The 288,358-nt window shown below is 40.6% G+C and overlaps 5 protein-coding genes and 2 non-coding genes across 15 annotated transcripts; 4 read left to right on the forward strand and 3 right to left on the reverse strand.

Annotated features, from left to right (window-relative positions):
• Window positions 1-4,008: 4,008 nt before the first annotated feature.
• On the forward strand, window positions 4,009-227,722 carry Iqcml1 (IQ motif containing M like 1). 9 transcript variants are annotated; one of them, XM_063278516.1, is made up of 15 exons: window positions 4,010-4,344; window positions 14,739-14,856; window positions 48,954-49,031; window positions 51,137-51,219; window positions 58,899-59,163; window positions 69,113-69,203; window positions 77,040-77,119; window positions 96,331-96,446; window positions 114,178-114,239; window positions 135,084-135,279; window positions 155,390-155,534; window positions 161,150-161,284; window positions 172,254-172,415; window positions 224,212-224,380; window positions 227,564-227,722. In XM_063278516.1, exons 3-14 carry the CDS (start codon window positions 48,995-48,997, stop codon window positions 224,331-224,333), a joined length of 1,494 nt encoding a protein of 497 aa, XP_063134586.1. In that variant the 5' UTR covers window positions 4,010-4,344; window positions 14,739-14,856; window positions 48,954-48,994; the 3' UTR covers window positions 224,334-224,380; window positions 227,564-227,722. The 9 variants fall into 9 exon arrangements, with proteins under 9 accessions (XP_063134590.1, XP_063134591.1, XP_063134586.1 ...); XM_063278517.1 differs by lacking the exon at window positions 14,739-14,856; XM_063278518.1 differs by lacking the exons at window positions 224,212-224,380; window positions 227,564-227,722 and adding an exon at window positions 216,864-217,188 and having other exon boundaries at window positions 4,011-4,344.
• LOC134483737 (small nucleolar RNA U3) lies at window positions 14,719-14,926 on the reverse strand. Its single transcript, XR_010060618.1, has one exon. It is a non-coding gene; the product is annotated as a small nucleolar RNA U3 (small nucleolar RNA).
• Septin7-ps5 (septin 7, pseudogene 5) lies at window positions 135,508-137,975 on the reverse strand. The gene has a single exon (XM_063278525.1). It carries the CDS (start codon window positions 137,701-137,703, stop codon window positions 136,549-136,551), a length of 1,155 nt encoding a protein of 384 aa, XP_063134595.1. The 5' UTR covers window positions 137,704-137,975; the 3' UTR covers window positions 135,508-136,548.
• A 5,359-nt stretch (window positions 227,723-233,081) lies between the features above and the next one.
• Window positions 233,082-237,835, reverse strand: LOC134483543 (disks large homolog 5-like). The gene is made up of 3 exons (XM_063278770.1): window positions 237,666-237,835; window positions 236,487-236,646; window positions 233,082-235,201 (listed from the first exon to the last, which is right to left on the reverse strand). Exons 1-3 carry the CDS (start codon window positions 237,790-237,792, stop codon window positions 235,054-235,056), a joined length of 435 nt encoding a protein of 144 aa, XP_063134840.1. The 5' UTR covers window positions 237,793-237,835; the 3' UTR covers window positions 233,082-235,053.
• A 19,028-nt stretch (window positions 237,836-256,863) lies between these two features.
• Window positions 256,864-259,080, forward strand: LOC134483440 (disks large homolog 5-like). Its single transcript, XM_063278707.1, has 3 exons — window positions 256,864-257,283; window positions 257,917-258,079; window positions 258,794-259,080. The coding sequence occupies exons 1-3, from the start codon at window positions 257,108-257,110 to the stop codon at window positions 258,821-258,823; spliced, it is 369 nt and encodes a 122-aa protein (XP_063134777.1). The 5' UTR covers window positions 256,864-257,107; the 3' UTR covers window positions 258,824-259,080.
• Window positions 259,081-265,979: 6,899 nt separating this feature from the next.
• On the forward strand, window positions 265,980-270,092 carry LOC134483237 (disks large homolog 5-like). The gene is made up of 5 exons (XM_063278526.1): window positions 265,980-266,098; window positions 267,177-267,336; window positions 268,524-268,667; window positions 269,298-269,460; window positions 269,805-270,092. Exons 1-5 carry the CDS (start codon window positions 266,017-266,019, stop codon window positions 269,832-269,834), a joined length of 579 nt encoding a protein of 192 aa, XP_063134596.1. The 5' UTR covers window positions 265,980-266,016; the 3' UTR covers window positions 269,835-270,092.
• A 12,804-nt stretch (window positions 270,093-282,896) lies between these two features.
• On the forward strand, window positions 282,897-283,003 carry LOC134483707 (U6 spliceosomal RNA). Its single transcript, XR_010060591.1, has one exon. It is a non-coding gene; the product is annotated as a U6 spliceosomal RNA (small nuclear RNA).
• The last annotated feature ends 5,355 nt before the right edge of the window (window positions 283,004-288,358 follow it).

A 288,358-nucleotide genomic window follows, 5' to 3' on the forward strand; every position in this document is an offset into this window, starting at 1 on the left:
GTTTTCTTGTCTTTCTGAGTAGTGTCTTCTCCCTCACCCTTTCTTTCCCATTGTCACTCCTCTAAGTCTTTTTTTATCGTTAGCCTGTTAGTTCTGTAGGCTTCAAGTTCTTGTCTTCCCTCTGCAGAAGAAACTCTGAGGCAGTTTAGGTATTGCTAACCTGACTGGTGCATAAAGGCAAAACTAGAGACATTGATATAAGACCTGATGTCTCAGTTTGCTACTAAGCTGACTGCTAATGGAGGGGACATAAATGCTGGCTAGATGTCTACAGCATTGTGTCTGGTTTGCCACAGTGTACTGTTATAGAAAGCTGTGCATATGGGCCAGGACACCCATGGGGTAAACAGAGCCTGAAGGAAGTTCTGTTTTATAGAAAGTCTCTGATGAAATATCATCTCACACAGACATTCTGCTTTAACTATTTCTAGACTCTAATTTTGTGTAGATCTGGCAAGAACGATTCTATCTTGATACCAGCAACTCTCACACTTTCTTCCTTGTCTAGAACAGCTATCTTTTAAAGGTGGGTAAACTTTTGAGCCTCATGAATTAATCTTACTTTGTTCTACTCCCTTCTGGTTGTTATACTTAAAACCAGCCATGACTGTTTCTCACCCTTCAAATGTCTTTTTTCCCCCAAATGCACTTTATTCTTCCACCTTTCCTTTTCCTGTTTGCTATTAAAGGAAACACAAAACCAACCAACCAAGTAACCAATTGACCATCCTACCACCCAAACAAACAAAAATAAGAACCCTGCAGCCGCAATGAAGCACTTGCCATAGAAAGGCTTTGAGACATTAAAAAAAAATATAGTTGCATCTCCCAGCATGCCCATGTAACTGGAGCTAACGTGAATTATTATGCTGAGATGATACATGACATAGTCAAATTCTGTTTAAAGAGTTTTGGACTGCAGAGACTTAGTAACCAGTATTGGTAATACCAGAAAAAGTCCTGCCTAGAATATGACCCTTCAGCTGAGCTCTAAAAGTAAAGAAGAAGGAAGATCATTCCAAGCAGAAGAACACATACATCTGTGAGAGAGACCATGCACAATCTGGACATTGGTTGATATCAAAAGCTAGATCTAAATGGAGATGAGACAAAAAGACAAATGTGTAGGTAATGGAACTTCTTATATTTTCTCTTCCTTGGTGAGATGACGGAAGACACCAACGATACTGGTTATGGCGAGGCAGAGGTTTGGTAAAATAATATTTTCATCTCTGGGAAGGCTTCATAGATGAGGTTTAGATGTATGGGCTAAACTACACACACACACACACACACACACACACACACACACACACACACCCACTCATTCTTATCACTTTCAAATTTGGGAATAAGCAGCTGTTCAAAAGCAGGAGAGCCAACTGACAAAATGTCAAACAGTTGGAGAGGATGTCATTTTGGAAGTTACTCAGAATAAATATGATATAAAACTGGGGGTATCAGGCCTCTGGATATGGAGCTTGGAGTTCTGGTGGTGGGCGCTATAAAGAGTGCATCCTCCCTTGGTGGCTTTATGGGCAGTGGACATAGATCAGTTGGAGTTAGAATGGCAACTAGTGGCAGAAAAAAAAACTAGAAAAAAATTAAAATTTGAAAAGAAACATTTCAACTAATTACCATTTTGGGTAAATTAAATTACCAAAATCTGTTTTTTAAAGGTAAACATGGCCTTTAAGATGCTTTGATTACTTGTGGGAATTCTGCCAGGACTCTTTATACTTCTCGGTAGTACACGTCTACAACCACTACATTGCTTATAGACAACAACCATTAAGTTTTAGCAAATTTTACCCTTAAGACAAGTTGTGGGAGCTCTTATAGTCCGTGACTCCCTGACAGCATCAGGAAGAAGTAGGGTCCATATAGGAACCTGTCTTAGAACCCCCCATCCTTCACTCTAGACTAACATTTGGTCTATCTTGGTACTCTTTGTCCAAGTCTAAAAATGGCCTCCAGTTGGCTTCCAAGGACAACACGGGACTCTATTCCTTAATCTTCGTGAGACCAAAGCTAGCCTGGTCTATATATCTACATAGCATGCTCCATACCAGGCAAGTCTACTCCGTCAGAGTAGACTCAATGATTATAATGGTGGTGGTGGTGATGGTGGTGGTGGTGGTGGTGGTAATGGTGGTGATGGTGGTGATGGTGGTGGTGGTGATGGTGGTGATGGTGGTGGTGGTGGTGGTGATGGTGGTGGTGGTGATGGTGGTGGTGGTGGTGATGGTGGTGATGGTGGTGGTGGTGATGGTGGTGGTGGTGATGGTGGTGATGGTGATGGTGGTGGTGGTGGTGATGGTGGTGATGGTGGTGGTGGTGATGGTGGTGGTGATGGTGGTGGTGGTGATGGTGGTGGTGGTGGTGATGGTGGTGGTGGTGATGGTGATTGATGGTGGTGGTGGTGGTGGTGATGGTGATGGTGGTGATGGTGGTGGTGGTGGTGGTGATGGTGGTGGTGGTGATGGTGGTGGTGGTGATGGTGGTGGTGATGGTGGTGGTGGTGGTGATGGTGGTGGTGGTGATGGTGGTGGTGGTGGTGATGGTGGTGGTGGTGATGGTGATTGATGGTGGTGGTGGTGGTGGTGATGGTGATGGTGGTGATGGTGGTGGTGGTGGTGGTGATGGTGGTGGTGGTGATGGTGGTGGTGGTGGTGGTGATGGTGGTGGTGGTGATGGTGGTGGTGGTGGTGGTGGTGGTGGGTGATGGTGGTGGTGGTGATGGTGGTGGTGGTGGTGATGGTGATGGTGGTGGTGGTGATGGTGGTAGTGGTGATGGTGGTGATGGTGGTGGTGGTGATGGTGGTGGTGGTGATGGTGGTGGTGGTGGTGGTGGTGGTGATGGTGGTGATGGTGGTGGTGGTGATGGTGGTGGTGGTGGTGGTGATGGTGGTGGTGGTGATGGTGGTGGTGGTGATGGTGGTAGTGGTGGTGGTGGTGGTGTCTCTTTTGAGTTGATGGTCAAGGCTGTCCAAGATATTTCCAAACATTATAGGCTATTGATATTGCCCTTGGTTGCCCCCAACCCCAGAGATAGAAGGTAAGGTCTTATTGATGAAGACACAAAGCGCTTGTACTCAGTACCACAGAAGACCCAAGGTGAATGAACTGAATGCCTCCTTCCTGAGGACTGGCTTTTATGATGCCAGAAGGTGCTATACAAGCTTCCGAAGAAGAAAGGAAGCCACTATGACCAACCAGGATGGCATGATTACCCTATGGGTATGGTAGTGGCCTATATACCTTGGCCATAACAGACCTCTCATTGAGGACTTAAGACTTGATCAACAAGAGGAAAATCATGCTCAGTACTGGAAACCTGGCCAACTACCTGGGATTTGTGAAGTTACCGAGGGACCCTAGAATCAATAGAAATCCCTAACTTTTTTCTAAATATTTATTATTATTATTATTATTATTATTATTATTTATTTTTTTTACAAAGTCAGAGCAATGCTATTTGGTGCTAAACCAAAATTTTGGTACCATGAAAGGGTTTCTGGCTACAGTTCTTGTGACTGAAAGTCGAATTTTGTAACATCGCTTTTCACTCACTACTTGGGAATATTCTTAACAAATAAACAAGGTCTGTCAACCACTTTCCTGTGAGCATATGGACCATGCAAATTGTACGTAGTGGGTTATAAAGAAAAGAAAGATGAGAATGTGAAAGAGAGTGGCGAAATGACAAGTTAGGAGGAGACAAGATACATTTTATGGATGTAAGAAAATCTCAAATAATAAAAATATATCATTTTAAAAGTTCAAAACAAAGTCAAAAAGCCCCTCCCTTTCTTTCTCAGTAGAAGTCCTTGGGCAGCCGTCATACTACGTCCTATAATAAAGAGATCCTGGTGAAAACCCAAAACATCGAAGGTCCCTGGGAGCAGGAGCTCCGTCTTTGGCTATGGAACGCAACCAGAATAGAACCTTTGGTTCTAGCCTAACTGTGTTGAGCAGAACAGAGACGGAACAGACATGCCTCAACGTCACAGTGGGAAGCATACATATTCCAGGGAACCTTCTGGCGGTTGCCACAGGAGTCTTGCCAAGCCTGGCAGCTCCTGGTGCCAGGAGGTCCTGGTCCTCAGGGGTGCTGCAGCAAGGTCCTGCTGCCCCCACAGAGAAGTAGGCTAGTGAATCCACAGTGTTGTGAGGAGTGAGAGAAGGGGGCACTAATGGGGCCTGGCCGGGCAGCTATGATTGGGAGAGTGCCCTGGGGGCGGAGCTAGGCAGACAACAAGGGTGGGTTGGGCGACTCCACAACCACTAAAGAGGATTGAAGGTTCTCTAGCTGCAGAAGGTCACCCTGAGCCTGAAGCTAAGGTGAGCGTGGTTCTGGGGCTTTGGAGTTCTCTTGGGTGAGGGTAAAGAGAAATTGGAAAAAAAAAAGTATATTTTCATTCTCCAGATAAAATAGTATTTTACACAGTAGAATATCCCATAAAATGTTTGGAATTTCAAAGCGATAGAAAATAGAATAATGTCTGGCCTTTTCAGTGTTTTTGTTCTGGGCACTCTTGTATGTGTTAAGTAGGCAGCTGGCCTCACATTGATCTAGGTACTCAAAAGGTCGCGGCGCACGTGGGTGGGGCTTAAAGCTGAGACAGTCGCTGCTGTGCTGCCACCCCAGGGAGTCTCACAAGGCTGATTTGGAATGCGCATGTGCAGTGAGGAAGCATTGAGAACAGTGAAGGCAACTCTGAAATAAAACCCTGCAATAGGGCAGTCAAATGGCGGATGAGACCGCTTCATAAAAATTTTAAACATTTGGGGAGGGGACAATTATCGGTGATATTTAGTGATCAGAAACGGGATTTAAATAGCTTAATCCTAAAACTAGTGTGCATACTAGTTAGTTCCCAGAGATTAGCAGTGCTCTTAGTATCTGATCTTTACTATCCCACTATATATCCTACTATCCCCCCCCCCACATATATATTTATTACTTAGATCTGTCTTGTAGGTTAGTAAACTGAAGTTCAGAGAAAGGGTTTTGCCAGGGTCACACTGCTTATTGATGGCAGAACCAAGACGTGATCTTAACAGACCTCCCCATTATCCAGTGTTTCCCCTCTTCGTTACAACTCAGTGTGGTTGCCCAAGAGTGGTTTCGAGATGATCTTCATTTTAAATCTGCAGAAGAGGCAACCTCCATGCCAGTGGCTTGAGAAGAACGCAGCATTTGATAATAATGCACTTGAGAGGTAGTGGTGAGAGGAATACAGTACTTGGAGAGCTGTTTCCCCCATCTCTTGGAAGGATTAGTCATTTGTTTACTTTGTCAGTTCACCTCATGCCCTTTTAGAGTCATGACCCTTTAGAGAAATGAGCACTCCTGTTTCTGCAGAAGGAACTTGTGCTCTGACTACCAGCTACTTACCGCCAACCCTATCCCTCAAGGCATCAGGTCTTTAGAAACAGTGAAGGCTTAGATTCTAAATATTTTAGGTTTACAGCCATATGGTTTTCGGACACAAGGACTCAACTTTGCTCTTCTGCCTTTGTTGGGAGATGGATGTTTTTTGAGGAAAGAGAGATTTATTCAGTTAAGCCGTAAACTGATCCATATAGCACGGTGTTAGTGTTTGAATTAGGTCCCCTTGGCTGTATCATAACATTGTAGAGAAATAAAAGAATCCTAGGCAATGTGTGAACGAATGGTGTATGGCTGAATCCCTGGGAACAAAGCCGAGCGGATTGGGCCCCCTGACTTGGTTCTCATTTGCCAATTCCTGTTTTGGACTGTGGAGTAATTTCTAGCTCACTTTCCTTGGCCGTGGCTGACATGTGTTAAGGTATGTTCTCTGTGTCAGATCCTTCGCAAACATCATGCATGTGAGCACAGGGGGCTTTGGAGACTCCATTCTTAAATAACATGGTCAGAAACTAGGTTGTTTGTAAATTTGTCACTACTATTTTATTTTGAATTTTTTTGTCTACAGAAACACTTGGGAAGTTATCTCTTACCAGCTCTGTTACCCTTAATTGCATTTTGAGTCTTCGGTTTTGCTGAGTCCCCGCGTATTTAAATTTAGATGAAAAAAATCATGATTATTTTTCCTGGGAGGCTAAGCATGTACTCATTGATACTAATGTAAGATCATGGTTTCTGTTTAAAATCAGGAACATAAAAAGCCTAATGATCCTGAAGAATCCTCAACAACAATACAAGATTTCACAACATAAGTGTTTTGGGAAACACTCACCAAAGCTCTAGTGGGAAATACAGTCTCTCCCTCCCCCTCCCCCTCCCTCTCCCCCTCCCCCTCTCTCTCCCCTTTCTCCGTCCTCCCCTTCCTCGATCTCCTTCTCTCTTCCCTCTCTCCTTCTCCCCCTCCCCCTCCCCCTTTCCTCCCTCCTCCTCCCTCCCCCTCCCCCTCCTCCTCCTCCCTTTCCCCTGTCTCTCCCTCTCACTCCCCCTCTCCCCTCTCTCTCCCTCTCCCCCTCCCCCTCCAGTATGCAGGCACCAGCTGAAAGCAGGAGATCAGATCAGATCAAAGGATGTAATTCTAGGGACACAGCTGATGTATATTCTGACTCTTTGGTATTTGTTTTTACTAAAAAAAGTTGTCAGATCCAATTTCTGGCGAGTCTACAGTGTTAATTATGAAGAAAATATAGGAGGGCATCAGTAGAAAAGTTGCATGTAACCAGATATATTTTCTTTTGAGTTAGCGTTTTAACTTTTATCATGAAAGGAACTTAGCTGCATTGTGTAAAATGTAGTTTGAAGGGACAGTTACTAGGTTAAAGAGTTTACAGAATTCTCATAAAAAAACTGATATAATTACACAGAATGAAGAATTAGTTTGGCCATTGTAACATTTCTGTTTCAGAATTTATAAAAATGATTTTACTTTTTTATAGGTTATGTAGATGTTAATGCAGTTGCTGATATTAAAGGAGAGCGTTTTCGCACATATCATGACTTCACTGAAGTTAATATAATTTCTGGTGACCCTAAAAATACAGAACAAGAGAATGCTAGCGATGAAGGGAATCAGGAGGCTATTTACACCCGGGTTTCTCATCAGCAGCACTATTAATGCACTGGACTAGGTTGTTCACTGTTGGGAGGTACATGGTGCTGGGGAGTGCGAGGATGGAGCAGTCCTGGGCACTGAAGAATATTTAGCAGTATCTATGGTTTCTGCACGTGAAGTTCCTTCCGTGTTGGATGTAGTGTGTTTGTAAATGTCTTCGTATGTTGGAAAACTGCTACTCTAGGGATGGCTTGGTGGGAGTCATCTTTGATTAAGACACTGGGGCTTGGTGCAACCCTCTTGCTATTAAATAATGTTGATCCTGTGCCTGCTTTCAAAGAACTAAGAAGTTTTTCATTTAGTAGCCTAGTTAGGTCTGGTATGTTGGAAGTAAGAGAAGGCAAAGAATGAAGTTATGAATATAATTCAAAGCCTCCATAGATAACACTGGCAGATTTTTAAAAAATGCATTTCTGGGGCTGCCATTTTGTTCTACGATCCTTTCTAGTCTTTCTTTTTCTAAGATCAGCAGCACTAAGAAAATCAATAAACATATCACTTAATTTTATTGACTACATTTACACATAAACACTCTCAGGTGTGCATATGCACAGCCATGCACATGCTCACACGTGTACATACTCACAGTGAGACAGGGTGTTGCTGTATTTCCCAGGTTGTCTTGCGCTCATGGGCTCTGTGCTTTTGCTGCAGTACCCTGAAGCTGGGTTTTAGGTGTGTGTCCCTCTGTTATACTAGTTTGTTTGTTTGTTCACATGACTTTCTCAATGAAGCGTACTGTGTTGATTCTGATAGGAGCATTTAGTGTTCCAACATTCTGTGACAAAATTCACGGACAATCATCAATATCTGGTCCCTTTTGGCTATACCACTGAAGAGATGAACACATCCTTAGCGTGGGCTCCTTTCTAAGTCTGTATCTGTTCTCTATGAGGAGATATTTCCTTGAGGCTCTGTTTTCTATCTGGCATAGTCACAAAGCAGACTTATATTACTCTCTTCCTTAAATTTATTTATCCTATTAATTAATTAATATGATTAAATTAATCCTATTCAAACCTCTCAAAATGTATGTTTGGTTCTTTTAAGAAATGTCCCAGTGAAGACTGTTCTTTGATGGCAATATAATTCTCTCAGGCAATGATAAATTCCATGTTCTCTTTGTTTTTCTGGGGGATACAACACACACACACACACACACACACACACACACACACACACACACAAATCATACATATTGACTCACCCCAGAAAGAAAACCCGTGAGATATCAAAATAATGATCTCACAACATCCATCTGGGCAATCAACTGTAGTCTCCTGTCAGTCTTCTCCCCTGAGTTGTTCATTCCTTTCTATACTGCTGGTGGTGGGGGGGCCCTCAAATATCTTCCAAGTGTTTCTTCTCCCAAACGAGGGAGGTTTTATTTACCTCCTGAGTCATATGAGCTTCTCTCCTACAGGGAATATTTCAAATTGGGGGGAAAGTGTCATATGAAACTGTCTGTGTGTGTGTGTGTGTGTGTGTGTGTGTGTGTGTGTGTGTGTGTGTATTTAGACAAGAAAGGGCATGGGCAACAAAGAACTTGGAGTTTCCTACAGTGGGAAGAAATTGACCTTCACCAATTTGGAGGACGGACATCAGTGAGGGAAAGAAGGCCTTAGCAGAGTAAAGCAAAAGGCAGATGGTTGAGCCCTGGCATACTAAACCAAGTGACTTTAATTTTTATCCCAAGGACAATGGAAAGGGTATAAACCGATCAGACTTTATAGAAATCATCAACAAGAGTCTATTTCCACAACTATACATGGTGTCAAGTACTTTGGCTTCTTGATCACAAAACTGTTCTTCATAGTGACACAGGGTGGTGGCAGAGATAGCCTGACAATAAAAGACAAACAGTGACCTGTGGGAGAAGATCTAACACACAAGGACAGCGAGGCATTGCTACTTTCTAAATGTATCTGTGGAATTACGCTGTGCCAACATACAGATCAACGTCAAGTGATAATTTCACACAAGAGAGTAAATACTTGCTTCAGAAACGAACAGTCGGGACCAGATCTTTCAGGCGAGAGAGAAAAGACAGTTTCTAAATTCAACTTAGCTGGTGACCAAATTAACTCCTATTAGCATTTGAAGAAATATCCTTAGCCCTAACTAGAGCATGCACATTTGCAAAAACAGCCTCAGTGTTGGAGAAAGCTGCTGCTGCTTCAGCTCTTGTTGTGTTGATGGAACACTCTGTCCCCGTTACGGTGCCCCCACTCCCTCAACGAAACAGGAAGACTAGAACGGCGCAACTGGGAAACCGACAAAGCCGAGTTGTCCCGACTTCTCTAGCTTAGCCTTTGAATTGTCAGCTTACCCAGGAACTGGGATATATTTAACACAGGAGGAGTCTGTAGTGCTATCCTTGAAATGTAGGATGCTTATTACTTTTTCCAGATTTAATTAAACATATGCTTGTTGTGTGCGATAGGAAGACATTGTGGCCAGTGAATCAGAGGATGACGAAAGTAATATTATGGTGTGCTTTGAGGTAAAACCAAAACTTACGTGAAAGAACAGGATCTGACAGTAATGCCTGTCACTCTGAAGCTTTTTTCAAAAGTTGCCATATATGTGTATATATATGAATATATACAAGAATATATACAAGAAGGGGTTGGGGATTTAGCTCAGTGGTAGAGCGCTTGCCTAGCAAGTGCAAGGCCCTTGGTTCAGTCCCCAGCTCCGAAAAAAAGAAAAAGGAAGAAAAAAAAAGAATATATACAAGAATACATATATATGTATATATGTACATATGTATATATGTATATGTGTATATATATATTCTTTTCTTATACAATACATCTCAACTGCAGGCTCTCCTCCCTCCCCTCCTCCAAACACCCCAGCCTCCCCTCTTTCCCATATCCACTGCTCCTTTGTTTCTTTTTAGAAAACAGCTGGCCTCCAGTAATACCCGTGAACTTAGTATAACAAGATGCAGTTAGACTAGGCACATATCTATCCTCACATCAAGGCTGGATGAGGCCACCCAGTAGAAAGTAAGTCCTAAGGTTTGACTTCTCTCTCTTGTCCCTTCATACAGATGAACAGTAAGTTGAGAAAATTATTAACAGTAAATCCAACTTCGTACCTCCCATGGAGGTATTGGACAAAATTCATTTCCTGTCAGGAAGAAATAAGAATCTGGTATTTGTTCATATTACCTCCCAGACTTTGAAAAGCAGGCCACTTTTATTGTAACCGAGAGAAATTATCCCTTTCAGGACTATTTTTGGACCTGTATACAGTTAAAGTGTTATTCAAAAGATCTAAAAATAAATGTTAAGTATTTGTCATAATAACAGGCAGTGTGGTAGAAGGCGATTTTCCTTTTATGTAAAAATATAAAGCCTTGCTGATTTCCTTGCTTTAATCTTGCTTTCCAAGTGTGAGCTTTTTTTTGTCTCCACAAATGTTCATATTTTATTTTCCTGTTTTGGAGAGGAAGGGGCGGTTGTTAGCTCACCATTGGAATGCTCGGCAATGTGGCATTTCTTTTGACACTGTTTCTTGAAAAAAGAAAACAGGTAAAGCTTCTGCATATAACGTAGACTAAAGAGAGCATAAGTATAAACATTGCAAGATAGAAATATTATAATAGTTTACCTGAGAACTGCATTAAAACAAGAGTAGAAGCATTGCCCATGAAAAAGCCTTGTCTTCCAGTGTTGACGAATGTCTGGAAAAAGAATGCTGGGCATAAAAGGGACTATGTTGGTAGACAGTTTGTGTTTAGATTAACTGTGATTTCTAGAGAAAGAAATACGCATTGTAGATGAAGATCTGGTTTATTACTCATGTTTTTTAAAAAACTCCTACTTAGTAGTTTCTATATCCTGCAAGCTGTTTTTAAACTAAAAATTATTACACTTACTATTCATCATTTATTCATTTTATTATGTGCATCAAAGTCAGAGGATACCTTGCAGGAGTTGGTTCTCCGGTTCACCATGGGTGCTCTAGGGATAAAGCTCAGGTCCCTGGGCTTGGCAGTCGGTGCTCATATTAAATGAGCCACTCCCAGCCCCAGTTGCTTGCTTATAAGAGAAACATTTCCAGTCTTTTTCCTGGCTTCCCAAACTGAAATGCTCCAGTGGTCTCCAGTGTCTGCTGCCCTGGTAGACTGTGACTGTTGACTCTCGGGCTCTAGTGTTAGATAACTTTTTCACATGGTCAGGTGGAAATGTTTGCCGTCTGCCATTTCACTTGGCTTAGGATGCTCTGCCGTGAACGTTAGATTTCATCCCCCTGCTCCAGTTCTTTATTTCTCTAACTTAATCACATTTTCACACAGTGAGTGCTAGACTAGCCTCCTTTGTATTTTAGACTCAATCCTTACCTCTCGGGATCATCTTCACTCCTCTGGCATATGGAGGCCTAGTCAAAGGAGCGCATCTTTGTGGACATTGCCGAGATTGTGCTCTGTGGGGACACTGGGAGGAAACAGTTGAGTGCAGAAGGTTTACGGATGTGTGTTCATGGGAGATAGTTCTCTAGTGACAGACAAACGGCAGACTAGAGCTAGGAGACTCTTACCTGCAATAGGATAGAAATGGAGGTCTCTCTACCTATGCTGTAGGATGCTGTGGTTATTAAGAGGGGCCTAAGGGATCGTCGCAATTTGAAGCATATGCTTCAGGCATTTGTTTTCAGTGTTAGCCGTGTGTTATCTTTTCACGCCTCCTAGGTGTGGCTTTGACCTAGGACAAGGCCCTTCTCTGTGGCATTAGTCAGGGACTTTGCAATGAGCCATAAACTGGTGATGGGATCAGATGAGTTCGTGCATTGGCCTTGAAATTGCAGATTTTTAATTTTCTAGAAAATAGTAGGCCTTACAAGCATTATAAACCACCCACTAGGGCATCAAACACTGTCACAATTCTAACTAATCCCTTGGGGCCTTGGTTGGAAACCATTTATGATCACTGGGTTAAAAGACTGCTTATATCTACTATGGCTTTAAGGCTTGTGGATGAACGGGTGCATTGTGTGTCAGAATAGCAAACCTGGCCTGGCTCAGATAATACTGAATCTAAATACTTGTATGCAACCACTACTGCAAAGGATGTGGAGGATATTTAGAATGTTGCCCTCTGTTGCCCTGTAAAGCAGTTGAACCAGTTTATATTTTCATTAGCCATCTAACAGCCACGGGCTTTTAAAGTCTGCTAATTTGAATCTCTGTGAATTTTCACCGATGTTGTGGATGAGGCCCGAGAAGAAGGTAAAGAAGTGGGGCTTGTGTAACCTAGGCTATGCTGCCATGCATGTTTTTATCCGGGTTTCTCCAGTGCTTCTAGAGATCTCCGAGAACAAAGGAGAGAGCTGGACACTTTATAATTCACATTTAAGAAAAACTAGAGTACTTAAGAAAGTGATTACTGAGAAGAACGTGGAAATATTTTAAGTTTTGACTGTGCAATTTAAACTCTCTTGGAGGTAACTCTCTTACTCCAATTTAACAAATTTAGATTAGTTCAACTCTGTCCTTTTAATATCTACTAATGGTTCAAAAAGGAATATCTGCTGTTAATTTAATCCTGTTCCCAAGGGCCAGCTGTCGATAGGATTGGCAGCTTCCCAGAAGAAAGAGTGGGCATGGAGACAAAAATAACCAACACGTTTTCAGTGTGTGCGTTCCAAGAACAGGATGGGAGACTTGAAAATTAATTGTATAAAGTATCCAGATATTATGTATGGACCAAAGTGTGGCCCACACCATTTGTTGTTAATTTGGGATCTTTCACTTTTCTTTCATTTTTTGTTTATAGTCATAATTTGTTCAGTAACAATGTGTCATCACAGTTTGGTATATATAGAGACCATGATATTTTATATGTTTTTAGGAATAGCTAATTTAATAGTACACATAAGATATTAACTCTAAGCTACCCATGCTTTTTCAAACAGAAATTGTCCTATGCAACCACTTATAGTTTAATGAGAACCAGGTCATGTATTTTTGTATTTTAATAATAAATTTTAGAAACAACTAATTATTTTAGATACGAACAAACAATACTGAAAATATTGGTGTATCTTTCTATAACAGCAGACATAAAATCAACATTGTTTTATAAAAACAAATACTCTCCCTTATAGTTATTCATGAGCTTATTAAAAAGATGAACATTTTTATGTTTTAATACAAAGTCTTTCGCAGTTTCATGTAATTATTAGAAAGATAAAAGGAGGCTCATTGACAAGAGAAAAATAACGATGTTCATTTTAATGGACTCTTTCAATTTTTCACTTTTTACCACAGTACTTTACCTTTAGATTTGTGTGCATGTGTGTGTGTGTGTGTGTATGTGTGTGTTTGTGTATGTATGTGTGTGTTTGTGTGTTTGTATGTGTGTGTTTGTGTTTGTGTGTGTGTATGTATATGTGTGTATGTGTGTGTTTGTATGTGAGTGTGTATGTGTGTGTTTGTATGTGTGTGTTTGTGTTTGTGTGTGTGTTTGTGTGTATGTGTGTGAGTGTGTATGTGAGTGTGTATGTGTGTGTATGTGTGTGTTTGTATGTGAGTGTGTATGTGTGTGTATGTGTGTGTTTGTCTGTGAGTGTGTATGTGTGTGTATGTGTGTGTTTGTGTGTGTGTATATATGTGTGTGTTTGTGTGTATGTGTGTATATGTGTGAGTGTGTATGTGTGTGTTTGTGTTTGTGTGTGTTTATGTGTGTGTGTGTGTGTGTGTGTGTGTGTGTGTGTGTGTAAGTGCAGGTGTCTGAGGAGGTCAGGGAACCTTGGAATCCTGTGAAAAGAACTCAGGTTCTCTATAAGAGCAATATATGCTCTTAATCATTGAGCAATCTTTCCAACCCTTCTTATGGATTTCAGATATTTCTGTCTGTTTTTTAAGCATAGTATTTTGAAAAGTGTGAAAATAAGTTGTATAATGCTATAAATTATTTTGTTCTGTTATAGCACCAAAGTAACCCATCAAGAACAATGTTTTAAATACTGACACATTATTTTCTTAAGAATGAGAATAATATTTCACGATGCTTAAATGACATAAGTTGCTTAAAAGCTGTCGTTATTTTAAATAAATTTTCAATAAATAACTTGCTTACAACTCATTGAGTGTTGTCAAATTAGTTTCTTAGATATATCCTTCTGCTGGAATGGCCGTTTGGAAGCAAACCTATTTTGAATTTGAGGCATATTTTCAGAAAATTTGTACCAATTTGCACTCTCTAATAGTGACGTGAGGGAATCAAGTACATCCTTTTAGGTATTAATAATATCAATACTTGACCAGCAGATGAAAATCTGTTTTAATCCTTTGATCATTAGTGAGACTGGAAATTTTCATTAGTATTTGCATTGTTTTGTGAGTTATGGGTCTTTTGGTAGTTTAAAAAACTAGATTGTTCCTTTTTAATAAAAATAGATTCAAAAGGACATGGCAGTGATTAAATATATTAGTCCTGTATATTACACATACATTTTCTTGACTTTATTTATGGTATACTTTCCTAGATTAAAAATCATAATTTAAAGTATTCAAGTTTTAAGTATTTTCTTGTGTGATTTCTGATCTTTAGGTCAACCTTAGACTAATCACAATATAAAAATATCCTGATTAAAAATGCTACCTTTTTCCTCTTTTTTTCTCTCTCAAATAGAAAGTCTTTCATATTGTGTTTTCTTTAGCTCTCCCGAGGGGGAAGAAGAAAGATCACCAATGGCAGAAGGCCGTGGCAGCATAGGCGCAGAAAGAGCTTGTTTTGTGCTCAGGAGAGAACACGGCATCTCAGCCTCCTGGTTTTAGGTACTCTATGTGTTCACGGAAGTTTCTCTAGTAATGAAGTTCAGAGATGGTCCCTGGAAGTCTAGTTCTCGATATCAGATATTTATTTATAAAATTAAATTTTTGTGGAGTTGGCTTCTTGTACAGAATAAGAAGTCTGGTATCTATGTTAGGTTTTGTCTACTTGACAAAGAGTTACCTGAGACCCCAGTTGAGGAATTACATCTATCAGATTGGTCTGTGGGGTTAGTGTTTGGTTACTGATTGATGTGGGAGGGCCTCGCCTACTGTGGGTGGTGTCACTCCCTAGGTGGGTTGTACCCTGGGTTTGTATAAGAAAGAACACTGAGCAATCAACCGGATGTAAGCCACTAAGCAGCTTCCCTCCGCTGGTCTCTGCTTCTAGCTTCCACATTGGCTTTCATCCAGGATGCAAAACAACCTGTAGACCAAAAAAACCCCTTTCTCTCCAAATTGGTTTTTGTCATGGTGCTAATCACAGCAAGAGAGGAGAATGAGGACAGTATCTTTCCAAAGGAAGGGTGATTATATGAATTATGTTTATTTTATAACTTATTCCCTTCACTTATTTGAAGTTATTTCATCTTCACTTAGATCTTCATTATTTTAAAATCTTTCTTGTTTTATTTAGTATTTATTTATTTATTATTCATTCTTCTCTCATACATTACACCCCAACCACAATTTCCCTTTTTATCCTTCTCCAATCTCATCTCCCTAACCTCCTCTCTCCCCAGATGCACCCCTCTCCAACTCCCCTCAGAAAAGAGCAGGCCTCTCAGGGACATCAACCAAACACGTAATACAACTAGGTACATACCGTCACATCAAGGCTGGACAAGGCAGTCCAGTAGGAAGAAAAGAGTCCCATAAGTAGGCAAGAGAATCAGAGAAAGCCCCTGCTACCATTGTTAGGATTCCCACAAGAACACCAAGTTACTCAGCCGTTGTTAACATGTCTGCAGAGGACTGAGGTCAGACTCCTATAGGCTCCCTAATCTCTTTGAGAGCCCATGACTCCTGCTCAGTTGATTTTGTGTTCTCCTGGTACATCCCTGACCACTCTGGTTCCTCCAGTCCTTCCTCTTTCCCCTCAGCAGGACTCCTGGAGCTTCACCTAATTGTTTGGCTGTGTTGCATCGATCTGCTCCTATCAGTGGCTGGGTAACGTCTCTCTCTGCTCTCTTTGGTGAAGATCCTGCCATACTTCAGTCTCAGAACATTCTGTAGGCGGGACAAACTGTAGGTCAAAGTCTTGTGGCTGGGTTGGTGTCCCAATCCCTCCACTTGAGGCCTTGCCTGGTTACAGAAGACGGCCAGTCAGGTCAAGTTACTCTTTAGAGTTCCATGGAGTTTGCATTGTACCTCACCCCTGAAATGGTCTCTAATTCAGTCTTTCCTCCCAGTATTTTTCTCCCTACTCCCAACCTGATCAACCCAGTCCACCCTTGGAATCTATTCGATTTCCCTTTCCCAGGGAGATCCTTGCATCCTTCTTCTTACTTAGCCTTTCTAGGTCCTAAAGTTCACTTATAAATGAGTACATACCATGTTTGTCTTTCAGGGTCTCACTTGCCTCACTTAGGGTAATTTTTTTCTATTCCTATCAATTTACCTGAAACTTTGATGATGCATTCTTTTTAACAGCTGAGTAATACTCCATTGTGTAAACATACTGTGTTTTCTTTATCCATTCTTCAGTTGAGGGACATCTAGGTTGTTTCCACATTCTGTCTGTTATGAATAAAGCTTCTTTGAATGGAGTTGAGCAAGTGTCCTTATGTTGGGATAGAGTTTGGGTATACGCCCAGGAGTGGTATGGCTGGTTCTTGAGGTAGATCGATATCCAATTATCTGAGAAACCACCATATTGAGCTCCAAAGTGTCTGTGAAAGTTTGCACTCCCACCAGCAATGGAGAAGTGTTCTCCTTGTTCCACATCCTCACCAGTATGAACTCTCGCTTGCGTTTTTGATCTCAGTTATTCTGACAGGTAGAAGACAGAGTCTGAGTCATTTTGCTTTGCATTTCCCTGGTGGCTAAGTAAGATGTTGAATGTTTCTTTGTTTCTCAGCCATTTGGTAAGTGGTATCTATCAAAGATTATCCATTTATTTTCCATTTTCCATTTTGTGCAGTTCAGGTTTTTGAAGTAAAATGTAATGATTTTTTTTATTTTCTTAGTGCCTGTTGTTATGTCCCCCTTTTAACACCTGATTTTGTTAATTTGGATATTCTCTGTGTTTTACTTAGCTTGGATGAGGGTTTGTCAATATTGTTGCTTTTTTTGCAAATAATCAACTCTTTGTTTCATTGATTATTTTTATTGTTTTTGTTTCTATTTTATTGCTTTCAGCTCTGACTCCTACCATTGACTCCTCTTGGGAGTGTTTGTTTCTTTTTATTCTAGCGCTTTGGGGTGTGCTAGTATCAGATTTCTCAAATTTCTTTATGTAGGCACTTAGTGCTATGAACTTTCCTCTTAGCACTGCTTTTATCATTTTCCATCAGTGTAGGTATATTGTGTGTTAATTTACATTGAATTCTAGTAAGTCTTTAAGATCTTTCTTTATTTCTGTTTTGATCCTGAAGTTGATCTGTAGGGAATTGTTCAGTTTCCATGAGTTTGTCAGCTTTCTTTAGTTTCTGTTGTTGTTGATACCCAGGTTTAATCTGTGGTGTTCTGATAGGATACAGGGGGTTAGTTTACTTTTCTTATATTTGTTGATACTTGCTTTGTGACTGAGTGTGCGGTCAATTTTTGAGAATGTTCTGTGAGTCGCTGAGAACAAACAAATATTCTTTTGTGTTTGAGTGAAATCTTCTGTAGATATCTGTTAGGTACTTGATTCATATTATCTATTAGTTCCATTATTTCTCAGTTCAGTTATCATCTGAATGGCCAGTGCATTGGTGAGAGTAGAGTACTGAAGTCTTCCACTATTAATGCGTGGGGTTTGATGTATGATTTAAGCTTGAATAATACTTCTTTTACAAGTGTTTGACTTTGAATTTAGGGTATAGATAATAAGAACTGAATTGTCATTTTGGTGAATCTTCCCTTTTTTGAGTATGGAATGTCCTTAGCCATCTCTTTTGATTAATTTTGGTGTGAGTCTATTTTGTTAGATATTAAAATAGTTATGTCAGATTATTTCTTGTGTCCATTTGCTTGGAAAATAATTTTACAAGCCTTTACTCTGAAGTTTATCGCTGATGTTGAGGTGTGTTTCTGGTATGCAGCAGAAGGATAAATCCTGTTTTCATTTTGTTAGTCCATTTTGTTAGCCTGAGTCTTCTTATGGAGAAGTTAGTCCATTGATATTGAGAGATGTAAATGACCAATGATCCTTAATTCCTGTTATTATTGTTTGTTGTCGTTTGTGGTTCTCTCTCTCTCTCTCTCTCTCTCTCTCTCTCTCTGTGTGTGTGTGTGTGTGTGTGTGCTTTCCTTCTTTGGGTTTTGCTGGTGTGAGATCATTTACTGCCTATGGTTTTACCTGCCTGTGTAGTTAATGTCCTTTGGTCACAGTTTTCCTTCTAGTACTGTCTGTAGGGCTGTATTTGTGGATAGACATTGTTTACTTTTGACTTTGTTTTATCTATGGTGATTGAAAGTTTTTCTGGGTATAGCATTCTGGGCTGGCATTCATGATCCCTTAGAGTCTCCAAGACATCTGACCAGCTCCTTCTGGCTTTTAGCATCTCAGTTGAGGTGTCTCGTATTCTTCTAATATTACCACAATAATGGTAATAATATTGCAGCTTTTAATATTTTTCTTTGTTCTGTATATTTAGTGTTTTGATTATTATGTGGTGTGAGGACTTTCTTTTCTGGTCCAATCTACTAGGGGTACTGTAAGCTTCTTGTACCTTCAGAGGCATGTCCTTCTTTGGGTTAGGAAAATTTTCTTCTATGATTTTGTTAAATTTTCTGGGTTTTGAGCTGGGATTCTTTCCCTTCTATTCCTATTATTCTTATGTTTAGTCTCTTCATAAGGGTCCTAGATTTCTTGGAGGTTTTATGTTAGAAATTTTTTAGATTTAACATTTTCTTTGACTGATGAATCTAGCCAGTCTAGTATATCCTTAACATCTGAGATTCTTTTTTCTGTTTCTTGTATTCTGTTGATGATGCTTGCATTTGTAGTTCCTGTTTGCTTACTTGCATTTCCTATTCCCAGAATTCCCTCAGTTTGTTTCTCTATTGCTTCTGTATCCATTTCCAGGTCTTGAATAGTTTTCTTCCCTTGCTTGTTTTTTTTTTTTTTTCCCCTTGGCTTTCTTGTCATTCTGTAAGGGATTTATTGATTTCCTCCATTTTTTTTTTTGTCTTTTCCTTGATTTCCTTAAGGACTTAAACATTTTTCTTTAAGGAATTCTGTCATCTTCATAAAGTTGTTTTGTGTGTGTGTGTGTGTGTGTGTGTGTGTGTGTGTGTGTGTGTGTGTGCGCTTTGGCTGCACTAACCAAGTCTTGCTGTCATAGGATAGCCTCATGGTGCCATGTTGCCCCGGTTGTGCTCTTTCACTGGTGTTTAGGCATCTGGTTTTGGGATGATTATAGCTCTAGGTGTTGATTTCTCAGTTTGTCTTTGTGATGGATGTTTTGTTCCTTAGGTTCTGGTTCTTTGTTGGTCTTCTGGTCTTTGTGGACTGGATTTCTGGTGACCGGTATGACCTCTCATCTAGTAGGCAGTCTCTTGGCCTTTGGTGCAGCAGGGGGTCTCTGTTCTTCTGACTACCGAGTCCTGCACCTGAGCGTCTGCTGGAATTGTAGGCAGGAACCTAGCTGCAGGGAGAGCAGTGAGGTGGGTAGAAGGGGCCTGGCCTTGGGGTGGGTAGTTAGTGGGGGTGGGTGGAATGGCTCTTTGGGAACTGAATCTAGGGTGTTAGTTTGGCTGGCAAGCAGGTCAGTCACCTGTCCTTTTGACCAAAGTGACCTGAGCAACAGGAGTCTTCAGGTATTAGGGTATTTCTTGATTTTTAAAAATTATCATATCTATCTATCTATCTATCTATCTATCTATATCTATATCTATATATATCGAATGACAAGAAAGATTAATAATTTTGTCCATATGGGGGCAATGCCAGTGTTTCAATGCTAGTCTAGCATCTAGGACTCACTGTGGCAGAGCTTGCTCTATGTCCTTCCCTGTCCATTGTTGACAGTGTTTTGATTCTAGGCCATTACTAAGCTCCATGCTTTCTATTTTCTGCTCATAATCTGAAAAAAATTCTCCAACACTTTAACCCATGTTTCTAGAAGGTACAGAGCGAGATTACTAATGGATAATAAACATGATTGCTGTGTCTGACACAGTACTTTCTGTCCCCATTAAACACTTAAGATCTTGAATAGACTGATATTTTATCCAGCAGTCAACCCAGCATTGTCACTTTGGACTCTGTTTGGCACTCCTGTCAAGGGGTTTGAGGTACTGGCCTACTCAAAGGTGGCTGTCTTTTGGTATGGAGATCCTTATAATCTGTTTTATTAAAAGTTTAGTAATTGGGGTTGGGGATTTAGCTCAGTGGTAGAGCGCTTGCCTAGCAAGCTCAAGGCCCTGGGTTCGGTCCCCAGCTCCGAAAAAAAGAAAAAGAAGGAAAAAAAAAAAGAAAACAAAAAGTTTAGTAATTAATGACATGAACCCTTTTGTGTGTGTCTCAAATCCCTTGCATATATCGATACATACAATAAAGAGAAGAAAGAGTTTAAGATCTGTATTTTATAGCTGAAAAAAAAAAAACAAACTGAAATAAACAAGAACACACCCAGAGACTTTTAATTGCTATTCAACCCACCTAAAGTTCTACACTCAGAAAGGCTCTTATATTTAAAATTTTTAATTGAGGTTGATTTGATTCTTATAAGCAAAATATAAACTATGTAGCTCAGGCTAGACTTGAGCTTCTGATTCTCCTGCCTGCTTCTTCAATGCTGGGTTTACTGTCGTGTGTGACTTTTGTCCATTCTCCAGAAAAGATCTTATACCAGTATTTCAATTAAGGTGTTTTATTTTATTTTAACTTTTAAGATACTAAAAATTTCAATTCTAGTCATCTAGGTAATTGACTTTTTGGTTTAAGAACAATACCTACTTAAATATTGAAAAGCATTTTTTCTTCATTTTCACTCCAAACTCAATAGCCAACATGAAAGTTTGTGAATAGCTCCTGCATCATTAAATCAATTCATTCCCTCTATTTTGTGTTCTTTAAGAGTTTTATGGTATTCCCAGTTCAGCTTTGAAAGCCCCGAGAAGTTTTCAGCATCTTGCGTCCAGTTCTCATTCTTGGAAAGCTCAGAGGCAGCCAGGCTTTCCCGACTGATGAAAAGCAACACAAAGCTTAGAAGCCCTCTAACCTCACCTCAGCACGATGGCTTTCCTTCTTGCTTTATTACCTTTTTGACAGAGAATCCAACTACAAGAAAAGGGCATTTAAGAGATAAAGTCATTGCTAAAGTGAATATTTGCAGACTTTCTTTGGCTCTACCCAGATTTCTAGCCACACTTTCATTTCTAGAAAATCTCTAAGACTTTTAAGTCCTATATTCTTTGCTTTTCTACTAGTTTATTTTTCAAGTATTAGATGTTTATGGCTTTTGTAATAAGTTCTAGTGTCCAGAAAAACTACTATCTATCTATCTATCTATCTATCTATCTATCTATCTATCTATCTATCTATCTATCTATCTAATGTTCATTCAGAAATCCAAGCTCTTGAAATTATTTTTTGAGAGTGATATAATGTTGAAAACTTATACATTGGGAGTGTTGGTGAATTATGATCAAGGTCATGGCAAACACATTGCTTTTCTAGTGGCTGCATAATTATGAGGTCTTTGATGATAAATCTGTACCCACTGAAAATGCATTTAACTTATGTTGGTGATTTTGATTTATTGACCTTACAACAGCCAAGGTGCCCATTTATTAGTGCTTGTTTTATATCTCAGTGGCTGGGGAGCTTGTACATTTGAGGCATAGCCTAAAGTTAGTCTAGCTGTGTCATATTTTATAGCGAGCATCTAATCAGGGAAGCACTTTTTTGATATTTCTATTGTGATATTATATTGCTTTTAATATAGAGCGAGCATGTGATTTTAATTTAGAGTTCCTCTTTTCATGAACAGTATTGTGGTTTCAAAGAACTGGAAAATACAATAGAAATATGAAAATTACTAGTGAGCAATCAGCTTCATTTAGGGGGACATAAGTTAAATAATTTAAATAAAAGCAACAAACAAACAGCGACAGAAAAGATGTATTCATTAGCTTCTTTCTGAGCTTTTCTTCAACATGGACAAATGCTCCTAATGAATTTTATTAAAATTATTCTTAGTTTTCACTATCTAGGGGAATCCTTCAGCGTTTCCCTGGAAGAGCCAAAGAAAAAACTTGAAAGTCTCTAACTAGAATGAGAGCTTAAGGAATGTGGGCTTCAAGTGCCAAGGTTTAGAATAATTTCCAGGGTTAAATTGACTACTAGAGGAAGTACACGTTAATCCAAGCTTTCCTTCTGGGTTATTGTAACTTGAAGCTCCATGGATTTGTTAGTGCTCTCAGCTTGGGTCCTAGGAGCCCTGATTTTCACAGTATTGTCAATTCCGGGGGCTGTTCTGTGTATTGTAGTGTAGTTAGTGTTATCTCTGGCCTGTGTCTATTATGTGCAGGTAGGACTACCACAACTGGGAGATGTTTCTAGGAGCTGGGGAGATAGCTCAGGAATATATATATATATATATATATATATATATATATATATATATGAATGATATCTTTTGATGATTGTTATCCTTTGGGTCAAATGCTAATTCTGGAGCCAAGAGATAGCCAAGAGATAAATCAAATATAGATCAGATAAATTATCCATTCCATGAAAGTATTCTTAATTTCCTAAGTGAGCTAGAATAGAGGTAAATTTTTTTTTGGGGGGGGAGGGGAGATGATCATCCAAATCTAACACCTTTGGGAACGTGGTTGACATTTGCATTTAGTATGAAAAAGCTGTTATGAATTCCAAAAACCATACTAAGATGCCATAAGCCAGATCCTTTGAATGGTGAAGTGTAACGATTGCGCTATGTCCACCTTAAAGTAACTGCGCTATCCCTTTGATTGAGATAATTAGTCTGGTGTAGACTGGGTGGTTCGCTCAGAGCAGACTGCAAGCAATTATCACCAGATAAGAGATTATTCTAGACCTGCTTCCCACACAGCACGGCTAACTGTATGTTTTCCTGGGGGGGAAGTTAGCTACAAACTTCCACCATGATTTTTAATACGGCAGAGCATAGTGTGTAATTTACAATGAAATTATTTGACCAATGTGTGATGGAAATTTGTATTTTAACATTTTCTTTTTTTCTCATCCCACTTGGGATTTATTATACATTTCTTTTTTAAATTTATTTATTCACTTTCCATACCAATCATAGCCACCTTCCTTCCTCTCCTCCCAGCCCCACCTTCTCATCCCCGTTTTCCCAATTCCATTCTCAGAGAAGGAGCCCCCCTGGCACGTTTTCTCCCACTGAGACCAGACAGGGCAGCCCAGCTGGGGGAAAGGGATCTCAAGCCAGGCAACAGAATCTCAATCTTGCAACTTTACAACACAAGTGTAGGTAGTGAGCAGAAGGTTTTATTTTGATGAGTATCAAAGAGCCTGACTTTTAAAGTGTAGGTGATAGCAGTTCACACTGAGGTCCTCGTGCCTCTGCAGCAAGCAAGCATTTGCCAGTTGAATAGTCTTCCCTGGGAAATAACTTTCCTTCCTTCCTTCCTTCCTTCCTTCCTTCCTTCCTTCCTTCCTTCCTTCCTTCCTTCCTCCCTTCCTCCCTTCCTTCCTCCTTCCCTCCCTCCCTCTTTCTTTCTTTCTCTCTCTCTCTTTCTTTCTTTCTTTCTTTCTTTCTTTCTTTCTTTCTTTCCTTCCTCCCTCCCTCTCTCTCCCTCTCCCTTCCTTCCTTCTTCCCTCTTTCTTTCCTTTCTTTCTTTCTTTTTCTTCCTCCCTCCCTTCCTTCTTTTCTTTCTTTCTTTCTTTCTTTCTTTCTTTCTCTTTTTTCTTTCTTCTTTAGTTAAAAAGAAAGAAGATTAAAAAGTTCTTGTTTGGGTTATAGATATCACAACTAAGAAGTATCTTCCTTCCCTTCCCTTCCCTTCCCTTCCCTTCCCTTCCCTTCCCTTCCCTTCCCTTCCTTTCCTCTCCCTCTCCCTTCCCCCTCCCTTTCTTTCCTCTCCCTCTCCCTTCCCCCTCCCTTTCTTTCCTTTTTTTCTTTTTAAATGAAGGGTTATTTACTGAACACTCAGGGAGGCAGACAGATCAGGATCTGAACATATCCCCAAAGAGAGATTGTACAACACTTTAAAAATATTTTTAATCATTTTTTTTACAGTTCAGTTGTTATCCCCTTCGGGGTCCACCCTCTGACAGTTCCTCATCCCATTCCTCCTCCCCCATCTCCAAGAGGATGTCTCCAATTCACCCCCTACCCTCCCAGGCCTCCCTCCCTCTCTAGGGCCTCAAGTCTCTCTAGGGTAAGGTGCATCTTGTCTCACTGAGGCCAGACCAGGCAGTCCTCTGCTGTATATGTGTCAGGGACCTCATATCAGCTAGTGTATGCTGCCTGGTTGGTGGCTCAGTGTCTGAAAGATCTCAGGGGTCTATGTTAGTTGAGATTGCTGGTCTCCCCATGGGGTTGCCCTCCTCCTCAGCTTCTTCCAACCTTTCCCTATTCAACCACGGGGGTCCCTGTCTTCTGTCCATTGGTTGGGTATAAGCATCTGCCTGTAACTCTTTCAGCTGCTTGTTGGGCCTCTTGGAGGTTAGCCATGCTAGGCTTTGTCTATAAGCACACCATAGCATCAGTAATAGTGTTAGGCTTTGGAGCCTCCCCTTGAGCTGAATCCCAATTTAGGCCTGCAACTAGACCTCCTTTCCCTTGTGATAGCCAGAAGCTGGAAACAACCCAGATATCTTACAACAGAAGACTGGCTATAGAAAATGTAGTTCATTTACACAATGGAATACTATTCAGCTGTTAAGAATGAGGACATCATGAGCTTTGCAGGCAAATAGAACTAGAAAATATCATCCTGAATGAGGCAACTCAAACCCAAAAGGACATGCATGGTATCTTCTCTTTGTTTCTTATTGAGATAAGGTTTCTCTTTGTATCCTGACTGTCAGAGATCTAACTGCCTCTGTCTCCTGAGTGTTGGGATTCTTTAATCCCATGTATGTACCACCATGCTTGACAGAGAAGCCTCTCTGGTTTAGTAACTTTTAACCCCCCCACTCCCTTTCCATGCCAAATTTGAAAATTAGGATTAATATAAAATTTTAACACAGAGAAGTTTACCAAGAGCTAAGTATATATTTTATGATATTTTCATATCATATTAATGATATGAAATATTTATTAGAAGCTAAGTGTAGTCACACATTTCTAAGAAACAGTTTACAGCATTGAGATAGTAATCCCGTTGACTGACAACCAGGGTTAAAATTTTAATTAAACAGTACAAGGGCAGTGGCTTTTATTATTACCAGATAGGAGTGCCTTGTCACCTGGAGAGGGCAAAATTTGTAAGTAGCTAGAGCAGAGGGTCTGCCTTAATTTCTGTCAGAAAGAAAGGCAAACAAAGTCATTCGGGAGGCAGAGGCAGGCAGATCTCTGTGAGTTCGAGGGCTGCCTACTCTATATAGTAAGTTCCAGGACAGCCAAGATTTCACAGTGAGAGCTGGCCTCAAAAAATCAAGACCAAGACCTACTCCCTGCACCACCTCCCCCTGACAAAAATCTGACCCAACCATAACCTAACCAAACCAAAAGGCAGAGAGAGGCTGGAGAGAAATCAGTGGTTAAGATCACTTGTTGCTCTTGTAGATAGATGACTTGGGTTCACATGGCAATGTATAAACATCTATGACTCTGGTTCTAGGGAAACTATGCCCTCCTCTTGCCCATTCTGGCTCCTGTATATATGCGATGAATATCCATCAACTTAGGCACTCATTTATGCACATAAAATAAATAAATATATTTTAAAGGGCAAACAGTAAACCATTTCCATTTCTTCATTTAATACATGAGATTAGGTAGGGAAAATATATAAAAAATGGAGTTTTTTGTATTTAAACCATTTAAACCATTTAATTACAAGCCTTATAAAATTAGATTATATGTTGCTAAGTTTTAAGAATTAAATATGCAAATATTTTGAAAAATAAGTGTTTCAGGAGAAGAGACGGGTGGGAATGAATGTGGAAGGTAGAATTGCTGAGAGACTGAATTTCGATGGAAAGCCTGTAGGGGCCCTTTACATCTGTCTCACATGCATCTTTGCAGTAAAGAATTACATCAGATATTTCTGGTGATCGTTTTCATGTCCAAGTTAAGAGTGAAAAGCGTGTAATTAATCTTAAAAGACTACCTGTAGGGTCACTTCCACGTGGCCAAGGATTTGGCCTCTGTCAGAGTGATGTTTGATGTTTGAGGGTGGCTCTTGGGAACTTGTCACCAAGGAAAAAGAAGCATTTGAATTTATCTGTTCACCCAGAGGAGTATTAAAGCATACTCTGACTTCTGAAGTCTGTTTGAACGTCGAATGCCTTCCTTTGAGACTACTTTGCTGTTCACTTGTAAAACTGGAAAAGGGCATTGCTGCCATTGCTGTAGTCTCTTAGTTAGGAGCAGAGACTGAGCAGTGGCCACCAGCAGGGATAACTTAAGGGCCCCTCAGAACGCTCTTCTACCAAAACATATCTGCCTGCATGAAGCCTATATATTTCTCTTTCTTGAACTGATTGAAATTCTGCCTACACACAGTGCCCTCTTTAAAACATATATTCCAGGGAAGGTTAAATAGTCTATTAATCGATCATTCACAGTCCTATGGGACTTAGTTTAATTAAATTGCTTTTTTTCTAGGTAATGGAAGTTTTGATGAGGGTCAGGAGGAGAGAGAAGGGAAGTAGTTTTGTCCCTGAGGCTAGCCTGAGCTGAATGCCAAAGTGAACTCACTTTTGACATCGGAAGGACACAGGATGATACCAGGGACGAAGAAGAGAAGAGATAGAACTAGGAGAGTAAAGAAAGAAAAGAAGTATGGGCGAATATTCAAAAAAATGTTGAAGCATATTTTTTAAAATTTCTTTTTTAGAATTTAGGTTATTTTACTGACTTTGACTAATGTGATTAATGCACTCAAAGCTGCATATAGATGATATCAACCTGTATCCCCATGTTGCTTTGAACATTTATGTGATTATTAATTTTGTTTCAGGTTGTTTTTTTTATTAACTTGAGTATTTCTTATTTACATTTCAAGTGTTATTCCCTTTCCCGGTTTCCGGGCAAACATCCCCCTCCCCCCTCCCCTTCTTTATGGGTGTTCCCCTCCCCATCCTCCCCCATTGCCGCCCTCCCCCCATAGTCTAGTTCACTGGAGGTTCAGTCTTAGCAGGACCCAGGGCTTCCCCTTCCACTGGTGCTCTTACTAGGATATTCATTGCTACCTATGGGGTCAGAGTCCAGGGTCAGTCCATGTATAGTCTTTAGGTAGTGGCTTAGTCCCTGGAAGCTCTGGTTGCTTGGCATTGTTGTACATATGGGGTCTCGAGCTCCTTCAAGCTCTTCCAGTTCTTTCTCTGATTCCTTCAACGGGGGTCCTATTCTCAGTTCAGTGGTTTGCTGCTGGCATTCGCCTCTGTATTTGCTGTATTCTGGCTGTGTCTCTCAGGAGCGATCTACATCCGGCTCCTGTCAGTCTGCACTTCTTTGCTTCATCCATCTTGTCTAATTGGGTGGCTGTATATGTATGGGCCACATGTGGGGCAGGCTCTGAATGGGTGTTCCTTCAGTCTCTGTTTTAATCTTTGCCTCTCTATTCCCTGCCAAGGGTATTCTTGTTCCCCTTTTAAAGAAGGAGTGAAGCATTCACATTTTGATCATCCGTCTTGAGTTTCATTTGTTCTAGGCATCTAGGGTAATTCAAGCATTTGGGCTAATAGCCACTTATCAATGAGTGCATACCATGTGTGTCTTTCTGTGATTGGGTTACCTCACTCAGGATGATATTTTCCAGTTCCAACCATTTGCCTACGAATTTCATAAAGCCGTTGTTTTTGATAGCTGAGTAATATTCCATTGTGTAGATGTACCACATTTTCTGTATCCATTCCTCTGTTGAAGGGCATCTGGGTTCTTTCCAGCTTCTGGCTATTATAAATAAGGCTGCGATGAACATAGTGGAGCATGTGTCTTTTTTATATGTTGGGGCATCTTGTGGGTATATGCCCAAGAGAGGTATAGCTGGATCCTCAGACAGTTCAATGTCCAATTTTCTGAGGAACCTCCAGACTGATTTCCAGAATGGTTGTACCAGTCTGCAATTCCACCAACAATGGAGGAGTGTTCCTCTTTCTCCGCATCCTCGCCAGCATCTGCTGTCACCTTTCAGGTTGATTTTGATCTGTTGTCTGCTCTCAGCAATTTTGTTTCAGGTTGATTTTGATCTGTTGTCTGCTCTCAGCAGCACATGCATACACATGCACACACATGCATACACACACGCGCACACACACACACACACACACACACACACACACACACACACACGCCTACTTCTGGGTTAGGGGCATGGAAGAGTGCACAGTTAAAGATTAAATCTGTGAGTTCACCTTCGGTTGTAAACCTGATTACATGGGGAATCCAAGGCAATGTAAGGTTGGTTACACCGTTCTCTCACAGGGAGGTTAAACTTAAAAGATGCTGAGTACACAGCAGGGCCCCGGATTGAATCATCTCTCACGATCTCAAGGCGATCTCAAGGCGTACAATTAACTAGGTTGCAAGGTTCAGCAAATGCTTACCCTTCTTAAAGGCAGGAGGTATTCTCAGAGGAAGATAGCAGCACCCGCTTCGGCAGTGCTTCACCTGCCGCGGCAGTGTCTTCTCCGTGAGTAGCTCTCCCGTCCGAATCTGCCTTCTCCAGTTCCACCCAACACTGCACAATGCTCATGTTTTCTTGGCCAGTGTTCTTCTGTAACCTATCCACTTAAGTACTATATTTTTTTTTCCCTTACATTTAGGCGTGTGACTTGAGGGAGGGAAACGTCATTATCCATTTTTTCTCAAGGGAGTAACATGTGTCTTAAAAAAATGTTGTAATATGCTTAAAATTACCTTTGGCTTTAAAGGAATTTTAGTAGGTCATACTTAAGTTTAAGTGTCTGACAAGTTTCTTATATGTTCCTCATTACCCCTTATGGAATTTGTCTTCCGTGGAATACTAGACGGAGCCAGTAAATCCATAATGTTTGGGTAATTTTGAAACACAAACCTGAATCATAGCTGAATGTGTTAGGGCAGAATGTGTGCAAGTTTTGTTGAGGCAAATCTGTGTCCTAGTAAAACAATGAAGACAAAATTCATATAGCCATCCATATATATATGCATGTATAATATATGCATATAATATATATCCATCCATATATGCCCATATATATTCATATATATGTGTATGTTATACACACACACACACACACACACACACACACACACACACAAGTATACTTGAGGTAAGTATTGCTTAAAGCAGTCTCTGGCTTTTGCCTTGTTTCGTAGCTACAAGGCAGGAAAAGACACAGGGAGTGATGTGAATGCTGCCGCTGTTAGAGGAGACGGTTGCTAGAAGGCTCGAAGGAAAGGACTAGCAATGGGAGGAAGGGAGGCACCTCAGGGCAAAGAGTCAAGATTTACTTTTTCCTCCTCACCTGCGTCTTGCTTCTTACGGTTTGAAAGGGAGATCTGAGAATGATCTAGCTCTTAGAACTTCAGACCAAGAGAGAAAGACAAATCCTAGATCTAGATTAGCTCTTCTGTTGATCCCTTATTTTCCTCTGTCAGAAAGGATTATGTAAATCAGGGCAATGTTCGTGTAAACCATCAAGTGAGCACAAACCTCCCTTAATGTTTCTTAATTAGGTCATCAAAAATGCCACCGAGGGAATTGTGCTGGCATTATATATAATATCTGGAATCCAATGTTGAGGACACAGGTGTGTTTTGTAGAAGAAGGGGATAGGGGAGGTATAGGGGCTTATGGACAAGAAACCGGGAAAGGGGAATAACATTTGAAATGTAAGTAAGAAATACCCAATTTAATAAAGATGGAGAAAAAAATAAGAGAGGCAGTCCTCACCAGTATAAACCACACTGCGGTACTGTAACAGTTGGTATAATGTCCTATGTGAGCTATTGCTTTTTGATGATGAAAGTGATGATGAAGACGATGACGGCGATGATGGTGATAGTGTGTAAAATGAGACGCCGTAATGTTTTTAGGATGAAGGCCGATATCAGATGGAATGTAGTTTGATTTTAATTAAATTAGCTGCATTTACTCTTAGCCTTCATCTTCGTGGGAGTTACAAAAGATGGACTTGGTTGTCCGTATACGTCATGTAAATATGTATTTAAATGAAACGTTTTGCAAATTCTGTAACTACAAGATGCTTTATGTCAAGGGACTCATGTCGCTAGGGACCTCTTTTGAGGAAAAGCTATTTAAATAAGTACTTTGGGATTTTGGGGTCTGTAGAGAACCTTATCCCTGAATTGCAACTGATTAGGCTTTTGATAAATGAATCTGGAGAAGACACGAGACTTTCTTCCTATTCCACCATTGGACGTACCTCTAACTTATTATGTAACTAAGCAATTAAATGTACCTCCTCTCCTGGTATCAGCTGACTCGTAGAAAAAGCCAGATGAACAAGGCCTGCAGGATCAAGATGCTTTTAAAACAGTGTGGAGCAGCTGCAGTCCCTGTCATCAGTGGTCCTGTCTCGGGGACAGGGTGCATGGCCAAAAGGACTTAATAGCTTGCTCTGAAGTTCTGCTTCATAGAAGACTAAGTGAAATGGTTGATTACCTTTCATATTTAGCATAGTTCTTTCTGATGCTCTATGAGGTAATTGCATGGTGAGCTGAGTATGGATTCTGGAAGAAGATAGCATTTCCCCAAGGCTAGCATCTGCTGTTACCATTTAAGCCACCCTTCTAAGCAAGCACTCTCCCCCTTATAAGCTTGCTGTAGCTGACTTAAAAGATCACTCTGTTAATTTGTTTTTATTCTATTCATTACTCATAAACTCACACAAGCCTCAGATATCCCTACCAATGAAGAAATTCCCCTGTCACACTTTTTAAGCTCTTAGATATGGTTAAAAAGTTTGCCACACAGCTTTTCTTAATATATTGCCAAACATTATCTTATCATATATTAATTTTATTACTTATTTTATTCATGATTCTTTTTAAAGTTTTGCTTCCTTGAATTTGAGAGTGATTACCTTTCCTCCTTGTTCTTGTTTTTCTTGACACTTTCAAATGTATTACCTTTAATAGTAAGCTTATTTTGGGAAGCTTCTATCTTTAATGAGGGTATTAAAATGAGTTCTTATGTTTCCTACTGTAAGAGAAAGAGAAGGGAGAGGAAGAGGAGGAGGAAGAAGAAGAATCTTTTCACTCCTGCCCAATTTCAAAGGGACATCAGGAGAGCCTGTGGCTTGGAACTGGGCTTGTGGTTTTTGATCATTTATTATGCGATTATCTTTTTAAGTGGGGACTCTCTCAATGGAGATTCTTACAATCGTTTTATTGTTAGTCATAAAGCTATGTGTGCAGAAAGTGTGAGTTGCTTCCTGTCATTTCTTGGCTCTATATTTTGTTATTTGCTTCACATAGTGACCTAGGCCATAGCAGTCCTTGACCCAAAGAGTATGGACTCATGGACTCCTAGTGGTTCTCATGTACTCTGAGAGTTTCAGGGATAGCATATTACTTTCTTGTTGCTGTGATCAACCTGATAAGAAGTAATTAAGTGGAGGAAGGATGTATGGACCCATGGATTGAGCCATGGTAGAAATGGCATGGCAGCTACTTGCTTCCATATAGGTAGGTTAGGACGCAGAGAAGGGAGACAAAGTGGGCACTCAGCTGGCCTTCTCCTTCCTCCTCCTTGTAAGTTCTGGCCTCCGAGTCATGAGACAGTACACCTAACCCGCAGGGCTGCTCTTGTGTTTGAGTTTATCCTATCTGGGAAAGCTCTCACAGAAACTAAACCTTTGCCTCTTCGGTTTCCGAATCCAATGAGGCAGCACTAGCCATCCTTTCTGGTTAGGTTAATTTATAGTTGTCTGGACCCAAAGGCAGCTAAGGAATGCGGACAGCAACAGTCTTCTCCAGGCAAGAGCACACACGTTGGTTATCTAGTACCAAATGGTCAGTCCTGAAAAGATACATTTAAGTAAGATTATATAGACCGAGCAGGTTGTATTGTGTGTGTGTGTGTGTGTGTGTGTGTGTGTGTGTGTGTGTGCGTGTGTGTGTTCATTCGTTCCAGTAAACCATGATCAATGCCTTGATACATTTTACTTAATGATAATTATGATAATGATGATGATGATGATGTTGACGACGATGATGACGATGATGATAATAATAATGGTAATAATCTCTGAAGGTAGTCTAACAGTCCTGTTGGAGAAGACATCTCCAATGGAAAGTGTCTGGAAAATTCTAGACCCCAATTGTTATTTAGTGCTAAATTGTTATTTAGCCTCAGGAATGCTGTGTGTGTACTCTGCTAATGGCCATATCCCCAGCCCTTTGAACTGGTGTTTATTTATTTGTTATTCATTATTTCTGTGCTGAGAATTGAACCCAAGGCCTGTGTGTGCTATGCTCTTCTCCCGAGGTAACTTACTAGCTGTGTGGCTTGTATATTTGGACCAGTTTCATCATGTTTATTACTGTTCCACTCTCAGCCTTCTGCTATGTTATTTTAATCTCACGTAAGTAGTTCTTAATAAAAAGCATTCTATTCTAAGTTGATTTCATCTTATGCAACCTTAGCTCTTTACTTAGAAAGGAAAATACTTGAAGAGCTAGCATGTCTGGATCCCACGTGCTACTGTCCTCACGTCTTTCTCGTTAGCGCATTTCATGCTTTTTGGTCACCCCATTCTCTATTATTTGTTCTTCCCTGTGTGGGGCTCACAAGGCTTTGGGGTCTCGGGGCCTCATTACTGCCCAGCCTTATCTGAGTCTGTGTTCAGGTTGCCTTTGCCTGTTTGTCTCTCCCCCTGTCCCTTTTTACTCGCTTTCTTTTTTGGGGGGAGGGGGAGGTATTTTTATTTATATTTCAAATGTTATTCCTTTTCCTGGTTTCCCGGCCATAAGCCTCCTATCCCACCCCCCTCTCCTTCCTCTATAAGGGTGTTCCTCCTCCCCAACCACCCCCCTTTCTGCCTTCCCCCCTGACATTCTCCTATACTGGGGGGGGGGTTCCAGCCTTGGCAGGACCAAGGGCTTCTCTTCCCACTGGTTTCCAACAAGGCCATCCTCTGCTACATATGCAGCTGGAGCCATGGGTCTGTCCATGTGTAGTCTTACTGATGAAGCCAAGAAGTGCATGCTGACAGGAACCGGATATAGCTGTCTCTTGAGAGGCTCAGCCAGAGCATGACAAATACAGAGGCGAATGCTAGCAGCAAACCACCGAACTGAGAACTGGGTCCCTGTTGGAGGAATTAGAGAAAGGATTGAAGGAGCTGAAGGGGCTTGCTGCCCCATAAGAACAACAATACCAACCAACCAGCTCCCAGGGACTAAACTCACTTGCTTTCTTTTGGTCCCTAGAATTTAGGAGACCGTGGACCTTGTTACTGTTTGTCAAGAGCCAGCTTTTGCTTCTTTTGCCTGTCTCTGCTATGCCATTTAGTGGAGTTGTTTTCTACCTTGGAACAGTTTTGTTCATTAATTTCTTCTATGCTTTTCACAATTATTATTTTTTGCTTTGCCCCTAGAGTTATTAGAGTTGTTTTGTTTTGGTAAATACATTCGAGGCAGTCAATTTGCTGTTTGATACTACTTCATGTGCACCCTACAGGCATGATGTCCTTATGCATATTTTCCTCATCCCATGCCTAAATACTTAAATTTTTCTATTATAATGTATATTAAATTTAAGATTTATTCTCTCTAGAATTTTTTACATGAGTACTTACATTATCTTTGCTCCTTTCTTCTCCCCTAACATCTTCTGTCCTCCAGATTCCCTTTCAAATCCATTATGTATTTTTAATTATTATTACATGTTCATAAGTATGTATATATGTACATATATATCTTGTTGAGTACATTTGTGTGTATATATATATGGTGTGTGTGTGTGTGTGTGTGTGTGTGTGTGTGTGTGTGTGTGTGTGTCTTTAGGGCTTACTTTGTGGGTTGGATAAGCTATCAGGGGCTTTATCCCTGGAGAGAACTGATCCTCTCTCAGTGGCTTTTAATTGCTCATTCTCCTCATCTAGAGGGAAGGCCTTATGGTATTTTCCTTCCTATATTGGCAGGGAAACTGGTATTGCCATTGTTCTGGTCTTGTTTAGACTACCATTTTGTTGAGCTATCATGAGTGCAGTTTTCCTTTTATACATAACAGACACAGTCGCACACCAGACGTCCGATTCTCTGTTTCTGCAATCTTTGGCCGCCTCTCCCAGAATGTTTCCTGAGCCTTAGGTGTCGGGGTTGTGTTGTAGATGTATCAGTTGGATTGGACACTCCACTGTGATTTGACCAGTTGTGGTTTTCTAATGGTTTCTGTTCACTACAGAAAGAAGCTCCTTTGATGAGGGATAAGAGCTACATTTCACTGTAGGTTTAAGGATAGGTATTTAGAATGCAACTAGAATTTATACTGCTTTAGGCAGCATAGATTAAAGCTGGATATCAACAATGGTAGAAACAACAGAAGACTTATAAACTCGTGAAACCTTGACAACTGGATAAAAAAATGGGAGAAGACAGAAATTAGGAAAGGATTTAAAGTCTTTCTAGAGTTGAATGAAAACAAGTGTACAACATACTTGAAATATAGTTCCCTATATTTAGTGATATATTAAAGTGATTCTAAGAGGCAGAGTCCTAGCTTTAGTGCCCATATAAGATCTCTGGAGAGACCTTATATTAGTAACTTAATACTATACTTGAACATTCCACACCAATATAAGAAATCATATCCAAAAGAAGTAGACATCAAGACATTCTCAAATTCAGGGCTGAAGTCAATAAAATAGAAACAAGTGAGCAAGCAAACAAAAAATAATACAAAGTATCTGTGAAACAAAAGCTTTTCATTTGTATATTCTTGAGGTTTCTGTTAAAGGTTATACATAAATTTTAATTAAATTATTTTTTAATTAATTAAATTAAATTACTTTTTATTTTTATTTTATGTGCATGGGTATTTTGCCTACCTATCTGATGTGTGTGCAGTGCCCAAAAATGTCAGAAGGATGCATCAGATTCCCTGGGACTGGAGTTATAGATGGCTTTGAACTGCCAATTAAATCTGGGTCTTGTGGAGGAACAGCCAGTGCTCTTAACCAATGAGCCATCTCTCCAGCCCTCTCATCTGTATTTCTAATTGTCATTTTTTTAAAGTAGTGAGTATTCTTTGAATATTTTGAATAGCAGACCTTTATCAGAGAGACATTTAAAACATATTTTTTTCAGTCTAGTCTTCTCTTGAAAAATAATTTTTATAGAGAGAATGTTTAATTTTAATGAAGGCCAGTTTTCTAGCTCTTCCTTTTCATATATAATGCTTTTGGTGTTATGTCTGAAAAGAGTCAATATTAAAATGTGTTTCATGTTTCTCCTTACCTAAAAGGAATTTTTGTTTGATTCTCTGGCTAGTATAAAATCTTTTTGCAGATATTTTTTTCTTTTGCACTTCCTCCCCAGTTGTTCCAACACATTTGCTGAAATACATTTATTTTCTACCGCAATGCCTTGGTTATTTGGTTGAAGATTAGTAGATTATATTCATAAGAGTCTGCTTGTCTATTGATATATATGGATGTATATCAATCAATATATATTCAAGAAAGTGTAATTTTATCTACACTATGCATCCCTCATGTTTATAAAATTCTTCTGTCAGATGCATCCTGTTGTAAATTGTCTCTTCTCTCTGTGAGAGTTCAGGTAATTTATTTATTCATTATTCTTCCAAGACAGTGATTTCCAATGAATGAATGTCAAAATATTAGAAATGCATCAGTGAAGAAGGAATCCTTAAACCCCGGTGTTTATAGGCCTTATAATCTCTGATGTAAATACGTAAGCAAAGATAGAGATAGATAGTCATAAATTAATCCCCTAGTTACCACTAACTTTTGTCTTATCATGCTTATTCATTGAAACTGTCCAAATGAGGCAGATTCTCCTCTAAATGATTTTTAATTTTTATTTAATAAAAAATTAGTTATGTGGGGTGGACATAAGCACTTTAACGCATGTCTGTAGAGCGGAGAGAGAGGGTACAGGTCCCTGGCGACTGGAACTAGAGGTACTTGTGAATTGCCTGATGTGAGTACCGGGAACTGAACCCTGGTCCTCTGAAAGAACAACACGAACTCTTACCTGTCGAGTGATCTCTCTAGCACCACTGACCTCCACCCAAGCAATTTATTAAAAAACCCACAAACTTCTCCTTGTGTCTTCGTTACTTTCAACGCCCAGAGTCAGTGGCGTCCTAGTGTCACCTGCACCCCTGCGACAAAGAAGGAAAAGAAGACGAGGTTTGGCCTGAACGTTTACATGGACAAGACAGTCTGTGACACTTGTTTGACCCACATTCTTGCAGCTAGACCTTGAGCGCAGTTCAAGAGTTCCTACGAAAGGGAGTTTACCATGGGCTCACGATGAAGAGAAAGCAAGTCTGGCTAGAGGTACAGTAGACTGGGCTGTGCCTCAGTTTAGTGAAAGCGCCGCAGATCCTTGGAGAGCATAGCTGCTGTAGTCCTTCAGAATAGTCCTGAGCTGGGCCAGTTTATCCGGGTCTGCAACCACTCCGGGCTGACTTGCCACTGAGAGTGGACTGCCTGGGCGGCGGGTGTGGTTATGAACAAGGTAACTTCCAGAGAGTGTGATTCCGAGAAGTAAGTGTCACAGCTCAAGGTTGTGCTCTGTGCGTTTCCATAAGTAGGGGACTGCTCGCTCTCTCTCTCTCTCTCTCCCTCCCTCCCTCCCTCCCTCCCTCCCTCCCTCCCCAAGGCTTGCATCATGCTTCTCAGTATCCACCAGGGGTGTAGATGTATTGTAGTTAGGTTTGCACAAAGACAAAAACCCGAGAACAGAATATAGCAAGACAGAAAATGGAGACAAAGCACATGCACGACTTTTTCTTTATTTCCGATGCTTGCTGTAAAGTGTGGATTTATCTGTATTCATATTGCTCATCTGAGTGTGCTTTCAGCCTGAGACTTGCATCATTAGTTTAATACTCACAGGTCAAATATTGCCTGCCTTCTATTTCTCTTTTTCCTGAAACTTGCTTTCCATGCTCACTGGGATCCTTCAGTATTTATGTCTCTTATTTGATATTTCATCTTTTTTTCCCTCCTCTAAGCATTTCTGGGAAATCCTCCATGCCGTCTTCTAATTCTTAGTCTAATCCAATCTAGACTTACTTTGTACCTTGAACATACAATTTTTCCAAATAATATATTCTCCTTTTCCAAAATTCCAATCTCTTCTTTTTCATGTCTCTATTTTACTCCTGACTGCTTTACTTCGTAGTTTGATGTTCTCTTCGAAAGTCACCCCATCTCCTCCTCCTCTCATGGTAGAGTTCAGTGTCCGTTTAACTCCATCTCATGCCGTTTGCTGTTCCCATTCTCTATGGGATGTCAATTCATTACAATTATTGGTATCATTCATTACTTTTTCCAGTGATGGTTTGGAGCGCATGTTTTATGATTTTAAAGTTATCTTATAACCGCCTGGTTTACACAGAATAGAGATTTTTTTTCTGTTTTTTGTTTTTTTTTTTTTTGCGTTTTTGTATTTTCTGAGTCACACTGTGGCTGCTGGGAGGATTTCCAGTTCAGACCCAGCCATGGTTCTTCCTGGCTCTTGCCCCTGCACTGATGGGAATATTGCACATCCCGTTCCTTAGCCAGGGCCTGGCAGGGTCTGACCACATTTATGTTACTTCTTAAATAGGGAAGTTAGAATGAGCCATGCCTCTAGCAGGAAGTAGTCGCCTTTTCTGCTCCCTCTTGGCCATTGTTTTTAGTGGAGTCAGGTGCCACTCTGCCTTCTGTGGGGTTTATGCTGGTTTCTGGGTGTCTCAGCAGTGTCGAACCCTAGGAACCTTTACCTGCCTGTGGGGGCTGGGACACTGTCCGCACTGCTTCATTTCTGTCACTACACTGTCTTCTGGTTTGGGGTCCTTTGTGGATTAAAAGTGCATCTCTGACTCACTCCATTCCACAAAGAAAACCTGTTCCTACCTTCCTCTTTCTTTTGGTCTAGTCTTCTACAGAAGCCTCACTTATCTGCGGGATTAAAATATAATTTATTATCATATATCATGCTTGCACAATCTCTGACTCCCTTTCCTGTCTGATTATGTTGGTCATTATGGCCTCTGGCCTCTGGCCTCCCTCCTTCCTTCCTTCTTAATGATTTCTGCTCTTCCTACACTATCCACACTTTCCCGAGTCGGCTGCTTGTCTTAATTCTCTGAAAATGAGTCTTATCTGTATGTTAAAAATAACACCTAAAATATTCAACTCTAACATGGAAAGAGAGGCAGGAGTGTGTGAGTCAAATAGGAGAGTGCTTCCTGGAGCTGGGCCTTGCATCATTTTGGGTTATAAGGCTCATCATCATCACCATCATCACCATTATCACCACCACCATCATCACCATCATCATCACCATCATCACCACCATCATCACCATCATCATCACCATCATCACCACCATCATCACCATCATCACCACCATCACCATCATCATCACCATCATCATCACCACCATCATCATCACCATCACCATCACCATCATCACCATCATCATCACCATCATCACCACCATCATCACCACCACCATCATCACCATCACCATCATCACCATCATCATCACCATCATCACCACCACCACCATCATCATCATCATCATCACCATCATCATCACCATCATCATCATCATCATCATCACCATCATCATCACCACCACCATCACCATCATCCATATTATGTTTTACAGGATAAAGAGTTTTGGTTAAGAGAATAAGTAACTATCTTGAGTTTTTTCTAACATAAGCAGCCTCCAAGACTCAGGACTCTAGTTTTCGAAACAGTGATGTCATGGCACATTTAATATAATAGCTGGTTGTATAAAACTCAAGACCAGTGAATGGGAACTAAGAACCTTGTAGGGGGAGTACGATTCCCCAGAAGAAGTTTATTTCTCAGGAATCGGGAGATCTGTATCCTGTTTTCCATTCATTCACAAACCCAGTGCTAAATGGATATATAAATTCTTTACATATACCTGAAATGCATTCTTCTTACCTGTAGGAAGGGGGCTCAGAGAAACTCTTAAGATTCTTTGCCATCTTCAAATTATATTACTTGAAGCTGTTACTTAAATATAAACTCTCCTACACCAGTATTTTTTGCAAGGTCTTGAGAATAAAGAAAGGAGAGTACACAGAAGGAATAGACTGTGATTGGCCTCAATTTCTTGGACTGGATCTTTAAATTTACTATTTCTCAGTACAGAACGATTCTCTGTACGATAGCTTTGACCTTTATTTTATTTTGTTTTATTTGTTGTAATTAATTTTTTAGCAATTTCATTGTTGCTTTTACCTATTTACAAAATGTCCCAAGCATATCAACAGGGAACTATTTTGCAAAGTGAGTATTTACTCTGTATTATTATTTATAAGATGTTAATGCCTTCTATTTTAGACATAAATGATTAAGGCCAAATACACTTTATAATAGCACTGTTTTTTTTTTTTTGAATTAATTTTTTTTTTGCTAAATCCTTCTTTTTTTTTTTTACATTATTAAAACATTTTTTTTATTAACTTGAGTATTTCTTATATACATTTCAAGTGTTATTCCCTTTCCCGGTTTCCGGGCAAAATCCCCCTCCCCCCTCCCCTTCCTTATGGGTGTTCCCCTCCCAACCCTCCCCCCATTGCCGCCCTCCCCCCATAGTCTAGTTCACTGGGGGTTCAGTCTTAGCAGGACCCAGGGCTTCCCCTTCTACTGGTGCTCTTACTAGGATATTCATTGCTACCTATGGGGTCAGAGTCCAGGGTCAGTCCATATATAGTCTTTAGGTAGTGGCTTAGTCCCTGGAAGCTCTGGTTGCTTGACATTGTTGTACTTTTGGGGTCTCGAGCCCCTTCAAGCTCTTCCAGTTCTTTCTCTGATTCCTTCAACGGGGGACCTATTCTCAGTTCAGTGGTTTGCTGCTGGCATTCGCCTCTGTATTTGCTGTATTCTGGCTGTGTCTCTCAGGAGCGATCTACATCCGGCTCCTGTCGGTCTGCACTTCTTTGCTTCATCCATCTTGTCCAATTGGGTGGCTGTATATGTATGGGCCACCTGTGGGGCAGGCTCTGAATGGGTGTTCCTTCAGTCTCTGTTTTAATCTTTGCCTCTCCCTTCCCAGCCAAGGGTATTCTTTTTCCTCATTTAAAGAAGGAGTGAAGCATTCACATTTTGATCATCCGTCTTGAGTTTCGTTTGTTCTAGGGATCTAGGGTAATTCAAGCATTTGGGCTAATAGCCACTTATCAATGAGTGCATACCATGTATGTCTTTCTGTGATTGGGTTAGCTCACTCAGGATGATATTTTCCAGTTCCAACCATTTGCCTACGAATTTCATAGACTCGTTGTTTTTGATAGCTGAGTAATATTCCATTGTGTAGATGTACCACATTTTCTGTATCCATTCCTCTGTTGAAGGGCATCTCGGTTCTTTCCATTTTCTGGCTATTATAAATAAGGCTGCGATGAACATAGTGGAGCACATGTCTCTTTTATATGTTGAGGCATCTTTTGGGTATATGCCCAAGAGAGGTATAGCTGGATCCTCAGGCAGTTCAATGTCCAATTTTCTGAGGAACCTCCAGACTGATTTCCAGAATGGTTTTACCAGTCTGCAATCCCACCAACAATGGAGGAGTGTTCCTCTTTCTCCACATCCTCGCCAGCATCTAATAGCACTGTTTTAATCTATAAAAATAACACGAAAGCATGCACATCGTGTTTCATTTGTCATGTATTAATTTGGGAATCTTCATGAGATATTTTGAAACCATACGTGATATGTAAGAGTGCTTCACAGACGGGAGAGTCAGTCTTCTACTGTTGTCACTGGGAATATGTACCTTCACTTAGAGTTTTCTTACCAAAAATCTTTTCATTAAAAATTGTTAAAAACTAAAATATAATTACACTACTTTTCTTTCCTTGAATTCCTTTCACTATTTCTTCCTCTCAAATTCATGGCTTCCTTTGTTATTGATACACAGACTCACATGCACGAATGTACACACACACACACACACACACACACACACACACACATTCAAAAATGTATAAAAAAGGCCTGCATAGTCCGTATAGTGATATATGTATATGTTTCAAGAGCTGACCACTTATCTTACGAAACTTTGTACATAAAAATGCATGATAAGACATAATACTCGTACATTTTATTCAAGAAAAGCTTAAGTCTTCCTGTCATGGGAGTTTGAGGTGAGAGAAATGTAGTAAAAGGTGGATCTTTCTGAAGCCAGCTGCTTGTGTGTTCACTGCTATTTTGGACCAAAGCACTTAGATTCATTTCTCATTTGGCTAATTATGTTCTTCCTGTCAAGGTCTCTGTACTAGTCATATTGCAAAATGCATGGCAGGTTACATGGAGGTTTTAGTAGTAATAGGGTTTCTAAAGAGTAGGTTGTCTTGGAAAATGTAGAAGAATACAAAACTAAGACTTCAGAGCAACAGTGTGTGTGTGTGTGTGTGTGTGTGTGTGTGTGTGTGTGTGTGTGCAGATGTGCATATGCTATGGTGTGCATGTAGAGATCAAAAGGCAACCCTAGGTGTTGGTTCTTATCATCTTATCTTGTTTTAGACAGGATCTTTACTGTTTGTTCACTGTGTTGTCTAGGGTATCCAGGCTAAAAGCATCTCTGGGATTCTCCTGTCTCCATTTCTCATCTCCTTATTGGGGTCTTGTGATAGCAAACACTTGTCCTGCATGCTCTTACTCACATAAAATCCCCAAGAGGGATTTGAACTATGGACTTTACATTTCTTTCATAGAAAGCTAGCTCCCTAGAAGGGTCCCAGCTTTCTATGGTGCAATAGTACAGGCTTAGCCACATATACAATCAATGGAAGACAAAAGTTAGTACTTGGCCAGGTGGGTTTTCCAAAGTAACTCTGACACATCCAGCTTTTTAAAACAAAGCTCTGTGCTTCATATTTCTTTTGATGGAGAATCAGCTGATAATAAATAAAAATATCTATGAGGATTAGAGCTTAGTTTCAGTCTTATGTGTCATTTTGAAAAAGTAATAGGTGTCAGTAAATGCATTTTAGTTGCTAAATAAGATATTGGGAAAGTGTATACTATTCCCAGGGGCATAGCTTAATGAATAATACATATTTACAAAGGGAACACATTGTAAACCACATTCCATAAATGTCAGAAATTACTAGGACTTATAGTCTCACCTGAGACTCTTAACTCCTCTCCCTAGAGGTTGTACTTAGTTTTGAACTTTATATCAACTGGAGCATAAATCAGATCCTCTTTATGCTGACTTACTCTTTAACATTGTCTGTGAGAACCAATGATCTTTGATTAAGTCCAGTGTCAAGGCTGCAAATTTTCCACTATGTACATCGTGCTTACATTATTTATTCTTCTTTTGGTGGACATTAGAATTGTTTCTATTATTTCGATTTTTACACAGTACTACTATGATCATCCTTACATGTATCTTTCAGTAAATGGTGTTGCCTTTTCCATAAGGAGTCAGAATTGTCTGGTTCATGGGTAGGAATTTAGTTTTTGAAGATTATTTCCAACCAGTTTAATAAATTGACCAATTAATTCTCCAATAGGCAGGGAGTGAATATTTGAGTTGATCTATGTCTTTGGGGATTTTAAAGAGTCGTTTATTTGGGTATGTGTCTGTGAATTTTAGCCTTATTTTTTCTAATAACAAATCAATTTTGAGTATTATCTAATTTCCATTTGGAAATCTGCCTTGTAATTTTTTCAGTGTTTTCTTTTGTTATAATTTTACTGATTTGTGAAAGCATCTTAGATGTCTGTGTTTTCAATTTTACATTATGTAGAGACTAAAATTACGCATTTCAGTTCCTTGGAGCAGTTGGTACCTTTACTCAAATGTGGCTCCACTTGACAATGATCGACTCTCACTAACACAGGCATAATCTGCTTGATTCCCAGGAACTTCCGTACACATGTTTGATTTTGCTAAATCATTTTCGTGTATGTATGTGCATATATGTATATATCCACGGGGGCGGCTAGAGTTATATCTTGAGTATCTTTCCTTATATCTCTCTACCTTATTATTTTTTGAGACAAATATCATTGAGCCAAGAGCCAGTATAGTTAAGCAGATTGGCTGGTCAGCAAGCTCTAGGAACCATGCTGTCTTCTCTTCCCTAGCGCTACACAGACATGAGCTAGAGGCACACGCTGCCCCATCCAGCCTCAAGTGAGATCTGAGTGTTTGAATTAAGGTCCCTGTGTTTGGGCAGCACACACTGGGGTAACTTCCACCTCACCAAATTATATTTCATAGATCACTGTAGTAATCCGTAGTCATGTGAGATGACAGAAAACCACGGCTTATTGAACATGACTCAGCAGAGTCGGCTTCCTTTCCCCCCCTTTTATTAAAAATACAATTTTTCCTCTCACATAATGTATCCCGGCAACACTTTTCCCTTTATCTAACATCCCAGTTCCTCCTCCCCTCCCCACCCCTCCCCTCCAATCCAGAACACACCCTTTCTGTCATTAGAAATCGAACAGACTTCTAAATAATAATAATGCAATAAAATTAAAAAAAGATAAAACAAAACCTAACACATTGGAATAGGACGAAATGAACTGAAAGGACAGCCCAAGGAAAAGCAAAACTAACAGATACAGATGTCGTGATCCATTCATTTTCACACTCAGGAATTCCATGGAAATACAAAGCTGGAAGCCATTTACTCATTTCCTCTTTAAGGGCCTCTGTCATATTCATAAAGACCACTTCAAGGTCTCTTACTTGTAGTTAAACTATGTTGCAATGCTCAGGGCCTTCTGTGGTGTGGTTGCTGGCCCTAGTGGAGACATTTTGTCCCGGCTGTTCTTGTGTTTGTTACACTGGAGTCTACACAATTGGCTTTGGAAGACTGGAATTTTAGGTGCTGATTTCCTGTCTTGTCTTTGTTGGGGGAGGGGTGTTTTGTTCCTTGGTTTCTGTTGCTTTTTCTGGTTCTTAGGAGGGTGTGGTGGCTGTGTGTTGCCCAGTGGGGATGCTTCTGGGATCATACAAGGTGTGGTCAATGGGGATTCTAGCTAAAATGTATTCTAGGTGTCTTAGTTAGGGTTTTACTGCTGTGAACAGACACCATGACGAAGGCAAGTCTCCCCAATCCAAACGAGCAATCTCAGGTTCTTTCTGCTCGTAGTTATTGTTCTGTACAAGTGAGAAAATACTTTGTCTAAAGCAACTTGAAAGAGAAGGGGCTTATCTTTGCTTTCAGTCTAAGGAAACAGCATAGGATGGCATAAGGATTCCAGTTGTGGTGGCAGAAGCAAGAGGTGGTTGTTTGCACTGTCTCCACAGTCAGCAAGTACAGAGGGAACCACCGAGTCTCCTCTTTTCCTTTCTATTCTATCTGGTATAGCAGTATGGTGGCACTGGCGCTCTCTGGTAAACTTCTCAAAGACTTGCTCAGAAGTGTGTCGTCTGATGGGTTGTGATCTAGTCCAGTGGCCAATATGGATAGACCATCACCCTTGTTAATCTGAACGAAATGTAGCACAGATTGGGAACAGTGGTCAGACCAGACTACGAGAGAGAAGTTATGGAATGAGAGGGAGTGCCGAAGGCTGTGGGGGAGTCACGTGACTCAGGAGGTCTGGCCTGGACTTTTCCTTTTATGTCAGACTCTGCAGCTTCTGAAAAGGCAGGAAGTGGCCAAAGGAGACCTGGGAAACCTTGACCGCATAGTTGACTTCTGTCATTCAGAATCGGCGGTTTATTTTTTATTTCAAAATATATAAAAACAATACACCAAAATTAAAATCGGAAGGGCCCTTTAAAGTATTTTATCCCAGTAATATCATTTAAATGAGGAAAATTAAAACTAAACCAAGTCAAATCCACCTACTGACTTAGTTCCAGAGTTGTGGAGTTTTTAAGATTGTAGTCCCAAGCTTCTTTTTTTTTTTTTTTTTTTTGGTTCTTTTTTTTCGGAGCTGGGGACCGAACCCAGGGCCTTGCGCTTCCTAGGCAAGCGCTCTACCACTGAGCTAAATCCCCAACCCCAGTCCCAAGCTTCTTATTCATATTTATATAGGACGGTGAGATACACAAGGCCAGGGCCAAGGCCACGTCTTTAAATGCAATCAGAAGCAGTGGAAAGGAAATGATCTGGTCCACACTTTGGAAGGCGGATGCTCTTCTGTGAAGACAGACAAAAACGTAAGGTGCTTTGAGGCCCAGGGCCCCAGGAACAGGTAGATACAGGTCAAGTTTCTGAGAGCAAAGTGTGGAGGTGAAAGTGGGACTGGAGATTTAGAAACTTGGTGTGGAGAGACAGTGGGAAGAAAGTTAGTGTTAAATGAAAATTTCTTTTTTTTTAAAATTTTTTATTTTTTTAATGCATTTTCTTTTTTTTCTTCCATCTTTATTAAATTGGGTATTTCTTATTTACATTTCAAGTGTTATTCCCTTTCCCGGTTTCCGGGCAAAATCCCCCTCCCCCCTCCCCTTCCTTATGGGTGTTCCCCTCCCAACCCTCCCCCCATTGCCGCCCTTCCCCTAACAGTCTAGTTCACTGGGGGTTCAGTCTTAGCAGGACCCAGGGCTTCCCCTTCCACTGGTGCTCTTACTAGGATATTCATTGCTACCTATGAGGTCAGAGTCCAGGGTCAGTCCATGTATAGTCTTTAGGTAGTGGCTTAGTCCCTGGAAGCTCTGGTTGCTTGGCATTGTTGTACATATGGGGTCTCGAGCCCCTTCAAGCTCTTCCAGTTCTTTCTCTGATTCCTTCAATAGGGGACCTATTCTCAGTTCAGTGGTTTGCTGCTGGCATTTGCCTCTGTATTTGCTGTATTCTGGCTGTGTCTCTCAGGAGCGATCTACATCCGGCTCCTGTCGGTCTGCACTTCTTTGCTTCATCCATCTTGTCTAATTGGGTGGCTGTATATGTATGGGCCACATGTGGGGCAGGCTCTGAATGGGTGTTCCTTCAGTCTCTGTTTTAATCTTTGCCTCTCCCTTCCCTGCCAAGGGTATTCTTGTTCCCCTTTTAAAGAAGGAGTGAAGCATTCACATTTTGATCATCCGTCTTGAGTTTCATGTGTTCTAGGCATCTAGGGCAATTCGAGCATTTGGGCTAAAATCCACTTATCAGTGAGTGCATACCATGTGTGTCTTTCTGTGATTGGGTTAGCTCACTCAGGATGATGTTTTCCAGTTCCACCCATTTGCCTAATTTCTGTCATTTGTTCTCACACCAACTGCTGGGCCACCTTTTCCAGGTCCCTAAAGTATGGTCCCTTTCCCGGCATCCCCCTGTGGGGCAACCACATCTGTTCTTGATCCCAAGTACATCCTTATGAAAGACATAACATTTGTTATCTTTCCTTTGCTTGGCCAAAATTTCCAGGATACTAATGGCCAATTGTAAAGACAGAAGTTTTGTTTTAGCTCATGGTTTCAGAATTTTCTTTCCATGGTTGTTTGACTCCATCATTTCGGTCTGTGGTGGCACAGTACCTTAAACTAGGGACATTTGATGGAGGAAGTTTGCTCATATCCTGGAAGTGGAAGCAGAATGTCTAGGGTCTTGATATTCTCTTCAAAGGTATGACTCAGTTTCCAGAGATCCTCCTACCAGGAAATGCCACCACCTTCTGGTACTTTTATACAAGCCTTTAATATATAGGCCTTTGGGAAAAATGTAAGGTCCTATATGGTATAGTCTATGATCAACTCTGATTAGTCATCTACTTTATGAAGATAAGGTAGGAAATGAGTTCTAATTCTGTTTGCCTCTTATCCTACAAAAACAGGAATGTAAATCTTAAGCTTTCTCTTACCAATTTAGAGAACTTTAAGTTGATCTACCCAGAGAGGACATATTCTGTGATCCTGCCTACAATATAATTCTGAGACTTGGAGAAATAGATTTTTCTAGAATTCCGAATTTTTAAATACGTGTTGTAGTGGTTTCTTTGTCTGGGTAGGGACCGAGGAAACTTTTTATACTTCTTTATCTAACCACATGTGACTATAGTAATGACTTTCGTGGGGTGGAGTTTATGCTTATTACAATAGTCCCCAAAGGGTTGAACTCTTCTTCACAGATTGTTGGATGAGTCAGTCAACTGAACAGTTATGTGTAAAGTCTAGACTACGATGGTGTGTGGGTCCCTGCGAGGCATGTAGTATTCTTGTTTATAATCATACAAACACTGAGTGCACAGTTTCCACCAGTGCAAGTGATTCCATAACTCTAGAGACACGTAATACATAGCATAATGCTTTCAAAGGAACGTAGTATTGATGTAGAAAGGAGAACTCAGCTCCGTCCATGTACCAGTCCATTTCCGAGCATCTCCAGAATCTGGAACACTGGACTAGAAACCCCTGTATCAAGGTTCAAGGCAGAGGTAAACTTCAAAAATGAAGTTCTTAGAATCTAGACTGATATGTTCATTAAACTTCCCAGGTGCATGGTAGTCATTCACAGTTGAGGACAAGCAGTGTTTAATTTCTAGTATTTTTTTTTTAGTATAATTTTGCTTTCCAGGTGCATGTGGTCTGTGTGGGGTTATGGGACTCTTAGACATACTTCTATTGTTAGCTCCTTACACAGATGAAATAGACAGCATAGCTATGATATTTAAAGCAGAGATAAGGGACTGAGACTAGACAAGTCACGAAGGAGATGGGAACAAAACCCCGGGCACTTTTTAAGTTGAAGATGAACACAAATCTAAGATCAGAGCTGGAATGTATAAGGTATGAATTAGATATTAATAAGAAAGTAATGAAGTTACGTGAGCTCTCACAGCACCTCGAGGTAGAATATTTGAAGTTGAGTTCTTTTACTCCACGAAATAGCTGTTCGCATGAACTGTTGGTTCCCTTTCTCTCCATTTTTTCTTTCGGGCTCTACCAAATGTGAGGCAGTAGCTCTAGGAGCTGTCCAGCTCTGTTACAATACATGAACTGTCTGAGGGAAGTTCATTTAACTCCGTTCCAGAGGTGCAAATTACGGCGCTAGCTTTGTCCCAGCTTCAGTGGGGAAGCTTGTGGCTGAGTTTCTCATAGTGGCAGCACATGAGGAAGAGAGCAATCATATCTCAGAAACCGGAAGCCAGAGGGGCTAGGGTAGCTCAACCTAATCCTATTACATCCTCCACATGACTTAAAGATGCTTCACTAGTTCTTAAGTCCTTCACACTGTCATTGGCACACCAAGAGCCATGCTTTCAACATGGGAACCTTTGGGAATACACTTAAAGACATCCAAACCCTTTCAAAGCTGTTTGAGTCCAGTAAGGTAGAATGTAAGCAAATACCCCACCACCCATCAGAGAAGAGACATTGAAAGCTTTAGATCAGGGGGCTGGAGGGGTGGCTCTGCTCTTCCAGAGGAGCTGGGTTAAAGTCTCAGCACCTTCATGGCCGCTCACAACTATCTGTAATTCCAGTTCTAGGGCTTCTGATACTCTCACATGCATATAGACATCTGTGAAAGCAAAACACTAACGACTGTAAGATTGTGTGTGTGTGTGTGTGTGTAGCCCCGGAAAGTTTTAGATTAAAAGTATGCAATATAAGTGTTAGTTAATCATTTTATTTATGAATAAATAAAATACCTAAATAAGTGACCGTCACATCTTTATCACTCATAAACAGTGGCATTCAGCATTCAAGAAGGATAACCCAACCTACCCGTCATGGCAACTGCAGAAGCTATACCTGAAGTAGTGGAAGGTGAGTAGCCATGTTACCTAATCAATGAAATTGTTTTGAAGAATCTTTTCCTCTGATGCAATGACTCACAGAACAAACCATGTGTAAAGCATGACTTTTGACTTCTACGAACAGAGAAGGCCTGACATGTTATTTACTAGTCACGTGCGGCTACCCACTGCTTGAAACATGGCTGGTATAGCCAAGAGTGCCCATGACTAACAGCTGTTCATGTTTATCTTTTTGGAACATGATCTTTTCTATGCATGAATCTTTTATTGAAATATCTTGGCTTTCACCTGTTAGATATATGTTATTTTAGCCAACGATTATTTCCTTTAAAATAAAACTTAGTAGGAGCTTAAATATGAAACAGAGTTTGAGCTACTCTGGCTGGGGTGCTGGGAGCTCAAGAAATTAATGAAGTACAGATTTAAAGCTGCTGCTTGAGTTTGGATTTGCCTCACTGGGTCATTTCTCTGGAGATGTTTCTGTTTTAAACCTTTCCTTCCATCACGCAATGTAAAGCTTTAACTCTTCAAGGTGAAGTTTAGTCATCAGGGGGCCAGTTAGTGGTGGTTTATGCTATTCTATATTTCAGTATACTTTGTACTAAATGCCATTGAGTTTGTTAATAGATTCTTTCTAGAAGAACCCAAGCTCTATAGTACATAGAAAACAGGTGCAACGGTGTCCCGTGTGGGCACATTTGGCACTGAAAGCAGCACAGAGCTTAGCAGGTACGCAATGAATACATGCAGAATTGAGTTCATTGTGCCTAAGGTTATTTAGCACAGTTTTATTTTTGACTTTTTGAGACAGTATCTTGTTATGTAGCCCAGGCTGGCCTCAAAATCTTTTTGTCTCAGCTTCCCAAATGCTGGGATTCTAGGCATCTGCCAACAGGCTCAGTTTGAGGGTGCCTTTTCCAAATCCTGCGAATTCAGTCAAACACAGACCAGTAAGGGCATTCACTCAGACTACACATGCAGGATGGACTCACCCACATGACCATAAATCTTTGATTATCTTTTTTGTAATTTTTTTTGTGAAGGCTTTCTGGGAAGTGAAGTCTAACTGGGAAGGAGTGAAACTTTCTGTGTTAGAAAATACAGGCTTACAAGGCTCTGGGACTTTTGGGTGCATAAAAGGCTTGTTCAAGGATCCCCCTTGGGGGGGAATTAGAGGAAGGATTGAAAGAGTTGAAGGAGCTTGCAACCCCATAAAAACAACAATGCCAACCAACCAGAGCTTCCAGGGACTAAACCACTACCAAAAGACTATACATGGACTGACCCAGGGCTCCAACTGCATATGTGCCTTGTTGGGGCACCAGTGGAATGGGAAGCCCTTGGTCTTGCCAAGGTTGGACCCCCAGTGAAGAGGAATATGGGGGGCAGTCAGGGGGATGTATGGAAGGAATATCTGTAGGAGGGGAGGGGATGGGGGCTTATGGACAGGAAACCGGGAAGGGGAATAACATTTGAAATGTAAGTAAAGAAGTATATCTAATAAAAAATTAAAAAAAAAGAATGGATATTTCTCATTTCCATATAAGTCCTACTGATTTATTGAGGCATTTTATTTTATAATTGTTACTTTACCAACAAATTAAAAACACTCAAAAACGTATAGAGTTATATGCTTTAGTCAACTGGGTAAGAGTTAATATTTTTATGCCCCAAATGTATTTTAATATTTTTATAAGATGGTATTCAAAGAATCTTCAAAGACGATGGATATTTCAAGTTTGTTTGTTTTTTCCTTTAGTTTTTCAGGGACTTAATATTTAAGATCATTTAGCTCATTATCCTGACCACTATAAATTGAGTTTTCTTTTCAAATAATAGATATTACATACAAGTAGACGTTATTTCATTTCTTTCGAATCGAACTGTAAAGATTACTTAGAAAGTCCCCGTAATTGAGCCCCACAAAATCCACAACTGTCTCCAAAATTTAATCTCCTAGCTTCACCCCCTTGCTGTAGGGAAGTAAGTAATGATTTTAAGCAGTGCCTGGGAGGCTGAGGAAGGACAATGGCAAATGGCAAGCCAGCTTGTGACCTTGTCTCAGCCACAAAACAAATACTTTTATTTAAAGCAGTGTTTTTGTTTCCATTCTAGGCCCCTTATTAGAAACCACCCAGCGAGATTTTTTGCAAGAAGCAAAATCTCTTATCGCCCAGCATTACAAGAGAGTAAACGAGGTATTGCTTTGCGTTATTTAATGCGTCTATTCAGAAAAAATGAGTCAGGGACTTGAAGACCGTAATGATCATCACAAAAGCTTTCATGGACACTAATGACAGCTTCAAGTAGCTTTTATAAAAACCGATTCAGATGGCACACAGATCATTATTCAAATGATTTGATGATTACACACACACACACACACACACACACATGTTTGCACATTTGATATATTTAAGGGTGTTAACCCTTTCTTGGATTTATCATTTTATGTAAGTATTCCCTTAAGTCTGTTTAGACAAAACTAGAATAGAAGCTTCACCATGAGACGCACCTCTCCGGTCTCCTCAGCCTGATATGTGAACCGGTGTCTTTTCCCGTGTCACTTTGCATTAAAGCTCTCTGTTGCAGTCTGTAGACCCTGGAGGACAGGCTGTCTTCTCGGAATGTCGTATCTCCAGCAACAAGCGTTGTGCCTGCTCAACAGACATTTGCTAGGCGTCAGGCAGTTGTGCGGTCTTAGGAAGGGTGGGAGGGTAAAAGGGAGCAAAGACGGGGGTCCCAGTTTGGGAAAAAGGCTTTGCAGAGCAGGTGGGAAATCTTAAGACGGGGCAGCCATTGGGACAAGTGGTAAAGGTAATACTTAGCACCAAGAGCTTAATGACATCTTGAGTTGGCAACAATTAGAAGTGACAACAACTTGGCTTTTTGTAACCAGCTCTGTCCATCTGTAGGACAGATATTGTATAGACAATTGCATTTCAGGGACCTGGAGCTGTGTCAGTCTTCCACTGACTATGCTGCTCAAAATTAAGAAACACGTGATTAAAAACAACTGAAAAATTATATCCTGTTATCAATACATACAATCAATTCATGACAGCATACCTCCATCCTGAGTGGTTTCCAGCTTAGCAGAGAAACATTTGGGAATTTTATAGGCAGTTAAGTGTTCTCAGAGGTGGTTAAAATGACTAAATTAAAAAAATTATTTAAAAATAGACTGTATTTCTTGAGATAATTTAATTATAATTAATTTCTCCCTTCCCATCCTTCCCTTGAAATCCTTCCATATACCCCTTCCTGCTCTCCTTCAAATTCATCCATTCTTTAAATGTTATTATATATTCATATATATATATGTATATACACTTTTTTAAAATTAACTTGAGTATTTCTTATTTACATTTCGAGTGTTATTCCCTTTCCCGGATTCCGGGCAAACATCCCCCTAATCCCTCCCCCTCCCCTTCTTTATGGGTGTTCCCCTCCCCTTCCTCCCCCATTGCTGCCCTCCCCCCAACAATCTAGTTCACTGGGGGTTCAGTCTTAGCAGGACCCAGGGCTTCCCCTTCCACTGGTGCTCTTACTAGGATATTCATTGCTACCTATGAGGTCAGAGTCCAGGGTCAGTCCATATATAGTCTTTAGGTAGTGGCTTAGTCCCTGGAAGCTCTGGTTGCTTGGCATTGTTGTTCATAAGGGGTCTCGAGCTCCTTCAAGCTCTTCCAGTTCTTTCTCTGATTCCTTCAACGGGGGTCCTATTCTCAGTTCAGTGGTTTGCTGCTGGCATTCGCCTCTGTATTTGCTGTATTCTGGCTGTGTCTCTCAGGAGCGATCTACATCCAGCTCCTGTCGGCCTGCATTTCTTTGCTTCATCCATCTTGTCTAATTGGATGGCTGTATATGTATGGGCCACATGTGGGGCAGGCTCTGAATGGGTGTTCCTTCTGTGTCTGTTTTAATCTTTGCCTCTCTATTCCCTGCCAAGGGTATTCTTGTTCCCCTTTTAAAGAAGGAGTGAAGCATTCACATTTTGATCATCCGTCTTGAGTTTCATGTGTTCTAGGCATCTAGGGTAATTCAAGCATTTGGGCTAATAGCCACTTATCAATGAGTGCATACCATGTGTGTTTTTCTGTGATTGGGTTACCTCACTCAGGATGATATTTTCCAGTTCCAACCATTTGCCTACGAATTTCATAAAGTCATTGTTTTTGATAGCTGAGTAATATTCCATTGTGTAGATGTACCACATTTTCTGTATCCATTCCTCTGTTGAAGGGCATCTGGGTTCTTTCCAGCTTCTGGCTATTATAAATAAGGCTGCTATGAACATAGTGGAGCACGTGTCTTTTTTATATGTTGGGGCATCTTTTGGGTATATGCCCAAGAGAGGTATAGCTGGATCCTCAGGTAGTTCAATGTCCAATTTTCTGAGGAACCTCCAGACTGATTTCCAGAATGGTTGTACCAGTCTGCAATCCCACCAACAATGGAGGAGTGTTCCTCTTTCTCCACATCCTTGCCAGCATCTGCTGTCACCTGAGTTTTTGATCTTAGCCATTCTCACTGGTGTGAGGTAAAATCTCAGGGTTGTTTTGATTTGCATTTCCCTTATGACTAAAGATGTTGAACATTTCTTTAGGTGTTTCTCAGCCATTCGGCATTCCTCAGCTGTGAATTCTTTGTTTAGCTCTGAACCCCATTTTTTAATAGGGTTATTTGTCTCCCTGCGGTCTAACTTCTTGGGTTCTTTGTATATTTTGGATATAAGGCCTCTATCTGTTGTAGGATTGGTAAAGATCTTTTCCCAATCTGTTGGTTGCCGTTTTGTCCTAACCACAGTGTCCTTTGCCTTACAGAAGCTTTGCAGTTTTATGAGATCCCATTTGTCGATTCTTGATCTTAGAGCATAAGCCATTGGTGTTTTGTTCAGGAAATTTTTTCCAGTGCCCATGTGTTCCAGATGCTTCCCTAGTTTTTCTTCTATTAGTTTGAGTGTATCTGGTTTGATGTGGAGGTCCTTGATCCACTTGGACTTAAGCTTTGTACAGGGTGATAAGCATGGATCGATCTGTATTTCTTCTACATGTTGACCTCCAGTTGAACCAGCACCATTTGCTGAAAATGCTATCTTTTTTCCATTTGATGGTTTTGGCTCCTTTGTCAAAAATCAAGTGCCCATAGGTGTGTGGGTTCATTTCTGGGTCTTCAATTCTGTTCCATTGGTCTACCTGTCTGTCTCTGTGCCAATACCATGCAGTTTTTATCACTATTGCTCTGTAACACTGCTTGAGTTCAGGGATAGTGATTCCCCCTGAAGTCCTCTTATTGTTGAGGATAGTTTTAGCTATCCTGGGTTTTTTGTTATTCCAGATGAATTTGCAAATTGTTCTGTCTAACTCTTTGAAGAATTGGATTGGTATTTTGATGGGGATTGCATTGAATCTGTAGATTGCTTTTGGTAGAATGGCCATTTTTACTATATTAATCCTGCCAATCCATGAGCATGGGAGATCTTTCCATCTTCTGAGGTCTGCTTCTATTTCTTTCTTCAGTGTCTTGAAGTTCTTATTGTACAGATCTTTTACTTGCTTGGTTAAAGTCACACCGAGGTACTTAATATTATTTGGGTCTATTATGAAGGGTGTCGTTTCCCTAATTTCTTTCTCGGCTTGTTTCTCTTTTGTGTAGAGGAAGGCTACTGATTTATTTGAGTTAATTTTATACCCAGCCACTTTGCTGAAGTTGTTTATCAGCTTTAGTAGTTCTCTGGTGGAACTTTTGGGGTCACTTAAATATACTATCGTATTCATCTGCAAATAGTGATATTTTGACTTCTTCTTTTCCGATCTGTATCCCCTTGACCTCCTTTTGTTGTCTGATTGCTCTGGCTAGAACTTCAAGAACTATATTGAATAAGTAGGGAGAGAGTGGGCAGCCTTGTCTAGTCCCTGATTTTAGTGGGATTGCTTCAAGTTTCTCTCCATTTAGTTTAATGTTAGCAACTGGTTTGCTGTATATGGCTTTTACTATGTTTAGGTATGGGCCTTGAATTCCTATTCTTTCCAGAACTTTTATCATGAAGGGGTGTTGAATTTTGTCAAATGCTTTCTCAGCATCTAATGAAATGATCATGTGGTTTTGTTCTTTCAGTTTGTTTATATAATGGATCACGTTGATGGTTTTCCGTATATTAAACCATCCCTGCATGCCTGGGATGAAGCCTACTTGATCATGGTGGATGATTGTTTTGATGTGCTCTTGGATTTGGTTTGCCAGAATTTTATTGAGTATTTTTGCGTCGATATTCATAAGGGAAATTGGTCTGAAGTTCTCTTTCTTTGTTGTGTCTTTGTGTGGTTTATGTATAAGAGTAATTGTGGCTTCGTAGAAGGTATTCGGTAGTGATCCATCTGTTTCAATTTTGTGGAATAGTTTGGATAATATTGGTATGAGGTCTTCTATGAAGGTCTGATAGAATTCTGCACTAAACCCATCTGGACCTGGGCTCTTTTTGGTTGGGAGACCTTTAATGACTGCTTCTATTTCCTTAGGAGTTATAGGGCTGTTTAACTGGTTTATCTGTTCCTGATTTAACTTCGGTACCTGGTATCTGTCTAGGAAATTGTCCATTTCCTGCAGATTTTCAAGTTTTGTTGAATATAGGCTTTTATAGTAAGATCTGATGATTTTTTGAATTTCCTCTGAATCTGTAGTTATGTCTCCCTTTTCATTTCTGATTTTGTTAATTTGGACACACTCTCCGTGTCCTCTCGTTAGTCTGGCTAAGGGTTTATCTATCTTGTTGATTTTCTCAAAGAAACAACTTTTGGTTCTGTTGATTCTTTCAATGGTCCTTTTTGTTTCTACTTGGTTGATTTCAGCTCTGAGTCTGATTATTTCCTGCCTTCTACTCCTCTTGGGTGTATTTGCTTCTTTTTGTTCTAGAGCTTTTAGGTGTGTTGTCAAGCTGCTGATATATGCTCTTTCCTGTTTCTTTCTGCAGGCACTCAGCGCTATGAGTTTTCCTCTTAGCACAGCTTTCATTGTGTCCCATAAGTTTGGGTATGTTGTGCCTTCGTTTTCATTAAATTCTAAAAAGTCTTTAATTTCTTTCTTTATTTCTTCCTTGACCAGGTTATCATTGAGTAGAGCATTGTTCAATTTCCACGTATAAGTGGGCATTATTCCCTTATTGTTATTGAAGACCAGCTTTAGGCCGTGGTGGTCTGATAGCACGCATGGGATTATTTCTATCTTTCTGTACCTGTTGAGGCCTGTTTTTTGACCAATTATATGGTCAATTTTGGAGAAAGTACCATGAGGAGCTGAGAAGAAGGTATATCCTTTTGTTTTAGGATAGAATGTTCTATAAATATCTGTTGGGTCCATTTGCCTCATGACTTCTCTTAGTCTGTCTACGTCTCTGTTTAATTTCTGTTTCCATGATCTGTCCATTGATGAAAGTGGGGTGTTGAAATCTCCTACTATTATTGTGTGAGGTGCAATGTGTGTTTTGAGCTTTAGTAAGGTTTCTTTTACAAATGTAGTTGCCCTTGTATTTGGGGCATAGATATTTAGGATTAAGAGTTCATCTTGGTGGATTTTTCCTTTGATGAATATGAAGTGTCCTTCCTTAACCTTTTTGATGACTTTTAGTTGAAAATTGATTTTATTTGATATTAGAATGGCTACTCCAGCTTGCTTCTTCCTACCATTTGCTTGGAAAGTTGTTTTCCAGCCTTTCACTCTGAGGTAGTGTCTGTCTTTGTCTCTGAGGTGTGTTTCCTGTAGGCAGCAGAATGCAGGGTCCTTGTTGGGTATCCAGTTTGTTAATCTATGTCTTTTTATTGGGGAGTTGAGCCCATTGATGTTGAGAGATATTAAGGAATAGTGATTATTGCTTCCTGTTATATTCATATTTGGATGTGAGGTTATGTTTGTGTGCTTTTCTTCTCTTTGTTTTGTTGCCAAGACGATTAGTTTCTTGCTTCTTCTAGGGTATAGCTTGCCTCCTTATATTGGGCTTTACCATTTATTATCCTTTGTAGTGCTGGATTTGTAGAAAGATAATGTGTAAATTTGATTTTGTCATGGAATATCTTGGTTTCTCCATCATGTTAATTGAGAGTTTTGCAGGATACAGTAACCTGGGCTGGCATTTGTGTTTTTTTAGGGTGTGTATGACATCTGTCCAGGATCTTCTGGCTTTCATAGTTTCTGGCGAAAAGTCTGGTGTGATTCTGTAGGTCTGCCTTTATTTGTTCCTTGACCTTTTTCCCTTACTGCTCTTAATATTCTTTCTTTATTTTGTGTGTTTGGTGTTTTGACTATTATGTGACGGGAGGTGTGTTCTTTTCTGGTCCAATCTATTTGGAGTTCTGTAGGCTTCTTGTATGCCTATGGGTATCTCTTTTTTTAGGTTAGGGAAGTTTTCTTCTATGATTTTTTGAAGATATTTACTGGTCCTTTGAGCTGGGAGTCTTCACTCTCTTCTATACCTATTATCCTTAGGTTTGATCTTCTCATTGAGTCCTGGATTTCCTGTATATTTTGGACCAGTAACTTTTTCTGCTTTACATTATCTTTGACAGTTGAGTCGATGATTTCTATGGAATCTTCTGCTCCTGAGATTTTCTCTTCCATCTCTTGTATTCTGTTGGTGAAGCTTGTATCTACAGCTCCTTGTCTCTTCTTTTGGTTTTCTATATCCAGGGTTGTTTCCATGTGTTCTTTCTTGATTGCTTCTATTTCCATTTTTAATTCCTTCAACTGTTTGATTGTGTTTTCCTGGAATTCTTTCAGGGATTTTCGTGACTCCTATCTCTAGGCTTCTACTTGTTTATTTATGTTTTCCTGGAATTCTTTCAGGGATTTTTGCGATTCCTCTCTGTAGGCTTCTACTTGTTTATTAATGTTTTCCTGTGTTTCTCTAAGGGAGTTCTTCACGTCTTTCTTGAAGTCCTCTAGCATCATGATCAAATATGATTTTGAAACTAGATCTTGCTTTTCTGGTGTGTTTGGATATTCCGTGTTTGCTTTGGTGGGAGAATTGGGCTCCGATGATGCCATGTAGTCTTGGTTTCTGTTGCTTGCCTCTCGCCATCAGATTATCTCTCGTGTTACTTTGTTCTGCTATTTCTGACAGTGGCTAGACTGTCCTATAAGCCTGTGTGTCAGGAGTGCTGTAGACATGTTTTCCTGTTTTCTTTCAGCCAGTTATGGGGACAGAGTGTTCTGCTTTCGGGCGTGTAGTTTTTCCTATCTACAGGTCTTCAGCTGTTCCTGTGGGCCTGTGTCTTGAGTTCACCAGGCAGGTGGCTTGCAGCAGAAAAGTTGGTCTTACCTGTGGTCCAGAGGCTCAAGTTTGCTCGTGGGGTGTTGCTTATGAGCTCTCCGCGGTGGCAGCAACCAGGAAGCGCATATACACTTTTATTTACATTTCTTTTTTTTTTTCCAGAGCTGGGGACCGAACAGGGCCTTGTGCTTGCTGGGCAAGTGCTCTACCACTGAGCTAAATCCCCAACCCCTTTCATATATATTTCTATATTTCTAAATGTTCAATTTGAATAATGCTGCCTGTATGTAAGTTTTGGGGGGTGTTTGTTTGCACACCTACATTTTAAAATATCTCTTTTGAGACACAAGCTGCTATTGGACAAATCACTTTCCTTTTGAAGTGGGATTTTGAAGTCCCATTCATGCTTGGGACTAGCTTTAGAGTGTGGGCTTAATTAATAACGGTCATGCATGTTGCAGTAAATATCTTCTCAGCGAGATGGTTTTCAAAATGCAGCCAGCTATGGTATGATTTTTTTTTCATCTCGGTAAAGTTTACTTATAAACTTAACCATGCAACTACATTAAAAAAATAAATATTAAAATTTTAATTTTTTTGTTTTATTTATAGAATAAGGCTCATGGAACGTCTATAGATGTCTTTAAAAACAAACACCAAAAACCGAAAACTGGCCAATTCATACCTTTCGAGATTAAGAAAAGTGAAATCCTTAATGTCGTTGAAGAACATCGGTTGGTACTCAGAAGCATTAGCTCCCCCAAGGACACTGCCAAATGCTCAAATTTAACTGAGGCCTCACAGCAAACTTCCTTGAAGGAGCAGCATGTTCCGAATATAAAAAATAAGTACCAGCCTGTAGACCTTTTAAAAAAAGGTAAGCCTCACATGGCAGCAAGAAGATTGGAAAAGCAGCACATGGAACCCTTTGCTGTTTTTGAGAGCTTGAAATAAAATTTTCTGGTTCAAATGGTACCTAGAACCTTGTTTTAGCCGTGAAGGCTGAGGAGGATGGTTTCTGGAGCTTCCAACGTTTGATCTGTCAGAAACTGTGACAAGAGCATCCTAACAGGGAAGGGGAACCTAGGAACCAGAACTGGCTCATGTGTTTTCCTTAAGTGACATTTTTTTCTTTTTCTAGTGCAGATAGTTCGAGAATATTTATTTACCAAATAGCTTAAGTTCTATTGATGGGGACCATTAGGGCAAGCAACCTCTTTTCAGGGATGTTTCCCCAGCTCCCTCAACAGTATACCTAGGCTGTAGAGTTTTCCACAAGGCAAACATTAGTAAAAATGTATTCTTTATTAGAAGCGTAGTAAGGGGGAAACCTCGGTTCCATTTAAGCAAAGTCAATACTGTTTTCTTCATAGTAACAGCTTAAAAAAATGACCTCAAAACACACTTGTAGTTGTTATAGTGGTCAAAGGCTTAGGTATTTCTAAAATATTTCCTAAGCCATTCATCTGTTTATAGTTTTTTTTTCTCAGCAAAGACTTTTCTTTCTGTGTCAGACACTGTTCAGAACTGGGGAAACAAAAGGTTAAAAAAGACTTATAGATCAATGTTAGGTTCGAGAATATTCTTTTCCCACTGCATGGCAATTGCTGAATGAGAAGTAAAAGAAAGTATATGGGAACACCATGAAATAATAAACTAAAGGCCAAAATGAAAATTTATCAGCAAAGATCTCACTAGAAATAGGATTTTAAGACATTTCTTTATTGTTAAGAGCAGAGAGAAGCCCCATTGAGCAGTGGGAGAAAAATTCCTCAGTCCCCAGAAGGGCGAAAGATCATGATATCAGGAAACAAAGCTGGGAAGAGGGATAGGGCCAGACTTTTGGGAATCTAAGCAGCCTAGGGTTTGAATCTATGCTTTTAGCAGATGAGAGCAAAGAAATATAAATAACAATGTCTTAGTGTTGTATTGCTGACAAGAGACACCACGACTACAGTTCTTTTAAAGAAAAACATTTAATTGGGACTGGCTTCCGTTTCAGAGGTTTAGTCTATTTTCATCATGGTGGGAACCATGATGGCATGCGGGCAGACATGGTTGAGAGGTAGTTGTGAGTTCTATATCTGAATCCACAGGCAGGTTTAAGCTTCTAAGACACCAAAGCCATACCCTACTGACAAACCTTCTCCAATAAAGCCACACCTCCTATTGTCACTTCCTATGTGCCTATAGGCATCCTTCATCCCTGCATCCCTGGGATGAAGCCTACTTGATCATGATGGGGGATTGATTTGATGTGTTCTTGGATTCAGTTTGCAAGAATCTTATTATTTTGGCATCTATATTCATAAGAGAAATTTGCCTGAAGTTCTCTTTCTTTGTTGGGTCTTTGTGTGGTTTACGTATAAGACTAATTGTGACTTTGTAGAAGGAATTTGGTAGTGTTCCTTCAGTTTCTATTTTGTGGAATAGTTTGGATAGTATTGGTATTAGGTCTTCTACGAAGGTCTGATAGAATTCAGCACTAAACCCATCTATGTGGTCCTTGGTTTTCTTTGATTTGGAGACTTTTAACTTCTATTTCTTTAGGAGTTATTGGACTGTTTAGATGGTTTATCTGATCCTGATTTAACTTTGGTACCTGGTATCTGTCTAGAAAATTGTCCATTTCATTCATATTTTGCAGTTTTGTTGAGTATAGGCTTCTGCAGTAGGATCTGATGTCTTTGAATTTCCTTGGTTTCTGTTGTTATGCCTCCCTTTTCATTTCTTATTTTGCTAATTTGGATACTGTCTCTGTGCCCTCTGGTTAGGCTTGCTCAGGGTTTATCTATCTTGTTGATTTTCTCAAAGAACCAGCTCTTGGTTTCTTGATTCATTGTATAGTTCTTTCTGTTTCTACTTGGTTGATTTCAGCCCTGAGTTTGATTATTTCCTGTCTTCTACTCCTCTTGGGTGTATTTGCTTCTTTTTGTTCTAGAGCTTTCAGATGTGCTGTCAAGCTGCTAGTGTATGCTCTCTCTAGTTTCTTTTTGGAGGCACCCAGAGCTATGAGTTTTCCTCTTAGTACTGCTTTCATTGTGCTCTATAAGTTTCAATATGCTGGGCCTTCATTATCATTAAATTCTAAAAAGTCTTTAACTTCCTTCTTTATTTCTTCCTTGATCAAGTTATCATTGAGTAGAGCATTGTTAAGCTTTCATGTATATGTGGGTTTTCGGTCATTTTTTGTTGTTCTTGAAGACCAGCCTTAGTCCACGGTAGTAGGACAGGATGCCTGGGATTATTTCTATCATCTTGTATCTGTTGAGGCCTGTTTTATGACCTTTATGACCAAGGGTGCCCTTGCATTTAGAGCATAGATATTCAGAATTGAGAGTTCATCTTGGTGGATTTTTTCTTTGATGAGTATAAAGTATCCTGCCTTATCTTTTTTGATAACTTTTGGTTGAAAGTTGATTTCATTTGATATTAGAATGGCTTCTCCAGCTTGTTTCTTGTGACCATTTGCTTGGAAACTTTTTTCTAGCCTTTTACTTTGAGGAAGTGTCTGTCTTTTCACTGAGGTGTGTTTCCTATATACAGCAAAATGCTAGGTTCTGTTTACATATCCAGTCTCTTAGTCTATGCCTTTTTATTGAGGAATTGAGTACATTTGTATTGGTAGATATTAGGAACTAATGATTATTGTTTCCTATTATTTTTGTTTTTAGAGGTGGAATTATGTTTGTGTGGCTATCTTCTTTTGGGTTAGTTGAAAGATTACTTTCTTGCTTTATCTAGGGTTTAGCTTCCTGCCTTGTGTTGGAGTTCTCCATTTAGTATCTTTTATGGGGCTGGATTTGTGAAAATATATTGTGTAAATTTGGTTTTGTAATGGAATATCTTGGTTTCTCCATCTATGGTAATGGAGAGTTTTACTGAATATAGTAGCCTGGGCTGGCATTTGTGTTCTCTTAGGGTCTGTATGACAACTGTGCAGGATCGTCTAGCTTTCATAGTCTCTGTTGCGAAGTCTCGTGTAATTCTGGTAGGTCTGCCTTTATATGTTACTAGACCTTTTTGTCTTACTGCTTTAATATTCTTTCTTTGTTTAGTACATTTGGTGTTTTGACTATTATGTGCTGGGAGGAATTTTTTTCTGCTTCAGTCTACTTGGAGTTCTGTAGGCTTCTTGTATGCTTTTGGGCTTCTCTTTAGGTTAGGGAAATTTTCTTCTATAACTTTGTTGAAGATATTTACCGACCTTTATGTTGGGAATCTTTGCTATCTTCTATACCTATTATCCTTAGGTTTGATCTCATTGTGTCCTTGATATCTCAGATGTTTTGGGTTAGGATCTTTTTGCATTTTGCATTTTCTTTGATGGTTGTGTCAATGTTTTCTAAGGAATCTTCTGCCCCTGAGATCCTCTCTTCTATCTCTTGTGTTCTGTTGGTGATGCTTGCATATATGACTCCTGATCTCTTTCCTAGGTTTTCTGTCTCCAGGGTTGACTTCCTTTGTGGTTTCTTTATTGTTTCTATTTCTATTTTTAGATCCTGGATGGTTTTGTTCAATTCCTTCACCTGTTTGGTTGTGTTTTCATGTAATTCTTTAAGGGATTTTTATGCTTCCTCTTTAAGGGGTTCTAATTGTTTACTTGTGTTGTCCTGTATTTCTTTAAGGTTTTTACTTATATCCTTCTTAAAAGTCATCTAACATCATTATGAGATGTGAGTTTAAATGGGAATCTTGCTTTTATGGTGTGTTGGGATATCCTTGCCCTGCTGTGGTAAGAAAACTGGGTTCTGAAGATGCCAAGTTGCCTTGGTTTCTGTTGCTCATGTTCTTACACTTGGTTCTTGCCATTTGTTTATCTCTGGTGTTAGCTGGTCTTGCTGTCTTTGACAGTCACTTGACCCTCCTGTAAGTCTGTTTGTCAGCTCTCCTGGGAGACCAACTCTTTCCCAGCAGGATCAGGACACAGAGGCCCGTGGCTCAGTATCACCTCTGGGTGCAGACAGAAACTGGAATGATCCTGTCCCAGATTGTTCCTTGGCTCCTGTGTCCTGAGGGCTCCAGGTGGGTCCCTAGGAGCAGAAGTTGTAGTCCTACCTGTGCTCTTGGTGTGCTAGCACTCCTTCCCTTCTTCCTTCCCTTTCCTCACTCCAAGCCTTCCTTCCCATGCAAACCCTTCTTTATTATCTTTTAAATTCATGACCCCCTTTTAAAATTGTTAAATGTGTGTGGGTATGTGTATGTGTTCGCACACACACACATGTGTGCATGTCCATGTCAGTGTCTGTGTCTGTGTGTATTGCAAAATATACATAAATACAACCTGCTTCATCTGTGCAATGTTGCTTGTATGTGTATTTTCAGGCTGACCATTTGATAATGGATAGCCAATTGGTGTACTCTTCCCTAGGGAAGAATATTTCTACCACATTCAGCATTCTTTGGTTGCCTGTAATTCTTCCTCTAGGGTTGAGACTTCATGAGCTTCCTCCTTCCGTGTTAGCATGTTTACTGGTGTCCTTCATGCTCAAACAGTCATGTTGGTGAGACTTTAAAAGTGTAGCTTCTGACATTACATGGAAACACAGGCTCACAGCAAATTCTCTGTTCCTCTGGCTCTTACAATGTTTTTGTCCCTTCTGCAGTGATCACTAAACATTAGGTGCAGGAATTTTTTTGTAGATAAGTTGAGACTGGGCTCTACAACTCCCATTTGTAGAGTTGTAGTTTTCTGTAATGGCCTCCTTGTGTTGTAAAGAGACGTTTCCTTAATGAGGTATGAGAACTACACTTATCTGTATGTATAAGGTCAAGTATGCAGAATGTAGTTAGGGATCGTGCTGATTAGAATTATTAGTCCAGTGCTAGTTGTAGGTTCCCCAAGGTCCATGACTTCACTAACCCTGAGTAGTTGGTTAGGTTTTCCAATACCAGGCACAACTTCTCTCTTCTTGGCAGGTCTTAAGTCTAATTAGAGAGATGTTGGTTACCGTCAAGGTCTGTGTGTCACTATTGCACCCTTAGAGTTAGTATACCATGCTGGTCATTGTTGTGGTTCATAGGCATCATAGTTGAGTAGGGCTATGAGTTGCTTACATGGTGTCTTTTCGTATCATGAAGGAGACTTTCCGGTCACATCTAGATTAGGTTAGGCCCCCTGGGCCCTGTTTGGGTATGTAGTTTTTAATGGAGAAAACTCAAGAGTTAGGATTTGGATATAGTAGGTACAAGGAGTCTTTTAAACATCAAAGACATGACATCAAGTAGTCTTTTCCTTAAGAGCATTCACTCTGTTATAGCACCACAAAATGGGCTATGACATTACTCAAAAGATACTTTATTTATAACGACATTCAAATTTGATTTTGTGGGCTAAATATCTAAATTTAGTGTTTATTTCTCAAGTAGCACAAATATAGAGTTTATTACCATCATAGACCTTGAGAAGGTCATGAAGGGAAAAAGTGTAGTTGGGAGAAAATCCAAGATCTGAGCTCCAGAGACTTGTAGCATTGTGAGAAGAAAACAAGGAGTGGGAACTGAGGAGCTGAGGGGATTGACAGGACATGCAGTGACCTCATGTTCATGTTTCTACCAGGGAGGAACAAGGCCTTAGACATTACCAAGTGTCCTAGGTGAGGCAGGTCTTGGGCATTGATGAATGCAGATTGGCAAGTGAGGGGTGGTGTTACATCTATATTTAAAAATAAATGTCAGAATGAATTCTTCACTTGAAGCTGGGATTGGATCACAAGTAGTAGAGTTTAGAGTAACTGGGAGAGGGGTCACTCTGGCAGACTTTTTTGGTAGAGTGTGGCAATGAATTGACTATGTTAATTTTTGTTTTCAGAGGAAAGGAAAATGATTGGTTAGTTTCTATAAAGAGAACGACTTTCTACAGCCCCAGAGTGTGAGGGGTGAACACATGGAATAAACAAGAGATTCTGGAAGGCTGTGTCCTTAAGATAGATGGTAGAAAGACCAGGCAAGGGACATCAAGGAGAATATAGTGAAATACCAACTTATCTGAGGGAAAGTCTTGAGATATTTGGTGTATAATAGTTTATGTCATGGTTTGAGGAAGGATGATAGATATGGATCTGTGGAGATTGGGATGAAACATTAAGAGTGACAAAATTGTGAGGATCTAGTAGAAAAGATGAGTAACTCTTTATAGCCATAGTCTCTTTGGGGAATATAGTTCCCTTTGGCAGTTAATTTGTACACAAGAGGTTAGGAATGTGGTACGTGATGAGGGAATGAAGTGTCTGTGAGAGTTCAATCACAGGGATCCTCCGGGGAAACCTCTATAGACTCTGTGATGTCAGAGCCATTTGACTAAGAGCCTTTGTATGTTCCCTACCAGGTAGCAATGATCAGAGAGAGAACTGATGTGTGACTTGAAATTGTGAGTCATTTGTTAAAGGTCTTATCTCAACACACATTAGGTTGTACCTTGGATGCATTTATTGAACAAATTTGATATTCACTTTGGGCTGACTTGGAAATGTGATCTAAGGTATCAGTGGCATTAATTTTAGAATTCAATTAGAGTTTGTGAGATAAGAAAGAGAAAATCTGCTATAGTACTTGTAGTCTACTCAGGCTGACAATTTTCTTCTGAAAATGGTGTATCTATCTGTCTATGTGAGAACATGCTAAACATTACCTTGAATTTGATCCAAAGATATCAACTTTTAAAAATGCCATGACAATTATCAGATCAAATAGCTTTAGCAAATATGTTCTTTATGTGTGACAGTTTCCTTAATAGAGTAAAATAAGGAAAAAATATGAACTCAATTTCTCTCGAAGTTTATAGATTCTACAGTACTGATTAACCAATTCCAATCGTCATTCTTCCAAGAACTTATGACTCTGGATTATTATAAATTAGAATTTTGAATGATGTATTATCAAATTAATGAATTTCAGAAATTAGAGATCACACGAGGAGTCACATGAAGAAGTTGGTTTTTGTAGTACATATTAAACACCACTCCATAGTCATCATAAAGCATATAATGTAAATGTCTTTATGCTTTTCTTTGGGGATAAAGGCATGTAGTTTTACTTTTGGATTAGTTACAATTTTAAATGAACTTTGCGAGATTTAATATTTATATATGACAAATATATTTAGGATTGATACTAGGTTTTTAACTAGTCTGAAAGGAAGTGTGTGTGTGTGTGTGTGTGTGTAGAGAAAGAAAGATAGAGAGACAGAGAGAGAGGCAGAGACAGAAAGAGAGAGGGAGAAGAGACAGAAAGGGAGAGGGAGGAGAGAGAGAGAGAGAAATTTAATTTTGAGATTGTATGTGTGGGTAGTTGTAAATGTGTAGAGATGTGTCAGAATGTATGTTTCTTTGGTTATCAAATCACACATCGTTTCCTTTACATATATGATGAAGGCATATGCACTTTGATAATGATTTTCCTAAGGCATTATTAGGTGATGCATATGTAGGAAAGAATAGAGAAATCTCTAAGGATAGATGTCTGTTTTGTGCTTATTTCTGTGGCCACAGTTACAACTTATAAACAGTGTTTTGATCAATGATGTTTATAAAATATTCTAGTCTATATTTTAATGACTTTTAGAACACATGTAATTGTAGCAAACGTGTTAAAACTTTCTTTTAAAACTTATTTCTACAAAATTATTTGGAAGGATTTAAGTCTGGGATTCTTGATAATTTATTAGAAAAGGAGAAACTAAAATATATTTTTAAAAATGTTTCCATGAAGTAGGAAAATATATTGACTTTAGTATCATGAAGTAACTTGATCTTTGAAGCTTTCACATTTGAAACTATTTCCTTGTGCACAGAGGCTGACTTTCTAGGGGAGGGCTACCCTCAGAAGATGGTCACACAGAGAACTGTGTCTCTGGCTTTTCTTCTAGGTTTGGTTTGTTGTTTATTTTCAGTCCTTGTTACAGAACTTACTGTCCCCCCTTACTTTGTGTTACTGAGAAGACAGGCTCACCGACCTCCCTGACACATGTCTGGGTCATCAGCCTGTATCTCTGTACTCCTTTCACACTGTATCTTGAAACAGATGCATGCAGAGCGAGAACTCTGAATAAATAGGGGGTGCACTGCGTTTGCTGTAATAGGGGTTCGCATGTGAAAAACTTTTGATATAGTTATAAGATCTTAAACATGAACTTATCGTAAGAATTTAGAAGTAATAAAAAGGATTTTCAAAACCATCTTCCTTCTAGTATTTCTAGTATTACCAGACCAGAAAAATTCCATAATGGTCTGACTTTCAAATTGTCTGATTACTCTTGCTTCATGTTTTTTATATGTGGGGAAGAATTAAGAGCATGTCAAGTGTTTTATGGGGGGTGAAGGTCACACCCCATGTTTTATACATGAGTAACTTACACCAGCTCTTCTGAGGAAGTAAAATCATAGCTTCTTAGCTATGGTTTCTTATTTGTAGTAACAACCATCTTTAGTAAATGTATATATTGCTTTGGATTTCCAAGAATCCTTTAGTTCTGTTGACAACATAGTAAACATGCCTGCAATTTGCATCCAGGCATATAAAATCCACATGTGAAATTCATGTATAAACAGTGACTCACTCTTTCATGGCCAGAGTGATGTATTGAATGATAAAGCTCCAACAGGCAAGGGGAAAATGAGTCTGGAGGTAGCAGAGGATATGACCTGGGAATTTAGGACAGAAAATACAGAGTAATGGAGAAAAGCCAAGTCCTAACAAAATTGGTTAGGCCTCTGGACCTAGTATTGTTGCAAGTAAACCTTACCCGGACTCATGAAAACCAGGGACTGTTCCTTTCTTGAGAAGGTAGTCAACACATGTTCACAATTTAGAAGCATTTTCTTTGTGTTTACACTAATTTAGTTTTGTGTTGATCGTCACTATAATTCTGATGGAAACAGACTTTTCATCCAGTCGTCACAGGAAAAAAAATATCCCCTCAGTTGTCTTAAGTAGGTTGAATAATGGTAACTGGATGATACAGACTAGTGCCTGTAAAGTTATTTTATTAAGAAAAACAAGAGCAACAGCAATGAAAACAATGAAGGGTCTTTTTAGTTAAAGTTAACTTGAGAAACATGGGTTGGGGAGAGCAGTGAAAGCTGAGGTAGAAACACTGTCACAGGGAGAGTAGGAGATTGCCGATACAAAGAGGAGCCTTGGACCCTGGTGGCAAGTGTGGTGTGGGCAGAAGGTTGCTGGCAGATCTCGGAACTTGGAAGAGAGGAGGATCATTTATCTATCTATATCTATATATCTATATACCCATACCTATACCTAGATCTATAACTATATTTATATATTAATAGGCTTTATGATATATGGACCATATGCCTCTGTACCTTTTAATATATCTAAGCTGAGAAATGAAAAGTGTTGGTGGATAACCAACTTATTACTTTTGTCTTGAGCCTATTAAATGAAGAGATTTTTGCTTCTGTTAATTAATGACTTGCTAATTGATTTTTAAAACACCAGAGCCTCCTATGTAAACCAAGCTTTATGATAATGAAGATAATAATGGTGATATGCACGGAAGTCCTTTGTATGTATGGGCATAAGCTATGTTGGTGTAGGCATTTTTTCCTGCTTTTGATAGACGCTGTTCAAGTCCGGTTTACTTTCTAGCTCTAAATTTTAGTGATTACAAAAGGTCAGAGTAGCATAGAGTAATGAAAAGTCAATCAAATGTGTTTCATGGGTAACTTTGTGCTATTGATTTTGGAATAATATAGCATCTCCTATTTTAAAAAGGTCTGTAAGTTTAAGTTGTAATTCAATCAAAAAGTACATTTGTTTTGGAAACTATAGTAATGCACAATCAAATCTTTTTTTTTTGTTAATTCTAGAAAAAGTGAAACTGGGTAAAATAATGGACGATATTGAATCCGTGAGTAAGAGAATGGAGAAAGAGAAGGAGATGAATCTCAGGAAGTACAGGTACTGTGGATTATCTAATTTAGAGAATAGAGAGAGAGAGAGAGAGAGAGAGAGAGAGAGAGAGAGAGGGAGGGAGGAAGGGGGCAGAGGGAGAGGGACTGAGGAAGGAAGAGGGATGGAGGAAAGGAAGGAGGGAGGGAGGGATAGAGACAGAAACAGAAAAAGGAGAGAAAGAGACAGAGAGGGGGGAGAGAGACAGAGAGAGGGAGAGAGAGAGACAGAAATTTTCTTCTTTTCTGGCCGTATTCTCTGACCAATGGCAGTGGTTTCTCAAACCCATCAACACCCCATGCATGAGGCTAATTTATCTTTCTGCTCCAGTCCCAAGGCATGTCAATTATCAAGATTTTAGTTTTCAGTTCAATTAACTTTTGAACCAGAGGATGTCTGAGTAGCTAAGCAAACCATCTGGGTTTTACAGTGCAGAAGCCTGAATCCAATTTGTGTCTTTCTTGAGAAAAATGCCATGTTTTTATGATAATATTATATAAGTTTGGAATTTTAATAACCCCTTTGCAGCAATTATGGAGCAGAATAACTTATGATTTTTTCCCTTTAAAATCTAATAGTTAAAGGTTAGTTTTTCCGTCACAGATGATGAGGGTGATTCCACAGGATGTGGTTGAGATGCAAGGATTTGCAATCTTGCTTCTGCTCTCCAGAGTGCCTGGAGATGGGTCAGCTTCTCTTCAGGGTTATCTTATGGAGTCATATCATCTTCCAGATACCTTTACAGGGGTGTGTGTGTGTTTTACCCCAGGGCTTCAGATAAAACCTCCGACTGCCCATAAGCACATATATTTGACAACTTGTACACTGTAGATGTTTCTCTGTTAAAATGCTCTCTCAATGGCTTATTTTACAGCAATTCATTAACACAACATGTTAAGAGAATTCCACACACGTTAAGAAAATTGACACAATATATAAAGAATGTCTTGTCTTCCAAATTCTGTGTCACAAACTGTGCCTCACGCCAGAAGACCCTTGACCGGTGCACTCGATCTCTTTGATCAAATCTGTTACAAGTCTCAGGTTTGAACAGATGGAAAACAGGCACAGCTTCAGGGCAAGGAGTTTGGTTTCACTTATCATTGGGGGAAGATATACATTATAAGAAAAAGAAGTTATTATATTGAAAGATTAATTTAAAAAAATTTCTCCTTTCTATCTTTACCCCATTTAACTCAAGATTCAGGTAAGATTAACTAAATCATGGCTGTTGGAAGACTACTTAATAAAGCAATTAATGTATAAGGCCTCTGGGTTCCCGTAGGGGAGGGCCCAGGAGCGGCAGGACCCCTGCGCCTGAGACACAGCCGGAACCTGAAGGAAACAGACCGGATAAACAGTTCTCTGCACCCAAGTCCCGTGGGAGGGAGAGCTGGACCTTCGGAGAGGCAGACACGCCTGGGAGACCAGAGGAGACTGCACTCTGCGCACATCCAGACGCCAGAGGAGAACACCAAACGCCATCTGGAACCCTGGTGCACGGAGGCTCCCGGAAAGGGCGGCGCAGATCTTCCCGGTTGCTGCAGCCGCGGAGAGGACTTGGGCAGTACCCCGTGAGCAAACTTGAGCCTTGGAACCATGGGTAGGACCAACTTTTCCCTTGCGAGAAACCTGCCTGGTGAACTCAAGACACAGGCCCACAGGAACAGCTGAAGACCTGGAGAGAGGAAAAACTACACGCCCGAAAGCAGAACACTCTGTCCCCATAACTGGCTGAAAGAAAACAGGAAAACAGGTCTACAGCACTCCTGACACACAGGCTTATAGGACAGTCTAGCCACTGTCAGAAATAGCAGAACAAAGTAACACTAGAGATAATCTGATGGCAAGAGGCAAGCACAGGAACCCAAGCAACAGAAACCAAGACTACATGGCATCATCGGAGCCCAATTCTCCCACCAAAATAAACATGGAATATCCAAACACACCAGAAAAGCAAGATCTAGTTTCAAAATCGTATTTGATCATGATGCTGGAGGACTTCAAGAAAGACGTGGAGAACTCCCTTAGAGAACAAGTAGAAGCCTACAGAGAGGAATCGCAAAAATGCCTGAAAGAATTCCAGGAAAACATAAATAAACAAGTAGAAGCCCATAGAGAGGAGAAACAAAAATCCCTGAAAGAATTCCAGGAAAACACAATCAAACAGTTGAAGGAATTAAAAATGGAAATAGAAGCAATCAAGAAAGAACACATGGAAACAACCCTGGACATAGAAAATCAAAAGAAGAGACAAGGAGCTATAGATACAAGCTTCACCAACAGAATACAAGAGATGGAAGAGAGAATCTCGGGAGCAGAAGATTCCATAGAAATCATTGACTCAACTGTCAAAGATAATGTAAAGCAGAAAAAGCTACTGGTCCAAAACATACAGGAAATCCAGGACTCAATGAGAAGATCAAACCTAAGGATAATAGGTATAGAAGAGAGTGAAGACTCCCAGCTCAAAGGACCAGTAAATATCTTCAACAAAATCATAGAAGAAAACTTCCCTAACCTAAAAAAAGAGATACCCACAGGCATACAAGAAGCCTACAGAACTCCAAATAGATTGGACCAGAAAAGAAACACCTCCCGTCACATAATAGTCAAAACACCAAACGCACAAAATAAAGAAAGAATATTAAAAGCAGTAAGGGAAAAAGGTCAAGTAACATATAAAGGCAGACCTATCAGAATCACACCAGACTTTTCGCCAGAAACTATGAAGGCCAGAAGATCCTGGACAGACGTCATACAGACCCTAAGAGAACACAAATGCCAGCCCAGGTTACTGTATCCTGCAAAACTCTCAATCAACATAGATGGAGAAACCAAGATATTCCATGACAAAACCAAATTTACACAATATCTTTCTACAAATCCAGCACTACAAAGGATAATAAAGGGTAAAGCCCAACATAAGGAGGCAAGCTATACCCTAGAAGAAGCAAGAAACTAATCGTCTTGGCAACAAAACAAAGAGAAGAAAAGCACACAAACATAACCACACATCCAAATATGAATATAACAGGAAGCAATAATCACTATTCCTTAATATCTCTCAACATCAATGGGCTCAACTCCCCAATAAAAAGACATAGATTAACAAACTGGATACCCAACAAGGACCCTGCATTCTGCTGCCTACAGGAAACACACCTCAGAGACAAAGACAGACACTACCTCAGAGTGAAAGGCTGGAAAACAACTTTCCAAGCAAATGGTCAGAAGAAGCAAGCTGGAGTAGCCATTCTAATATCAAATAAAATCAATTTTCAACTAAAAGTCATCAAAAAAGATAAGGAAGGACACTTCATATTCATCAAAGGAAAAATCCACCAAGATGAACTCTCAATCCTCATCTTCGGTTGGTTTATATACAAGTGTGCAATTTCTAGGCTTGAAAGTAAAATGATGCTATCTGGTGCTGGATAGAGGAGCCTTATTTTTTATTATGGCAGCTTGCTATTTTTGTAACATGGTGATTTGGTTGAACACAATAAAGTACAGTAGTAACTGATCTCCCCTTCTTCCTGGATGAGTGAACAGATGATTAAATGTTGATGTCAGCATCCTTGAGCATACTCAGATGAGCTTCTGCTTCTGTTGAAAATGATGCTGTGTTTGATTGTGGTCCGAAGCCTTGAAGCACTACTTGGCATCTCCTTCCTTGGAGGTCTCACTGTTTAAACCTAACAGATTTGATAGCTTGTTGGTAAGGTGAGGTCCAGCTTGTCTCCACTAGGTCATCTTCATGTGAATCCGGTGGTTATACGGTTTTGTTCTACGGATATTTCATTTTTTTTAATAACGGTTTTAGCTGACATTCATGGAGAGAATGAATCCTTAGAACTGTGCCACTAGTGAAAGGAAATCCTGTCTAGAGTATGTTTCTTTACAAAGCTGTGTCACACCATCCTTTGGGCCCTCTGCTGGAAAAGTAGAATCAAGTCTCAAATAATGCCTTTTAAATTGTATCCTCTAGTATTATAGATGTAGGACAGTACTGTATCATACCTCTGTGGATGTAAAATAGCTTGTACCTGCTTTATGATACGTAGTAGTGACCGTGCTTTATCAGAGCTGTTTTTAATGATGTTGCTCAGAATGTTTTCTTTCCAGATGATGATTGAGAAGCTAATTTAAAAAAAAATGGTGCCAGGTACCACAAGAGTAACAGAACTGTGCTGTTTTCTCGGGTTTTGTTTTTTTACTTTTTTTTTTTTTTAATGGAGTGTGCTGGATGTCTCTACAGTTTTGTTCAGATGACTGCAGAACCTGGAAAAGCTGTTGCTGCTGTTGATGCACAACACACTGCTATTATTGGTCTTTTTATATAAATATAAATATATATATACAGATATATAATTTGAATTTTTTGAAACTCTAGCTGTGCTGTCAACTTTGGAAAAAAGTATCCCCGTTTACTGTGTTGAGTTGGCACTGTACAGAAATTAACAGCCATATTGGTCTAGAAATGTTGAACTTAAGTTTTTTCCATTTGTACAGGGGTAACACACTGTATTAAATATGTAAGGTCTTATCTATGTGGGTTTGATTACAAAAATTAATAAAGTATTCGCTAAATAAAAAAAAAAAACTCAACCGTGATAATCTTAGCAAATGAGCGGCCGTTTTGTTCATTTAACTATGCAAATAGAGAATCATTTAAATATGCAAATAGCAGCTCAGGTTCATGCAGCATTTAGCCTAGTATTGTAGCAAGTTTTCCATTCTCTCCCACAACTTTCTCTTGTTCTGAATGCTATCATCTGCAGAAGTAGATGGCAGTGTAGTTCACCTCTGACTTCCACACCTTTATCCAATGACATGTTAAACATCTTTATATAGAAATCTCTTTCCAAACAGGTTTATTAAAAGGGAAACTTTCAGCTCTTTGGTTCTCTAAAATAAAAAGCATACCAATTTTAATAAAAAAAATAAAGCAGTTAAACAGTTTAGTCTATCCAGCAAGCTTTTAATAATGAGAAAAGTTAACCAAATTCATTGAAAAATAATTCTTATTTAATTTTAGGAAGCCTGTAATCCAAGGAACATTGACATCGATTTAGGGACAAATGAGCACTCATTTGTGATAAATCTGAACAAGAATAATGTCTTTCATTACGGTGTCTTTCTCAGTAGGGTTAACTGTTTCTCGGGGAATTGTTTCTTCTGCAATGGGTAGAAGATAAAGGTCTCCTAATACCCTCCTAGGTCCCATTTTTAAATGAAAACACATCCTGTTTAATGAGGAAGATCAACACTGTTCGAAATTAAGACCTGGTCCATGTACTCCAATGATAGCCTGGGGCACATAAAGCCTGAACTTCAATCTGCTCGGGCTGCCTTGTCTTTATTTATAGTTATTCTATGTTAGTAAGTTGTTCCTACCTCGGCAGTTGGCTTCATTTTGTTAATGCTGCTGTATGATGGGAATGCAGACAGACAGACAGACAGGCAGACAAGTAAGTACTTTGGGACATGGTGATTCAGGTTTTTTGAAAACCAGTATTTAGGTAGAATTTTTTTTTTAAAGAAGACATCAGGTTGAATTTTTTTATTGAAATCTGGCTCGTCCTGTCATGCAGAGAAAGCTTAGCAGAGATGCTGTAGAAAGCAGAAGGGAAAGAATGGAATCAGTCAGGTGGACAGGTAGAGAATTGCTAACAGCTTTTCAGACTAGATTTTGGGGGCGCTTCTGTCCAGATCACAGAGAGGCTTACAGGGGAGTTTTTTTCTCTCTCTCCTATATTTCCTTTCAAGATGACTTAGACAGAAAGCACTTATGGTTAAGGTGACATACATCATTTTCAGGTAGATTATAAAAATATTTACTAAAGAAAAGAAAAATGCCTAAAAAATAAGAAATATAAAAGAATTTTGTAAACACGCGATGTTTTAATTCATCTACAGTTCCCCATTTTTTGTCATGCAAAGAACAGAGTGGGCTGTTTCCACATTTTCACACTTCAGTTTAAGAATGTGACTTTCAAATTTTAAGTTAAAGATTATCGTTCACAAACCGTCCTGGTCCAACCATGGCAATGGTGGATGTGGATACATTCTAAATGTTACTTTCCAACCATGACGAAGCTGCACTGACCTACCTATTAGTGCTGTCAGTCATAGCCAGTGCATTGGAAAGCATGGCATCTGTCTTTCCGTCCAGGCACTCTTGGAATCCAGGCAAGTGAACCTAAACGCTGACCTCTGCTTTGTCCTCACCGAAGAGCTTACGCTGTATGTGACAGTCCAAGCCTGGGTCCTCTGACAAGTTCAATAAGAGAACCATAATGACGTGCCTCCCACTTCATTCTCCCACTTTGATTCATCTCCCTCAAAGTGCTAGGATTATTGGCATGCATCTCACTGGGTTGAAACAGCTCTGAATTAGGACTTAATGCTTTTCCTTCTTTTGTTTGCTAAACCAGATGATTTCGGTGACCATTTTTCATTAGTAGACGATTGTTGCTAAGATATCATGTTTTCCAGTTTGAAGATTAAAACATACTTAGTCATGTTCTACATGTTAGAGAGTAAACTGTCTGATACACGCACATACCTCTCAAGTTTGGTAGGATATAAATGAATTCTAAAATTTCAGTGGAATTACCCCGATCTTTGACAAATCCTTGAATATGTCATACTCATAGAAGAAAGACAAGGTGATTTATGACATAAGTTAATCTCGTAACTTATTTACTCTTTATTTAGTGCCCACGCCATATCTGATAGCAAGCTCTGACCAGGACTGTCATAGTCTCTTTCCCCATACATGCTGTTGTTTTTTTTCTCTTAGGGAAATATTTTAAATGCTAACACCTCTGTAATATTTATATAACATCTGGACAATAGTCCCATCCCTAGGCATTTATACCAAACAGGAAATTGAACAGGGGTAGAATTGAGAATGCCCAAAGGTTTCTGAGCCTTTTAAAAATGGCAGAACAGTGTGAGCTCCCTAAATATCTATCAGAAGACTGATACACCATTAGTCTATTCAATCCATATAGTACGACATTAAATAATAGTCCAATAGAACAGCAAGCATCTATGTGTGCTAATGAAGATATCCATAAGAATATCCAGTGTAAAAACTACTAGAAAACAACTTTATACACATAAACACTGTATGGAATATACTCTCTAGCTTATCATGTCAAATGAAGCTAGAATAGATAGTGTGTTATAATTCCTTAAGCCCACTGCCTGACCTCAAATCGAGGCTCCACCTATTTCTAGTTGTGATAATCTGACCTAATAACCCCCAGGCATTCTAGTTCCTTCATGTATAAAATTTGTAAATTAATAGTAGTAATTGGTTATTGGGCAAATTAAATCAGATAGGACATACAGAAGGCTTAAATGATACCTAGTCTATGAGAAATTATAAGTTAGCAAAATATTAGATGATGGCATTAGAGGAGATGTTCCTTTTCTTTTGGTTATTTATATTCTCTAAATTGTCTACATGGTCCTTGGCTTTAGATCCTACAGACAGACCTGTTTTAATCTTTACAAGAGACATTAGGAAAGCACGATTTAAAAATCTCTTATGAAACAATAAAAAATAGACATGGTGATTATTTTCCTGACTTCCGTTAGGTGAGGTTTGCTCAGACAGATGTTCCTGATGTTTACCACACTTAGAAGGTTAAGATTATTCTTTTAATAACGCTTACTGTGTAGGACACTGAGGGTGCCACAGCTCTAGTCCCTTTGTCAGGAGTACATGAGATTAGCATTTAATCCTGTAATTTGAGGTATGGGGGGCTTGCACTACCTAACAGGGGGCACTGAATGACTCAAGTTATAATAATTATGTTTTGAAAACAGGATGTCGGAACCCTTCCATTCCCAGATTGGCTTGTCTTTGCATAATGCGACCTCCCATTTGGGACTTCTGAAGGAACTTGGTGAGTTTCCCTGGACAAATGCTGGGAGCAGTAGTGATTTTCATTATATAAACCAAAGAGATGGTATTGAGCAAAGTCACTTGTTTATGATGTCATCTAAAAAACCATGCCAAAAGATAAAAGAGATTTGGGGGAGATCTAGTGGGAACTACTTTTTGTTACTTTAAACCTGAGAAGTTGGATCTTTAAGGTGTGAATATAGAATGCTGTAGGAAATTATGAAGATAAATTCATAGGCTTGAAAAGGAGTTTTCAGCAATAATTCTTTCAAGTTATTATTTTTGAAGTATATAAAATGTCTTAAAAACAAGCTATCCACGACACTTTATTTTATTTTTTTCCTCCATCATTATTTATTTATTTTTTTGTTATCTTTATTAACTTGAGTATTTCTTATTTACATTTCAGTTGTTATTCCCTTTCCTGGTTTCCAGGCCAACATCCCCCTAACCCCTCCCCTCCCCTTCTATATTGGTGTTCCCCTCCCCATCCTCCCCCCATTACCGCCCTCCCCCCAACAATCACGTTCACTGGGAGTTCAGTCTTGGCAGGACCAAGGGCTTCCCCTTCCACTGATGCCCTTACTAGGCTATTCATTGCTACCTATGAGGTTGGAGTCCAGGGTCAGTCCATGTATAGTCTGTGGGTAGTGGCTTAGTCCCTGGAAGCTCTGGTTGCTTGGCATTGTTGTTCATATGGGGTCTCGAGACCCCCTTCAAGCTCTTCCAGTTCTTTCTCTGATTCCTTCAACAGGGATCCCGTTCTCAGTTCAGTGGTTTGCTGTTGGCATTCGCCCATGTATTTGCTGTATTCTGGGTGTGTTTCTCAGGAGAGATCTACATCCGGTTCCTGTAGGTCTGCACTTCTTTGCTTCATCTATCTTATCTAATTGGGTGGCTGTATATGTGTGGGCCACATGTGGGGCAGGCTCTGAATGGGTGTTCCTTCTGCCTCTGTTCTAAACTTTGCCTCCCTATTCCCTGCCAAGGGTTTTCTTGTTCCCCTTTTAAAGAAGGAGTGAAGCACATCTGGGTTCTTTCCAGCTTCTGGCTATTATAAATAAGGCTGCAATGAACATAGTGGAGCATGTGTCTTTTTTATATGTTGGGGCATCTTTTGGATATATGCCCAAGAAAGGTATAGCTGGATCCTCAGGCAGTTCAATGTCCAATTTTCTGAGGAACCTCCAGACTGATTTCCAGAATGGTTGTACCAGTTTGCAATCCCACCAACAATGGAGGAGTGTTCCTCTTTCTCCGCATCCTCGCCAGCATCTGCTGTCACCTGAGTTTTTGATCTCAGCCATTCTCACTGGTGTGAGGTGAAATCTCAGGGTTGTTTTGATTTGCATTTCCCTTATGACTAAAGATGTTGAACATTTCTTTAGGTGTTTCTCAGCCATTCGGCATTCCTCAGCTGTGAATTCTTTGTTTAGCTCTGAACCCCATTTTTTAATAGGGTTATTTGTCTCCCTGCGGTCTAACTTCTTGAGTTCTTTGTATATTTTGGATATAAGGCCTCTATCTGTTGTAGGATTTTAAAGATCTTTTCCCAATCTGTTGGTTGCCGTTTTGTCCTAACCACAGTGTCCTTTGCCTTACAGAAGCTTTGCAGTTTTATGAGATCCCATTTGTCGATTCTTGATCTTAGAGCATAAGCCATTGGTGTTTTGTTCAGGAAAATTTTTCCAGTGCCCATGTGTTCCAGATGCTTCCCTAGTTTTTCTTCTATTAATTTGAGTGTATCTGGTTTGATGTGGAGGTACTTGACCCACTTGGACTTAAGCTTTGTACAGGGTGATAAGCATGGATCGATCTGCATTCTTCTACATGTTGACCTCCAGTTGAACCAGCACCATTTGCTGAAAATGCTATCTTTTTTCCTTTGGATGGTTTTGGCTCCTTTGTCAAAAATCAAGTGCCCATAGGTGTGTGGGTTCATTTCTGGGTCTTCAATTCTATTCCATTGGTCTATCTGTCTGTCTCTGTACCAATACCATGCAGTTTGTATCACTATTGCTCTGTAATACTGCTTGAGTTCAGGGATAGTGATTCCCCCTGAAGTCCTTTTATTGTTGAGGATAGTTTTAGCTATCCTGGGTTTTTTGTTATTCCAGATGATTTTGCAAATTGTTCTAACTCTTTGAAGAATTGGATTGGTATTTTGATGGGGAATGCATTGAATCTGTAGATCGCTTTTGGTAAAACGGGCATTTTTACTATATTAATCCTGCCAATCCATGAGCATGGGAGATCTTTCCATCTTCTGAGGTCTTCTTCAATTTCTTTCTTTAGAGTCTAGAAGTTCTTATTGTACAAATCTTTTACTTACCAGATGCCCTTCAACAGAGGAATGGATACAGAAAATGTGGTACATCTACACAATGGAATATTACTCAGCTATCAAAAACAATGACTTCATGAAATTCGTAGGCAAATGGTTGGAACTGGAAAATATCATCCTGAGTGAGGTAACCCAATCACAGAAAAACACACATGGTATGCACTCATTAATAAGTGGCTATTAGCCCAAATGCTTGAATTACCCTAGATGCTTAGAACACATGAAACTCAAGACGGATGATCAAAATGTGAATGCTTCACTCCTTCTTTAAAAGGGGAACAAGAATACCCTTGGAAGGGAATAGAGAGGCAAAGATTAAAACAGAGACAGAAGGAACACCCACTCAGAGCCTGCCCCACATGTGGCCCATACATATACAGCCATCCAATTAGATAAGATGGATGAAGCAAAGAAGTGCAGGCCGACAGGAGCCGGATGTAGATCGCTCCTGAGAGACACACCCAGAATACAGCAAATACATGGGCGAATGCCAACAGCAAACCACTGAACTGAGAACGGGATCCCTGTTGAAGGAATCAGAGAAAGAACTGGAAGAGCTTGAAGGGGGTCTCGAGACCCCATATGTACAACAATGCCAAGCAACCAGAGCTTCCAGGGACTAAGCCACTACCTAAAGACTATACATGGACTGACCCTGGACTCTGACCTCATAGGTAGCAATGAATATCCTAGTAAGAGCACCAGTGGAAGGGGAAGCCCTGGGTCCTGCTAAGACTGAACCCCCAGTGAACTAGATTGTTGGGGGGAGGGCGGCAATGGGGGGAGGATGGGGAGGAGAACACCCATAAAGAAGGGGAGGGGGAGGGATTAGGGGGATGTTTGCCCGGAAACAGGGAAAGGGAATAACACTCGAAGTGTATATAAGGAATACTCAAGTTAATAAAAAAAAAAGGAGTGAAGCATTCACATTTTGGTCATCCCTCTTGAGTTTCATGTGTTCTGTGCATCTAGGGTAATTCAAGCATTTGGGCTAATAGCCACTTATCAATGAGTGCATACCATGTGTGTTTTTCTGTGATTGGGTTACCTCACTCAGGATGATATTTTCCAGTTCCAACCATTTGCCTATGAATTTCATAAAGGCATTGTTTTTGAGAGCTGAGTAATATTCCATTGTGTAGATGTACCACATTTTCTGTATCCATTCCTCTGCTGAAGGGCATCTGGGTTCTTTCCAGCTTCTGGCTATTATAAATAAAGCTGCTATGAACGTAGTGGAGCACGTGTCTTTTTTATTTTTTGAAGTGATTATTTCCTTTTTTAATTTTTTTTATTAACTTGAGTATTTCTTATATACATTTCGAGTGTTATTCCCTTTCCCGGTATCCGGGCGAACATCACCCTCCCCCCTCCCCTTCCTTATGGGTGTTCCCCTCCAAACCCTCCCCCCATTGCCACCGTCCCCCCACCAGTCTAGTTCGCTGGGGGTTCAGTCTTAGCAGGACCCAGGGCTTCCCCTTCCACTGGTGCTCTTACTAGGATATTCATTGCTACCTATGAGGTCAGAGTCCAGGGTCAGTCCATGTATAGTCTTTAGTTAGTGGCTTAGTCCCTGGAAGCTCTGGTTGCTTGGCATTGTTGTACATATGGGGTCTCCAGCCCCTTCAAGCTCTTCCAGTTCTTTCTCTGATTCCTTCAACGGGGGTTCTATTCTCAGTTCAGTGGTTTGCTGCTGGTATTCGCCTCTGTATTTGCTGTATTCTGGCTGTGTCTCTCAGGAGCGATCTACATCCGGCTCCTGTCGGTCTGCACTTCTTTGCTTCATCCATCTTGTCTAATTGGATGGCTGTATATGTATGGGCCACATGTGGGGCAGGCTCTGAATGGGTGTTCCTTCAGTCTCTGTTTTAATCTTTGCCTCTCTCTTCCCTGTCAAGGGTATTCTTGTTCCCCTTTTAAAGAAGGAGTGAAGCATTCACGTTTTGATCATCCGTCTTGAGTTTCATTTGTTCTAGGTATCTAGGGTAATTCAAGCATTTGGGCTAATAGCCACTTATCAATGAGTGCATACCATGTATGTCTTTCTGTGATTGGGTTAGCTCACTCAGGATGATATTTTCCAGTTCCAACCATTTGCCTACGAATTTCATGAAGTCATTGTTTTTGATAGCTGAGTAATATTCCATTGTGTAGATGTACCACATTTTCTGTATCCATTCCTCTGTTGAAGGGCATCTGGGTTCTTTCCAGCTTCTGGCTATTATAAGTAAGGCTGCAATGAACATAGTGGAGCACGTGTCTTTTTTATATGTTGGGGCATCTTTTGGGTATATGCCCAAGAGAGGTATAGCTGGATCCTCAGGCAGTTCAATGTCCAATTTTCTGAGGATCCTCCAGACTGATTTCCAGAATGGTTGTACCAGTTTGCAATCCCACCAACAATGGAGGAGTGTTTCTCTTTCTCAGCATCCTCGCCAGCATCTGCTGTCACCTGAGTTTTTGATCTTAGCCATTCTCACTGGTGTGAGGTGAAATCTCAGGGTTGTTTTGATTTGCATTTCCTTATGACTAAAGATGTTGACCATTTCTTTAGGTGTTTCTCAGCCATTCGGCATTCCTCAGCTGTGAATTCTTTGTTTATCTCTGAACCCCATTTTTTAATAGGGTTATTTGTCTCCCTGCGGTCTAACTTCTTGAGTTCTTTGTATATTTTGTATATAAGGCCTCTATCTGTTGTAGGATTGTTAAAGATCTTTTCCCAATCTGTTGGTTGCTGTTTTGTCCTAACCACAGTGTCCTTTGCCTTACAGAAGCTTTGCAGTTTTATGAGATCCCATTTGTCGATTCTTGATCGTAGAGCATAAGCCATTGGTGTTTTGTTCAGGAAAATTTTTCCAGTGCCCATGTGTTCCAGATGCTTCCCCACTTTTTATTCTACTAGTTTGAGTGCATCTGGTTTGATGTGGAGGTCCTTGATCCACTTGGACTTAATCTTTGTACAGGGTGATAAGCATGGGTCGATCTGCATTCTTCTACATGTTGACCTCCAGTTGAACCAGCACCATTTGCTGAAAATGCTATCTTTTCCTTTGGATGGTTTTGGCTCCTTTGTCAAAAATCAAGTGCCCATAGGTGTGTGGGTTCATTTCTGGGTCTTCAATTCTATTCCATTCGTCTATCTGTCTGTCTCTGTACCAATACCATGCAGTTTTTATCACTATTGCTCTGTAATACTGCTTGAGTTCAGGGAGGTGATTCCCCCTGAAGTCCTTTTATTGTTGAGAATAGTTTTAGCTATCCTGGGTTTTTTGTTATTCCAGATGAATTTGCAAATTGTTCTGTATAACTCTTTGAAGAATTGGATTGGTATTTTGATGGGGATTGCATTGAATCTGTAGATCGCTTTTGGTAAAATGGCCATTTTTGCTATATTAATCCTGCCAATCCATGAGCATCGGAGATCTTTCCATCTTCTGAGGTCTTCTTCAATTTCTTTCTTCAGAGGCTTGAAGTTCTTATTGTACAGATCTTTTTTTTTTTTTATTAACTTGAGTATTTCTTATATACATTTCGAGTGTTATTCCCTTTCCCGGTTTCCGGGCAAACATCCCCCTCCCCCCTCCCCTTCCTTATGGGTGTTCCCCTCCCAACCCTCCCCCCATTGCCGCCCTCCCCCCATAGACTAGTTCACTGGGGGTTCAGACTTAGCAGGACCCAGGGCTTCCCCTTCCACTGGTGCTCTTACTAGGATATTCATTGCTACCTATGGGGTCAGAGTCCAGGGTCAGTCCATGTATAGTCTTTAGGTAGTGGCTTAGTCCCTGGAAGCTCTGGTTGCTTGGCATTGTTGTACATATGGGGTCTCGAGACCCCCTTCAAGCTCTTCCAGTTCTTTCTCTGATTCCTTCAACAGGGGTCCTAATCTCAGTTCAGTGGTTTGCTGCTGGCATTTGCCTCTGTATTTGCTGTATTCTGGCTGTGTCTCTCAGGAGCGATCTACATCCGGCTCCTGTCGGTCTGCACTTCTTTGCTTCATCCATCTTGTCTAATTGGATGGCTGTATATGTATGGGCCACATGTGGGGCAGGCTCTGAATGGGTGTTCCTTCAGTCTCTGTTTTAATCTTTGCCTCTCCCTTCCCTGCCAAGGGTATTCTTTTTCCTCATTTAAAGAAGGAGTGAAGCATTCACATTTTGATCATCCGTCTTGAGTTTCGTTTGTTCTAGGGATCTAGGGTAATTCAAGCATTTGGGCTAAAAGCCACTTATCAATGAGTGCATACCATGTATGTCTTTCTGTGATTGGGTTAGCTCACTCAGGATGATATTTTCCAGTTCCAACCATTTGCCTACGAATTTCATAAACTCGTTGTTTTTGATAGCTGAGTAATATTCCATTGTGTAGATGTACCACATTTTCTATATCCATTCCTCTGTTGAAGGGCATCTGGGTTCTTTCCATTTTCTGGCTATTATAAATAAGGCTGCGATGAACATACTGGAGCACGTGTCTCTTTTATATGTTGAGGCATCTTTTGGGTATATGCCCAAGAGAGGTATAGCTGGATCCTCAGGCAGTTCAATGTCCAATTTTCTGAGGAACCTCCAGACTGATTTCCAGAATGGTTTTACCAGTCTGCAATCCCACCAACAATGGAGGAGTGTCCCTCTTTCTCCACATCCTCGCCAGCTTCTGCTGTCACCTGAGTTTTTGATCTTAGCCATTCTCACTGGTGTGAGGTGAAATCTCAGGGTTGTTTTGATTTGCATTTCCCTTATGACTAAAGATGTTGAACATTTCTTTAGGTGTTTCTCAGCCATTCGGCATTCTTCAGCTGTGAATTCTTTGTTTAGCTCTGAACCCCATTTTTTAATAGGGTTATTTGTTTCCCTGCGGTCTAACTTCTTGAGTTCTTTGTATATTTTGGATATAAGGCCTCTATCTGTTGTAGGATTGGTAAAGATCTTTTCCCAATCTGTTGGTTGCCGTTTTGTCCTAACCACAGTGTCCTTTGCCTTACAGAAGCTTTGCAGTTTTATGAGATCCCATTTGTCGATTCTTGATCTTAGAGCATAAGCCATTGGTGTTTTGTTCAGGAAATTTTTTCCAGTGCGTATGTGTTCCAGATGCTTCCCTAGTTTTTCTTCTATTAGTTTGAGTGTGTCTGGTTTGATGTGGAGGTCCTTGATCCACTTGGACTTACGCTTCTACAGGGTGATAAGCATGGATCGATCTGCATTCTTCTACATGTTGACCTCCAGTTGAACCAGCACCATTTGCTGAAAATGCTATCTTTTTTCCATTGGATGGTTTTGGCTCCTTTGTCAAAAATCAAGTGACCATAGGTTGTGGGTTCATTTCTGGGTCTTCAATTCTATTCCATTGGTCTATCTGTCTGTCTCTGTACCAATACCATGCAGTTTTTATCACTATTGCTCTGTAATACTGCTTGAGTTCAGGGATAGTGATTCCCCCTGAAGTCCTTTTATTGTTGAGGATAGCTTTAGCTATCCTGGGTTTTTTGTTATTCCAGATGAATTTGCAAATTGTTCTGTCTAACTCTTTGAAGAATTGGATTGGTATTTTGATGGGGATTGCATTGAATCTGTAGATTGCTTTTGGTAAAATGGCCATTTTTACTATATTAATCCTGCCAATCCATGAGCATCGGAGATCTTTCCATCTTCTGAGGTCTTCTTCAATTTCTTTCCTCAGTGTCTTGAAGTTCTTATTGTACAGATCTTTTACTTGCTTGGTTAAAGTCACACCGAGGTACTTTATATTATTTGGGTCTATTATGAAGGGTGTCGTTTCCCTAATTTCTTTCTCGGCTTGTTTCTCTTTTGTATAGAGGAAGGCAAATGATTTATTTGAGTTAATTTTATACCCAGCCACTTTGCTGAAGTTGTTTATCAGCTTTAGTAGTTCTCTGGTGGAACTTTTGGGATCACTTAAATATACTATCATATCATCTGCAAATAGTGATATTTTGACTTCTTCTTTTCCGATCTGTATCCCCTTGACCTCCTTTTGTTGTCTGATTGCTCTGGCTAGAACTTCAAGAACTATATTGAATAAGTAGGGAGAGAGTGGGCAGCCTTGTCTAGTCCCTGATTTTAGTGGGAATGCTTCAAGTTTCTCTCCATTTAGTTTAATGTTAGCAACTGGTTTGCTGTATATGGCTTTTACTATGTTTAGGTATGGGCCCTGAATTTCTATTCTTTCCAGAACTTTTATCATGAAGGGGTGTTGAATTTTGTCAAATGCTTTTTCAGCATCTAATGAAATGATCATGTGGTTTTGTTCTTTCAGTTTTTTTATATAATGGATCACATTGATGTTTTTCCGTATATTAAACCATCCCTGCATGCCTGGGATGAAGCCTACTTGATCATGGTGGATGATTGTTTTGATGTGCTCTTGGAGTCGGTTTGCCAGAATTTTATTGAGTATTTTTGCGTCGACATTCATAAGGGAAATTGGTCTGAAGTTCTCTTTCTTTGTTGGGTCTTTGTGTGGTTTAGGTATAAGAGTAATTGTGGCTTCATAGAAGGAATTCGGTAGTGCTCCATCTGTATCAATTTTGTGGAATAGTTTGGAGAGTATTGGTATGACGTTCTAGGTATGATAGAATTCCGCACTAAGCCCGTCTGGACCTGGACCCTTTTTTTTGGGATACCTTTAATGACTGCTTCTATTTCCTTAGGAGTTATGGGGTTGTTTAACTGGTTTATCTGTTCCTGATTTAACTTCGGTACCTGGTATCTGTCTAGGAAATTGTCCATTTCCTGAAGATTTTCAAGTTTTGTTGAATATAGGCTTTTATAGTAAGATCTGATGATTTTTTTGAATTTCCTCTGAATATGTAGTTATGTCTCCCTTTTCATTTCTGATTTTGTTAATTTGGACACACTCTCTATGTCCTCTCGATAGTCTGGCTAAGGGTTTATCTATCTTGTTGATTTTCTCAAAGAACCAACTTTTGGTTCTGTTGATTCTTTCTATGGTCCTTTTCGTTTCTACTTGGTTGATTTCAGCTCTGAGTTTGATTATTTCCTGCCTTCTACTCCTCTTGGGTGTATTTGCTTCTTTTTGTTCTAGAGCTGTTAGTTGTGGTGTCAAGCTGCTGACATATGCTCTTTCCTGTTTCTTTCTGCAGGCACTCAGCGCTATGAGTTTTCCTCTTAGCACAGCTTTCATTATGTCCCATAAGTTTGGGTATGTTGTACCTTCATTTTCATTAAATTCTAAAAAGTCTTTAATTTCTTTCTTTATTTCTTCCTTGACCAGGTTATCATTGAGCAGAGCACTGTTCAATTTCCACGTATATGTGGGCATTCTTCCCTTATTGTTATTGAAGACCAGTTTTAGGCCGTGGTGGTCTGATAGCACGCATGGGATTATTTCTACTTTCTGTACCTGTTGAAGCCCGTTTTTTGACCAATTATATGGTCAATTTTGGAGAAAGTACCATGAGGAGCTGAGAAGAATATACATCCTCTTGTTTTAGGATAGAATGTTCTATAAATATCTGTTAAGTCCATTTGGTTCATGACTTCTCTTAGTCTGTCTACGTCTCTGTTTAATTTCTGTTTCCATGATCTGTCCATTGATGAGAGTGGGGTGTTGAAATCTCCTACTATTATTGTGTGAGGTGCAATGTGTGTTTTGAGCTTTAGTAAGGTTTCTTTTACGTATGTAGGTGCCCTTGTATTTGGGGCATAGATATTTAGGATTGAGAGTTCATCTTGGTGGATTTTTCCTTTGGTGAATATGAAGTGTCCTTCCTTAACCTTTTTGATGACTTTTAGTTGAAAATTGATTTTATTTGATATTAGAATGGCTACTCCAGCTTGCTTCTTCCTACCATTTGCTTGGAAAGTTGTTTTCCAGCCTTTCACTCTGAGGCAGTGTCTGTCTTTGTCTCTGATGTGTGTTTCCTGTAGGCAGCAGAATGCAGGGTCCTCGTTGCGTATCCAGTTTGTTAATCTATGTTTTTATTGGGGAGTTGGGGCCGTTGATGTTGAGAGATTTTAGGAATAGTGATTATTGCTTCCCGTTATATTCATATTTGGATGTGAGGTTATGTTTGTGTGCTTTTCTTCTCTTTGTTTTGTTGCCAAGATGATTAGTTTCTTGCTTCTTCTAGGGGGTAGCTTGCCTCCTTATGTTGGGCTTTACCATTTATTATCCTTTGTAGTGCTGGGTTTGTAGAAAGGTATTGTGTAAATTTGGTTTTGTCATGGATCATCTTGATTTCTCCATCTATGTTAATTGAGAGTTTTGCAGGATACAGTAACCTGGGCTGGCATTTGTGTCTCTTAGGGTCTGCATGACATCTGTCCAGGATCTTCTGGCTTTCATAGTTTCTGGTGAAAAGTCTGGTGTGATTCTGATAGGTCTGCCTTTATATGTTCCTTGACCTTTTTCCCTTACTGTTTTTAATATTCTTCCTTTATTTTGTGCATTTGGTGTTTTGACTATTATGTGATGGGAGGAGTTTCTTTTCTGGTCCAATCTATTTGGAGTTCTGTATGCTTCTTGTATGCTTATGGGTATCTCTTTCTTTAGGTTAGGGAAGTTTTCTTCTATGATTTTGTTGAAGATATTTACTGGTCCTTTGAGCTGGGAGTCTTCACTCTCTTCTATACCTATTATCCTTAGGTTTGATCTTCTCATTGAGTCCTGGATTTCCTGTATGTTTTGGACCAGTAGCTTTTTCCGCTTTACATTATCTTTGACAGTTGAGTCAATGATTTCTATGGAATCTTCTGCTCCTGAGATTCTCTCTTCCATCTCTTGTATTCTGTTGGTGATGCTTGTATCTACGACTCCTTGTCTCTTCTCTTGGTTTTCAATATCCAGGGTTGTTTCCATGTGTTCTTTCTTGATTGCTTCTATTTCCATTTTTAATTCCTTCAACTGTTTGATTGTGTTTTCCTGGAATTCTTTCAGGGATTTTTGTGATTCCTCTCTGTAGGCTTCTACTTGTTTATTTATGTTTTCCTGTGTTTCTCTAAGGGAGTTCTTCATGTCTTTCTTGAAGTCCTCCAGCATCATGATCAAATATGATTTTAAATCTAGATCTTGCTTTCCTGGTGTGTTTGGATATTTCCTGTTTGCTTTGGTGGGAGAACTGGGCTCCAATGATGCCATGTAGTCTTGGTTTCTGTGCTTGCCTCTGGCCATCAGATTATCTCTAGTGTTACTTTGTTCTGCTATTTCTGACAGTGGCTAGACTGTCTTATTGGCCTGAATGTCAGGAGTGCTGTAGACCTGTTTTCCTGTTTTCTTTCAACCAGTTATGGGAACAGAGTGTTCTGCTTTCGGGCGTGTAGTTTTTCCTATCTACAGGTCTTTAGCTGTTCTGTGGGCCTGTGTCTTGAGTTCACCAGGCAGGTCGCTTGGAGCAGGAAGGTTTGTCTTACCTGTGGTCCTGAGGCTCAAGTTTGCTCGTGGGGTGTTGCTTATGAGCTCTCTGAGGCAGCAACCAGGAAGATCTGCACCGCCCTTTCCGGGAGCTTCTGTGCCCCAGGGTTCCAGATGTCGTTTGGTGGTTTCCTCTGGAATCAGTAATGTGGGCAAAGTCTAGTCTCTTCTGGTTTCCCGGGTGTGTCTGCCTCTGTGAACGTTTAGCTTACCCACCCACAGGATTTGGGTGCAGAGAACTGTTTATCTGGTCGGTCCCTTCAGGTTCCGGCGGTGTATCAGACGCACGGGACCTGCTGCTCCTGTGCGCTTATCTCCAGGAACCCAGAGGCCTTATACAGTTTCCTCTTGGGCCAGGGATGTGGGCAGGGGTGGGCAGTGTTGGTGGTCTCTTCCGCTCTGCAGTCTCAGGAGTGCCCGCCTGCCCGGGTGGTGAGCTCTCCCACGGGGTTTGGGAGCAGTGAGCTGCTGTGGCCAGGGATCCGAGAGTTTTAGATATATTTCTTTACTTACATTTCAAAAGTTATTCCCTTTCCTAGTTTCCTGTCCTTAAGCCCCATCCCCTCCCCTCCCCTCCCCCGTACGGGTATTCCCCCTATACATCCCCCCTACTACCGCCCTCCCCCATATTCTCCTGCACTGGGGGTTCAACCTTGGCAGAACCCTTCCCCTGATGCCCCAACAAGTCTATTCTCTGGTACATATGCAGTTGGAGCCCTGGGTCTGTCCATGTACAGTCTTTGGGTAGGGGTTTAGTCCCTGGAAGCTCTGGTTCGTTGGCATTGTTGTTTTGATGGGATTGCAAGTTCCTTCAACTCTTTCAATCCTTCCTGTAATTCTTCCAAAAGGGGGTCCTGTTCTCAGTTTGGTGGTTTGCTGCTGGCATTGACCTCTGTATTGGACATGGTCTGGATGTGTCTCTCAGGAGAGATCTATATCTGGTCCCTTTCTGCATGCATTTTTTTTTTTAGCTTCATCCATCTTATCTAGTTTTGATGGATATATATATATATATATATATATATACATATACATATACATATATATATATATATATATATATATATATATATATATATATGCGCGCCACATGTGGGGCAGGCTCTGAATGGTTGACACTATTTTTAAGTGCTTTTTAAAAAGTAAAGACTGCAAGCAGACTGAAGCAATGGTTCTTTACATCAAGTACATAGTTCTACGCCTGAAAGCCAAACTCTCTGGCAGATCGCTTCATATCCCAGTTCTCTCAACATTCGTCTAAACCAGTCAGTTTAATGTTCTGAAAGTACAAAAATTTCAGTAAATTGATAATTTCTGAGTGTTATAGGCTGCTGTTCTTTCTTTCTTTAAAATTAAATGTATCCCCAACATAAGGAGTTTGTAACCAATGTTCGATCATGTGAAGTTTTGTTGAATTTCATTATGTTTATAGCTAAATCATTACATTTTAATTGAATTAAAACTTTCTAAACAACAACAACAACAACAACAACAACAACAACAACAGACAACTAAAATAGAAACACCTAAAGGCTTAGGACCAGGGATTTATTCTGTAAAATACAATGTGAAAAATGTTGATTTTTCTTCTGAAATAATTTATACATATTCCTTACATTGCATAGCATCTTTGTTGAAAAACAGTATTTTAAAAATGTTTTTAATGTTCACTCCCATGGCGTTTTCTAAACATATGCATGACATAGGCTTTTATTATTATTACTAAGCCTATTGGCTAAAATGTTTCTCCAGTAATCATAGGAAACATCCACTGAGGCTGATTAAATTATAGAGTGGTGAAAACAGGGAAGAAAAGGACCTAGATCGGCTTCATCTGAAGGGCACAGTCATTTTCTGAAATCTTAAACATTTCTAAAAAGTTTAGGAATAAATTTTCGTAGAAAAAGGGAAGAAAACTGGATCATAAGAATCAAGACCGATCCTGATTTCTATCCATTTGATTGAAATTTTAAGTGGGTGACTAGGACATCACTCTTTGAAGCTCACGTTGTAAAATGGTGGAGCAGGGTGCTTGCTTTGATGATCTGATCCTGCTACACCCGATGCTTACCAAAGCTGAGCTGCAGTTACCAGTAACAGTTTCCAAGTCAAAGGTGAGATAGGAGCAAAGGCCTGTCCTCGACACCTATCCTACAAGAGGAGCAATCTCACAACACAACCTGCATGGTGTGAACACTGCTCCTTTGTGGGGTCATCTGTTCTGCCGTTGTTGCGGTAGTCGTCCCGCTCGAAGGTCTATTTGCCTTCCTGCTTCAGTATGTTCAATAAAGCCCTTCTAACTTGATATTCCAACAAACAACCTTTCCACCACTCATTTCAAAACTCTTTCTTACTTATCTCATTCTAAGAGAATAAAACCATGGCATGAGTTCTAGTTTGGAAAAATGTTCTTTTTTTTTTTAAACTCTAGATTTTAGTGATTTATTTTTCCCTTCTTTTTTATGTTTTTTCTTGCTTTTAAAAACTTTTTTATTAGATATATTTCTTTACTTACATTTCAAATGTTATTCCTCTTCCCAGTTTCCTGTCCATAAGCTCCCATCCCCTCCCCTCCCCCTCCCCCGTACCGGTATTTCCCCCATACACCCCCCTTACTGCCACCCCCCCATATTCCCCTGCACTGGGGGTCAAACCTTGGCAGGACCAAGGGCTTCCCCTTCCACTGGTGCCCCAACAAGGCTATTCTCTGCTACATATGCAGTTGGGGCCCTGGGTCAGTCCATGTATAGTCTTTCAGTAGTGGTTTAGTCCCTGGGAGCTCTGGTTGGTTGACATTGTTGTTTTTATGGGGTTGCAAGCTCCTTTAACTCTTTCAACACTTCCTCTAATTCCCCCCAAGGGAGTCCTGTTCTCAGTTTGGTGGTTTGCTGCTAGCATTGACCTCTGTATTGGACATGCTCTGGATGTGTCTCTCAGGAGAGATCTATAGCTGGTCCCTTTCAGTATGCATTTTTTAGCTTCATCAATCTTATCTAGTTTTGGTGGCTGTATATATATGGGCCACATGTGGGTTAGGCTCTGAATGGCCATTATTTGAGTCACTGCTCTAAACTTTGCTTCCATATCCCCTCCTATGGATATTTTTTCCCCTTTTAAGAAGGAATGAGAGCATCCATATTTTGGTCATCCTTCTTGAGCTTCCTTTGGTCTGTGGATTGCATTTTGGGTAATTTGAGCTTTTTGGCAAAAATCCATCAATGTAATCCACTATATAAACAAACTCAAAGATAAGAACCACATGATCATTTCATTAGATGCTGAGAAAGCATTTGACAAAATTCAACACCCCTTCATGATAAAAGTCCTGGAAATTGCATCTTGGGTAATTCGAGCTTTTTGGCTAATATCCACTTATCAATGAATGCATATCAAGTGTGGTTTTCTGTGATTGAGTAACCTACCTCAGGATGATATTTTCTAGTTCATTCCATTTGCCTATGAATTTCATGAAGTCATTGTTTCTGATAGCTGAGTGATATTCTACTGTGTAGATGTACCACATTTTCTGTATCCATTCCTCTGTTGAAGGCATCTGGGTTCTTTCCAGTCTCTGGCTATTATAAATAAGGCTGCTATGAACATAGTGGAGCACGTGTCTTTGTTATATGTTGGGGCATCTTTTAGGTATATGCCCAGGAGAGGAATAGCTGAGTCCTCAAGTAGTTCAATGTCCAATTTTCTGAGGAACCTCCAGACTGATTTCCAGAATGGTTGTACCAGTTTGCAATCCCACCAACAGTGGAGGAGTGTTCCTCTTTCTCCACATCCTCGCCAGCATCTGCTGTCATCTGAGTTTTTTATCTTAGCCATTCTGACTGGTGTGAGGTTGAACTCAGGGTTGTTTTGATTTGCATTTCCCTGATGACTAAGGATGTTGAACATTTCTTTAGGTGCTTTTTGGCCATTTGATAGTCCTCAGCTGAGAATGTTTTGTTTAGCTCTGTACCCCATTTTTAATAGGGTTATTTGTCTCTCTAGAGTCTAACTTATTGAGTTGTTTGTATATTTTGGATATTAGCCCTCTATCAGATGTAGGATTGATAAAGATCCTTTCCCAATTTGTTGGTTGCTGTTTTGTCCTAACAACAGTGTCCTTTGCCTTACAGAAGCTTTGCAGTTTTATGAAGTCCCATTTGTCGATTCTTGATCTTAGAGCATAAGCCATTGGTGTTTTGTTCAGGAATTTTTCCCCAGTACCCATGTGTTCAAGACTATTCCCCACTTTTTCTTCTATAAGTTTGAGTGTATCTGGTTTGATGTGGGGGTCCTTGATCCACTTGGCCTTAAGCTTTGTACAGGGTGATAAGCATGGATCGATCTGCATTCTTCTACATGCTGACCTTCAGTTGAACCAGCACCATTTGTTGAAAATACTACCTTTCTTCCATTGGATGGTTTTAGCTCCTTTGTCAAAGATCAAGTGGCTATAGATGTGTGCTTTCATTTCTGGGTCTTCAATTCTGTTCCACTGATCTATCTGCTTGTCTCTGTACCAATACCATACAGTTTTTATGACTATTGCTCTGTAATACTGCTTGAAGTCAGAGATGGTGATCCCCCAGAAGTTTTTTATTGTTGAGTATAGTTTTCACTATCCTGGGTTTTTTAATTATTTCAAATGAATTTGCAAATTGCTCTTTCTATCTCTATAAAGAATTGATTAGGAATTTTGATGGGGATTGCACTAAATCTGTAGATTGCTTTTGGCAAAATGGCCATCTTTACTATATTAACCCTGCCTATCCATGAGCATGGGAGATCTTTCCATCTTCTGAGATCTTCCTCAATTTCTTTCTTCAGAGACTTGAAGTTCTTGTCATACAGATCTTTCACTTGGTTGGTTAAAGTCATACCAAGATATTTTATGTTATTTGGGACTATTGTGAAGGGTGTCATTTCCGTAATTTCTTTCTCAGCCTGTTTATCTTTTGAGTAAAGGAAGGCTACTGATTTGTTTGAGTTAATTTTATAACCTGACACTTTGCTGAAGTTCTTTATCACGTTAAGTAGTTCTCTGGTGGAACTTTTGGGGTCGCTTAAGTTCACTATCATTTCATCTGCAAAGAGTGACATTTTGATTTCTTCCCTTCAAATTTGTATCCATTTGACTTCCTTTTGCTGTCTGATTGCTCTGGCTAGGACTTTGAGTATTATATTGAGTAAGTAGGAGAGAGTGGGCAGCCTTGTCTAGTCCCTGATTTTAGTGGGATTTCTTCAAGTTTCCCTCCACTTATTTTGATGTTAACTACTGGTTTGCTGTATATTGCTTTTACTATGTTTAGGACAACGGGGCATCTGAACACAGTGTTTCCAAAACTGGTGCTTAGCTGATGTCTTCCTTATTTTTATTCTGCCTGGGATGCTGGTCTGTGGCAAGGCATCATCCACATCTAGGATAGATCTTCTCTCCTCAGTTAAACCTCTGTGGTGACACCCTCAGAGATACCTGGAGAGGCATGTTTCCTCAGTAATACCAGGTTCAGTCATAAAATCAAGATAAACCATTATAAGGCCTAAGTAGAAAGTAAGCTTTCTTAGGACCTTAAGGTTTGTGTCTTGTAAAACTTCGATAAATAAACAGGACTTCTTTATTAATCAGTTTTTATAGTGGTGTCAGCCGTAAACATGAAAATTGTGAACAATATTGTTTTTCTTCTACATACATCTTTATTTTTCTTGAATCTATTTCAAAACAGTTCATTTTATTCAAACAAAAGACGGTAGCTATCATAACTTGATAATACATTGTTTCATTTTACAAAATAATACATATGAATTAGTTTGAATGGACCGTTTTGCCATTTTTTTTTTCTAAAATTCAACTAATATAGCAGATAGAGTTCAGCTACCCAAGCAACTTTCTGAGGTTTGATTATTCAAATGGTTAAGATGCTATTTGTCAACTGTAGGTTACCATCCCTTTTAATTATATAGGTAATCAAACTAAGAACTGCCAATTCTCTCTCCTATTAATTGTTTGTAATCACCTACAGATTAAAACTGCGTGTGCAGTTAACTCTAAGAATTTATTAGTACAAAGGGATTGATAGAAAGGAAACAAAATGAGCTTAGCATTAGAGAGGCTCTGGGGACCCAAGACCACTAAACCCATTTGGTTCTGTCACGTCCTAATAAAGATATATTGGCTTTTCATTGGGCATTCTCCAGAGGCAGCTGCATGCACTGTTACTTCACAGCATTTAGTTTCTTTCTTGAGTGAAACCTTCTATGCAAAGTTCAAAGTGCTGTTGTCTTTTGCCAATGTCCAGATGAACTGAACAAATCTCTTGTTTGTGACGTGAGGGAATGCCGGGGAATCCTTTGCTCCCTCCCTTCTCCTCCCGTCCTCTCAGGCTTTGGTGGCACGCCCAGGTACACACAGCATTACCAATTTTCTGTGAATCACTTGAACAATTTAGATTTCTAAAACAGCCATGCTTATTAGGTTTCAGAAACATAGCCAACCTGGTTAAATAATTGGCTTAGGTTGAGCACATAAATTTGAATAAAAATGGAAAAAAATCTTCCACCTGGAGGATACTTAAGAGACTATTACCATTCTAATTTTGAAGGTATTGGAGACTAAGGAAAGATGATGTGGTAAAAACATTTTGTCCTCCAAAAGGTGGTACTTTAAATCCTGTGAAATAATTTTTGTCCCCTCGTGGAGTGGTTTTGCTTGGGGGGTTTCATTTGTATGCTTTTGCTGGCTGGCATGCCGTTTAGTGCCAAATGGGTGCTGGGATCTAAGAAAAGGTCGAAGCATTTTCAGTTGTGTCTAGGTTGGCAATGAGATATGCAGAAGACAGCAGAATAATACGAACTCCTGGTATTTTCCAAGCCCACGTGTGTTCTTTGGTTGGTGGCTCAGAGCTCCCAGGGGTGGTTTAGTTGTCGCACTCATCATTTTCTTAAGGAAAAGATTGCCGTAGAATTCCACAGAAGAACGGAGGGTGTCTGTTGTCTGTCCATTTTCTCTCTCACTTTAGCGCCGTTAACAATTTCATTTACTTTGCATTTTTAAAACTTATTTCTTAATAATTTTCTGGATTTCCTTTTAATGTACTTACATGTCAGAGACATTTACTTTTTATGTGTGCAACTCACAAATAGGATTTTACTCGAAGTCTCCTTAAAAAACAAAACAAAACAAAAAACAAAACAAAAAACAAAGGGGTCAACATTCTTGGAGAAGTGAGTCCCCGAGGGTGAACTGGTTAGCTTGCTGCCTGCACACTGGATGCGCTTTACTGTGAAGGAGCTAATTAATTCAAGTCTCTCTTCCTGCAGGGCCATCGCTTCTTCATCTCTCTCTGATGAGATGACAAGATGTGATTTTAACACAGAAAAGTGAGCCCACAAAGATGTTTTGCTTTCCTTCTTGTGTTATAAAGCACTATGATCAGTATGTACTCGTCTTAGATAAATATTATTTTAACCTCCATCAATATTTCCAGCTGACAGGACTCTTTATGATCAGAGGAGTGCTGCATTGATGAGATCTTCCCATTTGCCTCATGAATCTGCTCAGACTTTATCAGGAGCCTCAATAATATTTAAGGATTATTATATCGTAAGTATTTTTTAAATATGCACATGTCATTTACTTGCCGTTGTTTTTTTCCCTCTCAGTAAAATACTGGGTCGATTTTGATGAAAAAAAAAAAGCCATGAAATTTTACAGTGAGCCTAGTTCATTTCTTTTTTTTTTTTTTAATTAACTTGAGTATTTCTTATATACATTTCGAGTGTTATTCCCTTTCCCGGTTTCCGGGCAAACATCCCCCTCCCCCTCCCCTTCCTTATGGGTGTTCCCCTCCCAACCCTCCCCCCATTGCCGCCCTCCCCCCCACAGTCTAGTTCACTGGGGGTTCAGTCTTAGCAGAACCCAGGGCTTCCCCTTCCACTGGTGCTCTTACTAGGATATTCATTGCTACCTATGAGGTCAGAGTCCAGGGTCAGTCCATGTATAGTCTTTAGGTAGTCGCTTAGTCCCTGGAAGCTCTGGTTGCTTGGCATTGTTGTACATATGGGGTCTCGAGCCCCTTCAAGCTCTTCCAGTTCTTTCTCTGATTCCTTCAACGGGGGTCCTATTCTCAGTTCAGTGGTTTGCTGCTGGCATTCGCCTCTGTATTTGCTGTATTCTGGCTGTGTCTCTCAGGAGCGATCTACATCCGGCTCCTGTCAGTCTGCACTTCTTTGCTTCATCCATCTTGTCTAATGGGGTGGCTGTATATGTATGGGCCACATGTGGGGCAGGCTCTGAATGGGTGTTCCTTCAGTCTCTGTTTTAATCTTTGCCTCTCCCTTCCCTGCCAAGGGTATTCTTTTTCCTCATTTAAAGAAGGAGTGAAGCATTCACATTTTGATCATCCGTCTTGAGTTTTGTTTGTTCTAGGGATCTAGGGTAATTCAAGCATTTGGGCTAATAGCCACTTATCAATGAGTGCATACTATGTATGTCTTTCTGTGATTGGGTTAGCTCACTCAGGATGATATTTTCCAGTTCCAACCATTTGCCTACGAATTTCATAAACTCATTGTTTTTGATAGCTGAGTAATATTCCATTGTGTATATGTACCACATTTTCTGTATCCATTCCTCTGTTGAAGGGCATCTGGGTTCTTTCCAGTTTCTGGCTATTATAAATAAGGCTGCGATGAACATAGTGGAGCACGTGTCTCTTTTATATGTTGAGGCATCTTTTGGGTATATGCCCAAGAGAGGTATAGCTGGATCCTCAGGCAGTTCAATGTCCAATTTTCTGAGGAACCTCCAGACTGATTTCCAGAATGGTTTTACCAGTCTGCAATCCCACCAACAATGGAGGAGTGTTCCTCTTTCTCCACATCCTCGCCAGCATCTGCTGTCACCTGAGGTTTTGATCTTAGCCATTCTCACTGGTGTGAGGTAAAATCTCAGGGTTGTTTTGATTTGCATTTCCCTTATGACTAAAGATGTTGAACATTTCTTTAGGTGTTTCTCAGCCATTCGGCATTCCTCAGCTGTGAATTCTTTGTTTAGCTCTGAACCCCATTTTTTAATAGGGTTATTTGTTTCCCTGCGGTCTAACTTCTTGAGTTCTTTGTATATTTTGGATATAAGGCCTCTATCTGTTGTAGGATTGGTAAAGATCTTTTCCCAATCTGTTGGTTGCCGTTTTGTCCTAACCACAGTGTCCTTTGCCTTACAGAAGCTTTGCAGTTTTATGAGATCCCATTTGTCGATTCTTGATCTTAGAGCATAAGCCATTGGTGTTTTGTTCAGGAAATTTTTTCCAGTGCCCATGTGTTCCAGATGCTTCCCTAGTTTTTCTTCTATTAGTTTGAGTGTGTCTGGTTTGATGTGGAGGTCCTTGATCCACTTGGACTTAAGCTTTGTACAGTGTGATAAGCATGGATCGATCTGCATTCTTCTACATGTTGACCTCCAGTTGAACCAGCACCATTTGCTGAAAATGCTATCTTTTTTCCATTGGATGGTTTGGGCTCCTTTGTCAAAAATCAAGTGCCCATAGGTGTGTGGGTTAATTTCTGGGTCTTCAATTCTATTCCATTGGTCTATCTGTCTGTCTCTGTACCAATACCATGCAGTTTTTATCACTATTGCTCTGTAATACTGCTTGAGTTCAGGGATAGTGATTCCCCCTGAAGTCCTTTTATTGTTGAGGATAGTTTTAGCTATCCTGGGTTTTTTGTTATTCCAGATGAATTTGCAAATTGTTCTGTCTAACTCTTTGAAGAATTGGATTGGTATTTTGATGGGGATTGCAGTGAACCTGTAGATTGCTTTTGGTAAAATGGCCATTTTTACTATATTAATCCTGCCAATCCATGAGCATGGGAGATCTTTCGATCTTCTGAGGTCTTCTTCAATTTCTTTCCTCAGTGTCTTGAAGTTCTTGTTGTACAGATCTTTTACTTGCTTGGTTAAAGTCATACCGAGGTACTTTATATTATTTGGGTCTATTATGAAGGGTGTCGTTTCCCTAATTTCTTTCTCGGCTTGTTTCTCTTTTGTATAGAGGAAGGCAACTGATTTATTTGAATTAATTTTATACCCAGCCACTTTGCTGAAGTTGTTTATCAGCTTTAGTAGTTCTCTGGTGGAACTTTTGGGATCACTTAAATATACTATCATATCATCTGCAAATAGTGATATTTTGACTTCTTCTTTTCCGATCTGTATCCCCTTGATCTCCTTTTGTTGTCTGATTGTTCTGGCTAGAACTTCAAGAACTATATTGAATAAGTAGGGAGAGAGTGGGCACCCTTGTCTAGTCCCTGATTTTAGTGGGATTGCTTCAAGTTTCTCTCCATTTAGTTTAATGTTAGCAACTGGTTTGCTGTATATGGCTTTTACTATGTTTAGGTATGGGCCTTGAATTACTATTCTTTCCAGGACTTTTATCATGAAGGGGTGTTGAATTTTGTCAAATGCTTTCTCAGCATCTAATGAAATGATCATGTGGTTCTGTTCTTTCAGTTTGTTTATATAATGGATCACGTAGATGGTTTTCCATATATTAAACCATCCCTGCATGCCTGGGATGAAGCCTACTTGATCATGGTGGATGATTGTTTTGATGTGCTCTTGAATTCGGTTTGCCAGAATTTTATTGAGTATTTTTGCGTCAATATTCATAAGGGAAATTGGTCTGAAGTTCTCTTTCTTTGTTGTGTCTTTGTGTAGTTTAGGTATAAGAGTAATTGTGGCTTCGTAGAAGGTATTCAGTAGTGATCCATCTGTTTCAATTTTGTGGAATAGTTTGGATAATATTGGTATGAGGTCTTCTATGAAGGTCTGATAGAATTCTGCACTAAACCCGTCTGGACCTGTGCTCTTTTTGGTTGGGAGACCTTTAATGACTGCTTCTATTTCCTTAGGAGTTATGGGGTTGTTTAACTGGTTTATCTGTTCCTGAATTAACTTCGATACGTGGTATCTGTCTAGGAAATTGTCCATTTCCTGAAGATTTTCAAGTTTTGTTGAATATAGGTTTTTATAGTAAGATCTGATGATTTTTTGAATTTCCTCTGAATCTGTTGTTATGTCTCCCTTTTCATTTCTGATTTTGTTAATTTGGACACACTCTCTGTGTCCTCTCGTTAGTCTGGCCAAGGGTTTATCTATCTTGTTGATTTTCTCAAAGAACCAACTTTTGGTTCTGTTGATTCTTTCTATGGTCCTTTTTATTTCTACTTGGTTGATTTCAGCTCTGAGTTTGATTATTTCCTGCCTTCTACTCCTCCTGGGTGTATTTGCTTCTTTTTGTTCTAGAGCTTTTAGGTGTGCTGTCAAGCTGGTGACATATGCTCTTTCCTGTTTCTTTCTGCAGGCACTCAGCGCTATGAGTTTTCCTCTTAGCACAGCTTTCATTGTGTCCCATAAGTTTGGGTATGTTGTACCTTCATTTTCATTAAATTCTAAAAAGTTTTTAATTTCTTTCTTTATTTCTTCCTTGACCGGGTTATCATTGAGTAGAGCATTGTTCAATTTCCACGTATATGTGGGCATTCTTCCCTTATTGTTATTGAAGACCAGTTTTAGGCCGTGGTGGTCTGATAGCACGCATGGGATTATTTCTATCTTTCTGTACCTGTTGAGGCCCGTTTTTTGACCAATTATATGGTCAATTTTGGAGAAAGTACCATGAGGAGCTGAGAAGAAGGTATATCCTTTTGCTTTAGGATAGAATGTTCTATAAATATCTGTTAAGTCCATTTGGCTCATGACTTCTCTTAGTCTGTCTACGTCTCTGTTTAATTTCTGTTTCCATAATCTGTCCATTGATGAGATTGGGTGTTGAAATCTCCCACTTTTATTGTGTGAGGTGCAATGTGTGTTTTGAGCTTTAGTAAGGTCTCTTTTACATATGTAGGTGCCCTTGTATTTGGGGCATAGATATTTAGGATTGAGAGTTCATCTTGGTTGATTTTTCCTTTGATGAATATGAAGTGTCCTTCCTTATCTTTTTTGATGACTTTTAGTTGGAAATTGATTTTATTTGATATTAGAATGGCTACTCCAGCTTGCTTCTTCCTACCATTTGCTTGGAAAGTTGTTTTCTAGCCTTTCACTCTGAGGTAGTGTCTGTCTTTGTCTCTGAGGTGTGTTTCCTGTAGGCAGCACAATGCAGGGTCCTTGTTGCGTATCCAGTTTGTTAATCTATTTCTTTTTATTGGGGAGTTGAGGCCATTGATGTTGAGAGATATTAAGGAATAGTGATTATTGCTTCCCGTTATATTCATATTTGGATGTGAGGTTATGTTTGTCTGCTTTCATTCTCTTTGTTTTGTTGCCAAGACGATTAGTTTCTTGTTTCTTCTAGGGTATAGCTTGCCTCCTTATGTTGGGCTTTACCATTTATTATCCTTTGTAGTGCTGGATTTGTAGAAAGATATTGTGTAAATTTGGTTTTGTCATGGAATATCTTGGTTTCTCCATCTATGTTAATTGAGAGTTTTGCAGGATACAGTAACCTGGGCTGCCATTTGTGTTCTCTTAGGGTCTGTATTACATCAGTCCAGGATCTTCTGGCCTTCATAGTTTCTGCTGAGAAGTCTGGTGTGATTCTGATAGGTCTGCCTTTATATGTTACTTGACCTTTTTCCCTTACTGCTTTTAATATTCTTTCTTTATTTTGTGCGTTTGGTGTTTTGACAATTATGTGATGGGAGGTGTTTCTTTTCTGGTCCAATCTATTTGGAGTTCTGTAGGCTTCTTGTATGCCTATGGGTATCTCTTTTTTTAGGTTAGGGAAGTTTTCTTCTATGATTTTGTTGAAGATATTTACTGGTCCTTTGAGCTGGGAGTCTTCACTCTCTTCTATACCTATTATCCTTAGGTTTGATCTTCTCATTGAGTCCTGGATTTCCTGTATGTTTTGGACCAGTAGCTTTTTCCACTTTACAATATCTTTGACAATTGAGTCAATGGTTTCTATTTAATCTTCTGCTCCTGAGATTCTCTCTTCCATCTCTTGTATTCTGTTGGTGAAGCTTGTATCTACAGCTCCTTGGTCTCCTCTTTTGGTTTTCTATATCCAGGATTGTTTCCATGTGTTCTTTCTTGATTGCTTCTATTTCCATTTTTAATTCCTTCAACTGTTTGATTGTGTTTTCCTGGGATTCTTTCAGGGATTTTTGTGTCTCCTCTCTATGGGCTTCTACTTGTTTATTTATGTTTTCCTGGAATTCTTTCAGGGATTTTTGTGTCTCCTCTCTATGGGCTTCTACTTGTTTATTTATGTTTTCCTGGAATTCTTTCAGGCATTTTTGCGATTCCTCTCTGTAGGCTTCTACTTGTTCTCTAAGGGAGTTCTTCACGTCTTTCTTGAAGTCCTCCAGCATCATGATCAAAAATGATTTTGAAACTAGATCTTGCTTTTCTGGTGTGTTTGGATATTCCATGTTTGTTTTGGTGGGAGAATTGGGCTCCGATGGTGCCATGTAGTCTTGGTTTCTGTTGCTTGGGTTCCTGTGCTTGCCTCTCGCCATCAGATTATCTCTAGTGTTACTTTGTTCTGCTCTTTCTGACAGTGGCTAGACTGTCCTATAAGCCTGTGTGTCAGGAGTGCTGTAGACCTGTTTTCCTCTCTTTCATTCAGTTATGGGGACAGAGTGTTCTGCTTTCGGGCGTGTAGTTTTTCCTCTCTACAGGTCTTCAGCTGTTCCTGTGGGCCTGTGTCTTGAGTTCACCAGGCAGGTCACTTGTAGCAGAAAAGTTGGTCTTACCTGTGGTCCTGAGGCTCAAGTTCGCTCGCGGGGTGCTGCCCTCGGGCTCTCTGTGGCGGCAGCAACCAGGAAGATATGTGCTGCCCTTTCCGGGAGCTTCAGTGCATCAGGGTTCCAGATGGCCTTTGGTGTTTTCCTCTGGCGCCCGAGATGTATGTGTAGAGAGCAGTCTCTTCTGGTTTCCCAGGCTTGTCTGCCTCTCTAAAGGTTTTGCTCACCCTCCCACGGGATTTGGGTGTAGAGAACTGTTTATCCGGTCTGTTTCCTTCAGGTTCCGGCGGTGTCTCAGGCAGGGGTCCTGCCGCTCCTGTGCCCTCCCCCACGGGAGCCCAGAGGCCTTATACAGTTTCCTCTTGGGCCAGGGATGTGGGCAGGGGTGGGCAGTGTTGGTGGTCTCTTCCGCTCTGCAGCCTCAGGAGTGCCCACCTGACCAGGCCGTTGGGTCTCTCTCTCACGGGGTCTGGGAGCAGAGAGCTGCTGCCTAGTTCATTTCTAAACTCTCCATTGAAATTCATCTTCTTAGCTACGTCTTTTTAGTTTATGCCTGCAGTCCCAGCACATGTGAGGCCAAAGCAGGAGAATTGGCTGTGTGCTTGAGGCCAGCCTAGGCAACAGTTCTGAGGTATTGTCTCAACGTCAAAAGCAACCTCACCAAAATAAATAATTAAACAAACAAATAAACAAACAGATGCTCTTTTCTGCCAGAAGCAAATCTTGAGCCCTTTTATCTTGCCTTGCGTAAAATTTACTAATCACCTTGACCCATAACATGTGCCTATATTTTAGTAGAAAAGCACTTAGCCAAAGGATCATCACATTTTTTTTTCTACATGTGATTACACAGCTACTGTTTCTGTATTATACCAAGGAGTCGAGTAGAGACTGAGGAGAAACACATCTACTTGAAGGATGATAATTGAGGGACCGAGAAAATCCAATTTAGGGCTTTTAGAATGAAGACTCTAATTCAGAGCACGTGAAGCTATAATCTGATAGTCTTTTTGGGTTCTTCTATTAGAGCAAGTCCTTGGGTGCAGCGATGTGAATACCACAGGAAATTCAGCCTTAAACATCTTCAGCACCAATTCTGTAAAAAAAGATTCCAGAGCTATAACACTGTGTCTCAGAGTGTCAGTCTGTGTATCTTGTGTCTCTTACATGATCCTCCCTGTGTGTGACTATACGCGACCCCTCTTTTCTTTTATCCTATATTTTATATGTTAATGATTTATTTATTTTTCTTCCCTTCCCATTTGCCACCATAGAAAAAAAATGTCAGTGAGTGGTATTAGATAAGTTAATCAGCAAAAGTTCATTGTTCTCACAGTTCTGGATCCCAGAAGTTAGCTATCAAGGTTGCTGGCAGGTGTTTCTTCTGAAGCTTCCCCGTTGACTGCACGGCAGCTGTCTGCTTTGTGTGGTCTCTCCTCTGTTTGTATGGAGTCTGGTGTCTCCTATCTTTTGATAACATTTAATCTTAGCTTCCTCAGATCTGTGTATCCAAAGATGGTCGCACTGATGGCTAGGTCTCTTGCATGTTTGAAGAACACAGTTTAATTATAATTAAATATGAATGAAGTATATTTGAAGTGTTTCTTTACGTTGAATAGTCCTTTACATTTATTTGTCTGTCTGTCTGTTTGTTTTTATTTTTGGGTAGTGATGCGTGGGCCATGGAGTACAGGTCAGAGGACAATATGTAAGAGTGAGTTCTTTCCTATACTGTGTGGGTTGTGGAGTTTGAACCAAATTTAACAAGATTAGCAGAAAGCATCTTTACCCATTCACCAGCAACAGTTCTTATCATTTAAAGTCCTATAGCCACGACTTTAAAATTCACTCTTATCTTATGGTGTTAATTATGTTACTCGTATCTTTATGAGTCTACTTTGCTAAAACTAAATTTTTACAAGTCTTTTTTGAATATGGAAATTACATGGATTCTTTTTAATGGAAAATATAGACATGTCTATGTTTTCATGTCTACATGTGTATAATTTCCTGAAAAAGGTTAAGTCATTGTTATATATTGTTTATGGAAGACATTCCTCAATTCATGATAGTTATTGTTTAGAAGGAAAATGTCTCCTACAGGCTTATATGCTTAAACACTTGCTTGCTAGCTGTTATCATTGTTTTGGTAGATTACCTGACTTCCAGGAAGCAGAAATTAGATGGACAGTGGTACGCCTTATGGTTATAACTTGATTTTCGTTTCCTATGCTTCTCAAATTGATGATACGATGCAACCAGTTGCCACTATGAGCCAGTCTTGCCACCATGCCATCCTTGACATGGTAGACTGTACCTTCTCAAACCATGCAAACAATCCTTCCTCTCCTAAGTTTATAATCCTTGTGATACAAAATAACCGGTTTAGAAAATCAGCACCGAAAAATGGAGTCCCTGCTGTGGAAAACAGTGGTTCATTAGCCTTTGGAGACGTTTGCAGTGGGAATGTGAAAGAGTTTGGAGTTTCTGGCTAGAGAAGCGGTTGTGTGCTCTAAGTAGAGCTCAAAGGACCTTTCTGGTAGATGTTCAGAAGACCAAAGTGCTTCCAGAAATGTGAATGTCAAAGTGTTTGCGTGAAGTATCGAAGGGGAAGAAGGACTCTACTAGGGACTTCCATGTTCCAACAATGGACCTGGCTACATTCTACCCTTGTAGAATTATAACTTGGGGTGAAATTTGTAGCAGGATAGCTGAGCTTTGGTGGCGCCTGACTCTTACTGATTGTGTTCTTATGCTCTCCTATAGGCATCTAGATTTCCCTGGTGTTGGCTGGATGAACTTGATGATAGCAGGGCTTTTTTGGAAGGGAGGGAGCCATGAGCCTGACTATGGAGGTTTGGGCACTGGACTCGGCTGGATGTGCCTCTGGCAGACCCCACTAGCAAGGGATTTGTGGGGCAGTGTTCCAAGTCCGTAGTTCTTGGAGGCCCTGTTTGCCTCTATGTGGAAGCAAGAAGCTCTTAGAGTTCTGCAAGGCTCCCATGGACCAAAGGGCAAGCCCAGTGCTAGTGAAAGGAGGTCAGTGGACTGCGTACAACTCACTTCCGCCAGCTGTGACACAGGCAGACCCACCTGGGAAAGCATTGGTAGGGTACGGTTCCAAGCTGGTGAGGCTTGGGTCCCCGGAGGCCCCCACAGGGGAGCAGTACACTCATGGTGTTCCCCATGGCTCCACAGGACTGAAGAGTGAGCCCAGTGCCAAACAATGGAGGTCAGGAGACCGTGGGCAAGTCAACGGTGCTGTCTCTGAGAAAGGGTCTTCTGTTTCATTGACTTTTTATTTGTATTTTTTTGCCAGTCCTGTTTGGTTCTATCCCGTGTCTCTTGGCTGTACTTAACCTCTGGTTTCTGCTTTTTTTTTAGGCAGTCTCGGGCATGGGTTCCCTCTCAGGCATGGGCCTCAAGTTGGGCTAGTTATTGTTAGGCTGTTCCTACAAGTTCTGTGCCACCTTTACTCCACCATATTTTACAGGTAGTACGAATTAAAGGTCAAAGATTTTGTGGTTGGGTTGATGTCCCAGTCCCACCACTAGGAGCCTTCCCTGGTTATAGAAGGAAGACAGTTTGAGCTCCATATCCTCCATTAGCAGAGACTCTGTTAGGGTAACTCTTGCAGATTCCAGTGATCTTTATCAGTGCTCCCTATCTCTTCCTTGGCCTTATCCCTCCTGCTCCCATCCCCACCTGCCCTAACTTCACCTGAAAAATTTATTTCATTCGTCCTTGATACAGAGATCTGTTTATCAGCCCTTGAACACTTCTCGTTCCTTAGCCACTCTGGGTCTGTGGATTATAGCATGATTATCCTTTGCTTAACAGCAGTACCCAAAAATATAGAACTCAAGAAACAAGACGTAAAAAAAAACACCCCAATAATCCAATTAAAAATGGGTACACCCAGAAGAAGAGACAAGGAGCTGTAGATACGAACTTCACCACAGAATAAGAGAGATGGAAGAGAGAATCTCAGGAGCAGAAGATTCCATAGAAATCATCGACTCAACTGTCAAAGATAATGTAAAGCGGAAAAAGCTACTGGTCCAAAACATACAGGAAATCCAGGACTCAATGAGAAGATCAAACCTAAGGATAATAGGTATAGAAGAGAGTGAAGACTCCCAGCTCAAAGGACCAGTAAATATCTTCAACAAAATCATAGAAGAAAACTTCCCTAACCTAAAGAAAGAGATACCCATAGGCATACAAGAAGCCTACAGAACTCCAAATAGATTGGACCAGAAAAGAAACTCCTGCCGTCACGTAATAGTCAAAACACCAAATGCACAAAATAAAGAAAGAATATTAAAAGCAGTAAGGGAAAAGGTCAAGGAACATATAAAGGCAGACCTATCAGAATCACAGAAGATTTTTCGCCAGAAACTATGAAAGCCAGAAGATCCTGGACAGATGTCATGCAGACCCTAAGAGAATACAAATGCCAGCCCAGGTTATTGTATCGTGCAAAACTCTCAATTAACATAGATGGAGAAACCAAGATATTCCATCACAAAACCAAATTTACACAATATCTTTCTACAAATCCAGCACTACAAAGGATAATAAATGGTAAAGCCCAACATAAGGAGGCAAGCTATACCCTAGAAGAAGCAAGAAACTAATCGTCTTGGCAACAAAACAAAGAGAAGAAAAGCACACAAACATAACCTCACATCCAAATATGAATATAACAGGAAGCAATAATCACTATTCCTTAATATCTCTCAACATCAATGGTCTCAACTCCCCAATAAAAAGACATAGATTAACAAACTGGATACGCAACAAGGACCCTGCAATCTGCTGCCTACAGGAAACACACCTCAGAGACAAAGACAGACACTACCACAGAGTGAAAGTCTGGAAAACAACTTTCCAAGCAAATGGTAGGAAGAAGCAAGCTGGAGTAGCCATTCTAATATTAAATAAAATCAATTTTCAACTAAAAGTCATCAAAAAAGATAAGGAAGGACACTTCATATTCATCAAAGGAAAAATCCACCAAGATGAACTCTCAATCCTAAATATCTATGCCCCAAATACAAGGGCACCTACATATGTAAAAGAGACCTTACTAAAGCTCAAAACACACATTGTACCTCATACAATAATAGTAGGAGATTTCAACACCCCACTCTCATCAATGGACAGATCATGGAAACAGAAATTAAACAGAGACGTAGACAGACTAAGAGAAGTCATGAGCCAAATGGACTTAACAGATATTTATAGAACATTCTATCCTAAAGCAAAAGGATATACCTTCTTCTCAGCTCCTCATGGTACTTTCACCAAAATTGACCATATAATTGGTCAAAAAACGGGCCTCTTTCCATTTTCTGGCTATTATAAATAAGGCTGCGATGAACCCAGATGCCCTTCAACAGAGGAATGGATACAGAAAATGTGGTACATCTACACAATGGAATATTACTCAGCTATCAAAAACAACGAGTTTATGAAATTCGTAGGCAAATGGTTGGAACTGGAAAATATCATCTTGAGTGAGCTAACCCAATCACAGAAAGACATACATGGTATGCACTCACTGATAAGTGGCTATTAGCCCAAATGCTTGAATTACCCTAGATCCCTAGAACAAACGAAACTCAAGACGGATGATCAAAATGTGAATGCTTCACTCCTTCTTTAAATGAGGAAAAAGAATACCCTTGGCAGGGAAGGGAGAGGCAAAGATTAAAACAGAGACTGAACGAACACCCATTCAGAGCCTGCCCCACATGTGGCCCATACATATACAGCCACCCAATTAGACAAGATGGATGAAGCAAAGAAGTGCAGACCGGCAGGAGCCGGATGTAGATCGCTCCTGAGAGACACAGCCAGAATACAGCAAATATAGAGGCGAATGCCAGCAGCAAACCACTGAACTGAGAATAGGTCCCCTATTGAAGGAATCAGAGAAAGAACTGGAAGAGCTTGAAGGGACTCGAGACCCCAAAAGTACAACAATGCCAAGCAACCAGAGCTTCCAGGGACTAAGCCACTACCTAAAGACTATACATGGACTGACCCTGGACTCTGACCCCATAGGTAGCAATGAATATCCCAGTAAGAGCACCAGTGGAAGGGGAAGCCCTGGGTCCTGCTAAGACTGAACCCCCAGTGAACTAGTCTATGGGGGGAGGGCGGCAATGGGGGGAGGGTTGGGATGGGAACACCCATAAGGAAGGGGAGGGGGGAGGGGGATGTTTGCCCGGAAACCGGGAAAGGGAATAACACTCGAAATGTATATAAGAAATACTCAAGTTAATAAAAAAAAAAAAAAAAAAAAAAACGGGCCTCAACAGGTACAGAAAGTAGAAATAATCCCATGCGTGCTATCAGACCACCACGGCCTAAAACTGGTCTTCAATAACAATAAGGGAAGAATGCCCACATATACGTGGAAATTGAACAGTGCTCTACTCAATGATAACCTGGTCAAGGAAGAAATAAAGAAAGAAATTAAAGACTTTTTATAATTTAATGAAAATGGAGGTACAACATACCCAAACTTATGGGACACAATGAAAGCTGTGCTAAGAGGAAAACTCATAGCTCTGAGTGCCTGCAGAAAGAAACAGGAAAGAGAATATGTCACCAGCTTGACAGCACACCTAAAAGCTCTAGAACAAAAAGAAGCAAATACACCCAGGAGGAGTAGAAGGCAGGAAATAATCAGACTCAGAGCTGAAATCAACCAAGTAGAAACAAAAAGGACCATAGAAAGAATCAACAGAACCAAAAGTTGTTTCTTTGAGAAAATCAACAAGATAGATAAACCCTTAGCCAGACTAACGAGAGGACACAGAGAGTGCGTCCAAATTAACAAAATCAGAAATGAAAAGGGAGACATAACTACAGATTCAGAGGAAATTCAAAAAATCATCAGATCTTACTATAAAAGCCTATATTCAACAAAACTTGAAAATCTTCAGGAAATGGACAATTCCCTAGACAGATACCAGGTACTGAAGTTAAATCAGGAACAGATAAACCAGTTAAACAACCCCATAACTCCTAAGGAAATAGAAGCAGTCACTAAAGGTCTCCCAAAAAAAAGGGCCCAGGTCCAGACGGGTTTAGTGTGGAATTCTATCATACCTAGAAGACCTCATACCAATACTATCCAAACTATTCCACAAAATTGAAACAGATGGATCACTACCGAATTCCTTCTACGAAGCCACAATTACTCTTATACCTAAACCACACAAAGACCCAACAAAGAAAGAGAACTTCAGACCAATTTCCCTTATGAATATCGACGCAAAAATACTCAATAAAATTCTGGCAAACCGAATCCAAGAGCACATCAAAACAATCATCCAGCATGATCAAGTAGGCTTCATCCCAGGCATGCAGGGATGGTTTAATATACGGAAAACCATCAACGTGATCCATTATATAAACAAACTGAAAGAACAAAACCACATGATCATTTCATTAGATGCTGAGAAAGCATTTGACAAAATTCAACACCCCTTCATGATAGAAGTCCTGGAAAGAATAGGAATTCAGGGCCCATACCTAAACATAGTAAAAGCCATATACAGCAAACCAGTTGCTAACATTAAACTAAATGGAGAGAAACTTGAAGCAATCCCACTAAAATCAGGGACTAGACAAGGCTGCCCACTCTCTCCCTACTTATTCAATATAGTTCTTGAAGTTCTAGCCAGAGCGATCAGACAACAAAAGGAGGTCAAGGGGATACAGATCGGAAAAGAAGAAGTCAAAATATCACTATTTGCAGATGATATGATAGTATATTTAAGTGATCCCAAAAGTTCCACCAGAGAACTACTAAAGCTGATAAACAACTTCAGCAAAGTGGCTGGGTATAAAATTAACTCAAATAAATCAGTAGCCTTCCTCTACACAAAAGAGAAACAAGCCGAGAAAGAAATTAGGGAAACGACACCCTTCATAATAGACCCAAATAATATAAAGTACCTCGGTGTGACTTTAACCAAGCAAGTAAAAGATCTGTACAACAAGAACTTCAAGCCTCTGAAGAAAGAAATTGAAGAAGACCTCAGAAGATGGAAAGATCTCCCATGCTCATGGATTGGCAGGATTAATATAGTAAAAATGGCCATTTTACCAAAAGCGATATACAGATTCAATGCAATCCCCATCAAAATACCAATCAAATTCTTCAAAGAGTTAGATTGAACAATTTGCAAATTCATCTGGAATAACAAAAAACCCAGTATAGCTAAAACTATCCTCAACAATAAAAGGACTTCAGGGGGAATCACTATCCCTGAACTCAAGCAGTGTTACAGCAATAGTGATAAAAAACTGCATGGTATTGGTACAGAGACAGACAGATAGACCAATGGAATAGAATTGAAGACCCAGAAATGAACCCACACACCTATGGTCACTTGATTTTTGACAAAGGAGACAAAACCATCAAATGGAAAAAAGATAGCATTTTCAGCAAATGGTGCTGGTTCAACTGGAGGTCAACATGTAGAAGAAATGCAGATCGATCCATGCTTATCACCCTGTACAAAGCTTAAGTCCAAGTGGATCAAGGACCTCCACATCAAACCAGATACACTCAAACTAATAGAAGAAAAACTAGGGAAGCATCTGGAACACATGGGCACTGGAAAAAATTTCCTGAACAAAACACCAATGGCTTATGCTCTAAGATCAAGAATCGACAAATGGGATCTCATAAAACTGCAAACCTTCTGTAAGGCAAAGGACACTGTGGTTAGGACAAAACGGCAACCAACAGATTGGGAAAAGATCTTTATCAATCCTACAACAGATAGAGGCCTTATATCCAAAATATAGAAAGAACTCAAGAAGTTAGACCGCAGGGAGACAAATAACCCTATTAAAAAATGGGGTTCAAAGCTAAACAAGGAATTCCAGCTGAGGAATGCCGAATGGCTGAGAAACACCTAAAGAAATGTTCAACATCTTTAGTCATAAGGGAAATGCAAATCAAAACAACCCTGAGATTTCACCTCACACCAGTGAGAATGGCTAAGATCAAAAACTCAGGTGACAGCAGATGCTGGCGAGGATGTGGAGAAAGAGGAACACTCCTCCATTGTTGGTGGGATTGCAGACTGGTACAACCATTCTGGAAATCAGTCTGGAGGTTCCTCAGAAAATTGGACATTGAACTGCCTGAGGATCCAGCTATACCTCTCTTGGGCATATACCCAAAAGATGCCCCAACATATAAAAAAGACACGTGCTCCACTATGTTCATTGCAGCCTTATTTATTTATTTATTTATTTATTTATTTATTTATTTATTTTATTAACTTGAGTATTTCTTATATACATTTCGAGTGTTATTCCCTTTCCCGGTTTCCGGGCAAACATCCCCCTCCCCCCTCCCTTTCCTTATAGGTATTCCCCTCCCAGCCCTCCCCCCATTGCCACCCTCCCCCCAACAGTCTAGTTCACTGGGGGTTCAGTCTTAGCAGGACCCAGGGCTTCCCCTTCCACTGGTGCAGCCTTATTTATAATAGCCAGAAGCTGGAAAGAACCCAGATGCCCTTCAACAGAGGAATGGATACAGAAAAAGTGGTACATCTACACAATGGAATAATACTCAGCTATCAAAAACAATGACTTTATGAAATTCGTAGGCAAATGGTTGTAGCTGGAAAATATCATCCTGAGTGAGGTAACCCAATCACAGAGAAACACACATGGTATGCACTCATTTATAAGTGGCTATTAGCCCAAATGCTTGAATTACCCTAGATGCCTAGAACAAATGAAACTCAAGACGGATGATCAAAATGTTAATGCTTCACTCCTTCTTTAAAAGGGGAACAAGAATACCCTTGGCAGGGAAGAGAGAGGCAAAGATTAAAACAGAGACTGAAGGAACACCCATTCAGAGCCTGCCCCACATGTGGCCCATACATATACAGCCACCCCATTAGACAAGATGGATGAAGCAAAGAAGTGCAGGCCGACAGGAGCCGGATGTAAATCGGTCCTGAGAGACACAGCCAGAATACAGCAAATACAGAGGTGAATGCTAGCAGCAAACCACTGAACTGAGAATAGGACCCCCGTTGAAGGAATCAGAGAAAGAACTGAAAGAGCTTGAAGGGGCTCAAGACCCCATATGTACAACAATGCCAAGCAACCAGAGCTTCCAGGGACTAAGCCACTACCTAAAGACTATACATGGACTGACCCTGGACTCTGACCTCATAGGTAGCAATGAATATCCTAGTAAGAGCACCAGTGGAAGGGGAAGCCCTGGGTCCTGCTAAGACTGAACCCCCAGTGAACGTGATTGTTGGGGGGAGGGCGGCAATGGGGGGAGGATGGAGAGGGGAACACCCATAAAGAAGGGGATGGGGAGTGATTAGGGGGATGTCTGCCCGGAAACCGGGAAAGGGAATAACACTCGAAATGTAAATAAGAAATACTGAAGTTAATAAAAAATAATTGGTACACCAGATTTAAACAGAAAACTCGAACAGGAATTTCAAATTGCTACAAAACACTCAAAGAAATGTTCAATACCCTTAGATATCAGAGAATTACAAATCAAAACTATTTTGAGATTCTGTCTTACACCTCTCAGAATGGCTAGGATCACAATCATGTGACAGCTCAGGCTTGTGAGGTTTTGCAGCAAGAGGAACACTCCTCCATTGCTGATGGGAGTGCAAATTTGTACAGTCACTATAAAAGTTAATATGACGGTTCCTCAGAAAGTTGGGAGTCCATCTATCTGAAAGCCTAGCTATACTACTATTGTGTGTACACCAGAAAGATGCTTCATCTTTCCTAAAGCACACTTGCTTAACTATGTTCATAGCAGCTTTATTCATAATAGCCAGGAACTAGAAACAACCTAGATGTCCCTCAACTGAGAAATGGATAAAGAAGATGTGGTACATTTACGCACTGGACTCTTACTCAGCTGTTAAAAACAATGACATCCTGAAATTTGCAGGCAAATGAATGGAAGTAGAAAAGATCATCCTGAGTGAAGTAACGCAGACCCAGAAAGACAAACATGACATCTTTTCATTTGAAAGGTCTTGCTTCCTAATGCGATTGTAGAAAAAGAATCTTAGTAAATATCACAAGAGAGTGTGAATATATACAACTAAGACTGTATTTAAAGAAATATAAAATGAACCTTAGCTTTGTAGGTGAGAGCTATAATTTTAAATAAGCAATAAACGTATCCTCAAACCTTTGCAACATCTTTACATTTAATCTTTATGTTGCCTTTTATATTTTCTGAGTATTTATATAAGGTATGTTTTGGCTCCAGTTATCGAAGCTTACATGTGAATAGAAAAATCAAATTTTCTACACAGTATGTACATGCGATATTATACCACAAAGCCTTCCGCTAACAATGACTTTCCATGTTCTATTTTTCACTCAGTTATCAGGATTACTTCAAGTTTCTCATACCTACTTTTTTTTTCAAAAGTAATGATCATGGGCAATTATGAAGTGGATGAAACGTTTATGATATATATTAGAATAAAAGTTTACAGGTAGTCAAGTTATTTTTTTTTCTTAACTTTTTCCAGAGACCCTTGAAGAAGAAAGAGATACAACCTATCAAGAAAGAGCTGAAGCCTCTAAACAAAAGGTTGGTCTTTTATACCAGAGAAGAAAGATAGTAATCAGTGTGCTTATTTCTCATGCTGACAATATACCTGATGGCTTTCATGCTGAAATATAAGGGAGCATAAGTTGTTGAGCACTCAATTAATTGTGTTACATGTGTGCAAGTATGTGAATCTGTGCATGCACGGTGAAGCCAGGGTAAGACATTGAACATCTTCATCTATTGCTGGTCACTTTATTACCTTGAGACAAGGCTTCACACTGAACCAGAACCTCAGCTAGACTGGCTAGCCAGCGAGCTCTCCAGATCCACCTGTCTTTTTGCCATGTTGCTGGTGTGTGACTTTTTACGTGGGTGCTAGGGATTTGAAATCAGGTCCTCTTGCTTACAGAGCAAGTTCTATGAAAAGGTCAGTTTCTGGATGTGAGCTTTTTCATAAGTTTGGAATGTATTCATTTATTAATGTTATTGGTGAATCTGGAGCTAAAGAGTAATTGGAAACTAATTATGGAGTTCTCCAAAGGAGAAGAGTTCAGAGGGGGAGGTCTGGGTCTGAATGTAAACTCTTCTTCAATGACTAGCTGGCCTCTGAACTGTGCATGTGCAAAACAAACCACAGAGTCCAGCCTAAAATGAAAACTTGGACAATTAATTATTAGTTGGGTTAATTGGCTACATTAAAAGGAGAGGATTTGAGCTGAAGAGATTGCTGAGTGGTAATGATCCTGTGCTACTTGGGAGATGTTGGTTCAGACCCTAACACACACATTAGGTGGATCACGACTGCCTGTAACTCCAGGACATATAATATTCTTTCTGGCCTCTGTGGGTGACAGCATGCATGACCCCTTCTCCTATACACATATTTAAAAATAAAAATAAATCTTTAAAGAATTATTTTAGACATTGGAATATATGTATCATAAAGAAAATTTAATGCACCAGATAAAGACAGGGCCTCTCCAATATAGAAAATGACGCTGTTAATATAATGAAGAAAATTCTAGACATTGGACATTTAAAGACAAACCACCAATTAATTAGACCAATGTAGACATGAACAAGCCTACATCCAACACTTTATTTTTAAAAGACAACGAAACATAAAACAAAAGCAAAAGCAAAAGAAAACCCCCAAGAAAGCCCAAGAAACCCCCCAAACCAAAAAAAAAAAAAACCCTAAACAAAAAACCTAGCACAAATTATAAAAATCAAACAAAAAATTTAAGATAATGAAAATTAACAAATCCAAAAGTTCTTTGAAAAGATGAATGAAATTTATAAACTTCTACCACATTTGATTTTCAAAAGAATGACAGAAGATGCAAAATGATAACATCAAAAATGAAAGCAAGCTGGTTGCTGCCGCCGCAGAGAGCCCGTGGGCAGCACCCCGTGAGCAAACTTGAGCCTCGGGACCACAGGTAAGACCAACTTGTCTGCTGCAAGAAAGCTGCCTGGTGAAATCGGGACACACAGAGGCAGAACTCCTCTAGGACCCGGCACGTCCTGTGTTTACCGGAAGTCCCACACCCACGGATCCCAGCCCTCAGCAGCTCTCTGCTCCCAGACACCTTGGGAAAGAGACCTCACCGCCTGGTCAGGTGGGCACTCCTGAGGCTGCAGAGCAGAAGAGACCACCAACACTGCCCACCCCTGCCCACATCCCTGGCCCAAGAGGAAACTGTATAAGGCCTCTGGGCTCCCGTGGGGGAGGGCCCAGGAGCGGCAGGACCCCTGCCAGAGACACCACCGGAACCTGAAGGAAACAGACCGGATAAACAGTTCTCTGCATCCAAATCCCGTGGGAGGGAGAGCTAAACCTTCAGAGAGGCAGACAAGCCTGGGAAACCAGAAGAGACTGCTCTCTGCACACACATCTCGGACGCCAGAGGAAAACACCAAAGGCCATCTGGAACCCTGGTGCACTGAAGCTCCCGGAATGGGCAGCACATATCTTCCTGGTTGCTGCCGCTGCAGAGAGCCCGTGGGCAGCACCCCACGAGTGAACTTGAGCCTCGGGACCACAGGTAAGACCAACTTTTCTGCTGCAAGAAAGCTGCCTGGTGAACTCAAGACACAGGCCCACAGGAACAGCTGAAGACCTGTAGAGAGGAAAAACTACACGCCCGAAAGCAGAACACTCTGTCCCAATAACTGACTGAAAGAGAGGAAAACAGGTCTACAGCACTCCTGACAAACAGGATTATAGGACAGTCTAGCCACTGTCAGAAATAGCAGAACAAAGTAACACTAGAGATAATCTGATGGCGAGAGGCAAGCACAGGAACCCAAGCAACAGAAACCAAGACTACATGGCATCATCGGAGCCCAATTCTCCCACCAAAACAAACATGGAATATCCAAACACACCAGAAAAGCAAGATCTAGTTTCAAAATCATATTTGATCATGATGCTGGAGGACTTCAAGAAAGACATGAAGAACTTCCTTAGGGAAACACAGGAAAACATTAATAAACAAGTAGAAGCCTACAGAGAGGAATCACAAAAATCCCTGAAAGAATTCCAGGAAAACACAATCAAACAGTTGAAGGAATTAAAAATGGAAATAGAAGCAATCAAGAAAGAACACATGGAAACAACCCTGGATATAGAAAACCAAAAGAAGAGACAAGGAGCTGTAGATACAAGCTTCACCAACAGAATACAAGAGATGGAAGAGAGAATCTCAGGAGCAGAAGATTCCATAGAAATCATCGACTCAGCTGTCAAAGATAATGTAAAGCAGAAAAAGCTACTGGTCCAAAACATACAGGAAATCCAGGACTCAATGAGAAGATCAAACCTAAGGATAATAGGTATAGAAGAGAGTGAAGACTCCCAGCTCAAAGGACCAGTAAATATCTTCAACAAAATCATAGAAGAAAACTTCCCTAACCTAAAAAAAGAGATTCCCATAGGCATACAAGAAGCCTACAGAACTCCAAATAGATTGGACCAGAAAAGAAACACCTCCCATCACATAATAGTCAAAACACCAAATGCACAAAATAAAGAAAGAATATTAAAAGCAGTAAGGGAAAAAGGTCAAGTAACATATAAAGGGAGACCTATCAGAATCACACCAGACTTCTCAGCAGAAACTATGAAGGCCAGAAGATCCTGGACTTATGTCCTACAGACCCTAAGAGAACACAAATGCCAGCCCAGGTTACTGTATCCTGCAAAACTCTCATTAACATAGATGGAGAAACCAAGATATTCCATGACAAAACCAAATTTACACAATATCTTTCTACAAATCCAGCACTACAAAGGATAATAAATGGTAAAGCCCAACATAAGGAGGCAAGCTATACCCTAGAAGAAGCAAGAAACTAATCATCTTGGCAACAAAACAAAGAGAATAAAAGCACACAAACATAACCTCACATCCAAATATGAATATAACAGGAAGCAATAATCACTATTCCTTAAAATCTCTCAACATCAATGGCCTCAACTCCCCAATAAAAAGACATAGATTAACAAACTGGATACGCAACGAGGACCCTGCATTCTGCTGCCTACAGGAAACACACCTCAGAGACAAAGACAGACATTACCTCAGAGTGAAAGGCTGGAAAACAATTTTCCAAGCAAATGGTCAGAAGAAGCAAGCTGGAGTAGCCATTCTAATATCAAATAAAATCAATTTTCAACTAAAAGTCATCAAAAAAGATAAGGAAGGACACTTCATATTCATCAAAGGAAAAATCCACCAAGATGAACTCTCAATCCTAAATATCTATGCCCCAAATACAAGGGCACCTACATATGTAAAAGAAACCTTACTAAAGCTCAAAACACACATTGCACCTCACACAATAATAGTGGGAGATTTCAACACCCCACTCTCATCAATAGACAGATCATGGAAACAGAAATTAAACAGTGATGTAGACAGACTAAGAGAAGTCATGAGCCAAATGGACTTAACAGATATTTATAGAACATTCTATCCTAAAGCAAAAGGATATACCTTCTTCTCAGCTCCTCATGGTACTTTCTCCAAAATTGACCATATAATTGGTCAAAAAACGGGCCTCAACAGGTACAGAAAGATAGAAATAATCCCATGCGTGCTATCGGACCACCACGGCCTAAAACTGGTCTTCAATTACAATCAAGGAAGAATGCCCACATATATTTGGAAATTGAACAATGCTCTACTCAATGATAACCTGGTCAAGGAAGAAATAAAGAAAGAAATTAAAAACTTTTTAGAATTTAATGAAAATGAAGGTACAACATACCCAAACTTATGGGACACAATGAAAGCTCTGCTAAGAGGAAAACTCATAGCGCTGAGTGCCTGCAGAAAGAAACAGGAAAGAGCATATGTCAGCAGCTTGACAGCACACCTAAAAGCTCTAGAACAAAAAGAAGCAAATACACCCAGGAGGAGTAGAAGGCAGGAAATAATCAAACTCAGAGCGGAAATCAACCAAGTAGAAACAAAAAGGACCATAGAAAGAATCAACAGAACCAAAAGTTGGTTCTTTGAGAAAATCAACAAGATAGATAAACCCTTAGCCAGACTAACGAGAGGACACAGAGAGTGCGTCCAAATTAACAAAATCAGAAATGAAAAGGGAGACATAACAACAGATTCAGAGGAAATTCAAAAAATCATCAGATCTTACTATAAAAGCCTATATTCAACAAAACTTGAAAATCTTCAGGAAATGGACAATTTCCTAGACAGATACCAGGTACTGAAGTTAAATCAGGAACAGATAAACCAGTTAAACAACCCCATAACTCCTAAGGAAATAGAAGCAGTCATTAAAGGTCTCCCAACCAAAAAGAGCCCAGGTCCAGACGGGTTTAGTGCAGAATTCTATCAAACCTTCATAGAAGACCTCATACCAATATTATCCAAACTATTCCACAAAATTGAAACAGATGGATCACTACCGAATACCTTCTACGAAGCCACAATTACTCTTATACCTAAACCACACAAAGACCCAACAAAGAAAGAGAACTTCAGACCAATTTCCCTTATGAATATCGACGCAAAAATACTCAACAAAATTCTGGCAAACCGAATCCAAGAGCACATCAAAACAATCATCCACCATGACCAAGTAGGCTTCATCCCAGGCATGCAGGGATGGTTTAATATACGGAAAACCATCAACGTGATCCATTATATAAACAAACTGAAAGAACAAAACCACATGATCATTTCATTAGATGCTGAGAAAGCATTTGACAAAATTCAACACCCCTTCATGATAAAAGTCCTGGAAAGAATAGGAATTCAAGGCCCATACCTGAACATAGTAAAAGCCATATAAAGCAAACCAGTTGCTAACATTAAACTAAATGGAGAGAAACTTGAAGCAATCCCACTAAAATCAGGGACTAGACAAGGCTGCCCACTCTCTCCCTACTTATTCAATATAGTTCTTGAAGTTCTAGCCAGAGCGATCAGACAACAAAAGGAGGTCAAGGGGATACAGATCGGAAAAGAAGAAGTCAAAATATCACTATTTGCAGATGATATGATAGTATATTTAAGTGATCCCAAAAGTTCCACCAGAGAACTACTAAAGCTGATAAACAACTTCAGCAAAGTGGCTGGGTATAAAATTAACTCAAATAAATCAGTTGCCTTCCTCTACACAAAAGAGAAACAAGCCGAGAAAGAAATTAGGGAAACGACACCCTTCATAATAGACCCAAATAATATAAAGTACCTCGGTGTGACTTTAACAAAGCAAGTAAAAGATCTGTACAATAAGAACTTCAAGACACTGAAGAAGGAAATTGAAGAAGACCTCAGAAGATGGAAAGATCTCCCATGCTCATGGATTGGCAGGATTAATATAGTAAAAATGGCATTTTACCAAAAGCAATCTACAGATTCAATGCAATCCCCATCAAAATACCAATACAATTCTTCAAAGAGTTAGACAGAACAATTTGCAAATTCATCTGGAATAACAAAAAACCCAGGATAGCTAAAGCTATCCTCAACAATAAAAGGACTTCAGGGGGAATCACTGTCCCTGAACTCAAGCAGTATTACAGAGCAATAGTGAAGCAATAGTGATAAAAAACTGCATGGTATTGGTACAGAGACAGACAGATAGACCAATGGAATAGAATTGAAGACCCAGAAATGAACCCACACACCTATGGTCACTTGATTTTTGACAAAGGAGCCAAAACCATCCAATGGAAAAAAGATAGCATTTTCAGCAAATGGTGCTGGTTCAACTGGAGGTCAACATGTAGAAGAATGCAGATCGATCCATGCTTATCACACTGTACAAAGCTTAAGTCCAAGTGAATCAAGGACCTCCACATCAAACCAGACACACTCAAACTAATAGAAGAAAAACTAGGGAAGCATCTGGAACACATGGGCACTGGAAAAAATTTCCTGAACAAAACACCAATGGCTTATGCTCTAAGAACAAGAATCGACAAATGGGATCTCATAAAACTGCAAAGCTTCTGTAAGGCAAAGGACACTGTGGTTAGGACAAAACGGCAACCAACAGATTGGGAAAAGATCTTTACCAATCCTACAACAGATAGAGGCCTTATATCCAAAATATACAAAGAACTCAAGAAGTTAGACCGCAGGGAAACAAATAACCCTATTAAAAATGGGGTTCATAGCTAAACAAAGAATTCACAGCTGAGGAATGCCGAATGGCTGAGAAACACCTAAAGAAATGTTCAACATCTTTAGTCATAACGGAAATGCAAATCAAAACAACCCTGAGATTTCACTTCACACCAGTGAGAATGGCTAAGATCAAAAACTCAGGGGACAACAGATGCTGGCGAGGATGTGGAGGAAGAGGAACACTCCTCCATTGTTGGTGGGATTGCAGACTGGTACAACCATTCTGGAAATCAGTCTGGAGGTTCCTCAGAAAATTGGACATTGAACTACCTGAGGATCCAGCTATACCTCTCTTGGGCATATACCCAAAAGATGCCCCAACATATAAAAAAGACACGTGCTCCACTATGTTCATTGCAGCCTTATTTATAATAGCCAGAAGCTGGAAAGAACCCAGATGCCCTTCAACAGAGGAATGGATACAGAAAATGTGGTTCATCTACACAATGGAATATTACTCAGCTATCAAAAACAACGACTTTATGAAATTCGTAGGCAAATGGTTGTAACTGGAAAACATCATCCTGAGTGAGCTAACCCAATCACAGAAAGACATACATGGTATGCACTCATTGATAAGTGGCTATTAGCCCAAATGCTTGAATTACCCTAGATGCCTAGAACAAATGAAACTCAAGACGGATGATCAAAATGTGAATGCTTCACTCTTTCTTTAAAAGGGGAACAAGAATACCCTTGGCAGGGAAGAGAGAGGCAAAGATTAAAACAGAGACTGAAGGAACACCCATTCAGAGCCTGCCCCACATGTGGCCCATACATATACAGCCACCCAATTAGACAAGATGGATGAAGCAAAGAAGTGCAGACCGACAGGAGCCGGATGTAGATCGCTCCTGAGAGACACAGCCAGAATACAGCAAATACAGAGGCGAATGCCAGCAGCAAACCACTGAACTGAGAATAGGACCCCCTTGAAGGAATCAGAGAAAGAACTGGAAGAGCTTGAAGGGGCTCGAGACCCCATATGTACAACAATGCCAAGCAACCAGAGCTTCCAGGGACTAAGCCACTACCTAAAGACTATACATGGACTGACCCTGGACTCTGACCTCATAGGTAGCAATGAATATCCTAGTAAGAGCACCAGTGGAAGGGGAAGCCCTGGGTCCTGCTAAGACTGAACCCCCAGTGAACTAGAGTGATGGGGGGAGGGCGGCAATGGGGGGAGGGTTGGGAGGGGAACACCCATAAGCAAGGGGAGGGGAGAGGGGGATGTTTGCCCGGATACCGGGAAAGGGAATAACACTCGAAATGTATATAAGAAATACTCAAGTTAAAAAAAAAAAGAAATACAAAAAAAAAAATGAAAGCAAGTGTTATCATATTCCTGTGATATGAGAAGGACAGTTGGCAGTAGGCAAGATATTTCATGACAAATGCATTCAGGCAAAAGACAAGGATTAAATTTTGTAAGAAAAAATATGACAAAATGATACAAGAAGAAATAGAAAATTAAACAAGCCATGTCTGTTAATTGGATGCTATTTCAAGTTCCCACAAATAAACTTGTTTTAAAAGTAATAAATGTTAACTGTCACAAGTGAGTCATTTGTAAAGTCTGTGATAGTGTTTTTCTCACAAATATTTTTCTGCTGGGTAGTTTGATTGGGAAATCCTTTTTCCTTATAGGTGTTTCTAAATTAAAATTATTCTAGTCCTCATATTAGCAAAAATTTCACATTCTCAGATATTATCATTTTTTGCAGCTGCTTTCATAGATCTAGCCAGCTCATCTGAATTCTAAAGATTTCCTCATATAAGCCACCACCTGCTAGAGCAATAGCTCTCAACCTGTGGGGTATGTCCCCCACAGGGGTTGCATATCAGATAACTTGCACATCGGTTATATCCAATATTTATTTAGCATACATTTCATAGATGAAAATTCATGAAGTCAAAGTTTATAAGACTCGAACAAAAGTCTATTTCTTTAAATATTTTATGTCTGTGTGTTTATGTGCATTTGTATACAGATGCCTGCAGAAGCTAGAGTTGGGCGTTAGATCCCATGAAGCTGTAGTTACAGGTTATATCATGGGGATCGGGCACAAAACGTCAGTCTTCTGAGGGGCAACAATTGTTACTAACTTCTCAGCCATCTATCTTCATCCGTTTCATTAAAAAACCCTTTATACAATATATTTTGATTATATTTTCTCCTCCATCAACTTCAATTAGATCCTCCCCCGCCCCCTTTCTCCACCCAATTTATATTCTTTCTCTTTAACAAGAACTCCCACAGAAGTGAAAATCAAAGCGAACAACCAAAACTCTAGTAATATAAAAAGTGCCCAAGCGAAACAAAATCCAAAGCACATCTATCTCAACACCGGAGTGTATTTGTATTATCTAACTACTCCTGGGTTTACGGTCTGCCCTCTAGTGTGGTTGATACACCTAGTGACACTTCTTTGGAGGAAATTGACTTTTCCCTTTGCTAGTGGATATCAAGGGTAGATAGCTTCTTGGTTAGGGACAGGGCTTCATGTTCATTTCCCCAACTCAGTGGTGGGACGCAAGCAGGACCCCATGTATACCCCATGCTGGGACCCTTCTTGTTTGAACCTGAGCAGGTCTAGTGCATGCTAACACAGTCTGGCTGAATGTATGTGTCCTGTCATGTCTAGAAGATCATCAGTCTCCTACAGCTCCCTCCTCTTCCACAGAATCCCCTAAACCATGAGCAGGGGGGTATTAGATGAAGTAATCGTTAAATCATAACCTTTGAAAGCTGTTAAGCTCTGTGTACATTTGAGAAGACTGTTGGAAACTGATAAGACTAAGACATGCTTGAGAAAGCTCTGACTATTTTTAAGGAGAAAGAAGGAACATTTTGAAGAAGATCAGTCAGTTTTAGTTTAGTCAGAGTTGCTTAACTAATATTTTTGGACTTTCACCGAAATAAGCAATGTTGAATTTCTAAACCAGAAAGAATAGTTCTCAAGGAGGTGACTTCTTTATTTTTAATTTTTAGAAGATAAAGTGTGTGCATGAATTTCATATATGTGCATTCACAGATCTCAAATTTCTTAAATACATGTAAAACTTTATATTTCGTATTGACACTGAAGTGAAGTCTCCTTTCTAATAATAGTGTTTGATATCTTGTAATTTCTCTAGGGTTAATCTATTTTATTTTTTCACTATTCTTATACTTAAAAAGCATTGAACACCAATCTCTCTGGCTCTGTGTCTAATGTCAGAGGGCTTAGATGGAGTTGGTTCTCCAGCTTTGCTGCCCATAACATGCATTTATCTTGGGCTTGCTTGACTCCATGCCTGCAGTTCTCCTTGGCAGATATCTTATGGTCCTGCCATTTTTAATATCTTATGTTCTGTAGCACAACTCGGACTTCACTTCCACAACTCCACTCAATGGCCTCTCAGGGCCTCTTGGCCTCTCAACAGTTTTCACCTAGGGACTGCCCTGCAGCACAGTACTAAGAAGCAGTGGCTCTCTGAAACCATGGGAAAGGCCACAGGATCCCTTATCTTTCTAAACTCTGAAGTCATCAATTGGAGACTACTGCCAGGATGACTGTCAGCTTGGCATGGCCTTGGCCCTTGAACTTCATTACCATTAGCTTTTGCCTGCAGTTGCCTTCCAAGAGCAGAAAAATGTTTTATGCTCTCTTCCACACAGTTGGAAGCTTAGAGGGGTAGGATCTTGACCTGAGAACACAAATTTTTCCAGGGCGGATCTGTCCTCTCCTTCTGACACTTATCTTAACAGTAGTTGCTTCTTTTTGAGCATAAACCTTGACTGGAACATTAATCTTGTGGTGTTCTTTGTTCCCCTCTGTCCATTTTGTATTTCTTCCTGTACCATTGTAGGTTGCTTTCAATTGTAGCTTCAGGCATATTCTTTGGGCACAGAGCATTGTCAATATATGAATGGTGGCTCTCTACCCCAGATACCAGTAGTGTTCTTCTCTGAAACCTGTTGAGCAAAGCCCACACAGTCGTCATTGTCCTCAGTGCTGTCTTCCAGGCTCCTACAAAATTGTTCTTCCAGTACAACCGCTAAAGCCTTCCACAGTCCTCTAAGAAATAGCACGGTCAGCAAACACTTCTTGGCATCTGCAATAGTGACTGGGTTTGGTGTCTGTGTATGGGATGGATTCCCAGGTTGGGGCAGTCTCTGGATGGCCTTTCCTTCAGACTCTGCTCCACACTTTGTCTCCATATTTCCTTTAGACAGGAGGGTTAAAAATTTGGAGATGGGTGGGTGGTCCCATACTCCAACGGGGGGGCCTTCTTCCTCCCCTTGTTGGGTATTTCAGCTTAGAAGTGCTTGTCGACGTGAGTCTGATATAGCTGTCTTCCAGAGTCTGAGAAATACAGATGTAGATGCTCACAGCCAACCACTGGACTGAGCATGGGGTCCCCAATGGAAGAGTTAGTTAAAGGGCTGAGGGAGCTGAAGGGGTTTGCAACCCCACAGGAAGAACAACAATATCAACCAACCAGATACCCCAGAGCTCCCAGGGACTAACCCATCAAACAAAAAGTACACATGGAGGGGACCCACGGTCCCACCTGCATATGTAGCAGAGGATGGGCCTTATCTGGTATCAATGGGAGGGGAGGCCCTTGGTCTTGTAAAGGCTCCTTGCCCCAGTGTAGGGAAATGCTAGTGTGGCGAGGTGGGAGTGGGTGGGTGTGTAGGGGAGCACCCTTATACAAGCAGGGGGAGGGGAATGGGATGAGGGGTTTGAGGAGGGGAAACTGGGAAAGGGGATAACATTTGAAGTGTAAATAAATAAAAATCCAATTAAAAAATAAACTAATGGTAACTGTAAAAAAGAGAGAGAAGAAAAATGCTCTTATCAGACAAATACAGGAAAGACTAGCAGTGGGACAATCTTTTTTTTTTTTCTTTTTTTTTCCGGAGCTGGGGACCGAACCCAGGGCCTTCCGCTTGCTAGGCAAGCGCTCTACCACTGAGCTAAATCCCCAACCCCGCAGTAGAACAATCTTAACATCGACAGTGGTGATGTAGAAGTCATCTTCTCTTTTTGAGTCTGTTTCCTTTTTTCCTTTATAGGTCTCTCTCTTGATTTTAATTGTAACTACGAAAATATACCATGTAAGAAATTAAAAAAAAAAAGCATTAGAAGAAGTAGTAGCATGGTTAGGTCTGTCACAGAAATAGCCCATTCTCTTGAACCAAATTCTGCACTACTTTTCTATCACTGTAACAATGGCTAAGGCACCTTATGGAAGGAAGGGTTTATTTGGGCTCATGGTCCCAGAAGGATAAAAACTCATCACCATCCTGGTGGGGAAGCAGGAATGGAGCAGCAAGCTGGGGACTCCCGTCTTAAACTTCAAGCATGAAACCGAGCTGGCACCAGGATGGTGAGGGCCAGCTTTGGAAGTCGAACTTATGGGAAGCTATAAGCATGGTGTCTGTACGTAGTGGAGCAAGTTTTCCACCTCCTGGCATGTGAGGATCAAAAGAAAGAAGGGGAAGAAGAGAAAGCAGGCAAGCGGGTCACTGAAGTCTCTTCAAGAACATACCTCAAAAATGACCCCAAACCTCGCTAAATCTCACCATTTAAAGTTCCCATGACTTGCTGGTTTTCTAAGGAGGATTGGATGAAGGGAGAATACTTGCCTTGAATGTGGTAGAGCCATACCATGGGCCAGGGTCATAGAGTGACTGGAAAGCTGAATTCCTGATGTCTGGAAAGGATATAAATATAACCCAACAGGCAGTACAATGCCGTGTGGTATTGGCTTACCTTGCCGCTCTTTGCTGACCATCGTTTGTACTGATTCCATGGACTTCAACCAATTTCATAGAAACTTAGGATTTCTGCTGGATTGAACTGCCATTGCTGATTTGTGAATGGTGTTTGTGATCATCGATTGAGTGCCACAGCTGTGAACTGAACTACTGATATCACAACAATGCAGATTAGATTCACTACAGAAACAACAACAACAACAACAACAAAAACAGCTCTACACACTCCTTTGCCCTGTTAGCCTTTCCTTACCTCTGGTAGGTGATGGGATAAAAGAGAGGTTAAAAAATTTAAGTACACTTATTAAATTAAGGTGTTTTGTTTCTCCATCTTTATTAACTTGGGTATTTCTCATTTACATTTCAATTGTTATTCCCCTTCTCAGTTTCTGAGCCAACATCCCCCTCCCCTTCTCTATCGGTGTTCCCCTCCCCATCCTCCCCCCATTACCGCCCTCCCCCCAACAATCCCGTTCACTGGGGGTTCAGTCTTAGCAGGACCAAGGGCTTCCCCTTCCACTGGTGCTCTTACTAGGCTATTCATTGCTACCTATGAGGTCAGAGTCCAGGGTCAGTCCATGTATAGTCTTTGGGTAGTGGCTTAGTCCCTGGAAGCTCTGGTTGCTTGGCATTGTTGTTCATATGGGGTCTCGAGCCCCTTCAAGCTCTTCCAGTTCTTTCTCTGATTCCTTCAACGGGGGTCCCGTTCTCAGTTCAGTGGTTTGCTGCTGGCATTTGCCTCTGTATTTGCTGTATTCTGGCTGTGTCTCTCAGGAGAGATCTACATCCGGTTCCTGTCGACCTGCACTTCTTTGCTTCATCCGTCTTATCTAGTTTGGTGGCTGTATATGTATGGGCCACATGTGGGGCAGGCTCTGAATGGGTGTTCCTTCTGCCTCTGTTCTAAACTTTGCCTCCCTATTCCCTCCCAAGGGTATTCTTGTTCTCCTTTTAAAGAAGGAGTGAAGCATTCACATTTTGATCATCCGTCTTGAGTTTCATTTGTTCTAGGCATCTAGGGTAATTCGAGCATTTGGGCTAATATCCACTTATCAATGAGTGCATACCATGTGTGTTTTTCTGTGATTGGGTTACCTCACTCAGGATGATATTTTCCAGTTCCATCCATTTCCCTATGAATTTCATAAAGTCATTGTTTTTGATAGCTGAGTAACATTCCATTGTGTAGATGTTTTTTAAATAACCCTACTAAATGGTTTATTTTAGCTCACAATTTCTGATTTCAGGGCAGGGCACTCTGGGCTCCCGTCATGCCAAAACTATTCCATTTTTCCCTTTCTTTCTTTCTTTCTTTCTTTCTTTCTTTCTTTCTTTCTTTCTTTCTTTCTTCCTTTCTTTCCCCCCCCCCCAGACGTACTTTCTCTGTGTATCCCTAGCTGTCTTAGAACTTACTATGTAGGGGCTGGAGAATGGCTCAGTCAATGTTAAGAGCACTGACTGCTCTTCCAGTCCAATTCCCAGCACCCACAAGGCAGCTCACAACTGTCTGTTATTCCAATATCTGATGCCCCCACACAGGCATTCATGCAGGCAAAACACAATGCACATAAAATAAATATCCATAAAATTAAGAAAAGAGAAAAGATATCATAGGCAAGAACCTGAAATAGTCGATCATTCAGAATCAAGAACTGAGACAAATGAAATATAGACATGCTTACCTGCTTATGTGCCTGCTTCTCTCATTTAGGTTTCTCTTCCCATATCCTCTTCAGTACCTCCTGCCTAGGGAACGGTGCCAACTATAATGGGGTGTCTTTCTACAGCAAAGAACAGTCAACAGTGAACCCCCTGAGGTGTGCTCACAGGTCATGCTCATCTTGATAATTTCTCAGTTGAGGCTCTCTTCCCAGTTGTTTCTAGTTTGTGTCAAGTTGACAGTTGAAACTAACTACCACAGGGTCTCTTTAGTGGCCTACATCTGGTATTCTCTCACAGTGGTGAGAAAGCTTCTAAAGATTGTAGGTGAACTTTGAAAATGGCCTTCCTGAAATTTACACATATTAAAAGTCATTTCCTGGTCCACTAGTCTAGTAACGACAAAGGTAATAAATAGTTAAACTTTAATAAAGCAAATGGATTCGGGAAGACATTTCTTATTCCTTTTTTTTTGCTTGGTCTACTACTTGGTACCCTTGCTTTGTGTGTAAATCCTTACCTGTCATCAATCCGATCACAGGCTGGTATATTAAACTTGTAGGCCCATGCTTTGCAAATTTTATTTTTCCATCTCTTTCTAAAGTGAAGACACTTGGTATTCTTTGGAATTCTCATATCATATTCATTATCTAGTTTCTCACGGTAGACAGAAACAGATAAATGTGGAAAATTGCTCCTGTTAGCCCAGAACATTTAACCACTGAAGGGAAACTTCAATTTTCTTGATGAGATCTTTTCTTAGCTTCAGCCTCATTCTCTCCCTTCCAGTGTACTAGTCCCTCCTCTTCGGGATAGCAGAATTAGTCCAGCAGAAGCTATTTCATTTCCAGCACATCCCTAGACACTGTGCAGCAAGCAAGCTAGAAGATACATTTACTATATTCAGTCTTTACCTCCTGCCCGCTGCCAGGCTAATCTGGACTCTTGGCTTGACTTAGTTACTTTCTCCAATGTCTTCAGCCTAATACGTAGAGAGAGCCAGGGAAGATCACCTTTATGCTACCCCATTAGGGTGCAGCTGTTATAGCTAGCAGGGAGTAGCTAGAAGAGGAATGCATTTTCCAGCCACACTTCTGTCTCCGTGCTCCACACTTACCTCCAAGTCTTGCTCTTGTCTGTCCCTTCAGGGTTTGAGGCCCACTTTCCCCCCTTCTAGTGGAAGAAGAACTAAGTTTAAGGCAAATGAAATCATCCTGTGGTATTTGGTTTGACTTTGCTTCTGATTGCCTCGGCTTGAGTTTGCCTGCTTGCCCATACTTTCAGTAATTACTGGTGTCTTGCTTACTATTGTCAGGACATTTGAGCGTTCTCTTCCTCATGGAGTCCGTGCTTTTCAGTGCCAGCATTTTTTTTTTCATGTGGTGTTTCTACTCAATAAGGCTACACATCCCTGAAGGGGCAGGATGGAGCAGTGACCTATTGTACCGCAGATCTCGGTACGATCAGGGACTGCTGTGCCAGCAGCACCACAATTCCAAATCTAGTCTGATCAGAGTAGAAGAAGCATTGCACTGTCAGGGTGAGGATGAGAACACGAAGTGCCCAAGTACCAACAGTGAGAATCTCTGTGAAGACTGAGTAGAGCCTATTGGCTACAGCTTCAGGTTGAAATGAAATCTTCTGTTGTCTCCCCTGGAGCCAAGGTGGCCTGGTCTATATGCTCAGCCATATGTAGAAAACAGACATGTTTCCACTAACATCTGATGAAGGATATAACAGCAAGTAGAGAACGTACTGGTCCTGGGAAATGTCTAGATGGCCGGCTGGGGGTGAATGGCTGCGATTCTTGCCTGAAATCAGAAGGAAAAAATGAATGATGGAGGAGAAACAAATCATGAAGGAAAGGATGCAGAAGAGTTCTCACCTTTAAATTACAGCACCACTCCAAAAGCAGTGATGAAGAACGAAGTGCCAAGGATGGGAAGGCAGACTTGCAATAACTTTTCCTTAGAGAAACTTACAGAAAGTGCTAACAGAGGGGCAGAGGCCTGAGGTGAGGGCCCTCTGGACTCCATGGTGCTGTTCTGAGAATGTCTGCCTCTTCTACTTTTCTACTATTCTTTGGCTTATTACTGCTGTCTGGTTTTTGGAGGTATTTTATTTGTTGTAATCAGAGTCCCTAAATGATATATCTCACTGGAAATGTCAAAATCATTCTTTTTTTTCCTCTATCTTTATTAAATTGGGTATTTCTTATTTACATTTCGATTGTTATTCCCTTTCCCGGTTTCCGGGCCAACATCCCCCTAGCCCCTCCCCCTCCCCTTCCCTATGGGTGTTTCCCTCCCCATCCTCCCCCCTTTACCACCTTCCCCCCAACAATCACGTTCACTGGGGGTTCAGTCTTGGCAGGACCAAGGGCTTCCCCTTCCACTGGTGCTCTTACTAGGCTATTCATTGCTACCTATGAGGTCAGAGTCCAGGGTCAGTCCATGTATAGTCTTTGGGTAGTGGCTTAGTCCCTGGAAGCTCTGGTTGCTTGACATTGTTGTACATATGGGGTCTCGAGCCCCTTTAAGCTCTTTCAGTCCTTTCTCTGATTCCTTCAACGGGGTTCCCGTTCTCAGTTCAGTGGTTTGCTGCTGGCATTCGCCTGTGTATTTGCTGTATTCTGGGTGTGTCTCTTAGGAGAGATTTACATCTGGTTCCTGTTGGCTTGCACTTCTTTGCTTCATCCATCTTGTCTAATTGGGTGGCTGTATGTGTATGGGCCACATGTTGGGCAGGCTCTGAATGGGTGTTCCTTCTGCCTCTGTTCTAAACTTTGCCTCCCTATTCCCTGCCAAAGGTATTCTTGTTCCCCTTTTAAAGAAGGAGTGAAGCATTTGCATTTTGGTCATCCTCCTTGAGAGCAAAAGCATTTTTACAAATTTAACTTATTTCACAGATGAAGTAGACTAGCATGAATTCTTACTTTCTGCTAACATATATATCCGCTGATTTCATGACTTAGAATATATACAAAAATTTCATTAGGACAGGTTCTCTTGAACACCAACATGTTAATTGCAAAAATGTCTATATCACTTAGAAGTCATTCATTCTAGTGTGTACAAGTAAAAGCCATTAATAAATTAATAATTATGTAGGGATTCAAAGGTTTTTGCTCAAAATTTGGTAGAAGATAAGTAGGAATTATAAGTTAAAGATCATCAGGATGATCTTGATTTAAGGAGCCTCTGTTTCTGGATCAGAAATCATCCTGATGTCCTTGTCAGTCCTTTTGCCTCAACAAGCAGATGTATAGTCGTGCCAGTAGCTTTGCCCTGGGAGCCTGTACCCATAATTCCATTCTTTCTGCGATCAATTCTAAGAAAATACAGTCTTCATAAAGCTGTCACACTTCCACTGTTCCTTCCGGGAAACACAATTGATGACTTGTGTATACCTTATCATAGGGCATATGGGAAAATGTAAGGGGAAGGCAAGAATGACCCTTTGGATATTTGAACGAATAGGACTGGCTATGTTCAGCAGGAATCCCCACTAACCATGGTCCTCTACAGAATGCCCATAGGAACGTAGCCATTTGTCATTTGGAACTAATAAAATATCTTGACCCCAAGGGCAGTGACAAACATTGTCACTTTATAATGTCACCTCAGGAAGGGCTTGTAGCTGCCCTTTTTCAAAATAAATAAAAAATAGCTCAGGCATAAATGACAGTAAATATCAGGGATACCAAATTGGGCAAATTTCAGTCGCAAAGAGGAAGTAAAGGATTTGCAAGAATTAATAAAATGAGCGCTTTTTGTATATCAGGCGCTTTTTTATCTAGGAAAATTATATTAAAATCCAAAATAGGTCCTCCTCTGTCAAATTAAGAAGAGATTGTACTTGAAATTCAGCTAGTCAGTGTAACAGAAAGGATTTCACAGTGAATTTTACTCTCTCTCTCTCTCTCTCTCTCTCTCTCTCTCTCTCTCTCTCTCTCCCCCTCTCTCTTTTTTTCCAATCTGAGTAACATTTGTGATTGGTTTCTCAGTACTGGGAACCAATCTCAGGGCCATGTCCATGCCAGACAAACATGTTTGCTGAGTTAAATGATTTGCCACTCAGTGTCTTGTAGGCATGAATTTGTCAGCCTTTGCCTATTTTACTATCTTCATCGAAATTCATCTGTCCCCACTTCATATCTGTCGTAGCTTCTTCTCAAATCCTTTGTTTGTAAGATCAGTTCAAGCCATTCTAGGAATCTCTGTATAAAGAATTCCATCTCAGCTTTGTCTTTACTTTAAAAGCTACTAGTCATCTATCCATTACTGATCAATATCTGCACGTTTAGGCTCTAAGGTAAAAGTTTGCTTTACATTTTCAGTTGTTAATAATTGTTTCTAACATTTTTTAAAAATGTTTGCATTTCTTTTTTTTTCTTTTCTTTTTTTCGGAGCTGGGGACCGAACCTAGGGCTTGCGCTTGCTAGGCAAGCGCTCTACCACTGAGCTAAATCCCCAACCCCAATGTTTGCATTTCTTAATAAAAAATGTTTAGAAAATGGGAGCCATTAGCTTAGTAGCTGTATCAGTTCCATCCCTCCTCCTTAACTATTTCTGTGACTTACCTGTCACTTCAAATTTATGATCTCTAATTGTTACTGTTGCATGTCTATGTGTGTTTGTGTTTGTATGTGTGTGTTCGCGCATGCACACATGCATGTGCATGCGTGTGTGCCTGTGTTTGTAATGTACTGTGCTGATAATCCCTTCGATTGGACAACTTATGTGGGAGCTTGTTTCTGGAGAATACTGCTTTCTTCTATCTGAACGGTAATTGACCATCTCTAGCTCTTTATCTAGGGGTGGGACCTTGAGGAATTTCTCCTGCTCCCACTGGCAGGTCAGTTGAGTTGCCACTATGTTGGTTTTGTCAGGCAAGAAAGCTGTTGAGATTTCATGAGTGCAGTCCCCTTGTCAGGTCTAGGAGATCCTATGTTGTAGCAGATGTTTCTGGGGCCCTGGAACTTAAAATCTTTCTTAGAATTCATTGACTGGAGTTCTGTATCTAGGATTTGTGAAATTTCCTCTGTCTCCATTGGCATGGCAAATGATGTCGTCATTATCTAGGTCTTGTTTAAGCAACAGCACTGTTGAGATTTTATGAGTATAATTTCCCTACCATATTGCAAAGACATTGTCTAGTAGCCAGTGACCAGACCCTCTGGCTCCTAAAATCTAGGGTTTATCTACATTCTACTTATTCTACAGAATTATCTACGAATGATATTGGAATTCAAATTCCGGAATAGTGTTATACTATAATTCACACGAGATACAATACAGTGCATTTTACAAGTACGAAAGACAGATTTGAGATTTCTTGCTATTCTACTGACAACCAAGCTTTTATGGTTATATTCGATATCAAAATCAGACTTCCAACTCCTCAATATACCAAGGAACGAGAAATAATAACCATGGGTAAACAAAACAAACAAACAAACAAACAAACAAAAAACCAGACTTGCTCAAGAATCCACTTAATGTAGAAATTAAATAGACTAGAAGAAAATAGAACAAAACCAATGTCAGTTTGAAGAAAATAGAACCAAACCAAAGTCAGTTTGAGTCAGAGATTTACTCTCGGAATTAAGAAAATTGGGTTTGAAATTCTCTGGCCTTTGTCCAGAAGAGAGAACTGTGGTGGGTGGGCTGCCCTATGGTTCTCCTTTTGATATGTGCCCAGAAGTCGTAACAGTAGTGGTTTTTCGTTTCTATAGCCTAAGAATTTGCAAGAGAAGTCAAATCTGAGAGACACTGAAAAAGCAGTCACCATGTTAAACATAAATCATAAATCTAAAGAAAAACATCAGGACACAAAGTTGCCCATGCTTCATATTCATAGCACACACATACATGATCATAGTAGAGAGCTCACATTTTCTTCCGTGCTTACCATCACTGCCATGAGTTTATACACCTTAGTATTGACATCCCATCTTCGTTTTGAGTATGAGCCCACTGTGACTTATACTGTTGCCTAACTCGGTGCTTGCCACACTGCTGCCTCTCTCAGGTCTAGGGTCAGAGGTCATGTTGATGTTGGGTTGGCATATAAGTCATAAATGGCTGACTTATTTAGAGCGGTAGTTATTCTAATATAACGGTGTGGGCATGAAAATTATCTGGACCATCCTGCCCTTTTGAATAGTTGTGAATCAGTTTGAAATATTCCCTCTCTTTTGGGTTTCCTTCCTTTAAAAGTTTGATGTTATGTATGATATATTGACTCTAGCGTCTTTATCCTTTTTTGGAGAACTTTTTCACATAGTTGAATGAGGTTATATATTGAGTTCTATGTACAAGTCCTAGTATATTTCTTGTCTCAGGCCTTTGTTATTGAAGGCTGAATAGTAAAGGTCTGGTGTTCCAACTTCTCTAGAATCTGAGATCCAAGGTTCATGACTTCATTACCTGCAAGGGATACAGTGAGTTCAAGGCCGGTTTGAGCAACCTAGAAAGACCATGTCTCAATAACAACAACAACAACAGCAACAACAACAGCAACAACGGAACACCAAAAAACCCCCACAAATGAAAAAACAAAAACAAAGCCCCAGACCAAACCAAAACAAAAAAGCTGGGCATATAGCTCAATGGTAGATCACTATGAGGTCATGGCTTTAATACTCAGTACTAAAGTGTGTGTGTGTGTGTGTGTGTGTGTGTGTGTGTGTGTGTGTGTGTGCGCGCTCGCGCACACATATACATTCCTCATCAAAAGAATTTAAATTATCTCTAAGAAGTCTTTACATTTTATTTTCAGGTCACAGATTATTGTAAAGCCTGATAAAATCAACAACAAAGTTAAAAGAATTGGGCCACACATAGAAATTTTCCAGCTGTTCCAGGGAAGAAAAAGACTTATATTTACTAAAAGAATTGTTAAACTGATCATCATTATACAAGCATTTATCAGGGGGTGGCTTGAGCGCAAAAGACTTCAACGATTAAAGAGCAAGGTAAGGGTTACCCTGCAGATAAGAATGTCTTTAACATTTTCGATGTAGATTTATGGTTGCTTGATTTGGGTTCGTTGTTATTGTTGTTTTAAGACAGGGTTTTTCTGTGTAGTCCTGGCTGTACTAGAACTTGCTCTGTAGACCAGGCTGGCCTTGAACTCAGAGATCTGCCTGGCTCTGCCTCTTGAGTGCTGGGATTAAAGGAGATATGCTTCACTACCATCTTGCTTCTTTTTTTTTTTTTACGTCACAACATTGTTTATTATGTGAATTTTTTTTACAATACAAACAAAAAATACAGGTATGCAATATATAGATACAGCTAAATGCAGAATGGTGACTTTTTTTCTCTTCAAGAGGCCATGATTCCCATTTCTAGTAAAACAAGACTGAGTATAGGTAGAAACAGGCTGGTCGTTAACTTCACAATTTGCCTAGAAATGATCTACAAATGCATTTTTCCTCCTGCTACTTACCATAAAATGTAAAAAGGGAGTTAAAGTAAAGTTTCCTCGTTGGTTTCTACCATATGAAAGATGCTATCTTCTATTTTAGCAGGGCCAATACATGGAAAATATCTAAATTAAATGTTATTACAAAAATGAAGCAGTAATGAGATTCTGGCTAAAGGGGTACTAAATGAGAATAATATATATATATATTTATATTTATATTTAAAGAATCCAAAACAAACAAACAACAAACAAGGCTGTTATAAAAAGCTCTAGGTGCACTGTAAGCATATAGGTTTTTTCCATGTGTACTTTTAAACAATGGAAGTGTCAAAAAATAGGGTCCACTGTGTTAGACTAAATACATTATTGTATAGGCTGCATCGAATGGAACCTCTGTATTATAATTATCATAGAGTAGCATAGTTTGCATCATATTATGGCAATTTATCCTCAATGAAAACCTTCCAGAGTCCTTTTATTTTAGAATATTCTGTAAACAATCAAACCACCAGAACATGATTGTACAACAGTAAAATGTTTTCTTGCATTAAACTGAAGACATCTTTTTAATTTAAAAAAAAAAGAAAAAATGTAGAAAGGTACTTAGAGCTGTTAATTTCTAAGTACACAATATCCTAGACAATTCAAGGCATCTTAATCTCCTTCGAGAACAACAACAAAAAATAATTTTTGTCATGCTGTTAAATCCATCATTATGGATAAAATTGGTGCAAATTGGTCAAACGGATCCAACAAACACTGATGTCCATGCTGGCGTATTGGCAACTAATACATAACTGGTGGTCAATAGAGTTTAAAAGATCTTGCCTTTCTTCTTGTTCTTTTCCAAGGTTCTTGAAGAATTCTGTTGCTCTAAAATACGTTGTTGAGCTTCCCAGTTTGCTTTTTCTTCTTCAAACTGATGACGTTTTTCCTCTAATTCTTTGTGCTGTGCTTCTAAATTCTTTTTCATTTGCTCATGGCGCCGCTGGAGCTCGGCTTCAGAGTCCTTCAGCTTTTGAACTTTTTCCTTGACCTTCATCTCAAACACCTGCTCCATCTCCATCTCCATCTTCTTCATCTTGGCCACGTGCTCCCTTCTCTCCTCCTCCATCTGCACCAGAGGGCTCTTGGTAAGTTGCCCTTTGTTCTTGTTGTTATCTACTCCATTGTAGGTCACTGCTGCTAGTTTTCTGCTTCTGTAGTTCTCATAGTGTACGTTATTGGTAACATCTTTCAAGTCCTGCATGTGTGTTCGTATCAACATATTTCTTAGAATTGTAAAATCACAATGCTCACCATTTTCAACTTCAGCCACGCCCCAAGGATACTGCCTTCCTCTGACTCTTTTGCCATTAACTTCAATGATAGTATTACTACCCACCACAGCAAGAGGTAAATGGTCCTTTATCTTCTTAACCAGCTTATTCTCTTCTTCATCATCCGTTTCTGGAAATTCATATATTTTAATTTTATGTTCTTGGATTTCTTTCATTATCTGCTTTTTAAACTGTTGGCATTCCTCTGGTGTAAGTGTGTCTGCTTTGGCAATTAAAGGGATGATATTCACTTTTTCATGCAAACGTTTCATAAACTCAATATCCAATGATTTAAGTCCATGTCCTGAAGGAGCAATGAAGTATAAACAACACTGCACCCTGTTATCAGGCATCTGTCGTCTGTTCACTCGAGATTCTGCATTTAAGTAATCTTCAAATTTACTATCAATGTAGTCGATAACAGGCTGCCAGCAATTACTATTATCCACTGCACCTCCAAGTCCCGGAGTATCAACTATCGTCAGCAGCGACTGAACACCACCTTCTTTGATTAAAACTTTGGATTGCTCCACCTGTACAGTCTTTTTGATTCTATGAGAAGGTCCTGGACACTCTAGAGAATACAAATCTGTGAGGAATAATGAGTTGATTAATGTCGACTTTTCCAGTCCAGATTCACCTACTACCATAAGAGTGAATTCAAATCCTCTTTTCACCGATTTTCTGTACACTTGATTTGGGAGGATGGCAAATCCCACATAGCCCTCAAGGTTCTTCGGTTGAGCCACAAGGGGACCTCAACCCAGGCTGCTCGGGCGGGAGACCCGAGCAGGCAAGGCCTCGGGACCGAAGAGTCGAGGGCCGGAGGCCCAGAGGAGACGCAGGAAAGACTGGCCTCCAAGGCGGGCGAGGGCTGGGCTGGGACGGGGCGGCTCCGGCGACTCGGGCCTCAGAGGCCACGGTCCGCCCGCCCGCTCCGCTCCCCCGGCCTGCCCGCCAAAGCGCTACCATCTTGCTTCTTATGTATTCTTTTTTTTTTTTTCATCTTTATTAACTTGGGTATTTCTTATTTACATTTCGATTGTTATTACCTTTCCCAGTTTCCGGGCCAACATCTCCCTAACCCCTCTCCCTCCCCTTCTTTATGGGTGTTCTCCTCCCCATCCTCCCCCCATTACCGCCCTCCCCCCAACAATCACATTCACTGGGGGTTCAGTCTTGGCAGGACCCAGGGCTTCCCCTTCCACTGGTGCTCTTACTAGGCTATTCATTGCTACCTATGAGGTCAGAGTCCAGGGTCAGTCCATGTATAGTCTTTAGGTAGTGGCTTAGTCCCTGGAAGCTCTGGTTGCTTGGCATTGTTGTTCATATGGGGTCTCGAGCTCCTTGCAAGCTCTTCCAGTTCTTTCTCTGATTCCTTCAATGGGGGTCCCGTTCTCAGTTCAGTGGTTTGCTGCTGGCATTCGCCTCTGTATTTGCTGTACTCTGGCTGTGTCTCTCAGGAGAGATCTACATCCGGTTCCTGTTGGCCTGCACTTCTTTGCTTCATCCATCTTATCTAGTTGGGTGGCTGTATATGTATGGGCCACATGTGGGGCAGGCTCTGAATGGGTGTTCCTTCTGCCTCTGTTCTAAACTTTGCCTCCCTATTCCCTGCCAAGGGTATTCTTGTTCCTCTTTTAAAGAAGGAGTGAAGCATTCACATTTTGGTCATCCCTCTTGAGTTTCATGTGTTCTGTGCATCTAGGGTAATTCAAGCATTTGGGCTATTATCCACTTATCAGTGAGTGCATACCATGTGTGTTTTTCTGTGATTGGGTTACCTCACTCAGGATGATATTTTCCAGTTCCATCCATTTCCCTATGAATTTCATAAAGTCATTGTTTTAAAGCTGGGAGTCTTCACTCTCTTCTATACCTATTATCCTTAGGTTTGATCTTCTCATTGAGTCCAGGATTTCCTGTATGTTTTGGACCAGTAGCTTTTTCCGTTTTACATTATCTTTGACAGTTGTGTCGATGATTTCTATGGAATCTTCTGCTCCTGAGATTCTCTCTTCTATCTCTTGCATTCTGTTGGTGATGCTTGTATCTATGGCTCCTTGTCTCTTTCTCCCTTTGTGCTTTCTTTATTACTTCTATTTCCATTTTTAATTCCTTCAACTGTTTGATTGTGTTTTCCTGGAATTCTTTCAGGGATTTTTGTAATTCCTCTCTATAGGCTTCTACTTGTTTATTACTGTTTTCCTGTGTTTCTCTAAGGGAGTTCTTTATGTCTTTCTTGCAGTCCTCCATCATCATGATCAAATGTGATTTTAAATCTAGATCTTGCTTTTCTGTTGTGTTTGGATATTCAGTGTTTGCTTTGGTGGAAGAATTGGGCTCCAATGATGCCATGCAGTCTTGGTTTCTCTTGCTTGGGTTCCTGCGCTTGCCTCTCGCCATCAGGTTGTCTCTGGTGTAACCTTGTTCTGCTATTTCTGACAGTGGCTAGACCGTCCTATAGGCCTGTGTGTCAGGAGTGCTATAGACCTGATTTCCTGTTTTCCTTCAGCCAGTTATGGGAACAGAGTGTTCTGCTTTCTGGAGGGTAGTCTTTCCTGTCTACTGGTCTTCAGCTGTTCCTGTGGGCCTGTGTCCTGAGTCCACCAGGCGGGTCGCTTAGAGCAGAAAAGTTGGTCTTACCTGTGGTCCCATGGCTGAAGTTGCTCCTGGGGGGCTGCTTTTGAGCTCTCCGTGAGGGCAGCAACCAAGAAGGTCTGTGCCACCTTTTCCCGGGGGGCCCCCATGCACCCAGGTCCCAGATGGCATTAGGAGTTTTCCTCTGGAGTCAGAAATGTGAGCAGAGTGTAGTCTCCTCTGGCTTCCCAGGCGTGTCTGCCCCTCTGAAGGTTTAGCTCTCCCTCCCACGGGATTTGGGTGCAGGGAGCTGTTGGGTGCAGGTGGTGTCTGGACCACAGGGAACCTGCCGCTTCAGTTTTTATGTATTCTTAATTATAGAATTCAAATAGTTTTCTTGGAAATATTTATGTAATTTGTCTAAAAATGTTCTATCTCTACAAAAATCTATACATTTTGATTGAGAAAACCAAATGAGTAATTTAATTTAGTCTGGTAATAGTTTTGCCTTCTGAGAATTTGGTCACTTAGCAAAGTACTATCTTTATCCAAAGTTCAGCAATTCTGGGACTAGAGGAAACTGTCTTTTTGTTTTGTTTTTTTTTTTTTTCTTCTGATTTACTCTCTAGCTAGAATAATTAGAAGCTTTCTGCTTCCCAAGCTCCTGGGTACTCTCAAAGTGCATTAAACATTTCCTTTGGAAATAACTGTGTGTAACTCTTCCTTCTACATCTATCTTGGCAGATTTTAGAAACAGCAATGTTGGGTTTCATAATAAACCACAAGTATTCCTTTTGGCTGCCCAAATACAAAAGAATGCCAAATGGATGTGTCCTGGTAAAACTATGAGGGCATGAGAAATATCCTCACTTTGAGAATTAAAGCTTGGCAAACTATAAAGATGTGCACACATTTTTCTTTCAGAGTAGCTCATTGGAAGGACCTTCCTGTTAGGTCCCCAGAATACTTATTTGTAAGAACACAGCTATCTACTTGTTTGTAAGTGCAAGTGTATCCATTGCTTCGATCATTCTGATGTGAAATCTGTCTTATTAAAAATAAACTCTTTATACTGAATTCATCACTAATTCTAATCACTAATATAGGTAGCCGCTGTATATTTTATACTTGAAGAAATACAGGCTCCAGTAAGTAAAATCAACTGCTCAAAGTCGAGTCAAACAGCTGATAGCCTGATAGTCAGTTCTAGGTAGCCTATTGCCTACTTGAACTACTTCCGGCAGGAGTCTTTCCTAATCCAGTAAAGCTACGTCATAGACGTTTCTGTAGCCCAGGCCCAGCTACTGCACTGATTACTCGAAGTTTCCTTAGGTCACAATTCACATGACCCAAAATGAACTCATTTTCTTACATCCACTGTGCAGGCACAGCTTAGAAGTGTCTGCATTTTGACATTTTTGTTGCCATACCCAATTGCTTTGAGTTTCACATCTTTCTCTATATTCTCTTCTTCTCTGCCCTTTCCTTTAGATTTTATTTACATCTGCTTTCACGTGAAGAATTACAGTAGGTTTCTCGTTGGTTTCTTTGATTTTGCGCTTCTTTTCATTCAGTCCTCTGTAATATCTGCCATGTTTTATACTTGACACATTTCCCTATTTCTCATAGTCTTATGCTGCCTTACATTGGATAGGCCATGAACTGTGAACTTACTGACTTGGACATAGGACCTCCAGTCTCTGGTGTCTGTAAAGATTGTCACATGGTACTTCTTTTTTTTTTGTCTAAAATATATTTTTTTTTATTAACTTGAGTATTTCTTATATACATTTCGAGTGTTATTCCCTTTCCCGGTTTCCGGGCAAACATCCCCCTCCCCCCTTCCCTTCCTTATGGGTGTTCCCTTCCCAACCCTCCCCCCATTGCCGCCCTCCCCCCATAGACTAGTTCACTGGGGGTTCAGTCTTAGCAGGACCCAGGGCTTCCCCTTCCACTGGTGCTCTTACTAGGATATTCATTGCTACCTATGGGGTCAGAGTCCAGGGTCAGTCCATGTATAGTCTTTAGGTAGTGGCTTAGTCCCTGGAAGCTCTGGTTGCTTGGCATTGTTGTACTTTTGGGGTCTCGAGCCCCTTCAAGCTCTTCCAGTTCTTTCTCTGATTCCTTCAATAGGGGACCTATTCTCAGTTCAGTGGTTTGCTGCTGGCATTCGCCTCTATATTTGCTGTATTCTGGCTGTGTCTCTCAGGAGCGATCTACATCCGGCTCCTGTCGGTCTGCACTTCTTTGCTTCATCCATCTTGTCTAATTGGGTGGCTGTATATGTATGGGCCACATGTGGGGCAGGCTCTGAATGGGTGTTCCTTCAGTCTTTGCCTCTCCCTTCCCTGCCAAGGGTATTCTTTTTCCTCATTTAAAGAAGGAGTGAAGCATTCACATTTTGATCATCCGTCTTGAGTTTCGTTTGTTCTAGGGATCTAGGGTAATTCAAGCATTTGGGCTAATAGCCACTTATCAATGAGTGCATACCATGTATGTCTTTCTGTGATTGGGTTAGCTCACTCAGGATGATGTTTTCCAGTTACAACCATTTGCCTACGAATTTCATAAACTCGTTGTTTTTGATAGCTGAGTAATATTCCATTGTGTAGATGTACCACATTTTCTGTATCCATTCCTCTGTTGAACGGCATCTGGGTTCTTTCCAGTTTCTGGCTATTATAAATAAGGCTGCGATGAACATAGTGGAGCACGTGTCTCTTTTATATGTTGAGGCATCTTTTGGGTATATGCCCAAGAGAGGTATAGCTGGATCCTCAGGCAGTTCAATGTCCAATTTTCTGAGGAACCTCCAGACTGATTTCCAGAATGGTTTTACCAGTCTGCAATCCCACCAACAATGGAGGAGTGTTCCTCTTTCTCCACATCCTCGCCAGCATCTGCTGTCACCTGAGTTTTTGATCTTAGCCAATCGCACTGGTGTGAAGTGAAATCTCAGGGTTGTTTTGATTTGCATTTCCCTTATGACTAAAGATGTTGAACATTTCTTTAGGTGTTTCTCAGCCATTCGGCATTCCTCAGCTGTGAATTCTTTGTTTAGCTCTGAACCCCATTTTTTAATAGGGTTATTTGTTTCCCTGCGGTCTAACTTCTTGAGTTCTTTGTATATTTTGTATATAAGGCCTCTATCTGTTGTAGGATTTGTAAAGATCTTTTCCCAATCTGTTGGTTGCCGTTTTGTCCTAACCACAGTGTCCTTTGCCTTACAGAAGCTTTGCAGTTTTATGAGATCCCATTTGTCGATTCTTGATCTTAGAGCATAAGCCATTGGTGTTTTGTTCAGGAAATTTTTTCCAGTGCCCATGTGTTCCAGATGCTTCCCTAGTTTTTCTTCTATTAGTTTGAGTGTGTCTGGTTTGATGTGGAGGTCCTTGATCCACTTGGACTTAAGCTTTGTACAGGGTGATAGGCATGGATCAATCTGCATTCTTCTACATGTTGACCTCCAGTTGAACCAGCACCATTTGCTGAAAATGCTATCTTTTTTCCATTGGATGGTTTTGGCTCCTTTGTCAAAAATCAAGTGACCATAGGTGTGTGGGTTCATTTCTGGGTCTTCAATTCTATTCCATTGGTCTATCTGTCTGTCTCTGTACCAATACCATGCAGTTTTTATCACTATTGCTCTGTAATACTGCTTGAGTTCAGGGATAGTGATTCCCCCTGAAGTCCTTTTATTGTTGAGGATAGCTTTAGCTATCCTGGGTTTTTTGTTATTCCAGATGAATTTGCAAATTGTTCTGTCTAACTCTTTGAAGAATTGGATTGGTATTTTGATGGGGATTGCATTGAATCTGTTGATAGCTTTTGGTAAAATGGCCATTTTTACTATATTAATCCTGCCAATCCATGAGCATGGGAGATCTTTCCGTCTTCTGAGGTCTTCTTCAATTTCTTTCCTCAGTGTCTTGAAGTTCTTATTGTACAGATCTTTTACTTGCTTGGTTAAAGTCACACCGAGGTACTTTATATTATTTGGGTCTATTATGAAGGGTGTCGTTTCCCTAATTTCTTTCTCGGCTTGTTTCTCTTTTGTATAGAGGAAGGCAACTGATTTATTTGAGTTAATTTTATACCCAGCCACTTTGCTGAAGTTGTTTATCAGGTTTAGTAGTTCTCTGGTGGAACTTTTAGGATCACTTAAATATACTATCATGTCATCTGCAAATAGTGATATTTTGACCTCTTCTTTTCCAACCTGTATCCTTTGATCTCCTTTTGTTGTCTGATTGCTCTGGCTAGAACTTCAAGAACTATATTGAATAAGTAGGGAGAGAGTGGGCAGCCTTGTCTAGTCCCTGATTTTAGTGGGATTGCTTCAAGTTTCTCTCCATTTAGTTTAATGTTAGCAACTGGTTTGCTGTATATGGCTTTTACTGTTTAGGTATGGGCCTTGAATTCCTATTCTTTCCAGGACTTTTATCATGAAGGGGTGTTGAATTTTGTCAAATGCTTTCTCAGCATCTAATGAAATGATCATGTGGTTCTGTTCTTTCAGTTTGTTTATATAATGGATCACGTTGATGGTTTTCCGTATATTAAACCATCCCTGCATGCCTGGGATGAAGCCTACTTGATCATGGTGGATGATTGTTTTGATGTGCTCTTGAATTCGGTTTGCCAGAATTTTATTGAGTATTTTTGCGTCGATATTCATAAGGGAAATTGGTCTGAAGTTCTCTTTCTTTGTTGTGTCTTTGTGTGGTTTAGGTATAAGAGTAATTGTGGCTTCGTAGAAGGAATTCGGTAGTGCTCCATCTGTTTCAATTTTGTGGAATAGTTTGGATAATATTGGTATGAGGTCTTCTATGAAGGTTTGATAGAATTCTGCACTAAACCCGTCTGGACCTGGGCTCTTTTTGGTTGGGAGACCTTTAATGACTGCTTCTATTTCCTTAGGAGTTATGGGGTTGTTTAACTGGTTTATCTGTTCCTGATTTAACTTCGATACCTGGTATCTGTCTAGGAAATTGTCCATTTCCTGAAGATTTTCAAATTTTGTTGAATATAGGTTTTTATAGTAAGATCTGATGATTTTTTGAATTTCCTCCGAATCTGTAGTTATGTCTCCCTTTTCATTTCTGATTTTGTTAATTTGGACACACTCTCTGTGTCCTCTTGTTAGTCTGGCTAAGGGTTTATCTATCTTGTTGATTTTCTCAAAGAACCAACTTTTGGTTCTGTTGATTCTTTCTATGGCCCTTTTTGTTTCTACTTGGTTGATTTCAGCTCTGAGTTTGATTATTTCCTGCCTTCTACTCCTCCTGGGTGTATTTGCTTCTTTTTGTTCTAGAGCTTTTAGGTGTGCTGTCAAGCTGCTGACATATGCTCTTTCCTGTTTCTTTCTGCAGGCACTCAGCGCTATGAGTTTTCCTCTTAGCACAGCTTTCATTGTGTCCCATAAGTTTGAGTATGTTGTATCTTCATTTTCATTAAATTCTAAAAAGTTTTTAATTTCTTTCTTTATTTCTTCCTTGACCAGGTTATCATTGAGTAGAGCATTGTTCAATTTCCACGTATATGTGGGCATTCTTCCCTTATTGTTATTGAAGACCAGTTTTAGGCCGTGGTGGTCCGATAGCACGCATGGGATTATTTCTATCTTTCTGTACCTGTTGAGGCCCGTTTTTTGACCAATTATATGGTCAATTTTGGAGAAAGTACCATGAGGAGCTGAGAAGAAGGTATATCCTTTTGCTTTAGGATAGAATGTTCTATAAATATCCGTTAAGTCCATTTGGCTCATGACTTCTCTTAGTCTGTCTACATCACTGTTTAATTTCTGTTTCCATGATCTGTCCATTGATGAGAGTGGGGTGTTGAAATCTCCCACTATTATTGTGTGAGGTGCAATGTGTGTTTTGAGCTTTAGTAAGGTTTCTTTTACGTATGTAGGTGCCCTTGTATTTGGGGCATAGATATTTAGGATTGAGAGTTCATCTTGGTTGATTTTTCCTTTGATGAATATGAAGTGTCCTTCCTTATCTTTTTTGATGACTTTTAGTTGGATATTGATTTTATTTGATATTAGAATGGCTACTCCAGCTTGCTTATTCTGACCATTTTCTTGGAAAGTTGTTTTCCAGCCTTTCACTCTGAGGTAGTGTCTGTCTTTGTCTCTGAGGTGTGTTTCCTGTAGGCAGCAGAAAGCAGGGTCCTCGTTGCGTATCCAGTTTGTTAATCTATGTCTTTTTATTGGGGAGTTGAGGCCATTGATATTGAGAGATATTAAGGAATAGTGATTATTGCTTCCCGTTATATTCATATTTGGATGTGAGGTTATGTTTGTGTGATTTCATTCTCTTTGTTTTGTTGCCAAGACGATTAGTTTCTTGCTTCTTCTAGGGTATAGCTTGCCTCCTTATGTTGGGCTTTACCATTTATTATCCTTTGTAGTGCTGGATTTGCAGAAAGATATTGTGTAAATTTGGTTTTGTCATGGAATATCTTGGTTTCTCCATCAATGTTAATTGAGAGTTTTGCTGGATACAGTAACCTGGGCTGGCATTTGTGTTCTCTTAGGGTCTGTATAACATCAGTCCAGGATCTTCTGGCCTTCATAGTTTCTGGCGAGAAGTCTGGTGTGATTCTGATAGGTCTCCCTTTATATGTTACTTGACCTTTTTCCCTTACTGCTTTTAATATTCTTTCTTTATTTTGTGCGTTTGGTGTTTTGACAATTATGTGATGGGAGGTGTTTCTTTTCTGGTCCAATCTATTTGGAGTTCTATAGGCTTCTTGTATGTCTATGGGTATCTCTTTTTTTAGGTTAGGGAAGTTTTCTTCTATGATTTTGTTGAAGATATTTACTGGTCCTTTGAGCTGGGAGTCTTCACTCTCTTCTATACCTATTATCCTTAGGTTTGATCTTCTCATTGAGTCCTGGATTTCCTGTATGTTTTGGACCAGTAGCTTTTTCCGCTTTACATTATCTTTGACAGTTGAGTCAATGATTTCTATGGAATCTTCTGCTCCTGAGATTCTCTCTTCCATCTCTTGTATTCTGTTGGTGAAGCTTGTATCTACAGCTCCTTGTCTCTTCTTTTGGTTTTCTATATCCAGGGTTGTTTCCATGTGTTCTTTCTTGATTGCTTCTATTTCCATTTTTAATTCCTTCAACTGTTTGATTGTGTTTTCCTGGAATTCTTTCAGGGATTTTTGCGATTCCTCTCTGTAGGCTTTTACTTGTTTATTAATGTTTTCCTGTGCTTCCCTAAGTGTGTTCATGTCTTTCTTGAAGTCCTCCAGCATCATGATCAAATATGATTTTGAAACTAGATCTTGCTTTTCTGGTGTGTTTGGATATTCCATGTCTGTTTTGGTGGGAGAATTGGGCTCCGATGATGGCATGTAGTCTTGGTTTCTGTTGCTTGGGTTCCTGCGCTTGCCTCTCGCCATCAGATTATCTCTAGTGTTACTTTGTTCTGCTATTTCTGACAGTGGCTAGACTGTCCTATAAGCCTGTGTGTCAGGAGTGCTGTAGACCTGTTTTCCTCTCTTTCAGTCAGTTATGGGGACAGAGTGTTCTGCTTTCGGGTGTGTAGTTCTTCCTCTCTACAGGTCTTCAGCTGTTCCTGTGGGCCTGTGTCTTGAGTTCACCAGGCAGCTTTCTAGCAGCAGAAAATTTGGTCTTACCTGTGGTCCTGAGGCTCAGGTTTGCTCGTGGGGTGTTGCCCAGGGGCTCTCTGCAGCGGCAGCAACCAGGAAGACCTGTGCCGCCCCTTCCGGGAGCTTCAGTGCACCAGGGTTCCAGATGGTCTTTGGCTTTTTCCTCTGGCATCCGAGATGTGTGTGCAGGGAGCAGTCTCTTCTGGTTTCCCAGGCTTGTCTGCCTCTCTGAAGGTTTAGCTCTCCCTCCCACGGGATTTGGGTGCAGAGAACTGTTTATCCGGTCTGTTTCTTTCAGGTTCCGGCGGTGTCTCTGGCAGGGGTCCTGCCGCTCCTGGGCCCTCCCCCACGGGAGCCCAGAGGTCTTATACAGTTTCCTCTTGGGCCAGGGATGTGGGCAGGGGTGAGCAGTGTTGGTGGTCTCTTCTGCTCTGCAGCCTCAGGAGTGCCCACCTGACCAGGCGGTTGGGTCTCTCTCTCACCGGGTCTGGGCACATGGTACTTCTTTACATACTCTTTAGGAATTAATAAATTCCAAATTTTGATTGTACACTGTTGTTTTGTGGCTTTGACTTCTTTTAATATTAGCCAAGAAAACTTTATTCCTCCTCCTCCTCCTCTTCCTCCTCTTCCTCCTCCTCCTCTTCCTCCTCCTCCTCCTCCTCCTCCTCCTCCTCCTCCTCCTCCTCCTCCTCCTCCTCCTCCTCCTCCTCCTCCTCCTCCTCCTCTTCTTCTTCTTCTTCTTCTTCTTCTTCTTCTTCTTCTTCTTCTTCTTCTTCTTCTTCTTCTTCTAAACTTCAAGTCGTCCAGGCAACTAACCCTCCCCATCCCTGGTCCATAGTGCAGAGCGGACCCTTTCATTTTTCTATCTAGTTATCTACATCGTGATCATCTATACCTTGTGGTATAGAGTGCTACTGGGCATGCAAAGCTTAATATTGTCAAATTGACAGGACGTACATTTTCCACAGAAGCAAATTTCTGGTAATGAGGTGAGAAAAGCCACCCTGTATGTAGGTTTTACCATTTCATGGGCTGCTGAGTCCTAGACTGAATAAAAAGGAGAAACCCAGCTGAGCACTAGCATTCATCTCTCCCTGCTCATGACTATAGACAGATTGTGATCAGCCTCCTCCTGGAAATGAAGTTTAAAAATACTACTACTACTACTACCACTACTACCACTACTACTAATACTACCACTACTATGACTACTACCACTACTACTAATACTACTACTACTACCACCACCACTACCACCACCACCACTACCACCACCACTACTACTACTACTACCACCACCACCACCACCACTACTACCACCACCACCACCACCACTATTACTACTACCACTACTCCTACTACCACCACCACCACTATTACTACTACTATGACTACTACTACCACCACCACCACCACTACTACTATGACTACTACTACCACTACTACCACCACCACCACCACTACTACCACCACCACCACTACTACCACCACCACCACCACTATTACTACTACTACCACCACCACCACCACTACTAGTACTACTACTACCACCACCACCACCACTATTACTACTACCACCACCACTACCACCACCACTACTACTACTATGACTACTACTACCACCACTACCACTACCACTACCACTACTACTACTACCACTACTACTACTACCACCACCACCACCACTACTACTACTACCACCACCATCACCACCACCACTACTACTATGACTACTACTACTACCACTACTACCACTACCACTACTACTACTACTAACAACAACAACAACAGCAAGGCCTTCATTCCACAGTTTGCTTTTGTCAGTTATTTGATCACAGCCAAAAAACAACTAATTAATACAGGAAGTACAATTTTTTTGATTTAATTGAGAGCTTCTAGATTCATTTTTGTATTCATATCAGCACATACTGCCTTGACATATAATATACAGTCTCTAGCATTTCAACCATGACTTATTATCTGCTATTTTTCTTGCTCATTATCTATGTATTTAAATTCTTTATTTGGGGATTACAACCCCTGTCTTGTTTGCTACTATTTTAAAATATAGAAAACAGTGTTTAACCTATGGTCTTTCTCTTTACTCAAAAGGTAGCTATGAAATAAATAAGTTGATTCAATGAAACATTATTTTAGAAGTTTGGCATGCTTCCTAATGAGGCAGAGCTTCAACGTTCTTTGTGTGGTTTTTGAATCTTACGTAATTTAATTGTATTATTTCCTGCTGTCAGAGTGAATAGTAGTCATTCATAACCTCGAGCAAAATTGAATCTAGAAAGTTTAGCAACATCGTAACTAAGAGGAAGCTTAATGGAGAGACTGGTATGGAGACCATTGACTTTCTCTGAGGCAGTAGAGTGTGAGAGGAAAACAGTGGGGAGTACTTTAGGGGATAGAGCCAATAGCAGGAAGATTGTAGACTTTTATTTGGTTATAAATTTTGTTATGATCTTTGATATTGATTTTCTGTGCTTATTCTATCACTGGCATGGCATTTAGTGAATCCGATGGTTGCTTTGTTGATTTGACTAAAGTTGTTTCCCTCCTGACAAAATGCTAGAGGGACAGGCTTATAGCACAATAAATGATGTTTCCAAGACCATGCTTACATGAAAGGTTGCTACTGGGGAATCTTGAGATAAGTTCTGCTCCAGGGGCTGCACAGCAAATCATAGAATAATTGCCAGCACTGTGACTATCCCTCTACTGGGAGACTTCCAACTCATCGCTGTGGACACTGTTTACTACAGTGATGGTTTGGTTTTTCACTCTCGCTTTTGACATCCTCTCAGTTTGTGCATATTTGAAAATAATGAAGCAGTGTTCAATTATCTTACCAGTCATTAATAAGATCATGGAGATTTTGACCAGCATAATTTCTAAAGAATTCAAATAGTTCTTTTCTTTAAAAAAAATCTGTTTGTTAGTATTTGATTACAGTATAATAATCCTAAAAACAGAAACAAGGCAAAAACAATATTTCTCAATGTAAAATCTTACTTAATATCAATAGTTTTTATAACTTAGATAATTTTAATTCTTATATGAGATTAGTCAGAATTTTAGGATTAGGTTAAGAAACTATTTAAAATCTTTGAAATTCCAAGTTTTAAAGTTACTATAGCAATGGACAACACATGGGTCAAAGGTCTTTAATATTTTGAAACTCGTAAAATCCTTTGAAAATTTGATAAAGTATTAATTGTATCTCATTGTGTGTGTCAAAATCTATAGCAACTGCAAAGTCTGCTTAACCTACTCAGGGATTCCGTGCTAATTTCATGTAAAATAGGTTTGCTTTATAAATGTTTCGTTCCTAGTCACCTGTGGAACATTTACTTAACAATATAACCTATTTTATTCAATACTTTTAATGTGAAAGAGAATCACAGCAGCCTAACAGTGTTCCTAGTTACCGGATACTGAGTTCAATTTCCTGCTACACGATTTCATATAGCATGCATCCCAGTTAAAAGTACAAATGACTTTTAAAAATCTTAGGTACTCTATGAAACTTAATTATGAATACTTAATTAACAAGGCCAGTCACTTAACCCACATTGCTATGTCTGTGTAGGGGTTGGTCAATGCTGATATACTGCGATGTAGAGAGTTCTGTTTTGTCAGACGGTTGTAAAGTCAATAGAGGCAAAAGGAAAGACAGTACCAATGTCCTTGGGTGACACGGAACACTTTTGGGACACGTGGAATCTTGTTAGGGCAGTGGAATTGGAGGAAGCCAAAGATAAGAGGCTTTCTAAGGGGGCTCTTAGATTAGTGACTGGGCTATTCTGAATGATGTGTTAGGGGCAGAGAGTGACAAAAGAGAGGAAGATGGTTTACTGTGCTCTTTTAGTAGCCTGGTGCATGGTGAGGATGGCTTGAGGCATGGAGAAACGTCAATGGATAGGACTTGGGGTTGACTGGCTGAAGACAATGGTGAGGGAGTAGTCAATAGAGTACCATCATTCTGCTCTGGGTGGATGTGTGAGCAGCTCAGACGTTTTGAGATTTTTCAGGTAAAAGAGTAGGGAGGCAAAAAAAAAATGAAGTAGAATACAGATTTCAACACTGAGTTTGAAATGCCTGTTAGAAATCTTTGAGGTAACTAGATATCCATTGGGAATGTGGATCTAGAGCTCGGAAGGGAACCTGGCCTGTAGGAAAGGATGAAATATTCTTTGATCTTAAATTCCTTTCAAAGTACCTCTCCACAAAAGTTACTTATTTTGCTAATTCTTCTTCCCTTGTCTCTAATAAAGTGTTTCCCCCACTTAGCATGGTTCCCTTGCTTCAGTCAAGTCACTGTTCCTAGCTTCTTTATCAAACAGCTGCCCTGTTGTCCCTTATCTGAAAAACTCTCACTCTGGAAGCTGTCCCCATGCCACCTAATGTACATAACTGTTTCAAAATAGTCAGCTTTGAAATCATATACACATAAGCAGCAAAACTACTCTGCTGGCTATATGTGTATATAACGATATTAAAGAAGACACTATCAGTTTGAGAGGAAGTGAGGAGGCATGGAATGGGTTGGAATGAAGGCACCTGACAGTGGGGAGAACTTATATAATTATATGCTAATTAAAATATATATTTAAAAAACTTTCACTTTGAAAAAGAACTTGGTCTTCAGAATACTCTATGAATTTATCAGAAACAAAGCCAAAACCTTTGCCACAGTTATTCCTAGAAATGTTGCAGTCTGCTGACCTAGCCTAACCTCTTTCTTTGAGTTTAGATGATCAAGGATGTTCTAATTTTCTTATATCTCTTGCTGCTGTTTTCATATTTATGGAATAGATCTATTTGCCTTTGACTTGGATCCATCTCAAACTTTCTTTTACAGGATTCTTTCTGTACTGTATATACCTTCTTAGAACAATGATGTCTATTACCATGACTCCAATTACCACCAAATGTAAAATTTATGGGAGTGAGCAGGACACAGAAATAGCACTGTTGGCTAAGAGACTACTTTAGAATGTTTAGGGGAAAAGAAATTCCTCTGATCCTACTGTGCGATTATACACTTCTATTTAGTTATTCAAAAAACATGCATTAGTTTCTAAATAAGTCATATGAAAGTTCTGGGTCTTGTAAGTCCATTTAATGGACATATAAGATTCCTATTCTTAAAGAATTATATTCTACCAGGATAATAACTTAATAAAAAATTATGAAGTAGGTACCAAATCAAGGAAAGGGACAGCGTCTTCCTCATCTTGGCATGGCTAAGAGTGTCAGTAACGTTTTATTGGCTGAAAAAATTGATATCAGAATCACAACTGGTGTTTCCTGCCTTTGTCGCTTGCATATTTACATGTATGCTTATATATATAAACATTAGGTGGATATTTAGAATGTTTTATTTTATTTCACTTCATTATTTTAAATTTTATTTCATGGATTTAGTCATTTAAGTATGTGTTCCTCCTTACTTTATGAGGTTTCGGAATAAAGATTCTCTTGGATATTGCCATATGTCAGTGTTTACACAGGGTTAGATCAGCAGACCAGCTAGATATTTCCTCACAGGGGCTAGCACATCACTTTCCAAGAGCTGAATAAAAGCAACACAAAAACGTTCACTGAGAGAGAGACTAGGGTTAAGAAAACATACCAGCCTTCGAAGTTCTCTGAAAAAGTCCTGAGCTGCACAGAGCATGATAAACAAGCAAACAGGACCAGAGCCTGTACTTGTTGGCTGCAAAAGGATACATGGGTAGTAAACAGGGAAGGGTCTGCTCTTGCTAATAGAGAAACCACATCCCTCTCAGTGTCATCATGCCAGTGACCAGTGACATGATAGAATCAAACAAAAGACAGACTGAAGCATCCAGGGAGCTAGCATAGACTTGTCCATTATGTTAATATGAATTGGAATATTTTAATCAATAATTTATGTTAACTTTTGTATCATAGCGTTAGAGAATTTAATTAGCATTTTCTCATATATTCTGTATTAGTTACTTTTTTCAGTATTGCCGAATACGTGACAAAAAGCGATGTAAAGCGGAACGGTCTACTTTGGCTCGCAGTTCACAAGGCTACAGTCTGTTACAGCAGGAAAGGTGTCCTAGTTTGTTTTTATTCGATTTGATATAATACCAGGATCAAAGGCAACTTGCGTTGCTTATATCGTTTTGTTTGCATAGCATGGTCTCGGTCTATCAGGAAGGAAGGCAGGGAAGGGATTTGTCAGGAACTGAAGCAGAAGCCCTGGAGTAATGCATACAGCCTTTGCCTCGATGGCTTGTTCAGCTTGTTTGGTCATAAGACTCAGGATTACTTGACCAGAGGTGGTTGTACTCCTAGTAGGCTGGGCTGTCCTGCATAAATAGTTAATTAAGAAAATGTCCCAGGTACAGTTCTGGGTTAATATTTTTGAGATGGGTGGTTGGCCCCATCCCTCAACCAGGGGCTGTGCCTAACCTCTGGATGTAGACTCTACATGCTCTCTCTTCCCTTTGTTGGGTCTTGGCTAATGTCATCCTCACTGGGTCCTGGAAGCCTCTTGCTTTCCTGGCATCTGGGACTTTCTAGCGGTTATGCCCAGTTCCCCATTCCCCAATACTATAAACCTCCATTCAATTTCCGGACCCTCTGTACATCTCTCCTATCTCCTCCCATACCTGATCCTGCCTCCCTTTTCTCTCTCTGTCCTCTTTCCCTCCCAGATCCCTCCCTCCCTCTACTGCCCATGATTATTTTGTTCCCCTTTCTAAGGGGGACTGAAGCATCTACTCCTTGGTCTTCTTTTTTTTCCTTGAGCTTTCTATGGTCTGTGAGTTATATTGTGGGCATTCTGAGCTTTTCCCCTAATGTTCATTTATTGGTGAGTGCACACCATGTGTGATCTTTTGTGACTGGGTTCCCTCACTCAGGATGATATTTTCAAGTTGCATCCATTTGCCTGCAAGTTTCATGAAGTCATTGTTTTTAATGGCTAAGTAGTTTCCAGCTTTTTGCTATTATAAACAAGGCTGCTTTGAACATAGTAGAGCATGCGTCCTTGTTATATGTTGGAGCATCTTTTGGGTGTATGCCCAGGAGTGGTATAACTGTGTACTCAGGTAGTGCTATGTCTCATTTTCTGAGGAACTGCCAGATTGGTGTCCAGAGTGGTTGTACCAGTTTGCAATCCCACTAGCAGAAATATTAATGTAGAATTGCTCCTTTCTAAAGGAAATGCAGGGACAAAGAGTAGAGCAGAGAATGAAGGAAAGGGCATCCAGAGACTGCCCCACCTAGGGATCCATTCCATCCACTGACACCAAACCCAGACACTATTGCTGATGCTAAGAGGTACATGCTGACAGGAGCCTAATATAGCTGTCCCCTGAGAGGCTCTGCCAGAGCATGACCAATACAGAGGCAGATGCTCACAGCCAGCCATCAGACTGAGCACTGGGACCCCAATGAAGGAATTAGGAGGACAGAAGGAGCTAGAGGGGATTGAAACCCCATAGGAAGAACAACAATATCAACCAACTAGACCTTCCAGAGCTCCCAGGGACTAAACCACCAACCAAAGAGTACACATAGAGGGACCCATGATTCCAGCTGCATATGTAGCAGAGGAGTGCCTTATCTTGTATTAATGGGAGTGGGGGCCTTTGATCCGATGGCTCGATGGAGGCTCGATGCCCCAGTGTAGGGGAATGCTGGATTGGTAAGGCTGAAGCAGGTGGGTGAGTCAGGAAGCACCCTCGTAGAAGCACAGGGGAGGGGCATTGGTTAGGGGGTTTTCAGGAGGGGAAACAGGGAAGGGGGATAATATTTCAAATGTAAAATAATCAATTTTTTCTAAAAAGAAAATGTCCCAGTGCTCTACGGCCAATGTAATGGTTGCATTTTCTCAATTGGGGTTTCCTCTTACATGAATCTAGCTTGTGTCAAAATAACAAAGAAACTGTCCAGTCTGGTGATGGGAGTGGCTGTTTGTGCTCCGAGGGCAATACACAGCGGGGTGCATATTTCTGTGCAGATTTTTAAGACTGGCTTTTTACCTAAGTTGTTTACTCTGGTTATAAATAACAGAAATATATGATATAATATATATATAATATATATATAATGGTATGTTTTTACTCTTCCTAGGCTTTGTATCATGGGCCGAATTTGAAAGCAGTTATAAAAATGTATCGGAGCTTAATCCACCGTGTTAGACACCGTCTTGGTCTTTGGAGAACAAGACAGATTATATACTTTGGAGAGCTAGAAGAATGGATGGACAGAAAAAAATGTAAGTATTGCAGTCCCTTCTGGCTTGCTGCTAGGTTTAGAACCCATTTTTACTTATTGAAAAGACCTCTATCTACTCCTAGCAATGGAAGGGAGATTGTGTTTTTTATATTTCCATTTGCATCATAAAGTGGCTCGCTGAGTACTTAGATGAATTCATTAGAATTTTTTTTTTTGTTATAAACAACAGACTCCTCATTTGGCTACACAAAGTGTAGCAGGAAATTTAAAGGGAAGGGGTTGGAAACACAGATGAAGAAATCAGATTCCACAGAGGGGATAAGCAATAAGTTGCTCCAGAGACCTATGGATCAGAAAATAAAAAGAATCTACTGTTTCCTGAAGAAGAGAAACAGACAACATTGTTATAGAGACTGTCTGTCTGTCCATCCATCCATCCATCCATCCATCCATCCATCCATCCATCCATGCAACCACCCACTCACCCACTCACCCACCTACTCACCTACCTACCCACCAATCCACCTACCTGCCTACCCATTTACCTACCTACCTACCTACCTACCTACCTACCTACCTACCTACCTATTTTCTACCTATTCATATATTGCAATAGGGCTCTCATCTGCCCAGGCTGACTTTGAACTCTTGATGTAGCTAAGAATGACAATGAACTCAAGCTCCTTCCCCCTCTGCCTCCCAAGTGCTGGGACTACAGGTTGGTATCATCATGTCTTTCTTAATGCTGTGTTGGAGAGCCCAGAGTTTCCTGCACGCTAGGCAAATACTTTACCAAGTGACGTATTCATACTGAGACACATTTATTTTTAAATCGGATTTCCAAGAGATTTTAAATGAATGGCTTAGCTTGAGCCACAAGTCAGAAACTTGAAGTGACTGTGGAAGGATTGGAGGCCTTGAGAGTTACAATGGATGACTCTTTGCCCATTGTGGGAGGGGTTCGCCACTCCTGAAATGAATATTAAATTGTAATATTGGTAAATGTTAAAGCATACTGGGCAGAATAAACCATGTATTACTTCAAATTGTTAGGGTTCTGCTCATAAATATAAGGACACACTTTTTTTATCATTGTCTTTCTATTTATAGTTCATCAGTTGAGTGTTATTTAGGTACTGTGTATTACTAGACCAATCTTCTTAAGAATTAAAATGAATGACGCAAGTAAGTTATACTTAATTGGAATAATTTTATGATTTTATGAGATCAATGTGCTACCTTTTGGTAGTTTCAGCTAGTTGTAGTATGTTCATTCTTTATTTGGGACTTCATATTCATGAATGCATCATGAAGATGGGGCTTATGTCTTTCAATGAGCATTACTATTTAATACGTGGCTAGTATATTAGAATAGCAAAAACTATTTTCAAAAGGCTATTTGCATTTAGTTTGTATGCAAAAATGTATTTTTTAAAATAAGTCATACTTGTTCCATTTCTGTCGTTAGACATTAAAGAAAGAAGAAGAAGCCAAATAAAGAAAGAGACCCAGAGAGACAATTCAGAGGTCCATGATACATACATAGATCTTGAGAACCCAGTTCAGGGGATCTAGTCCCACAGCCTGATTTTCAGAAAGTTAGATAAGGCATTTGTAGAATTCTCAAGGCATCTCTCAAACAGATAATACAGCAAAGAGTCAGACAGAGGGAAAGCTATGAATGAGAAAGAAAGAAATCATGGAGAAGACAGAGGCAGAGGCAGTGAGAAATGTTTTCATTTTGGAAACTGCTGGGACTTAGTTTGCAAACTTGAGGGAAGGAGAGGAATATGGGTCCCACCCACGTGTACTCAGAGGTTTAAGACTGTTGGTCATGAGTGCTCCACGCACTAGTATAAAATCAGAGGATACCTCAGTAGTCTTCTATGAATAGTCGTTTCATATTCTGCTAAGCTTTGTAATACAGAGTTTCTAATATTTATCAAAATGTGTGATAGGACTTTTGGTTATTGTAGCAACTAACTTGTGCCCCCCCCCATTTTATTTGATTGTATTTTGAAGGGCTGATTATCTGTTACACTTCAAGACTTATGTTTTACTGGACTCAGACTTCGAAGTAGAAGTACTCTGAGGGCAGCCTACGCCTCTTGACAATCCGTTCCTGGCATTTTTCCTTTGGCTCCCTTCATTCTCTTGGCCAAAATTTAGCATATTGTGCAACACTATAGTGTTTTCTTTAGTATGGTACTTCTTCAGAGAACTATGTCAGTGCTTCTGTTGGGGGGCGCATGGAGGAAGAAGACACTTCATCTTGGCTGTTTTGGTCCCGGGCTTCTTACCTTCTTTGTTTAAGGGCTTTCTGACAACATCCTGGGGGACATTATCTTCTTTAGAGAGGTTGGAAAGCTTTTAAGTTCTGTTGGTTCTTTGGGGTCTTACAACTGAGGCACAGTAGTATCTGTCAGTTCAGGAATATCCTCTCTGTGTCTCTGTGTCTCTGTGTCTCTGTGTCTGTCTCTCTGTCTGTCTCTGTCTCTCTCTGTCTCTCTCTCTCTCTCTCTCTCTCTCTCTCTCTCTCTCTCACACACACACACACACACACACTAACCAAGCTGAGAACATTCAAGTTGGCATCCACAAGAGCTACAATGCATCCACATTGTTAAACTTCCTCTCTCCAGCATGCTTGGTCTTCAAGAAGAATGAATGAATGACTCTTATTCAATGGCAGATGTGCTCTGATGCGGGTCAAGACATATTGCTTTATGGGAAACTCTTGTGTGTTGTTCCCAACCACTCATTTACACCACATGACTCTTCTATTCTTTATTCAGATTACTGATAGTACTTCTTTGGCCGTTTCTGGAGGTACCATGAAAACGTCTGTTTTAGTACTCAGCCACAGAATTCCCAGTCACATGCATTTTTATTTTTGACATGGTCCCATTTCTTTAAAACCCGGTATGATTGTCACACTCCAAAATTCTGTCACTATGCTTTTTAAAATTAGTTCTAACGTAACTTGTTTGTTTTAGTTTTAACCCTATCTCCATGATTTCTTACTCTTAACTTGTAATTACAGATTTAAAATTTTCATTATTATTATTTTATTTTTTTAGTTTGGAAACTCACACAGATGGACACACACATACCCCATGTATATCTGTTTTTTTCAGACTGGATTCTGATGGTATCTAGCTGATAAGGTTATTGAGTAAAAGTCTTAAAAGTCTGTGGGTAACTTACATGTGTCTCTTGGCTTGATTCCTAGTCAAGTTCAGAAGGCACTAGAAGATTACAGAGAACCACAGTGCAGTTTATGAATACCTATCGGTGTGGTTAGGCTGGCATGAGACAAAGACAGAATAGAGGCATTTGATTAGACAGACGGTGCTCTGTCCATAGAATCTGCATGGCTAAAGAATTATGAATAGCTTTCACTTACGTTAGACCTAGAGCTTACATAATTTGCAAGGTATTTATGTCATTTTTTCATAGAATTCTCTTCTTTTCCTATGCAATTATTGCTAATTTTTTTATATTTGGAAAATACCTGTGTACCTTTAAAAATATTTCAATAATTTCTAACTGTACTAATAGTCACAATTTCAGTTTTGTTTTTACTAAAACTGGCTAACTAGCTTAGTTCATTAATTCTGCTAGTGAGCTGCAGAAGGCTTGTATTGTACCCTAGGCAGGGCACAGTCACAGAAGTAAGATATTAAAGATATGAAAGGATTCTAAAGATGAGCGAAGGAGAAATTAACAAAAGTTCATGAATCTTCATAGAAATTCTTTGTGTCTTAATTTTAGTCTTTTAGAGAAACAAACCCTGAGACATGGATTTAAGTACGGCTAACGTATTGGGAAGTAAATCCCATAAAGTACTCTTAAATGGCATAGAAAAATGCAGTAGGGACAGGATGAAAGTTAAAAAAACAAACAAACAAACAAAACAAAACACTGTCATGGGAACTCTTGAAGGCAAGTTTCTCAAAAACTAGATTTTCATGTATCAGTTGCCCCCAATCTCTTGCACTTCAGCAGGGGTTGAGGGCCACTCTGCAGGGGTCTGAGACTTTTGGGTTATTGGCCAGAAGGCAACAGATTGATGCCCGGTGCTAGGAGAAGCTTTGAGGCAATGAAATGCAGATGCTGGCACTTCTGAATCAGAAAGCCCGGACACAGAAGGAAAGCCTCAAGTTCCATGCTAAATCCGATGAGAAGAGGCTCCAAATGCAGCAGCTTTAGTTCATAGATTTGAGGAGAGAGAAAAGCACATAACTATATCAAATATTAATTTGTATGTGTTTCCAATGGCTTTGAAGATCTGGCGTAGCCATTCATATTCCAGTAGGAATTTGTTGAATTTTTTTTCCCCTTTTGCTGTGAGATCACTGAACAAAATGTGAACATTGTTCCCAACTCTATTTTTGAATCAGAAAGTCTAATGGAAATCCCAGGGATTAGAGTGTGGACTGGGAGTAGTGAAGAAGTGAGAGGTTTACAGGAGACATGGTAACTTCTGACAGGAGTCATCGTGAATCAGAAACCTGGGGTTCTTGTCATTGGTACTGACAATGTGGACGAAAGGGAACAGACAATATGGAGATTCAAAAGATAAACGAATAAAATAAAAATTCAAAATCGGCCGATGTGGCATTACAGACCTATCATGGTTAAAGCAAGGAGTTTGTAAGTTCCAGGCTAGCCTAGGCAACTTAGTGATCCCCTGGTGCAGAATAAGGTTAAAAAGAGTTGTGGTGGTGATAGATACAGCAGTGGTGGAGTTCTTGCCTTGTATGCATGGTGCTCTCGGTTCAGGCGCCAGTCACAAAATAATTGGTTTTGAAAAAAGGAAGAAGGAAAAGACAAAGAAATCGCATATGATCCAGCTAAGCCACTCTCACTGTGTATCTGAGGAAGCCAAAGCGGCACCCCAAAGAGATTCGCTCTGTCCCTTACTTGTGGCTATTGTCACATTAGTCATAGGCACGACATGGAGTTGGCCCAGGTGTCTAGCAGCCGATGCATGGATAAAGAAAACAGGTTATATATCCTGACTGCAATTTCAGCCATAAAGAAAAGCTTAATGTTTTCATTTTCAGCAATCCGAGTGGATATTGTATTAAGAGAAATGAGCAACACATAGAAAGACAGATAACCACAGTCTTCTCCTAAATATGAATGTTGCAAACATCGACATAGAAATCAAATAGCAACTGTTAGTAGATGAGAAGAGATACAGAGGGACAGGATTAGATCCCTCAGTGCTGTGTATATGCCTTGGATTATCACACTGAGCCCCATTAATGTGTACAACGAGCACATCTTAATAAAAATAAAACATCCCCCATTACAGCTAATAGTTTGTGTGTTGATATGTGTAAGTTCTGTGATCATTTGCCATGAAGCAGGTAGAGCCCCTTCCTGTGCTTTCATGGGAAGCCTGACTGAATGTTAGCCTGAGGAAATTCATGGTGTGGGAATGGGTGAGGAAGAGAGACCCTGCGTCCTGCCTGTTAGCCAGAAGACTTAACACTGGTTTCTAGAATGCCAGAGGCTCTTCCCCAGGTGCAAAGATCAACCTGGCTGACTTCAGTTAACTTCCAGTACAGAAGAACTTTGTAAGTGACTTGTCCACAGCACACTATTTGTAAAAGAAACTCTATTATTTTCCCTTTTGGTTTTTAGTCTATGAAACCATGTTTGCCAAGAGAGAAGACTGGCAAGGATTAGAAAGAAGTGAGCTGCTGAAGTACTTCAACGACTGTGGTCATTTCCCCACACAGAAGCAGATCGATGAGCTCTGGGACCTGTTCCACAGATGTGAGTACTGCTGCCCTCATCCTTGTCCCGCCTTCCCTCTTCTCTCCGTGCTTCTCCTCCTCTTCCTCTCTGATTTATTGTTTAGTAATGTATATTCATTGCACATTGCGTTTTATTAAATAAGTATGACTTCATGCGCACATAACTTTTATGTTTTGCCTTAACGTCGACTACACCTTTTCCTCAAATTTGTTTGTATCCAAACTTAATCTATCTGAGAAAAGGCTGGTTGAAAGAAGTTGAAGTTGTATTTTGACTGAAGAGCATAAAGAAGATGATTTCAGCTTTAACTTTAAAAATAAACATTTTGATATAAGTTACAATAATAATAATAAGTTACATCCAGCTAAGTATGGTAATTACTTTTTCAATCAATACAACGGATACTTGGGAAAAGCAATTTCAATTTTGACTCTTGGTTTCAGAGGATTGAAACGCGTAGTAAAAAGGGAGTGAGAGAAGGGAGACAGAGTTCCACAACAGGCTGCAGTACACAAGGCTGTGCCTTAGTGATGTATTTCTGAATTCTCCAGAACTTCCTAGAGTAGCATCATCAGTGTCAGAACCAAAGCCTTCAACAGCAAGCCCATGAGGGGCCATTTCATTAATAGCAAAGCTATACTAATATATTTAACCCACGGAATTTTAAAAATTGCTGCTAAAATCTTTCTCCTGGTTAGTTAAATTTGATGCCGATAAGCAAAGTCAGCTTAAAAGGCATAAATATAGTAAGGTAAAGCATCTTTCCAATTGGAAAATAAGTTTTTGCTGGGTGCATGGATGAGAAGTACAGAGCTTGCCTAGCATACACAAGGTCATGGGTAAAATCCCCAGCAATTCCAGAAAAGGAAAATCATTTTGCCCCAGACCGTAAACAGATAAAATGATAAAAATGTCTAATATTTAATAATAATAATTTATGTAATAGACATTTTTTCTCTTCTCAAACCAGTAAGAGGGAATATTGTCCCAGGTATGAGAACTCTTAATGAATAATTAAAAACATTTCAGCCCGTTTTCTTCCTTATGCTTATTGAAGCCTAATGAACAAATATATTTGAGGAGTATGATGTGGGATGTTATGCCACACATCGATGGCCAAAACTGCTAGCCGGGATATTAGTGGTTGTGTATAGTTCCCTTATGCATACATCTGCGTACATGTGGGAGGGGATGGTGAAGAATTCTCACTTAACAAGGTTTGAGTAAGCCATACAGAATTGTTAATTCTCTTCCGCTCATTAAACTTGTGTTTAAATTATGCTGCTGTATTGTGGGTATACTTTGCATTTTACATTTACAGACTAGCTTCAATGACTTTTCCAATAAGACAGGTTTTCTATAAACTGTCATTCTAATTAATAATTCTTATTAATTATTATATTCTAAAAAACTAATTAAAAACCTTTTTCTTTCAATTCCTAAGGTTAGGGAACTTTCTTGTTTTTATTTATGTGCATTTCAGGGTGTGTATGCATGTGTTTGTGGAGATGTATTCAGAGGCCAGAGAAGTGTCCTGCTTTATGACTCTCTATTCTCTGGAGTGTAACAGTAATATTAATATAAATGTAAGGAGAAAATTAATACAGTGCCTGTTTTTCTTTATCCTAGCGAGTTACCCAATAAAGACCCCAAGCTTTATTTAATCAATCTTTACTACACAATTCTTGGGGAGTCATTAATCTATTTTAATCCTCCAAGCTAATCTGGCTACCTCCCAGCCAAAATCCCTGAGATCCTTGCGTTGTTGTATTGGTCTGGTCCTCTGGCCTTCAGGTGTATTTTCCTATGATGTTTCCTCTCACCCTCATTGTGGCTGAGTCCAGTTTACTCTTCTTTCTTTCCGCATTCCTTGGCTGGCCAAAGTCTTACACGGTTCTCTCTTCTGGCCAGTCATTGGCTGATCAGCTTTTATTGACAAGGCTAAGAATAAGTGGTAAGCCTTGTTTACACAAACTTGAGAAAGGAGATTCTTGACATAGGCATTTGCAATGCTCCGTCAGGATTGAAACCGGATCTGAGCGAGAGAAATCAGCATCTGAATAACACAAAGATTATCTTTAAATAGCGCACAATAGCATTCTGCAAACACTGAATCTATCATTTCTTACTAAACTTGAAGTTCACAGTCATTTGGTTAGGTTGGCTGAAAAGGAATTTCCTGTCCTTGTCTTCTCTTGCCCTCTCTGTGCTGGCATTGTGGGTGCACACCTCACTTTTTATGTGACCCTAGGTCAGGTCTTCATGCCTGTCTGGAAATGATTCTTACAAGGTGGACAGATTTTATCCTCTAGAAAACAACCATAATATTTTCAGTTTATTGTATGTTTAATGATATTGCCCTGTCCCATTAAAGACTCCTTTGTTGCCCACGATAGTTACTGAAAATGAAGTTAACAATGGGAAGAAAACAAAAATCTTGGAGAAGTACTGGTCATTTTGACACACATCATTTTCAAGAGAATCTGATTGCAGATTGTCAGTCAGCCATCTTTATCCACACCGACTCTGCTTGTGGGTGGCAGCTTGATAGATACAAGCTACACATAGAGCATTTAATCTAGTTCACATTTAGTCAGTTCAGCTGATTAACTTCTAGCATGCAATATCAAGTAGGTCAGATTCCTGGAAGGCTTTGCATCTTTAGGTATTTTTTTTATCTTTATTAACTTGAGTATTTCTTATTTACATTTTAAAGGTTATTCCCTTTCCCAGTTTCCGGGCCAACATCCCCCTCCCCTTCTCTATGGGTGTTCCCCTCCCCATCCTCCCCCCATTGCCGCCCTCCCCCCATAGTCTAGTTCACTGGGGGTTCAGTCTTAGCAGGACCCAGGGCTTCCCCTTCCACTGGTGCTCTTACTAGGATATTCATTGCTACCTATGAGGTCAGAGTCCAGGGTCAGTCCATGTATAGTCTTTAGGTAGTGGCTTAGTCCCTGGAAGCTCTGGTTGCTTGGCATTGTTGTACATATGGGGTCTCGAGCCCCTTCAAGCTCTTCCAGTCCTTTCTCTGATTCCTTCAACGGGGGATCTTTAGGTATTTTTAACTCATTGTTATTCCTTATTCTCACTACTATGGTAACATTGGAATTGTAACTGAGGACAGGGTTTCAGTTTGAAAAATTTCTTCTGGGAGAAAGAACTGTACTTGGGCTACATGTATTTTCTTCTTAAATGCCTCTTCCTCTTTTTCCCTTGGTAAATTTATCCAATTTTCTTCCTCTTTGGACTTCGTGCTATACTTTGGACTGCTGTTGCTATACCTAGAATTACATTTTCATCAGGGTCCAGGAGCTCACAGAGACTGACAATGAGGGAGTCTGTATGAATCTGAGCTTGGCCTTGTGAATATATGCTATGCTTGTGCAGGTTGGCCTTCTTGTGGGACTCCTACCAGTGGGAGTGGAGGCTATCTCTGACTCAATTGCCTGCTTTTGGGACCCTTTTCCTCCTATCGGGTTTCCTTGTCCAGCTTTGATATGAGGATACATGCCTAGTTTTATTGTAACTTGTTATGCCTTGTTTGGTTGATATTCCTGGGAGGCCTGTTCTTTTCTGAAGGGAAAGGAAGAGGAGTGGATCCAGGAGTAGAGCAAACGTTTGGGGAAGGGACTGGAAGGAGTGGAGAGAAAGGAAAGCACAGTCACGATGTAATATATGAGATAAAAAGCAGACAAACCAATAAAACTATAAAAGATATGAGACTAGCAAATACTGATGGTGAAATAATATAGAAGAACTAAAGTTTAAGTTGAGGCAAAACTTATTAGTAAGTAACCCTAGAATAAGTGTGGCTCACTTCTTAACAATGTTTGATGTTCATTTACGCGTTAGCATGTTCTCCACTTTGTCCTGTTCTACTAACAACATTCTGGTGTGTGACTCTACTATGTCTTGTTTACCTGGCCATTGGTTTAGTGGCTGTTTAAGTTGCTTTGTCCTTTTTTGCTATGATGTACTATGGACATCTTTATGCCTTGATTTGCATTTCCCTAGTAATGAGTTAAGAGCAAACATTTTTTTCCTATTCTCAGTAGACATTTCTTTTCCTTCTGTAGAGGAATTTGTTGAAATCATGCATATCATTTGGTGTTTCTCTGATAAATAGTATACATCATTTTCCACGATATCAACACATGTGCATTCATGCACACATGCACACTCACACTACATATAATATTTTATGTTATGTTATATATACATATATAAGTCCATTTAGTGTTGCTTTGAGAGACATAGTCTTTACATAGTTTATTAACTCTAATCAATTTACCCATCCAGGCAGACTCTGCCAATTGTTTAAGGTTTGGAAGCTGTGTCTTTGTGTTTCACTCACTGCTTATTTTAAAGTCATTTTAGTCTGTCTTCTTAAAGTTGTGGCTAAGTCCCATTTTCTGATCTATGTTTGTGTTTATTGTGTTCCTCATCTCTATAATGTTTTTCCTCTATTTATCGTGGTTATTGTTTTTTGATTGCTACCATATTTTCTTAGAATTCTTTATGGTTTATGGTAACAATGTGAATGTTTATCTTAGTTCCTTTCAAGACTGCACTAAACCTAACCCCTAAATCCATGATTACTGGCAGCCTGCTTCCTAGAGCATGAGGAATCTGTTCCTATTTTCCTGCATTTCTCATGTTATGTTCCTGCTAATATTGAATCCTGGATATTTTAGGTACAGTGTTCTCAGAGGTATGGAGTCTGCTCAGTTCCAAGACTTTATTTATTCATTTACACTTGATTGGTGGAAATGGAATAAAGGGAACCCTATGCTCATTGGCTGTTCATTCCTGTAATCATTATTTAAAGATTGTGTGTGTGTGTGTGTGTGTACATAAAAGAGGTCAAAGGAGGATATTGGATGCCCTGTATCTGGCGGTATGGCTAACTGTGTACTGACATGGGTGCTGGGAACAGAACTCTGGTCCTCTGAAAAAGCAGCAAGCATTCTTAATCAATTAACTGTCTCTCCAGTCCATGGTATTGTTTAGTTCTTTATTGTTGTTATTGATGCTGTTGTTATTGTTGCTGCTTGAGTGACGTTTCAAAAAGCTACTCTGTACAGTGCTCACCCAATGATTGAATATTCACTCAGATACTTTGAGTTCACCACGTTTATATCCTCTGCCCACAGTTCTGTGTGAGGGGTGGAGCTAATGTTCAGTCGTCAGGTTGTATGTCAGCCCCAGGCTTGATGTTCCCCAGTGGTCTGGAGGACTTCCTTTGAGTCATTTGATTTCTCACACAGCTTTGAAGGACATTCTGTAGTTTTTCATTTCCAAGGGTTTCCTATTCCATTCATGGCAGATCTCTCATTGATGCCAGCTCAGACCGAGCTTTTCTGTGTATTTCTTACACGGTTGTTTTTTTTCTCCTAGTGTCCATGTCAGTTTGCATCATTTCAAAGCCATCAATTTGGCTTAAAGCGATAGCTGGTTAGGAAAAGATCATTTGTATTTGAGCATTTTAGTATCTGCTCAGGGATTCATATTCTTGCCAGAAACTTCAGTAGTTATACTTTTCTTGCAAAAGAGAATGCTTAGAAGAATGGAGGTAGGCAAATGAAGAGAACATTAAGCCCAAATCTGAAGGTCAGAAACCAAGGGGCAAAGATGATTTAGATATGTGGCTACAGTTAGGAAAATGTTACTTCTTCCAATAACAAGCAGTCGGAATATCCCTTTGACCACCATGCTCGTGTCAGCAGTGAGCTGAGCCACCTGACCTGTTCTGACACAAGCTTATTTAGAGCGATTTGAGATGTTTATGTCATGTAACACTAGATCACTGGGGAATAATTAAATGTTACCCTGTCTGCTGATGGCTGTAACCCTAAGTCCTGTTGGGTCTATGTGTATCAAGATCCAGTTTTCTAGCATTCAGTATTTATGTATGGTGTGCATGTGCGTGCGTGCGTGTGCATGCATGTGCCTGTGTACATATATAGGATCCAGAAGTTGTAGTTAGGTCTCATCCTCTATCAGTCTGTACCTTATATTTTGAGACTTTTTCATTAAACATAGAAGTCACCATGTCAGCTAGACAAGTTGGCTAGCAAGGGCCCGGGATCTGCCTATCTGTATCTTCCCTGAGCTGTGGCGACTGATACGTGTGTGGCTGTATCTGGCTTTATGTGGAAGCTGGGATCTGAACTCAGGTCCCTCATGCTTGTGCAGCGAACGATTTACCATTTTAGCAGTGCCCCCTATTGATTTTCGATGAAACTGTTATTTATAAATACATTCTAGAAACTACTGTCCAGCACTCTAGGGACGCTCACCTGTAACTGGACAAATGCAGTATCAAAAGTTTTCTTCATGAATGTGCTGAGTGTGAAGGTGTCACAGGTGTTAATCATGGCTTCAATCTGGAGATCAGAGAAAGGTACAGGGAAGCTAAGGCATGAGTTAATTGTTGAGGGCTAGTTAACTAGATTGAAAACAAACACCGATGTTTGATAAATAGGAGGGCACAATGACTTAGAATTCTCTAGGCAGCCAGTACATCTGAGTAGGAAACCAGATAGGTCTGCCGGGGAAGTGAAAAGGGCACCATATTACTGAAACTTCTGGATAAAAGCAACACCACCACCATCTGCCTGGTCATTTCCTGGGCACAGTGATGGTGTTTGCTTTTCTCTACAGGGGGAATTTTACTGTTTTGAAGTGTTTATTCAATTTATCATCATCTGTCCAATAAAAAATAAATGCTTCCAAATGTTTAATCCAAATAAAATTTTGGATGTAAATCAGTCATATTCCAGTAGGAACTGTTTAAGCAATTTCTAATATTTCCTTCCCTTGGTCATTGAGACCTTACATTTCAGCTTGAAAATTTGAGTTTAAGAACATTTAATCCCTTCAAGCTCGGGGACGCTTTTCCTTCACCTTACCTTGTCTGAGGCCTGTATCATCTTTCACATCGATAAAGTGATGTCAGCTTCTTCTTCGGATTTACTGACGAACATTAAAACGCACTAGGTGAAAGTGGCGTGTCCAACATTGACGACATTAACTTATTTCAAACGAAGGCAAGCAAGTGCAGCATCAGGCGCTTTGACCTCACTGTACCGTGGCAGGAAGTGAATGGCATGTAGAGGAAGTCAGGAGCTGCGAGCCCCACAGTTCATATCACACCACGGCATCATGTTAAGATCCTCCAGGATCAACCATGGCCATACACGTGGATGGGCATCTTAATGTGCACATGATATTACCAAATAGAAGAAATCTTCATACCTTATTGCCTTTGTCCTGAAGCTGTGATCTTAAGATCAGAATTTGGTGTATATATATATGTTTTATACTGTAAATTTCTACATGGAAAGTGGCAGTCTCATGCTCACCATTGCTTAGATTTTAGTGTAGGGTCTTTGTTGGCCTAACGTTGGAGCATTTCCCTTTATGAAGTGATTCATGAAGTACAGTAAGAATAATCTTATCAAGGTTACTACATATTATTATTTTATAGTAGTATGTAGACCTGGTTCTCTAGGTTTCCAGGCTAACTTCGAACCCACCCTGTAGAGTTCTGTAGGCCAACTGACTTCCAGTCTGTGCTAATGCCCCCCGCCTCTGACCAAGTCCTGGGATTATAAAAGAGAGCTGGATTTGGACGCAGCTTTAAATGGAAGGAATCAGAATGAAGTAAAACGCAGAAGAGCTTAAAAAAAAAAGACTTCTGTCCAAGTTGGTCCCTTTCTATTAGGCAGCAGAAATTATTTGGATTCATTCCTACTTTCTTTTTCTTTTTATGGTTTCCAGGAGTAGCTGCAGTCCATTCTGCGTCCTTCTCTGTGCACCGAGGAGCCCTTCAGGGGTTGTGATTCAATCCATTTTCTGTGCTGTCACTTTCCACACTTAGCCCCATTCATACTTGGAAATGCATCCACTGCAGGAGAGTTCCTTGCTTGACTTCTTGAAGAAGTTTTCCCCTCTGCTTTCTCCGGGTGCATTCTTGTTTGTTGTTGTTTTGTTTTTTTTTTTTTTTGTTTTCTCTTGTTTTCTTCCTGTTGGTGGATGAAAAAGAGTAATAGAGAATCATTTGGCTATGTGTATGAATACACATAGGATGATACTTTAAGTTTTAAATCTGATTTGTTAGGAGGGCATAGTTCTGAACTTTATACTTAAAAAAAAAAAGAAGTGTAACTGTCTGTCGCAGCTAACACGATGAAATAGCATCTAAATCTCAGTGTCCTGGTGCACACTGGTGACCCAGTACTGTGGAGGTAGGGACGATCAGATCCCTGGGGCCCCTGGGCATTCGACTACTTGAAGATCTTCAGGCCAGTAAGAGACATTGTCACCCAAAATAGGTGGACAGCTCTTTATTAACAACTGCCAAGGTTGACTTCTAGCCTACATGCACACACATGCGCGCGCACACACACACACACACGCACACACACACACACACACACATTGTTCACATGCATACTTTTACACACAAAAGTTATACACACACATACAAAGCAAAAAACAACGATAAAATATGTTTTCGTTATTATCAGAAAAACACTAAATGAAATCTATGAATGTATACATCTACTACTTAATAGATAGATATGATGCTATAAATATTTTACATGTTTAATCCAGTATCTTTAGGAGGATTACGCCATCACCTGGGGATAAACTGTTTAATATTGTAAAGACTATTTGAGTTACGGTTTAGTCGGAAGACAAAAAATTGTCCAGGAATTTGTGTAAGAAAAAAAAAAACTAACACGATGAATTATTAACCCTAGAGAGGAACTGGATTATCAATACAGTATCCGTCATCTAGTGGGGGCTAATAACTAAAGAACTGAGTAGAGCAGATACAGGGAGTGAGGCAGGATGCCAAGCAGGCCACAAACAATAGAGAAGATTGCTCACCCTAGCCTGACATGTCCTTAGAGACCATTCAGTTCCAGCTCAGGGAATGGTGGACAGTACTGAGGTGCCAGGCCTGTGGATCTATGTAAAGCCACTTTCTAGGGTTTGAGAAGAGCCTGTGTGCGGGGGTGTTAGAGGAGGATGCTAAGGAAACGGTCCTGCTTGCCTGATGTCTACATACTCAGGCACGTGTTGAGACACATCCCAGAACTACAGCTCTGCATTCCTGAGGTACCTCCATTGACCTCTGAGGTGAATGTTAAAAGTCAGGCCCTAGCCTGACAGGGAAGACAGTGAGGGCTGGTGCTGGAGCTCTGAGGTGGTGGACTAACAGATCTGCCTAGCAACAGATCTCTATTCTAATTATGTAGAACTGCCTTGGCTTATTTGCCAACTCCCCCCAAAGAGAGTTTTAACAAAATAAAGAAAAATAAGAGGAAAGGAAAGAATCAAACATAAGAAGGCATTCCATGGAGGTTTTCTTCAATATTTCTTCTTTAATGAAAACCTAACTAATGCTGTGCCAGAACAGTCACTATTTTCATCATTAAAACATTCTAATTTTATCATCCCCACCTCTTTCCTAACCCTCCTATGTTTGATTTACCCTGCCCTACCTTCAAAGCCTCCTCTTTTTTTTTAATTGTATTTTTTATTTACATCTTAAATGTTATCCCATTTCCTGGTTTCCCCTTTAGAAACCCACTATCCCACCCCACCCCTGTTGCTCCCTCACCCTCCCACCCACTCCTTCCCACCCACATGCCCTGATGTTCCTTTACACTGCAGCATCAGGCCTTGACAGGACCAAGGGCTTCTCCTCCCATTGAGGCCCAGCAAGGCCATGCTCTGTACATAGGCAGATAGAGCCATAGATCCATTTCTATGTTCTCTTGGGAGGGTGGTTTAGTCCCTGGGAGCTCTGGGCAGCCTGGTTGGTTGATATTGTGGTGTTCTAATGGGGTTGCAAACCCCTTCAGCTACTTCGGTCACTTCTCTAACTCCTCCATTGGACCCTGCCTTCAGTTCAATGGTTGACTGGCAGCATCCTCCTCGCTATTTGTAAGGCTCTGGCAGAGCCTCTCAGCAGACAGCTATATCAGGCTCTATCAGTCAGCACACACTTACTGACATCTAATCTATATCAGATAGCTATATCAGTCAGCACACGCTTACTGACATCATCAATATTGCTGGGGTTTGGTGGCTGTATATGGGATTCATCCCCAAGTGGGGCAGTCGCTGAATGGCCTTTGAATCTCTGCTCCACACGCTGTCTCCATATTTCCTCCTGGGAGTATTTTTGTTTCCCCTTCTAAAAAGGTCTGAAGTATCCACACTTTGGTTTTCCTTCTTCTTGAGATTGATCTGGTTTATGAATTGTCTCTTGGCTATTTCGAGCTGTTGGGCTAATATCCGCCTATCAGTGAATGCACACTGTATGTGATCTTTTGTGACTGGGTTACCTCACTCAGGATATTTTCAAGTTCTATCCAGTTGCCTTAGAGATGAGCTATAAAAATCTTATGTGATACTACCTTAAAGATCTTGGACAATTCTTTGTTAATTACAAGTGTTCGAAGAAAAAGAATCTTGGTATATCTGTTTTCTGTTTTCTGGTTTTTATGTTAAAATGTTAGACCAGGGATGTTAATTCTTTCTTTATTACCAGCTTGTAAAACTTTGTATTAATTCAACATTTTGCCAGAATAGTCTGATTTTGCTCCTTAATGGCAATTTAAAGTATTCAGTTGTGTTGTAGAATTTATAATGTAACGTTGTTCATTATGTATCTTAATTTTTATGTAGCTTTGGCAATCACTGCTGTAGACGATAGGATCTGAGCCCAATATTGACAAATCTCTGTAAATTTTTGTCAGGACTATATAAAGGATATGATTTTAGTTAAAGTAGTTCTGACATAGGTCAGTCCATGTTTTGATTATATCTTAACACTAAAATTGTTAAGTAGTGTTTAGTTTTTATCTTTTAGAATAAATATGTAAGACATATAAAACGTGTGAAAATTAAAACAATCCTCTCTCTCTCTCTCTCTCTCTCTCTCTCTCTCTCTCTCTCTCTCTTACAGATAGTGAAGGAAAATATTCTGAAGTAATCAGAAAGTCCAGTGCTATTGAACTATTATTTACACTCTATCCTCCTCAAGGTGCCAGAGTGAACGCTGGCACAAGACTGCGGTCCACGTGGCTGAGACCCTTGGTGGATGGGGAAGAAGGCTATAAGTACATAGGTAAGATGCTTGTTTTATTTCTGATGAAAAGGAGGAAATACTATGTCCTGCTCTAGGGCTCTCACCACCACCTAGATGATGCACATGCATGCTGCAATGTCCTCTTTACTTCCTAGGCATTGTGTCTACTGTTTTAAAAGGGGGTATTTTGTGCCTTTTGTGCCCTTACTAGTGTAGTGGAACCACACTGTGGTAAACTATTGCTGAATGGTGGAGAATTGGGAGGTTTTGACTTTGAATGAGTCATGTGTATCCTCTGTATACATCCACATGCAGTGCTATGCACAGTCATAGACATACCTTTCTCTTGGTCATAGAGCTTCAGTGAGGATCTTGCTATTGCACGGCTCTCATCAGTAGGAGATAAAAATTGTTCTTTTCTACAGCTTTTACCAGTTACTGAGATCAGTGTTTGTATGTTTAGCAAGTCCAACAAACATTTATTTACTACATTCTTTTATACTTCTAATTCACATTTTCAAAGTAACTAACCATTTGGAGTCTTTGTATTCGCAATTTTAATGTTTCTGTGGTGATGTCTGTTCCAGGGTCTTGGCCACTTTTGTATTGTTTGGAATATTGTCAAGCTGTAAGCTCTGTAGGTATTTTCAAGCAGAAATCCTGAATTGCATACATGTTTTAAATTCATGTTTCATCTCTTAAATAGAGTCTTTTGAAGAGATTTTATTTGGTGAGGTCCAAGGGACCATTGCATTTCTTTACGACTTACACCTTTTCTGTCATTTTTAGGATATACCGTCTGGACTTGTCATAAAGGTGTTCTTTATAAAAATTTCAGCTTAAGGGCTTATATATTAGTAGAATTGGTTTTGAGTAAACTTTGTATGTAGCTCAAAGTATAAATTAAACTTTTAAATTGCACTTTATCTCCAAATTTTCTACCAGCATTTACTGAAAAGATCGTTTTATGAATTAAGCTCACATTTTGGTCCAAGCCAAATAAAGTATATCGTTGGCAAACATGTGAATGAAATCTATTTGGTGCCATTAGTTACAAAGGATATCAACATTAGAACGGTAGTGAACCAATGCTACTTATCTATTGAGAACGATAACACGTCTTTGATATTAGGTCTACCAGAGTGATATGTGGCAAAGGCATGGAGCGTACACTGAGGAGGAAATTTCAAGAGAGTTGAATTACCTTAGAAATACTTTCAAACTTTCTTATACTGTTGCTATGTTCAGTCACTAAATTCAGGCAACTTCTCTAGGCGATTGCTGAAGATAAGAGAAATAAATTTTTACATATAACTTAAAAAATGAAATTAAGAAGTAGCATCTTTGTGTTTTGATATTATAATTACATCATTTCATCTTCCTCCTTCCAAATCCATGCAGTGCCCTTGTTCTGTTTCAAACTAATGGCTTTTTTCTTTAGTTGCTTTTACATAGATTATATAAAATGATTTTTATATAAAACCTTATATGTATGGATGTATGTATCAGCATCATTCATAATTTGTAGAGTCTGGAAACACATAAGTGGCCTTTAATTGGTGGATGGAAAGCAACATTATATGTAATAACTAATGGTACCCGGAAAAAGATAGGAATACATAGGAACAAACTGTTGCTAAGAGGAATAATGATATGGAAAAACTCCGATATGTCCTGATAAATGAGAAAGCCAGGTTCAGGTGCAAGACATTGTATGGCGCCGTCGAAGTGACAGCTGGGAAAAGGAGAAGCAGCGCAACCAAAGCAGGTCTGTGACTTGTGGAGCTGAGTAATTGTGACTGAGTTCAAGTGCGAAGATGCTGCACAAGGGACCTCTCAGGGTCATGGGACAGCTTTGCACTTGGATCAGTGTATTTGTTAAGCACATGTATGGGAGTCATACAACTCCAGATGAGTCAAATCCCCCAAAATTATACACTTAACTTAGAAAACTGTGCTGTGGACACATTTTAAAAAATGGAGGCACACATCAGTTCTTAGTCAGTAGGGGATTTTTACAGCAGTCTGCAGTGTGTACTGAATGCCCGGTCCTAACTCACTAATATTAGAAGTTAGGTCATCCCAAGTGTTAGCAAGGACTGCAAGAACATGAAACCCAGCAAAATTCTGCTCATGCAAAATTGAACTGCACACACAGTCTTCACACACACACACACAAAAAAAAAACTAAAAAACTTGCCACTCTCTAAAAATGTTAACCCCACCCTGCCCTCTTCAGCACAAACAGACACTGGTATTCATTTACCTATTTAACAGGAAGGACTCAAATGACCAACTACAGGTGGACAGAAGGAATATGTTGTGTTATGTAGATGTACATACTTAGAAACAGAAAAGAAAACAAAACTCTTAAAGCTAGTGTTGTACATGAGAATATGGGAAGTGACATGATTCTGCTGAGTGAAGAAAGCCAGATGAAAGGGACCTCATCGGTCTGATGGTTCTCAATTTGAGTAAATATAGAGTAGGCCACGGAAGGAGACTGAGACCTCTTAGGAAAGCAGATAAGATTTTGGAATTAAAGATGAAGTGGGTAAGGGCGATAGGAGTGGTTGGTATCAGACTGTATAATTTTTCACGGGTAAAATGTCAAAAATCCGTCCCATTGAAGACTGTAAATTGCGTGCAATTATTGTCTAATGTCTACCCCTCAGTAAAATTATAAAAGGAAGTATGGAGATATATTTGAAAATATTAAACTTTTATTTTGGAAATTGCTATGCCTGCAAGTATTAAGGCTTGCACATAAATGTTGAATACTCAGTCGAGTGTTGCCCTGGAGGTTGTGGCTCAGTGGTAGAGCACTCACTCTGTGTGTGAGCCATTATTTCAGTCTCCAGAACGGCTAAATGAGTAAGTCACATCTCATTAGAATTTCATCAGACTGGTGTATAGAAACTCATATTAATGTGCTCTGTTTAGTGATATTCTAGAGGAAAAAGAAGAAAAGAAACATTTTTAAAATGATGGAAAGCATTTAGTTTGAAGGGATATGTCTCTGTAAATTAATCAATACTATGGTTCCTATTTATTTTGTCTTTGTGTTCTTCCACCTAAGGTTACTAGAACTTGATCGGTTTTAGGCTAAAGATTGGTTTTTACTCTGTAGAGCCAGCTTGACTGATATCCTGTCATAGTAAACACAAAGGAAACCTGACAGCAGCTTTGCCCTATGCCGAGGGCTCTTTTATTAGGTTTCTAGGCTGATTTTTCCCTCTGCCATTTTGGGGAAATGTCCAGAGCCTTGCATCATCTTGAATTACAGTTGTTCTTAAATTAACCAACAAGAGGATTTGAATCATTTCCCTTAAAAAAGATCAGTTTATTTCAGAAATGTTTCCTGAATCTGAGGAGCTCTTTAACTATAAATGTTTGAGAGGAGCTAGAATTGGGAATCTATGTTGTGCTCCCATATTAATACTCTACAGTGTAAGCACTTGTGTTTATTGATTTCACTCTGTAGATTCACTGATGTGCCATAACACGACCGAGGAACAGTTAACAGAGATCTGAGAGCTGTATAAAAGCCTCGGGTGGCAAACAGATTAGTCAGGCCTATGCCTTCCCTGAAGAGACACCTTTCCACCTATATTTTTAACACCATAATTCATAATGTAAGAGTGGTTAAATGTAACGACTGCTGAATATATTTGTCATAATCACGATTTGCTTAATTTGCACAAATAATTTCTTCTAATGGTAATTTATAATCTTTTTCTACTATGTAGAAAAAGAGTTCAGTTTTTAAAGGATACATATCTTACTAGACATATTTAGAAGTGCTCTTTGGGGAAGCTAGTTTTTAAATATCATCTGGTTATTTTTCTATATAAGCCTTCTGTTCTTCAGTTACCTGACCCTCTGGCTGAGCTCGCCCTTACCCTTGCTTCAGCTCCTGCTCTCTCTCAATCAGGCAGGCAAAACTTCTTGTCCTAAATTACATTTGTGTGTGTCCTCGGTTAGCTTTCAATCTGGGAGGTATAATTATATTAAAGAACATCGCAGCCCTATAATTCATAAAGTTTTCATGGGAGTTGCTTTAAAGTGTCTCAAAGCAATGACCATGAAAATAAAATCACTTTATTGTGTGATTATAAGGTTTCTTTCTAATTAGTTCAGGCCATGGGGAATGAGCATAGATCGTAAGGACTACTTGCATGGATTCATTTACAGTATTTCACACAATGAATTCTACATACTGTTATAACATACAGGTTATTTAGATTATACGATCAGCACTGAATCCCTCTTTCTTGAGCCTGCCACTCTTTTGTGACCCATTTAAGAAGTATGTATTGGGGAAAAGTGAAGGGGTAGGAAGGGGAAATGCAGTGTGGTTATGGGTCAAAATACATTGTATACGTGGATTAAAGTTCTCTAAGTGATAATAAAATATACCCCAAAACAAAATTTTAAAAGGATCTTTTTATAATATTCACCTTGTTTTGGTGTCTTTAGGCAAAAACTGACATTTATTTATTTACTTTAAATTTTTTATTAGATATATTTCCTTACATACATTTCAAATCTTAATCCCCTTCCCGGTTTCCTGTCCATAAGCCCCCATTCCCTCCCCTTCCCCTCCCCCATACGGGTATTCCCCCATACAGCTCCCTTACTACCCCCCCATATTCCCCTGCACTAGGGGTTCAACCTTGGCAGGACCAAGGGCTTCCTCTTCCACTGGTGCCCCAACAAGGCTATTCTCTGCTACATATGCAGTTGGAGCCCTGGGTCAGTCCATGTATAGTCTTTCAGTAGTGGTTTAGTCCCTGGGAGCTCTGGTTGGTTGGCATTGTTGTTCTTATGGGGTTGCAAGCCCATTCAACTCTTTCAATCCTCCCTCTAATTCCCCCCAAGGGGGTCCTTTTCTCAGTTCGGTGGTTTGCTGCTAGCATTGACCTCTGTATTGGACATGCTCTGGATGTGTCTCTCAGAGAGATCTATATCCGGTTCCTGTCAGCATGCACTTCTTAGGTTCATCAATCTTATCTAGTTTTGGTGGCTGTATATATATGGGCCACATGTGGGGCAGGCTCTGAATGGCCATTCCTTGAGTCGCTGCTCTAAACTTTGCTTCCATATACCCTCCTATGGATATTTTTTCCCCTTTTAAGAAGGAGTGGGAGCATTTGCATTTTGGTCATCCTTCTTCTTGAGCTTCCTGTGGTCTGTGGATTGCATCTTGGGTAAAAATTTGACATTTATTAAACATAGGAATTTATTCCATTTTTAAACACAGTCATCTCTTGACAGTCAAGTTTGGTGTTTAGTGATCTTTCCTCAGAGTTTTCTATTTAACTCCATAAGTACCGAATCTCTCTTTTTCTTATACTCTTTAAGTATCCATAAATTAGAGCTTCGTATAGATCATTAAAACTCTTGTAAAATATGTCATTTCAAGTAACCCTCAGAAACCCCCACTCCCACTCCTCAGTGTGTTTTAGGTTTTTCACTCTGAATGCTTTGCATATTTTTCATGTTTTACATGTGATTGAGTTTGGAATAAGATTATTAATACAGTTCTGATTTAAAGTAATTTTAGGTTCTACCAATTTCCTTTATAATTTTGAACCATGTAGATGATTCTAAATGCACATCTCAACACTTATTTGGATTTCTATCCTTGATTTTATAATTCTGTAAAGTTTCTATGTGACAATATAATTTCTGCATTTTCTTTTATCTTTTAATTTTGGTATCCTGACTCTTGTCCTGGTTTCAGTCAGTCTCCCAAAATATATACATTTATTATTCTTGCCAAAACTAAGATGAATTTTGAGAACATTCTTTGAAGTCATCTAAAGTATTATTGTAAAATTAAAAAAATGATTTTAAAGGACAAATTGTATAAATATAAGTCATTTATTTCTGATTAAGTATAAAAACGACCTATTAAAATTAAGAAGCATTTAAATATATGGTTAGCTGAATGTCATCCTATATAATACCTACTTGACTGGAGGTGAATAATATAGTCACTAAAAAATGCGTTTTAGACTACGTCAGCCTTAACATGCTGTTTGTGCATCCACTAATTTATGTTCTCTATCAAGCGTATGCTCCCATAGGCTCCACTGTTACGTTTTCTACTTTCTGATTTACTCTCCATAGTGAGGTATGAATATCTTTTCACCTTAGGTACAATTGCTGATGAGAAAAGTGTGTGTTTGCACTCAGTTGTTAACCCCCTTAGTCCTTGGTGTCCTCCCAGATAGCACAGCTGCGAGCCCTTTGGAAGCAAACTCTGCTGCCCCCAGCTAAACTGTCCATGTGTGCTCAAGCTTTTAAAAATTCTTAAGAGTAATTATTTTCCTCAGTTAGGTAAATAAATATATTCTGTGTTAATCCCCCCCCTGCCTTTTTGCTTTTTTTTTTTTTTTTCGGAGCTGGGGACTGAACCCAGTGCCCTGAGCTTGCTAGGCAAGCGCTCTACCACTGAGCTAAATCCCCAACCCCTTTTTTGCTTTTTTTTAAACCTTGGATATTAATGATAATATCCTACCCTCATCAAATCAAACTAAACGAGTGGCATTACTCAAAAAGGAAAGCCAAGCTTTATCAGGTTTGCGAGATAAAGGTCGTATGAGCCGCAGAGGATGACTGGTTTGCCTCTCACTACTTCACCGCTCAACTTTTAAAATGGACATTGAAGGATGACTTATTGTGAATCCTGCGTCTTTAATAACCGTGAACTGTCTGCTATGTGGTTGGCAGTGACGTTTGCGCAGTCATTTTATCTCGGTTGCCACTCTAGTCCAAAGCTCTGTCAAGAGTTTTGCACATGCGGGCCGAGCCTCAGTCCTGTTAGTGATGCAAGGTCAGACAGAATGCGCCTGTAGAAAGAACTTCACAAAAAACCTGGACCGACATCCAGAAATTATAAAAATGATGCCAGGCTTCCAATATCCAACATGAAAACACGAAGTCCGCTGTCCACTCTGTAAGAGAAAGTTATTCTTACGGTGCTCAGCGTCTCTGAGAAATCTGCATTTGACATTCTATTTGGTTTGGAAGAAGAACCCATGAGAAACTTCTGAGTATTCATGACTTTGTGAGGTCCTCTCATACTGCACGGAGAATGGCTTTGTTACCAACAGTTACAGTAGAAATGACAGTGTATCACTTCTGAGCTAAAACCTAAACCATGTTCTAGCTTCGGCTTTACTCTCTCTTGGAAAATTGCTCTGAGTAAAACACAGTTGCCCACTAGTGAGGCCACTCCAGCATCCCTGTTGAAGATGGATTGAGCTCTGATTATAGGCCATTAGACAGTGCAGTCTATAGTCAGTTCCTAGTCTATGTCTCCCAGTCCTCTGGAACTGGAAGCTCCAGTCCAAGCACGGTAGTAATGTCCTGAGACCCTACAGTGCAGCTGACAACCACTCTAGGTCTCCATTTCCTAGGAACCATGTGAGGTAAATGTATATTTAAGGTTCTACCTTAGGTAATTGGTTGTGAGGCAGCTGATAGTGGTATGGCGAAAGTCAGTGAACGGATCATTGATAAATGGTGAGATGAATTTTAAACTGGTTCTGGTGTGGTTTGACTATAGCAATCAAGATTGTTTAAAGGGGGTTAAGAATAGCTTCTGGCATTACCAGAAGCCTGTGACCAGAGTTGTAGGAAGTTATCGTTTTATGAAAAAAATTTTTTTTGTTTCTATTCCTGCATGACTTTTCTACCACTGGAGGACAGGAGGTGGGTTTTCTTTTTTGTTTTGTTTTTCTTTTTTGACAGAAACTTTAATGTAACCAGATAAATTGGTAACATAATGTATGGTGTTAGGCATACCTTTTAGGATGTACATATCTTTAGTCAATTCAGTCACTTAAAATATTAATTAGTGGGTATATTTATAGTCATAAATATATGTGGCTACAGATACAAATATATTAGAGATGTTTAGGTAAAATCAAATTCTTCATATAATTTGGGCTGCCCCTATGTGAAAGGGTATTTTATGTAATAAATTTGGGTTTTTAAGACTCCAATAAAAAGGTTGAGGTTTTATTAAAATATCTCTGCCAGTCACAAAAGACCTTAGAAAAAGTGATGTAGAGACCCAGGAGAGAGCCTATTTCAAAGTCTAGTTACTTACTTTAGCTAATGAAGTACATTCCTGTTCAAGACAGGTTTCTCTGGAAGGAATGGTTCCCTGATCTATTAGAGATAGATATTATGTAACAAATATTTTGTTTTTTCTTAATTTCACTAAGTAAAATGTATAGGCAATCCATTAAGATGAACACCCTACACACATAATTTCACATACATGAAAGTATATCTATAAAAAATTATGATTTCTGGTGTATGTATATAGCACATAATCAATGATGAAAATAAAATATAAAATAAATATCGCTTACAAGTAAATTATTTATAATTTCCATATAGTAAATATCCATGGAAATTATAGGTAGATAGTATTGATTCTGGTACCTGAGCAACTAATAAAATGTGGCCTGTGAAAATATGAACTTTAATTGTATAAATGCTAATGTGCTAATGTTCTAGAATATACAACGAGATACTGATATTCTGAGACAGTACATATGAGACAGCCTAAGCCTGGCAACTACAGATACAGAGTATCAAAGGCACTGTACATTTGATCACATACCCTATAGACTATTGCTTTGGAAGTTTCTAATTTTCAAAGGAGTGGGCAATTCTTAATAGAGCTCTTAATAAGAGGATATATAGATTTTGTTGTTGTTTGTTTGACATTGTCCTTGTGTCCAGGAATACTTAGTATCTATTAGAAAATGTCAAATAAAGCATTTTTGTCTGAGCATAGAAATTAACTGAGATGAGTGCCCAAGTGCTTACTCACAGGGTTTTCTCACATAGGATGGAGTAGAACATTTGAAATTTGTTTATTATAGATGTTTCTAGTCATATAATGACATTTTATCTATTAAAGGAAAATTGTACCCTACATCTCTACCCCAGAAAGACATTTGAGGCACTCAATTATGACCGCAAATACAACATATTCGAAGTTTCAACATCGACAGAGACATATCCCTGAGCAATCACAGCACCTAAAATAAACATGTACATAAACACATAAATACACAGTGGAAAATCTTAGCATTAAGTTTAGTACACATAAAAGTACATGTTCACAATATCCTTAAACCAAATATTATAACTTGAGCTTTTGAATTGTGAAGACTTATCGTGACAGTTAATTTTAGTTGTCAACTTGGCTTAGCTAAGGAACGCTAAGGTAGTTGATGAGATATTTCTGAATGAGTTTGTTACAGACTTTACAGTAGATATTGGTATTTGAGACAGTGGACTAAGTAAGAAAAGCCTTTTTCACCAATGTAGTGAGCATTGAGTAGTCTGTCTAAAGCCGGAACACGACAAAGGGGTGGATGGAAGGCACACTACCTTGCTGTTTGAAGCGGGACATATTGTCTTCTCCCTTTGGCAATAGTGTTCTTCATTCTGTGTCTCTGGATTAGACAGGCACTCACATCATCAGCCACATAGCCCTTGAGCCTTTGACTCATATTAAAGCTTACACCACTGACCCATCGAGTATGGACTCATCAACTGGCTCCTCCGGACCGTCACCCTGAAGATCTGAGACTGCCCAGCCTCATAGCTGATCCTTCACGGTCTCCATCTCTCACCCTTCCTCTCAAGTCTACCTCTGTCTCTCTTCAACCCATCATCCCTCCCTGCCTTTTATATTGTTTCTGTACCTCTTGAAAGCATTTGCTAACTCAGTTGACATGAATATAAAAGTGATAAAGTTAACTCTTTTCATTTCCTAAGTTTGCATGACTCAGGGTCGTGTGCTTTAAGTACATTTTTTTTTATTTCACTTTCTCTTTAGTATACATATGATAGAAGCTGTAATAAACGTCATTCTGATGAGGATGATACCATATCACATTGAAGCTAAATCGCTTTGGATCATGGAGTTACTGGGCATACAAGAAGATGTCAGTTAAGCTATTTGACTTTAGACCAAGTTTTTTTTTTTTTTTTTTTTGCTTTGCAAGATGTGCTTTTATTTTTCTTTAAGTTATCTTGGCAAAGACCAGAGAGAATAATTAATTTAATGGTAGTGAAAATCTTAAATCAGCAAAACAGTAATAGAGAAATCCAAAATGGTATTGATTGAAATTTTTGTAATTTTTTTTTTTTTACATTTTTTTTTTATTAACTTGAGTATTTCTTATATACATTTCAAGTGTTATTCCCTTTCCCGGTTTCCGGGCAAAATCCCCCTCCCCCCTCCCCTTCCTTATGGGTGTTCCCCTCCCAACCCTCCCCCCATTGCCGCCCTCCCCCCATAGTCTAGTTCACTGGGGGTTCAGTCTTAGCAGGACCCAGGGCTTCCCCTTCCACTGGTGCTCTTACTAGGATATTCATTGCTACCTATGAGGTCAGAGTCCAGGGTCAGTCCATGTATAGTCTTTAGGTAGTGGCTTAGTCCCTGGAAGCTCTGGTTGCTTGACATTGTTGTACTTTTGGGGTCTCGAGCCCCTTCAAGCTCTTCCAGTTCTTTCTCTGATTCCTTCAACGGGGGACCTATTCTCAGTTCAGTGGTTTGCTGCTGGCATTCGCCTCTGTATTTGCTGTATTCTGGCTGTGTCTCTCAGGAGCGATCTACATCCGGCTCCTGTCGGTCTGCACTTCTTTGCTTCATCCATCTTGTCTAATTGGGTGGCTGTATATGTATGGGCCACGTGTGGGGCAGGCTCTGAATGGGTGTTCCTTCAGTCTCTGTTTTAATTTTTGCCTCTCCCTTCCCTGCCAAGGGTATTCTTTTTCCTCATTTAAAGAAGGAGTGAAGCATTCACATTTTGATCATCCGTCTTGAGTTTCGTTTGTTCTAGGGATCTAGGGTAATTCAAGCATTTGGGCTAATAGCCACTTATCAATGAGTGCATACCATGTATGTCTTTCTGTGATTGGGTTAGCTCACTCAGGATGATATTTTCCAGTTCCAACCATTTGCCTATGAATTTCATAAAGTCGTTGTTTTTGATAGCTGAGTAATATTCCATTGTGTAGATGTACCACATTTTCTGTATCCATTCCTCTGTTGAAGGGCATCTCGGTTCTTTCCATTTTCTGGCTATTATAAATAAGGCTGCGATGAACATAGTGGAGCACGTGTCTCTTTTATATGTTGAGGCATCTTTTGGGTATATGCCCAAGAGAGGTATAGCTGGATCCTCAGGCAGTTCAATGTCCAATTTTCTGAGGAACCTCCAGACTGATTTCCAGAATGGTTTTACCAGTCTGCAATCCCACCAACAATGGAGGAGTGTTCCTCTTTCTCCACATCCTCGCCAGCAACTGCTGTCACCTGAGTTTTTGATCTTAGCCATTCTCACTGGTGTGAGGTGAAATCTCAGGGTTGTTTTGATTTGCATTTCCCTTATGACTAAAGATGTTGAACATTTCTTTAGGTGTTTCTCAGCCATTCGGCATTCCTCAGCTGTGAATTCTTTGTTTAGCTCTGAACCCCATTTTTTAATAGGGTTATTTGTTTCCCTGCGGTCTAACTTCTTGAGTTCTTTGTATATTTTGGATATAAGGCCTCTATCTGTTGTAGGATTTGTAAAGATCTTTTCCCAATCTGTTGGTTGCCGTTTTGTCCTAACCACCGTGTCCTTTGCCTTACAGAAGCTTTGCAGTTTTATGAGATCCCATTTGTCGATTCTTGATCTTAGAGCATAAGCCATTGGTGTTTTGTTCAGGAAATTTTTTCCAGTGCCCATGTGTTCCAGATGCTTCCCTAGTTTTTCTTCTATTAGTTTGAGTGTGTCTGGTTTGATGTGGAGGTCCTTGATCCACTTGGACTTAAGCTTTGTACAGGGTGATAAGCATGGATCGATCTGCATTCTTCTACATGTTGCCCTCCAGTTGAACCAGCACCATTTGCTGAAAATGCTATCTTTTTTCCATTGGATGGTTTTGGCTCCTTTGTCAAAAATCAAGTGACCATAGGTATGTGGGTTCATTTCTGGGTCTTCAATTCTATTCCATTGGTCTATCTGTCTGTCTCTGTACCAATACCATGCAGTTTTTTATCACTATTGCTCTGTAATACTGCTTGAGTTCAGGGACAGTGATTCCCCCTGAAGTCCTTTTATTGTTGAGGATAGCTTTAGCTATCCTGGGTTTTTTGTTATTCCAGATGAATTTGCAAATTGTTCTGTCTAACTCTTTGAAGAATTGGATTGGTATTTTAATGGGGATTGCATTGAATCTGTAGATTGCTTTTGGTAAAATGGCCATTTTTACTATATTAATCCTGCCAATCCATGAGCATGGGAGATCTTTCCATCTTCTGAGGTCTTCTTCAATTTCTTTCCTCAGTGTCTTGTAGTTCTTATTGTACAGATCTTTTACTTGCTTGGTTAAAGTCACACCGAGGTACTTTATATTATTTGGGTCTATTATGAAGGGTGTCGTTTCCCTAATTTCTTTCTCGGCTTGTTTCTCTTTTGTATAGAGGAAGGCAACTGATTTATTTGAGTTAATTTTATACCCAGCCACTTTGCTGAAGTTGTTTATCAGCTTTAGTAGTTCTCTGGTGGAACTTTTGGGATCACTTAAATATACTATCATGTCATCTGCAAATAGTGATATTTTGACTTCTTCTTTTCCGATCTGTATCCCCTTGATCTCCTTTTGTTGTCTGATTGCTCTGGCTAGAACTTCAAGAACTATATTGAATAAGTAGGGAGAGAGTGGGCAGCCTTGTCTAGTCCCTGATTTTAGTGGGATTGCTTCAAGTTTCTCTCCATTTAGTTTAATGTTAGCAACTGGTTTGCTGTATATGGCTTTTACTATGTTTAGGTATGGTCCTTGAATTCCTATTCTTTCCAGGACTTTTATCATGAAGGGGTGTTGAATTTTGTCAAATGCTTTCTCAGCATCTAATGAAATGATCATGTGGTTTTGTTCTTTCAGTTTGTTTATATGATGGATCACGTTGATGGTTTTCCGTATATTAAACCATCCCTGCATGCCTGGGATGAAGCCTACTTGATCATGGTGGATGATTGTTTTAATGTGCTCTTGAATTCGGTTTGCCAGAATTTTATTGAGTATTTTTGCGTCGATATTCATAAGGGAAATTGGTCTGAAGTTCTCTTTCTTTGTTGTGTCTTTGTGTGGTTTAGGTATAAGAGTAATTGTGGCTTCGTAGAAGGAATTCGGTAGTGCTCCATCTGTTTCAATTTTGTGGAATAGTTTGGATAATATTGGTATGAGGTCTTCTATGAAGGTTTGATAGAATTCTGCACTAAACCCGTCTGGACCTGGGCTCTTTTTGGTTGGAAGACCTTTAATGACTGCTTCTATTTCCTTAGGAGTTATGGGGTTGTTTAACTGGTTTATCTGTTCCTGATTTAACTTCGATACCTGGTATCTGTCTAGGAAATTGTCCATTTCCTGAAGATTTTCAAATTTTGTTGAATATAGGTTTTTATAGTAAGATCTGATGATTTTTTGAATTTCTTCTGAATCTGTAGTTATGTCTCCCTTTTCATTTCTAATTTTGTTAATTTGGACGCACTCTCTGTGTCCTCTCGTTAGTCTGGCTAAGGGTTTATCTATCTTGTTGATTTTCTCAAAGAACCAACTTTTGGTTCTGTTGATTCTTTCTATGGTCCTTTTTGTTTCTACTTGGTTGATTTCAGCTCTGAGTTTGATTATTTCCTGCCTTCTACTCCTCCTGGGTGTATTTGCTTCTTTTTGTTCTAGAGCTTTTAGGTGTGCTGTCAAGCTGCTGACATATGCTCTTTCCTGTTTCTTTCTGCAGGCACTCAGCGCTATGAGTTTTCCTCTTAGCACAGCTTTCATTGTGTCCCATAAGTTTGGGTATGTTGTATCTTCATTTTCATTAAATTCTAAAAAGTTTTTAATTTCTTTCTTTATTTCTTCCTTGACCAGGTTATCATTGAGTAGAGCATTGTTCAATTTCCACGTATACGTGGGCATTCTTCCCTTATTGTTATTGAAGACCAGTTTTAGGCCGTGGTGGTCCGATAGCACGCATGGGATTATCTCTATCTTTCTGTACCTGTTGAGGCCCGTTTTTTGACCAATTATATGGTCAATTTTGGAGAAAGTACCATGAGGAGCTGAGAAGAAGGTATATCCTTTTGCTTTAGGATAGAATGTTCTATAAATATCCGTTAAGTCCATTTGGCTCATGACTTCTCTTAGTCTGTCGACATCACTGTTTAATTTCTGTTTCCATGATCTGTCCATTGATGAGAGTGGGGTGTTGAGATCTCCCACTATTATTGTGTGAGGTGCAATGTGTGTTTTGAGCTTTAGTAAGGTTTCTTTTACGTATGTAGTTGCCCTTGTATTTGGGGCATAGATATTTAGGATTGAGAGTTCATCTTGGTGGATTTTTCCTTTGATGAATGTGAAGTGTCCTTCCTTATCTTTTTTGATGACTTTTAGTTGAAAATTGATTTTATTTGATATTAGAATGGCTACTCCAGCTTGCTTCTTCTGACCATTTGCTTGGAAAGTTGTTTTCCAGCCTTTCACTCTGAGGTAGTGTCTGTCTGTTTTAACACTTTAAATAGCAAAACTTTGGAAATTTATTTTAGCTGAAATGTTCTTAAATCACCAAGAAAATACTAAACTATGATGCCTTTACATATTTAGAATTTAGTGAAGTGACTACATGTAATTGTGGACACTTGAATCTTAGTCTCAGGAGACAGGGGCAGAAGGATTAGGGTGTCAGGACTAGCCTGAGCTACATAGCAAGATCCTGTTTTAGGCTGAGACTGTACATGGCTCATGGAACGTGCTTGGCAGCTGCTTCGATCTCTAGCTGTAGAAATAGTGGGCGGTGTGGTATGATGGTCTATCTCAGCACAATATATGAAGCATTGACCTAGTAGGTTAAGCATTATTCCACAATCATTTTTTATTCAAGTAATTTTGATTGCTTTCCCTAAATGTCTTCTGAGATCACTGTACCACCTGGCTATAATGTGAATGCAATATCAAGGCAGACTAAAGAAATTTTGTAAAAACTTTAAAATAGAAAATATGACTAGGAGGCGAATTCTGTATCATAGGTGCTTCTCTTAGTTTTTGGCTTAGTTTCTTCAGAAGTTTTACTTAACTACAGAATAATGAAGATCTGAAAAGGCTGTTGCACAATATTTGCCCAGTTCTCTATCGTTATTCTTATAGAAAGCTACTCAACCGACATTAGGAACGTATTTTAATTAAGCATCCTGAGGCACAGAGGCTATGTGGCTTGTATAAGATTCTGCCTTTAATTGTAACTTGAGTCAATGCCTCAATTTCGCCTACGTTAGCCCCATTACTCTCATCCCATGGTTCTGCCGATGTAAAAGTGATTTAACTGGCCCAAGTCTATGTAGCACTTCTTTATGTATAAGCTTTGGGTTTATTTTTTGTTTTGATAAAAGATAAATGAGAGTGGCTGTTTTTGTCCTTTGCATATTCCCTGAAGCAAAAATTGCAAGAAATTCTCTTCTTCTGTCTTGGGAAATGGAGTGGCGGCAAAGGCTGGAGCATTTTACCACTGCAAAATCTCTCACTGTCTGTGGGCACACTAGATTTCAATTTGGGGAAATCCCTCAACATGAATTATTTTTGCCCCTCAAAATTTACTGTGCATATCTATTTTAATTTCATTTCTTCCACTTTCCAACTATTCATGTTACAAGAGGAAAATGGTATTTTCTCTTGGAATCTCATGTGAAGCAAAACCCGATTCTTATCACATGTAAGCTTTAAGTAGAAACCATTTCATATTGCTAGAAGAGAATGCTTATTGCCCCTTTCCACAAGACTGCGGCATAATGAAGTAAAAATGTTTTCACAATACTTTGGAATCTTTGTAATTGTCCTCTGTATTATTTGGCTATCAGTTAAACTTGAACGTTTGATAATTGCAGGGAGCTGACAAGACTTTCTATTACAGGGATGTCATTTAATCTCAGCTCAAATATAGTTTGCCTGAACCCTGTTCTGATTACATAATAGTAGAATAAATTAAGCTATTAAGTGAGCTTACCCGGAGGTCGTAGAATATTTTAAATGTATTTAAAAATAACAGTGATTTAAACAAGTTGGTAAATCCTATATTAAAACCATACCTGTTTTTTCTCCTTAAAGCCTTTAAAATTTAGAGCATAGATATTTAGATATCTACATCCATATTTAGTGGTAAAATTCACACAATAAATAAGGAATATTTGGATCTTATTGTGTACTTATAATGTAAAGATAGGAATGAATTTTTAAGAATGTAGGCTCTCCCAGGTTTCATTTTGCATGCCAACACCTGGATACTGGAATTTTTGAATGAATCAACTGTCAGCTGCTCCTACAAGCACAGTTTTTATTTGAAAATGTAAGCCTGCTTTGTTTTTTTCTTTGTGACTGTGTAAAAATAATAAATGTCCTCCAACAACTGTAACTTTATATATGAGTGAGAAAGGCTCATTGACCATTTCAGGATATGCTTTGAAGCATTCCTATCACTGTCACATACTCTCTAATTTTAAAGATACGGTCTGCATTCTATTTTTAGATCTATGAAATACAACTGCCCAATCTTAGCCTAATTAGGTGGAAATGTAAAATCTTTACTCACTTAATATTCATTCCAAAAATATCAAGAAGTATGTATGTAGACTGTGGCTGGTACAACAGGAACCTGTAACCCATTTAGAGACGTGAAAGATTCAAGAAAGGTCGACAAGAGAGTAAATGATTTTTTTTCTAGCCTATGGGTAAATTGACTTCCAGGATGCCTGACCTAAAACAAATGTAAAATGTGCACTATTCTGGGCATAATTGAACTATTCTTCATTATTTTTCATGTTATCTTACCTCCAACAATCTATGTAGTAGGTATCTACTCACATTTTAAGGCAGAGGGAAAAGTATGGAGGAGATGATGGGAGGAGAATTTTTTTTTAATCTTTATTAACGTGAGTATTTCTTATTTACATTTCGATTATTTTTCCCTCTCCCGGTTTCCGGGCCAACATCCCCCTAACTCCTCCCCCTCCCCTTCTTTATGGGTGTTCCCTCCCCATCCTCCTCCCATTGCCGCCCTCCCCCCAACAATCACGTTCACTGGTGGTTCAGTCTTGGCAGGACCAAGGGCTTCCCCTTCCACTGGTGCTCTTACTAGGATATTCATTGCTACCTATGAGGTCAGTCCAGGGTCAGTCCATGTATAGTCTTTAGGTAGTGGCTTAGTCCCTGGAAGCTCTGGTTGCTTGGCATTGCTGTTCATATGGGGTCTCGAGCCCCTTCAAGCTCTTCCAGTCCTTTCTCTGATTCCTTCAACGGGGGTCCCGTTCCCAGTTCAGTGGTTTGCTGCTGGCATTTGCCTCTGTATTTGCTGTATTCTGGCTGTGTCTCTCAGGAGCGATCTACATCCGGTTCCTGTCAGCCTGCACTTCTTTGCTTCATCCATCTTATCTAATTGGGTGGCTGTATATGTATGGGCCACAAGTGGGGCAGGCTCTGAATGGGTGTTCCTTCTGCCTCTGTTCTAAACTTTGCCTCCATATTCCCTGCCAAGGGTATTCTTGTTGAGGGGAGGAGAATTTTACAGCAGACACAGGCACGGCATGTGCATTGTCATAGGTATACTCTGAGGCCACGCTATTTATGTCTACCATTTAAAATGTCATTACCTAGTGTACAGCCTACAGGTTTTAGTAGTAGCTCAGTCGTTTTACAGGTAGAACAATCGCTCCTTCTGAATGACCACTGCTATGAAGAAGCTGCAAATTACAGCCTCAGTTTTTGGTCTTAACTCGGGGTAACTGCAGTTCTTTAGCATCAAACACAACCAACACCTGTAGACCCCTTCCATAGATAATATATTTTGGGTTGAAAATTATAACTCACCGGACCCAACTAGAAAATCCTATGATAGGTGTCTTAACTGCCTTTGTTTAGGTGGTCTTATAACCCAGTGTGTCAGGTAACTCATTATAAAATGACCAGAACATGGTTTCTTGTATGGGGGATAATTTCTGGATATATCAAATAGGCATATATGTTTTTTATTGAGTTTTGGTTATGATGATTTTTGAGTTTTGGAAGGGAAGATAAGTTAGTTTTAAAAGCTAACATCAATATAACTTTGTGATGTTTACCAATTTTCTTAAGAAAAAATTATTAATTACTCCTTATGAATGCTTTTGAGTAAAAATAAAAATAAAAAAGAATGTAGTATTGATGTGGGGTCCTATGTCCATTCTGCCACAGGTCTAGGGCTCCTCAGGAAGGCACGACACAGGAAGTTTGACCATGCTTACCCCACTCTCCCCAGGGCAGGTGTTGGGCTGTGGGAAGCCATGGGACACCGCTCTGGGGGTGGGGAAGCGCCATGTGAGGTGCCACTGAGAAGGTGTGGAAGAGTTGAGAATGGAATGGGAGCCCACGGGCTGGATCTAGTCCAGGGCTGAAGGGAAAAGAAGGGAAGCTCTGGCTGGTCCTGTGTGTGTGTGTTGGTGTGTGTGTGTGTGTGTGTGTGTGTGTGTGTGTGTGTGTGTGGTGTACTTGGCTGGGCGGGGGCAGCTGGGAGTACAGGGAGGCTTTCTTGGGAGATTAGACAGTAGCTCTGTAGGCCAAGGCCTTCTCTATGGCTCCCCACAGAGGATCTCAATGATCCTCTGTGGTTTTAAAGCATTTATTGTTAATGGCGGAAAGTGGATGAGTAAAACTGTACCCCACTTCTCAGAGTGGGCCTGAGATTAAATACCTTTTGCAGGGAGGGGTGTCTGGGAAGAAAAGTTCATTGACTAAGCCTCCAGGCTTTTAGGTACCTCATTATAATGGAGATCTGTTTTGAGCCTACTGACCTGTCCTCATGTCCTCTATCTGTGAAGGGGAATGGGGCATTGCCCTTATGTGACTGATGGCCACGCATCTATGCAGGGCTGAGAGCCTACGGTCCCTTCAGGGTCACTGGGGTCTCAAGTCTCCTCAACTGGGAACCAGGGTGCCTTTCACGGTCCTACAAAAGAATCTACTCATTTACTCAACCAATATTTATTGATTACTACAGCATAGCAACAAAGTGGCCACCAGGAGACAGCCACTCAAAATGATTTGTGTTTTCTTACGCTTTTCTTTTTAAATATAATTATCGTCAGATATAGATTTTAAAATCAGTTTTTCTGATTGTAAAATAACACATGGTCATTGTGAAATATCTAAAACTTAAAATTACAAATAAGTAACATTATAAAAAGTATTGAAATATCTACATTTTAGAATTCTTGTTGTCTTAGCGTATTTCATGTTATACAATGGACTCATTCCTCACACATATGCACATACATACATGCATGCATACATACATAACATGTCTAATTATACTGCTTGCTATCATAGTTGATCTAGGAAAATTTATAGCTAGATGGACAATGTTAATGAAACAATGGACAGATCCTGTTTTCTTTAATAAGGCTTAGTGGTGTTTCATGATTGAATGGTTGAGCCCTTTGGTAATTCAGTGAGACTCTAACAAATTCAGAAGAGTATTACTCACAGTCTTCTCCCAGGAAAGTGGCTAAATTGCCTCTCTGCACTCCCCTGGTTTTGTTCAAGGAAACATTTTAGAAATTCTCAGCACTGGTTCCAGCTATACAAATATTTTGACTATTTAAGGAAGCTCTAGAAGATAAGACTAATGTTTAGTTTCTATTTCTTCTATATCCATACGTCATATGTGAAAAATAAAGTAAATATGGAAATCAGGAATGATTTCGTAGCGTTTGTTGCTTGACCCTGAACTGACAAGCATGGGAGAGCTTAGCAGGAAGGGCAAGGTACTACAGAGGGAACAGTTGAATGAATGAATGAACGAATGAATGAATGAATGAATGAAGTGTTTTCCACATAGAATGGGGAACTCTTGATCACACACTTTTAACATTAATTTTCAGATTTGAATGTAGTGCGTCTTATCTACCAATACATGGTGCTCCAATCAAAATTAACTATGCTTCTTATTTAGTCTTATTAGAAGATCATTAAATCCCAATGGAGCAAAATAAGGTGACATCTAGAAATAGTTTTTTTTGGGAGGGGGGACTAGTCTCTGCCAGTCCACTGGCATATAAGCCATTGGTCTGACTGATATATCAAAGCCCATGTGCCAGGGAGAGATCTCCACAAAGTACCTACTGGGGAGAGTCAGTACTACCTTAAGAATCACCAGGTTGGCAAAACATTTATTTAAAATTGTGATTTGAGGGACATAGCAAGAATAAGGACAGAGCAGAAGCCCCTAGTGAGGGGCAAATTCAGGTCAGGCTATGTGAAATTTTTGGCAAACAGTTATCAAATGGGGTCCTTCAGTGTGAGCTCTAAGTGGAATTAAAAAAAATATACATACAAGTTTTCCACTTGAGTTTTGTTTTGATTAGGTTCTCCATCTGCTAAGTGTATCTAAAACTTGAAAATTATGTAAGTCCTCTTATAGCCTTAAAAGTCTGTTCTTTTTACAGAACCAGAAAGTATACGAAAAGCTTGGGTCAACCCTTCCCTCCCCTGTCAGTCTGTATAAAATCTTCAGCTAAATTATATACATATTTTACTATAGCAGTTTTCAATGTAATAAGTTAGGAATGTGTGTGTGTGTGTGTGTGTATGTGTGTGTATATGTGGGTGTGTATGTATGTGTGTGTGTGTGTGTGTGTGTGTGTGTGTGTGTGTGTATGTATGTATGGTGGTTTTCTATACATGCACGAGTACATGAATTAAGATTCCCAGAGTCTAAAGTCTGGATATGGCCACACCTGTGCTGTGGGAGTGGAGGTAGGAGGGTAGCTTGATTTTTCTGGACGGCCAGTCTAGCTAAAACCGGAAATCTCCTGATTCACTGAGGGACCATGTCTCAAGTACATAAAATTTAGAATGGCAGAGAAAGGTACTGCTATTGCCTCTGCACATGCTTATATAGGCATTTGTGCCTGCATGCATGGTGGTCCATCTGCATACCATACCATACCTACACACACACACACACACACACACACACACACAGTGGATGTACAAACACATAAATTCAAAACATAAAGGGAAGATATGCTTGTAGTCTTTATTTCCATTTTATATATTTATACATGCTAGAAGGGTATACAGTATTATTCTTATTTAAAATATTAATTATTAACTATGTTTTATTTATTCCTTGATAATTTTATAACATGCAGACAATGTATTTTGATCTTATTTGCCAACCATTTCCCCCTCCAACTCTTCCCAGATCTTGCCTCATTACCCTTCCTAGCTTGATGTATTTTTCTCTTATTTTTTATAGTCTACTGACCCTAATTGTTACTGCCTTATGTGCACTGGTCTGGAGCACTTCCATACGGGCATCAGAATCTTTCTCCTACAACATCTATCAACTTCCAACAACAACTTAGTTGGGCTGGGGTGCTCCCTGTGCCTCCTCATCCAATCATGCTGGAGTATTTCCTGGCTTTCTCTTCTGCAGGGCTAGTGCAGGCAACCAGAGCTGCTTTGAGTTAATGTGTGCACATACTGTCATGTCCAGATGACACTGTTTTGAACGTAAAGAATGGAAGTGACAAAAATAGTTTTGAGAAGTTTATACATTCCTACACATATACAATGATATATGACTACATTTTCCCCAGTTTTCCATTCCAACACTGTCCATATTCCCTATGCATGGCCCTCCCAACCTCATTACTTTCTCTTGATAATTCACTAAGTCCAGCTAGTGCTGTCCATGTATGTATGAGTATGGGGCCATCCACCAGAACATGGGAAACCTACCCATTGGCTTCCTTTATATTTTCCTGGCTGTGGTGAAGGTTTATGAATAGACATAAGGTGACCATTGCTCACTGGCTGGAGACTTTTGAGAAAATATTCTGCCTCTTGTAAACTTTAGAAACTAAAATCAGAATAACGACCTAATATTCTAGCTTATATCCTTCCTGTCTTTATTATACATATTTAAATTAATTTTCGATAGACTCATACAAGTATAAGCACAGCAGCTGAAGTGGTCACATCATTAATACTGATGTAAATAATTGCACCGTAGAAAAAATTGTTTCTACTGTTTAAGAATTAAGTCTGGCATAAAATTCCACATGGAATTCATGGCACACTTCTTTTGGTTTTTTGTATGGTAGCATTATCAATTACAAAGTTTAGCTTTTTTCACACCAAAGATTACAATGTAGGTTTTTAAAGGCAACCACACAACTCTAGTTGTTCACGTTTGTCCCACGCATGCGTTATAAACGCTATGAAGATGTGGCATGGTGGAATTCTGACTAGGATATGCATTTCATTCCCATATGACTGACAGCACAGAATTCATACAAACTGAAGACATTTTCAACTAGACAAGTTCTGCAAAGCCTGAGTGGAAAAATAAGAATTCTAAAAGGGAATATGTACCGTCTGCACCCCCCAAAAGCACACTCAGTGACTGATGTGTCTTCAGACCCTCCTTCTGATAATCCACTCATCTATGAGCCCGTCAACAGACTGATCTATCAATCAAATTAGCACACTGCTGATTCAGTCTCCTTTCAGTGGTACCATCAGCTGGCACTAAGAATTCAACACATGAGATCTTGGTGGGGGACACTCTACATTTTAATCATAAAACAATAAATTTCCCTCATGAAATAGAAAGCAGGGGATTTGTCTCCCTTGCTCCAGAAATTCTGGAATTCTCATTGTCCCCTGTGCTTCTTATTGCCCCGAGTCTACAACACTATTTCATTAAACTTAGTAGTAGATACTACTGATAATCCTGGAAATGTGAAAGTGTTTGAGACTGTTGATGGAGAAGGAGCCATTTGTTCTAAGCTATTTGGGGATTGTCAGTTTTACATGTAGGGGGAAGGTTGGTTTGGGTCTAAGCCTATTGTAACTAACTATACAAAGCAACTCTAACCTTTATTGTTACTGGCTGTAAAGGAGGGTGAGGGTCTGGGGAATTGGAAAGAACATCAAAACAGGATATGGTAAGTGGTTAACTTGGGCATGAGAAAGTTACTCTGTAACAATGTATGACGCTCGGCTACAGGCATACAACAAAATGGCTACAGTAATGTCAGAAAGGCAATGGCTACCTAGGTCTTAAGATTAAAAAAAGAGTCATGTAATTGAACAGAGCCTATGAATTGTAGAAAATTCTCAGAACTTGTAGGAAAGGAACCAGGAAAGATAAAAGTGCAATGTGTTCCATGATGTCCTAAGGGGCATGACAGACACACACCACATGTTTTCCTCAGTTCCTAGGTATGGGGTCCTGTTTGCTTCCTTAGCCTGTGGACCTTTCCTAAAGCAGCTCTTCCACTAGAGACTGAAGCGAGTTTGCCCCGAATCAGGGGCTGAAATTCCTGATTTACTGTATAACTGAAAAGCTCTCATGGTGCAAGCAAATCCTCTCCTTCTGAACTCATTTGGGATATCAGTTTGGGTCAAAATTGTCCTTCATGATGAATATCTGGTAGAATTGATTGGCTACTTTGGTGATACTCAGAACGCAATGGAACTATTTATATCTCTCAGCACTTGCATGAGATAAAGAGAATATTAAATTTAATCAACTGCTTTTTATCCCCCCACCCTTAGGAAAGCTTCCATTATAAGTTAGGAGCGGATAAGGTTCAACAGGGGTTCACATATGAGAAAAATCAAGAGTTACTTTTTTTCTCTCCATCTTTATTAACTTGGGTATTTCTTATTTACATTTCGATTGTTATTCCCTTTCCCGGTTTCCAGGCCAACATCCCCCTAGCCCCTCCTCCTCCCCTTCTTTATGGGTGTTCCCCTCCCCATCCTTCCCCCATTACTGCCCTCCCCAGAACAATCACGTTCACTGGGGGTTCAGTCTTGACAGGACCCAGGGCTTCCCCTTCCACTGGTGCTCTTACTAGGCCATTCATTGCTACCTATGAGGTCAGAGTCCAGGGTCAGTCCATACTTTTAATGGTATTTGTCATCCTAAATAAATATGCCTATTTCAAGTCACTGGCTCTCAAGTAAGAGATTGCATGGATGAGACCTAGACACGTTTTTTATAATATGCCCAGAGGAGAGTTCTTTGTTATGGCTTCACTGCACACTCATTAATTTTGTAACCGAATGAGGGAGTTGCTAACAGTTTTGCACCTATCTGCAGATATATGAAATGTTTAGTCACTTTCCGGGAAAAAATTCTCACATGTCAGCATTTCACCGAATTTAACAAAACTTCTCAGCTTCTGTAAGAAAAATTGCTTAATAATCACGAGCATCAAAACATCTCCATTAGTTAATGAAATTGATTTTAAAATACAGCTATGCCAATAAACTGTATTTTTAGTTTTAAGTATGTCTTGAAAACTTAGAGGGCTATGGGCATTATTATTTGCACACCTACCTATTGGCTGTCCAAAGAGGGCCCTCAAATTTCGCCTTATGTGTTATATTTTCCCCTCCATTTGACCTTCTCCTTACTTAACATGGTCTGGAGGAAAACATGCAGAGAACACAGGGAATGGGTCAGGGCAGTGACTGCAGAGGGACGGAGAGGCCCTCAGAGTTCCCACGTACCCGCATCACATCGTCTTAGCACTAGCCCTGCTCTGCTCTGCAAGCTTAGACCCGCTCCTGCCTCCCTGTAGCAAGCTTGGACCCGCTCCTGCCTCCCTGTAGCAAGCTTGGACCCGCTCCTGCCTCCCTGTAGCAAGCTTGGACCCGTTCCTGCCTCCCTGTAGCAAGCTTCCTCCTGTATGAGTGTGTGTATTTTAGTGGGAGATAAATAGAAACTCATAATAATAATATCATAGATTTTAAGAGGTTTCTGGAACAGCCACAGCGATTTAAGCCAATAATTGTTAAATCAAATTGACAAAGCAATGATCATGCTTGTTGTGGTATTTTAACTTTTCTGTAGTTCACAAATATTAATACTCACACATTTTAAAAATATTCCCCTTGAGTGTATGCCCAGGAGTGGTATAGCTAGGCATCAGGTAGGCTACTTCCAATGGGGGAATGGGGTGAAGAACTCCGGGAGGGGAACCACTAGGAGGCAACATTTGTAATGTAAATAAGTAAAATAATGAAAGAAAACAAGAAAATTAAAAAAAAATTCTTCCTTCCTTTCCTCTGATGATGAATGTATATTCATCATTTCCTTTTTCTTTATGCACTGAGACTGGATCTCACATTCTCTGTCACTAACCCAGTACCCCTCATGTAGTGTCCATGAGCCTTGAACTTGTGACAATCCTCCTGTCTTAGTTTTGCCTGGTTTAAAAATTATTAGTGATATAAAATGCAACAAAAGTCAGCATTTTTAAAGGACTGCCTACAAGTGTTAAACTCACGGCATGGTAATTTGGCATGATAACAACAGTTGGAAGGATGAAGTCAGTTTGAGAAGGCCAATTTGGAAAAATTAAAGTTTGAGTGTTATGTGTACGGAGAAGATTGGAGAGAAATAGTTTTTCAGAGACACCAGGAGTTTAAAAGTTGCAACATGTCTAGCTAGTTTCCTCTTCTGGGAATAGAGAACAAGTCTTAATACTAATTATACCAACGAGCATTTGCATAGCCCTTTATTGTCCCCAAAATACTTTCCTGTCTCCTGGTAGATATGGCTGGAGGTCATTGAAACGAGCTACTCAGAGTAACTTAACACTCACTCTTATTCTTTGGCAGAGAACAGACAACTCCATGACAGGTAGGTTGTATAATGCCCCAGGGGTTAAAGGGGAGTGATGCATAACCCTTTGGGATTCCACTTAGCTGTACTTTTGTATTTTCTGTTCTTTGCTATACAAAACTAACTAAGCTTAAAGAAGGCATCCAATCTAGAATAATCATATGTAACCATTCTCAGAAAAGCGGCACTTAATTCAATCTCAAGTTGGGTAATTCTACATTTTTGGGCTGAAAGTCATATTCAGAAAATTATCTTTCTATCTATCTATAGTACCGTTACACTGTTGCAGAAATGAATCTATAGATGTGAAATGGCTCCGGTTCAGCTTAAAAATGCATTCAACACCCCCAGTGCTCTGTACACACAACACTCCCAATGCTGTATCTATACCTCACTCTCAATGCTTTCTGTATATGTTACCCCTAATGCCCTGGATTTGGAGGCAGGGTAGCCCTTTTGTGCTGGCAGTGGAACTGGAATTTTCTTCCTAGTTGCCATGTGTTTCTGGCAAGACTATATGTTGAAAGCCAATGTTAGCTATAGATATGTGTTAGTTTGTGACCTCTTTCTCCGTTTGAATTGGCCACTCTAGAGTTTTCAGATGTCAGTTAGAGCACTGTTAGATATCTAGTTGTGGACGTGTGCTCTTCCCAGTTCCTTTTGGCTGGCTTTGCTTGGTGGCATTTAATTCCAGGATGTTTTTGGTCTCAGTGAAATCACAAGCCAATTCAACCATTAATTTGCTTTGCTCAGAGATGTGAGCCTCTAGGCAATATAACTGAACAACCACAGTCCAGGCAATTCTCTAGAACTGTGCCGTTCCTCAGACATGAATTAATCACTAGGTATTTAAGTCAGTACATTTAAAAATGAGGTTGAATAAGCTATTCCTCATCAGTCAGATTAACTTTTCAGAGTGTGAAATGTAATTACTACTGTGGAAGACAGACCATATGAGCATTGTACCAATCCTCAAACAAGAAGAAGCAAAACACATAAGTATTTACAAGAGGAGCAACCTGAAGGGCCTTCAGCTGTGCTCACCAGAATAAGGGGGAAATGCATCCCTCAAGTTACGTTACCATTTACATAATCGAATAAAAGAGCTTAAAAAGAGAAAGTCAAACACACAGAGAGGTTACATTTAAGTACATTGCAATGAAACTTGTATTGGAAGAATGAGGGAGAGTTGCCATGACTTGGAGGCAAAGGGATCAGATTTAAGAGCTTCAGGAGAGAAATCATCCAGCTACATAGGTGAAAAGGAAAAGCAGGTCCATAGGGGTGCTGCATAGAAGGTAACATGGCCGCAAGATAAAATATAGGCTTAGAAGGTGTTAAGCTAGGAATACCGGAGGGGAGTATGTGCTAGCTGGGGAAGGTTAGAAGTACCTAACCATTAAGCTAGTCAAGGCATATCAAAATTAGCTGGTGTGTGCGTGTGTGTGTGTGTGTGTGTGTGTGTGTGTGTGTGTGTGTGTCTTTAATTCATGAATACAGAGCTCTTGGGAGGGTGCAATGTGTGTACACGACCCATAGGGAGTCAAAGCAGATTAATGTGAGCTTCAGGATCATTTTTAAAGTACTTCAGAAAAAAAAAATAAGAAGAAACCAAAAAAGAATAGTAACATATGGACAATATATGGAATTGGTAATAAAGTTGCCCTATTTTATTCCTGAGAGTTTATAAATCAACTTTTATTAAAGGTGTGGACCTGTGAGCCCTTCCCACTGTCTCCTCTTGTATCCATTGAAGTATGGCACGTTTGGAGTTACTGATTATTCAACCTGGCAGTGACATCATAATGACAATTACAAATAAGGAGAATCGCATTTCTCATCTGATTTGAACAAGATATAGCATTAATGAATCCATTTATACAGGACCTTCCAAGTCTTACGAATTTTTCCTTAGAAGCAATGAGAAGCCAGTGTTTTTAGTAAGAGATGTTCATATTTGAGACCTGAGAAGTTACTTGTTTTCCCAGGAGAATGAGTTAGTTACGGGAGGATGAGCAAATGGGATGGAGGGATGGTTCAGTCTACAGTTTATCCACTCGAGTGTATTTATTGGGTACTTAGTATGTTCTACGTGCTGAGGCATGGCTCTTCATGTCATAGTAATGCAGCTCTAGTTGGCATGGCTGCTAATTGTTTGAATTAGGGCTCTCATGGAGAAGATGAAAAGAACGGTATGTATTTGAGAGTAATATTAAAAGAAAAGCACTCGATAATAGTCAAATTTAGCTTGGATTTCCAACTAGAAATATGGGATGAAATATCTACCACGACAAAGACCTAATTTGTATAGAAAAATCATCTCTAGATCTTTGAATATGCTGGGCTGGACAGATTTATCAAGTCAATTCCCAGCTCTGAGCTGTGGCTGGGAGATCTTGGCTTCTGAGAGTTCCTGACCTGGAACTTTGCTCCCTCTATTCACTTTTTCCCCTGACTCAACCTGTCATGTGGTTTGCTCCTTCCTCCCTGTCATTCTTCCACCACAGAGAGGTGGCCGTCACCCCTTCCTTACGCTTGTATGCTCTTCATCTCTATGCTTTCCCATGAGGTCTTTGAGGACTAGCATGCTAACCACACTAGACAGACTCTGACACTTGAAAGTCATTTAATTGCAGGTATGCTCAAAAGAATGGTTCAACAGTCAGATTAAGACCACGTCAGGCCTTAAGCCCAGAAATACAGCTAGTGTCACAAGTCCTGGGCTTTCCTCGTGTTCTCCCCAAACTTCTGTCTGAGGAACAGCAGTAGCAGGTCCAGTTTTCACTTCTCCCTCCTGCGTCTCATCCTTTAAGCAGAGGAGTTAAACTTAAAGTGGATACCTGAAAAAGCCTTAAGAATGTATATACAGTTTGTTTAAGTAAAATGACAAAAGCAAGATCTGAAGAAACCCTGTACAGACACAACTCCAGGCTGTCCCTGACGCTTGTTTTTGATCTAACTGAAAATGGAGCATGACCTGGACGGAGGCGGACACTTTCAATCTTCCTTCTTCTCTCTGAAATTGGGAATCTATGAGAGCTTAGGAATTCGGCCTCTCATTATTATTCCACCAAGAGCCAACCTTTCAAAGCATATTTAATGTTAATGATTATAATCATGAATTCAGAGAGAAATTATTCTTTCGAACGTAATCAGTTTTGTAGCTAAATAATCGACTTTTTCCAAAAATCTTTGTGATAGATTTCACAATCATACTTATGTCAAATGTGGTTTGTTAAATATATGGAATATTATAAATCTGATAATAGCACCAATTTGTGTCCCTGAATTCTATAATATCCTGGAAGAGCCGCTAAGGTCTGCATTATTCACATATGACTTCAAACCTTCCTTAGTTAGCACTTTGTGGCATTCTTTTTTGCTAAGATCAAGAACGGTAGCAAGCATTAGTTAATGAGTAGGCATATTCTAAAGTTTCTAATTTATGAATAAGTCAAAATGTATTGAGTAAGCATTTTGTCCCAATTCCTTATCATGACTTTATTCATAGTATCTTTATATAGGAAAGAAAGTAATTGCTCATGTAGCCAAACATCTGGTTACCCGGGCATGACCCAAGGGGTTAAAAGGTGCTAAGTATTTCTATCAGCCCTAGGACATATGAGGGAGTCCATTTGCTTTTAATACTATTTGGATATCTGTTTAGAACATTGAAGCTTCAGTAAAAATGTCTTCTCTCTTTGAGTTCAAGGATGTGATCAGTAATGTCAAAAGAAGACTAAAATTAAAACTTAAGTTGCAGTTTTTACATGACTGCTCTAAACTAGACACACCAACCATTAGCAAAACCATTGAGTTTAAATCTGCTATTGCTCCGATGTATTGAAGTCTGAGGGTGATTCTGCCTTTGATAGCACTGAAATTTAGTGTGAACAATATCCCTGAAAACAATCACATAGTACGGCCTTTATCATTGCTTCATTAGCAGCCGAGGCCATTTGGGAAGAGATTATCCCTGTCTATTCAGCAGGGAGCTTCTCGGTTCTTCTCTGTGACATTGTGTTTTCATTCCAGAAGATAACTAGGCTCTATCAGATGCCAAATACACCACGAGCTTTTATCTAAGTTCTGTAGGGAAAACAGGACCCAGGAAAGTACCCATTCTGCAACTAGAAAGACTTTAGGGTATAAATTAGAATTATAATATGCCACCGTGCCATATTAAAATGGGGACCCGATGCCAATTTCATTCTAAGTGGTTTATGGCATCTACGGAAACAACACTTTCACTCACTAAATTACTATACATTCCTAAATTTTGGAAGAGAAATCTACACAGATGTAGACTCTAAATAGAACAAGGCCAAGAGTTGGCAACATTCCAAGAAACTAGGACAGTGGCAGTAAAAACACTGTGTAACTCAACCATTTCCCCAAGTGCACCCAAGAAGGATTTTTTATCATACAACCCCACTCATTTGTTTTTTCTAGGCCTTATTGACAATAGGCTTTATGCAATTCTGTTTTAAAACCACAAGGGACATCGTGATCCAAATAGCCCCAAATCCTTGTTAGTAAATAATTAATATTTTGTACAAATACATATATATTATACTATATATATATATATTAAAAGGTACTAAAAATGTCTGGTTCAAAATACAACAGTGGGGTGGAAGGGGCCAGAATGCAGGTACTTTTCCTGAAGAGATACAGTGCTTCAATTTAAATGGGACAATCTGTTGGTTCGATTTCTGTTATGATAACAAAAAAGAGTAGGGATTTCTTTCAGTTTACATTTTTTGAGGTTACAGTCCAAGATCCAATGATAAATTGCTTTGGAACTCTAATAGTTTATCTAGGAAAACAAAGCTCACTTCATTGAATCCAGAAACAAGGTAAGAAAGGCAATGTGGCCGACAGCCTTCTTCAAGCACATATTCTCAAAGACATAAAGGATTTCCACCAAACACAGCTAAAAGTTCCATTTCCTATAAGTTGACTCTGGAGACTGAGCTTGTAAATATGGTTCTTTGAGGACACTTGTGCAAACCATAGCAAATGACCAGGAATGGTCATTAAAATGGGTCCCCATTTTAATATGGCACGGTGGCATATTATAATTCTAATTTATACCCTAAAGTCTTTCTAGTTGCAGAATGGGTACTTTCCTGGGTCCTGTTTTCCCTACAGAACTTGGGAGGTGACATTTGAGCATTAGGGAATGGAGTTCAATGGCAGAGAACTTGCTTTAGGAAACATGAGGCCCTGGGTTCAAGTCCAAACACACAAATGGGGAATAAGAGAGATGGAGAAGGAGGAGACTAGGACAGAGAAGGCAGAACAAGGCAAGTAACAGAGAGAAGGATGGAGGGTGGGAGGGGAGGGGAGATAGTGCAGGTAGCAACATTTGACGAAACGCTTGAAAGAAAATGGAGGAGGATTGACCATTGAGAATTATTGAGATAATTCTAAGACTCAACAACAAAGTTGTTTAGTAAAGCTCTTTAGTAGAGCAGGTTTGAAGTGTTTGAGGAGCAGCTGGAAAGACTAACGTAGTTGGAAAAAAATAAATGATCTCAAGGGTTAGTGTTAAGGTCGAGAGGTACTGACCTTATGTATGGGGGCAGTCTTTTATGATTTTAGTGTTTAGGAAGAAGAAAATGGGAATTGTGGTAGAGTGCCGATCATGGGTGTCATGAGTTGGGCTGCAGTCCCAGCACTCAGGAGGCTAAGACAAGAGGAGTGAAGAGTGAACTCTTAGCCACCTTGGGCTACATAGCAAGCCTCTGCCAAAACAAACCAACAAACGAATGAAATAAAAAGAAAATAAAGGTCTGATTTACACTGGTTGTTATCTAGATAATGAGCTGAAGAGGCAAAAATTGTGGCTATCAGAGCTGGGGTGATGCTGGCTTCTCTGGCCCAAGATAAATGATGCCCAAGAACTCAGCTATTTAGAAGGCAGGGTTGATGGTGTGCAGGACCCGTCCAGGCAACACAACGAAAACCATGCTTAATCAGTCAAACGAGTCAGCAGTGAGGGAACAAAGAGAGCTGTTTTAATAATCCAAGCAGGTTCCAAATAAGAGCTTCCAAGATGCGGAATAATGTTCCCATGGCAGTGATGACAAGTGACCCTAGGATGAACCTATTTAGAAAATAGAAGTAGCAGAACATGCTATTAAATTGATTGTCATTACATGGACAAGAGCTAAAGTCTGACTTCTAAGTCTGAAGAGTAAGATGACGAGCTTCATTGAGCTGAGAAGAAAGGGAAACGCGGGTGAAGAGAAACTCGAAAGACGTTCCCAATGGAGTGTGAATTTTAAAATGGGGAGTATACACTGAGGCAGAGATTGCAAGACACATGGACACCAAGTCTGGACAAGAAGGTGCTTCGATCAGGCTGAATCTTAAACAACAGGATTGGTAAGAATGTTCCTGTTTAAAAGAAGAGCTGCCAGCACACTGGAACAGGTAAGCCAACTGCAGAATGTTCAGCCATGCACACGAGGTTATGGTCAGGGCACATCCTTTGGCCTTCTCTCCCTCTCTTGGATCACAGAGTCGCTCAGCTTTCTTTTCTTTGCATATTCGTTTGCTGCTTTTGTTAATGCTGTTTTCTCCATCCAGGACACATAGATAGCTATAGACAGTAGCCTGTTTGGGCATAATATAAAAGTCCAGCATGTAAACGTTGCTACAAATAGCTACAAACCCTCTCCTCCTGAAAATATGCTGAGCTAATTTGTTTCTGTGGTCTCTCCTTTATTGGACGGCACAAGGATCCGAAATGTTTACTTTCCTCCCTTCAGATAACCCCACGGTCTTCACTTCCGTGTTTGTAAGGAAATCTACCATTGCAGCGACACCAAAACCGGCTACTGATCTTGGACGCAGGACTTTGCATTCATAGGGTATCACTAGATACACAGAAGCAGTTGCTAAAACAAGAGTTTCCAACACACAGAGTGAAGAATGCTTTCAGTCCCTTAGTATTTTGTTGGCTTGAGTTTCTTGGGCATCTCCAGGCCCTTATCTGAAAGTACTTATCAGCAGTCTACCTCTGGAAGGGCAGGTGGGGATTATATTTCTAATTTTCATGGGCTAACTGCCTCTAATATGATGCTCCTGGGTGTAAAATTGATAAAAGAGGTCTAACATTATATATAAAAGAATTTGATGAACACAGTACATCCCTGGTAGTGTTATTTTTCTAGTACACAGTAGATCCTAAGACCCTCATATAGATATAAAAGTTATACCCAAAATAGACACATAAATTAGATAATGCCCTGAAAATGTACTAGATCAGGCTGCTCAATGCATAACCAAAGTTGTCTTCAAACTCCATGTAGTTCGGGCAGTCCTCCTTGAACTCTTGAATCCTCTGGCATCAGTTTTCCAGGGATGAGATTACAAGTGTAAGTTGTACTGCCCAGATCAACCTCATGATTTTTAAAGAGTCCTGGGTATATGAGTATAGCAAACAAGCAATGAAAATAGATGGGCTCCCTCATCTATTTTCCATCTATTCATAATCAGAATATGATTACAGGCCAGAGGGACGAAGTCTTAAAAGTCTGCACAGAAACAGTCAGGAAGGGAAGAATACAGGGCTTGCTTTGCCAATCTCATTCCAGATGAGACTGGGGAGACAGGAATGAGCCAGGCCAGCCAGGTCTTTTGGAGACCTCAGTGACAAAGTTTAGGTGGTTTTTGATTATCACAACTGAGGGAGAGCCTCTGTTCCCAGTTGGAAGCACTGTCTTGATATGAAGCTCTTAATGCATCTTTAGTTCTAGCATCTGAATAAAATTTTATTTCCTTTTGAAGGTCAACTGATTTAGTCTTATCACCTTGGCCAATGCACCAAAATGTATGTTAAAAGGAAATTTTACTAAGATAATTAAAGCAATGATCTGTTTTTGCTATGATGTAAAATCTAATGTCTTCTGAGGAAAGAAGTGATTATAAAATATTATCATACTTTAATTAGACCCAGAAGCTTCATGTGACTGATTTGTGTTTTTAAAAGGAAGAGACTTGTGCAAACACTGGCATTTTAATATTAAATTGCAGAGATTCCCCCTTTTTTAATTTTTCTTAAACCTTTCTATTTTTTCTTTGTTTAATAAATACATTTTGGGATTCTAAATGACGACCTTGGATAGATATAAAGTTTAGAGCCTTTAAAGAAGCATACCTATCTGTTGTTTGTTTCTGTACATATCAGATTACGTTATATAAAACTAACTGGGGAGAACTCACAGGATATTTTCATTTGCATTCTATTGCAGAAAATGCATTTTATGTCCCCCTTGCTACACAAATATGAATGTGGCTCCACGTTGAGGTCAGACTCACTGAGGGGCCAGTGGGGGCCTTGAGTAAAGCACATTGGAAACATTGGGCGGTGCCTGCCACCTGTCACTCACTGTGCATTGTCACTTCTGCTGGGCAGCCCTGGCTGCACTGCAGCAGGCTATTGTTTGTGGGGAAAGCTGATATTAGGAGAGAGGCGATGAGAATGCCTTAGAAGAAGATAATTGAATACTATCTGGTTTTTCTTTTTTGGCACTTGCATCTCGTATCTCTCTGTAGTTTGTCACTTTAGAGTCCTTTATTCGGTCTTTCTATAAAATCCCATTATTTAAAAACTGAGGGCACAGCGATGGCCTGTAGGGGTTTAATATATCACTCTGATGCTTGGTGAAAACCCTTTGTCCTCCGCTACTCAGCAAACCCCATTTTATTGAAAACATGAGAAAAGCCTGAAGAAAATAATAAAATATAAATTATCATCCCAGGATTCACTTGAGACATTTTTCCGTTGTTACAATCTTTTTCAGAGTGTGAGGACATTCTAAACTTACGTCAATGTTATAGGGGTGGGGTGGACACACTTTCTTAGGTGCTGCTCTTTCTAATCGGTGTAGCTGGCTCCTCTTCATAAAGGGCTTCCGATATTTCTGAATAGACAGATGGAGAGATGCAAAATAACGATCAATTAAAGTTCTAACTGTACACTCTAGGATCTCATTCATGCTTTTATCAGGTTTAAAAACTTCATAATACGCCATTGGAAACCCCAAATGGTCAGGTATTTCTATGCTGGCCATGTCCGGGAAAACAGGATAACTTCCTTTTTTAAAAGTCAATTATTGATGACATCAAAAATAATCTTATAGCATTGAATTCTGATCTTATTTTGAGAAAATGCTCTACTTTTAATCTGAGTTTGATGAATGTTAACATGAAGCATGAACATGAAAGAGGAATGAATAGTTAAATTAAAATACGTGGAAAATGAAATAATAACAAGGATATCGTAGCGAAAATCTATTCATATTTGTAAAAAGATCTGGAAAGAAACTAGGGGGCAAAAGTACCTGCTCTTCTTCCCACAGAAATATATAAAATTATCATTCAAAGCTCACTTAGCTTTAATTTTTAATTTTACAAAACTGTAACCATCACTTCCAAATACTTGCATAGGAACAAGCCTTCTCCTGCATGCACCTTCTGCATTAGACTTCTTTTGTCTAGCTGTGGTGGGGACTTGCATAGAGTTTTGATCTCTCTGCTTCCTCCTCCTTCTGCAGGGAAGATGAAGGAAGCAGAAACATCAGATGACTGTAGGCGCCACGTTGTAGCAAAAATACCAGCCGAACGAATTTTTGGTCAGGTACAAAGAAACAAATGGCTGGTGGTTTTCCCAAATGTTGTTTACCCTTCTTATATTCTTCCCCAAACCATCCTGTATAAATATGTCTGGTATTTACTTCACTGTACAGCTGAGCACTAACAACAAGGTTTACAGGCACGGATATTTTTTCTTCATTATGAAGGTGTCGATACTTTTAAATGAATGGGTCTGAGACTAACTTAGTGGCTACGACTAAGAAAAATCTTGCTAAAAAGAGATTACCTAGAAACAGAGTGGTGAAAAGGAGGGGGAGGGGAGGAGAGAGGAAGAGGCAAGAGAGGGAGGGGAAGAGAGGGAGAGTGGAGAGGAGAGGAAAAGAAGAGGGGAGGGGAAGAGGGAATCCATTTCACTACCCTGATATTGACGTGTTCATGAAATGATGCCTTGGTTATCTAATCAATTCTTGATGGTCTACTTCCTAATTTCACAAATTTCACCGTGACTTTTTGGAGCCACAGAAAACTGAAATATTCTCAGAAGCAAAACTTATATCCAACAGCACTGCTATCTCTAAAAGCTACAACTTCTACCAGGAAGCAATGACACAATTTATATAACCAAGTCATTGTCAGTTGATTTCTGATCATGACTGGAATACATAACAATATTGAAGGGACATTTGACATACAAGTAACATTTTAGGTTATAAGATACAATGTGAATTCAACAGATAGTTAACGAAACATTACCAAATTTTGAAATAGTCAAAACATTTATCTGAAGATATAACTAATATCCAATAATTTGATTGTCCGTTGTAGCTCCTGTCGTGAAGTTGTCCTTCTAAATCTGAGTTTCATTTTGTATACAATGAAATTGCCAAGCATGAGTAGTTAGAAAGTTGCTATTTTTTTTCTCTCTAGAATTCAAGGAGGTGGGAGGAAACTGATGTGTGCCTAAAAGTTAATCATGAAAGAAGAAGAAAAATGTCTTTCCAGAAACTTAGGTCTAAGAAGTGTCAGGTAAAGGAGGTTCAGGGTGTTTATATTTTCAATAGCTTTGAAGAATAGGAAAAAATCCAGCAGTGAAGCATATATATATCCTTGGTGTTTGGAGGAGAGAAGGCATAGGTGGATGAACTGGAGGAAAATAGTTTTCATGGACTTTGTGAAGCCCTGGGGAGTAAGAAATCAGTGGAGAATGTTTCAAAGAGAGTATCAAAGAAATGTAAGAGAAAGGAGCATTAAGATTACTTTAAAATGACTTTTAGCACATATATGTATAAGTTTATCATTAACTTAGAACTGAGTAAAAATTAGTATTGTTCATCATTAGCTTATACTATGCCAAAAGACATCAGATGGATCTCTAGTGTATATTTGGGTACATTGTGAGAATTATGGCCACGAATATCCTTTTATTTAACTTGACAATTCAGGGTTGAAAATTCCCTATTCTTGAGACAAAAGCACATTTCTCCTTTTCTTTCCTGGTAAGAGAATGGTATCTTAGTTTTGTTTCTGATGGTGCACAATATACCAAGACAAAAGCAGCTTAGCGGATAGAAGCATTTTCTTTTTCTAGCTCATAGTGCCAGGTTAGAGCTGCAGGAACTTGGGACAAGGCGGTCATGTCGCATCCACACTGTCGAAAGGAAGGGAAGCTGGGAGAATGAGTGTATGACCAGGTGTCACTCAGTTTTCTGTCCTCCTTCATTCTGTCCAGACCTGAAATGGTGCGATATGCATCCAGGGTAGATCTTCCCACCTCAGCTAGACGGCCATATTGAGAAAATCCTTATAGGTCTGCTTATGGGCCAAGCTAATGTAGACGATTCGCACTGAGACACCCTTCCCAGGTGATTTCAGGCTGTCAGGAATCAAAACTAACCACCCACTCCGAGGACTATCAACACCACTGAGGTTGGTGGCTCTGGAACATGTCATAATGCTCAGTCGCAGTGTCCTAAATTTTGAAATAATTGGCAGTTTTGTTTCAAAATGCTCTGCCCAAGACAAGCTATGCCAGAAAAAGAAGCAAACATGTACAGTACCGAATTATAATAAATGCACTAAACTGAATAGATCTAAACGAATACTATTTAAATAACCAAATAACCATCTTTGAACCCACACTGAAAGGTAAGATTCTTTTGTTCAGATAATGTCCAAGTCAAATAAATATGGACTTCTAAGAATATGTCTACAGTAGAGCTTGTAGTTGACACTTGTGTTGACACCGCCCTTAACTGTTTGCAGGCTCAGACTAATTGCAATAATGTTCTGAAGGCTTGAGTAATTCGTCAGACTTATACAGGGGTGCAGGGGGACGGTACATGGGAGTGGAATATGCTGCTAAAATTCAAGGATGGTCACTCTTAGAAATACCAAAATCTAGCCGTCAATATCAGACTCAGAGCTGAGCTGAAAACATGGGCATTGTGTTTCAAGGTGGAGTCACACGCCAACAGATTGTTGCCGTGGTTGGTCCATTCCGTTCTGTGCATCTTTGAGAAAGGAAGACAAATGACTGATTTTCCCTCTGCTCTCGAACGTTTGTCTGTCTGAAGTCAAACAATAAAGATTGAGAGGTAGGAAGGCGCTCAGGATGGAGAAGCACCTAAGCCATGCTTCTGCCTCTGGAAGAGAGCACCTGCTAAGGGAAGAACTCGCTGGTAACGATGTGCAAATTCTCCTGTCCAGACCAAGCTCACTGAGAGCCAGCCTGGGTCTTCTTGATCAGTCTTGGTTTTTATGTTTTGCACATCAGAGGGCTGTCCGCAGAGTTAATGTTACTTTCAGTGACTTTCTCGGGTGTGGGATAAGAGTCAAGACTGCAGAACATTTTGGTGATAGGAACTGGCTGCTCATTAGCTAGTGTGTGTTAACAGAATAATACATAGGAAGAATTTACAACTGTGAGTGTGTTTATCCTACGAATGTACCTTTTCAAGTTGTCTTTCAATGAAGGTCGTGTTTTAAAGAGGTTGTGTAACATTCTGGCACAAGTGTTTACTTGGAAACTTTCAATGATTAACTTCAAAGTCTGGAAGAAAGAAATGTGAGCTATTCTGCCAGGTCGAGTCTCTTATTCAATATTCTTGTAAAATGGAAAAATGTGACAATGACAATTGGGAGATTGAGCTGGAAGCTTTTATACCCACAGATATACCTAAATAACGTATCCAAGAGGGATTAATAAAAGGGAAATTTGTACACCTTGGATTTAGGTTGGTCTGTATCTTGAAAACTAATCAGAGTAGATTATGGTAAACTCGTTTGCACGTAAGAATCAATTTCAGTGATCATCAACGGGTGATTAGATAAGGAACATCGCATGGCCTGAGAGCAGAGAAATCGATCCTTTAGAATGATCCTGAAGTCTTCGCTGTTTTTGCCTTGTATTTTCCTTTTTCATCCTCTTTAAGCTTCAAAAGAAGACATCCTGAAAAATTTGAAATTGCGAGCTTTGAAGCCACTCCGGTATCCTCACCTCTCAGAGTCCTTGCTCAGAGCTTCTCTTCTCAGCCATGACAGAGAGCAAGGTCCAGTTCATGGGAATGACAGGTTGCTTGCATAAATCTTGCCCGGGAGCTCTCAGAGAGGTTATTGCTTATAATTAGGCCTGAAGAGTCCAAGAAAGATTTTACCAACCTGAAATTGGTTAGAAATTATTTGCCTTCATAGTAAAAAGCATTGAATGGAGAAAAGTTTAGAATCAGGTTTCTAGTAAAGGATATGCTAAGGCAGTGGCATACTGCTATGGGAATATAAGAATACCATATTTGTGCTGCATGGTCTGCTATGTTAACACATTTAATCAGCACATATTACCAATTACTATGGAAAGCAATTGATATGATTTAACCAGTCTAAATAAAAAGCAATTAGTGGGAACATCTGCTACATGTGGGCAGGGGGCCTAGGTTCAGCTCCTGTACGCTCTTTGTTTGGTGGCTCAGTCCTGTAGAGCTCCCAGAGGTCCAGGTTGGTTGGCTCTTTTGGTCTTCCTGTGGAGTTCCTAGCCCCTTCGTGGCCATCAATCCTTCCCCCAACTTTTCTGTAAGCGTCCCCGACCTCTGTCCAATGTTTGGCTGGGGGTATCTACACCTATTTCAGTCAGCTTCAAGCCATTTTTTTAATGTATCTTCGGACATCTATTTGATTTCTTTGATATTACTTCTTTTGATATTACATATTTCTTTCAGGAAATAAACTTCTCTATGTTATTACAGAAGACAGTAAACTAAATGAGGTTGGAAAAAATAGACACAGGGACAACATAACATGGTTAAAGCATTAGAACCTGCTGTCAGTGTGACTTATAGATGATGTCATTAATGTGGATCACTCGGGTGACAAAGCGCTTAACCAGACCTCACTCCTCTAAAGATGGACGATGCTCTTTCTGCAGTTAATGTTTTGGAATCGCAAAGCAGGCCCTGCAAGATGGCTCCGTTGCCAAAGGAACTTGTCAATCCTGAAACACGGAGTTTAGTTCTTAGGACCCATACGGTGGGCAGAGGGAAGTGACTTCTTGGGACCCACATGATAGACACAGGGAACTATTCTGCGAGCCACCCTCTGACCTTCACATGTGCATCCTGTTAGACATACATTCCAGCACATAAATACATTTTTAAAAATAAATATAAATGAACTACACTTTTCATTTCAATTTGGGGAACAGATGGGTTAGTGATACTATTTTCCTTCCAGAGATGGACGACATCACACGTTTTTAAGAAATATTGTGCACCATTCTGGAAATCAGTCTGGAGGTTCCTCAGAAAATTGGACATTGAACTGCCTGAGGATCCAGCCATACCTCTCTTGGGCATATACCCAAAAGATGCCTCAACATATAAAAGAGACACGTGCTCCACTATGTTCATTGCAGCCTTATTTATAATAGCCAGAAACTGGAAAGAACCCAGATGCCCTTCAACAGAGGAATGGATACAGAAAATGTGGTACATCTACACAATGGAATATTACTCAGCTATCAAAAACAACGAGTTTATGAAATTCGTAGGCAAATGGTTGGAACTGGAAAACATCATCCTGAGTGAGCTAACCCACTCACAGAAAGACATACATGGTATGCACTCATTGATAAGTGGCTATTAGCCCAAATGCTTGAATTACCCTAGATCCCTAGAACAAAGGAAACTCAAGACGGATGATCAAAATGTGAATGCTTCACTCCTTCTTTAAATGAGGAAAAAGAATACCCTTGGCAGGGAAGGGAGAGGCAAAGATTAAAACAGAGACTGAAGGAACACCCATTCAGAGCCTGCCCCACAGGTGGCCCATACATATACAGCCACCCAATTAGACAAGATGAATGAAGCAAAGAAGTGCAGACCGACAGGAGCCGGATGTAGATCGCTCCTGAGAGACACAGCCAGAATACAGCAAATACAGAGGCGAATGCCAGCAGCAAACCACTGAACTGAGAATAGGTCCCCCGTTGAAGGAATCAGAGAAAGAACTGGAAGAGCTTGAAGGTGCTCGAGACCCCAAAAGTACAACAATGTCAAGCAACCAGAGCTTCCAGGGACTAAGCCACTACCTAAAGACTATACATGGACTGACCCTGGACTCTGTCCCCATAGGTAGCAATGAATATCCTAGTAAGAGCACCAGTGGAAGGGGAAGCCCTGGGTCCTGCTAAGACTGAACCCCCAGTGAACTAGACTATGCGGGGAGGGTGGCAATGGGGGGAGGTTTGGGAGGGGAACACCCACAAGGAAGGGGAGGGGGGAGGGTGATGTCTGTCCGGAAACCGGGAAAGGGAATAACACTTGAAATGTATATAAGAAATACTCAAGATAATAAAAAAAAAAAATAAAAAAAAAAGAAACTAAAAAAAAAAAAAAAAGATTCTACTCCAAGAACATTTTGCCCTAAGCAGGAAAAAAAAAAAAAAAAAGAAATATTGTGCAATGGTCCCATTCTATCAATTTTTAAATTAATATCATTATACATTAATTGTATTGACTTAGGTGTGTTCTTTTAAAGCAAGGCTCCTGTATTTTCTCACAATGCTTTATTTCTGGAGTTTGACCATTTCCTTACTTTCTGGCAACACCCCTCTCTGCAGGCTCATGTGGTGTTACCTTTGAATGGTCCATTTCTCTAAGAACCATAGGCTGTTTTATTGTGAATGATATTTCAAAGCTAAGATCTGGGCCCAGATCTGCTTATTGCCAAAATAAAGTCAGTCAGTTGGTTCCCCCTTTCCTCTTTCTCTCCTCTCCCATTCTCCCGTCTTCCCCCTCTGTCAATGTATCTGTAATCCATCCACATTTTATCTCTGCCTCCAGTTTTCCTTCAAACTCCTCTGCAGTGTCTTCCCGTCCATATCCTTGAATTTGCTTTCACTATGAGTTTAATTTTCATGTCTTAAGTATGAAGAGGTCATGAGTGTAGAGTACGTTTTCTTGTTGGTAATTGTTTTTTTCTCTTTATCTCACCATCTCGTCAGCTTTTGTGCTTGTATGTTGCCCCTGTTACTAACACATGATTGTTAGGGCCTCTTTGCTGACAGTCCTTCGTTAGAGGCCTGCTCCCTCATTTCCTCTCATCTATTGAGTGATTCTGCATTCTAACATTCCTGGTGCTAACCTACTCTATCCTGTAACCTGTGTTACCTGGACCCTGCAGCCTTTCAGTGACATCACTGTGATATTTGCCAAGGCCCCTGGAGTTGAGCACTTCCAACTCTGTTTTTACTTTTTGCAAACTGGGGTCAGGTCTGGTCAGCTAGTCCTCTCAGAATGCCTAGGCTCCCTTCAGAGATTTCACAGCCTTATTAGACTTCCTCTTACCCTGTGGGGATCAGTTTTTTATGTAAGACTGCAGAAGCCTGGCTGTATTCAGCCCTCAGCCTGGCTTTTCTAAGAAGTCTGCAACCAAACTTCCCTAGTCTTCGACCATCCTAGTGATATGGACACACTTCATATCTTTGTGGTCTTCCCTTTTCTTTCCCCAGGCCAAGGAGCCAGGGAAGGGAGCCTTGGGCTATGCTCACAGCCTAACATGGTTCTCTTTTTTCTCCATTACTCTGCTCTTCAGTTCTCACTTTCATGCAGTTGGACAGAGTTCTCACCTCATCACAGGGTCTTCTTACCATATGGCCCACGTGCCAAGTCCTCCAGACTCCCACTTCCTAGATCCCTAAATGCCACTCATGCTGCAGGAAGCTATACCCTTCCAAGTGGGAAGCTTGCTTTTATAAGTCTTTTCTTTGTCTTTTATAACCTCTTGAAATGTGCGTGTCTTTGTTCTTGGATTTTTCTGCCTGAAGGAAGTGTATGTATGGATTCACAGATGGATGAAGGAAAAGGATTCACATCCTTTTTCAAAGGATGAGTTACGGTTTATTAAGCGTCTATATGTTTTTCAGTTTTGCACATTTAAAACCTCAAGATGAATGTATTTATTAACTGCTACTGATTTGTTTTTTTAAAACTTGGTAACCAGAAATGAGGTGCTTTCTATTCAGTTATTCTTAGGAAGTCACTCTTGCCCTCTAAGTAGCAGCATCTGAAACTAGAGGTGATGGTAAGTGAGAGACGAAGTTTTAATATTTCACAATCCCACACAACCATGAGTGCACACATATCTGCAAGTGAATGTCCGTATGCAGGAGTGTGTGTGTGGTCTGTCAGAAGCCATCCCCATAACTTCAGTGATGGTTACAGATTCTCTTAAATATCTTAGTTCACACTTGCTCACGAGTGCATCACTCTAGACTGCAGCACAGAACTCCAAGTTCTCGGTACTTGGTACTCACCCACCCAACCCCCGTATCGTGATGCCATGCTGAAGCTTAAGGAGCCTGGTGAAGATTTGTTAGTGCCCCCACTGCCATTCTCACCCACTAACGTCATGTTCTGGTGAGTCACGTGGAATAAAGCCAACACAGTGACGGAAGAAGCCCCTTTCCTGTCTTTATACCGCTGTCACTCTGTTGGATCATTGATGTGTTTGTCTGTTCCAACATCATATAGGGGAATGGCCTTTTGCCTCTTTTCATTTTCCCACCGAAGCCTTCCTCCCATAATGCAGTACACAAGATCTCCCTATGCATGGGAAGAGAAGCTGAATAAGGGACTAGAAAACCTATCCAAAACACAGAGAAACCATCCAGAAGGTACTACCAAGTACCTTCATGTAGAACTAGAGATAGCCCACTCCGATGGTCAGTGGCACTGACCGTCTGTCCTTACCCATGGTCTACTTGCGTATTCTTCCAGCTGTACCTGTTCAGATACTTTGCTCTCACCACTTAATTTAGTTTTGCTTGTGTAAGGCTGGGCCTTTGGCTAATGTCAGCAACAATATGACAAGTTTTCTGGCAGTTGCTTGTGTTTTTGTTTAACAACTGTAGTGCTTGAGCAGTTGGGCTATGTAAGCCTATCTCTGAATTGTTGCTATGTATAATGGTGGCTTTAGTAAATATATGACTCATAGCTTTCAGAATAACTGCACAGATAAATATGAGCCAAATACAGGCATGCTATACAGTAGTGACTTACATTAAGTATCTGCATTAATATTATGCTATTAGTTTTAATATGTTTGTTCTTGTGATTGAACAAAGTGTATCTCATTTATTTCAAGTATTCTATATGTCAATGAAATTTATTTCCTGATATAATTTCTCTCAACCCTTACTAAAGGGTTCAATTTTATTTATCTTCATGTCTGTATGTGTGAGTATAGGCCACATGTGTGAGAGTCCCTAGAGAGACCAAAGGAAGGTAGTGGTTTCCTGGGAGCTGGAGTTACCACTCATAGGGAGTCACCTGACATCAGTGCTGGGAAATGAATTGAGATCCTCTGGAAGAGCAGCAATGCTCTTAACCATTGACTCATCTCTCCAGCACCTTCTCTCAACTCTTCAGTCCAATAACAGTTGGAGAATCAGTTGACAAGATCTATAAGGTGATACAATAGAAATGAGAGAAATGTGCCCAATTCATTCTTTTGGCATGTTGTAGCACAACCAAAATTAATTTCATATGATATATTAATATTTCAAAAACATAATGTATTTCCATTGTATGAATTGATTGGACATCCTTAATGTAATCCTATATTTTGTATTATAGTTACTGGACATCCAATACTCAAGAGAGCTAACATCCGGACTGTTGGGAAGTTGGTGGCTAGATCCATAAGAGAAAGAAAAATGAGACAATTTTATAAATCATGAGAACTGGAATAAAATTTTCAACACAGTGCTTCATTAAATAGTTGAACTTACCTCCTCAGAAAAGCATATTAGTAATGAACGCAGAATGACTTGCTATCAACAGGATAAAAGGAGGAATCTTTGCATATGCGAAAGGGGCTGTTGACAAGTTAGTTCCTCATTTCTAAGTAAGTTTGGATGAGCGGTCTTTATCGTCCTCATTAAACATCTGCTAATCATGATGACGTGAAGCTGTGCAGTGTCACTTATTAATTCTCATTGGACTGAAATCTATTTTGCTCCGCTGCTAACGAAGGTTACAAACTTGAGAATTCTTAGCTTCCATTTTTACTCTTTCAAAATTGTATCGGTGTGGTATTTTGCTGAAACAACACATTTCAAATAGTCTGTCAGAATGTGTCTCATCACTTAAGTCTTTTGAATTGTTTCTGAAAACGTGTCTAGATCACAGACCACTTTTTTGTTTGTTTGTTTGTTTGTTTCTCTCCTTGACCACATTGCTCATTCCAAAGGGAAGAACAGACCTCCAACATGCTCTACACACGAGTCATTTGGCCTTTGTGCTACAAGAATTTGAAGTGCAGTGGCTACGCCATCAGTTCTTTAAGAATCTGAATTTAGTTTTATTCATATGTCTATTCTTAGAGTCACACTCAACTTCATGAACGGGAGTGTAAGGTCAGGAAGGTGGGTGCGGCCGTAGGGGAGCGGAGTCTAATATGCAACACAGACACATATCCGAGGGATAACCTCTGGCAGGCATCCTGGGTTCTCAAAGTGCTTAACATTGATCTATTATTACTTTAATATCCCCCCTTGTTCCCTCAGGCCACTTACATAAGGTAGTTTACCATGGGAATGCACATGGAAGTCTGGAGAGGAACTACGCAAGTCTATGCCTCACTAAAACTAGAGCCAAGATGATATAGAAGCCATGAGGCAGTCTAACCAGAAAAGTTTAGATCTTACATCCAACAAGGATGAAAACACTGATGCCTGACTAAAATATAGCTTATGTAGGAAATGAAATTAAACGTAGTCTTCTTACTAACAGTTGCAATGAAAATCACTTTAGTGAGAAAGGGTTTTTTTTGTTATTCATGTGCTAAAAACAGGAATGCACAATCAAACATACAAGAAAAATGTAAAAATGCACCACTGTTACTCCTAAATATTGGGAGGACAATATGCAGTTATAGTTAAAAGTTTCTTATGGACCTGAAAAAGAAGCTCTCCCAGTGTGATATTATCTTTTCAATAAATGGATGACAATCATATCTCAGGAGGTAATTAATATAAAATCATGTCAAAGGTACTTTATAAAAATAAAATGAAATTTAGTTATGAATATAACATTGAGTAATGAAGTACTTTTAAAAAGTCATCACTGTTATCTCTGTCTCCTTCTTTTACAACAAACTACAGTGGGGTTGCTGAATGTCTTTCAGAAGTGTAGGCCTACATTAAGTCCAATGATAATATGTCACTTCAAACTGTGGAAGACAGTGTAAGGTCAGGGAGAGAAGCCTTCACTTTTCAACTGTCAGATTGCATGTACAAATTGGCACTTGGCGCTCATCAAAGAAGAAGAAATATTGGATGTGCTCTAAGTGTCCATCGTGTTTTGGAGCCAACTCCCTGATGGAAGTCGTCAGTTATATGCAAATGAATTGTCAATGGCTTGCCACAGTTGGCAATCACTGGACTGTGAAGGGTATGTCTTAGTAAGAACTGAAGCTCTCTCTTCACGTACTTTGATTCACAAAAAACAGTGGAAGGAAACAAATAAAACTCTCCAGGACCCAAAACGGAAATAGAATCAATAAAGACAATACTAACTAAAAGAATTCTCAGAATAAAAAATTTAGGGATTTGAGCAAGAACTACAGAGGCAAGCTTCACCAAAAGAATACAAGAGATGGAAGGGAGAATCTCAAGCATTGAAGATACAACGGGTAGAACGGTCAGAGGCAAAAATAAAGCTCCTGTCACGAAACATCCAGGAGATCCGGAACAGTACGAGAAAGCCAAACCTAAGAGTAGTAGGAATGGAGAAAGGAGACTAACCCTAGCTCACAGGCACAGAAAATACTTGCAGCAAAATTACAGAAAAAAAAATTGTCCTAAGCTAAAGAAGATGATGCCTTCAAAGGTAAGAAGTTTACAGAATACCAAAATGGATTGGACCAGAAAAGAAAGTTATTTCAACGTGAGGACAATGCCTTTTGAATCAATATTATAGCGTTCATCTTAGCAATTTTGAGTCACACACTCCTGAGCGTGCGACTGGGTGGGTCTCTGGTTCATGTGCCTTCTCTTGGGGATCTTGGCCTTCTGTTACATTGCCTTGTCCAGCTCCAGTGTGATGGTTTTGCTTTATTTTATTATATTTCATTTTGTCATGTTCGGTTGTTATCTCCTAGAAGCCTGTTCTTTTCTAATGAGAGACAGAAAGGGGGTGGATCTAGAGGGGAGGGGAGAAACTGAGGCAGCTACTAAAGCAACAGATGAAGGGCGATGTGACTGAATGGGAGTATCTCAGTTACATGTTCTGAACAGTGAGCATTATGACACCCTATAAGGGACAGTTCAGAAGGAGGTTACATTTTTATTCAAACAAGATATCAACACAAAACAATTTTTAAAACACTGTGTAACTCACAATAAAACATGAAATGAGACTGTGTGTGGTGGGGGAAAGAAGGTAAGTGAGTAAACATTTCATATTCACTGGTTTCATATCTTAGCTGTATCATTATTAACTGGCTGAATGTTTGGAGCCAATAAAATTGTCTCCCTGGGCCTCAATTTATCTCCATACAAAACATTGGGTTTAGCTCAGCTGATACCTTAAACGGTTGCAATATTAAATGTTCTACAATGCATGATCTAAATTAATTAAAATAACAGATATTTACTGATTGTAGCCTGTAAGTAACACACGAAGCTTACAGCTTTATTAAAAATCTATAGAAGTTATGGAAATCTCAAAAATAAGAGTATTTACTAGGAACATTTTCATGCAGAAGGCACACATATCTAAGCAAATTTTATTAGCTCTTCAGACCACTGTATGGTTATACAAAAATAACATTGGAGAATGTTACAGAGTTTTGACTTTTGGTATTTTTCCAAAACATTAGGTGACAGCAATGTAATTCAGCTTGGCAAGGTTCCCAAGAATAACACATCTCTCATTGGACTTGATTATATATATACAAACATCATAAGAATATCAGTAAAACTAGAACAAAGTTGTTCATTTCGAAAAAATACTTTGATTCATAGTCTGACTGTCTTATGAAAGATACTTATATCCACTACTCACTAATCCATTGGACATGTGTCAAAATTATACAATTTAAAAATTATTTCCAAAAATTTCATTTGGAAGAAAAGTGTTCATTACTTATAAGTTTAACATGTAACATGGTAATATAATATCAATTGCTTAGCATTATCTAAACCCATAAAGCAGTGTAACTATTCTACATTTTATGACTAAAAATAACTCTCAATTTTAAGGTATCTTATTACATACAAAAATTAATATTTACTGGTTCCAAAAGTGACCACATCGCATTCTTGAGCTCTGTTCTAATTTCACCAACACTGACTGCATTTCATGATCGGACTCTCAGGAAGACTTTGCGTGTGGATTTAAGAAGCTTACGAAATCGTCTTACGAAATCGTTGTGAGACGGTGAGAACATCCTCCCTGGCTTAGTGCCACGTGTGGGTTTCCCAGACGTTTTGTCAAATGCTTTTACTTTACAAGAATGCTACTGGAGAGAAGAAAAACACTGATTTGATCTGTTTTTTGATTCTTCCATATCCAGTTCTTAGAAAACAATAAATGCCCAATTTGTACTTAGAAACATGTTTCTCATTAATACTAATAAATGTACTAACGTGTGTTTTAGACAATTTTTAATGGGTGAAATTTAAATGTGTGATATTCACTTCTAAAGTCTCTTAAACTGGCCACCCACTGAGCTGCTTAACCAGGTATCTAAGAGCAGACATTCTAGCTATGGATCCAGAGGTCCAGTATTACATCAAAAATACTTTGAATCTCTGAATAAAAGTACATTATTGTTAGATGTGGCAACTCGTGCCTTAACACCAAGCTGAGGTAGGATTGCTGTGAAATCTAGGTCAGGGACATCTTTTGCTATAAAGTAACACCATGTCTCAGAAAACAAACAAAAATAAACAAAAAAGAAAATATCAACTATTGAGTAGCATATGTATTTATTCTGCTGTATGTATATTTACATATATATAATATATATAATATATATATGTATATATATATATACATATTTAAGGTAATACATGATGCTGCTTAGGGAAGTCTTTCTGATATTTCACAGCACAGAGACTTAGTGTTCTATTTTACAAAAGGTTTTCTGTTTCTTTTTCTTTTTCTTCTCACATCTATATGGGCGTTCCCTTCCCCACCCTCCCCCCATTACCGCCTTCCCCCCAACAATCACCTTCACTGGGGGTTCAGTCTTAGCAGGACCAAGGGCTTCCCCTTCCAGGGGTACTCTTACTAGGCTGTTCATTGCTACCTATGAGGATGCCCTTCAACAGAGGAATGGATACAGAAAATGTGGTACATCTACACAATGGAATATTACTCAGCTATCAAAAACAATGGCTTTATGAAATTCATAGGCAAATGGAGGGAACTGGAAAATATCATCCTGAGTGAGGTAACCCAATCACAGAAAAACACACATGGTATGCACTCATTGATAAGTGACTATTACAAATTCCAAATGCTGGAATTGCCCTAGATGCCTAGAACACATGAAACTCAAGAAGGATGACCAAAATGCGAATGCTTCACTCCTTCTTTAAAAGGGGAACAAGAATACCCTTGGCAGGGAAGAGAGAGGCAAAGATTAAAACAGACACAGAAGGAACACCCATTCAGAGCCTGGCCCACATGTGGCCCATACATATACAGCCACCCAATTAGACAAGATGGATGAAGCAAAGAAGTGCAGGCTGACAGGAACCGGATGTAGATCGCTCCTAAGAGACACAGCCAGAATACAGCCAATACAGAGGCGAATGCCAGCAACAAACCACTGAACTGAGAACGGGACCCCCGTTGAAGGAATCTTAGAAAAAACTGAAAGAGCTTGAAGGGGCTCGAGACCCCATGTGAGCTCTTGGTCCTGCATTTGGAGACTTTAAGATTTAGCAATGAACCACTGACAAACTTCCATTTTTTTCTCTTACTGAAAATCTGATTTCCCATAAAAACACGGCATGCGTGTGCACCCGTGTGTGCTGGTAAACTTGCCCGTGTGTGTGTCCATGAGCTGAAAGGCCAGTGTCACCTGTCTTCCTTTGCAGTTCTCTACCATATGCTTTCATTGACTCTCTGTGTGCCTTGAGCCGCCTTCTTAGCTAGTCTGAGTAACCAGAAGGCACTGCCTTGACCCGGAGCTTGACCCGGAGCTTGACCCGGAGCTTGACCCGGAGCTTGACCCGAAGCTTGACCCGGAGATTGACCCGGAGCTTGCCGTTCATCTCCGCTTCCAGTACTGGGGTCACAGACCTGCACTTCTCTTGCCTCCTTATATGAATGTTGGGGATCTGAACTCGGCTCCTCATGCTCGTATAATCGGCACTTCATCCATTGAGATGTCTCCATGCTCTACCATTGTTCTTGAAATACAGGTTCTTGGAGCCTAGCATGGCCTGGAACTTCTCCGTGGTACAAACTGCTTTCCGAGTCATGAATGTTCTCTCCCATTAGTCCTCCGCGTGCTGGGATAACAAGCATGGGTTACCGCGCTAGAAAACAATGATTCTTTAATTTGCATGCATGTAAGCAGTATGAATAATATACAAAATAATATTTGAAATTAAAAGCTGGAATAACCACCTATTTCTCCTGACTGCAGATGCGCCCCTATCTATATAATGCTTTGAAAAATGAGACCTTCCAAACCTTTGTTAAATAATGAGCTGTACTCGGCGTTTTTCTCAAAATACCAGTTAAGTCTTTGGTGACACAACTTAAATAATTTTTCTCCTCCTGTCTCTTACATCGTTACTTTCTTTTTATTTAAGAGACTCAACAAGGTTGTCCTTAATAGCCTGGGACTCTGTAACGATTATGTTTCTGTATTGAACGATGGATGATCTCAAGCCTCCACTTCCCTGTGCTAGAATTTTTCCCTCCTCAGAGTTTCATCTTGCTGAACTTCTTGTTTAGAGGACCCAGTTTGTAGTCCCTTGTCCTGTACAGACTTTCCCGATCCTTACCTTGCTGTCAGATCCCTCAGACGCTACATCCCCTGACAAATGGGGTCGAGCGAGTAGCCTAGGCAACCTCTACTTTGTCTTATAGAAAGCAGCTAGGCTGAACAGCAACCTAATGTTTACCTTACAGGAAGGGCCCATGACTTTCCATAACTTACGCAATGAAATCACATGAAATTGTGTCTGAGAATCACTATAATGTAAAAGTGTAAATAATGTATGTTATTGGGTGTCGCTGTCATCAAAGCACCAAATCTCAGATTTTCCATAATTTCCTTCACTGCACCCTGTGGATGCAGGTGAGGGCAGGCACATGAAAAGGTAAAGCCTGTGACTGGGCAGTGAAAAGGAAAGGCGGGGGCAGAGTTTTCGAAAGGCAGGAGAAATAGAGAAGAGAAGAAATGAAGAGGGAGGAGGAGAAAGATGACCCACCCCCGTGTGGCTTTAAATAGCCACAGGTAGCTATGAAAATCTTATAAGGGGTGGGTAATTACAGGACAATTTGTCTCATCTAAGTGCGCAGTTTATATCAATATTAATTGGCTATCAGTTTATTGTGTGGTCATTTTTGTGGAGTGAGAATTTACTGATATAAATCTAATTGATAAATTACAAGTTTCAAGAGTTTTGATTTGGTTGGATTGCTGGGAATTGTGACTGTATCCGCTGGGCCAGATGCAGGGAATATGAGCAGAGAGCCGTGAGATGGGCAGCCACTGAATGGAGGCTAGCCATGGAGGCAGAGAGACTGCTCCTAGGGCCAGAGAGTAGAATCTGAGAGTCAGGTAGAGAGGTTTTGAGAGCTCTGGGTCAAAGAGTCTGCCGAGGTGGAAATACCTGACAGTGCCATGTGGTCCAACTGTGCAGCTCTAGCATGAGGGGGTGATTATTATTATTATTATTGTTGTTGTTGTTATTGTTATTATTATCATTATTATTATTATTTATTGCAACAGCACCCTTCCTACCTAGTCTCAGTGTGCTGGAGGCTTCCAAGGGTGTTGTAAGACTCCCTCATCTGATGAATCAGTATCAAGAAAAAAAGGGAAAGAAGAACGTCTTGACAGTATTAGATTAGAGAGCTAATCTCTGTGAAGATCTCCACACCGTTTCATCTCTGTGCAGGTTTGTGAACTTTTGCAGGAGGCTTCCAGTATCTAACCCCATAGGGCTATGAGGAAATTTGAGTCATCTGGATCAGGGCTTTAAACTTTTCTTCACCAAGATGCCTTTGTATTTCTTAAACAATCCTGAGCACATAGGTATAGGTATGTAGATCAAAATTTACTGATATAAATTCACAACTTTATTTCGAAACAATATATACTATATAATAAATATATGTATCATGTAGTATATGTAATAATAAATGATATATTTTTACCATTTTAAACTTTTTCCTTTGTTTAATTGGATATTTCTTTATATACATTTCAAATATTATTCCCTTTCCCAGTTTCCCGTATATATTAGTCCCTTCCCCCATTTCCTCCCCTTCTTCTATAAGGGTATGTTGTGCCTTCATTTTCATTAAATTCTAAGAAGTCTTTAATTTCTTTCCTTATTTCTTCCTTGACTAAGTTGTCATTGAGTAGAGAGTTGTTCAACTTCCATGTATATGTGGGCTTTCTGTCGTCGTCGTTGTTGTTGAAGACCAGCCTTAGTCCGTGGTGATGTGAGAGGATGCATGGGATTATTTCTATCTTCCTGTATCTGTTGAGGCCTGTTTTGTGACCAATTTATAGGATACAAATTATCCTATAAATTTTGGTCAATTTTGGAGAAGGTATCACGAGGTACTGAGAGGAAGGTAAATCCTTTTGTTTTAGGATGACATGTTCTATAGATATCTGTTAAATCCATTCGGTTCATAACTTCTGTTAGTTTCTCTGTGTCTCTGTTTAATTTCTGTTTCCATGATCTGTCCATTGATGAGAGTGGGGTGTTGAAATCTCCTACTATTATAGTGTGAGGTGCAATGTGTGTTTTGAGCTTTAGTAAGGTTTCTTTTATGTATGTAGGTGCCCTTGCATTTGGAGCATAGATATTTAGGATTGAGAGTTCATCTTGGTGGATTTTTCCTTTGATGAATATGAAGTGTCCTTCCTTATCTTTTTTAATAACTTTTGGTTGAAAGTCAATTTTATTCGATATTAGAATGGCAACTCCAGCTTGTTTCTTTGGGCCATTTGCTTGGAAAGTTGTTTTCCAGCCATTTACTCTGAGGTAGTGTCTGTCTTTGTCTCTGATGTGTGTTTCCTGCATGCAGCACAATGCTGGGTCCTCTTTATGTATCCAGTCTGTTATCTGTGTCTTTTTATTGGGGAATTAAGTCCATTGATGTTGAGAGATATTAAGGAATAGTGATTGTTGCTTCCTGTTATTTTCGTATTTGGAGGTGGGATTATGTTTGTGTGCTTCTCTTCTTTTGGTTTTGTTGCAAAACGATTAGTTTCTTGCTTTTTCTAGGGTGTAGCTTTGCCTCCTTGTGTTGGGCTTTGCCATTTATTATCCTATAATTTGTATCCTATAATTTGCTGGATTTGTAGAAAGATATTGTGTAAATTTGGTTTTGTCATGGAATATCTTGCTTTCTCCCAATGTTAATTGAGAGTTTTGCTGGATACAGTAGCCTAGGCTGGCATTTGTGTTCTTTTAGGGTCTGTATGACATCTGTCCAGGATCTTCTGGCTTTCATAGTCTCTGGTGAGAAGTCTGGTGTAATTCTGATAGGTCTGCCTTTATATGTTACTTAACCTTTTTCCCTTACTGCTTTAATATTCTTTCTTTGTTTTGTGCATTTAGTGTTTTGACTATTATGTGACGGGAGGAATTTCTTTTCTGATCCAATCTATTTGGAGTTCTGTAGGCTTCTTGTATGTTTATGGGCATCTCTTTCTTTAGGTTAGGGAAATTTTCTTCTATGATTTTGTTAAAGATATTTACTGGCACTTTAATTTGGGAGTCTTCACTCTCTTCTATACCTTTTATCCTTAGGTTTGATCTTCTCATTTTGTCCTGGATTTCCTGTATGTTTTGGGCTAGGAGCTTTTTGCATTTTACAGTTTCTTGACAGTTGTGTCGATGTTTTCTATGTTATCTTCTGTCCCTGAGATTCTCTTCTATCTCTTATATTCTGTTGGTGATGCTTGCATCTATGACTTCTGATCTCTTCCTTAGGTTTTCTATCTCTAGGGTTGTCTCCCTTTGTTCTTTCTTTATTGTTTCTATTTCCATTTTTGAATCCTGGATGGTTTTGTTCAATTCCTTCACCTGTTTGGTTGTGTTTTCCTGTAATTCTTTCAGGGATTTTTGTGTTTCCTCTTTAAGGGCTTCTACCTGTTTACTTGTGTTGTCCTGCATTTATTTAAGGGAGTTATTTATGTCTTTCTTAAAGTCCTCCATCATTGTCATAAAATGTGATTTTAAATCTAATTATTGCTTTTCTGGTGTGTTTGGATATCTGGTATTTTCTCTGGTGGGAGAACTGGGCTCTGATGGTGCCAAGCAGTCTTGGCTTCTGCTGCTTATATTCCTGCGCTTGCCTCTCGCCATCAGGTTGTCTCCAGTATTAGCTTGTCTTGCTGTTTCTGACAGTGGCTTGACCTTCCTGTAGGCCTCTTTGTCAGCACTCCTGTAGACCTGTTTTCCTGTTTTCTTTCAGCCATTTCTGGGAAAAGGTGCTCTGTTCTCAGGAGTGTAGGTGCTCCTGGGGACCGTCTCTCAGCTCTTGGTGCAGGCAGGAATCAGAAGGTTCCTGCCCTTGAGTACTCCTAGGTCCCTCCACTCAGGGGGCCAGCTGGCACTAGGGGATTCCCTCTTGGGTTGGGAATGTGGACAGAGGGTAGTCTCCTCTGATTTCTCAGGAGTGTCTGCAATTCTGAGGTTCCAGCTCTCTCCCCCAAGGTATTTGGGGGCAGGGAGCTGTTTGACCGGTTCAGTTCAGTTAAGGGCCCATACCAGAACCGCAGGTACCTTCAGGTGACTGTTCCTATAGTCCCGTGTCCAGAGGCACACATGCAGTTTCCCCTTGGACCATGGATGCTGGCCAAGGTGGGCAGAAGTGGCAGTCTGTACTGCAGTCTCAGGAGGGTCCTCAATTTCGGGTGTTCGGCTCTCTTCCCCACAGGATTTGGGTGCAGGAAGCTGTGGGATGAGATCAGTTCCCTTTATCCCATTTAATGTACTTTCTTTGATCTGTGCATTTGGTTTTAATTATTATGCAAACGGAGGGATTTTTTTTCTGTTCCAGTTAATTTGGTGTTCTGTATTCTTGTATGTTTATGGTCTTTTCTTTCTTTACCCTAGGGAAGTCTTCTGCTATGACTTTGTTAAAGAAGTTTACTGGACTTAGGAACTAGAAATCTTCATTATCTTCTATATCTATTATCCTTAGTTTTGGTCTTTTAATTATGTTCTGAAATTCCTGGATGTTTTGAATTCAATAAACCATATATGTTTATCTGAGATCTTTGATTTTGTGTTTTGTTGAGTGACCCCCTCACTGCACCCAAACTCTCCCATTCAGCAGCATATTGGATAATGAGACATGGTCAGGAATGGTGACCTCTTACCAAAAACTACATGAAAATGGCGAGGTGAATTCATGTGTGTTGAGTATCAGTAGTCTCCTGGCTGGTTTTGGCTCACAGTTAGCCATATGCAACAGTTTCAAAAGCCCAGTTTTGATGTTCCTGGGGATTCCCATGACGATGCACTCAGACATGACAGCAAACAACCATAATCCTTGTCAAATAACTTGATTTATATAATAGAGAGAAAATTACTAAGTTATGTTGCAAGATATTTGATCACACTGTGATCTCCAAGGATGTATTATTTAATGAAAAACTATCCTATGGTATAGCATGGCCATGGCACAGACATTTAAATCAAGAGCTGTTTACTGAAAACATCGTCTTTATTACAGTATGGCTCACCTACCAGACATCTTTATAGCAGAGCTAAAAAGTGCATTCATGTCCAGAGCAGATCAAGGAAGACTTGAAAGTAAATGAAGATGACTAAGGCAATGGGAAGTCTTTGAGTTGAAGGATTTTTAAGATAGTGCGCAGAGGGAACCACAATGCTCTTCTTCTGAGAGGTCAGTGAATTAGGAAGGACAGTTGGGAGCTTTACTTGACTTCAGCATCTGACCCTGGAGACTTTATTGGTAAAATTAACGTCTGGAATTTTGTGTTGTAAAACAACACATTGGCTCTGCAGCTTTTGGCAAGGCAGAGAGATCACACCAGCTGGGGACAATCTGAATGGAAATCTGGTTTTCTTAAGTCACCTGAGAAGTCCTCAAGGAGAGATGAATGAATGGGTAGCACCATAATAGAAGGCTTTAGGATCTCGTATAGTGCTACTCTAGATGCCTTGAAAATAGAAGCAGAAAATGTAAAACTAAATGACTTTCAGAAATTAGCTCATTTCTGATTATGATTATTTCATATTGGTATTTTATACTTGATTATTTTTTTAAATTTAAAACAAGAGCCTTTGGTTTTAATTTGAGGTGGTCTTAGATTCACAAAATGCTTACAACCCCTGTCTGGCACCCGGCATCTAACACTATGGGGCTAGAGATTCTACTTTTACCTTCGTCATCATCGACAGCTTCCATTTAACCAGCAGGGTCCATGCCAGGCAGACACTGAGCAGGTTGTATGTTCTGTTAATCTCCACAACAACCCAATTCAGCAGAAACACCTCCGTTTTACAGGTGAAGAAACCACAGCTCAAAGCAAATGAGTATCAGGGTCCCCTCAGTCTCACTGGCTGTCACTCAGACCCACATCCTTCTCTGTAAAGGGAAGCCATGGGCCTGATGTGGCTGTGCAAGCTGACTGCTGAGATGATCAATGCTATTCTTGACCCTGGGAGAATTTAAGACAAGGTGACCCACAGACTCCTGGGATAGATTCTGCCTCTGGGTCCTAGGGTGGGACACAGTATCACTTGCATGGGTCTCTACTCATCTGAGGAGTCTGTTCCCATGTGTCGGCTTCTATGACAGTGGTTCAAAACACTCCTAATGATGCAATCCTTTAATACAGCTCTTCATGCTGTGGTGACCCCCACCACAAAATTATTCCATTGCTACTTCATAACTTAATATTGCTACTCTTATAAGCTATAATGTGCAAGGTATCTTATATACAATCTTTGTGAGTGGTTGCTCCCCACAGGTTGAGAAACATTGCTTTATATACTTTTTTTTTGAGAAGCCTTCATCTGAGGAGGACCTGATGCAGGTGTGAGAGCAGAGACACCCTGACATAGTGACAAGTTAGCAGGCCCAAGGCTGCTTGCCTTAATGGCAACAGAGATTCCTGGCTGAAGGCACAATCTGAAATCACTGTCCCCAGGACATTTCTTACATCAGTTTTCCCTCATTAAAATGTGTGTCTGCTTGGCCATGTCTGTCCAGGAAGCCAGTCCCTGTAGTCTCTGATACAGACAGAATGCTAAAGGCAAGAATGCTTTCCCTCTGTTGGCTCCAAGTCACTTCTATAGAAGTGAGTTCAAATCCCCCGTGGGTAAATGTGTGTCTCACATAATGCGTGAGAATTGAAATGTCATCCATTTGAGTGGACAAAAACCAGCTCTCACTTCAGATTTACAGCTGACCAACACTTAGTTTCAGGAGAATGAAGAAGCTGGCCAGGCCTGCAGAGTCAGATCCCCTCCCTGCCTGGGACAATCCCACCCACAGTAGACTTCAGCTTCACCAGCAGCTGTTATCAGAAAATCTGACCTTAAGGTTCTGAAGTCCACATATGCACAAACCCTAACGTTGTTAGATGGTGGATATGGGGTTTTTATCCCATTTAAAATCATTCAGGCCTCTTCTCTCCCCTGAGATGCACTCTGTTCTCTCAGGTCTGTTGGTCCTGGAAGGACCTGGGTTCAACTGAAGGCCTGGGAGGGAGGGGGAGGACCGTTTGTTGTAGGAATGAGCATGGATCAAGAATGTAGCCCCACTGTGACTGGGCAACTAAGCTCCAGAAAATCTTCTCCAATCACAGAACTGGGTCATGTGGGAGCCTATACTGTTTCATAAGAAGAGCTGGTTGCTTTCTCCTGGAAGAAGCACTTGGGGGTTGATTGTCACTTCTGAACCTTCTGTTCTAAGTCACTTCTCAGAAGGGGCACTTTGCTCTGACTTCTCCATGGGACCCACACAGCACTGGGGCTGGAGGATCCTATGGTGTTGCAGCTCTGAGCTGGGAGGGGTAGCTCTCACACTATCTTGAAGAGGCCTGTTTTCACAGCTGCTCTAGATCTGAGGAACAGGTGCTTTTAAAGAAGCATGTGAAAGTATATCCTGCAGGAGAGCTCACTATGCAGGGAAAGTCACACAGGTCAGGGAAAAGTGGCTTCCCAACTTCCCCAGGGCACTCAAACCAGGGAGGATTGTTGAATTTGTTCATTGTCTATTGTTATATCCCCTTTTCATTTCTAATTTTGTCAATTTAGGTATTGTCTCTTTGTATGCAGTTTGTTCGAGGAAGGGGTTGTCTCTCTGGTGGATCTTCTCAACAAAAAAAAAAAAAAAAAAAAAGAAAAAAAGAAACAAAAAAAGCAAGCAAACAAACAAACAAAAAAACCAACACACATCTTGTGGTTCCCTTGACTCTTTGTATTTTTCTCTTTGTTTGTAATCGATTGATTTGATTTGAGCCTTGAATTAATTTCCTGCTGTCAAATCCTACCAGACACTCTATAAGATGAGGCTTTGCCTCACCTTGGTAAAAGTAGCATGTAATAAATGAAGCTTATGTTGCTCTCTCTAGTGGGGATGACATCACAATCTCACTGCAAACCATGCACAGCCCGGTTTAGGCTGTATTAAAGTAGCCCACCATTTCAATGCCTGCAAGGTGCCATGGGACAGTAGTAACATGAGTCTGCCTGCACCTGGACAGTTTTCACTAGGGACTACACACACACACCACACACACACACACACACACACACACACACACACACACACACACACACACACAGAGAGAGCCTTTACTGACATGGTGCACATTCTTTCCACACCAAAAATAAAGTGAGCTGCTATGAAACACATCAATAATGGAATCAATAGAGGGAGTTGTGGGGAACTGGGGCTTAGAGTTACTTAAAGGCCCTATGCAGGCTCTCCTTATGTTGGAGGAGAAACTTCAAGTGCAATGTGGTTCTTTATTTTTTTCTCTAAAAAACACACGGTTAGGGTAGAACCTATGGCTTTGAGCATGTCTGGTAAGTACAGGGACACTGAATTAAATCCTAGGGCTGGAACACAATTAATCTTCTAAAAGATTACAGAGCAGCCTGGATGAAGACTCTCAGCTGAAAATGTGGACATCTCAAGACAGGCACTGGACAATGGCTGACAGACTTGACTGAAGACTGGAAATGTTTTCCTATCTCACAGGAAAAGAAGGCCCCTCATACCACACTGTACTCTAAGGACAGATTATTCAGGTTAGGATGACATGAACTATTGTCTCATGTGACAGATGTCAGTACAAAGTATCCAAGGTATTGTATGCCAATGGTACCATTAACAGAACAAAGCACACAGTGTCATGAAGACATAAATTATGAGTTTGTGTAGCAAGACCCAGGCCTCTTCCAGGTTCTTAGATAGTAACGGAGAACCTCAAATACGGTAGTGATGTGATAGTGTGGTGTGAATCTAGTTACAACTAGTTTCTATTGTGACACAGATGACTCTTTTTGTGTCATGTTCAGCTTATAATGAATGACTAGACCTAAGCATGAGAATAACCAAATACTACATTGCTTCTCTACCTGCTGAGCTTTTAAAGGCCCTGGGGTGACAGCAAGCTTTTGTGGACATCTGGATTATTCCTTCTGTACTTTAACTCTGTGAGTCACCTCCACTCTCAGTACGTTAGTTCCATTCCATAAATTGGAAATGAGTCACCTGGAAAAAATACATTCTCAATACGATCCCAGATTGGCCATGGAAAAAGGGTAGCTTGAACTGTCCCACCTAGGTCCTGGGCTTGCACAGGCCTGCTCTCCAAAAGAAATGTGTGTTCACAGCTGCAGGCTACATTCACTATGGATGCTCTTGAGGTTCCTCCCTAAACTGCTTGGACTAAGATACTTTTCTTGCTACCAAAAGAACTCATTATGCCAAGCTGGCTTACAGGAAGCTAGTTTCTATTCTGTATTTTATCAGATGTGCATAACAGATATGGTCATCATTGACAACAGGTGAAAGATCTGCTCTAATATGGACACTAAGTGATGCTGGAGGATGATCCTGACCCACAATGAGCAGTGGGGAACCTGAGCCCTGTAGGGATGTTTGACAACCTAACACGTTGAGCACGCACGGCTCAGTAAGTTCCCTGTGAATACACATCTCCTGAGATCTCTCTATTTAATTGGAAGTGATCCTGTCCACCTAATACAGCACCTCATGTGGAATAACAAAAGCCACCTGCAGGAGCTGTGGTGATGACTCACAGTTAGAGCATCTGCTGCTCTCTCAGAAGAACCACATGGACCCTAACAATTGGGTAAAGCATGTCAGTGATTACATCATAAAGTGTGTGCCGAGAAAAAGCCACATTCTCCTCAAAAAAGACACTGTGACACTGGGTACCCCTTGGTGACTTTGAATTCACTAATTAGCCCAGGCTCCATGGAACAGGCAGAGATCCATCTCTAGCTGTCAGTTCTAAGCCCTCAGGAGGGGACAGAACCCATGAATAAGAATGATGGTCTTAAGAGTCAAGAGATAAAAATCAATATTTATTCATAATGAATACATTTTTACAACAAAACAGGATTAAAATGAATGAATAAAAATATTTAAAAATATTGGAAAGTGAAAAACAGTAACAAGAACATATAAATATGAAACAACAAAAAGAAAACTTCAATTAAATCATAACAAAAATATTTCTAAACAGCATATTCTTAACGAACATTTAGAAGCACAGATGTATTGCTGTTTCTCCTCTAGCACACATAATGAAAGGCGGTCCCCCAAGTTGTCTCTCAAGTGGTGTTTTCTGAAGAAGAAAGTGAGTAAGACCTCAATCAGTCAGGCTGGCTTAGTGTTATATAAATTTAGGGTCTCTAAGAAATGACAAATTAACTCTGAGGAAGAATACTCATCCAAAAAATGTTGTTACCATTCAGGATGTTTGTCATCAGGGACTCCTGAGAAAGCAACTTATTCTTCAGGAAGCTCTCTTACTGGGGTGTGTCCAATTCCAGCTCTCTTGCACTTTCTGAGACCTGGGAGAGGAAGGCAGTTTTTCAGACACTGACTTGGTGGTAAAACGCAAGCCAGCTGTCAGAATCCTGCCTTCTACCACCTCAGTTCTATTGGACAGTCAACATGGACCTTTTACCTGATATCATTGTTGCTAACTCTGTGGGCAGGGCAAAATCTCCAGCAACCCTCACAGTAATGTGGGCTGCCAATATGGGACCCAGACTTATACCAGTGCAAACCAAGAACAGGGCAATGGAAGGGACCTCATTGGGTTGCAGGAAGAAAGGAAATGTCCATATGTCACCAAGGTTAAAGCCAATGACAAGTACTAATTTGACATTTGCACTTGGTTCTTATCCCAGAAAGGTGCTTCCTACACAAAAAGTCACATGACCACAGAGTGTCATTTGTCAAAGGACCACGAAGTTGTTCAAAACTCTGCATAGGATCCAATCTATCACATGGATATGCAATAATGAGGTATGTTATTCATCTGTCACCATTTCTATACTGCAGATTCAAAAAGAGCAGCAAAATATACTTGCAAAATAATTCAGCTTCTGAAAAGTGGTTGAATTCCCAGAATACTTGTGCATAGGCAGAGCAATGAACAATTCCATTGCATGAGGGGGTTGGCTGGTTGGGAGTGTAAATTAGAAAGGTGGTAGGAGAAAGCAAAGTTGTATCAAATTGGCAAATTTTATCAGATATTGTTAAGCTAACTCAGCTGCTCGTCCCTACCTGATGATGCTGGATCTGGACGTTGCTGGTCTTTATCTTTCTTGTTGAAGTCAACCAAATATTTCTGGTTCAGTGCACAATCAAGATGTCCCTCCTTGCTCCCCTGCTTCTGTGGGACCAACTTCTTCCTACATGTGTTCTCCATCAGGAGCTGGCTGAGCAGGTTTCTGGAAATACAGTCTGCATAGTAAGATCATGCTGTCCCTTTCTCCCATTCCTACTCCCAAGTCCCACTAACCATACCAGGTTCCAGGTACCCCTGAAGAGTTAATAAAATACATCTCGATACATATAAGGCTGCTGCACAAACCACAAAGAGTTAATTCCAGGAAGAATAAATTGTTTGTTTGGGCCGAGCACCAATTAGTGTCCGCATCTCTCAAAAAGAACATGGATCTACAACTATCCATGAAAGCCCAATGCATGGGGGCAACATCAATTAGTAGTTGGCAAACACCCTCAAAGCAGGTCAGTAGAACCAAGAGAAGGTCATGCTAACCATGTGGTCCACGCACTAAGTTTTGTAAAACCTGGTATGACACCATAGGTCCAGGTCAGCCTAATAACCTTCTGCTGACTTCAATCACTACTGTTCTATCTGGAGCCTTCTGAAGATGCCTAGACAATCCTGGGATGAGTAACAGTCTTTTATGGAACTGAAAACTAAGTCCTAATGACCCTGGCACACTGATGTGTAAACAGCACAAGAGATAGAATCATAGCTGAAGACCTTCCAATCCATAACAAAGAAATCAGAAATGGCCATTCCACAGGTGATAGCCTTTCTGACAAGGACTTACCTAGAGAAGGTAATCTCCTTCTTCAGCTTATGGCTGTTCTCATGGATCTCAGTGTTCTCCATCTCTAAGTTGTGCAGAATTGACATGACCACCTCCTCCATTCTCTCCAGGTCTTCGTAATACGGATTTGGCCTGAAGTATGGCCTGGCCCCAAATGATAGAATACTATGAACATCAGCATTTAGGAATATATGAACTTGGGGTGGGTCCTGTACTACACCAGTCCTGGAAGGACACCTTCTGAATTCTACATATTGGGATCTTCTTCAGCTTCAGAAACGTGTTTTTCTGCGTCCAGGACACCAGAAGCTTGGCATCCAGAGGGAGGGTTCCCTGGCTCCCTTTGTTCAATCAAGAGGAAATCTGCAGTCAAGCCAGTTAAGCTATCAAGAGCCTAGGCCACACCTCTCCATGCTCCCCCACCCCAACACAGCCAGAAACCTGTGATTTCTTTTCTCCTGTTTTGATAACAGACCGTATATCAACACAAAATTATAATCTGCACAAAGAATAAAAATAAACAGACAAATGTGTCCACATAGGCAAAGAACTGTGTTGTTGACAGTGGGGCTCCCAGAACAAAGCATTCACATGACCATGAAAGTGTTACAGGTAAATACTCAGGCCAAGACGTAGACCCCTAGATTCCAAGTGTGGAGGGAAATATAAACATACAAAAGTTGTCGTTGGGGATTTAGCTCAGTGGTAGAGCGCTTGCCTAGGAAGCGCAAGGCCCTGGGTTCGGTCCCCAGCTCCGGAAAAAAAAAAAAAAAAGAACCAAAAAAAAGAAAAAGTTGTCCATATGCATTTGGATGTATGCACACACAGACTCACAGACTGAGACATATCCACAAAAAAGAGCAATGTAAACAGAGTAAGAGAAAGAGAAAGAGAAATATGGAAACAGAGAGCACTGTGAGAACCAGGAGAAATGCATGCACCATTGCTGTCTCAGAGGGCAAGACACACAGACAATAACAAACAGGCCTGAGCCTGAGACCTTCTACTCAAGCATTGAGATGAACAGTTTGGGACCAGGACCCTCAGGCTGCTGCCTGGATCTTCCAGCACTCAGTGCCCTGCCTAGCAGTACAGAGACTGACCATAAACTCACTGCAATTACAATCTTGCAAAGACACCAGCTGTCAAGGGCTTTGCAAATGCACACTGGGCACTCACTCTCCCTGACTTTATTCCTGAATTCTTCATTCAGACCACAAGTTCTGCTTTTCAATAAATGGAAGCAGATGAGTCCATTTTCCATCTCGCTCCTCAGGGTCAGATTCTGAATCTCCTCTATATGGGAGGTGAGGTTTAGCACAGGGTGGTTAGGGGGCACAGCTTTCTAGAACCCAAAACCTTAATAGGATAATATGAAGGTGACCTTGCAGACCCAGGAATGTAACAAAGCACTTGGAGGGATCCATACCTGTTGTTCTTGGATCTCTCTGTCAGAAACCTCAGGCGATATCTCAGGTCATTTCTCTCCTCGGTAATGAGCTGCAGCTCTTTAATCAGCCTCTCCTTTTCCTTCTTGGCCTGCTTCTCGCTTAGGGCAGTTTCAGGGGAAGATGTTTCTCTCCCAGCGTCTGTAGGTAGAAGAACACAAGTGAACCTGCATGGGGAGAATGCATAGAGTGTACATAGACCTCAGTGAGGCCTAAACAGGAGAACAAGCCTGGAACCCAGTGTCACTGCTAGGCGATTGGTCTATGCTTAAGATCCTCCTCAGTGGATCTCAGTTCTCCCACTACTCTATAGAGACCAAGAGATGTAAGCAGCCAGGTGTTCCCTATGCCGGATATCACGTGCTTACATGGACGACGGAGATGGCTTCTCCAGGATTATTATCAGCTGAACAGGGTACAGCTTGGTTTCCTCACCCCTGTGGTTTCAGAACTCAGATGATAAATTCACCATCTACAACATTCGAATGATTGGAGACACTCCGATGTCCTACCCTGGTACTCTAGGCCAACAACTTTAGATTTAAAATGCATTTCCAAGGAGGACATGGTCAACAGACTTATCTGTTCCCCTATTTGAAACACCAAAACCCCAGAAGTGCCAATAGGTTACAGGCTGCATCTTGGTCTACACGTTCCAAATAGCTTTTGTATTGTAGAAACATGTTTGTAACACACAACCTCTAATATATAAAGCTAACGATGACCCTTCCAGTTAGAAGAAATCAGAGAAGGTCTAAGAACATAAGGTTATTGCCTGGAGCACAATTCTCCCCCTGTTCCTACTGTCAGATATCCACTGTATTTAAAGAAGCAATGATAGTGAAGTACATTGCTGCCCTGTCTAAACTCAGAAAAGGTGGACCCTCCATGACTCCTGATGAGGTTATTATATCAATGTAACAGAACAAATGAACTGAAAAGTAAAGACCAGAAGTTCCCAGTATAATAGCATTGGCCTTACTATAGCCTCCCAGTGGGGATGGTGAATCTAAAGTTCTGAAATCCTTGACTTTAAGGAATTGTGATATTCATGGAAATTCAATTCCTTTTCAGATGCTCCAGTTGTTGTGTCTAGAAAGGTCAGCTTAAGCCTCCAGCCCCCCTGACAGGAAGCTCAAAATATACTGCCCAGTACTTACTGAACATTCCCCAGAAGTGCTGTCTTTGTCCATCATTACTTTGAGAGGAAAGGCTAGACTCCTTCACTCTAGTCTCTCCAGAATCGACGTTCCCCCTCCCAAAACGCTTGCGAAGACGGGAAAACATGTCTTAGCTTGTAACTGCCAGACTCAGACTGAGAGAAACTAGGGCACTGGTTGTCACTACAACACTGGTGACATCACAGAGGATGCCAGAACTCTCTAGGAGACAATAGAATGTCCAAGAAAGGACAGCTGATGTCATGGGGAGCAGACTTTGCCCCCCTGCTAATAATCTCCCTGTACTGAGCATAAGCTGAGGTGCCCTTTCCAGGAGTCTTTCCCGGCAGAGCCACTGAGCATCTCCTGCTTTCAAAGACAATTTTTCCTCAAGGCTTGATTAGAAAAAAACCTTAGTAATTCCTATGCATCTAAATGAATGTTTCCTTTCATATCTTGCCCAAAAAATGTCTCATCCTAACTCACATTGTCCTCATCCACCAATGTTAGCCATTAAAACTTCCTGAGATTTCACACCAGCTTGAATATGTAGTCAAAAGTTCTCCTGTCTCATTCTGTACAGGTGCTTTAAATCACATCAAGAAATAGTCTGCATGGTAGGTTACAACATGGGTGTGTGTTAGGGGAACACTCATGAGGTCATGTGCTTAGCAATCGACAATTGCCAAGAAATTCCTTAGGAGAAAGAGTTGACATCTTTAAGGTGCTAGGAAAAGTGTGGAGACCAGTTGGCAGAGGAAAGTGCAATATTGGAGCCATCAGTGAAGGGAACCTCATGCTGCTTGTGGGATTCTCCTCTCTGCACCAATGTCGCTAAAGGAGCACTGCTCACAAGCCTGAGTAAGATATACCATGAGCTTCTGTCAGAAAAATAAAATAGTCAAGAGATATAGGGGGTGCACATAAACGTCTAAAAGGAAGGTATAAACATCATTAAGTGGATAGAGCAAGGTCCCAGCACCTGTACACTGGGAAATGGCCACCCTACCAAACACAAAAGCATCATCATATTAAAAAATGAATACTGTATAGAATTCATACATTAACACTGATTGATCACATCCATAGTTCAAATTTTGGGTGCAAATTCATGGCCCTAACTATCTTTCTCTCAACTTCTATAGCAAAAAATAAGAAAGAAAGAGAAAAGAAAAAGTCAAAGCAAAAAGCTCAAGTTTCTCATATGAGGACTGCAGGAAGTGTTATATGGTAGTCAGTTCTGATTAGGCCATTTTAGATAGAACAGTGCACAGTGACCCTTAATGTGATGGGCCCTATATAAAGCTTTTTGCAATATTGGAATTTTAACAAGCCTCATCCAGAACATACAGAACAGGAAAGGATGTGATCACCATGTCCTTGCTCTCTATCAGGGTATTTTTCTGTGTCCTTGATTGTCAGGCATAGAACAGCAACAATCTGAAATAGCTGGTAGACATGGAAAAAGGTGGCTAAAACTATAGTTGTGGGTTACACACCTCAACTGTCACAGGCTAATGCTGTCCTCACAGTCCTTGGAGGCTACTCTTGTAAGCCTATTTATTGGAAAGTGGAAGGAGGTTCATCTGAGCTCAAAGTGAACCTGGCCAGCCATGTAGAGGGCAACATGGGATACTTGAGACCCTGTCTAAAACCAGCACAGAAACCCACCCTTCATTCAAAGCATCATCTGTGAATTCTTGATTATCTACCATTCTCTCCCTACCAGTCTTTCAGTCTGGAATGATAGAAAAGAACTGGAAATGATCTTCCTATTCTCAGGACATTAATCTCTCTTTCCTTAGGTGCACATTAAGATCTCATGCAAATGGGTATGACCATCTGAACAACTTAGTATCATCTACTCAGTATATCTAGCCTAATACTGTGCTATGACAATCTCAAGCTTCCCTGAGTTTCGCTGACCCAGCAAGAAGTATGAAGTACTGAGGTCAAACCCCAGTGATCCTTTCAAGGGTTTAGAAGAAAGCCATCAGAGAAACTCCACTTCTTTGTCCTTAGATTAAATCACATTGACACAATGTGAACCTGGTGGACTATTTAACCAGACATCTTTCTCCTAACCCCAGCTTTCTGAGTTCAGGCCATGTGAACCTGCATGGGGAGAATGCATAGAGTATACATAGACCACAGTGAGGCCTAAACAGGAGAACAAGCCTGGAACCCAGTGTAACTGCAAGGAGTTAGGTCTTTGCTTAAGAGACCTCCTCAGGGGGTTGGGGATTTAGCACTTGCCTAGGAAGGGCAAGGCCCTGGGCAAGGCCCTGGGTTCGGTCCCCACCTCCAGAAAAAAAAGAACCAAAGAGAGAGAGAGAGAGAGAGAGAGAGAGAGAGAGAGAGAGAGAGAGACCTCCTCAGTGGGTCTCAGTTCTCCCACTACTCTATAGAGACCAAGAGATGTAAGCAGCCAGGTGTTCCCTATGCCTGCCAACACAGGCAATAAATGCAGTAAATTTTAATTTCTGTTCAATTGTTCAGTAACTTACTTACACTTGCATATTGCTTTGGAAGTGGTGGGGTTTCATGATCAGCATTGCATTTAATAATACATAACCAATCATCCCTCCTAGAATGACTCTGTATATAGAGAAAGAAAATTTATTAGAATGGCTTATAGGCTGTGGTACAGCTAATTCAACAAGGAATGGAAGGTCTAAAACGCAGTAGTTACCCCTGTTGAAGCCAATTCCCCTAGCATACCTGTAGCCATTTTGTTCCATGCCTGCCAGATAGTTCATATTCTTGCTGTAATATGTCGCCTAACATTGTTGTCTGAAAATAATTTAACTCACAGCAGGGTCAGGCATGATCACATAACTTGTGTATGTTTTTCTTATTGGTTATTTTGTTTATTTATATTTCAAATGTTAACCCCCTTTCCAGTTTCCCCTCCAAAAACCTTGCATTCCACCCCTTTCCCCAGCCCCCTCGAGGGTGCTCCCCCACCCACCTGTACCCAAACCACTGGGAGCAAGTTGTTTATGTTGTGAGGTTTCTTAATCTTAAATTCCATAAGTATAAGCTTCATGTAGGACCAATAAAATTAAAGGTCAATATGAGGCCTGCAGAGATGGCTCCATGGTTAAGAGCACTGACTGCTCTTCCAGAGGTCCTGAGTTCAAATCCCAGCAACCACATGGTGGCTCACAGCCATCTGTAATGAGACCTGATGCCCTCTTCTGGTGTGTCTGAAGACAGCTACAGTATACTTATATGTAAATAAATAAATCTTTAAACAGATAAAAAGTCAGTATGAACCTTTGTTGTCTAAAATGGCTTGAGTCAGGGCTGACAACCAGACAGCCCTTCCAGCACCTGCCTATGAGCTCACATTTTAGTCTTTATAAACTGACATAGAAAAATGTCCAGGGTCCTAGCCTGACAAATTCTCAGCTACATCTCTGATGATCAGTCTTAGGGTGGGCATTCAAAAAACCATCCCTGTCTAAGTGAGGTCAGAGTTTGTGTGGTTTATGGGGCAACTCCTGAACCCCAACGGTTTTGTCCATAAGGCTGGATATTTCAGCTGCTCTTCAGTACATGCAGGAATCCTGAAGAAGTAGGCAAATTAATAAAGCAAACTTCCTTCTTCCATGTACTTGATGTAAGCTGCCAGCAGAAGGTGTGGTCCAAACAACAACCAACAGATTGGGTAAAGATCTTTACCAATCCTACAACAGATAGAGGGCTTATATCCAAAATATACACAGAACTCAAGAAGTTAGACCGCAGGGAGAATAATAACCCGATTAAAAAATGGGGTTCAGAGCTAAACAAAGAATTCACAGCTGAGGAATGCCGAATGGCTGAAAAACACCTAAAGAAACGTTCAACATCTTTAGTCATAAGGGAAATGCAAATCAAAACAACCTTTAGATTTCACCTCACACCAGTCAGAATGGCTAAGATCAAAAACTCAGGTGACAGCAAATGCTGGCGAGGATGTAGAGAAAGAGGAACACTCCTCCATTGTTGGTGGGATTGCAGACTGGTACAACCATTCTGGAAATCAGTCTAGAGATTCCTCAGAAAATTGGACATTGAACTGCCTGAGGACCCAGCTATACGTCTCTTGGGCATATACCCAAAAGATGCCCCAAAATATAACAAAGACACATGCTCCACTATGTTCATAGCAGCCTTATTTATAATAGCCAGAAGCTGGAAAGAACCCAGATGCCCTTCAAAAGAGGAATGGACACAGAAAATGTGGTACATCTACACAATGGAATATTAGTTATCAAAACCAATGACTTTATGAAATTCATAGGCAAATGGATGGAACTGGAAAATATCATCCTGAGTGAGGTAACCCAATCACAGAAAAACACACATGGTATGCACTCATTGATAAGTGGATATTAGCCCAAATGCTCGAATTGCCCTAGATGCACAGAACACATGAAACTCAAGAAGGATGACCAAATGCAGATGCTTCACTCCTTCTTTAAAAGGGGAACAAGAATACCCTTGGCAGGGAATAGGGAGGCAAAGTTTAGAACAGAGGCAGAAGGAACACCCATTCACAGCCTGCCCCACATGTGGCCCATACCTATACAGATATTAGATAAGATGGATGAAGCAAAGAAGTGCAAGCTGACAGGAACTGGATGTAGATCTCTCCTGAGAGACACAGCCAGAATACGGAAAATACGTAGCCGAATGACATCATTAAACCACTGAACTGAGAACGGGGCCCCCGTTGAAGTAATCAGAGAAAGGACTGGAAGAGCTTGAAGGGGGTTAAGACCCTATATGAACAACAATTCCAACAAACCAGAGCTTCCAGGGACTAAGCCACTACCCAAAGACTGACCCTGGGCTCCAACTGCATACGTAGCAATGAATAGCCTAGTAAGAGCACCAGTGAAAGTGGAAGCCCTTGGTCCTGCCAAGACTGAACCCCTAGTGAATGTGATTGTTGCGGGGGAGGGCGGTAATGGTGGGAGGATGGGGAGGGGAACACCCATACAGAAGGAGAGGGGGAGGGGTTGGGGTCTGTTGGCCCGGAAATCGGGAAGGGGAATAACAATCGAAATGTAAATAAGAAATACTCAAATTAATAAAGATGAAAAAAATAAAAAAAAAGAAGGTGTGGCGCAGATTAGAAGTGGGCCTTTCCATCTCAAAAGATCTGAATTAAAGATTTATCTCCTCATCTCAAATATTTGGATTAGAAGTAGGTCTTCTTGCTTCAAATAATTTAATTAAGAAAAAAAATCCAATGGTGCTCATGCCTTTAGCCTCAGGATCCAGGAGGCAGAGGCAGGTGGATCTCTGAGTTCAAGGCCAGCCTGGTCTACAAAATGAATTCCAGGACAGCCAGAGCTACACAGAGAAACCCTGTCTCAAAAAAAAACAAAGAAGAGGAGGAGGACCAAGAGGAGGGGGTTGAAGAGAGGAAAACAGAAAGAAGGAAGGAGAGAGAGAGAGAGAGAGAGAGAGAGAGAGAGAGAGAGAGAGAGAGAGATCGATCCCCCTCATAGGGCGTCAAGCCATTTGGCATTAGTTAATTCCAGGTACACTCAAGTTGACAACCAAGAACACCAATCACATTACCCGTGGTTGTGATCTCACCCTGGTAGGCTCCTGAGTAGGAGGCTGAAGCAGGAGAATTGCCATAAGTCTGATGCCAGCATGAACTACACACGTGTTCCAAGCCAAGCCAATCTCAGCTACAGTTTGAGATTCTGTCTGAAAAATATGAAAGAGAAAGAAAACATAAATTCCTAGAGCAGTGTTTCTCAACCTTCCTATGGCCTCAACCCTTTAGGACAGTTCCTCATGCTGTGGTGACCCCAACTACAAAATTATTTTGTCGCTACTTCACAACTGTAAATTTGCTACTGTAATGAATCTTTATTGTAGTGTAAACTATCTGATAGGAGACCCCGTGTGGGTCACGACCCACAGGCTGAGGGCCTTTGCCCTAGAGGTGGTCTTGGCCTAGTTTATATAGTTCATATTATAATGGGCTCTCTCAGCATTTGAAGGTCAAGTATATTCACTTGTAACATCAAAACTTAAAAATTCAGCTGAGCTGCTGGCTGGTACGGTCTGACATCCCCCAGAATACCTTTGCAATTTTGTTCCATGCCTGCCAGCCATTTCATATTGTTGCTGTAACACGCCTGCTGTCACTGAGGAGGACAAGGGACTAGGCTCAAGGACATGCTGACCACACACCTTGTTTTGTTCTGAATGTTCTGTATGCGGTTTGCTAATCTAGAGAAATTCTACACCTGAAGGAGTGGTTCCCTGAAGTGGACACAGGTGAAAGGCTAAGGCAGATGTGTGAAGGAACGTTTCACTGAAGCAGACGCAGGTAAAAGGATATTCTGCTAAAGCACGCATGTGAAAGGACACGTGATGAAGGGTTCTTCACTAAGGACACACATGCATTGGTCTGCCTTGCATTCTGTAGTTGAGCTGCATTTGTTGGGACTTCATAGAACCACAGCAAAAACCCTTCTGGTGGGCTGCTGTGGTTTCTCGCTGCTTCCTGGGGCTCGGGCTGATGGGCAGAGTGATGTCAGCTGAGACAGACACATGTGCTGACCCAGGACACACACTGAGGCCAGACCCATGGAGGATACGGGATATTGAGAGGGAGTTTGGATGGAGTTATGCTTGCGTAGCTTGTTGGTCTGGGGTCTCTGCTGATCTCTGCTCGCCTGAGAGCTGCTCTTACTGACTGTGTAGCATCTTGACTGTTTTTGTTCCACTTGGACAGCCCTCAGGACCAGGCTCTCCTCTCTCTTAACCATGGCTGCTGTCCTCTTCCTCTCTCCTCTCCATCACACATGTTCTTCCTTTATTCTTTGGCAATTTCTTCTTCCTTCTTCCCTCCTCATGATCCTCTCTAGCAAAGCCCTCAAAGCTCCCCTCCCCCATCTCTGGGCTGTTGGCTGTTGGTGTTGGCTTCTTTATAATCACAGTTAACTGGGAGCAGGGTCAGTTATTTGGGGTTAACCAGTCTTGAGTTCAACAAATTAGCATTAAAATACAAGCAGCATTAGGCCAATACACTACAGGGATTTTTGTTTGTTTAGTTGGTTGTTTGGTTTAATTTTCATTTACCTTTTTACTTGTTATTTTATTTTTGGCTATTTTTTCTTAATCGGTTATTTTATTTATTTACATTTCAACTGTTGTCCTGCTTTCCACACTCCCCTCATCAAACCTTACATTCCATTTCTGCTCAGCTTTGCCTATGTGACAGTGCTCCTGCACCCACACATATCCATCCCCACCTCACACCTCTAGGATCTGCATTTGGTGGGGCAATAGGCCTCACCTTGAACCATAGAGCATCCTTGCATACACTTTGGCTGGCAGTTTGGCCCCTGGGAGCTTGGGGATTAACTGGTCAGATATTAAAGCCAATGATTGCTACTTTCTCTTCTTTTTCTGGTTATAGGTGAAATTATGTTTGTGTGCTTATCTTTTTTTTAATTATTGAGAGAAGATTAATTTCTTGGTCTTTCTTGGGTAGAGTTTAGTTCATTGTCTTGGAGTTTTCCTCCTATTAGCCTCTGTTGTGCTTTCTTAGAGAAAAGAGTTGTCTAAATTTGGTTTTGTCATGAAATATCCTGGTTCCTCCTTTTATGGTGATTGAGGATTATGCTGGATATAGGAGCCTGTGTCTGCATTACATCTGCCCAAGATTTTCTGACTTTTAGAATCTCTGTTGAGAAGTCTGGTGTAATTCAGATACGTCTGAATTTATTTGTTACTAGATATTTATACCTTTTAATGTTCTTTCTTGATCTGTGCATTTAGCGTTTTAATTATTACGTGAATGGAGGAATTTTTCTGGTACAATTAGTTTGATGTTCTGTAGGCTTGTTGTACCTTTATGGCCTTTTTCTTTCTTTACCTTATGGAAGTTTGCTGCTATGATTTGTTGAAGGTGTTTACTGGATCTATGAACTAGACATCTTAATTCTCTTCTCTATCTATTATCCTTAGGTTTCAACATTTAATTGTGTCCTGAAATTCATGGATGTTTTGGATTCAATAAACCATACATGTTTATCTGAGATGGGTGTTTTGTGCTTTGTGGGATGACCTCCTTGACCCCAGGCTGCATGAAGAATCTCAGCTGACAATGGGGACATAAATTATAAGTATGTGTAGCAAGACCCAGGCCTCTTCCAGGTTCTTAGATATTAACTGAGAACCTCAAATACAGTAGTAATGTGATAGTGTGGTGTGAATCTAGTTACTATTCTCTACTTTGATATAGATGACTCTTTTTGTGTCATGGTCAGCTTATAATGACTAGAAGACCTAAGCTTGAGAATAACCAAAGACTACATTGCTTCTCTAGCAGCTGAGCTTTTAAAAGCCCTGGTGAGACAGCAACTGTTGGTGGACATTCTGGATTATTCCTTCTGTACTTTAACTCTCTGTGTCACTTCCACCATCAGTAAGTTAGTTCAATTCCATAAATTGGAAATCCATCACCTGGAAGAAATACTCTTTTTTTTTAAAGATTTATTTATTTATTTATTATATACAAGTACACCGTGACTGTCTTCAGACACACCAGAAGAGGGCATCAGATCTCATTACAGATGGTTGTGAGCCACCATGTGGTTGCTGGGATTTGAACTCAGGACCTCTGGAAGAGCTGTCAGTGCTCTTAACCACTAAGCCATCTCTTTAGCCCAAGAAATACTTTCTGAATATGATCTGAGATTGGCCATGGAAAAAGGGCAGCTTGAACTGTCCCACCTAGGTTCTGGGCCTGCACAGGCCTGCTCTCCAAAAGAAACCTGTGTTCACAGCTGTTGGCTGGCTAAGAAAGATTTCACGAGACGTGATACACAGCCCTCGGACTTCTGCTTCAGTCATCTGCACAATTTTTCCCGGACGATATCCTCATACCTCCAGCAGGCGGGTGATGAAGCTGTCCACTCTCAGCTCCCCTTCAGCCATCTTGTGGGCACCAGACTCTCCTCCCTGCAGCAGGAACAAGGGCTTCTCCATGGTGGCTGCAGCAGCAGTGGTGGTTTGGCATTCTCACCTAGGAGGCCCTATGCCTTTCTACCCCAGTTCCAACTCACCTCAGGCCCGGGCCTTCCCCCCATCCACTTCCCATGGAGCAGGGAGAGCAGCACCCACTAGAAATAAAAGGGAAGCCCTTGGTCCTGCCAAGACTGAACCCCCAGTGAAAGGGATTGTTGGGGGGAGGGTGGCAATGGGAGGAGGATGGGGAGGGGACACCAATAGAGAAGGGGAGGGGGAGGGGTTAGGGGGATGTTTGCCTGGAAACCCAGAAAGGTAATAACAATTGAAATATAAATAAGAAATACCCAATTTAATAAAGATGGAGAAAAAATGAGAAAAGTGTCACACATTTAAAACAGAAGAATATGGACCCTAATTTTAAAGCACAGCTCTGTCAATTAACTAAACCTTTAAAAAGCTCAGAAAATCAGGCCAAACAATATTTTCTCGGTTTATGTATCTGTAATGTCGCATAAATAATAATGTCCGTTTCTTGCTATTGTGGAGGGAATTAAATAGATAATATGTAATCATGGAAATTTTGAAGTACCATCCATTTTTCTGTTCATTAAATCAATCTTCCTCATTTCATTGATCAAGTATGTATGTTTTCTTTTCATAGTTACATGTATAATAAAACCAGTATAAAAACCTTCAGAATTGTATAAGCTTTCATTTTAACAAATTAAATTAGTTGTTCTTTGTATTTCTGCTGAACATTTAAATGTTCTTTATATGTCCCAATGCGAGTTTATTAGGTGCCTATAAACTTTAAACTCTTTGCCTGAGAGCATGAGTACTATTTAATTATATAGTAACTACACTCAGGCTGTCTTTTTATTAGAACCAATTATATCAGACTCTAAGAAAAATTACTATTGCGTAAAAGTTTGTGTGTGTATGAGTGTGAGTGTCTGTGTGTGTGTGTGTGTGTGTGTGTGTTTGTGTGTGTGTGTGTGTGTGCAGCACATGACCAAACAACTTTCAGGAGCCATTTCTCTCCTTCTGTCATGTGGGTCCCAGGATGTAACCCAGATGTTTGACTTTGGCAATAAATAATATTACCCACTAAATAAATAAATAAACCAACAAAAAACAAGCCACCAATCAACTTTAAAAGTAAAGGCCAAAAGTTCACAGAATAGTAGCATTGGCCTTACCATATCCTTTCTTTGGGGATGGGAAAATTAATGTTCTGAAATCCATGACTTTCAGGAATTGTGATATTCATGGAAATTCAATTCCTTTGCAGATGCTCCAGTTGTTGTGGCCAATTGCTAGAAAGGTCAGCTTAAGCTTGCAGGACCCCCACCATCCCTCCCCCCCGCCCCGCCTCCACAGAAAGCTCAAAAGACACTGTCCAGAACTTACTCCACATTCCCCAGAACCACTTTCTTTGTCCATCATTTCCTTGAGACGAAAGGCCAGACTCCTTCACCCTAGTCTCTCCACAATCGACATCCCCTCTCCCAAAACACATCTAAGACTGGAAAACATGTCTTAGGATGTATCTGCCAGACTCGGACTGAGAGAAAGTAGGGCACCTGTTGTCACTACAACATTGGTGACATAGCAGAGGACGCCAAGAACCCTCTAGGAGACAATTGAATGTCCAAGAAGGGACAGCAGATGTCAAGGGGAACAGACTTTGCCTCCCTGCTAATAATCTCCCTGTACTGAGCATAAGCTGAGGTGCCCTTTCCAGGAGACTTTCCCGGGGCAGAGCCACTGAGCACCTCCTGCTTCCAAAGCCAAATTTTCCTCAAGGCTTGATTATAAAAACCTTAGTAATTCCTATGCATCTAAATGAATGTTTCCTTCCAAATCCTGCCCAAAAATGTCTCATCCTAACTCAAATCATCCTCCTTCACCAATATTAGCCATTAAAAATTCCTGAGAAATAATACCAGTTTGAATATGCACTCAAAATGTTCTCCTGTCTTATTATGTACAGGTGCTTGAAATCACATCAAGAAATAGCCTGCATGGAAGGTTGCAACATGGGTGTGTGTTAGGGGAACACTCATGAAGCCTTGTGCTTAGCATTCAACGGTTGCCACAAAATTCCTTAGGAGGAAGACTTGAAATCATTATGGTGCTAGAAACAGTGTGGAGGCCAGTTGGCATAGGAAAGTGAAACATTAGAGCCACCATTGAAGGCTCCTGTTGGGCCCTACCTTGGTGTTTCCCTCCCCCCTCGCTGAGCCTTTCAGCCTGCTATAGCAAGAAATTGTTTACACCTTTGACAGCTGCTCTTAGCCCCTGATTTGGGGCTGGGATTTTCCATGGCACCCTTCCTCCCCACTGAGCTTTCCTGCTTCTTGTTTTTAAGAAGCTGTTTATGCCCCTGATTGGGCTGGAACTTTCACCACACAGACTTGTCCTATTTTCCTGTTTGGGGATTTTCACCTGCCTTGTTGATTTTCCACGGCTTTTGCCTCTGGTATATAAGGAGATCTCAGTAAAGCCTTGGTGGCACTCGCTAAAAAGGGGTGACCCGTGTAAGTGTTTTCTTTCAACCCCACAAACCTTCACCTGATATTCACACACTGTCGGCACAGGCACTGACAATAGGTATCACAATAGAAACTAGTAACTAGATTTAACCAAACTATCACATTAATGCTGTATTTCGTGGTATTTTTTTTTTTTTTTGCTCTCCTAGAACCTGGAAGAGGCTTGGGGTTTTCTAATCCTACTCATAATTTATTAATCTTCCCAACACTATGGGCTTTGTTCTGTTAATGCTAACAGCGGCATCCAATACCTAGGATATTTTCTACTGACATGTGTGACATGAGACAAAACAGTCCCTGTCATCCCTCACCTAAATAAACTTTCTTAGAGGACAGTGTAGTTGGAGGGTCCTTCTTTCCTCTCCAAGATCAAGAAACATTTCCAGTCTTCAGACAAGTGTGTCAGCCATTGTCCAGTGACTGTGTTGAGATGTCCACATTGTCAGCTGAGTGTCGTCATCCAGCCTGCCCTGTAATTGTTGTAGATGATTAATAGGGTTCCAGCCCTAGGATTTAATTCAGTGGTACAGTACTTGCCAAACATGCTCAAAGCCCTAGCTGCCACCCTAGTCCTGTGTGCTCTAGAGAAAGAAAATAAAGAACCACATTGTCTATCAAGTTTCTCCTCCAATAGAAGGAGAATCTGCATCCAGTCTTTTAAGTAACTCTAAGCCCCAGCTTCCCCACAGCTCCCTCCATCGATTGCACTATTGGTGCATTTTCAGTAATTCTCACTTTATTTTTGGTGTGCAAAGAATATGCACCATGTCAGTAAAGTGTGTGTGTGTGTGTGTGTGTGTGTGTTTGTGTTCATCCATGAACTCACTATAAATTATTATCAAATGACCCAGAAGACCGTGGAGAAACCTGTCGATGTGCATGCAGAATTATGTTACTACCGTTCCATGGCACCTTGCAGGTAACACTGAAATACTGGGCTGCTTTAATAGAGCCTAAAACCAGGCTATGCATGGTTTTCGGTGAGATTGTGATGTGCAACACCACAACAGAGATCAGCAGAAGCTTCATTTTTTCCATGCTGCTGTTACCAAGTGAGGCAAAGCCTCATCCCATAGAGAGTCTGGTAGGATCTGATGAAAGGAGTAAACTCAGGGTTGAAATCAAGCCTTTAGAAACAAAGAGAAAAATACAAAGTCAAGGAAAGCAAGAGCTGTCTTTTCTTCCTCTTTTTTTTTGAGAAGATCCACAAGAGAGACAACCCCTTCCTCAAACTAACAATGCAGAAGAGAGGCAATACATAAATTAAAAATCAGAAATGAAATGAGGGACATAACAATAGACACCGAGCAAATTGCAAAATCATTAGTTCTTACTCCCGAGGACTTTACGCCAGAAACTGGAATATTTATTCGATATTGTTGATTTTGTAGACAGATAACAATTATCAAAGTTAAATCCAGATCTGGGAAGGTATCTGAAAAATATCCCTAAGAAAATAGATACTGTCATTAAAGGTTGCATACATTATATATTATACTGCTTTATTTTTGCACGATTAAACCCCTTCGAGGACATTTAGCTATGTTATAGAAAGTGTTACTTTTAAAACAAAAGGACGAAGAAAGAAACTGTGGAGTCACTGAGATATACTTCCCAGACAGGATCAAGGAAAGACGGCTGAGAGATGCAAGCAGGGGCTGGAATGCTGCCCTTGAGAAGAAAATGTTTTTCTCACTTTACCTCACACTCTGTTGCACTATGTCCTATGTTTGTGGAAGCGGCTCTCATGCTCTCTGGGTTATGACAAGCATATTGTGATACTAGGAAGAGGGGTGATTTGCTATACAGATATTTTAAGGAGAAGCCTTTGCTTAGTCTTACTTCTTTGCCTAGTCTTGCCTCGGTTGTTCCTGGTATCATGGGAATAACGATCTTATTATATCTTGCCAAAAGGGAAAGTGAGGTAATGCATATTCATGCCTGTATAAGGGTTAATAAGCTTGCAGCTGCATGAAGTTGCATCTGCCTTTGCTCTGCATCCCCTGTGTCCTGGTTATTTGTGACCATACCTGGGCCCCCAACGCACTAGATGTTGACAGGCATCACCCTTCTCAGTGTTAGGTATATATTTTTTTGAAATCTATGATGTGGAGGCGTATTACAGCAACAATATGAAATAGCAGGCTGGCATGTATGAAAATTGCTGTGTTTAAGCTGGGTGTGGGGACAAGTCCTCAAAAGGAGCTGTTAAGATGGGAAACAAATAATGCATTTGTTGCTGGAATTGAGTTGCCTCAGCTGTGTTGCTCTGCCTGCTCAGTGTCCATTCAACATCACTCTGTTTCTACAGAGGAACTCAAGGTTTGCCCCAGCCGCCTGTGAGCTGTGATATGGGCAGAGAAAGGCCAGGACACAGTGGTGATTTCCCACTCCTCAGTTATGCTGAATTTTCCACTACTGTACTTGTATACACAAGTACAGTGTGGTCAGTTATTATAGATATTTGTCATTTCTTACAGAGGGCAACTATGATTGACTACACCCAATTCTATAAAAAACAAAACTCAGGAAACCTGGCCCTTGGCAGCAATGAATCAAGAAATATCTAGGATGGTGGGGCATGAATTCTGCCAAGCAATGAACTCAGATAGGTGGGGTTGTGAGGAAGATGTATGGTTGAATAGCCCAATAGATTCACGTTGTATCATCTTGATTTAATCTAAGGACAAAGAAGTGCAGTATCTCTGATGGCTTTCTTCTAACCCCTTGAAAGGCTCACTGGGGATTGACCATAGAACTTCATTCTTCTTGATGGGGCAGCAACATTAGGGAAGCTTGAGATTGCCATAGGCACAGTATCAGGCTAGAAATGCTGAGTAGGTGATACTAAGTTGTTCAGATGGTGATACCCATTTCATTTGTTCTTAACGTGGACCTAAGGAAAGACAGATCAAGGTCCTTAGAATACAAAGATCATTTCCAGATTTTTTTCTACCTTTCCTGAATGAAAGACTGGTTGGCAGAGAATGGTAAAAATTCAAGAATTGGTAGATGATGCTTTGAATGAAGGGTGGGTTTCTGTGCTGGTTTTAGACAGGTTCTCAATTTCCCCATCTTGTTCTCTACGTTGCTCGTCAGGTTCACTTTGAGCTCAAATAAAGCTGCTTCCACTTTCCAACAGGTAGTCTTACAAAGGGGCCTCCAAGGACTGTGAGGACAGCATTAGCCAATGAGAATTGAGGTGTGTAACCCACAACTATAGCTTTATCTGAAAGACCCTCAGACAGAGGAGACTCTCTCTCCAGTCCTGAGGACAATCACCACCCCATGAACACACAGGACTCAGTCTTGATGTAAAAACAAGAGGTTTACTTTGGGAATCAAATGCACTGGGGCTCGACACGGTCCTCACGAAGGAGGGATGTGAGGAGCCTCGAACAACAAAAATGTACAGATTAAACAGTCAGTGAAGATTACACAGTTTCCTTAGCTCAGCTATTTCGGTGCCGAGGATAAGTAGGCAGATGTTTCTCATCCTGGAATTCCTGGGATAAGGCCATAACCACATCAATGCAGCTATTTCAGTACCAAGGACGTCTGACTTGATATATGTTTTCTTATCCTGGGGTTCCCAGGACAAGGACCATGATATCTGTCTTGACAGGTGTTTCTCTTCTGGAGTTCCCAGGACAAGGCTATAGCTATGTCAGCCTATAGCACAGCTGCATTCAGTACCAAGGACATCTCACTTCTATAGTGGTCAGTCAGCTTCCCAGAGATGTTTCCTGTCTTGTAATTGCCCTGCAGTAAATATGTTCTATACCCTCTGTTCTTATGGCCCGGCAGCTTCCTAGAGCATGGGTGGGAATGTGCTTTCTGTACTTTCTGGTCTATTGTCTAATGTCAAGGGCCTAAGCGACGGCCAGCTTAAAAGATTCTCATTCTTAAGAAATGGCTTTACTGATATATAAATGGGGATCTTTCATATCCACTTTCTTCCAAGTCTACCAGCCATCTCAGATTGTTGCTGTAATATGCCTGACAATCAAGGACACAGAAAAATAACTTGATACACAGCAAGGACATTGTGATCATATCCTGTGTCGTTCTGTATGTTCTGGATGAGGTTTGTTAAAATGACAATATTGCACAAAGCTTTATATAGGACCCATCAAATTAAGGGTCACTATGCACTGTCATAGCTAAAATGGCCTGGTCAGAAGTGACCACTGGATCACTCTTCTGTAACTTCACATGAGAGGCTTGTGCTTTTTGTGTTTTTTATTTTTCTGTTTTATTTATTTATTTATTTATTTATTTATTTATTTATTTATTTATTGCTTTATATGTTGTCCGGAAGATAGTTCAAGTCATGGATCTGCCCCCAAAATCTGAGCTTTGCTACTAATAGTGTAAACAGTATTAGTGTATGCATTCAATAAAATAACTTGTTTTTTTCTTTAAGTAGGATAGATGCGTTTGTGTTTTGTGGGGTGATCCATGAAACAGGAGTGAAGATGGTTGTTTCTTACTCTGTCCACTGAGTTATGTCTCTAGGCTTGTCCTACTCCTTTGGCTGTACCCCCCCAACACACATCTGCTGACTATTTTATTTTTCAGATGAACTCACACGTTGGAGCTTAGAGAGGCCTGTAAGCAATCCTGCTTTGGTAACTTAAGTGCAAAGAGGAGAGCTCCACACTCAGCCTGAGGGTGCATTCACTGGTGGATCCAATATTTCAGTTTCCTCTGCTAACAGATCCCCACATTTTTGCCAGGGCCATAATGAATGCAATTCTTTCTCCTAAGGAATCTGGTGGCAACTGTCAAATGTTAAGCACAAAGCTTCAGGTTGTACCTATAACACACACCCACATCGCAACCTACCCTACAGGCTATTTCTGGGTGTGATTTCATGCACCTGCACATGATGAGACAGGAGACTTCTTTGGCTACTTATAGGAACTGGTGTGATTTCTCAGTAATCTTTAATGGGTAATATTGCTGACTGAGGAGAATTTGAGGTAGGATGAAACATTTCTGTGCAGGGATTGGGGAGGAAGCACTCATTTAGATACATAGCAATGACTTAGGTTTTTCCAATCCAGCCTAGAGCCAAACTTGGCTTTGGAAGCATGTGGTGCTCAGTGGCATGCCACAGGGAAGTCTCCTGAAAAGGGCACATCAGCTTTTGCTCAGTACAGGGAGAACATTAGCAGGGAGGCAAAGTCTGTTCTCCGTGACATCAGCAGTCCCTTCGTGGACATTCTACTGTCTCCTAGAGAGACCTTGGAATCCCTGTGATGTCACCAGTATCGTTTTGACAACCAATTCCCTACTTTTTCTCTTAATGTCCAAAGGATATATCCACAGACATGTTTGCCCGTCTTTGTAGGCGCTTTGGGAGAGTTGATGTTGGTAGAGAAGAGTCTAGAGTGAAGCAAATGAAACCTAAGTGTAATGATGGACACAGGACATGGGGGATGTGGAGTAAGTTCTGGGCAGTGTATGTTGAGCTTCCTCTCAGGGGTGAGTGTGGGGGTCTTCCGCTGGCCTTTTTAGTAATGGGCCACAACCACTGGAACATCTCCACAGATATTGAATTCCATGATTATCACAATTCCTGAAAGTCAAGGTTTTCACATCATTAGTTTCTCCATAACCACATGGAGGATATGGCAATGCCTATGCTATTATTGGGTGAATTTCTAGTCTTTACTTTTACAGTGCATTCGGTAGGTTAAATTGATATAATAACACCATCAGGAGTCATGGAGGGGATAACTTTTCTGAATTAAACAGGGCATCAATGTACTTCACTTTCATTGCTTCTTTCAATTCAGTGACTATCTGACAGTAGTAAGAGGGAGAGAATTGTGCTCCTGGCCATGACCTTATATTCTTAGAACTCCTCTGACTACCTCTGGCTGACAGGGCCAATCTTACCTTCATATATTAGAGGTTCTGTGTGGCAGATATTTTTCTACAGTAGCCAAACTATATGGAGCAGGTAGAGAAAGAGCCTGTAACCTATTGGCACTTCTGGGGCATTTGTCATTTCAGTAGGGAGAATTAATAAGTCTGTTGACCATGTCCTCCCCCTACATGACTTTTTAATGCAAAGTTATTGGACTAGAGTAACAGTGTAGGATATCTGAGTATCCCTGATCAATGAAGTCATTGTGGATGCTGAATTGATGATCTGACTTCTGAAACCAGAGGGGTGAGGGTCCTGAAACCGGGTTGTAGCGTGCGTACCTGATAATAATCCTGGAGAAGGCATCTCTCTGGTACTTGTAAGCCTGTGTGGGTGGGCATAGGGAACACCTGGCTGCTTACATCTCTTGGTCTCTATATAGTAGTGGGGGAACTGTGATCCACTTAGGATGCCTCTTACACATAGACCAAACTCCTTGCAGTGACACTGGCTTCCAAGCATGTTCTCCTGTTTGGACCTCACTGTGGTCTGTGTATGCTCTATGCATTCGCCCCATGCGGGTTCACTTGTGTTCTTCTACCTACAGAGGCCTGCAGACAGACATCATCCCCTGAAAATGTCCTAAACAAGGTGCAGGCCAACGAGGAAGAGGAGAGGCTGAATAGAGAACTGGAGCTAACTACCAAGGAGAGAAATGAGCTGACAGATCGCCTCCTTTATGTGACAGGTGGATCCATGAACAAGAGGTATGCATTGCTCCAAACAAACGACCTTTTTCTAAACCTCATCTCCCATAGAGAGGAGATTCAGAACCCTACCCTTACTGAGGAGGGAGATTGAAAATGGACTCTCTGATTCCTCCTGTTGAAAATCTGAACTTGTGATCTGAGTGAATTTTTCAGGGATAAAGTCACTGGAGCATGAGTTCCCAGTGTACAATTGGAAAGCCCTGGACAGGTGGTAGTTTTGCAAGGTTCTAGGTGCTGTGAGTTTGTGGAGAGTGTTTGTACTTGCTAGGAAGGTGACTGAACGCTATCATCTCCTGGCAGCAGCCTTAGGTGACAGGTCCCACATTGTTCATATCAATGCTTAACTAGAAGGCCTGAGGCTCTGGCCTGCTCCTTCTTGTCTCTGTGCCTTGCACTCTGAGACAGTAATGGTGCATGCATTTCTACTGATTCTCATTGTGCTCCTTCCATATTTGTCTCTCTCATTCTCTGAGTCTGTTTACTTTTCTTTCTTTCTTTTTTTTTTTTTGGTTCTTTATTTTTTTTGGGGGGTTCTTTTTTTCGGAGCTGGAGACCTTACTTTTCTTTTCCTGTGGGTGTGTCCCAGTTTGTGTGTCTCTGTGTGCACAGGTCTGCATGAATATGCACAACCTTTATATGTTTCTCTATTTCTCCACCCTTGGAATTTAGGGGTCTGTTTTTTGACCTCAGGATTTACCTGTATAATAGTTTCATGGAGGTGTAAGTGCTTTATTTTGGAAGCCCCACTTTCAACAGCACAGTTCTTTGCCTGTGTAGTCACATTTGTCTATACATTTGTATGCCTTGAGCAGATTATAAGTTTGTGGCAATATCTGGTCTCATCTCCAGAGTTATGTGTACTGTCTGCCTCTAGAATATTAGTTATTCGGCTTGTAGCATTCCACTTGTCAAAATAGGAAAAATGAAATCAGAGGTTTCTGGATGTATGTGTGTGTGTGTGTGTGTGTGTGTGTGTGTCTGTGTGTGTGTGTGTGTGGTTGGGTAAGCTCTTTGGCCTAGGCTCTTGACAGCATAACAGGTTTGAATGCAGATCCAGCCCTCCTGATTGAAAAAAGTGAGCCAGGGAACCCTTTATCTGGGTGCTTAGCTTCTGTTGTCCTGGGCACACAATTCCAAGTTTCTGAAGCTGAAGAAGATCCAAATATGTAGAATTCAGAAAGTGTCCTTCCAGGGCTGGGGTAGTACAGGACACAGCCTGAGTTCATATAATCCTAAACCTCGATGTTCATTGGGTTCTATCTTCCTGGGGCCAGCCCCTACTTCAGGCCAAATCCATTTTATGAAAACTTGAAGATAAAGGAGAAAGAGGTCATGTCATTACTGCACAACTTAGACACAAAGAACATTGAACATCGTGAGAAATTTCAGGAGCTCAAGAAGGAGATTAACTTCTATTGGTAAGTACTGGTCAGAAGGGCCCATCACTTGTGGAATATCCATTGCTGCCTCTCTTTGTTCCGGACTGGAGAGCCTGCAGCTCTGGGTCCATGTCTTCTGCTGTTTAAATATCACTGTGTCGTGGGTCTTTTGGACTCAGTTTCAGTTCCATAAGAGACTGTGACTCATCACCACAGTGTCTATGCATCTTTAGAAGGCTCTGGATAGAACTATACTGATTCAGGCATCAGAGTGTTATTAGGCCGACCTGGGCCTCTGGGGTCATACCAGGTTTAACAAAGCTCAATGTGTGGACCACATGGTTAGCATGACCTTCTCTTGGTTCTACTGTCCTCTTGTGATTGTTTACTGCCTACTAATTGATGTTGCCCCGGTGCATTGGGCTTTCATGGATAGTTGTAGATCCCTTGTTCTTTTGGAGAGACATGGACTCTTATTGGTGCTTGGGTCACAGAAACAATTTATTCTTCCCTGGATTGGCCGTTTGCTGTTTGTGCAGCAGCCTTACATGTATGGAGATGTATTCTATGAAGTCTTTATGGGTATCTGGGTCCTGGTGGAGTTTGTGGGATTTGGCAGTTGGAATGGGAGGAAGAGGCCTCAGGATCTTACTATGCAGAGTGTGTTTCCAGCAACCTGCACAGCTGGCTCCTGATGGACCAGGCATGTATGAAGAAGAAGTTGGTCACATTGAAGCAGGAGTGCAAGGAGTTACAGCGATATTTGTTTGAGTTGAACCCGAATGATGAAGAAGAACAGGAGATGACCAGCAACCTCCAGACCCAGCAAAATGTGGTAGGAACAAGCAGCTGAGTCAGATTAACAATGTCTGATACCATTTGCCTATTGGATACATCTTTGCTTCCCCTATCATCTTTCTAATCTCCCCACACCCAATCAGTCACCCATCTCATGTGATAGAGTTATTCATTGCTCTGTCTATGCACAAGTATTCTGGGATGTTAACCACTTTTCAGAAGCTGAATTATGGGCAATTATACTTCTCTGCCCTTTTTGAAACTGCAGTCCAGAAATGGTGACAGAGGAATAACACATCACATGACTGCATCTCCCTATCACAGATTGGATGCTATGAAGAGTTTGAACGAGTTCTTGGTCATGTGACAAAGGTCATACAGGGGTCATGTGATGGTTGGAAGCACCTTGTAGGGATAAGAACCAAGTGCAAATGGCAAATGAGTCCTGGTCATTGGCTTTGATCTGGGTATCATGTGGCCTTCTCCTTTCTTCCTGCACCCCAATTAGGTCTCTCCCCATTTCCCTATTCTTGGTTTGCACTGGTAGATTCTGAGGAGCAGCTTGTTCTCCCACAGTACTGTGAGGGTTGCTGGTGATGTTCCCCATCCTGCATAGATATCAGCAATGATTTCAGTGAAAAGATCAGTGCTGTCTGTCCAATGCAGCTGAGGGGAAAGAAGGCAGCAACTTGACAGCTGGTATGCGTGTCCCCACCAAATCAGTGTCTTAATAGCTGCCTTCTTCTCCCAGGTCTCAGGAACTGCAGGAGACATGGAATAGGACTGATCCCAGGAAGACAGCCCCCTGAGGAATGAGTTTCTCTCTCAGGAGTTCCCTGTGACGACAATCCTCACAGTCAAAGACTTTTTGGGGGAATATTCTTCTTCTCAGATAATTTCCTCAATGTATAGAGACCCTACATTTATGTATCCGTATGCCAGCCTGTCTGGTTGAGGTCTTTCTCCTTTCTCATACCGACAACACCATTTGAGAGACAACTGAGGGGACTGCCTTGACGTCTTGTCCTAGAGGAGAAACAGCACTACAACTGTGTTTCTAAATGTTCATTAAGAAAATGCTGTTAAGAAATGTTTTTGGTTATGATTTTCATTGAAGTTTTCTTTTTGTTATTTCATAGTTATATATTCTTGTTACTGTTTTTCATTTTTATACCATTTTAGTTGTTCATTTTATGCCTGTTTTTTGTAAATTGTATTCCTTATGAATAAAAATTGATTTGTAACTCTTGACTCTTAAGACCATCTTATTCAAGGGTCCTTTCCACTCCTGTAGACTTAGAACTGACAGCTGGATATAGATCATTGCATGGTCCAGGCAGCATAGGTAAATAGGGAATTCAAAGCCACCAAGGGGTACACAGGGTGATGGTGTCTTTTGTGTGGATAATGTGACTTTTTTTATGGACACACACTTTATGATGTAATCACTGACATACTGTATCCATGCTGTCATGTATTCTGCTCATCCTAGTCTATATCAGTCTACAACACACATTCCTTATTGACTGTGTGCACCAGATATTGAGTAACACACACTCATGCCTGTAGAGCTGCAGAAAAAATGACAACTTTCACAAAGGAATATAGAATAATCCTAATCGAGAACCATGTGCCTCGGTTTTTCTTACAATACAGCATTAGTATTAAACCACAAAGATAATGACCATCAACGTCATTTTGGGAAATAGGTTTTTATAGGTGCTGTTTCACTTGATCATTCATATGCTGTGTTTTTTATTGTTGCTGATTATATTTATTTTTATCATTTAACTCAATGGATCTTTTTTTTTCAAATGTATGTCTGGGCCACTCCTGAGTGCATTTCCCTCATGATCCAAAAGAGGGAATAGCATTCCCCATTGTAGATGATTGTTAGGGACCATGTGGTTCTTCTGAGAGAGCAGCAGATGCTCTAACCTGGGAGTCATCACCACAGCTCCTGTAGGTAGCTTTTGTCCTTCCAGGGCATGTGCTGTACTAGGTGGACACGATCACCTTCAATTAAGGAGAGAGATCTCAGGAGATGTGTATGTACAGGTGGTTAAGCGGTCGCTGCTCAATGTGGTAGCCTGCTAGGCATCCACACCGGGCTCTGGTGCCTCCACTGCTCATTGTGCATTCAGGATCATCCTCCAGCATCACTCAGTTTCAATTCCAAACAGATCTTTCACTTACTATCGATGATTATATACATTAAGCACATCTGATGAAATACAGAAGAGACTAGCCTCCTTCTACAGGCCAACTTGACATAATGAATTCTTTTGATAGAAAGCAAGATAATTATCTTAATCTATGCAGGTCAGGGAGGACCTCAAGACCACCCATAGTGAATGCAGACTGCAGCTGTGACCACATGTTTCTTTTCCAGAGCACGTCTGTGCAATCCCAGAGCTTAGGTGGGACAGTTCATGTTTCACCTTTTACATGGAAATCTGTGATTGTATTGAGAAAGTATATGTTCCACGTGACTCATTTCCAATTTATGGAATTAAACTGACTTACTGAGAGTGGAGGTGACTCAGAGAGATAAAGTGCAGAAGACCTATCCAGTATGTCTGCAAACAGATGCTGTCTCATTAGGGCTTTTCAATGCTCAGCAGCTGGAGAAGCAAGGGAGAGGCATTGGTGACTCTCAAGCTGAGGTCCTCTAGTCATTATAAGCTGAGCATGACACAAAAAACGTCATAGGTATCACACTAGAATCTAGTAACAAGATTTAACCAACCTATCACATTAATGCTGTGTTTGGTGGTATTTTGGGCCCTCTTAGGACCTGGAAGAGGCTTGGGGTTTTCTAATCCTACTCATAATTTATTATCCTTCCCAACACTATGTGCTTTGTTCTGTTAATGCTAACAGCGCCATCCAATACCTAGGATATTTTCTACTGACATTTGTGACATGAGACAAAACAGTCCCTGTCATCCCTCACCTGAATAAACTTCCTTAGAGGACTGTGTAGTTGGAGGGTCCTTCTTTCCTCTCCAAGATCGAGAAACATTTCCAGTCTCCAGACAAGTGTGTCAGCCATTGTCCAGTGACTGTCTTGAGATGTCCACATTGTCAGCTGAGTGTCGTCATCCAGCCTGCCCTGTAATTGTTGTAGACGATTAATAGGGTTCCAGCCCTAGGATTTAATTCAGTGCTACAGTACTTGCCGAATACACTCAAAGCCCTAGCTACCACCCTAGTCCTGTGTGCTCTAGAGAAAGAAAATAAAGATCCCCATTGTCTATCAAGTTTCTCCTCCAATAGAAGGAGAATCTGCATCGGGTCTTTTAAGTAACTCTAAGCCCCAGCTTCCCCACAGCTCCCTCCATCGATTGCACTATTGGTGCATTTTCAGTAATGCTCACTTTATTTTTGGTGTGCAAAGAATATGCACCATGTAAGTAAAGTGTGTGTGTGTGTGTGTGTGTGTGTGTTCATCCATGAACTCACTATAAATTATTATCAAATGACCCAGAAGACCGTGGAGAAACCTGTCGATGTGCATGCAGAATTATGTTACTACCGTTCCATGGCACCTTGCAGGTAACACTGAAATAATGGGCTGCTTTAATAGAGCCTAAAACCAGGCTATGCATGGTTTTCGGTGAGATTGTGATGTGCAACACCACAACAGAGATCAGCAGAAGCTTCATTTTTTCCATGCTGCTGTTACCAAGTGAGGCAAAGCCTCATCCCATAGAGAGTCTGGTAGGATCTGATGAAAGGAGTAAACTCAGGGTTGAAATCAAGCCTTTAGAAACAAAGAGAAAAATACAAAGTCAAGGAAAGCAAGAGCTGTCTTTTTCTTTTCTTCCTCTTTTTTTTTTTTGAGAAGATCCACAAGAGAGACAACCCCTTCCTCAAACTAACAATGCACAAGAGAGACAATACATGAATTAAAAATCAGAAATGAAATGAGGGACATAAGAATAGACACCGAGCAAATTCCAAAATCATTAGTTCTTACTCCCGAGGACTTTACGCCAGAAAACTGGAATATTTATTCGATATTGTTGATTTTGTAGACAGATAACAATTACCAAAGTTAAATCCAGATCTGGGAAGGTATCTGAATAATACCCCTAAGAAAATAGATATACTCATTAAAGGTTGCATACATTATATATTATATTGCTTTCTTTTTGCATGATTAAACCCCTTCAAGGACAATTAGCTATGTTATAGAAAGTGTTACTTTTAAAACAAAAGGACAAAGAGAGAAATTGTGGAGTCACTGAGATACACTTCCCAGACAGGATCAAGGAAAGATGGCTGAGAGATGCAAGCAGGGGCTGGAACGCTGCCCTTGAGAAGGAAATGTTTTTCTCACTTTACCTTACACTATGCTGTACTGTGTCTGTTTTTTGTGGAAGCAGCTCTCATGCTCTCTGGGTTATGACAAGTAGATTGTGATACTAGGAAGAGGGGTGATTTGCTATACAGATATTTTAAGGAGAAGCCTTAGCTTACTCTCACTTCTTTGCCTAGTCTTGCCTCAGTCGTTCCTGGTATCATGGGAATAACGACCTTATTATATCTTGCCAAAAGGGAATGTGAGGTAATGCATATTCATGCCTATATAAGGGTTAATAAGCTTGTAGCTGCATGCAGTTGCATCTGCCTTTGCTCTGCATCCCCTGTGTCCTGGTTATTTGTGACCGTACCTGGGCCCCCAACGCACTAGCTGTTGACAAGCATCACCCTTCTCAGTGTTAGGTATATATTTTTTGAAATCTATGATGTGGAGGCGTATTACAGCAACAATATGAAATAGCAGGCTGGCATGTATGAAAATTGCTGTGTTTAAGCTAGGTGTGGGGACAAGTCCTCAAAAGGAGCTGTTAAGATGGGAAACAAATAATGCATTTGTTGCTGGAATTGAGTTGCCTCAGCTGTGTTGCTCTGCCTGCTCAGTGTCCATTCAACCTCACTCTGTTTCTACAGAGGAACTCAAGGTTTGCCCCAGCCGCCTGTGAGCTGTGATATGGGCAGAGAAAGGCCAGGACACAGTGGTGATTTCCCACTCCTCAGTTATGCTGAATTTTCCACTACTGTACTTGTATACACAAGTACAGTGTGGTCTGTTATTATAGATATTTGTCATTTCTTACAGAGGGCAACTATGATTGACTACACCCAATTTTATAAAAAACAAAACTCAGGAAACCTGGCCCTTGGCAGCAATGAATCAAGAAATATCTAGGATGGTGGGGCATGAATTCTGCCAAGCAATGAACTCAGATAGGTGGGGTTGTGAGGAAGATGTATAGTTGAATAGCCCAATAGATTCATGTTGTATCATCTTGATTTAATCTAAGGACAAAGAAGTGCAGTATCTCTGATGGCTTTCTTCTAACCCATGAAAGGTTCACTGGGGTTTGACCTCAGTTCTTCATTCTTCTTGCTGGGGCAGCAACACTCAGGGAAGCTTGAGATTGCCATAGGCACAGTATTAGGCTAGAAATGCTGAGTAGGTGATACTAAGTTGTTCAGATGGTGATACCCATTTCATTTGTTCTTAACGTGGACCTAAGGAAAGACAGATCAAGGTCCTTAGAATACAAAGATCATTTCCAGATTTTTTTCTACCTTTCCTGAATGAAAGACTGGTTGGCAGAGAATGGTAAAAATTCAAGAATTGGTAGATAATACTTTGAATGAAGGGTGGGTTTCTGTGCTGGTTTTAGACAGGTTCTCAATTACCCCATCTTGTTCTCTACGCTGCTCGTCAGGTTCACTTTGAGCTCAAATAAAGCTGCTTCTACTTTCCAACAGGTAGTCTTACAAAGGGGCCTCCAAGGACTGTGAGGACAGCATTAGCCAAAGAGAATTGAGGTGTGTAACCCACAACTATAGCTTTATCTGAAAGACCCTCAGACAGAGGAGACTCTCGCTCCAGTCCTGAGGACAATCACCACCCCATGAACACACAGGACTCAGTCTTGATGTAAAAACAAGAGGTTTACTTTGGGATACCAATGCACTGGGGCTCGACATGGTCCACACGCAGGAGGGATGTGAGGAGCCTCGAACAACAGAAATGTACAGTTTAAACAGTCATTTACGATCACACAGTTTCATTAGCTCAACTATTTCGGTGCCAAGAATACCTAGGCAGATGTTTCTCGTCCTGGGATAAGGCCGTAACCACATCAGTGTAGCTATTTCAGTAGGAAGGACGTCTGACTTGATATATATTTTCTTATCCTGGGGTTCCCAGGACAAGGACCAAGGATATCTGTCTTTGCAGGTGTTTCCCTTCTGGAGTTCCCAGGACAAGGCTATAGCGATGTCAGCCTATAGCACAGCTGCATTCAGTACCAAGGATATCTCACTTCTATAGTGGTCAGTCAGCTTCCCAGAGATGTTTCCTGTCTTGTAATTGCCCTGCAGTAAATATGTTCTATACCCTCTGTTCTTATGGTCAGGCAGCATCCTAGAGAGTGGGTGGGAATGTGCTTTCTGTACTTTCTGGTCTATTGTCTAACGTCTAGGGGCTAAAGGAGGGCCAGCTTAAAAGATTCTCATGCTTAAGAAATGGCTGTACTGATATCTAACGGAGATCTTTCATATCCACTTTCTTCCAAGTCTACCAGCCATCTCAGATTGTTGCTGTAATATGCCTGACAATCAAGGACACAGAAAAATAACTTGATACACAGCAAGGACATGGCAATCATATCCTGTGTCGTTATGTATGTTCTGGATGAGGTTTGTTAAAATGACAATATTGCACAAAGCTTTATATAGGACCCATCAAATTAGGGTCACTATGCACTGTCATAGCTAAAATGGCCTGGTCAGAAGTGACCACTGGATCACTCTTCTGTAACTTCACATGAGAGGCTTGTGCTTTTTGTGTTTTTTATTTTTGTGTTTTTTTCTTATTTATTTATTTATTTATTTATTTATTTATTTATTTATTGCTTTATATGTTGTCAGGAAGATAGTTCAAGTCATGGATCTGCCCCCAAAATCTGAGCTTTGCCACTAATACTGTAAACAGTATTAGTGTATGCATTCATTAAAATAACTGGTTTTTTTTTTTAGTAGGATAGATGCTTTTGTGTTTTGTGGGGTGATCCATGAAACAGGAGTGAAGATGCTTGTTTCTTACTCTGTCCACTGAGTTATGTCTCTAGGCTTGTCCTACTCCTTTGGCTGCATCCCCCCCCCACATTTGCTGACTATTTTATTTTTCAGATGAAATCACACGTTATAGCTTAGAGAGGCCTGTAAGCAATCCTACTTTGGTAACTTAAGTGCAAAGAGGAGAGCCCCACACTCAGCCTGAGGGTGCATTCACTGGTGGATCCAATATTTCAGTTTCCTCTGCTAACAGATCACCACATTGTTGCCAGGACCATAATGAATGCAATTCTTTCTCCTAAGGAATCTGGTGGCAACTGTCAAATGTTAAGCACAAAGCTTCAGGTTGTACCTATAACACACACCCACATTGCAACCTACCCTACAGGCTATTTCTGGGTGTGATTTCATGCACCTGCACATGATGAGACAGGAGACCTCTTTGGCTACTTATAGGAACTGGTGTGATTTCTCAGTAATCTTTAATGGGTAATATTGCTGACTGAGGAGAATTTGAGGTAGGATGAAACATTTCTGTGCAGGGATTGGGGAGGAAGCACTCATTTAGATACATAGCAATGACTTAGGTTTTTCCAATCAAGCCTAGAGCCAAATTTGGCTTTGGAAGCATGTGGTGCTCAGTGGCTATGCCACAGGGAAGTCCCCTGAAAAGGGTCCATAAGCTTTTGCTCAGTACAGGGAGAACATTAGCAGGGAGGCAAAGTCTGTTATCCATGACATCAGCCGTCCCTTCGTGGACATTCTATTGTCTCCTAGAGAGACCTTGGAATCTCTGTGATGTCACCAGTATCGTTGTGACAACCAATTCCCTTCTTTTTCTCTTAGTGTCCAAAGGATATATCCACAGACATGTTTGCCCGTCTTTGTAGGCGCTTTGGGAGAGTTGATGTTGATCGAGAAGAGTCTAGAGTGAAGCAAACGAAACCTAAAGGTAATGATGGACACAGGACATGGGGAATGTGGAGTAAGTTCTGGGCAGTGTATGTTGAGCTTCCTGTCAGGAGTGAGTGTGGGGGCCTTCACCTGTCCTTTATAGCAATGGGCCACAACCACTGGAACATCTCCACAGATATTGAATTCCATGATTATCACAATTCCTGAAAGTCAAGGTTTTCACATCATTAGTTTCTCCATAACCACATGGAGGATATGGCAAAGCCTATGCTATTATTGGGTGAACTTCTAGTCTTTACTTTTACAGTGCAATCATTATGTTAAATTGATATAATAACACCATAAGTATAATGACCATAAGTCATGGAGGGTATAACTTTTCTGAATTAAACAGGGCATCAATGTACTTCACTTTCATTGCTTCTTTCAATTCAGTGACTATCTGACAGTAGTAAGAGGGAGAGAATTGTGCTCCTGGCCATGACCTTATATTCTTAGAACTCCTCTGAATACCTCTGGCTGACGGGGCCAATCTTACCTTCATACATTAGAGGTTCTGTGTGGCAGATATTTTTCTACAGTAGCCAACTATATGGGGCAGGTAGAGAAAGAGCCTGTAACCTACTGGCACTTCTGGGGCATTTGTCATTTCAGTAGGGGGAATTAATAAGTCTGTTGACCATGTCCTCCCCCTACATGAATTTTTAATGCAAAGTTATTGGATGAGAGTAACAGTGTAGGATATCTGAGTATCCCTGATCAATCAAGTCATTGTGGATGCTGAATTGATGATCTGACTTCTGAAACCAGAGGGGTGAGGGTCCTGAAACCAGGTTGTAGCCTGCGTACCTGATAATAATCCTGGAGAAGGCATCTCTCTGGTACTTGTAAGCCTGTGTGGGCGGGCATAGGGAACACCTGGCTGCTTACATCTCTTGGTCTCTATATAGTAGTGGGGGAACTGTGATCCACTTAGGATGCCTCTTACACATAGACCAAACTCCTTGCAGTGACACTGGCTTCCAAGCATGTTCTCCTGTTTGGACCTCACTGTGGTCTGTGTATGCTCTATGCATTCGCCCCATGTGGGTTCACTTGTGTTATTCTACCTACAGAGGCCTGCAGACAGACGTCATCCCCTGAAAATGTCCTAAACAAGGTGCAGGCCAACGAGGAAGAGGAGAGGCTGAATAGAGAACTGGAGCTAACTACCAAGGAGAGAAATGAGCTGACAGATCGCCTCCTTTATGTGACAGGTGGATCCATGAGCAAGAGGTATGCATTGCTCCAAACAAACGACCTTGTTCTAAACCTCATCTCCCATAGAGAGGAGATTCAGAACCTGACCCTTAGTGAGGAGTGAGTTTGGAAATGGACTCTCTGATTCCACCTGTTGAAAATCTGAACTTGTGATCTGAGTGAAGAATTCAGGGATAACGTCACTGGAGCATGAGTTCCCAGTGTACAATTGGAAAGCCCTTGACAGGTGGCAGTTTGCAAGGTTCTAGGTGCTGTGAGTTTGTGGACAGTGTTTGTACTTGCTAGGAAGGTGACTGAACGCTATCATCTCATGGCAGCACCCTTAGGTAACAGGTCCCACATTGTTCATCTCCATGCTTAACTAGAAGGCCTGAGGCTCAGGCCTGTTCCTTCTTGTCTGTGTGCCTTAAACACTGAGACAGTAATGGTGCATACATTTCTACTGATTCTCATTGTGCTCTTTCCATATTTGTCTCTCTTTCTCATTCTCTGAGTCTGTTTACTTTTCTTTTCTTGTGGGTGTGTCCCAGTTTGTGTGTCTGTGTGTTCACAGGTCTGCATGCATATGTACAACTTTTATATGTTTCTATGTCCCCTGTCCCTTGGAATTTAGGGGTCTGTTTTTTGACCTCAGGATATACCTGTATAATAGTTTCATGGAGGTGTAAGTGCTTTATTTTGGAAGCCCCACTTTCAACAGTACAGTTCTTTGCCTGTGTGGTCACATTTGTCTATACACTTGTATGCCTTGGGCAGAATATAAGTTTGTGGCAATATCTGGTCTTATCTCCAGAATTATGTGTACTGTCTGCCTCTAGAATATTAGTTATTCGGCTTGTAGCATTCCACTTGTCAAAACAGGAAAAATGAAATCAGAGGTTTCTGGATGTGTGTGTGTGTGTGTGTTTGTGTGTGTGTGTGTGTGGTTGGGTAAGCTCTGTGGCCTAGGCTCTTGACAGCATAACAGGTTTGAATGTAGATCCAGCCCTCCTGATTGAAAAAAGTGAGCCAGGGAACCCTTTATCTGGGTGCTTAGCTTCTGTTGTCCTGGGCACACAATTCCAAGTTTCTGAAGCTGAAGAAGATCCAAATATGTAGAATTCAGAAAGTGTCCTTCCAGGGCTGGGGTAGTACAGGACACAGACTGAGTTCATATAGTCCTAAACCTCGATGTTCATTGGGTTCTATCTTCCTGGGGCCAGCCCCTACTTCAGGCCAAATCCATTTTATGAAAACTTGAAGATAAAGGAGAAAGAGGTCATTTCATTACTGCACAACTTAGACACAAAGAACATTGAACATCGTGAGAAATTTCAGGAGCTCAAGAAGGAGATTAACTTCTATCGGTAAGTACTGGTCAGAAGGGCCCATCACTTGTGGAATATCCATTGCTGCCTCTCTTTGTTCTGGACTGGAGAGCCTGCAGCTCTGGGTCCATGACTTCTGCTGTTTAAATATCACTGTGCCGTGGGTCTTTTGGACTCAGATTCAGTTCCATAAGAGACTGTCAGATATCACCACAGTGTCTATGCATCTTTAGAAGGCTCTGGATAGAACTATACTGATTCAGGCATCAGAGTGTTATTAGGCCGACCTGGGCCTCTGGGGTCATATCAGGTTTAACAAAGCTCAATGTGTGGACCACATGGTTAGCATGACCTCCCTTGGTTCTACTGTCCTCTTGTGGTTGTTTACTGCCTACTAATTGATGTTGCCCCGATGCATTGGGCTTTCATGGATAGTTGTAGATCCCTTGTTCTTTTGGAGAGACATGGACTGTTAGGTGCTTGGGTCACAGAAACAATTTATTCTTCCCTGGATTGGCCGTTTGCTGTTTGTGGAGCAGCCTTACATGTATGGAGATGTATTCTATGAAGTCTTTATGGGTATCTGGGTCCTGGTGGAGTTTGTGGGATTTGGCAGTTGGAATGGGAGGAAGAGGCTACAGGATCTTACTATGCAGAGTGTGTTTCCAGCAACCTGCACAGCCGGCTCCTGATGGACCAGGCATGTATGAAGAAGAAGTTGGTCACATTGAAGCAGGAGTGCAAGGAGTTACAGCGATATTTGTTTGAGTTGAACCCGAATGATGAAGAGGAACAGGAGAAAACCAGCAACCTCCAGACCCAGCAAAATGTGGTAGGAACAAGCAGCTGAGTCAGATTAACAATGTCTGATACCATTTGCCTATTGGATACATCTTTGTTTACCCTATCACCTTTCTAATCTCCCCACACCCAGTCAGTCACCCACCTCATGTGATAGAGTTATTCATTGCTCTGTCTATGCACAAGTATTCTGGGATATTAACCACTTTTCAGAAACTGAATTATGGGCAATTATACTTCTCTGCCCTTTTTGAAACTGCAGTCCAGAAATGGTGACAGAGGAATAACATATCACATGACTGAAGGCAGCAACTTGACAGCTGGTATGCGTGTCCCCACCATATCCGTGTCTTAATAGCTGCCTTCTTCTCCCAGGTCTCAGGAACTGCAGGAGACATGGCATAGGACGGATCCCAGGAAGACAGCCCCCTAAGGAATGAGTTTCTCTCTCAGGAGTTCCCTGTGACGACAATCCTCACAGTCAAAGACTTTTTGTGGGTGAATATTCTTCTTCTCAGATAATTTCCTCAATGTTTAGAGACCCTACATTTATGTATCCGTATGCCAGCCTGTCTGGTTGAGGTCTTTCTCCTTTCTCATACCGACAACACAATTTGAGAGACATCTGAGGAGACAGCCTTGACGTCTTGTCCTAGAGGAGAAACAGCACTACAACTGTGTTTCTAAATGTTCATTAAGAAAATGCTGTTAAGAAATGTTTTTGGTTATGATTTTCATTGAAGTTTTCTTTTTGTTATTTCATAGTTATATATTCTTGTTACTGTTTTTCATTTTTTATACCATTTTAGTTGTTCATTTTATGCCTGTTTTTTGTAAATTGTATTCCTTATGAATAAAAATTGATTTGTAACTCTTGACTCTTAAGACCATCTTATTCAAGGGTCCTTTGCACTCCTGTAGACTTAGATCTGACAACTGGATATGGATCTTTGCATGGTCCAGGCAGCATGGGTAAATAGGGAATTCAAAGCCACCAAGGGGTACACAGGGTGATAGTGTCTTTTGTGTGGATAATGTGACTTTTTTTATGGACACACACTTTATGATGTAATCACTGACATACTGTATCCATGCTCTCATGTATTCTGCTCATCCTAGTCTATATCAGTCTACAACACACATTCCTTATTGACTGTGTGCACCAGATATTGAGTAACACACACTCATGCCTGTAGAGCTGCAGAAAAAATGACAACTTTCACAAAGGAATATAGAATAATCCTAATGGAGAACCATGTGCCTCAGTTTTTCTTACAATACAGCATTAGTATTAAACCAGAAAGATAATGACCATCAACGTCATTTTGGGAAATAGGTTTTTATAGGTGCTGTTTCACTTGATCATTCATATGCTGTGTTTTTTATTGTTGCTGATTATATTTATTTTTATCATTTAACTCAATGGATCTTTTTTTTTCAAATGTATGTCTGGGCCACTCCTGAGTGCATTTCCCTCATGATCCAAAAGAGGGAATAGCATTCCCCATTGTAGATGATTGTTAGGGTCCATGTGGTTCTTCTGAGAGAGCAGCAGATGCTCTAACCTGTGAGCCATCACCACAGCTCCTGTAGGTAGCTTTTGTCCTTCCAGGGCATGTGCTGTACTAGGTGGACACGATCACCTCCCATTAAGGAGAGAGATCTCAGTAGATTTGTATGTACAGGTGGTTGAGGGGTGCCTGCTCAATGTGGTAGGCTGCTAGGCATCCACACCGGGCTCTGGTGCCTCCACTGCTCATTGTGCATTCAGCATCATCCTCCAGCATCACTCAGTTTCAATTCCAAACAGATCTTTCACTTACTATCGATGATTATATACATTAAGCACATCTGATAAAATACTGAAGAGACTAGCCTCCTTCTACAGGCCAACTTGGCATAATGAATTCTTTTGATAGAAAGCAAGATAATTATCTTAATCTATGCAGTTTAGGGAGGTCCTCAAGAGCATCCATAGTGAATGCAGACTGCAGCTGTGACCACATGTTTCTTTTGCAGAGCAGGTCTGTGCAAGCCCAGAACTTAGGTGGGACAGTTCATGTTTCACCTTTTACATGGAAATCTGTGATTGTATTGAGAAAGTATATGTTCCACGTGACTCATTTCCAATTTATGGAATTAAACTGACTTACTGTGAGTGGAGGTGACTCAGAGAGATAAAGTGAAGAAGAATAATCCAGTATGTCTGCAAACAGATGCTGTCTCATTAGGGCTTTTCAATGCTCAGCAGCTGGAGAAGCAAGGGAGAGGCATTGGTGACTCTCAAGCTTAGGTCCTCTAGTCATTATAAGCTGAGCATGACACAAAAAGGGTCATAGGTATCACACTAGAATCTAGTAACTAGATTTAACCAACCTATCACATTAATGCTGTGTTTGGTGGTATTTTTTGCTCTCTTAGGACCTGGAAGAGGCTTGGGGTTTTCTAATCCTACTCATAATTTATTATCCTTCCCAACACTATGGGCTTTGTTCTGTTAATGCTAACAGCGGCATCCAATACCTAGGATACTTTCTACTGACATGTGTGACGTGAGACAAAACAGTCCCTGTCATCCCTCACCTGAATAAACTTCCTTAGAGGACAGTGTAGTTGGAGGGTCCTTCTTTCCTCTCCAAGATCGAGAAACATTTCCAGTCTTCAGACAAGTGTGTCAGCCATTGTCCAGTGACTGTCTAGAGATGTCCACATTGTCAGCTGAGTGAGGGCAGGGCAGGGCAGGGCAGGGGATTGGGGCAGGTTTAACAAAGCTCAATGTGTGGACCACATGGTTTGCATGACCTCCCTTGGTTCTATTGTCCTCTTGAGGTTATTTGCCGCCTACTAATTGATGTTGCCCCGATGCATTGGGCTCTCATGGGTAGTTGTAGATCACTTGTTCTTTTGGACAGACATGGACTCTTATTCGGGCTTGGGTCACAGAAACAATTTATTCTTCCCTGGATTGGCCTTTTGCTGTTTGTGCAGCAGCCTTACATGTATGGAGATGTATTCTATGAAGTCTTTATGGGTATCTGGGTCCTGGTGGAGTTTGTGGGATTTGGCAGTTGGAATGGGAGGAAGAGGCTTCAGGATCTTACTATGCAGAGTGTGTTTCCAGCAACCTGCACAGCCGGCTCCTGATGGACCAGGCATGTATGAAGAAGAAGTTGGTCACATTGAAGCAGGAGAGCAAGGAGTTACAGCGATATTTGTTTGAGTTGAACCCAAAGGATGAAGACGAACAGGAGAAGACCAGCAACCTCCAGACCCAGCAAAATGTGGTAGGAACAAGCAGCTGAGTCAGATTAACAATGTCTGATACCATTTGCCTATTGGATACGTCTTTGCTTCCCCTATCACCTTTCTAATCTCCCCACACCCAGTCAGTCACCCACCTCATGTGATAGAGTTATTCATTGCTCTGTCTATGCACAAGTATTCTGGGATGTTAACCACTCTTCAGAAACTGAATTATGGGCAATTATACTTCTCTGCCCTTTTTGAAACTGCAGTCCAGAAATGGTGACAGAGGAATAACATATCACATGACTGCATCTCCCTATCACAGATTGGATGCTATGAAGAGTTTTGAACGAGTTCTTGGTTGTGTGACAAAGGTCATACAGGGGTCATGTGATGGTTGGAAGCACCTTGTAGGGATAAGAACCAAGTGCAAATGGCAAATGAGTCCTGGTCATTGGCTTTGATCTGGGTATCATGTGGCCTTCTCCTTTCTTCCTGCACCCCAATCAGGTCTCTCCCCATTTCCCCATTCTTGGTTTGCACTGGTAGAGTCTGAGGAGCAGCTTGTTCTCCCACAGTACTGTGAGTGTTGCTGGTGATGTTCCCCATCCTGCATAGAAAGCAGCAATGATTTCAGTGAAAAGATCAGTGCTGTCTGTCCAATGCAGCTGAGGGGACAGAAGGCAGCAACTTGACAGCTGGTATGCATGTCCCCACCAAATCAGTGTCTTAATAGCTGCCTTCTCCTCCCAGGTCTCAGAAACTGCAGGAGACATGGCATAGGACGGATCCCAGGAAGACAGCCCCCTGAGGAATGAGTTTCTCTCTCAGGAGTTCCCTGTGACGACAATCCTCACAGTCAAAACTTTTTGGGGGAATATTCTTCTTCTCAGATAATTTCCTCAATGTATAGAGACCCTAAATTTATGTATCCGTATGCCAGCCTGTCTCATTGAGGTATTTCTCCTTTCTCATACCGACAACACCATTTGAGAGACAACTGAGGGGACTGCCTTGACATCTCATGTCCTAGAGGAGAAACAGCACTACAACTGTGTTTCTAAATGTTCATTAAGAAAATGCTGTTAAGAAATGTTTTTGGTTATGATTTTCATTGAAGTTTTCTTTTTGTTATTTCATAGTTATATATTCTTGTTACTGTTTTTCATTTTTTATACAATTTTAGTTGTTCATTTTATGCCTGTTTTTTGTAAATTGTATTCCTTATGAATAAAAATTGATTTGTAACTCTTGACTCTTAAGACCATCTTATTCAAGGGTCCTTTCCCCTCCTGTAGACTTAGAACTGACAGCTGGATATGGATCTTTGCATGGTCCAGTGAATTCAAAGCCACCAAGGGGTACACAGGGTGATGGTGTCTTTGGTGTATGACTTTTTTTATGGACACACACTTTATGATGTAATCACTGACATACTGTATCCATGCTCTCATGTCTTCTGCTCATCCTAGTCTATATCAGTCTACAACACACATTCCTTATTGACTGTGTGCACCAGATATTGAGTAACACACACTCATGCCTGTAGAGCTGCAGAAAAAATGACAACTTTCACAAAGGAATATAGAATAATCCTAATGGAGAACCATGTGCCTCAGTTTTTCTTACAATACAGCATTAGTATTAAACCAGAAAGATAATGACCATCAACGTCATTTTGGGAAATAGGTTTTTATAGGTGCTGTTTCACTTGATCATTCATATGCTGTGTTTTTTATTGTTGCTGATTATATTTATTTTTATCATTTAACTCAATGGATCTTTTTTTTTCAAATGTATCTGGGCCACTCCTGAGTGCATTTCCCTCATGATCAAAAGAGGGAATAGCATTCCCCATTGTAGATGATTGTTAGGGACCATATGGTTCTTCTGAGAGAGAAGCAGATGCTCTAACCTGTGAGTCATCACCACAGCTCCTGTAGGTAGCTTTTGTCCTTCCAGGGCATGTGCTATACTAGATGGACATGATCACCTTCAATTAAGGAGAGAGATCTCAGGAGATGTGTATGTACAGGTGGTTGAGCGGTGCCTGCTCAATGTGGTAGCCTGCTAGGCATCCCCACCGGGCTCTGGTGCCTCCACTGCTCATTGTGCATTCAGGATCATCCTCCAGCACCACTCAGTTTCAATTCCAAACAGATCTTTCACTTACTATCGATGATTATATACATTAAGCACATCTGATAAAATACAGAAGAGACTAGCCTCCTTCTACAGGCCAACTTGGCATAATGAATTCTTTTGATAGAAAGCAAGATAATTATCTCAATCTATGCAGCTTAGGGAGGCCCTCAAGAGCATCCATATTGAATCCAGACTGCAGCTGTGACCACATGTTTCTTTTCCAGAGCAGGTCTGTGCAAGCCCAGAAGTTAGGTGGGATAGTTCATGTTTCACCTTTTACCTTGAAATCTGTGATTTTATTGAGAAAGTATATTTTCCACGTGACTCATTTCCAATTTATGGAATTAAACTGACTTACTGAGAGTGGAGGTGACTGGGAGAGATTAAGTGAAGAAGAATAATCCAGTATGTCTGCAAACAGATGCTGTCTCATTAGGGCTTTTCAATGCTCAGCAGCTGGAGAAGCAAGGGAGAGGCATTGGTGACTCTCAAGCTTAGGTCCTCTAGTCATTATAAGCTGAGCATGACACAAAAAGTCATAGGTATCACACTAGAATCTAGTAACTAGATTTAACCAACCTACCACATTAATGCTATGTTTGGTGGTATTTTTTGGCCTCTTAGGACCTGGAAGAGGCTTGGGGTTTTCTAATCCTACTCATAATTTATTAATCTTCCGAACACTATGGGCTTTGTTCTGTTAATGCTAACAGCGGCATCCAATACCTAGGATACTTTCTACTGACATGTGTGACGTGAGACAAAACAGTCCCTGTCATCCCTCACCTGAATAAACTTCCTTAGAGGACAGTGTAGTTGGAGGGTCCTTCTTTCCTCTCCAAGATCGAGAAACATTTCCAGTCTTCAGACAAGTGTGTCAGCCATTGTCCAGTGACTGTCTTGAGATGTCCACATTGTCAGCTGAGTGAGGGCAGGGCAGGGCTGGGCAGGGAATTGGGGCAGGGCAGGGCATTGGGGCGGGGCAGGGCAGGGCAGGGCAGGGCAGGGGATTGTGGCAGGGCAGGGCGGGGCAGGGCAGGGCATTGGGACAGAGTCCATGAGATGTCAGTAGGCAACAGGCCAGCTGGGGCTAGTGTGGGTACAGGGCTTCTAGTGTGGGTGTGAGAGGAGGAAATTAGGAATGGTCAGATTCTGATGCAGCATATAGTCGGGAAGCAGCTTAGATCATCTCAGTGCCATATAGGGACATTGTAGACACTGATGGGCAGTGTGGGGATGGTAGGGTCCCATATAGTGCTCTCTGCAGGTGTCAGGAGAGCATACAGTGGCTCTGTCAGACTTATGACAATCAGGCAGGCACTGGGTGCAAGTGAGAATCATGGGACAAGCCCTGTGTGCAGCCTGGTTTTGGGACATTCCCAGGTGCCCCATGGACTGCAAATTAAAGGCAAAGGACACAGGGAAGCCAGCAATTCCCATGCACAGGACATAAATACTTGTAGATCTTTCTAGAATTTCCATAGACTATCTGTCACTAGTCCTCATTATAGAAGGCACCAACATTCTGCCCTCTACTTCAACTTGGTGAGACAGTTATTCTAACTCCAGCAGGAAGGCCTCAGGGAAGACAGTAAGAACTCGCAGGTGACCCCTTTTACTATTGAAACAGGGTCTTCCTATGGAGCCCAGAGTGGCTGTAGGATCCTAATGCTCCTGCCTCACAGTGACTAGAATTCCAATCCACCCTCAAGAGCAGTTGATTCATCGCTAGATCAGACTAAGGACATGTGAGGCCCCAGGGTGCTAGGATTACAAGGGTCCTAGTAAGTTTCTCCAGCCTAAATTACAACCTGAGTCGGTGCTGCTATTTGGCAATCTGCCTGATGCCCAGTGACATCACACCTTGGAACTCTTTGTCAAAAATAAGCTGTTATGGGAATGAAGTAGCCACACAATAAACACTGGTCTGGACACTCCTAGGTCAAGAATCCCCTGTTGGAAATGCCTTGGACCGCAAAATTTTAAATTCTAGATCCTTCTGGCTTTTAGAAGATTTATAAATACAAAAAAAGAAAGATGGGCATAGTAATTTAAGCCTGTGATCCCAGTCATGGGAAACTGAGTCAGAGTGATGGAAGACTGTAAGTTCCAGGCCAACCTGTGTTTCAAGAAAAAAAAAAAAAGGCATGGTGAAGGTTCCACTCAAGTGGAAACCAAAAGGGTTTCACATGGGGCTGCCATCCACTGGTCACTACATCCACTCTCATCACCACAGCCAAAGGCAGACACTGGGGAACATTTCCCACTGTCTCTCTTTGGGATGCAATCCACCCCATGATTCTATGTGAGGAATCCCCCAAAGGTTGCATCCTGTGAGGGACCTAGAAAGTTCCAGGATTGGGAGAATTTAGGAGTTTATAATTAGGGATGATCTACAGCTGTGGCAAAGCCTTTTCCCAGCACATGGCAGCACTAGGTTTGCCCCCAAGGGTAAAAATAAAATCCCCCAAAATAATTCAAACAAAATGTCATGAAGCCTGCGCCCTGACCAGTCTCCTCAAAAGTGCCAGGAACCTGGGTCCACATTTAGGACCCAGCACGACCTGTGTGACCCATGAGAAGGGATCTAATATGGGAATTAGTACAGTATGACTTATCCTTGTGGATACCTTTGGTGACAATAACCACCTGACCCCTGAAAACCCATCTACCTGGGGGGCTCAGCACTCATGTCACCCAAAAAGCCCAGATCCTAGGGCCAGCATGGGCAGGTGGTGAAGAAAGTTTGTCTCTTGTGAACATCAGTTGCTGCTCCTGACCTGACTCTATCCTCAGGAGACAATGTCACCCCAGAAAGTGTGGGTGTCAACGGCTCTTCCCAGGCCAAGGCTGGAATACTGCTTAAGTTCCACAATGCACAGCAGTGCTCACTCTAGAGCTAAATCTTCTACAGCTGAAAGGGGTGGGTGCTCTGCTGGCCACGGCCGTTCCCTGCAGTATTTAGTGCACTCAGAGTGGTGCTTCAGATGTGAGGGACTTCTTGAGGCTACTCCCATGGAGAATGGCAGATTCATCAGAACGGGGCACAGGGTGAGTTCAGAGCACAGCTGGGAGGAATTTAGGGATGCCAAGCCATGACTAAGACCAGATCCTGGGCTGACAGGCAGTTGAGCTGGAGAACTGGCATCCAAAGTGTGACTGCCTGAATTCCTCTTAGACCAAAAGCCCTGGATCTGAGCTACTTTGGTGCGTGCTCCTAAGTGGGGTCCCAGACACAGCTCAGAATTGGGGCTGTGCATGGACTTTGGTGCTGGCAGCAGGTGGCTTAGCCATAAAGTGCCGAGCTTTCCCATCTGTGCCCACTCAAACTCCTCTGTTTCATTTTAGGTGTGTTTGGTATAGTTTTGAGACAGGGTATCTTTTAGCAGCCCAACTCGCTTTGAGCAACAATGTAACATAAAAATAACCTTGAATTCAAGATCCTCCAACCCCTCTGTCCCAAGTCCTGGAATTAAGACCTCCAGCTGTGACCATTTTACTGTAGCATAGGATCCATCTGTATTAGAGTGAGCTTTGGAAATACTGGAGCTCCGACTGTTCCTTAGAATTCAGGTTTCCTTAATTCTTAGCAGGAGTTTTGTGATGATGCTGATGAGAGAGTCAGGAGTTACACTGGGAGAGGTAACAGTCCTGGCAGCCCTGAGTGCTCAGTGAAAGTCAAGACAGAAGCCTGCTGATTAGCACCTGAGTGAAAGTGGGAGGATTCAGAGTTCAAGAACAGACTCAGTTACATACCTAAGACCATATTGCAACATTTTTGTTTCATTTTTGGCTTGTTTTCTTTGAGACAAGGTGTTAATTTATAGCCCTGGCTGTCCTGGAACTCACAATGCCTCTACCTCCCAAAGGATGGAATTAAAGGCATGTGCCAACATGCACTGCCACTAAATAATTTTTAATTAAACATGCTGGCACAATCCAGTAATCCCAGTGCTTAAGAGGCCGAGGCAGGCAGATATCTGGTTTCCTGACAAGTCTGATCTACAGAGAGCCTGTCAGAATAGCCAGGGCCAAACAGAGAAACCCTGTCTCAAAAAATAAACAACAAAATGAATTTGTTTTAAAGAAGAGAGGAACGATTTAACAGAATTAGAGGCAGAGAAACAAAAGGTAATGGGCAGTGCAGAGTCTAGCTTCTGAGATGAAACTGGACACCCTGGGGTTAGGGTGGGGATTCTCATCTTGGACTGGGAGACAGAGGGTGGCTTCAGGGATGGAAGGCTCAGTCAGTCATTAGTCAGGATTCTCAATCAAGAGGGTGTTGTAAGATCCAAAATGTGTGAGCAGTTTTCTGCATGAGACTAGAAGAACCCGCCTACCTATACAAAACAGCCAATGAAGAGTAATCACAAGCATACATCTGGAGGTCCACAAGAGGTTAACGTCCACCTTAGTGTGGATTATTCAGAGCACAGGTGGAGAGGAGTAGAAGAGCTGATGGTGGCTGAGGCAGGAGAGGAGTTCGGGTGTGAATTTGAGCCAGGAAAGGAGCTTGTAGGTCGGGCAGAGCAATGAGAGGTCTAACAGCATAGCTGTTGAGATCCTTCAGATTAATTTGTCTTAAGAGCCTCATGCCATAGCCAAGGACAGGAGTAGATCTGACTATTGGGTGGCTGGGCTCACATAGCCCAAGAGGTTTAGCCTTGCATCTGTGAGATTCCAAGTCTCTCCCTTTAGACACAGCCATGGAGAAGGTGTAGCAGTGAAGGTGCAGATGGCTTTGCAATGCTTGGCTTATGGTGTTGAGTACTTCATGCTCCACAGAGCTAGGAAATGTACTAGAAGCCAGGGAGGCTGAGCATGAGGAAGACAGGTCTCTGGGAGAGAGAAATGATAACCAAAGTCACTAAGAACTTCCTGAATCACAGTGTCTGTTAACCATATATTTTATTTACTTATTTTTATGGGCCTGAGTGTTTCACCTAATAAATGCTTGTGCACCATGTGGTATGTGTGGTGCCCGTGAAGTCCAGACTGATTCCCTAGAATTGCAATTACAGGTTAATAGGAGCCACCATGTGGACACTGGGAACTGAACCTTGGTCTTCTGCTCTTAGCCACTAAACCAACTATCTGTTCAGCACCACCCCCCAATTGTATAGTCATTAAGGTTTAACCATTTGGCCTTCAGTATTTGAATTAATACAGATGTGACAAGAGTTATAGTTAACATGGTGGTTCAGGTATAGACAGGCAGGCATCTCATTGTATACAAAATATGAATCCTTCCTTCCTTCCTTCCTTCCTTCCTTTCTTTCTTTCACTTCTTTCTTCCTTCCTTCCTAACTTTCTTTCTTTCTTTCCTTCTTTCTTTCTTTCTTTCTTTCTTTTTTTCTTTCTTTCTTTCTTTCTCTTTTTGTTTTACTCTTGGAGACAGTGTTGATTTTTGTGTAGCTGACCTGGAATTAGCTCTGTAGAGGAAGCTGCCTTGAATTCAGAAATCTGTCTGCCTCTGCCTCCCAAGTGTTAGGATTAAAGGCCTGTGCCACCACCACCACACATCCTTCTGTTTAAAGGAAAAATGTAGTCTTACAGGGCAGCATGAATTTAGCCCCGGTATAGACATTTTCCTAGGCCTCAGGAGCTGTAGAGTTCATGAAGGATTTGCTGCCTTCCCCTTTAGCCTGGCTAACTATGAGAGCTACACACCCATGGGTGTTTGCTTCACAAGAGTCTGGAGGATGAGGGTCACAGGCTGAGGTAACTGTGTAGAGCAAAGGATGCTTGGTGAAGGTCAAGTGGGTAAAATGCTGAAATGCTGAGAGAAGAGGCCTATGGTAGGCACCTCCTACACCTGAGACTTCCAACCCCAAAAAGCAGGGGGTAGAGAGTGAGGATGCAGAGTGCACACAGGTCAGGAAAAGGCCATGTTCCTGAAGCCTCCATGTGTGGTGGACAGGCTCTAGGGCACCATGAGGGACATCAGGAGCTTCTGCACTTTGTAGAATTACAGGGATCCATGTTACCTCACATGCCCATGATTTGCCCCCTACTGCAGGGAGAAGCCAACACCAGAAGCCTCCAGCTCCCAGCCCTGCTTTTGCCATGTAGGTTTACCCAGAACAGCTTGGAAGTCCCTGGACCTGGAGTCTCAGGTGGTTGTGAGCTACCTGACCCTGGTGCTGGAGACTGAACTCAAGTCTTCTGCAAGAGCAGCAAAGACCCGTGCGCTGCCTGGCCCAGCCAGGGCTGTGAAATCGTGTTTATTTTCATCTGAACAAGCCCAACAACAGTTTAGGTCCCTAGAAGCCACATGAACCTGGATGCAGTAGAGTCTGTCATCCAGCCCTTCCCACAGGGAGACAGGAGCCTAAAGTGGACAGTCTCTAGGATTAGGGGAAGGGCTAGCCTAGCATACACAGCCATGGACGAGAGGTAGAAGGTGAGGACCTGTGCTCAGGTTGTCCCTGACCTTTACACAGGCACATGAGTACCTGTACTCACAGAAACGCCATACAGACATAGGTGAGAAAAGAAATAAAAACAAACAATATTGAAAATACAATATACTGGGGCTGGAGGGATGGCTCAGTGGTTAAGACCACTGACTGCTCTTCCAGAGGATCTGAGTTCAATCCCCAGCAACCACACTGTGTCTCATAACCATTTCTAATCTCATCTTCTACCCTCTACTGTTGTGTCTGAAAACAGGGACAGTGTACTCACTCAGATGGACAAAATAAATAGTTTTTGTTTTAATCCTTTTCTAAAAAAAGAAACCCATCTGTGACACATGATCATTGTGTGATTCCAAATGTCCCTAAGTCAGTACAGTCCTATTGCTACATGGTCTACCAGTTGTGTCAGCCTTGGTAGTAGAATGGCACAGTTGAAAAGATGCTGGTCACAGTGACCAGGCAGCCTAGAAATCTCACCATGAGCAGAGAAGGCTGTGCTGTGTCCTAGTCCTCTACCCCACACTGCCACCTCATCCCTACGAACAGAGCAAAAAGAACAGATGAGGAATCTTCCAGGTTTCTTTCCTCTTTGATTTCTTTATTAACCTAGCCCCTGTGCTACATGTAACCTTGTCACATCCTCTGTCCCATCCCTAAGCCCTCATACCTGTCAGATAAGACCGGGATCTTGCTTTGGGGGGAAGCTCTGGTCCCTCTCTGTCCTAAGAGGCTCTGAGCCATCACTGAAAGAGAGTCCTCTGAGGATTGAGGGACGTCCATAGCCAGTGCTCTGACTTCCAGGAAGGTTTGAGGAAGGTGGTCCTCTTCTTGTGGTGCCTCTAGTAGGAGCAGCCCACACTTGGGCCCAGCTCCCACTGTCAGAAAAAGGCGGGTGGCTCTGGTCTTTGCACAGCTCCAGTGGAATGAACAGTGCATCTCTCCTCTCTCTCTTGGAGGAAGTCTCAGCCTCTGGTGCAGGTGATGTTCCCAAGGCAAAGGAAAGGGAAGTGCAGAGTGAGGACTCCCAGGATCCTTTAAAACCTTGTCTGCATTGTCTTCATTAATTTTTATGTTTAATTTTTATTCCATGTGTATTGATCTCATTGTAGGGGTGTGCATTCCAAAGCATGAGTGTTGAAGGTAGAGGAAAAAGCATGGGAGTCACTTTATCCTACCGTGTGGGGTCCCAGGCTCTGAACCGGGTTGTTGAGCTTGGCTACAAAGAGCTTTCATACTGAATTTCCTGCTGGCTCTGATTTCAGTGAGAACGTCTCATAGAGCCCAGATTGGTCAGTAAACTACTGATCATCCTGCCTCAAGTATTGCCATCTAGTTCATGAAAGGGTTGAGTTATTGACACGAGGAACTGGGGATGGGCAGAGGTGCATGACTGAGGCTATCTCGGCTCAGTGGCATGCCTTTGGGGACTGATAGTTTTCATCACTGATATGTCATTTGACTGCAGTGCTCCTCTGGAGAGAAGGAGTCTCTTTTGCCAGGGCATCAGGCTCTCCAGACAGGCCTGGAAGGTGGAGGTCTAGAGGCAAGGCCTGCATTCCTCTTCAGAAGCTGCATTTACCACTCTGGACAGTGCTGTAGAACAGGGTCACATATCCAGTTCTACCCTGAGACCTGCTGATAAAGAATGTCTATCCTGGTGCTCGCTACAGCAGCACATATACTAAAATTGGAACGATACAGAGAAGATTAGCATGGCCCCTGCGCAAGGATGACACGCAAATTCGTGAAGCGTTCCATATTTTTAGAAATAATTGACTCAACTGTCAAAGATAATGCAAAGCAGAAAAAGCTACTGGTCCAAAACATACAGGAAATCCAGGACTCAATGAGAAGATCAAACCTAAGGATAATAGGTATAGAAGAGAGTGAAGACTCCCAGCTCAAAGGACCAGTAAATATCTTCAACAAAATCATAGAAGAAAACTTCCCTAACCTAAAAAAAGAGATACCCATAGGCATACAAGAAGCCTACAGAACTCCAAATAGATTGGACCAGAAAAGAAACACCTCCCGTCACATAATAGTCAAAACACCAAACGCACAAAATAAAGAAAGAATATTAAAAGCAGTAAGGGAAAAAGGTCAAGTAACATATAAAGGCAGACCTATCAGAATCACACCAGACTTCTCGCCAGAAACTATGAAGGCCAGAAGATCCTGGACTGATGTCATACAGACCCTAAGAGAACACAAATGCCAGCCCAGGTTACTGTATCCTGCAAAACTCTCAATTAACATAGATGGAGAAACCAAGATATTCCATGACAAAACCAAATTTACACAATATCTTTCTACAAATCCAGCACTACAAAGGATAATAAATGGTAAAGCCCAACATAAGGAGGCAAGCTATACCCTAGAAGAAGCAAGAAACTAATCGTCTTGGCAACAAACAAAGAGAATGAAAGCACACAAACATAACCTCACATCCAAATATGAATATAACGGGAAGCAATAATCACTATTCCTTAATATCTCTCAACATCAATGGCCTCAACTCCCCAATAAAAAGACATAGATTAACAAACTGGATACGCAACGAGGACCCTGCATTCTGCTGCCTACAGGAAACACACCTCAGAGACAAAGACAGACATTACCTCAGAGTGAAAGGCTGGAAAACAATTTTCCAAGCAAATGGTCAGAAGAAGCAAGCTGGAGTAGCCATTCTAATATCAAATAAAATAAATTTTCAATTAAAAGTCATCAAAAAAGATAAGGAAGGACACTTCATATTCATCAAAGGAAAAATCCACCAAGATGAACTCTCAATCCTAAATATCTATGCCCCAAATACAAGGGTACCTGCATATGTAAAACAAACCTTACTAAAGCTCAAAACACACATTGCACCTCACACAATAATAGTGGGAGATTTCAACACCCCACTCTCATCAATGGACAGATCATGGAAACAGTAATTAAACAGAGATGTAGACAGACTAAGAGAAGTCATGAGCCAAATGGACTTAACGGATATTTATAGAACATTCTATCCTAAAGGAAAAGGATATACCTTCTTCTCAGCTCCTCATGGTACTTTCTCCAAAATTGACCATATAATTGGTCAAAAAATGGGCCTCAACAGGTACAGAAAGATAGAAATAATCCCATGCGTGCTATCGGACCACCACGGCCTAAAACTGGTCTTCAATAACAATCAAGGAAGAATGCCCACATATACTTGGAAATTGAACAATGCTCTACTCAATGATAACCTGGTCAAGAAAGAAATAAAGAAAGAAATTAAAAACTTTTTAGAATTTAATGAAAATGAAGGTACAACATACCCAAACTTATGGGACACAATGAAAGCTGTGCTAAGAGGAAAACTCATAGCGCTGAGTGCCTGCAGAAAGAAACAGGAAAGAGCATATGTCAGCAGCTTGACAGCACACCTAAAAGCTCTAGAACAAAAAGAAGCAAATACACCCAGGAGGAGTTGAAGGCAGGAAATAATCAAACTCAGAGCGGAAATCAACCAAGTAGAAACAAAAAGGACCATAGAAAGAATCAACAGAACCAAAAGTTGGTTCTTTGAGAAAATCAACAAGATAGATAAAACCTTAGCCAGACTAACGAGAGAACACAGAGAATGCGTCCAAATTAACAAAATCAGAAATGAAAAGGGAGACATAACAACAGATTCAGAGGAAATTCAAAAAATCATTAGATCTTACTATAAAAACCTATATTCAACAAAACTTGAAAATCTTCAGGAAATGGACAATTTCCTAGACAGATACTTGAGATCCTGTCTAAAACCAGCACAGAAACCCACCCTGCATTCAAAGCATCATCCACCAATTCTCGATTATCTACCATTCTCTCCCTACCAGTCGTTCAGTTTGGAATGGTAGAAGAAAAAAAAAACTGGGACTGATCTTTCTATTCTAAGTACCTTGATCTCTCTTTCCTTAGGTTCACCTTAAGAGTGCATACAAATGGATATCATCATCTGAACATAGTAGTATTATCTACTCTGTATATGTAGCATAATACTGTGCCTATGACAATCTCAAGCTTCCTTGAGTGTTGTTGCCCCATCAAGAAGTGTGATGTACTGAGGCCAATCCCCAGGGATCCTTTCAAGGGATTAGAAGGAAGCCATCAGAGATACTCCACATCATGGATCCCAACAAACAAACTAACAAAAAACAAAAAAACCTGACATTGAACTGTGTGGTGCTGGTCACATACCCTGTTATATTCTGTATGTTACGAGGTTTGTTAATCTTAACAAGTTCCCCAACTATGAGCTTCACATAGGACCCATTAGATTCAAGGAAAATAGGAACAACTATGTGTAAAATGACCCGAGTCAGGGCCCATAGACAGCAGCATTTCCAGCACTTGTGCTTTAGCCCATGTGGATTTTGCAATGAGCTGTGCCTAGCAATGTCCAGTACACAGTTGTGAGCTGTTGCTCTGGTTGAACTGTATTGGTGTGTGCATTCAATGAACTACACTATTTAAATGAATTCAGTGTTCCTGTGGTCTGAGTCCAGACCTCTTGACACCAAATCTTCCCTTCAGCAACACTTAGGAAAAGAAGCTAAGGTTAGGAAAGGTGACATCTTGTCATAAATTATGTGACAAGAGGGATGTCGAAATGATCCCTTGTGTTAAGAATCAAGGTGTCCTCTGTAATATTCAGGTCTATACTGGCCCTGTGCATCAGCTTCAAGGACCCATTTCTGATTTTCTTTGGGGTTCCCGTGATGATGCACTCAGACATGATTGGAAAGAACCAAAACGGTGGTCAGACTTGATTTATAAAATGCAGGCAACATTGCAAACTTATGTTGCAGGATATTTGATTCATATTATCAGCCCCAAGATAGTGTTATTTACTTTAAAAAATTACCTCTGGCAGTTCAGTTCAGCACTAGCACCGATATTTTACCCTAGAGCTTTTTTTGGTTGTTTGTTTGTTTTTTGTTTTTGTTTTTGGATGAACAAGTACTTTCTTATTCTGTGGCCCAGCCCTAGCTCTTACTTCTTTGCACAGTCACAGAGAGACCTCAAACATATACTCAGCCAAAGGCAGGGGAATGTAGAAAAGAGCCTAAGGCAATACCACATAATGACATTGAAAGTGGGTGGCCAAAAGGTGTTATAAAATTCACCTCACTTCAGTGAGTGATGACGTACCAACCTGGTGGCCTACGATTCTGGAATATTAATCAGAATCCTTTCGTCATATTAGATCTTAATAGAAACAAGGAAGCAGTCCTTTCCTGAAGTATATATTCATCATACGTAAAGAAGATATTACATCCATATACAACTCAGAATAGAATTATCCCCCAGACCGGAAAGATCTGGCAACATTAATATTAGCAGCTTCTCCTGTGTTACAGTGGTAAGCACAGAAGAAAGAGGAAGATAGGGCTGAAAACAAAAGCATCAGGCCAGAGCACTGTTTCTCAGGATGAGTTGCCAGGTGAAGATAAATAAACCTTACTAAGTTTAATACAGTATTACATACACTGTTGTAAGTAACTGGAGCCGAGGCTATCCCCAAAGGTTTGCCTGTCTGTGGAATCTGATACCCTAACTCAGGTGTCTTCCCTGGCCTCAGTGGGAGAAGGGGCACCAGCCCTACAAAAACTTGATGTGTCTTGGTGGATGCACACTCTGAGGGATATTCCTCTACTCTCTCAGAGGAGATGGTGTGAGGACATTGGGGAGGAACTGTGGGAGAGAAGTAACAAGAGGAAGGACAGCAATTGGGATGCAAAGTGAATATAAGCCTGTCAGTCACTGCTCTATTGCTGTGAAGACACCTTAACTAAGGTAACTAATAAAAGAATCAGGGTGTGCCCTTGTCTCCAGGTAGATATGTAGCAGAGGACTAGCTTATCTGGGATCACTGGGACGGGAGACCCTTGTTTCTGAGGAAGCTTCATGAACCATGATATTGGAACTTAGGCCTCTGAGGCGGGAGTGAATTGGTGGGTGGAGGAGAAATCTCATAGGGAGAGAGTGTGGGGGACAGAAGAGGGGGCCATGTAGAGGAACATGGAGTGGGAGATAAATTGGAAATGTAGATAAAATAATGAAAGAAAACTAAAAAACATCAACTATGAGTATCATTCTAATTCAAGCCTCAAATAATAAAAACATAAATGCGAGAGTCGCCTGGTCCTGTTCATGTCATCCTGAATCTTAAAATCTTTTTTCCTCCAAATTCCGTGCCACATGAGGTGCACTGACCTGTCAGCTGCCTGCTTGGATGACAACTGCAGCAGCTTCCCTATGCACTTGCTTTGTAGGAGCTCGAAATCTATTGAGCTCCCTTTTCCAAGTTGGAACTTTAATTGGTAAGAGTCTTGCCTTGAGGACACCTTCCACATCTCTACAGTACAGAGGCAGGAGGCTTATCGTTAATAACATTCATCTCCTTAACTATGTCACCCTCCTCTTCAGCACATGACTTTGCTGTGACATTAAACTTCTTAGTGATCTTTTCCACTCTAAGCTGCACATGGTTTTCATGTGTTTGCCCTGTGTGTTGTTCCTTCTCCTGCAGTCTTGAGGAACAGTGACCAAAAGTAACCAAACCACAGGCTCAAAGCCATGTTAATACTGTATTGGGTACTATTTTCACAGAGCTGCCTGAGATGTAAATGGGACATGGAGAATTCGAACATAGTTTGAATCTTAGGCCTTTCACTGGGCAGTCCCTCATCTTCTCTAAAATTTAACCCTATTCTTCTACCATTGAGACCCACCTGCTGCTTAGCTCTTTACCCCTCTGCCGTGGTCTGTTCCATATCTCTTCCTGCCCATGTCTATTCTGAATCTCCTGCTTCAGCTTGCCTCTGCCTATGTCCCTCTCTATGCCCGGAAGTTCTGCCCACATACTTCCTGACGCAGCTCTTGGCCATCAGATCTTTATTACATCCAATCGGCAGTGAGACAACACCTGATACATCTTTTAGCTTGTGTTGAGCTGGTGAGAAGGACAAACATCCACAAAATAGCAAACCTGATGATGGGACATAGAAATGACAAGAGAAATCCTGCCAGCACTTAGCTGACTGCCAGTACAGAACTAACAATTGAAAGTTGACACACCTTAGTACAAAGGGA

The sequence above is a fragment of the Rattus norvegicus genome, chromosome 19 (genome assembly GCF_036323735.1).
Source record: "Rattus norvegicus strain BN/NHsdMcwi chromosome 19, GRCr8, whole genome shotgun sequence".
NCBI lineage: Eukaryota > Metazoa > Chordata > Mammalia > Rodentia > Muridae > Rattus > Rattus norvegicus.

Coding starts and splice junctions, on each gene's coding strand:
- Iqcml1 (XM_063278516.1), top strand. CDS start 48,995: ATGGCAACTGCAGAAGCTATACCTGAAGTAGTGGAAG. Junction 49,032..51,136: donor TATACCTGAAGTAGTGGAAG/GTGAGTAGCCAT, acceptor TTTCCATTCTAG/GCCCCTTATTAGAAACCACC. Junction 77,120..96,330: donor GGGACTTCTGAAGGAACTTG/GTGAGTTTCCCT, acceptor CAATATTTCCAG/CTGACAGGACTCTTTATGAT.
- Septin7-ps5 (XM_063278525.1), bottom strand. CDS start 137,703: ATGGTAGTAGGTGAATCTGGACTGGAAAAGTCGACATTAATCAACTCA.
- LOC134483543 (XM_063278770.1), bottom strand. CDS start 237,792: ATGTTTTCCCGTCTTCGCAAGCGTTTTGGGAGGGGGAACGTCGATTCT. Junction 236,647..237,665: donor GCACTTCTGGGGAATGTTCA/GTAAGTACTGGG, acceptor TTCTACCTACAG/ACGCTGGGAGAGAAACATCT. Junction 235,202..236,486: donor GAGAGATCCAAGAACAACAG/GTATGGATCCCT, acceptor ATTTGGGGCCAG/GCCATACTTCAGGCCAAATC.
- LOC134483440 (XM_063278707.1), top strand. CDS start 257,108: ATGTTCATTGGGTTCTATCTTCCTGGGGCCAGCCCCTACTTCAGGCCA. Junction 257,284..257,916: donor AAGGAGATTAACTTCTATTG/GTAAGTACTGGT, acceptor GTGTGTTTCCAG/CAACCTGCACAGCTGGCTCC. Junction 258,080..258,793: donor TCCAGACCCAGCAAAATGTG/GTAGGAACAAGC, acceptor TTCTTCTCCCAG/GTCTCAGGAACTGCAGGAGA.
- LOC134483237 (XM_063278526.1), top strand. CDS start 266,017: ATGTTTGCCCGTCTTTGTAGGCGCTTTGGGAGAGTTGATGTTGATCGA. Junction 267,337..268,523: donor GGTGGATCCATGAGCAAGAG/GTATGCATTGCT, acceptor TCCTGGGGCCAG/CCCCTACTTCAGGCCAAATC. Junction 269,461..269,804: donor TCCAGACCCAGCAAAATGTG/GTAGGAACAAGC, acceptor TTCTTCTCCCAG/GTCTCAGGAACTGCAGGAGA.